Here is a 283,448-nt window from a genome sequence, read left to right as displayed (position 1 = left end):
TGGTCCATCATGGGCTTAGTACTCTAGGGACCAATTTGTCAAACTGAATCTTTAACTGGACTTTATGAAATAGAGACAGCTGTTAATAATATAAGATTGCAAAATTAATACCCGGAGGAATCAGGATTGACAGATTATGGTCAACATTAACAACAAATTTCAAGGTTTTTGTTGGGATTGCTACTCTGTGCATCCGCCGAAAAAATAGGTGTGGATTCACATCAATTTTTAGTTTGATGGTCTTTATCCAAGCCACATAATGCGCATGCTGGTATGGTACGAATGCGAATGCGAAAGCACGAGCGTTAAAAAGATCTTTCAAAAACCTCTCAAGCAACTACGTGCAATTCGTGAATGCGAGGATATTTTTTTTTGTTAATGGAAGAAGCATACCCATTTGTAAAAGCCATATGGCATCTACAGATTATTACTGGAATACAGGTCAAGCCATATGGCAGTAACAGATTCCCACTCAAATACAGAGATACAGAGACATAGTCAAACACCCTAAAGCTAACGATATACAAGAGAAGCAAATAGACGAAACTGATATCTAATGCCTAAACAAGAGTCATCGCTCATTCCACACCATTATCAACAAGGATCAGCATAAGTGGAGTTATAGTACCCAGACACCAGACATCTCGGAATGACGGAGCTTCATATCAAAAACAACATTAAAAACCGATGGAAATCAACAACCCACCGGATTAAATCCGGACTGAATCCGGACAAAAATGAAATAAAATAAAACATGCATTCGTAGATCGTACTAATCACCCATTGCAACATGAACACATGCTTTTCTTTAAACTTAACAAAAACAAAATATATATACTCCCTTCATTCCATATTGAGAGTCTCACTCTCTCTCTTTTGTCATTTTTCAAATCAAAAAATCAACTACTTTCGTGTATAATTTTTCGAATTTTTTCGCACCGTATTAAATATCTTGATTAGTACTTTAATTTGATGTGAAAAAATTCAAAAAATTATACACGGAAGTAGTAGTTTTTTTAATTTGAAAAATGGTACGACTTTTCATAGTGGACTCTCAATATGGAACGAATGGAGTAGTTTGATCGGTACTGTCTGGTACCGACTAATACCCACCGGTATTTCTCGATATGACTAGTTGCTAAATCGGAACGAAACTAGAGAAATTATCGGTTTTCTAAGGGAAAAAACGGTAGGCACCGGCCATTCACAACCTTGACTTGAAGCAGTGGCCTTGTACTGCTATTGAAGAATGAACCAATCTGTGGTACCATGCGCATGGGAGTACTCAAATTCTGTTCCAGCAATTCAGGCAAGCAAAATGCGAAAGCTCTTTTTGTCCACATGCCAATTTTCCATTCCTTTTTAACATCACTTATGCGTAGTGGGACCTTAGTTTCGGACCCGACATAGATGCGGTGAGTTCCCTACAGATAGTGGCGTGGTGTGATAGGACAATATTCTCTGACGAATGTGACGGTGTATCATACTTGCACTTTCATTTCAACGTCCACCGATTGATTTAATTATCATTCATTTCCTGTATAGTAGTATTTAACATTTTATTTTCAAATAATTTCTAGAATTCCAATCAAGATCAAGGCAATACACCATGAAGCAGTCACGAGGCGGGTTTAAGATATTTCATTCGATATAACAAGAAAACCAAACCATTCGACCGCGTGGCGAAAAATTGTGGGCAATGCTTCATCATTTGAAAAGGTGACAAAAACATGTCAGCATATCTATCATGATGTGCTATGGCTACCCTAATTCTGCCCAACCTTCTTCCAAAATCAATGGCCATTTCCACCATGATCTTTCCCATTGCGGCATCTGCTGCCCAACAAACATACCATAATCAAACTGCCTCGGCCTACTTTCCTAATATCTCAAAATATTTCATCCACGCAAGAGCTAGGCTAAAAAGTAGTACTCGGATCATAAAGACACGTATATTTTTGAAAAACATGTATTTCGACAATTGGACAAACAAATTGGGACGGAGGGAGTACTTTCTTTCTTGAAGCGTCAAGACACTCGGATCTTGGGCCGGGGTTGGACTCTTACATACAAATCATACCCCTACATTATCGTGGCCGGTAAACAATCGCACATTAAACGGAACACAAGAGTCGATATAAAACTACTTGTACCCCTTGCAACGGGAATACGTATAGTTTTTTCGGGTTCGATTGTAACAAGAGTCGATATTGGCAGTGGAAGGGAATGGAAACTATACAGTGACCATGGTGGTAAAGGGTTCGATCGTAACAAGGTTAATGGCATGAATGCTTCAAAAACCCCTATTTTTCGGGTGGGATCCAAACCAAATCAAGAATTCCACCAAAATATTGACAAATCCCAATCTACAATTGCAGGTTGAAATCTAGGGGAATGGGTATAGTTCCCATCCCACATAGGTCAGGTTAGAAATTAAATTTTACTTTATAGAAGTCCTGCGCTTGTGGGATAATTGTCGATCAATATGGGCGAGTTAGCCTTGACCGATTCTGTTGAATCTTTGGTCAACGTATTGGTTGATACCACACCCACTACGGGTGGGCTAGCATTTATAATTGTTGTCGATGAAATGCTTGTCTCTTCATTGTCTCTGATAAATGTTAGTCTGTTACCCACCATGGGCGACTAATTTTTTGCGGATGATCATATTTTGTATTATACAAATTCATATTCTCAGAATATCTAATGTAAAACTAACAAAAGTTAGAAAGATAAAAAGAAGAAAATTCAAAGACAAATTTGATATACTAGTATTTATATTTCGATGTAAATATTTATTCGGTTGGAGTAAATATTTCTATTTCGATGTAAGCATATATGTGCTATTTTTAAATCTAAGCAGAGATTCATATATTCAGCAAGGCTCGTGACATTTTTCATTGTGACACTATCTACATTAATTATTAACTACGCCATCGACATCCGTCAATATTAATGTGTCCTACACATGTGTAATTAGCGTGTTATTATAAAGTTTTACATCAATAATAATTAAATATAATGACCATAATATCACTCCTTGAGATCATTTAATTGTGGCCTAATACTTTCCACCCATGGTAATTAGCATAGCCCTACATAAAAATCACCCACAGAACACGTACTTGATTGGACAGAAAGTATTACTTTAAAATCACTTTAGCGCGCCCCTGTTTTGCCTTAATTTTTGGAAAATGATTTTGTCACTCCCTTTTTTATTAACGTCACTCCCCTGCAAGTGTATTTTTGCACCAAAAATACACTTGTAAAAGAGTAGGCATTAACAAAAAAGAGAGTGCTAAAATTAGCAGCCTAATTTTTTAGTCTTTGAATCAATTGGATCAGGGAGATTTTCATCGTCTTCGCTGATAAAATTCATTGCACGCCTTAGTAGTTTTCGTCGTTTCATTCGGCAAGTTAACTCATCGAATTAGAAATATTTCCATCGTCTTTGCCGATTAAATCCACTCCACGCTTTAGGAGTTTTTCACCTTCTCCGTCGGCAATAGAACGGATCACTGAATCAGGGAGATTTCGATCCATTGCCTCCGCTAATACAATTCACCGGGCATTTTAAGAGCTTTCCATCAGCAAATCAACTCATTAAATTAGGGATTTCCATCGCCTTAGGAGTTTTTCATTGTCTATATAGTATGAGCTTCACGGGAATGTATGATAGTAAAGGGATATTTGGGATCGGCTTCTCTTAGTAATCAAGTTAAGTTGAACATATTTTTGAAATTCCTTAAAATCAACCACATGCTCGGCTGTTCCACTAGTTTAGCAACTCTATCAACTAAGAGCGCTACCTAGAGTGAGTGTTAATTTGAGGGCGGGAGTGGAGGTCATAACAATAGCTTGCTACGAGAGAGAGAGAGAGAGAGAGAGAGAGATGGCTGCAGGCTACGATGAACCATTGGAAGTGGAGCTTCTCAACGACGACCAAATGGAGGAACAGTACTATAATCCCTTGCCGCCTCGAACCGATTACTCTTGAGTCATTGCGCGCGCAAACGAGAGAGTTACAGTGACAATTATGAGCATGTGGCTCATCTCTGGAGGCTTGTGACTTATTTGTGGTTTTGTCAATTTATTTTCAGGTTCAAAAAATCTAGAAATACAACTCCGAACACAGTTCCGGAGCCGTTAGATGTATGTATGTCCATGTGCACCCAACGGCTGTGTGTCCATGTGCACTCAACGGCTCTGGACACAGTTGTGTTCGGAGTTGTGTTTTAAACTTATGTCTGTATCATGCTCAATTGGGTTTGGTTGTTTGTTTGAAACAATCTTATGTTGCAAAACTTACAAACTTTTGTGGCATCTTTTCATAAATTCTTGAACGGTACGCACCTCACAAAATTTGTGGTAAGAAACTAGAACGTTTGAGTGATTGTTAATTCCAAAAGAAAGTAGAACGTTTTGTCCCACATAGCGCGGGTTAGAAATTATACTTTACTTTATAGAAGTTCTTTGCTTTTAGAATAATTGTTAAACCAATATGGGCAAGTTAGCTCCGATCAATTCGATGGTTGACATCAACAGTTGACATATTGCTTAATACCCCCCACCCACAATGGATGGGCTAGCATTAACCAAATTTAAGATTAAGAAATCAATCCCTCTATTATCTCCGATGCCTGTTAATGAGTCACCCACCATGGGTGACTAATATTTTGGATTAAAAAGTAAATGTCATTGATTTTAGAGACCGTTTTTTTATATTTATAATAAATTTGTCTTCTTCTTTTTTAATTGTTGATTGATCACATTTTACATTATACTACTGTATAAATTTATATTCTCAGAATATTTAATTCATAACTAGCAAAAGTCGGAAAAGAAGAAAATTTAATTGAAAACAAATTGGATATCTAGTTGTTTCCCTTTCTCATAAAAGCTAATTCTGTTGGAGTAAATATTTCTATTTCGATGGAAGTAGTTATGTTCTATTTTTCAATTTGGTCGGGATTCAATTACCAAGGCTCGCGATATTTCCTATTGTGGCACTATAACGATGAGAAATCCTTATTTGTTGGGCCTTTGCATTGTAGCCGATAACTAGTTACAAACATTTTCACTCAGGTTAGGAAAAGAAATATCATGTTTGCTACGAAACGAAGACACTTCGGCCAACAAAGAATTCTAACTATCATCTCTTATCACTTGCAACTATTGCTTAGACATTTTAACAAGTGTCACAGCGTATACGATATCTTGTAACTTCTTTCGTAATGCCTGTAACGACCCTGATTTTTGGTAAATAAAAATTTCGTTAAATATTTAAATTTTATTTTAATTACTTGGATTTGCTACTAAAAATTTCTTTTTAATTTTTATAATCCGTCATAATTAGATTTGAGATTTATAAAATTATATATTTTCACGCCGAGCAATCTAGTCATTTTCTAAAGACAAGTATGCTTGTAGAAGCACTCGTATTTTTTTTCTAGTGAGTTAAAATAAAATCTTTAAATTATATTTCTTGGCTAGAAATCCTACTTGGCAAGTAGAATTAGTTTCCAACCAATTCGTTAGAAAACCCTAATTACCGTTTCAATCTAGTTACAATTTCCTAATCCTAGATGGACCTTTTTGACCGTCTTTGAGCCTTATGAAACCCTCCGAACCCTATTAAACCATTAGACTGTAGGAGTAATCATTTTATTCCTATGTTTAGTCATTTCACTTTACCTAGCATCATTACTTACCCTACCTATTGGATAATAAAGGCAAGGGAAAACTTTAACCTTTGGTCCATAAATGTTAGGGAAAATATTATCCCTTGGACAATAGATTCCCATGACTAGTCATATCAAATTATCACCAATATTTCTTTACCCCTTGGTCCATAATTGTTAGGGGAATTTCTATCCCTTGGTTAATAGACCTTTGACTTGCCAAAATGCATGACAAGACAAGTCATACAAGAATCCCATCATTTTGCTTCAACCTTAGACTTGCCATAATGAGAACCTAGATTTGACTAGTCATTCAAGCTCATACTTACCTTCTTTAACCAATGGTTAATAAATGCTAGGAGAATTTTTGACCATTGGTTAATAGCAATTAAGTTGCCAATGAGGCTTTGATTTGACCATACAAAATCATGGGCCAAGAATATCATCATTTTACTTCCAAGACTAGTTAACCTAACCATGCATGCATGCAACCCTAAGATTTTAGCCTTAAACCTAATAATCCTAGACTTACTTTCCTAGACACTCATATATATACTTGTACACATATATATATATAGATACAAGTGAGAGAGAGAGAGAGAGAGAGAGAGAGAGAGAGAGAGAGGCCGGATGGAGAGAGTGGGGTGGAGTGTGTGCATGAGTATTGATTACTTACACAAGCAACATTTATAGCCTTAAGCCTATTTTTTTGACTACATGCCAACCCATTTCTAGTCTTTCAAAGTACAAAGTTAGCCAATGATTTCATTCTTCTTGCAAGCAACCTCCCCATAGACTTGACAAGTCCAAAACCCTTCATGATGACCTAAAGATTTGGCCAACAAATGGAAGTGACAACTCATGGAAGACTTGGCATGCTTTCAAGCTTGATTGGACATGACAATAGAGCAAATCCATGGGAGAAAGGAGAGAAGGGGGGGGCCGGCCATAGAGGAGGAAGGAGAAGCTCAAGTGTTGGCTATAAATAGCACCCCATGCCTTCCATTCAACTCACACCTTCACTTCTTGCTCCCACTTCTCTCTAGAAACCATTTCTGTTTTTCCAGGCAGCTTACTGCCCTCCACGAATCTCCATTTTTCTCCTGCTTAAAGTAGTTTTTAGAACCAACTCCCTTCGAGAAAGTTGTAGAGCACTTCGAAACCTTCAAGTTAGACCCAAGAACCATCCAAATCGGTGAAGAAACGACAAAGATATTGGCATCCGAAGTTCAGTAAAAATCTCGGATTTCCATTTCCAGACAGCATACTGTCTCTGCCTTTATCACCATTTTTCTCCTACCTAAAATAGTTTCTAGGATCAACTTCCTTCACGAAAGTCGTAGAGCACTTCGAGAGCTTCAACTTCGACCCAAGAACGATCGTATTCGGCCAAATATTGACCAAGTTACTGCCATCCAAAGTTCGGTCCAGATTTGCAAGTTCACCGCCCGTAGAAAATCTTCCAACTAGCTTATTCGGCCCCGACTAGTTTCGGATCAAGGTAGATAAATCTCTACTCATTTTCCCTAGTATAACTTTAGTTATTTTGCTTATGATAAGGCAAGTTAAAGTATTAGGAATAAATAGCAAGCTCGTTTTACAAAATCTTGAAATGACATTACGATCATGTAGATTTTCTCTATTCACTTCCCTAAGTATAAGTATAACCTCTTGTTCCCTAAACTCTACGTATAGAATCGTATGTTAGATAGTAGAATGCTATTGACTCAAGGTATCAATATCCTTATTGTTTTCCTTAAGTAGATAAGGTTATCTATTGTTTAGTTTCAAGTAGATAAGGTTATCTATCGTTTAAAAATGCATGATTGTCAATAAGTTTATCTCACTAATGGAGGTATGAACATGTTGGATAAATGACTTTGTCTTAAATAAACATATGTTATATTGAATTTCTCAAAAAGTAAGATATAACGATTTTCGAAAGATAAGATTTTAACGCTTGATTTGAAGTATTCATATTTTGATCTTTTCGAGCATGCTTAGCAATATAGAATTGGATGATCTTGTTAGATTACAATGAATGATTTATGGTTGCGTATGTGAAAAGTCCTACCGCGGAGTCTATGCATGAGAACGAGACACGGAAATCGAGAAAATAGAAACATGACACCTAGGGTGTGGTTAACAAGAAAAAATGTGTTTCGAAGGAGGAAATATTTTTGAAACTACATAATGACCGATTTTGATGGCATTATGTGAGATGTGTGTGTGAATGTGTGCCAATGGGAACCCGGGACGGCGGAACCATTGTGAGGATACTCGGGAACCCGGAACGGCGGAACCGAGGTTGGGTGTGTGGCTTGGTTATCCGCGGAGAGGAGCCAATACAAATGTGTGCCAATGGGAACCCGGTGCGGCGGAACCATTGTGAGGATACTCGGGAACCCGGAACGGCGGAACCGAGGTTGGGTGTGTTAAAAACGGATTTTGAAAATGTTGATTTGGTGATGAAAAGTGAAAATGGAGACACGGTCTACGATGAGTTGCGTAGGAGAAACACAGAAAAAAAAACATGGACACCAACGATACTTGAATAGTGAATGTGGATGTGTGATTGTTACTATTCGTCGTATATGATTTACTGTTTGTAAGTTATGAGTTAGTGGGTAGGGTTTACTCTATTGAGCGTTGTAGCTCACGGTGTTGCCTTCTTGGTGACCCTGACATATTATATGGGTGGCGACGCCGGTATAATGTGTCAGATTTCTTAGATGAACAGGATAAGATGTACACCGTGGAAGCTTTTGGAGCAGAGGAGCTTGCTAGGATGGAAGAGCAAGCAGAGTAGTATTAGGAACCCTAGTTTCCTTCCTTGTTGAATAAATGTACCTTTTCCTTATGATGTATTTATGATGTAATAATGAGCCAGACTCTCTTTATTATATAATAAATGCCTCATTTAACGTACCCAAAATTGGGGGCGTTAATTTTGGATACGTTAAATGAGGCATTTATTATATAATAAAGAGAGTCTGGCTCATTATTACATCATAAATACATCATAAGGAAAAGGTACATTTATTCAACAAGGAAGGAAACTAGGGTTCCTAATACTACTCTGCTTGCTCTTCCATCCTAGCAAGCTCCTCTGCTCCAAAAGCTTCCACGGTGTACATCTTATCCTGTTCATCTAAGAAATCTGACACATTATACCGGCGTCGCCACCCATATAATATGTCAGGGTCACCAAGAAGGCAACACCGTGAGCTACAACGCTCAATAGAGTAAACCCTACCCACTAACTCATAACTTACAAACAGTAAATCATATACGACGAATAGTAACAATCACACATCCACATTCACTATTCAAGTATCGTTGGTGTCCATGTTTTTTTTTCTGTGTTTCTCCTACGCAACTCATCGTAGACCGTGTCTCCATTTTCACTTTTCATCACCAAATCAACATTTTCAAAATCCGTTTTTAACACACCCAACCTCGGTTCCGCCGTTCCGGGTTCCCGAGTATCCTCACAATGGTTCCGCCGCACCGGGTTCCCATTGGCACACATTTGCATTGGCTCCTCTCCGCGGATAACCAAGCCACACACCCAACCTCGGTTCCGCCGTTCCGGGTTCCCGAGTATCCTCACAATGGTTCCGCCGTCCCGGGTTCCCATTGGCACACATTCACACACACATCTCACATAATGCCATCAAAATCGGTCATTATGTAGTTTCAAAAATATTTCCTCCTTCGAAACACATTTTTTCTTGTTAACCACACCCTAGGTGTCATGTTTCTATTTTCTCGATTTCCGTGTCTCGTTCTCATGCATAGACTCCGCGGTAGGACTTTTCACATACGCAACCATAAATCATTCATTGTAATCTAACAAGATCATCCAATTCTATATTGCTAAGCATGCTCGAAAAGATCAAAATATGAATACTTCAAATCAAGCGTTAAAATCTTATCTTTCGAAAATCGTTATATCTTACTTTTTGAGAAATTCAATATAACATATGTTTATTTAAGACAAAGTCATTTATCCAACATGTTCATACCTCCATTAGTGAGATAAACTTATTGACAATCATGCATTTTTAAACGATAGATAACCTTATCTACTTGAAACTAAACAATAGATAACCTTATCTACTTAAGGAAAACAATAAGGATATTGATACCTTGAGTCAATAGCATTCTACTATCTAACATACGATTCTATACGTAGAGTTTAGGGAACAAGAGGTTATACTTATACTTAGGGAAGTGAATAGAGAAAATCTACATGATCGTAATGTCATTTCAAGATTTTGTAAAACGAGCTTGCTATTTATTCCTAATACTTTAACTTGCCTTATCATAAGCAAAATAACTAAAGTTATACTAGGGAAAATGAGTAGAGATTTATCTACCTTGATCCGAAACTAGTCGGGGCCGAATAAGCTAGTTGGAAGATTTTCTACGGGCGGTGAACTTGCAAATCTGGACCGAACTTTGGATGGCAGTAACTTGGTCAATATTTGGCCGAATACGATCGTTCTTGGGTCGAAGTTGAAGCTCTCGAAGTGCTCTACGACTTTCGTGAAGGAAGTTGATCCTAGAAACTATTTTAGGTAGGAGAAAAATGGTGATAAAGGCAGAGACAGTATGCTGTCTGGAAATGGAAATCCGAGATTTTTACTGAACTTCGGATGCCAATATCTTTGTCGTTTCTTCACCGATTTGGATGGTTCTTGGGTCTAACTTGAAGGTTTCGAAGTGCTCTACAACTTTCTCGAAGGGAGTTGGTTCTAAAAACTACTTTAAGCAGGAGAAAAATGGAGATTCGTGGAGGGCAGTAAGCTGCCTGGAAAAACAGAAATGGTTTCTAGAGAGAAGTGGGAGCAAGAAGTGAAGGTGTGAGTTGAATGGAAGGCATGGGGTGCTATTTATAGCCAACACTTGAGCTTCTCCTTCCTCCTCTATGGCCGGCCCCCCCCCTTCTCTCCTTTCTCCCATGGATTTGCTCTATTGTCATGTCCAATCAAGCTTGAAAGCATGCCAAGTCTTCCATGAGTTGTCACTTCCATTTGTTGGCCAAATCTTTAGGTCATCATGAAGGGTTTTGGACTTGTCAAGTCTATGGGGAGGTTGCTTGCAAGAAGAATGAAATCATTGGCTAACTTTGTACTTTGAAAGACTAGAAATGGGTTGGCATGTAGTCAAAAAAATAGGCTTAAGGCTATAAATGTTGCTTGTGTAAGTAATCAATACTCATGCACACACTCCACCCCACTCTCTCCATCCGGCCTCTCTCTCTCTCTCTCTCTCTCTCTCACTTGTATCTATATATATATATGTGTACAAGTATATATATGAGTGTCTAGGAAAGTAAGTCTAGGATTATTAGGTTTAAGGCTAAAATCTTAGGGTTGCATGCATGCATGGTTAGGTTAACTAGTCTTGGAAGTAAAATGATGATATTCTTGGCCCATGATTTTGTATGGTCAAATCAAAGCCTCATTGGCAACTTAATTGCTATTAACCAATGGTCAAAAATTCTCCTAGCATTTATTAACCATTGGTTAAAGAAGGTAAGTATGAGCTTGAATGACTAGTCAAATCTAGGTTCTCATTATGGCAAGTCTAAGGTTGAAGCAAAATGATGGGATTCTTGTATGACTTGTCTTGTCATGCATTTTGGCAAGTCAAAGGTCTATTAACCAAGGGATAGAAATTCCCCTAACAATTATGGACCAAGGGGTAAAGAAATATTGGTGATAATTTGATATGACTAGTCATGGGAATCTATTGTCCAAGGGATAATATTTTCCCTAACATTTATGGACCAAAGGTTAAAGTTTTCCCTTGCCTTTATTATCCAATAGGTAGGGTAAGTAATGATGCTAGGTAAAGTGAAATGACTAAACATAGGAATAAAATGATTACTCCTACAGTCTAATGGTTTAATAGGGTTCGGAGGGTTTCATAAGGCTCAAAGACGGTCAAAAAGGTCCATCTAGGATTAGGAAATTGTAACTAGATTGAAACGGTAATTAGGGTTTTCTAACGAATTGGTTGGAAACTAATTCTACTTGCCAAGTAGGATTTCTAGCCAAGAAATATAATTTAAAGATTTTATTTTAACTCACTAGAAAAAAAATACGAGTGCTTCTACAAGCATACTTGTCTTTAGAAAATGACTAGATTGCTCGGCGTGAAAATATATAATTTTATAAATCTCAAATCTAATTATGACGGATTATAAAAATTAAAAAGAAATTTTTAGTAGCAAATCCAAGTAATTAAAATAAAATTTAAATATTTAACGAAATTTTTATTTACCAAAAATCAGGGTCGTTACAATGCCATTGGCAACTCATTTGTGATCCTCATCACCTTTATTACCAAGTGTAAGTAGAAGGCAAATTTGAAAGATAGGATTGACTTTTTAATAGAATGAGCTTGAGCTTTGCGATCTGTTGATGGGTCATCTTCTACAATCATACCAAGTACCTCAATCTTTTGACTTCTTTTGTAATGCTAATTGACAACCCATTTATTACTGAAATTTGGATTAGTGGGCTGAAATTTGGGCTTCCAATTTTAAAGTGAATTAATTTGTAGGCTATTTCTTGGGTGAGCATTCATTGACATTTGGATTGAGTATTCAAAGTAATGTTAGCCCAAAAATTTTACATGTATTCTGAGCAAAAAGAATTTTTTTTGGGTGTGCAATTGACCATTGAAGGCTCCAAATAGAGCCGCCTCTGCCCTTTTGCTTAAATTTTTTGTGCCTTCGAATCAACTCATCGAATCAGGAAGATTTCCATCGTCTCCACTAATAAAATCCACTGCACCCTTTAGGAGCTCTCTAGGGGACAAAGTTTTAGAAGTTGGCCTTCCAATCCTGAAACAGTTGAAGAAATCGACAGCACAGGTAACTTCACTTCCCTCTCATATTCGACTTTGGTTTGGAACTCACAGCACAGGTTACTTTGCAAAACTCTCCTACATCATTCATAGTTCCTTGTGAATATAGTCTATCACGTCTATGAGTATCCATTCTGCCATATCCGATAATCTAGACTGAAAACAAGGTACATTCAACGTCGCATAGTTTTCCATGTCGTTAGCCATGTCAGAGGAGAGCGGTGAAGTGAGAACATCTAGATGATCATCGGCCAATAGGATCAAAGTAGTTGGTCATTTAAGGTAAAAACCGCATCGACAGGTCGATGCAGCCGTTAGCCATGTCAGAGGAGAGCAATGATGTGAGAACATCTAGATGACCATCGGCCAATAGGATCAAAGTAGTTGGTCATTTAAGGCAACAACCGCATCGACAGGTCAATGCAGCAAAGTACTGGCAACGGAAAGGAATAGAAACATGTACAGTGACCACGGTGGTAAAGGGTTCGACTGGCAAGAATGCTTCAAACCTCTACTTTTCTTGGTTGGATCCCAGCTGAAACAAGAATTCCACCAAAAAATGGCAAATCCGAGAGGCATGTATGCAAATCCCAATCTAAAACTGCAGGTTGAAATCTGGCGGCAAATGCTACGACAAAACTTTTTCTTTCCAACACTGGGAAATTTTAAAATTAAGCCCTATCAAACAATACCAGAGACTTTTATGCGTTCAAAGCCACGATTTCAATCTACAACAACAATACCAAGTCCAAATACTTACCTCTGGAAAATACATCACTCAAACATGTAAGGCGAGGAAGAAGAAGAAGGAAAAACCTATAAGCAGAATTCAATATAAATGGAAGATAAAGCTTGACAGTTGCATGTCAAGGCAGCCTTTTGAAAATGGAAACATGATACCATGCCCGGATGAGAGATAGGATGGCTCCAACATTAAACCTTAGCCTTCCAAAATAACAAGTACTCACTTAACAATAAGTAAACATTGTAAACTCGTAAATTTCCCAAAACGGACAAAATCAAAAACATGAACACCATCTTCAATACATAATCAAATTAAGCAACATACCTAATACAGAAGAGCAACACTGGTGGAAATCACGGTATGTCACACAGCATCTATAAGGGTCTATGTTAAGATTGAGCTTGGGAATCAGTATGTCAAGGCAGACTAACAAAGATGAAGACACTGGCATAGTTCTACACAGAGCTGAGAGATACAGGCACGACCGTAATCAAAGCCTTTAGTATTCCAAAACATCAATCATTCGCCCCTCATTTGACCAAACGGGTCACTCTCACAAACAGCAGTACCAAATTCAATAGATTCATAGCACATAAATTAGAACAGAAAAGAGGCACACAGATCAAAGAGGCACAGACTATAGACAATGAAGACAGGGGACAGGCTTTCTTCACTTGGAGTTCCCCAAAACAACCCATTTATTACTCTCATCTCTCTTTCTCTCTCTCCACTTGTTACCCCAAACGATTAAAACGAACATCATCAACATTAAATCAACCTAACACATGAGGATCATCCACAAATGCATAAAGACTAAGAATTGTACAGATAAATTCAGCTAAGAAAACAGAAAAGAGCAGCACTTATGGGATCACAGACGCAGAAACTATGGAAAATGAAGACAGGGTCATCACAAAGCTGACACTATACCGAGCGGGTTAAAACGACGAAAACCAACATCGAATCAACCCAACATACCAGAATCAGCCACAAATGCATATGAACTTAGAATTTGTACAGATAAAATCCAAATAAGAGAGCACAAAATAAGTAGCAGCACATACATATTCAATCATAATAAGCAGCAGTTATACAAGTACAAGATCAATAGATACAGACGAAGAAGCACCAGTTGCTTAATAGTAAAAAAAAACACTTAAAAGTAAAAGCAAACTCCACCAGTCGCTTCTCACACCACTTCCTTCGCAACAACCACCGGAGAATCCGAGTTCGCAGCAGTGGGGATCGCGACGTACCCAATCTTCTTGGGGCTGATGTCATCACCCTCAAATCCATCCTCGTCACAGTCCGATTCGTCATCGGAATCATCACGGAGGTTCAAACGGTTGGCGGCAAAGAGGGACCACATGAGGTACATGGTGGCGGCGGTGAGGGCGCCGCAGCCGACGCCGAAGAGGAGGGACCCGACGACGCTGAGGATGTCCCTGGTGCGATCGCGGAACGAGGAGGAGTACAGCGACGAATCGTCGCGATTTTGATCGATGGTGGGGATGGAAGGGTAGAAGTCGACGGGCCTGATTTCGGTGATGAAGAGGGTGATGGATTGGCTGCGGCGGAAGTTGTTATTAGGGTTAGGGTTAGGGTTTTGTGGGGAGAAGTTATCTGGGTTTTGGAGGAGGGGGAAGGAGGAGGAGGTGGTGGAGGTGGAGAAGAGGATGAGGGTTTGGCAGGGGTGGAAGGGGCGACCGGGACGGGCGGTGGCGGAGATGGCGAGGAGGGATAGGAGGAGGAGACGGTGGACGGTCTGGGTCGCCATTGACTTACAAGAGAGAGAGAGAGACGAGAGAGAGAATTTTGGGAAGAATGAGGGATGGTAGTTGGAGCAAGTGGTTGGGAAGAAGGGGTTAAGGTCCTGTCCAGTTCACCTGTGGTCCATTGAGAAGTTTTTCAGCACCGGGGTGGGTAACATGTGGTGCCCGCTTCGAGTCGTACGATATGATTTTGGACGGTTCAGATTTAGAGAGAGAAAATGAGAGAAAAAGAGGAGGGGTGAGAGGAGAGAGAAGGTTTTAATCTGAGTCGTCCAAAAGTGCATCGGACGGCTCGGGAGTGTAGAGCGAGCACGTGGGATATATCCGCTCGGTACCGAAAAATTTCTTGTGGTTCATTTGTGTTCAGTTTAGTTTTTTGTGGGCCCCGAACAGGCTCGCACATTATGGAAAACGTTAATTTCGTAAAGTTTTTAAATTGTGTCAAAAATTATGTTCATTGGATTTCAATCAATTCCATCTTCAAACAAATAGGTCCAATCCAGTGTGACAAGGGTATTTATTTAAAATAAATGTATTTCGACAAGGGATATGTTAGGTAGTTGAATTCATGGGTCAAATGTGAGCCCTAGCACTATGGGGATTTGGGTGATTATCTAGTGGCATTCAGGCACCGGAGCCCACTTTTTTTTTTGTAATGTATGGTGTCTTGGATTAGCTTGCGCTCATCTCGAATTAACATCAGAGTCCACATTCTTTACCACTAATATTTCGGGGAGGCCAAGAAGGGTGGAGTCTGTTATATTTAAGTGTTTACTTATTCAACAAAAAAATCAATCTCCAAAAAAAAAAAAAAAATTTTACAACAAAAATAAAGTGTTCATAACTTGTGAAGTGGATGATAAGTATCAAAGTATTCTTCTTATTCTCTAGTCGAATTTCTTGTTCCGGTCATGTTATTAACAACGGATCTTGTTTCAAATACTAGACTTTTATTGGTTCGTAATTGTTCACATTTGATGATCTCCCATCGTAATGCAAAATGTGCTTACTTCATCACATCGTTCATTTTGTAATCTTTGGCGCATTAAAAAAATACAAAAATTTATGTTAATCGAATATATCAATGAATATTTGGACAAATCATGTTGATTCTTCTTTCACAAAGATATTGATTTTCAATCCACTTAAATTTTTGCATAGAAAAATAAATGCATCGATGGTTGTAGATGAATACTCTTAATTGGCAAAATAGAACCGTAACGAGTCTAATGTGTCTATCTTATATGAAAAATCACAAGAATTCATTCTCTTTAGATAAGAGAGATTACTTCCAAAGCAAAGAGGTATTTCTAATACCTCCTTTAACCCTAAGGGGTTGGTCTTGGCCTGAGATTTAAGTATTTGCTCTATCTTAAAATTTCAGGTTCGATTCTCATTGTCAATAACTCATGGGGTCACCTCACTCTATGTGTAAGTATGTGAAACAACTATAGAAGAGACTGTAGAAATTAGTCCGAGATACGCGTAAGCTGACCCGGCACATCCTGCATTACCAAGAGAAGGAAAAAAACTTGGCTCTTTCCCGAACCGCCAACTTTCTCTCTTTTAATCCATCCAAACCGCCACCAGACAAGGGAAGACCTTGAATAATCCCAAGAGTTGACAAAAAGTTGATTTTTCAAATTATCCTAGTAGTCTGCCGCAGAAGCAACAATTTGCTCTCTAAAAAGGTTCCCTGGAGTATTACCTACCGTCCGGGCCATAACTCCATGCACGAGGGTGTTTTATTTATCTTGTTCGTGGATAACTGAAATGTCGAGGCCAGCTTATGCGACTAAAATCTTGTTTATTACCATAGGTAGTAATTAGTCGTTTGTTCTGATTTCCCCTCCATTTTCTATTTTGGCGCTAAACAAATCGGTGAGATGTATGATTTTCGCACTTCACTATCCGATAAACGCACTCCAAATTTTATCTTCAAGCGTGCATTAGAAATTATATGGTGTGCGATTTTAAACCCAAAGATAAATCTAAGAGTGCCCTGATGAGATAACACAATGAAAAATCATTTTCTAAGAGAGAATAAAACCGACCAGTCTAACTCAAGTTGGAAGTAAGGACACCGGGAGAGAGTAAACATAACTTCAGCAAAATATTTAACTCTACCAGAATTATTATTAACAGAAATGGTGTTTTCAGGCTTAAACCAAAGCAGTCAAAAACTGCAGAAATTCCACCTTATTTTTCACAAAAACGAGCCCTCATTACTAACAAAAAGCTATGCAACGCAGGATCACTGTACGCCGTCGTCGTTGTCGTCGTCATAACTTGTAGTTTGCCAAAGCCATAGACTGTTTCAACACATTTACATGAGAAAGCCAGGAAACATGTTACAGACCACAGAAATCATAGGAACAAACAAAACGGACAGCAAAACACAACACAACCCACCTCAACTGAGGACAGTGATGGTATATCAACAAAACAAGAAATCATACAGAAAATCACAACAAAATGGGGCCGCGCGCCTTGCTTTTTACATTTTTAAGGAAAAGGTTTCGTCAAGAGGACTCGACTCTTTAGAAACTACTTTACGAATTGCGAGAACCACCCACTTGTGCAGGTTTCTGTGCGACGCAAAGTGTACTTAATTCTAGACTTTTAGCTTCAGAAAAGTAGTACTCCCAAAAAATATGAGAATTCCACACTCTCGATACAAAATGATATGAGAATTTTGACTCTTCCTTTTGAAATGAACAAAATACAAAGTGCATCATTATAGGGGGAACTTCACTATATGTTTTGTACCGTACAAATTTCCATTTTAGAAAGTTTTGTGATGCAGGAATATTTTACAAAAATTTTGGGCAGAATGATGGGTGGTCCTTTCATTTCAACAGAAAGCACCCATCATTAAGGGTTATGATACTAGGACTACCGCCACTGCCTTATTTTGGTTGATTTCTGCATATTACTTCATTTGCAAGCTAGTTTGTCTTGCAAATGCCATTGCCAGTGCATCATTCTGTATCAAAATTCACAAAGAAACAAGTTTTTCCATTTAGAAGTATACCTTGTTCCTTTTACCCATGTATTCTTCTTTACCACCATCTTCAACCAACACCCATTCATCCTCTTCATCAGAAACCGAACCATCCTCCCAAGAGCTCTCTTCTACCTCTTCAGAATGCAAAGATTTCTCACCCTTGTCCTGTACACTTCCAGGTGGATTTCCATCTCCCATCTCCAACTGCAATTTCTTGCCATTGCCTTCACGTGGTGCTTCCTCTCCCCTCTCAGGTGTCAATGCCAACATCTGCTCAAGCGTATCTGGTAGTGATTGCATTTGAATTTGTGGACAATCCTGATGATGGGATCCAAAAACCTTATAACTAGAAATGCTCTCTTCGAATAATTCCAAGTCCTTTCTATCTGTAGAGTCGCCTGAATATCTGACATCTTGGTCATGATTCAACAGCCGTGAAAACCCAGTCACATGAGCACTTCTAAACTCCTTGGGCTTCAAATTGTTAAAGCAGCTCCAGAGAAGCTTTGATTTCGGAGACTCCCCTGATATATACCCAACAACAAGAGGGCGAGTGTTGTTGCAATCAGCCTTGGCATCATATGCTACCTGCCACAAAGTTATATGTCTATACAGTATACACAAAAGAAATCGTAGACTAACAAAAAAACAGGCAATAAATGACTGACCTAGTAAGTCCTCAAAATATACTACCGAGTTGAATCTATAATAAATGTTCTAAACTATAATTGAGAACAAATAAAAAAAAACAGGCAATAAACGTTCTAAACAGGCATTAAACGTTCTAAACTATAATTGAGAACAAATAAAGTTAAAACATAAGAATAAAAATAGAGTTAAAAATAGAGCTAAAAGGCACAATCCGCCAAACAATTCTTTGGGCTGAATCTATAATCGAGATCCTCCATGCACATTCTGACAACCAAATATAACTCCCAGGATACAATGCATAAATCTATTCTATCACATAGCACGTTGAATAAAAGACAATTGTACCGAACTTTCAAACAGATGTAGATCAGAAGATGACAGGAGCTGTTCTTTTGTTTAGAAATGAGAATGTCATTATTCACAATATATGAAGGAAATACTTCATAAGACCCTGCATATAGATATTCATCTTAGGATGATGCGAGTCGAGTGACAACAATATTGATGAAGTTATGAAACCATGTGACATATACTTTATGTTTACAAGTAAAGCAAGATCAACTGCATCATTCTCTCTAGAAATTCTGAGGAAAATTTCGAAAGATTTTGTGGGCGAAACTAGGATTGTCTCCCAAAAATTGTTACCAGAGATCTTAAAATCATGTCACTTGGACAGGGGGCTGGACACAAGTGGGCACCGGCAGGTGCCCGCGCCCTGCACAACTCCATATATCCTCAAAACATACTACGGAGTTGGCCCCCCGTAAGTCCATTGAGTAAAACGTTTCTTAAAATTTCCTATACTTTCCAAAAAATACCCACTAAAATTTCAAGTTATGAACCACTTCTGGTCACATGTATAGAGTTAAATGGTGGCTAACTATACACACTTCTCAAACCTAACAAGTAACAATATATACTTCCGAAACACATTTTTTGTTACCAACATGAAAATACATGTGGTTTGGACCACTGTTCGATACAAATTCTAAGTCTCCTCTGCTTGGACATAGCGCTGCAAATGAACCGAGCTGCTCGTGTGGCTCGGCTCATTAACAAAAACTCGACTCATTTCTGTAGGCTTGGCTCATTTAAGAGGCTAGTTAGGTAAATTAGCCAGGTTTGACACATTAAGGGCGAGCAGCTGGAACACTACGAAACTCGGCTTGGTTCGGTTGCACACAATTCTAGGTTGAGTCTTTGTCCTAAACAACAAGACTACTACTCCAATTTAAACAATTCCAAGATTTTGAAATTGAAGTCTCAAAATTACCTTCATCCCTCGAATAATCCCGTCCATAAACTCCAATCCATTTTCATCCTTACTCTTCACATGAACCACAACCCTCGCATTCACCGCTTCCATGGCAGGGGACTCTAGGGTTCGAACCACGCTCAATAACTTCTTCCTACCGCATATGAAATATATCTCGTTCCTCGTGAACACGGCCACGGTGTCCAGAAAATCGTGGCCCATCAACCAGGAGAAGAACATGGACGAGATCGGCCGGGTCGGATTTCCCGGTGAGTCCGTACAGATCACCAGAACGTCGGCGTTTCCCCATAGATCCCTCCTTTGCTTCCTCCAACACGAGTACAAGGCGATCAATCGCTTCTTGAATAGCTTCGGATTCATTCTTGGGCGCCTTGAATATTTTTTTTCTCTCTCCCCTGTTGTGGATTTTTCTGAGGCTGAAAAAATTTTGGAATTGAGTTTTTGATGAACGGTGGGAATATATTACGGTTAGGGTTTATGTGGTTATTGTGAAGCCATATATATAGAAAATTCGGTGTCGATAATTTTTTTTTTGTTTTAAATAATAAATGTTTCAAAAGTGCTACACATAACGGTTGTGTAAAACACAACAATTATGTGTGTAAAACACAATACACAACCAATCTTTAGCCGTCCATTGTCGTAATAATTGGCCAGGATTCACTCAAACTCGTTCCCATAAAAGTTAGACTTTTCTTTGGAAGAATTTTTTTAAAATCTAGACCGTCCGAATACATCTAGACAGTCAGAATACGCACACAACCAACATAACAGTCGTGCAAGTAGCATTTTTGTAAATCTTTTGTTTTTTTTACGAAATATTGATGCATATGTGAATAAATTTCGAATAGGATAATCTAAAAACAGTGAACTAATTTTAGGTCCAATTAGACCTTATTATTATCAAATTCCAAATGCATTTTCAATAGTAAATTATTTTCACAAACCAAAGCTGTTTAAATCCCTTTTGTCCAAAAAAATGTAATCCATTGCAAAAAGTCGAGCAATTTTGAACCAAGCAATAAATAATTTTGTGTGTGGTTTTTAAAAAATTGGATTAATTACTTGTTGCCCCCTTTATCTATACACGTTTTTCACTTTACCCCATCCTACTATAGAACACTACAACCTACCCCCTATCTTCCAATTCCTAACACATAAGGCTTGCAGTTAGGCCCCGTTCCGGAACGTAAAACAAGTACTTATTTTTTAAGAAGGCAATTTCAAGCTCAAAAATAATGTGTTTACGCAAATAATTTTTCTACTAATATGGATCTTGTTTAATAGATCTCATTAAGATCTTTAATACGATGCAAAAAAAATTTAAAAATTTATTTTTTATTTACATTATTTTTGAGTTTGAAAATGTGAAATAAACTGCTTATTTTTTAAGAAGGTTTCTGGAACGGTGCCTTAGTCTGGGATCCAAAAAATCGTCAAAGGGGCATGTGCATGTCACGTGATTAGTAAAAAGAAAAACATTAAGTGTTCTAATTTTCAATCCGTTTGAATCAGTGCGAAGATCTTATTTCTCTGATCATTTTATCCTAAATGATCAAAATTAATTTTTGACTCTAGGGCTCTCGTTAGTTAACCCTAGGAGATATTTGATTCTACTACTTTTTTAGGACTAATTAATGAGAGCTTTAGAGTCAAAAATTAATTATGAATCTTTAGAATAAAATGATCATAGAAATAAGATCTTTGTACCGATTCAAACGAATTGAAAATTGGAGCACTTAATTTTTCATAGGTAGTTTATATATTAAAAAATATGGTTAAAAAATTAAGTGTTTCAATTTTTAATCCGTTTGAACAGATGCGAAAATCTTATTTTTATGATCATTTTATCCTAAAGGGTCATAATTAATTTTTGACTCTAGAACTCTCGTTAATTAGTCCTAAGAAAGTAGTAGAACCAAATATCTCTTAGGGCTAACTAACAAGAGCCCTAGAGCCAAAAATTAATTTTGATCCTTTAGGATAAAATGATCAGAGAAATAAGATTTTCGCATCAATTCAAACGGATTAAAAATTAAAGCACTTAATTTTTTTCTTTTTTACAAATCATGTGACATGCACATGCCCCTTTGACGATTTTTTGGATCCCAGACTAACGACAGGCCTTATGTGTTAGGAATTAGAAGATAAAGGGGGTAGGTTGTAGCGTTCTACAGTATGAGGGGATAAAGTGAAAAACGTGTATAGATAAAGGGGGCAACAAGTAATTAATCCTAAAAAATTTACATGTTAATTTTAATGTCATGGAGAAGATTAGGAAATTTGTTCAGATTAAGACAATTGAGAAATAGTCTTAAATTACACAACAATTATATTTTATAAAGGACACAAAAATACGGAAATTTTTTTATGCACTCTACCTTTTTTCATAGCATAATTTATTTATGAGTAATGCTATATGTACCGACCGGCGAGTAGAGAAATTGTATCGACAGTCGCCGGGGGGCCGTCTCCAGCCACCGGACGGCCAATTCGAACCGTCAAAAAATTCTTTAAATAAAACCCGATGGGGCCTACGCGAGAATCAACGGCATCCAAGGTGTGTAGGGTGTTTGATCCGAGCACCCTACACACGAAAAAAGGGTGCTCGAATCAAACACCCTACACACCTCGGATGCGGTTGATTCTCGCGTGGGCCCCATCGGTTTTTTTTTTTATAGAATTTTTGGGCGGTTCAGATTGGCCTGAGACGGCCCGCCGGCGGCCGTCTGTACGATTTCCCTCCTCCCTGGTCGGTACTTATATGATTTCCGTTTATTTATTTCAATGTGCTTTACAAATTGCTGCATGTAATTTTAGGCATTAAGATTTAAAATTTAAAGTATGTACATTTATACAAAAAAGAGTGTAAAAAATCTTTTACAATGCAGATCAAAATAAAAATATATATTTACCGTAAAAAAGAAAACATTAATGCTAAGTACCAAAAAAAACTTAGGTGAAAATATATGGAGACCTCTCAATTATCACTTTTTTTTACGGAGACCCTCTGACATTTAAAACTGCACATACAGACCTCTTCAACTATATGAAGTAGTAAAAAATTAGCTATAACTATGTTAACGGAATAAGAGAAAATGTCGATTATATCTCTTAAAAATCGCCCCCATTAACCCCTCATCTATAAAAATTATCCATGTCGACCCCTTCATCTTAACGATATTTTTGACGGAAAGGTATAATAGGGTCTGATTTTTTCGGAATACATAAGTTGTTCGGATACCTTTTTCTCAGGTGGGTTCCAAGCAACGCGCAACCGACACGCAATTGGTACGGTGGTACGCTCCCGGAATCAACCGATCCTTAGATGCTAAGCAAACTCACCCGCATTTCTCTATTCTAGAGAGACAGAGACAGAGAAAGAGGAGATAGAGAAATGGTGGGAGTGCTGTCGAACAAGACCAGCCGGGAGGAACTCAAGCCAGGCGACCACATCTACTCCTGGAGGAACTTCCACCTCTACGCCCACCACGGTTCGTCCGTTTTTTTTCCATTTCTCTTCAATTACCATTTCCAACTTTTTTGCTTCAGATGCATTTGTGCTGCCAAATGACACCTCAGATCGTTCGATTATTTCAATTGGAGCTCCGATTCCATCGCCCTTTTGCTTAGACTCTGGTTGATTGATAGATTAAACTGAACATGAGAATCGATTCGAATTCTTTTTTTTTTTCCTGGAGCTTACTGTTAATTTTTGCTGTTTTGTGTTCCTTTCAATTAAACTTGGTGATCTGATTCTGAGCATAGATGCGATCGAGTAGTAGAGAGTTAAAGAGAAATGGGTACTCAAATAACCATTCTCCATGATTATTGCTCTGAATTCAAGCGGGAGGTCGTGAGTTTGAGGGTCATGTGTTCACAAGAAGTCTTACCCCAAGGGTTGGCCCGGTGGTCAAAGCCTAGGACTTGGGGCTTACTACCCGAATTTCACAGGTTTGATTCCATTTGCCAGCAACTTTTGGGTCACCTCACCACATGCGTAAGCTTGTAAAACAGCTATAAGAGGGGCTAGAGTGGGTAGTATAAGGTGGGCGTACAACAATTACAGTATCCATGTAATCACCAATTGATGGGGGTATGGGCGAGGAGGGCTAGAGACATACCTAACATTTGGCGACGCATATACGAAGTGGCTGCTCTTAGAAAGTTTTAGCACCGACGTAGTGGCCCCCTGTAACTCCAAAATTTGAAGAACTCAAGGATGTTACTCTGTGGAACCATGCCCCCAAAATCAAAGTTCAAAGGCATCAGAGAGGCTAGGCCCGGGACACCATGCATTACCTGGAAAAAGTGTTAATAAGATTTAGTAAGATCTCTTACGAGGCCCAAGGTAGCAGACTGCTGTTGCTTTGATTTCTATGACGACAACTATATTCATTCAAATAATAGAGGAGCTTTAGGGAAATAATTTTTTTACTCCTTTGTGAATAATTGCTGAGTGAATACAAATGCCCAAATTTTGTGGATTGTAATGGTACCAAATGGATGGATTTTATTTTCTTGACCAGTTGTGGATTGTAATGGTACCAAAATGTTTGGACCAAATCGATGAAAAAATGTGCTTGATGGCTGGGACCAGCGAAGAGAGATTTCACAGAATACTAGAGCCAACAGGATGTATCCTCTATGAGGATGTTGGGATAAGTTGGTGGCAGGACTCAAAATTTGTATGCCGAAAAATTGGCATTAGGCCAAGGTTTGTGGTAGCACTGACTAAACATGAGGCCAGGGATACTCCTTTATGATTTGAAAATTTTACAAGGCAAACAGGAATTTGCAAGGTCTGGTGACCTAATGACAAATGAGGTCGAATTCAGATAACCTAGAGAATGGCTTTAAAATTTTATTTTGTTTGGTATTTGGCAGACAAAAATAGGATATGGAAAAGGAAGTATCCCTCTAGAACCTTGTGTTTCTCTGGGCGAGAAGTGGATAACAGGTGGTATAGAAGAAAGAAACTCGTGTTTTCCAGTTTTCTAAGCAGCCTCCAGCCCTTCCCCTCTTGCTTGAGTTAACACGTGGCGGGAAAACTGACTTTTCAGCCTCCTGCAATTTATTTTTCCTGTCAATTTGGTATTGCCCTACCAAAATGAATGGAATATCGCCTACAAACTTTTGCAGTTTTCTGTTAATATTTTTGTTAGATATAAAATTAACTTGCAATTGTTGGCATGGATTTCACTCTTCTTCTTTTTTCAATCTCTGTTCATTTATTCTTCTCTTTTATACCTTCTTAGGTATCCTATACATGTTTTATTTTAAGTCACTCTGTTATTTCTATGCTGAAATTCTTATCATTGCTTTTCTGACTGGTCTTTTGTCAAATACCAGGTATATATGCTGGTGACGGAAAGGTGATCCACTTCACTAGGGGTGCTGGACAGGAGATAGGCACAGGAACATTTTTAGACCGCATAATTTTCAGCTCATCTCCCTCTCATCCTAAGGACTCTCCATGCCCACAATGTGGCGATCAATCAATGCTTGATGGTGTCATTTCTTCATGCCTTGAGTGCTTTCTCTATGGTGGTGACCTCTATATCTTCCAGTATTCTGTCTCGCCATTTCTCTTTCTTGCCAAAGCTCGAGGTGGGACTTGCACTCTTGCCCCTTCTGACCCACCAGAGGATGTCCTTCACCGTGCTGATTTCTTATTGAAGAATGGTTTTGGTGCCTACCAGATTTTTAAGAACAACTGTGAGGACTTTGCAATATACTGTAAGACAGGTTTACTTGTCTTCACTACCGTTTCTTTGGGTAGGAGTGGACAGGCAGCATCTTTTCTAGCTGCCACCAGTGCTGTCGTTTCTTCACCACTTCGTTTCTTGACAACTAGCTTTCCTGGTTTGGCCGCAGTGGGTTGTGGTGTTTATTGTGTTAGCCGATTTGTTTCTGATATCGGGGTACGTCGTGATGTGACTAAAGTCCCAGTCGAAAGGCTGGTTGCTCGCCCTGGTGTAGATGTGTCAGAGGCTGCGCCTGAGATGGGCCAGAAAGACTGAATGTGATGCATGGCACACCAACATTTCCTAGTAGGTTGCTATTTACTGGCATTCATGATCACTAAACGCTTGTATTTGCCATTTATTGTGCTTCTTGCTGTTCTTGCTTTATGTTGTGGCGGCATATGTTGAACATTTGCCATTTATTGTGCTTCTTGCTGTTCCTGCTTTATGCTGTGGCGGCATATGTTGAACGTTTGTTATTCGGTTGCGTGTTTTGAGTTATATGTACCCTGATGTGACAGATGCTATCTGTTATTTACACTGTATTGTTGTTTCTTTTGTTTTAATGTTATTCTAGCGGATATCCTTGGTTTATGTTCTTCTCGGTTTTCTTTTGTTTAGTCTTATTTTCCGCAACAAAACATGTATAGGGGGTCACTGTTTCAGTGGTATTTTGAGAGCATTCACTTTGTGCATATTGCCAAAGGTCAGATCTGTTTCCAATCCTCGCCGCCCATACCTTCTATGATTGGGGACTACATAGGTTCTGTTGTTGTTGTTGTTGTCATTGTCTTATTTTGGGCTCAGCTGATTACTATTAGATAATGAAATTGAGATAGTTATAATCTCCAACCGATAGTCGTATTTCACATTCTGATTTCATAATTTTGTTGAAACCACGTATAAAAGATATCGGAAGATTGGTTTATATAATGTATGCTCTTTTTCTTCCCGGGATGTCTGCCTGCTTTGCGATTATCAATTGAGCAACAGAAGGTTTATACCGAAGGTGAGGCGTATAACCTCATGCACTGACCTCGAGAAGTTACAGTTTTTACTTTCTTGCATGGTGTACATATTTAGGAGCATGTACAGGCAACGCCGCAATGGTGATAAGACTACTTGTCATGTTTTGAGAACGGTTTAGTGACACATATGATTTGGATATACCTGAGATCGCAGTCCTTCTCAATAATAGCCAGGGATGAGATAGAGAAGTGAATTTGGAGGAAGAAAAGTACCATTCCTCCTAAAAAATTAGCTGAATCAAGTTGAGAGTTAAGTCCATAAAGGGGGCTGCTTGTGGATTCCTGAGGCACATGCTTGTTCTTCTTTCTTCCTATTCTTTTCCTCCTTGTTTTTGAGAAAATTTGGGTTTTACTACTATTTAGGCGATAAGTCTTAAACCACATCCAAGATCACACACCCGGATACACACTCTCTCACAAAATCCAAGGGGCCCACACTTGTGAGAGGGTGTATGATTTTGGGTGTGGTTGTAGCATTTCTCTTTCTCCTTCACTTTAAATACGCAGATTTTAGTGATTTTGTGATAAACTAAAAAGGTTCTCAGAATTTTTATGATTTTACTCCTGCTTTATTGCAATTCCCATAAAATAATAAGCTTGCATGATTCCCGGCTTGTTAATTACTATCTCAAGAAAAAACCCTTACTAGCTTCCAAGAGAAACTAATTAAAACCCATGTGCAAGTCATGTGCTCTTAAAACAAATGTGTAGAAACTTCTACCCATTTAATTAGCCCACAAACATAATCTTTTGGTCCAAACACTATTCGGCTTATTTTCATGGACAAAAACCCAACAATCACCCCCTTTTGGTCGTGAGAAATCCACCTCCTTCTTTGTCCTCACACTCCTGTACTCGGGTGCCTCCCACCCCTTCACCCGGGTGCCTTGCACCACCTCACCTGGGTGCCTATCCAAAGACATCGGCAACTAAATTGGTTGCAAATGACCCTTTCGCTTGCTCTTGTTTTTTAATCGTCAACCATTTCAAAACTCATCACTCCCCAAAGTATTGCCTTTGTCTCATTTCCGTCCCCTATGTAACCATTGAAGACGTTTAGCCCCCAACGTGTCAATTTTGTATCAGTCAAGTTCCCAAGTCTAACACTGCTAGCCTCATCCGTCAAAATGAGGACATCCTCGTCATTTCACACATATCAAATTTCTGTCAAAGAAAATGAAAAAAAGAAAAGAAGTCGTGTGTTCGTCATTTGTATTCAATCTATCCCTTTCAGCAAACAAGTATTCCCATTTTTTCTGTAAAAGAAACAACAAAATCATAATCCAACAGGAAATAACTTGCCAATTACTACTCTTATCTCTGTATAATTTCCAAAAACAGCACAAAAAATTAAGTCTACAACACCCTTAACAAAAACCCTACGTCTTCATCTTCTTTTTTAGATGTTGGCTGACTTCTTCGTTCATTGAAGCTAGACTCCACGGTGGGCGACTTTAAGCCTCCGACGGGGATCGCAAAAACGTAATCTTGCACTCAAACTCAAGAAATTACGACACCGTAAGCTAATTTTCTCTTATAGGAATCAGAGATAGATGGACACGTGGCCGGGGTTGAACGCAAAATCAAACCATGTGATGTTAGGGCTCGAGTCTATTCGGCCAGGGTTTTGAATGAGATTTTTGAGAGTAATAAGTGGAGAGACATAGATAAAGAAAATGTATTGGGAACTAGGGCTGTAAATGAATCGAGCAGCTCACGAGCTTTGCTTGGTTTGGCTCATTAGGGTGGCTCGGCTCGATTAAAGAGGTTTGTTTAGTAAATGACTCAGTTCGGCTCAATAAGAGCATGGCTCATTAAGGCTCGAGCTTGAATTTTTGACTCGTTTAATAAACGAGTACTAAACGAGCCGAATTTGAACTCGACAAAATTTGACTCAGCTTGTTTACAGCTCTATTATGGACCGTATGCTGAATTTTTGAGACTCAAAACAAATTCAGAACATTGCTTATCTGATCACACTTTCCTAGAAACATCCATATATGACACCTGGTACTTTCAATACATTGCATTACCAAATTTCTATGCCCATTTCACCATGGGTCCCACATCACTATTCACTAACAACTCTGTTTTTGTTTTTTTTCCCCACTTTAACGGAAAGTTTTAACACATTTTCCACAACAAAAAAACAAAAAACAACTGAAGGTTAGACGTTCACTCTAGCGAATCAAAAAAAAACTATATTTTAATAGTATTATATTTAGCTTGTTAAACTATCTCGTCGATGCTTTTTTTGTTTGTTTAAATAACCGATATCCCGGTTAATTTGCACGCATCTCGACTAATTGTGGCATCCTGAAAGTAACGACAAAACAATTCTCGAGTTATCCCAAAATTTGAAACATTTGACTTCTGCAGAATTCGAACATGCAACTTAATGGAAAATAAGCATTTATTGCCTTTCTCATTCTCAATTGACCAAATTCCGAGGATCTCGATGCTTATCTTTAATCCCACGGTGTGCATTCTTGGAGTATATAATTCAACCATGAAATGTGCGCACCCATCAGGCCATCACGTTCAAGCCTTGATATGAGTTATTTAATTCGCATCGGGATGTGCGTATGCGAGAACAGAGTAAAAATGTGAAATTGAAGCTTGAACGTGATAAGGCCATCACGTTCAAGCATTCAAGCCTTGCATGATTCTTTCCCACGAGCCTTATCCACTGCCCGATCCAAGACTAGAGAATCCACCTAGTGATCGAAGCTATCTCTCGTACCATGTGACTTTAGGGCTCGAGTCTTCACGTTCCGGATTCAAAAACTTCCTTATCCCTCCTACTAGTTGATTCAAAAAATATAAAGCATGCATGGTCCTATTAACAATAAAATCTAGAGGGAAAATAAACAAAAACTTGCTAAAAATGCGAATAATGCAGAAAATAGAAGCCAAAAACTCTTATCTAGCTACCACACCCGTTGGCCTAAAAGATGAATTCCGAAAATGAACATTTATACGACATGGAGAAAAGGTCAGAAGCTTAGTCACATAATCTTTCAAAATGTCGCTCACATTCTCAATCATTGTACTGCGATCGCGCTCTTAATCATCATGCATGCGAATTTTAGTAGTTTTGGGATGTGTTTCAAAAACGATTTCACGCTTGTACTCCGTCCTCACATACGCACACCCCGATGCGAATTAAATAACTCATGTCAAGAGCGAAGCCACTTAAATTAAAGATACATAAGTGGGTGTTTCCAGTAGTGAAAAATTTGTAGATTTTTATTTGTAGTTGAGAAGTTGTTTAGTGTTTCCGGTAGTGAATAAGTCGTTGATGAGTTTGTGAGTAAAGTTGCTGTAGCAAAAAAAGTTTTTGTCGACAAATTTTTGTTAGTGGAAACGAGATGGTAAAATGCTGAAATTTTTTTGTCCGTAAAAACGAAATTGTACAATGCGTTAGGTTTAATTGGTTTTTATTAGTGTAAACATCCCCTAAATATTGAGTCCTTTTTCTTTTAATGATAGTCCATTCCACCAAAGGTTCCACGTCAGCAACAACTCTGTTTTTGGGTTTTTTTTAATCCTTTTGGACTATTTGCCGTGAATAAGCTATTTGCGAAATTGAACAATCTCAATCGTCCGTTTCAACATTGGATAATCCGAATTTCATGGACACAGCCGGAAAGAAGGATTTTCTCCTTTAAACGTCCATTCTAACAAATCAAATTTAAGTTAACTACAGTTTAAAAAAAACCCTTTATGTCAACTACTTTAATACTATTATATTTAACTTCTTAAATCACGTCCTCGATGCTTATCTCTCTTTTTTATTGTTATTATTAGACGTCCAATCCAGTTTGTTGTCACCTTCATAAATCCCGAGATTCTGATATTAACGATCGGATAAATCCTTCAATGCCTTAAAATTTGAAATATCTTGCTTCTACAGAATTTAAATATGTGTCTTGACGAAGGATAAACACTTCTTTTTTTATCCGAAAAGGATAAACACTTATTGCATTGTTTTTCTCATTTCCAACTAACCAAACTGACCGCTTCTGCTTCTTGATGCTTATCTTTAATATCACATTTTCCATACTTTTTTACTCCATCCGTTTCGCTTTATTATGCTCATATTTCTTTTTGGAATGTTTCAAAATGATGTGCTTTATTACAAATCTTTTCATTTTTGAATATCTATATTACACAACGCCCCGCCCCGCCCCCCGCGCGGGCACACACACACATTTTTCTCCCTCCCAAATTCAAATTTTAAATTCGACAGGATAAGACTAGACTACTACTTTTGGATTTGGCTCCAATACCATTACTATTATTTTGTAATTTTACTTTTCCATCAAGGGGTAAAATGGTAAAATTGACCAAAAGTCAATGTAATAATGATATTCCCTTAAGTTTAGGAAAAGTCAATATAGGCACAACAAATTGAAACGAAATGAGTATTAAAACTTAAAAGTACACTAAGGGGGTATTTTCACTCATAAAAATTTTTCAGCATTTTACCATCTTGTTTTTATTAACCAAAAAGTTGTCAATAAAAAAAAATTGCTACAGTAACTCTACTTACAAACCAATCAACAATTTATTCACTATCGAAAATAACTTGATATTTTTCAATAATTTATTCACTACCGAAAACACCTAACAATTTTTCAATCATAAATAAAAATCTACAAAATTTTTATTACCAAAAATTCAACCAAGAAATGTGCCCAACGCGTGCAAGCCTTACAAAAAAAAATTCACACGAGCCTTATCAACTACCCAAAACGTGTCCCTTCTGTTTTTACACCACACTCCCCATACTGATAAACAAACCTACAGAGAGAGAGAGAGAGAGAGAGGGGGGATGGACGAATTGAAGCCAAGGCCCGCAAATTCCAGCCCCCTAACCCCAATCGGATTCCTGGAGAGATCCGCCACGGTGTACGGCAACTGCCCATCCCTGGTCTACAACGACACGACCTACACGTGGGCCGAAACCCACGCTCGGTCCCTCCGCGTGGCCTCCTCGATCACCTCCCTGGGGATTGACAGGGGCCACGTGATCTCTGTCGTGGCCCCCAACATCCCCGCCATGTACGAGCTTCAGTTCGCGGTGCCCATGGCGGGGATGATCCTCAACAACATCAACACCCGCCTCGATGCCCGCACCGTGTCCGTCCTTCTCCGCCACAGCGAGTCCAGACTCGTGTTCGTCGACCACGAGTACTCCGCTCTCCTCCTCCACTCCCTCTCTCTCTTCCCCGCGTCCTCCCCGCGCCCGAGGTTAATCCTCATCCCGGACGAAAATAATCCAAAACAAACAGGCTTTTCGGACGAAAATTTTCTCACCGATTACGAGACCTTGGTAGAAACCGGCGAGCCGGAGTTTAAGTGGGTCCGGCCCGAAACAGAGTGGGACCCGGTCGTGTTAAACTACACGTCCGGAACGACGTCGTCGCCGAAGGGAGTGGTTCACTGCCACCGCGGACTCTTCGTCATCACCGTCGATACTTTGATCGACTGGTTCGTGCCGAAACAGCCCGTTTACCTGTGGACCTTACCGATGTTCCACGCCAATGGGTGGAGCTTCCCGTGGGGAATCGCCGCCGTGGGCGGGACCAACGTGTGCTTGAGGAGATTCGACGCCGGCGCAATCTACGCCGCCGTGCGCCGCCACGGCGTGACCCACATGTGCGGCGCTCCGGTGGTCCTCAACATGTTGTCGAATTGTCCGGACGGGAAGAAATTGGAAAAGCCGGTTGAGATCCTGACCGCCGGAGCTCCGCCGCCGGCGGAGGTGCTCCGGCGGACGGAGGCGATGGGGTTCCGAGTGAGCCACGGGTACGGGCTGACGGAGACGGCTGGGCTGGTGGTGTCGTGCGCGTGGAAGAGGGAGTGGGACAGGTGAAGTGTTTTCTTTCTGCTCCTGTTTGATTCCACTCATGTTCTCTCGCGTTTGGTTTGATTAATTTGGTTTGCTTCTTTGGCGCATCTGTTTTGTTCTTCAACTCTATTCGTAATCACCGTTTGTTTATCTGGATTCCGCACGACAACAGGTTCCCGGCGGCGGAGAGGGCAAGGCTGAAGGCGAGGCAGGGGGTGGCGACGGTGGCGATGGCGGAGATCGACGTGGTTGACAGGGAGACCGGGGAGAGGGTTAAACGAGACGGGTCGGGCATCGGAGAGGTGGTTCTGAGGGGCGGGTCGATTATGCTGGGATACTTGAAGGATCCGGAGGCGACAGCGGCGGCGATGAGGGAGGACGGGTGGTTTTATACGGGGGACGTGGGGGTAATGCATCCGGACGGGTATTTGGAAATCAAGGATAGGTCTAAGGATATTATCATCACCGGCGGCGAGAACGTTAGCAGCGTCGAGGTAAGTTTCCTTTATTTTAATTTTTATTTCTTGTTTTTCTACTGAATAGATGTCCTTGAGAGTTGAAAACCCTTTGATCAAGATGGGCTGCTTTGAATACGGGTGCAAACGAGTGGAGTCAAGCCGATTTTTTAGGTGCTTGACTCGTTTAATATAGATCTTGAAATTCAAAACTCGAGAACGAACTGAGCTGAGCTGGATTTGAGAGTATTGGGTTCAACTCTTTTGGTACAAGAGCCTAAAACTAGAGCTCAAGCTTGATTTGATTATTAACCAAGCAAAGTCAAATTGCCTAACCGTGCCAAGCTTCGAGCTGCATGCAAGGCCAAGTGCAATAAGAAGTAGTAGCTAAATTGCCTGTAAATGAAGCATTTCTCTTTTTCAGTTTAGCAACTTGTTTTCATCGTACCAACACCACTATATGTGTTTTAGTAACATTTAAATTGTATTTTTATCTTTTGGATGGTGGTATTTTATACTCTCCGTCTCAAAAAGGATGACAATTTTTGAAATTTGTATCATTTTTCATTTCTTATATTTTTCAATCTATAATTTTTTTCATGAGTTTGAAAACTTTGTATAATAAAATTAATCGAGAACTATCAAACAAGATTTATATTGCATATTTTTAAAAATTCATATTGAAAGATACAAGAAATTAAAATTGACATAAATATCAAAAATTGTCATCCAATTTGGGGCGGATGGAGTATTTAAAATAGTCTCACTTTTTTTTTTCTAGTCAAATAAGCTGAAAAAACAAAATAAATACTAATTATCAATAGTTGTTAGCAAACACTCTTCATTAATTTTTAGCGTCCTGCAGTCAGCGACATCATAATATTCTTGTAAAGTGACATTCATCTGGTAAATAGAGGTTATTATAAAGTATAATAAATGTTACTCCATTTTATTATGTGATGGATCTGCTATATTTTTTACTCTACTAGTATTATTGGTACCTTTTAGGGGCGGAGCCAACATGTGACAGTGACAGGGGTCACATGCTCCCTTGGTACTTAATCCCAGATCTAGGGTGTTATACGTATAGTGCGACCGATCCGACTGTGCATTTTGGCATTGGACGGCTTGGATATGAATTCGAATTATAGACGGCTTGGATTTATAGGAGTTCAAATTAAATTTGAGCCGTCAATGCCGAAATGGACGGTTGGATCGGCAGCACTACACGGCGTGGTGCGGCTGCCGCACTACAGCCCCGAGTTATGCTATGAGTACCGATCGGGGGAGGGATTTCGTACCGGCCGCTCCGGGCCGTCTCCGGCCACTAAATGGTTGATCCGAGCCGTCCAAAAATTTTATAAAAAAAAACCCCGACGGGGCCTACGTGGGAATTTTTGAACGGCTTGAATCGGCTGTCCGGTGGCTAGAGACGGCCCAGTGCGGCCTGTCGGTACCTATATAATTTTTTCTACGGCCCCTCCCAATCCCTTTATCCCATACGCCTTTTTTTTTTTTTGGGTTACATCTATTTATAAAATGTTAGAGAAATTGGAAATTTTGGGTATACGACTTATTGTTTACTTTGTTTTCACGTATTTTCAACCAAATCAATGGACCACTTAAAGGATTAAAAATATTTGTTTCAGATAGGCCTATTTTTTTTTTATCTTTTGTGTTTATGTCTTGAATCTTTTAAATACATTAAACTATAAGTTACTGTGCCTATTAAAAAATACTTAAATTTGTGTGCTCGGTATTTCTTCCTTAAATTTTACCTTAAATTATTTTAGTTTGTTGTGAAATATCGCCCCTCTAAACGGAATTCCTGACTCCACCATGGGTACCTTTTACCAATAGGTAGAATCGGTGCTTTACTCGCACCCTGCAGTGAACGAGGCGGCAGTAGTGGCACGGCCAGACGAATTCTGGGGCGAAACTCCCTGTGCTTTTCTGAGTCTGAAACCAGGGATCGGCCGCGATCCGACGGAAAAGGAGGTTGTAGAGTTTTGCAAGGCGAAGATGCCGCATTACATGGCGCCGAAGACGGTGGTGTTCAAGGATGAGCTTCCCAAGACTTCGACCGGAAAGATGCAGAAATTCATACTCAGGGAGATCGCAAAATCGATGGGGCCAATGAGAAGTCGTATGTAAACAAGAGTGTATTGTCGTCTCTTGTATGAGGATGAAATTTGGTAGATTCACAGCCTTGTTAGGTTAAATTTTGTTTCTGTCAAAATATAAAATGTACTTCTCCCGCGTCAACGATTGTGACAGTCCCACTCTCATCTTGCCCAAAGAACGTAGGTATAGTTTATTGGACAGCGAAAATGTAGGTATAATTGATACTCCCTCTGTCTCAATTTAATAGATTCACAACCTTGTAGGTTCAATTTTGTTTTTGTCGAAATATGAAATGTGCTTCTCATGACGTCAACGATTGTGATAGTCCCACTCTCATCTTGGCTAAAAAGTGTAGAGATAGTTTTTTTGGACAGCGAAAATGTAGGCACAGTTGATACTCCCTCCTTATCAATTTGGTAGATTCACAACCTTGTAGGTTAAATTTTGTTTCTATCGACATATGAAATGTGCTTCTCACGTCAACGATTGTGACAGTCCCACTCTCTTCTTGCCTAAAAAATGTAGGTATTGTTTTATGGACGGTGAAAATGTAGGTAGGGTTGATACTCCCTCTATTCCAATATGTTTGTCCATTTTTAGACTTTCACATCTCTGAAAATGTATGTCTAATTTTAGGCGGACTTAAAAAAGTTTCCTCAGTGCTTTTGTCTTTTTGAAAAATTATGCATTACAGAATGTGTAATATCATTTAATGGCAAAAAAGTGAGGAGTATTCTTGAAAACTCAACGCTTCTTAGAATGTATAGTAATTATTTCGTCTCCTCAAAAAGTTGAAATCTCAAAATTAGACAAATAAATTGGGACGAAAGAAATATATAGTTAGTCGCCTACTTGCTATTGAGTAACTTGAGCCTAAGTTTTTGGGTCCTGTTTGTAGGTCATTTTCATAGGATTTTAGGCCGGCTAGTGGTGAATCATTAGAGACATGTAGGAGCAGTGGATGAGTTCTCCTAAACTTATACTAAGAAAAATTAAATTGGTTTTGTCTTTATTTGAATTTTTTTTGCATTTGTTAGTTTTGCGCCTAACTTTTGTAGATTATTGATTCGCCTCGACGAGAAGAATCGGAAAATTAAATTTTTTTTTTTACTTTTACCCAAATAGTATTTTGAAAAATAACCATTTTTTAGTAAAATAAGTCTAACTTATTTCCTGATTGTACTTTGTAAATAGATTTCGGCTTATATAGGTGTATCTTCCACAGGAGAATACAGTAGTACTGCATGCTCCTTTGACAAAGTGGTTTAGTTGGGGGCCCAAGTAATTTTGATTTGCTTTGGGTTAGCTCAAATTAAGCCCAAGGTTCCTGGCCCTTTTTTGGATCGAAAGCCTAAAGGCAACCAAATCTCACGAAAACTTTTGAAAGTTCAAAATAATTTAGAAAGCTCATATAGTTGAACTCGCATGCCGTTTTCATAAAGGCATTTCTATTCTTTATTTTACCGTAGCGTATGCTTCTCTCTCTCTCTCTCTCTCTCTCTCTCTCTCTGCGCTTTTATTGTTCTACATTGTTTCAGCATGAAAACAACAAAATATATTGCTAAAACATTACTCTTAATGACATATATTAGAGCTATTATTGGTAGCTAGCTCCAATTACGTCCATTTTACTGTTGTACCTAACAACTATCGTTGTTAGTTGTTAAACTTGTTACATGCATACAATTTTATTGTTCTACCTAGCCCTAACAACTATAGTTGTTAATTTTATCGTTCTGCCTACCCCTGTACAATTTTATCGTTCTACTGTATTTTCGTCACCCATTTATACTAAAAAAATTAGTGAGGGCCTTTCAAAATGAGTGGATCATTATGAAGATAGTCATAACAAAGCCAAGAACCAAGAATAGATTATAGAAGCCCATATGATGGTAAATCTTTCATTGTTTGTAAATGGTAAGCCCTTTCTTTGATCATAACTTGTAAACCTTGTAAATTCTAAATCTCTAAGTTGTGTCCAGTTGGTGATACTTTAGCTTCACCATTTGAGCCTTTCTAAATAGTACTCCGTCCGTCCCATATTACTAGCTAGTCCAGTACTATCGGTATTTCAAAGTTTTCAAAAGAAACATGCAATTAATGCAGATTTTCTTGATAATTGATTAAAATTTAAATTGTTCTTTGTTATTTGTTTTTAAAATACTTGTAATTGTTTGAGGAAAATCTAAGTGCTTTTTAATATATATATATATATATATATATATATATATATATATATATATATATATAGAGAGAGAGAGAGAGAGAGAGAGAGAGAGAGAGAGAGAGAGAGAGAGAGAGAGAGAGAGAGAGAGAGAGAGATCCCAAAGTTGAATATATATTAGAAGCTAAGATGAGAGAACATAAACTACGGTGGTTTGGTTATATCTACTGAAGACTTGTCGATGCAATAGTTAAGAAGAGTGATATAGTTACGGTAGATGATAGCACTAAGGGGAGAGGTACACCAAAATTAATCTTAGAAGTGGTAGTACGCAAGGCTTACTGGATATTACGGAACACGATGCCCTCGACAGAGCTCAATGAAAAATACGAATTCATGTAATCGACCTCAATTAATTGAGACTTAAGACTCGGTTTGGTTAATTTGGTTATATATCTGTTTGTCTATTTTTACTTGTAGTCGAAGAATCAACTAAGAGTTGTTGAGGCTGGAATGTGGGTGATTGTGGTGGTGGAGTTTGGTTCCTTGCCGTATTTCAGGACTTCTCTGGAAGCAAACTTAATGAAGTGAATAGAGATGAAAGAAGAACAACAAAATGGACTTTATTATTCTTCAAGATAGAAGTCGATCGACGGTGAAAACACAATCAAACAGACAGTTACGTTACAAGCTACTCCTAGAGCAAGAACAGTAAAGTACAGATAAAAGTAGAAGCCTTTGGGCAATTGAGTGGGTGTCCCTGTAACTGTCTTCAGTCTTTGTCTTTATAGGCTGCTATTTCGACTTGAAATTCAAATTTGGCAGAGTTTCCTCCCTTAATTTGAATCAGGCGGTTACTTCTTTTCTTCCTCTTCTTTCTCCAAGATCACGGTTAGGCGGTTATCTCACACGTTCTTAATTGTTTCAACTGCTTGTATTAACTGCTTTGCCCACGATCTGCTTGTAACTTGTTCTCAAATACGTGTTCCGAATTTGGGTATAATTTCCAACTGTCGATCAGTCCACTCGACTTTTCTTAATAGGTATCATATTGATTTAAAATTAGTCTAAAACATGTTGACACGTGTCACATTTTGACCTAGTCGAATCATAATAGATTAATTACCAAATTATGGTGTAAACAATATCCCAAAGTCGAACAACGGGGAAAGTAAAACAATTTCCCTTTCAAACTCCCTTTTTTTTTTAATATGCATTTCCATATTCCCTCCGTCCTAAATTTTGGTCCACTAGGAAAAATTATGCAATTTTTGGATAAAAACAGAAAAGGGTGGTTAATATCGTCCATAATTCGTTGGTTTTTTTTGCACCATAAAAAATTAAATTGCCCATACTCCAGACCTCGAGACGTGGATGCCCATGCTCCTGACAGATTGGCCAAACGTTGTTTTTTTGTCAATCAGACACTTATGAAGAATATATTAGGGATATTTCCAGTTTTATACTCTACGACTAAAATTTCGTTGAAAACAAGGAAAGGTGGGATATACTATTTTAATTTATCTCCAAACCAAGAACTTGTCGATCAAAATTATGTCAAATTGGACCCCCAGCACCTTGAGTTCCATAAATGCATGCATGATTGCAACGGTCCAGGCGGCAACTAGTACTTTCCTAATGAATACTAGCACAAAATTCTAGCACCGAAGGGGGAAAAAAACTACTCCAATTTTAGGAGTTTTTCGGCAGTGAAAAATTTGTAGATTCTTATTTGTGGTTGAGAAGTTGTTACGTATTTTCGGCAGTGAATAAGTTGAGAAATATCAAGTTGTTTCTAGTATATTCTTTTGCAACAGAGAGATTTTGTTTATCTAGATGACATGATGCGGGGTGTGAATTTATGAAAGAACACGATAATACGACATGAATCCAATACGAAGTTAGCGGGTTAGGTTAAGCTATTTCTGGCACGGAACACGAATATGACAAAACACGATAACATAAAATGCTAAACAGGTCAGGTTAGGGTTGAGAGAATTCTGACACAAATACAAAAGGAAAAATTTCAAAAAAACCTCTGAACTTTCTTACAACTTGCAAAAAAACACCTGAACTTTCACTATTAACAAAAAAGCACCCGAACTTTCTATTCCGTCAACAAATTCACCCCCGTTGTCTCATTCTGTCATACAAGTAACGGAATGAACTAAACGGAGACTTAACCCTCATCCATTCACACGTGAACCCACAGCCCTAAGCAATTTGGAGGGAATTTGCCCTAACGTGGGCCCAATTTTGGAGGGAACAAAATCCTAAATCTACATAAAGAAAGCAAAAAGAGGTTCTTCCTACCCTGGTTTAGACAACGTACGTAGGAAGAGGTTCTCTTGCCATTGCTGGGATCAAGGATGGTGTGGGTCTTTATAAGTTGGTGGTGGACAGTTACTCATTTAGTTTTGGCATATCCCTAGCAGTCAGTGGCCTAATTCTTGTCAACTCCATCGGCTGCTGCTATTTTGTTGATGTTGCTGTCTCTGTTATGGCTGTTGTTCTCTTACAGTCCAAAAGATGATGGTATTTTGTTGGAGGATTGATGGGGAAACAATGAAAGCATTCCAAGAGTTGAGAGACAAAGCGACATCATGTCATAAACAATGCCAAAACCAGCAACAGAAATATGTATGCAGGTCTACGCCTTGCTGAATCTGTAGCGAACTCAGCTTCAGAATTGATACCGGCTTTTTGTTGTAAAGATAGAACATCATTTATGAGAAAACGCAATGGCAGCAGCCGTTCGGTATTCAAATTTATTCATATTAATTAATTTGGCATATGAATGCCTACCTTTTTTTACCCTTGCCTTGTGAATTTCCTGACAGAACTGAAAACTATGGAAAGACGAGAACCTTAACCTTTGATAGACGATATTGATTGGAAAATTGTGTTCCATTTCAGGAAATAAAAAGGCTCTTTTTGAGAATCCATCAAGCAGTGAGAAAGAAGTTCAGGCCTAAGTAGTAAAACTGGTACTTTAGTTAGATTACAAATTGCTACTGTACATTCCCATTCTTTTGAGCCTTGTGTTAATGAACAAGTCAAGTGCTATAATCAATTGAAACATCCATAGCATCATTCATTCATTCAACCAAACATCATTCATTCATCCAACCCAAAAAAAAGTCAGTCACACATCCAACCAAAAGATCGTTCATTCATTCATTCAAACCATAGAGTTAAGCAACTGATTACATCCATAACATTACCATGGGAATGTTCACCAACTGATTATATTCCCCCAACCATTACATCACTGAAAAAATATTGACATTCCTAGCACCATTATCCCCACATACATAACCAAATTCTAAAAGAACAACAATATCCCAACCTAGACCACATAAACAGCCAAACAAACCCGCTGCTTCTTCTCTCTTGCCTTGCTTGCTTCGAGCTCCCCTTCCCACAGCTTCCTCTTTTTCACTTTGCAAGCTTCAATTTCTGCTTCTGCCTTGTTAATCCTCCTCAAAAAAAAAAAAAAAAAAATTTATCTGAACAGATCTTGCGCACATGGAGGATCAATCCAGGCGAAATCCCTGCAGTCATCGTTCGGACAGCTCACATACCTCCTCCCAGGTTCAGATCAGTCCATAAGGTGCATCCCCTGCGTCTTCCTCCACAAACAACGCATAAGCTTTCATGGTCCGTTGAGCTCCAGCTGCTGTCCATCCTCTTCTTCCTCTTCGTCTGCTTTTAGAAACTAATAACTAGGGCACATACATGGTTAGGGCAACTCCTTTTAGGGCCTTTTATACAGTTCTCTTTCCCTCCAAATTGCTTAGGGCTGTGGGTTTACGTGTGAATGGATGAGGGTTAAGTCTCCGTTTAGTTCATTCAGTTACTTGTATGACAGAATGAGACGGCGGGGGTGAATTTGTTGACGGAATAGAAAGTTCGGATGCTTTTTTGTTAATAGTGAAAGTCTAGGTGTTTTTTTACAAGTTGTCAGAAAGTTCAGAGGTTTTTTTGAAATTTTTCCAATACAAAATGACCCGATACGACATGATACCCACTCCTAAACCTAACAATGAGAGCAGCGTTCACATGGAGAGAGGGAAATTGGGTAAAAATCACAAAACTTTTTGTAATTTCTCATGGTTTTCCGCCACCATTGTGGGCTCCACTGTGTTCATTGTAGTAATCTGAATCATTCATCTTGTAAGACCCACAAAATAATATATTACTATAAAAATTCAACTTAATCGGATATCGATAGCTATATAAAAAATTATATTTTGGTTCATAAAATATACGGTCATGGATGGTTTAACTTTAGAAATTGATGACAGAATCAAGCTGTCTGTTTAATAAACTAAAATTCAGTTTATAACTATTGATATCTGATAAAAATTATTTTCGCATGGATATATTACTTTGCTGGAATGCTCAGTGAGACTATGAAAATTCCTAGATCACCTAGGTTTAAAGATTAGGTATGTTTTATCTCTTTAATTAATCAACTCACTAACCGATAAATAAACCAATCTTACAGACACAAGCAACAAAACAACGAATGCAACGATATATGTGAAAAACGCTTGAAAGGGTAAATTAAAATCACGGGATGGAATCAAATACTGTACTATAAAATATTGCGTAGTTACAAGTAATCTTACCCTACAATTTTGAATTCTCACAAATAGCTCTTAGATTTACCTGCCGAATCTACTTTCACCACATCCAGTGCTTAACTGCTGAATGCCTTGAATCCTCAAGCATGCTAGAAATCCACTAGAAGACAACTCAAGTAGTTGAATCAAAGTTTGTAAGAACTTCTTGGAGTTATGCTTGTTGCTCAATGATTCATCAATCTTCTTTTTGCTCCAAGATTCAAGCCAAAGACCGCCTTCAATGTTTTCTAGAGGTTAGGATGAGTTTTGAAGCGACTATATAACATGCAGTAGTAACAAAACCCTTATAAGCCACATATTTGTAAGTTGCAGTAATCACCCCTTTCTATACAATGAATACAAAATAACATTGATTTTCTTCCATTTCTTAAATAGACACTCTAAAAATAAAATACAAAATAAACTACAACTCGGTAAAGGGCCATACAATTAAAGGTGTGTTTGTCGTAAATTTGCCAATAAATAGAAACCTTGGCCTATGGACCTAACACTCTACAATATGAATGATTTAAATTACTGCAGTGAACGCTCAATAGAACCACAATGGACGGTGGCGCCTCATCCGGACAGAACTTATACTCTCTCTCAAGAAACGCGAGTCACGAAAATTCTATGGGCGCATGCAGCCAGCAATCATTTTTGTTTGAACTTGAAGTGTTCATGTCAATAACCTAATAACGATGCGACATATTGCAGTATTGCACAACTTCATGAAATCTTATAACGATGACACATTAAGGTTCTATTTTGCTAAGGTTATTATTTTTCGTTTTATGAGACAGATCATTCTTTTACAATGCATCACCATTAATTCAAAAAATAAGTACTACTTATTTTAGTTAACGGAATGAGACCTAAATCCAAACCGTAAAAATCTAATTAACCGCCGTACCAGCGCTGCCCTTTAGCAATTAGCATGGCCATGCACTTGAATACTCTCAACTAATTTGCTGATGTGCTGTATGTTCTCCTCCGTGCATTTCCCTCAGCAGTTGAACACCCACCTAATTCTACTTTAAAATTTTGAAAAAACACAAAATTCAAACCCCCCCATTTGTTCATAATCTATAAGCTCAACCTAATTTTAATACTTGTGAATACAAAAACATTTCACGTATCTTTTTACAGAAAGACTGTAAACGAACCAAGCAGCTCGAAATTCGGCTCGAAGATAATAGTTAAGCGAACAAGCTCGATCGAGAGAATTTCAGCTCGTTTGATTATTGAGCCGAACTCTAGTCAGCAGCTCTAGTTAGCCAAAGCTCGGCTCAAGTTGTCAAAGGTTGGCTCAAGTTGGCTCATGAGTTAAGCTATGTAAAATAATTAATATTTATAAATATGTACTCTTTCTTATTATTACTATTTTCCTCAATTACTATCACTCCTTCCAATCACTGCTTCCAATTGACTCACACGAATTGGTAATCATGGGTCAAGATGGTGGGGGGCGATGTGCCGATGTGCGTAGGGAGTTATCAATCTCCACCAGAGCCTTTATTGAGTTTTGATTGGCTCTCCGTCTTATTTTGTCGCTGTGGGACCAACAACAAATAGCTTCCTGTCTCCTTTTTTGTCCTCTTCTTTTCCCACATCGGTCCTGAACGAGCCAAGCTCGAGCCCACAATTTGTAGTTCAAGCAGCTCATCTCAAGCTTGAGCTCAAGCCGAGATAAATTCTCACGATCCGAACTTGAACATTTCAAAGCATGGCTCCGCTCATTTCCCACCCTAGTTCATACGCATACATGATATCTTGGGGGTTCCTTTGTACGGATCAACTACTCCCACTCTAAGAGAGGCACCCGCTATTTGACGATGCATTTGTGATTCTCTTAAAATTAGTTGAGCTACGCGTAAACCGTAAGCCAACCCCAAAATGATCGGGCCCATGCAATTTCTTGTCCAATTCAACCATGGGTAGAACATTTGGTGAACACCAAATGTACACCGTGTCGTATAGGATCAATTTCGGAGTCTCACATAAATGATCAGAGTCGCTCAATATGAAAAATCAGCTCAGCCGAATATTGGTGAGTGCTTATTTTTTTTCAAGAATTCCTAAAATAACATTCTAAATATAAGCGGCTCTGATCCGTGAAACCCTGAGACAGATCCCACATGATGTGGAGTACATACTGTAAATTAGTGTACACCAAACGGTCTACCCATGGTCTGTCCAGTCCAATGGTTTTCACTTTTCACGAATGTCGGAACACTCTCTCTCTCTCTCTCTCTCCTCTTCCTTTATAATGAGAGAAGGAGAGTGCTTCGTACGCATGATACCCCTGCTCCACCTCTTTCAATACTACTGTATGAAACAGAGTCATAAATAGAAAGAGAAGAGAGAGAGAGAGAGAGAGAGGATCAAATTGTGTAGTAACAACTCCCAAATGGATCAATTGAAACCAAACCAATCAAATTCATGTCCACTGACTCCAATCACCTTCTTAGAAAGAGCCGCCACCGTCTACGGCGACTGCCCTTCCCTCGTTCACAACTCCACCGTTTACACCTGGTCCCAGACCCACCGCCGCTGCCTCCAACTCGCGTCCTCGATTGCCACCGTGTGCGGCGTCAAGAGGGGTCACGTCGTCTCCGTCGTGGCCCCCAACACTCCCGCCATGTACGAGCTCCACTTCGCCGTCCCAATGTCCGGCGCCATACTCAACGCCATCAACACCCGCCTCGACTCCCACACCCTCTCCGTCCTCCTCCGTCACGGCGAATCCAAACTCGTCTTCGTCGACCACCAGTTCAAACCCCTCGTCCAAGACGCGCTCGCCCTGTTCCCGCCAAATACCCAAACACCCAAGGTCGTCCTCATCACCAACGACGCACCTGCACATACACTCACCTTGTCGTCTGATCAGAAAACGTACGAAGACTTAATTACGAGCGGTAATTCAAAATTTAATTGGGTCCGCCCTCGTAACGAGTGGGACCCCATCACTTTGAATTACACGTCGGGGACCACTTCTGCTCCCAAAGGGGTAGTCCACTCCCATCGTGCCCTCTTCGTCATGACGCTCGACGCACTCATCGATTGGTCAGTTCCTAAACAGCCCGTTTATTTGTGGACCCTACCGATGTTCCACTCGAACGGGTGGTGCTTCACATGGGGTATGGCAGCGGTCGGAGGTACTAACGTGTGCCTCCGAAAAGTGGACCCACGTACGGTCTACGCAGCCATACGGGATAACCAGGTCACCCATATGTGCGGAGCACCCGTGATTCTCAACATGCTGTCCAATTTCTCGATGAAAGAACCGCTCAAAAACCCTGTTCATTTCCTCACTGGTGGAGCTCCGCCTCCTGCCGCAGTTCTACTCCGGACCGAATCGCTCGGTTTCGTCGTTAGTCACGGGTATTGGAAGTTCTTTAACACAAACGCAATGTTAATTTGGTTGTTTTGATTTTTATCAAGCAGTGTTTTGGTTTTTTGGAATGATTTTCAGAAGACATAGATGATCATTGCAATGTTTGGATTGATGAAATGATTTTTTGAAAAAAACAGAATGATCATGAGTTAAAAACAATCATTTAGATCATGTTCCGCTAAAATTTTTATTTAATTTAAAAAATATCTAAAAATAAGTAATATTTTGATTTGATTGGAGATCAATCAGCAAAATTTATATGTGGTACACCTATACAGTTGCTCCTAGGGGGAAGGTCCAAGATTTTAATTATAGACATAGACCCTTACCTATCATATGGGTTGATCTTTAATTGCTTACCCATTTGATGTTGTCCCCGTTACATATCGGTTCGTTCTAATTAATAGACTGATTTATATCCGTCACATTCTGATATATCAATGAGATAATAAATTACATATTTATTGGTTGGTTTCTTTTGTGTATTAAATTCATGAGTCATTCTGATTCATGAACTAGTTCATCGTCATGCTGATACTTAATTGTTACAAGTGGTATAAGACACTTCAATTTATTTTGTCAAAATTGATTTCTTTAAAATTCACTACCACTATAGATTTCTGTTATGAATTGTTCGATATATCCGATGTTATACGTACAGTGATGATAACCGTTATGTGTTTCGATACTTTAATTTAAAATCTTGGATAGGTCACCATAACAAGCATTATATAGGAAAAATTGAATCCTAAACTAAATATCGATAACAACTAGGCTGTTGATTTTGTCACTCTATTTTTTGTTAACGTCACTCTCCTACAAGTGTATTTTTGGTGCAAAAATACACTTGCAGAAGAGTGACGTTAGCAAAAAATAGAGTGACAAAATCATTTCCCAACAACTAACATGAATAATTTATTGAACCAACACTCTTGGATCATACTAGTCACTAAGGCCATGTTCGGTTTGGATTTTGAGGAAAATTTTTGAAAATAATAAATGAAAAGAGATATATAGAGAAAATTTATTGAATTCTGTACCCAAGAATTTTGAGATTTCTAATTGTATCGGTTTCTCCTAACAGGTATGGATTGACGGAGGTGGCAGGGGTGGTGGTTTCGTGCGCGTGGAAGCGTGAATGGAACCGGCTTCCCGCCACGGATCGGGCGCGGCTAAAGGCGAGGCAGGGCGTTCGAACGCTTGGGTTAACCGAGGTCGATGTGGTGGATCCAGTGACCGGTTCGAGCGTGAACAGGGACGGATCCACCCTCGGCGAAATTGTTTTGCGAGGAGGCAGCCTAATGCTGGGCTACTTAAAAAACCCGGAAGCGACGTCGCATTGCATGAGGGACAACGGGTGGTTCTACACGGGAGACGTGGGGGTCATCCACGCCGACGGCTACTTGGAAATCAAAGACAGGTCCAAGGACGTCATCATAACAGGCGGGGAGAACGTGAGCAGCGTCGAGGTGGAGTCGGTGCTGTACTCGCACCCGGCGGTGAACGAGGCAGCGGTGGTGGCGAGGCCGGACGAGTTCTGGGGGGAGACGCCGTGCGCTTTCGTGAGCCTGAAGAAGGCAGCGGTCGCAGCCGCGGCGGGGGAGAAGGAGGTGATTGAGTTTTGCAGGGGGAGGTTGCCGCATTACATGGTGCCGAAGACGGTGGTGTTCAAGGAGGAGCTGCCGAAGACGGCGACGGGGAAGATCCAGAAGACGAGGTTGAGAGAGAGTGCCAAGGCTTTGGGATCGTTGCCAGCGAGTCGACTCTAAGTCAACTCGAGATGAACCCATGTACACTGAACGGCTGCGTCTTATGAATCTATGTACACCGAACGGCTACGGACGTAGTTGTGGTCGAAAAAAAGGTGTGGTATTTTATGTCTAAGGATTTTTCATGTTATAGGGGGAAAAATAAAAAAATAAAAACTTTATACACCAGATACAGAAGTTATTGAGGGTTTTTTTTTTTGGGGGGGTTTTTTTTTTTGTGTAAATTAAAAAGTGTGATGGATTGGTAAGCAAAAGAGGGAAGAGTGTGATACAGGATGTGGGTTTCTTGTACCGATTGTTTTTAGTTCGGAATATGGAGAATTAAAATTTATTGTATTTCGATGTGAATAAGTGTGGATTATTGAATATGAAACTATGAATGAAATAAGGAGTTTAAGAATAGAAGGATATTTTGTTTAGTTGCATTTATAGTTCACAAGGTTTTTTTTTCTTTTTTGGATCCAGCACTCAATTACAGTTTGGTGGACCTAAGTTGCACTCTGCCTCCGTTCTTGTAAATTTTACGGGATTAATCATTCGTTTCGATAAGAGGATTTAAAAAAGTATTAAAACGTATAGCAATATTGAAAAAAATTCATATAAGACGATATTTTAGACCAAAAAAAATACATTTGTTTTATATTTTTTCTTCTTTAGTAAATTTTTTTTTGCTTTTAATAATAATTTTTTATTTTTTAGACTCATCTCGGTGCAATAGACGATTAATAAAATAATATAACGCGAATCTAACATATATTCAAAAATAACGAACAAAACACACGGAACAAAAAAACAAAAGAAAAAATTACAAGAATGGAGTCTCTTTATCACCGAGAGCATGACGTGAGACATGAGTTTGGGAGAAGTTTTTGGGTGCCAGGCAAGTACTGCACACATGGTACCTCGTTGACGATCTCAATCGTCCAAATGTGTTTTGGATATTCTGGATTTTAAAGAGAGAAAAAAAAAAAAAGGGGAGAGAGAGTGGTGGGGTAAGGGAGAGAGGGAATGATTTGGGTCATCCAAAATATACGGAGTATTTCGAGGGTTGAAATCGCTGACGTGGTACGCGCTCGGCATCAAAAAATATCTCTGATCTTGGGCATAGACGTGTGTACCATACTACCATGTGAGGGAAATACTTGGGGTATTTGCTTTTTGTGTAGCAGTAGGGACACTGAGACTGAAAAGCAACCTACAATGATACTTGTAGTATACTATGTAGTGTGAATCACGAGTGTTACTATTAGAATTGCCCCCCCTCTCTTTTTTCCCCAACAATCAAGAATGTGCGGGACAATTTACGTGCACTTTGATCATGTTTTTTTTGATCAGGTCAAAGACAGATCATCTACACCAATCAAAAATTTAGAAGATATTTCTCTTGGAGCCTCGTCCAAGAAGACGTGAAGTTCAAACTCGTAAAAGTGAAATAATTGTTTCTATTATTATGCCTTAAAGGGGGAAAAAATACGTATATGTAACTCTTTAAAATAAAAAAAAAAAGAAATCAAGAGAGAAATTTTGAAAACTTTGGGTTGTGGAATGTTTTCCAATTGTAAAAATAGCCACAAGTTGCGGAAACTTGTGTATTTAAATTGGAAACACGATCACAAAAATTACTAGGAGAATGTTTTAAAAAGTGGAGGAGGGTCCCATCCCATCCCACCCCACTCCATGTGTTATTGGTTATGGATTGGATCCGGGAATCTTGGAGGCGGGGGTAGAGCTGCCCTATATGCTACAGGATCGTAATGCGGTTGATCCAATCATTTGTTTTGCCAATGCATGGTCCAGATCAATGATTCGGATAAATTCAAGTCGTCTGTGCCGAAATGGACGGCTCAGTCACACCGCAACCATGTAGTGCTAGCGCGGCTGTGCACTGCTGGATTTCCAAATCCATTACGGATCTTCTACTCTCACAAATTTCTTACCTTCCATTATTCTCCGCACAAAGTTAGTGTGCTATGTGCTGTTTACCACATATATTTAGTCTTCATAATAATCTAACACCTATTATTTAAAAATCTTAGGTGTCCGGATCAGTTTATGTCTACTTTAATTAACATCCCGTAATTATCTACTCTGTTTCATATTGAGAGTCCACTATGAAAAGTCGTGTCATTTTTCAAATAAAAAAATCAACTACTTCCGTGTATAATTTTTTGAATTTTTTCGCACCAAATTAAAGTTCTAATCGAGATATTTAATATGGTGTGAAAAAATTTAAAAAATTATGCATGGAAGTAGTTAATTTTTTTATTTGAAAAGAGATAAGAGAAAGAAAATGGGACTATCATTGTGGAACGGAGGTAGTAACACCTACTCTCTCCGTCCCTAAATGTTTGGCACTTTCATGCTTTTTATTGTCCCATATTATTTGTCCATTTTGAAAAGTCAAAAGCAAAATATGGTAAATTTCCTATGTCACCCTTTTCTTTTGGGCACCAAATTTCAAATTCAAATTTTCAAGTACTATTTAAAGTACACTAGAAGGGTAAGATTGGACACTTGATTTTTGCACAATACAATAATATTTGTTCCTTAAAAGTTAGAACTCCCAAAAGTGCCAAACATTTAGAGACGGAAGGAGTATTAAAATATAGAAACCTGCTATGGGTATAACACTATTGTGTACAACACTTCCACACCACCTTGTGTGGGACCATTTCGAGGTCCCACACAAATGATCTCAGTCGTTCCATTTGTTCAGAATATTTTTTTTTGAAGGGTTCCCGTAAAAAATCAATTCAGCCAGATATCAGTAAGTGCTTAATCCATACGTTCTTGTTTTGGTCTCTAATCGTACGGACCAAAAAAATAACATATGGATCAAGTACTTACCGATATCCTACGGAACTAATTTTTTATAGGACCCTTCAAAAAATATTCTAAACAAATTGGAAGACTCAGAATATTTGTGCTGGATCTCAAAATGAATCCCATACAAGGGGATGTACAAGTGTTTGTACACAAAATGTTGTACCCATAGCAATTTTGTAAAAGATATGAACGCAAATTTTGGCCAAGATGGTTACAAAACCCCCGGCCCTTTGGGTTAAATTAGAGGTGGCAAACGAGCGGGTCTAGGCGGGTTAAAACGGATCGTGGGTCAAATATGGGTCAAAAAGTAAATGAGTTGAAACGGGTTGGACCGAATATGGGTCAAGCCAAATCCAAATCCACTCGACCCGACCTGGTTCCCTCTTCTACCCTTTTTTTTTTTTCTTCCACCCCCCGTCTCAACAAGGGGATTTAGAAAAGTAAAATTTTATGATTAAAACTCAAATTTTTTGAATAAAAATGAAGAAATTAGAGGCTAAAAAAGCTTTAAAAAATATCAGGTTTTTACTTTTTTTTCCCATTTCCAAACAGTAACGTAACTTCGACGATGAGTCAGAGGCTACATCAGAGAATTGTCTAGAAAGGCAATGATTGCACCGATTGTACAGTTTCGGTCTCGTTGCGTTCGTCGAAGCCACTGCTTAGGTTTGGATTAAAAAGTTAAGTGACTTTTTTTTGTCTCTATTCAAATTTTTTTGTATTTGTTTGTTTTGTGACAAAATTTTCATCCCTATTAGTTCATCTGGATGAGATAGTCGAAATATTATTTATTTTTTTTATACTTTTTCCCTATTATTTTTTATAATATTCAAGATAAATCCCAACAACTGGCTTTTTGGGCTTTATCTTGGATGTTTTCATAAATATTTGGGTAAAAGTCATAATTTTTTACTTTTCTGATTGGAGCGAATCAAGAATCGTAAAATACTTGTAGCAAAACGAAAAACGCGAAAAAGTTGAATAAGGACAAAACAAAAAAAAATCCAAAAAAGGGAGAGGAGCTCAAGGGATTGGTCTTGTAATTATCTTATCACAGTCAAGAGGAGCTCAAGGGGTTAGAGAGAGAGAGAGAGAGAATTTGTGTGGATGAATTTGATTGGATTGAATAGTGAAGATCAACTTTTATTTTTTGATCGTTCATAAAGAAAACCGAATTCGGTTCGGTACGGCGAGGATTTTTTGTTCAGCAGTAGTTTACTTTTGTACAAGGAATAAGTCTTTTAATTCTAACTCATAACAACCCATTATATAATATGAACGGGTTGGGTTATATTATAAGTGAACAAATTTGAACGGGTTTAAAAATATGAATTGTGATTGCCACCTCCAAGTTAAATAGTGAAATTAACAATCCCTGGTATTGTTTTGTTTTCACACGTTGATAAGACATGGTCATTGATTTCATTTCAAGTCCTAATGGATACTTTACTTAACCATATCAATGATTCTCTACCTCAGAATATTACTCGAAAACTAATCAGAAGGGATTTGAGCGGAAATGATACTCACACAACCGTTGTGTGTGTTGTGTAATCAATTCTGACCGTTCAAATGTGTTTGGACGCTCTAGATTTTAAAAAAGCACATCAGAAAACAATAAATACTTGTCCTCGGTGAAGTTGAATGTTCGAATCTCGAGAGGCCATGCAATGGAGGTTTTTCCTGTTATTTAATTTCAAGGTTCCGAAATTAGTTGAAGTGCACGTAAACTGGCCGGGACATCCGGTTATAGAAAGCAAATCACTCAAAACTTTGGCCCGACAATGTGATATCCCGTGGGGACAGAAGTGTAGATATTTTTGAGACGGTGGAATTAATGACAACGTAAAGGCATGCAAATGACGAATATCTCCACCGTCACAATTCACGACTTTAATGGGTAATGGTGACAATAATCAAGTTCATCTCATCCAGTGCTTTCTTAGCTGGTTTTTAGATTAGTGACAGATAACTGTGTTGCGGCCCAAGTTTGCCTCCTTTTTTTAGCTTTATCTGGGATATTTTTAAAAATACATTTGGATATAAATCATAATTTTTACTTTTTTGATTCGTCTTCGCAAGATGAATCAATGATTCGCAAAATTAACAAACGTGGAAAAAATTGAATAAGAACAAAATAAGAAAAAGACTTACAAATCTTAGCGAAACTTAGCCTAAGATTTCGCGCTCTCTCTCCCTCTTGACAATGTGGAAGTCTTTGCAGAGTAATCCGAAGGATTTGGCCAAGCATGAAAAAGCTAATAATTGTTTGTCTTCTATGAGATGGCATGCTTGAATTCTATGGACGCCAAACATTTCAAATCATGAGACCACCAGAGAGTTTGCTCGATCGTTAATTTCAAAATCCCAAAATTAATCGAGGTGCGAATAAGTTGGTCAAGACATCTTGCTAGGAAAAAAAATCTGTGCAAAGAAGCCAACAAAAGGCCCTTTTCAAATAGTTCTACTCTTTTTTCAAATACAGTACTTCCCAGTGATTTTCACGTAATAACTCACCGCAGCCATATCTATCTACCGGGGCAAAGACATATGACTTGATTGTCATCCAACCACATGTCCTCTAGTGCAACTACACGTGGGAAACATTGACTCGGGGATGGTGGTGCCTAATACTCATAGGCGCTGTCTTCTAGTGCACTACGCCGCAAAAACACGGACCCGGAGATAGTGTTGCCCAATAGGTGCTGGGCATGGTGCTGTCCCAGGGCTATGCTCAGAAATCCTATTGGTACCGACGGTACCCATAGGGAAAATGCACCGACGGCCACCGGACGGCCGTCTCCGGTCACCGGACGGCCGATCCGAGCCGTCCAAAAATTTTAAAAAATAAAACCGAGTGGCCTCACGCGAGAATCAATGGCATCCGAGGTGTGTAGGGTACTTGATCCGAGTACCCCTTTTTCGTGTATATACACGTATATACAAATATACACGAAAAATGGGTGCTCGGATCAAGTACCCTACACACCTCGGATGCCATTGATTCTCGCGTAAGGCCACTCGGTTTTATTTTTTAAAATTTTTGGACGGCTCGGATCGGCCGTCCGGTGACCGGAGACGGCCGTCCGGTGGCCGTCGGTGCATTTTCCCTATGGGTACCGTCGGTACCCATAGCAGTACTCGGGCTATCAAGGAGTCCCCGCTAGGGACGGAATCCGGATGTTTTATGTTAGGGCCTAGCCACAACATAAATAATAAAATTTTAAAATTTCGATGTTTAAGAATATAAAATATTTAAATGACCAAATAATATCCATTACGAAACATAATATCTAGGCGATCTTAACAAGTCAAAAATAACTAAAAGGTGAAAAAATTAAAGTCTTTCAATTCGTTACACCCAAGCATGTATGAAAATGAAATTTTTACGATACCTTAGATCCGAAATTCACCTATATATATGATTTGCATTTGCTCTTGATTGCTCAAGCCGTGCCTTCAGACACTGTCATGCGCTAGTATATATACTATATGATTGAGTTGAAACTAATTGTTGCAATAATTTCCTTCTCAATAAATATAACCAAAATATTCGTAAGAAATTCATTCTCCATCCGAAACATGCGTTATAACAATATATATTTATAGTTAAAAATATTTTTTCTGATCAACTATTTTTATTTAAACAAAATAAAAAAAAGACAATTATGAAATTTCAAAATCATGCGGGTGCCATAACTCTCATATGCTCATACTTACCTCCGTCTCTGGTCCCCGCTGTTTGGTACCCCGATATATGCGGCAATAAATACCTACTGGAGTACTATATTCTAGCTTCATGGCAACCAAAATGTGCTGTATCAATTAGGTTCTCAATCACATTAACTTCCTCCAATTAGCAAAACCATCACAGTAAGCAAATTAGCTAAACAAAAACCTGTTGTATATTTAATAAAAGCTTCTTCCTCAATCTTCTCAATCATAAACCGGTCATGAACAATTCGATTTTTACACAAATTAACCCGAATTAACTAAAGAAACAAAAGGAAGCAGAACAAAAGGATCAAAAGCTAGTATCAATGGTGCTATTTTGGCAGAACTTTTCAATGAGGGTGGAGGAGAATCTGCTTTCAATTGTGCGGTTTTCAGCTTTATGGGGTGCGGTTTTGGCAGCCTTGGCCGGTGGAGGATCGATCAAAAGTAGAAGGAATCGACTATGGAGAAGAAACAGGAGTCGATGTGGGAGAAAGAGAGAAACCGTTTTGGCAGGAGAAGCAAGAGTCAATTATAGTACAGGGATTGGGGAGAGATGTTAGGGTTTTTGTCAATTACAGGGTTTTTGTCAATTACAGGGTTTTTATCAAGGGCAAATTAATGATTACTTCTCTAAGGTTTGCCCCGTTTGGCAGATAACCCCTGAGGTTTACTAATGACCACATCGCCCCCCTTTGATTTTGGAGTAAAGTGAAACCATTAGACTTTCCGTCTAAATTAACGGAAAGTATAGTACACGTGCATTTTTTTGTCCGTGGAAAAGAAAAAACATAATAGGTAAATTCAAAATCAATTGTAGAATGACTACTACCCTTTTCCTCATCTTCTCTCCCTTAAACAAACTCAAAACCATATCCATTTACCCCAACCCAATATTGCCAGCCTCAAATCTTTTTGCCGCCACCACCGTACACCTTTTCGACATATTTTTCCAGCCTCGAATCAACCCCAAAATTCAAATTAATATGGTTTTAGGTGGTTTGAATTGGTTTGGTATGAATCACCTGAAACATCAACATTGTTGACAAGAACATCAATGGTCCCAAATGCATCCCTAGCCCTCTGAACGATGGCTGCCTTGCCGACGGGCCTGTCGGCACAAATGTCAGGCTTCACAGCCACCGCTCACAGAGCGAATCGACTGGCAGCAGATCGACAACCGCATGGGAGGGGGATTCGACATGGGAGCTATTCGACCACCGCATGACCGGAAACCAGTCGGGCCGGATCGGTTTGCAGAGGCAGTTGAGCGACAGCAGCTTCGGTGACAACAGCTGCCTCTCTGGCGAGTACTACTTGCCATCCTCAGAGAAGACAGCGCTCGATCCCGACGATTCGCTCTGGGTCAGGTCGAAGGCAACGAATTTGTCAACGTGTAATTAGAATTTATTAGGGGTGTCAAATGGGTGGGTTTGGGCAAAAATGGGTAAGTTGCAAGTGGGTTGAATCTTTAATGGGTCATTGACCCATTTAGACCCATTAATTATGAGTGTCTAATTACCCATATCTAACCCAACCCAACTAATTTATTTAAAAACAAACCCGCCCCGCCTATTAATTCAATTACATACTATATACTAAAATGACTAAAATACTTATGTACAATAAAATGACCATATTACCCCTGTAAATTTAAAGGACTAAAATACCATGTACACTAAAATCACCGTACTACACCTCTACTACAAAAATGACTAAATTACCCATGTACACTTAATTATCATATTGGTCGCTCTTAGTTACCGAATCGCAGCGTATCCAAGTGGCTTATTTTTTTTGTCTTTATTCAAATATTTTTTGCATTTGTTAGTTTTTTGTCAATTTTTTTAGGATTATTGCTTTGTCATAATGAGAAAAATCTAAAAAGTAAAAATTTATGATCAAAATTTATATTTTTTTAACAAAGACAAAAAAATTGGCTTATTTTTGTCTTCATTCAAAAAATTTAGATTTCGATCATAATTTTTTACTTTTTAGATTCCTCCTGTCATGCTGAAGCAATAATCCACAAAAAATTAACGAAAAACAAACAAATGCGAAAAAAATTGAATAAGGACAAAAAAACAAGCCACGAACAAGCCAACTTTCCATTCATAAGTTGAATTTTCCAGTTGATCAGAATCAAAACTAGCCCATTGCGAGATGTATATATCTTTTTCTGTCTTTATTCAATTTTTTTTGTATTTAATAGTTTTGCGTCAAATTTTTGTAACTTAGTGATTGGTCTCGTCGAGAAAAATCGAAAAAGGAAAAAATTATGATCGAAACTCATAAATTTTTTCAAAAAGACAAGAATAAGTAAATTTTTTTGTCTTATTGACTTATTTTTGTCTTTATTCAAAAAATTATAAGTTTCGATCAAATTTTTTTACTTTTCCGATTTCTTTCGTCGAAACGAATCAATAAGTCACAAAAGTTTGACACAAAACAAAAAAATTCAAAAAAAATTGAATAAGGACAAAAAAATAAGTCACTTAACTTTTAATCCAAACCCTATGTGGTACTACCATGAGAGAAACTTATTTACGGCAGAGCGCAATTTTTTCAGTCCATTCGCGTAATTGATGGATGAGATGTGTTTTCAATTTTGACTGGTCAAAATAATTGCGAAAATGATATTGGTACCAACGAAAACATACCGACGGTGTACCGACCGCCGCACCGGGCCCACTCCGGCCACCGGATGGCCAATCTGAGCCGTCCAAAAATTCTAAAAAAAATAAATGAGGGGCCCTACGCGAGAATCAACGGCATCCGATGTGTGTAGGTGCTCTATCCAAGCACCTCATTTTTTCGCATATATATGTGTGCCCCTCGGTTTTTTTTTTAGAATTTTTGAACGGCTCGGATTGGTCGTCCGGTGGTTGCAGTGGGCCCAACGCGACGGTCAGTACACTGTCGGTATGTTTTTGGTCGGTGCACATAGCACCACTCAAATACTTATTACTAGTCACAAGTGGTTTTTAATTCAGACCGTTCAAAACATTTTTGGACACGTGTAATTTAGCATAGAAGAATTGTGTGTGAGAGAGAGAGAGAGAGAGAGAGACTCGGATTTTGACTGGTCGAGGCTTCCACCCTTTTTTCTACAGCTCAGCTTACCGAGCCTATGCAACCTTCCTTCCCAGTGAAATCTGATAAAGAGATGGAAATTTTTGGTGGGTTACTTTCATGACCCATTGGGTCATTTAAATTAACTCAATTAAGACCCAATTAATAATGAGTTAGTTGGGTTTGGACTCATGCTTACCCAACTAATGAATGAGTTGGGTTAGGTCTATTTTTTAGTTGATAGGTCTAGGTCTGTTAATGGGTTTGTGTTCAATTTGCAACACCTAGAATTTATACTGATTGAATTTCAAATTAAGGAGAGTATTCGTATTAGTTAGCTGCCATCTCTCTCTCTCTCTCTCTCTCTCTCTCTCTCTCTCTCTCTCTCTCTGTTAAGGAGTAAAGCACTTCATTTGAGAAAGGGTAACATGGTCTTTTTACTTCTACCATTAACGGAGTTAGTCATTGCACTTTTTACTCCAAAACCACAAAGGGACGATGTTGTCATTAGTGAATCACAGGAGGGTCATCTACCAAACTCGAAAACCACAGGGAGGTAATTCGTACTTTATCCTTTTATCAATTATAGAGAATGGTGGGCTTGTGATGCAGAATGGAAGTATTATATCATTTAAGAAATAGAATATTTAGTTTTATTATTTTGGGTATAAATTCTTGTAGGAGATTTTGATTGAGTTTGTTTTGGTAAGTTTCTTTTATTTTCTGGTAATCAAATTTGAGAATAGCTCAAATCTTTTGATTTTGGTAATTATTGAATCAATTAGCGATTCACTGAAATTCAGCTTCCTGTTTTGCTGATTCATTTTCGGTCTTAGTTTTTTAGTATAAAATAAGTTGTAGGGTGACATTAAAATTTAGTTGATTAATAAAATTCTAGCTTTGCTTGAGAAGAGAGAGTATCTCTTGTTCTTTATTGCGTGAGTTATCATTCGCTCTTATGTTGTGTCAGTTGGTATTAGAGCGTAGGCTCGCTTCCTGATCCATCACCAATGCCGCCAAAAGGAGGAGGTCGAGGTGCTGGTGGTCGACCTAGCACTGCCGACGATGCGTATGAGCGTGATTATGCCACGCTTGAAGCTCAACTACAGGCCCAGTTAGCACAACTCATTGACGATAGGTTCAATGCCTTGACAAAGCAACTTGTCGCTTTGACTATTGCTAGAGGAGCACCTTAACACTAGAATCCCCATTCACATTCACGTCAAGTGAATGCGGAGAACGGTGAGGATGTCGAGTATGAAGATGGCGACAACCCATTTGTCGTGTTAGGCCACAAAGGAAAGAGCTTGCTGTGGTTTCAGACACATTCAAGCGTTGGGAGTTGGGCTTCAAGCTGGACATACCAGGATTCAAGGTTGCTCGCAGCCCGATGAGTTTCTGGATTGGGTTGTGGCTATGGAGGAAATTTTGGAGTTCAAAGAGGTACCTTTGGACAAACGAGTGTCTTTGGTTGCAACAAAGGTTCAAGGGGGCGTGCCGCTGCATGGTGGCAGCAACTTAAAGAAACTCGTGAGCGACAAGGAAAAGAGAAGATTCGTTCGTGGGAAAAATTAAAGAGCCATATGCATTTTTTCTTTTTACCCATTAATTATGCCTCAACCTTGAATCAAAAAAACTATGTGGTTAAACATTCTCGTAATGGTCAGTTGGGGTTTCAATCTATTTGCCACCATAAAGATTCCTATCTGTCAACCAATTTTTCCAGAAAATTATTTTCGACGTCAACTAGCAAATGTCATTCATCAAAGGAAATATTTTTCAAAATGGAAGTTGGAAAAGGTGTTCGTGAGGATAGGAAAAATATTGTGGAGGCAAAAATACTAGAGGAAGAATTTGATGAAATATTTTTGAACACTGAAACTTCCTTTTCGTAATCACGATTCACCTCCCACATATGATGACTACCTGAGTATGACTATGTAGTCACTGCAAAAGAAGATCATGACTTTAATGAGGGAGACAAGATTGAAGTGGCTGAGGGACAAAACATTGGAATTGATATGGACAGTGCTGCAAAAAATGAACTTGTGATGGATGAGCGGCCAATTGTAGTTGTGGGCATAAAAAGCGTTGATGGGATTAATTGTGAGATCAATGATAATGTCATGAAAGCCATGTCCACGTATCTTGACGCAAGTCCTACTATGAGCAATATTTTTTCTTCACCAAAGCCTTTTGATTGGGATGGCGTGAAGTACTACATCGTAATTGAAAGCTTGGACACGAATTTCATGCATACTATTCAAACATTGGAGGGGGTTGAAGCTGATCATTGTAATTAATTTATGGATCCTTTTTGGAAATATATTAAAGCTGCTGTGAAAAAGAATATTTGGATTGCGTATTTAGAGCAAGTTGTGACACACAAGATTACTTTTATTTTTTCAGACTCATTTTTACAATTTGGGGTCCGAAAAATTAATTTGAGGTATAAGATTGATGCGGACACTTTACAGCAAATCTAACTTTATAAACTTGAGGACGGGTTTCTTCAAGCCGGGAAGAATGATGCAGAATGAAAATATTATATCATTTAAGAAATAGAATATTTAGTTTTATTATTTTAGTTATAAATTCTTGTAGGAGATTTTGATTGAGTCTGTTTGGTAAGTTTCTTTAATTATCTGTTAATCAAATTTGGAATAGCTCAAATTTTTTGATTTTGATAATTATTGAGTCAATTAGCAATTCACCCGAGATTCGGCTTTCTGTTTTGCTGATTTCTTTTCGGTCTTCTTTTTCTAGTATAAAATAAGTTGTAGGATGACATTAAAATTTAGTTGATTAATAAAATTCTAGTTTTACTTGAGAATAGAGAGTATCTCTTGTTCTTTTGATTGTTCTTTATTGTGTAAGTTATCTTTCGCGAGTCCTTCTACCACCACACTCATTTACACACCCACACTCACAACAAGAGTGGAGCCCGCACACACTACACCCAGTGTGTGCGGACTCCACCCTTTTTGTGAGTGTGGGTGTGTAAATAGATGTGGTGTTAGATTTATTGTATCTTTCGCTTTTACGCTGCGTCAGCTTGCCAAACAAGGCCCTTGGCAGCACAAAGTGGGACTCCTAGGCAGCCCCAAATTGACGTGGTTTTGGAAGGCAACACCTATTTCGCAGCACCATTCCCGAATCCAAAAATCACTGGCCCGAATTCTTGCCTGTATTTCTTTATGAAGATTTATTGATTTGACAAACTCCCATAGATTATTCATTGAGAAACATTAATATACAAATCAGGACAGAACCAATATTACGTAAATGCGGGGCCGAACTATGAATAAGATTTTGAAATTTCAACGTTTGGAAATCTAATAATTTGTTCGTTTTAGAATTTGAGTAGTAAGTGGAGAGAGATAGAAAGAAGAATGAGATAAATAATTGAAGGAAAAACTTATGGAAGACCGTGGGAGAATTTGAGTAGTAATTTTTTTTGTTTGTTAATAACACCTAAATAGATATTTGGGTTTTGGAATCCAAAAGAAATACATTTTTAAAGTGCAGACGTGCCAAGACTTGTAGTACTTAATACAAAATATAATATTTAGGTGTTATTAACAAACAAAAAAATTACTAATATTAATATAAAAATTAAATAATAAAAAAAACTCACCTGAAACAACGCGGGGGCCATGGCCTCCATATGACCACACCTAGATCTGCCTCTAATACAAATAGGATTCGGAGAATAAACTTTGAGATAGATCATAGATGTGTTCCGATCACGCGTCTATGGACGTGTTTTATAACAGATTTCGTTTTGGGGGATTCGTAATAAGGTGAGATTAGGATTGAGATTGGTAATGAGGTGGGATTATGCATGATGAGATGAATATTTTATTCATATTTGTTTTGGACTGGATTAGATTGTAGGATTGTGAATAACATGTTTGTTTTGGAAAGGATAGAATAGGATTGTGAACAAAATTCTCTTTCCAACCTTAATCCCATGAGATAGGATTGCTAATAACACCTCCCCTTGGGTTGGCTAATCCCATCAATTGGGGGATTAAGTATCCTATTGGATTCCTAATCCTACCCAACAAAATCACACCAAACATAGTTTTTAGAGACAAGCTCACTTTAGTAATCCTATCCCAAGCTCTAGTCCAGCTATCAAACATGGCTTAATTCTTTTGCATACAGCGTTCAACAGACACTACAAAATAAACAGGGCTCAATTTTCCTTCACATTCAAGCCTTGTAGTTGGAGAGCGAAACATCGATTGATGGTTACAAAAGTAGTTTCTTAATTGCGACAAATTTTTTGTTGGTAGGTTCAACTGCAAAAAGGATATATGTATATATATATACTTTAATTAATTGATGGTCGTTGGGGGGGGGGGGCCGGCCCGCTGGCTATGTATGGAGCCCAGTCTATATTGTTTTGCTTCAATCAAATACGGGGCCCAATTATCTTTTTCTTTTCTTCTTGTCTGACGATAGAATGTTAGGGGTTAGGGGTTAGTGTTAACAACAGGAGTCAAGCACTTTTTTCGTGAGGACTCAAACTCAAGACCCAATTTTTTAACGGGGTTAATAGTGCATGTAGTTACATAGGATCGATATCGTGCAATCCTATCATACGATATAGTGCATGAAGTTGATGTTATTTTCCAGATCAAGAAATAAAGCACTTTAGGTCATAAATTTTCATTTTGCATCAATCCAAAAAGACTGATCATTAAGATCTGTAGTTTACTGTGGAAAACCTCAAAAAATTATGCCCGTAAGTGTTTTATTTATTTATTTTAAGGAAAATAACTTTCAGAAAAGAAAAAATTACGTGACCGAAGGAGTAAAATATAAAACATCAAGACATAATATTGGTATCTTTGTAAGGATTTAATGCTGAAATTTTTATATTTTTGTATCAAAACATCGATATTTGATAGAGCTATGTCACATTTTTTTTTATTAATCTTTCATCACGATGAGAAAAATTGTAGAATGTAAATTTTTTTGATCAAAAGTAAGAAAAAATTAACTAAAGATGAAAAAAAAGTTTCAAAGTTTTTATTGTCTTTAATGTTGTTTATCTTAGCTTTTTTCCTCTTTGATCTCAAACCCTTTGACGAAAAATTAACAAAAGATCATTAAAAGTCAATAACCTCATTTGGATGTTTAAGAAAAATTAATTTAGTTGGAGCAGTGTTTTTGCAAGAATAGTGGCTAAGTTTCGCTAAGTGCTTTATGAGTTTTTTTTTTTTTTTAACTAGTGTCTCTATAATTTATTGAATTGTTGTTCCTCTTAGCTTTAGTGTTTATAAGCGCGTTTTACCAAATAACCCTTTCGCCCTTATCCAAAGAACTTATTCAACTAAAAAAATTTGAGAAAAAAAAGATATGATTACAACTTCAATGAGGATCAAAAAAAAATTACAACTTCAATGGCAAAATCGACATTTCACTTTGGGTTTTTATGGTGGTTGGTTGGTTTGGGAATGCTACAGTGTATTGTTGTCTGTAGGGTATGGACAAAAAAATCTAAGTGGAACAATGTAGCTTTTGGCTATGCCGTTGTATTATGCTAGCCACGCAGTTTTCACCGCTCTCTCAATCTCACCGTTTGTATTGGCAATCAATGATCGTTTAACTCTTCTTTGGAAGAGTTTTTTAAAAGTCCAAACAGCCCAAAACACTTTTGGACGGTGAGATTGGGTGCAGTGGGGAGAGTAGTAAAAGAAAGTGGTGGGCGTAGACTTTTCGTTGGCTTTGTGACAAGATAAAAAAATCTCAGCGAAACTTAGCCTTGGTTGAAACAGTAGAGCAAGCATTTCATAATAATTCAGAAAGTCTGTTCACACAAACTATTAGTGCACAGATTCTATTGTGGAGCCCACTACGGATCCCACACAAATTATTCGAACCGTTCATTAAATGTAAAATATTTTTTTAAGGGTCCACCAAAAATCAGTTCAATCCGATATCTATAGAAGCTTAATCCAATCGTCTAACTTTTCATTCAGATTTCAGGATAATGAAAAGTTAGACGATTGGATCGAGCATCTATAGGTATCGAATTGAGCTGATTTTTTGCGAGAACCCTCGGAAAAACGTTTTACATTTAATGAACGGCTCAAATTATTTGTGCGGGACCCGTGGTGGGTCTCACAACAAAATCTGTGCACATATTGTGCACAGATTATCTGTGTGTAGCAAGGTTCATAATAATTGGTCACCGCATTGTTGGTTCACACACAATTTGTGCACAGATTATCTGTATGTGTAACAGGGTTCATAATAATTGGTAACCGCTATATGGGTTCACACTTCACAATTAAAAGTAGACGTTTAGTGCGCCAACGGTCCTTGTTGTTCCCATGTGCTTGATTTCAGCCACTACTTTTATAACAAGACGTGTAGACAGCCTACGACCCATAAATTAGAGGATTGGAGAGAGATATGCCAACAAATGCTACATGGGAATGTTATGAATGCATACTTTTATTGATTGATATGATTTTACAGCACGTTCATGTTGAACAATAACTAGCGTTGTATGTACACAAGACAAAAATTTGCGTTGGAATTTTTTTTTATTCTTGTGATCGAACGGATACAACGCTATTTGATAGAAACAATTGGATAAAATAAAGTTTCGTATTAACAAACTTGTAGCTAACGTTTTTTTAAATTTCCACGGCAATAGTCTTATAATGTTCAAATTAATTTATATTTTTAAGGACACCTCGAGAACGTGAAACATGCCAAATATGTAAAGATGATCGAATATCGATTGATATGATTTTACAGCACATCCATGTTGAACAATACTAAATATATTTTGGTACATTGGATCAAAAACTCAATTTTCTAGAAATGAATGTGTTGCGAAAAATGTATCGGTCGACATTCGATCAACATGATTTTTAGTGCGATTAAAGTTCTTGTGGTATTGTTAAAAGTGCTCAATCATTAAAAATGGTCTAGTAATAAGACCCACAGGCCACAACTATGTCCAAAATGATTGTGGAGTTATTTTGGGGACAGACGAGAGACCAACTCCTTAGCATGAGTAATAATATTTCGAGCAATGCTACTGAAAGCTGTATTTTGACAACTCATTTTACACTACACAGACACAACTCCTTAGCATGAGTAATAATATTTCGAGCAATGCTACTGAAAGCTGTATTTTGACAACTCGTTTTACACTACACAGACACAAGTATGGTCGTACTCCACACAAACACTTGTGTGGGACCATCACACTCGTGTGTATAGAGTAAAAAATACGGAGTCAAAATGCATTGTCACTAGACTTCCCGTAATATTTCGCCTCTATGCTGATGCTTTGTTAATTTGGACAAGAAAATAGTTTTGATGGAAAATGATTTTATCTTTGGTTGCAAATCTCAAATTAATTGGTGCTGGTTACTACGGCTCTGACGGTGATGGGTGGTGGCAGCAGTGATGCCAATGAGTAGCGGGGTGGAGATTGTGAGGGTGGTAGTCGTGGTCATACACCTATTGAAATTAATAATAGCCCTTTTTTTTTGTATAAATTTGTTTCGTTCATGTACCTATTGATTTTAGATCAAGCTAATTTTTGGTGTGGATGACATATTTGACGAGCTCTGCAAAATAAACGATTCTGATCATTATTGTGGGCCGTGAGGGGCCCACAACGGTCCAAAACTGAACCTGACTGGACCATTAAAAAACTGGACATGAACTAAACCCTCGTACCTCCTTGTGTCCGCCCCCGGTGGTCGTTATGTGATAGGGGGAATTTTTTAAGCTTCTACCTATATATTAATGCTTTTCTAATTTTTCTCGAGGATAATGATTAACACACATCCATATAAAAATTAAAAAATAACAATAAAAAATCCAATGACAATAGTACCCCAAAACCAAAAGTTAGTCCAAACTCCAAACATTATCGTCATTTGAAGACTCTTTCGTGTAAGTCCAGGCCCAGCCAACAAGCCCAGCTCATGGACTAGCCCCCACTGGGCTTTTTATGCAAGTGATTTGGATCGAACTAGGAGAAGTTACAAATTGGCCGTTTCAAGCCCTAGATACAGGTTAGGAAAAGTTGAATAAGATTATTATGCTCGTGCTAAGTTTGTTTATGAGATGAACTGGTCTCAAATAAGCTTTAATCAAGCCGAACGTAGCCAATCTTGAATAATAGCCTATAATTTTGTACGTTACAAGTCAAACAATCGTAGAAGTAGCTTGTTCAACATTGGTTTGAAAACTTAACGAGCTTCCAACACATGTTTAAGCTTGACTTGTTATGCATAAAAAAGCGATCTTGAATGAACTTCTAACGAGTAGCTCAGTTCGTTTATCAGCCCTATTTGAAGCAAAAATAAATTTTCTTATCAGAGCCGTAAACTGAAGAAGAATTATTATGGTAAATACCTATGATATGGGGAAAAAAAGGCAATGTACTACCCCAATCCCCAAGGTCCAAACCATGTCAAAATTTGACTTCGGCGCCAACCACAATCCGCCCATATGCATGAAAATAACTCGAAGACACCTGGAAAGTTCAGCAAAGCTAGAATGATTGACCATTTATCCGCACATATCGGCACGTAATATCAACTACGGGATGGCGAAATAAAAGAAATACTACTAGGAAGCAAGTCCTTGCCAGAGTGAGAAAGACATGAAAACAAAGCATGAGTGGAGTTTTCATTGTTGCTGTGACACATCCGATAAAAGTATCAGCCTTTGGGTCAACGATTTGAGTAGAAGCTTCATTGGTGGATTGCATGGTTCTAAATTTGAGGGGAGGAAATAGACTTCTAAAAATTAGATAAATTTTGATTTAATATATGTTTAAGTTAAGCGAAATGAATTTGAAGAGATTTTTTACTCATTTTTTTTCTGGATCGAGGGTGGATGGATACTTAATTGCATAAAACTTTAAAATGTCATGCGCTCTCGCGCCCTCAATTCTAGCTGTCACGGTTTTCAGTAGTAATTTAGAATGTGTTTCGAATGTATTTTCACGCTCGTGCTCACGCTTTCGCGCACTCGCACGAATTATGTGGCTTAGGTTGGATGTGCTCTAACAAAGCCAGATGTGTAAGGCCCATATTAATGGTCCAAATTGGACTTGGACCGTTCTACCATGTCCGCATTCGGAGGTTCTTGTTCCGCACCCCATATTAACATAACAGTATTCGGTGTGAAACAAACATGATATTAATAATCTCATCATCTAATTACATCTCAAACATATATACCCATCACCAAATCCCATCTCTTTACCAATCTCTTCTCATTACCATTTTCAATCCTAATCTCATCTCCTTACGAATCTTAACCATCTATCACTGTCATCTAACGGAATCTTTAAGCCATAGCAATAGCATAGCGGAAGAGAGAGGGGAGAGAGAGAGAATGGTGCACATGGGGAGGAGAGAAACGCGGAGAAGGGGGAAAAGGGGCGCGCATGGGATTTTGTTTTTAGGGACCTAGTGGGCTATGTGACATACTTGGAAAGGACTCCAAGGACAATAAACTTGAAAAGCGGGACCGGCCCATTATTTTCTCAACTCCTATTGCCGAGCACCTATCTAGACTGTCCATTCCTCCCATTTTCTCCAAATATCCCTTTCATTTTATTTTCTTCAATTCCAAACAAAGCCTGTAAAAGCCAAATGTGGAAAATTACAAAAATATAAGGCCCATGTTAAAAGTCCAAATTGGACTTGGACCGTTCTACCATGTCCGCATTCGGAGGTTCTTGCTCCACACCCCATATTATCGGAAAGGTACGTAATCGGTGATGCTTCACACAACATTTCGTTGTTTTTGCTAATGGATTAGGCCTGTTTCGCTAAGGTATTTATTTTTTAAGTACTTATTTCTTATTTTACGAGACAGGTTATTATCTCATAATATATCACTTTTAATTCAAAAAATACTTATTCCACTCGCACTTAGAGTTAGGGATGAAAAGATTAACAAAAAAATCGAACAGACCGACTGAATCGAGCAATTTTCATTAAGTTCATTAATTTCGGTCGGTTTGGTGATTAATTCGGTTCGATTCGGTTTTAGATTTTGAGAAAATATTGAATACGGTTTGGTTTCAGCTTAAGAGTGAAACTTACCGAATACCACCAACCAAACCGAACCGAGCTAGCACTTGACCGAGCGGTTTTCTCCATCAAGCAATTGGTTTTGGTTTGTGATTTTGCAAAACCGACTGGTTTCAATTCAAAAATGGGGAAAAAACTGACCGAATCGAACCGATTTCATCCCTTCTTAAAGTGATTCACTAATCAACTTTGCTAAAAGACCACAACAAAAACTAGGAGTGTACACGGTCCGGATTGATTTGATTCTCTAGAAAATCAGTAACCAAACCATTTCCAACGGTTCTAGAAAAATAGAAACCAAAACCTAACCGATATATGCGTGAAACCTAACCAAAACCAAACTGCAAAACCGGTCTGATTTTGATTTAGTTCCCGTTCAATCCAATTAGTGCTTCGTTTGCTTCGATGTAATGGAATAACGCCCCAAGCGTAGGGCCTAAAACGTCTGTTGAAGCGTAATAAACCGGAAATCCGGGATCGTACCCAAGGGAATAATTATATGGCTTGCTCGGATTTGTAGATGCAAGTAGGAGCTTTCGGCTTTAAGACAGCCAACTTTGTTTTACTTTAATGGTGGAAATAAAAGGGCTAAATTAAAAAGGAATTAACTAGAGAAAATATAGGCTAGGTCTAGGAATTATTAACACCCAAGACCCGAGCTAAATCACACTCGTCACCCAATTACACAATTCAAGATACTCGGTTAAAGTTCTCAAATTGGAAAATAAAATGATTTGGGAATCAAGCTAGCTCTAGAATTCATTTGGCAAATACCTCGTGCGAAAGAGCTCTAAGCATCATGTGTGGTGGGTAGGCGAAGCTCCCACCTACACATGATCAAAGAGGTTAACACCTCGGTGATTTGACAAACAAACCCGAACCCCACATCAATTTTCAAATCAAAGTTTAAAGCTTTATTGGGTGCAAAATGTAATTTTCGCCCGAGTCATGAGATGCTAATCATCCCATGACCTAACCCTTAAAACTACTCACTCATATCTAGAGAGATAAAAGCAAGCAAAAATCTACTCAACATAATTGAAAAGCAACACTAGAAGAAAATTAGCGATTAAGATAGATCGGGAGAAGATAAACAACTTTAATTAAGGTAACAATAACAAAAAGTAACAACTAAGGACAGAAAATTAAAAGATAAGTGTTGAAAAAATGAAGAACAACAAGAACACTCAAGAACAATTTGAATCTAGGTCTAGATTTAAAATTAGGTAAGCAAATCTAAGTCTCTTTTTTTTTTGTACAAAACAATGAAATAAGCATTTATACTTCTAAGCTCCGCGCCTGGAATATTCCCTAAATGCTCTGAAGATCCCATGCTAAGCCCCTCGGCATCGATGGCAACGGCCTTAGAAAGCTCTGCTATGGGGCTCGGCATCGATGTAAAGCATTGGAGTCCATCGATGCCGAAGCTATTAACGGCCTAGACGATTAAGCTGCTCGGCAGCGATGTAATATGGCTTTCTCCATCGATGCCGAGGTGGATAAGAGTCTTGATCACTAAGGGGCTCAGCATCGATGGGACTTATCGCTTGACATCGATGCCGAGGTCGTTAACTCGACGCTTGGCTGCCTGCCTCTGCCTTGGCTGTCTGCCTCTTGCTCGGGCAAGTCTTGTTTTGCTCGGGCAAATCTTCTTTCTGCTCGGGCGAATCAGCTTCTACCTTGGCCATTTCTGGTTCTGCTCGGGCGAATCAACTTCTGCTCTGGCAAAACAACTTCTGCTCGGGCTGTTTCCACCTTGACACACCTTAGGCCTCAAAGATTCCTTTATTTGGCGATTTATCTACAAAACATAACCAAAGCACTCTACAAGCAAAAATCATTAATAATAACTAATTAATACTTTAAATTAAACTAAAACTAAGCACTAGCGCACCCTACATTACATTCTCGGGTGCTTATCAATTAGCATCCAAACACTTATTCATAAAATATAAACTCATAAAATTAAAAATTTAAAGCATCAAATAACTCATAAAATAATAATAGACATTTTATTAAGAATCAAAATCCAATATGTTTCAATCCAATTAGCATCCAAACACTTATTTACAAAATATAAACTCATAAAATTAAAAATTTAAAGCATCAAATAACTCATAAAATAATAATAGACATTTTTATTAAGAATCAAATCCAATATGGTTCACAAAATACTTGACACTCGACCGAAAAACATTGACAAAAATCACCAATAAAGTAGCCAAAACCACTTATGGAATAATTAAATTTAGCGATAGAAAAACATTAATGACCCATTATATTTAGGACTAAAATTAAACCTATATCATAAACTATAAAATATAGCAGCACATCTTGAAGTAAAAAACAACAGCTCTAATGCCCAAAACATTACTTGAATCAGCACTAACTTCTTTCATGTTCAAAAAGTAAACCAATCTCTACACATCTATTTATTTTTATATAATTATATATATATATATATATATACATATATTAGTTCTAAACGGTCTGGTCCGGTTCTAACCATGGTTCTTTAATTGAGAATCAGTAACCAAACCAAAATTAACGGTTCTTATTTTTTTAGAATCATAACCTGACCATAGAATTGTTAAACCAGACCAAATAGGACAGTTCAGTCCGGATCGGACAAGTTTTATGGTTCGGGCGGTTTCTTGAACACCCCTAACAAACACACGAATATACGCTCGTGCTCGTGTGTGACAGACAGTGTAAGTATTTGTGTGTTTGTTCGTGGTGGTAAAATACTTATTTGTTCGTGAACCGAGTTAGACAAGATAAATTATTTTTAAAAAATTCTCGATCCAGGATCTATTCAATTTTGGAGGGGACTTCTCATAAGAGGTTTTTTGAAAGTGTCGAAGTGATATGAATATTGAATGGATAGGTCTGAGCATGCTTATTGACAGACCTACTCTGTTAATTTACTCTTTCCTTATTTTAAAAACTTTACAGTATATGAAATCATTTAAAAACTGATTAAAAGTGGTCTACTTATTACAATAAATAAATAGACGTATATTAATTCTGCTGAAATAAAACATTAAAATAGCTATCGAGATAACAGATTTGACATCTCTCATTGAATGGATGTGAATTGTTTTGCTGGTATATAACATCTAGACCTGGGTAACATGTCATGTTCGTGTCGTATCAGTCGGGTTCGTATCACAAATCACTCAATCCGAACTCAACCTATTGAGAATTCGTGTTTCTCGAGTTGGTTATTTTCGTGTTTCGTGTCAGAAATGTTCAACCCTAACCCGTTAACTTCGTGTCCGGTTCGTATCGTGTTATCGTGTCTATTATCCAACTCTATATAGAGTTACAGATATAACATATTTTATATATATATATATATATGTTCGTGTTAATGGGTGACACAGATTAGTAACCATATTGGTCTTGTCAATTTCATGTCTCGCGTGTTCAATCCAAACCCGACCCATTTAGAATTCGTGTTCTCGAGTCATGTTATTTTTGTGTTTCGTGTCAGAAATGTTCAACCCTAACCCGTTAACTTTGTGTCCGGTTCGTATTGTGTTATCGTATTTCGTGTCCATTGCCCAGCTCTAATAGCATCTCTCTTTTCATGTCAAATTTGGCTTGCATATTAAAAATCTAAGATGGTATTTCTTTTAAAATAACCTTAACGCAGGAGAGCCACATTCTTGTCCATAACTTGACAAAATTTTAAGAAAAATGATGGAAAGAAAATATTGAAGCTATACTAAAATTAGAGATTTGACACGTTAGTTAGAGTAAAAAGCCATAAAATCAGACACATTTGTACACGGCTTATCAGATGGATAAGTTAACATTTGGAACAATTTTAGTAAGACATGTGAATTATTTAGGTGGTCTTATAACATCTCTCCTTTTATGTCAATTTTGGCATGTAAAAAAAAATAATTGCCATATCTTCCTTCTAATTATTTTGATGCATGAGAATTCTTGTCCATTGATAAAATTAAAAGCAACAAACAGGCAAATTTGAAGTAGTATTCTATTTGGAGTTCTTTTTTCTTTGGAAATTGATTTTGTCACTCCCATTTTTGTTAGTACCGTTCTCATTCTCTCACAAAATAAATAATTTAATTAAAACACAAAGAAAAGTGACATTAACAAAAAAAAGAGTGGCAAAATCACTTCCGTTTTCTTTTTGCAACAAATATACACCACGCATACCTTTCTATACATGTCAGCCAAACGTCATCGCAATCCTCATTCAATTGGAGTACTTTTCAAAACCACACACATGCTTGTTTTTTATACTCCGTAGTAAGGGGGGAAGAAAAAAAAAATTGAACAAAATGTCAACAGTTAATTATTTCAGCGGTCACGTGGGACGCATGGGGGTATTGGGTCCCACAAAAAGGACATGCAGAAAAGGATGACTGGGCACCACGCGTACCAATACCATCCAATAATTTCTTGAGTTAGAGACCCATGCAAATTGCGAAGGAGTAATTATTCATAGGTTGATGCAGGGGAGCGTGTAAGAAGAGCGAAGATCGCAGCGACAAGAGCAATTACAAACACGATAGTTAGAAAAACTCTCTTTAAATTCTTTTCTTTATTCAATAATCAACAATCCCACCCCCTTACAACCCAATATAGGAAAAGTCTATAATACACACCTCTTAAAAAGATGTACCATATGTACATATTTTATGGTTCATTCATACCATTTTACTCTATTTCGTAATTTTTGTTTTAGAATTCATAACCTTTCAGCAGTGCAATTCGTAACATTTTCATTATGATTCATAACATTTGGTGTAACTCTTAACTTTTATACGATTCGTAACTTTTTAGCAATACGATTCGTAACATTTTCTCTACAATTCATAACATTTTGAAGAGTGTATATGATACACACCCAAATAAAGAGCGTGTATTGTTGTCCGCCCCCCAATTATACAGGTAGCAACCCTAACCCTAGAAAGCGAGAAAAATACCAGTTTCGAAAAATATAGAAATTATTACAAACCCATAAAATAGACGAAAAAATAAGACGTCTCAAAAAAGAATGGGCTGAAATAGAGTTTCCTACATAAAGTTACAAGTAAAATGATAATTGCAAAAAACGAAAAAAAAAAAAGGCCCGGTGGGAGGCCTAAACGGCTTCAGACAGCTAAAAAACACACGGCACATAGCCTTGATCGTTGGGCCATTTCGGATCGAACTTAGGTGGGCCCACATCAAATTCCTCAAGCAAATAATTACGACTTTGCCACCCGGGGCTTGAAATGCATAAGGTAGTACTTCTCCTCTTGGGCTATTGCATCATAGGTGCTTTTAGACACCATCACATAGTGATCCAATACCTTTCAACACCATACTTTCCGATAGGAGTTTTGAGTATATGTGAACTCCGACTTTTTTTTTATTGTTGAACGGCATATATAAACCTCAACTTAATTGTGCGTGCGACTGAAAAGGGCTTCTCTCCGTTGCCTAAAGATGTAGTCCGTTCATCCGTGGGCTCTTTTTGGATTTATTTTGACGCTCGAGACCGTTAATTTTTGAATCACGTCGGTAATATCAACCGCTCAAATAATCATATTTGTAAATTATCGTTTCACATGCTCTCGAAAAAACTTGTATGCAAAATAACGGGTTTGGATCCAGTGTTTTCACTATTGTCAATAAATGTGCGTCAAAATCATATCGAGCTTTATTAGGTGGCTATATATAAATTTTCGGCGTGTTTAATAATCTCGACGTGGACAAGACCACAAATTAGTGGGAGGAGTTTGAAAAATAGACAAAGTAGGAGTAGGAGTTGGAAAGTTTGGAAAAATAGACGGGACAGTCGTACGCCAGTTGTTTTGAGATTGTGTCCTTAATTGGCTGATTCAAAAGTGAACCATAAATGCGGCCGAGGCCGGACCTCCCTCTCACACCCGATAACGACATTCTGTCATTTTCCATACACGAGTCAATGCATACACCACCGTGGTGGTAGCCCACTTGCTGAGAGGGCCACTGCTCTCTTTGACGCAGATCGAGGTTCGAGTTTCAACGGGTGTTCGAAATCAATCTGCGGATCAAAGGGGGAACTTTTCACCAGCTGTGCACTAAAGTGGTGCGGTGGTGATGGCCCGTCCTTCCGGACGATAGTTATGGCTCGAATCGGTCATTCCATTGGAGTGTAAGGAGCCCCTATGGTCACGCCTAGTAGGAATTGCTATGCTGGTTGTCTCCTCCCACCCTTTTAATTATCAAAAAAAGAAGAAGAAGTCAATGCATACCAATTTACTATAAAAAAAAATTCATGTCGTGACCTCACACAAATAATCGGAGACGTTTGATTAATTTAAAACATTTTCTTAATAATTTTTGTAAAAATTCAACTTAGTCAGATATCGATAAGGACTTCATTCATTCTTTGCTCAATTAAATAAACAGAAATGCTAAGGACAAAGAAAATTTATCCCGAAAGTACCCCGAAAAGATCAATTAGTGGTTGAGGTTCACTTGATGTGTGTGACCCACTCATCAAAGTGATTCTCAACCACTGATTGCTGTTTTCGAGATATTTTCGAAGTAAATTTTCTTTATATCTAGTATTTCCCTTAAATAAATTCGGTAAATGAGTGTAACCATGGTTTCATTGTTCCACACAGAAGGATGGAGAGAGAGAGAGAGAGAGAGAGAGAGAGAGAGTCCACTCAGATAGTGAGAGAAAAACAGTGAGGAATCTCCCACCAATAAAATCCAAGATATTTACCTTCTTGCAATTTGATTCTGAATATCGTCAATTTTTGGGAGCAAAATAAAAAGCTAAAAAATCATTTGAACCCGTTCCATTAACGGCTTTTTTCACCTTTTTGATTTTGTTCTTATTTGATTTTTTTTTTTTTGTGTTTGTTTGTTTTGCGCCAATTTTTTTGACCTTTTGATGGAAATGTAAATTTTTTTTTACTTTTACCCAAATATTTTGAACAAATACCACTTTTAAGTAAAAAAAGATTACATTTTTTTAAAAAAAGTGGTCATTGTTCAAAATATTTGGATAAAAATATATATATTTTTTACTTTTTCGATTCGTAACGAATCAAAAAGTCAAAAAAATTTGGCGCAAAACAAATAAACGTAAAAAAAATTTAAATAAGAACAAATCCATACTAGTCATTTTCTCTCAAGTGGGTGTGAGAGCGAGTTTGGGCTAAATTATGCATACCTCAACTAATCATTTTCTCAATCCGTTCAAATGCAAACTATTTATGCTGCGACCAAAGAATTACTAATAAAAATTTATTTTATTATAGCCCAATTCCAAAAATCGAACACTATTATTATTACTCCCTCCGTTCCAATTTGTTTGTCCAATTGTCGAAATTTGTATCTTTCAAAAATATACTTATATATTACATTTTATAATATTTTTTATGATTTTGAAGATTTTGTATAATAAAATTAATTGAGATCTATCAAACAAGATCCATATTGCATATTAAAAACATTACGAATTGAAAATTATAAATAATTTTTTGAGAGGTCAAACGCTCTCAAAAAGTCAAAAAGAGAACAAACAAACTGGGACGGAGGGAGCACTAAATTTTGTGAAGCGCAAGCCTATCAATCATCGGAGATCAATCCTTGGATTCCGATAAGTGAGAACGACATTTTCCACAGAGAGAGAGAGAGTGAGAGAGAGAGAGAGTTCCAGGGAGAGAAAAACAGTTCCTCACACCTACCAATAAAAGCCGAACCCACTTCATTCAAAAATTTCCACACAGATCCACAATTCACCCCACCCTTCACGGGCCCAACCAAACAACCGCCACCATGAACCGCTCCCCCAGCACCCGAGCCTCCGACCACCCCGCCTCCGCCGTCGAAAACGGCGCCGCTCGCACCGACCCCGAGAACAACAACCACAACAACAAGAAACTAGACGACGACGAACAAGAACAAGAACTGGACGAGACGAAGATGTCGACGGAGCGTATATTCGAGTCGAAGGAGGTGCCGCCGTGGCGGAGCCAGCTGACGGTCAGGGCGTTCGCGGTGAGCTTCTTGCTGGGAGTGCTCTTCACGTTTATCGTGATGAAGCTGAATCTGACGACGGGGATTATTCCGTCGCTCAACGTGTCGGCCGGTCTGCTGGGGTTCTTCTTCGTCAAGACCTGGACGAAGTTTCTGGAGAAATCGGGGCTGCTTAACCAGCCCTTCACGCGGCAGGAGAATACCGTGATTCAGACCTGCGTCGTTGCTTCTTCCGGCATCGCCTTCAGCGGTACGTTCGTTTCCCTTTCGTAGGCGTTTCCACTATACTAAATGGACTAGATAGTAGACGTACATGTTTTCACGGATTTCTGGCCAGGTTATTATTCTTATTCTTGCATATGTCTATTAAAATGTTATTTAGCATAAACAACTTGACTATTATTATTAAACTTGGGGAGTGAATTTTGCGCTTCTTAAATTTTGAACTGCACTGCCCTTGGGATGCGAAAAACAACTTATGTTAATTTTCGCACTTCCCAAAACTTCACGATTTGGAAAGTGCAAAAATCAACCCCATAAATCATTTCATAGGCTGGAGTCTGATATTATAGTGGAATAGATTTCTAAATCACTCCCTCCTGCCAATTTTCTAATTGGCGTGTTCAAGAAAATCGTCCGAACAGTAAAAACCGGTCCGATTCGGACCGAACAGTCCTATTTGGTCCGGTCCTGCGGTTCTATGGTTAGTTTATGGTTCCAAAAAAATAAGAACCATTAATTTTGATTTGGTTATTGGTTCTCAATTAATGAACCGTGGTTAGAATTGAACCGAGACCGTTTAAAACTAAGATAAATATATAAATACATATGTGTGTGTAATTAAATATATTAATTGAATTTGGTAGGTTAATTTTTTCCTTACTAAACTTAATTTTTTTAGAGATGAATTCTCATTTGTTAGGAAAGCTTTTATGTTCTTCCTTCTTTCCTATTTTAGCAGATTATCTTCATATTTCTTTAATTTTATGAGTTCAAATTTTGTGAATAAGTGTTTAGATGCTTATTGGATAGAACCGAAACCGAACCAAAATCGGACCGATCTTGTGGTTTGGTTCTGGATAGGTTCCATGCATATATTGGTTAGTTGAAATGGTGCGGTTACTGGTTTTTTAGAGAACCGGACCAATCCGGACTGTGTACATCCCTGTTTTCTAATATGAAAATGAAACGTTATGTTAATAATTTTTTTAAATTTCATGACACCAAATTAAAAGAATTGGAGTGTGGTTATCAAAAAGTGGAATGCCAAAATCTTTGCACATCTTTGTTTTGTATTTTTCTTGATGAATTGAAATGGTGAATTTTTCTTAGAAAAGACAAAAATGGCCACTATAAGCGAAAAGGTTAGAAAACAATTGGACATATTTTTGTTTTGTATGTTGTTTGTCTGTTCTACTTGACAAAATTTAGAAGGGGAATTTTTCTTAGAAAAGATAAAAATGGGGTCACTAAAACTGAAAAATAAAGTAGGAGAACAAAATTGTGGGTTTTTAGCTATGAAGCATGGCATGGATAGGGATACCATACTTATACGGAATGACGCATGGATGTGGAGATGAGATTTTAAAAAAAAGGATACGGCCGTACAAGTATGACTAGGATAAATTTGACAGTATAGAAGTTCATTGGGTTAGTTATTTATTTCTTGGAATCCAAATTGATGTAACACATATGATTCTATAAGTATATTAGTTACCAAAAAAGATTGTAGAAGTTTGTTTACAACCCTATATAAAAAAGATGATACTATTTTTATTCCACTATATTTTTTCCTATAAGAATGAAGTATAGCATTAGAAATTTTTACTTTTCTTTACTCCTAAAAAATTATTTTAAGCCTATCCAGAGATTGCAAATAATATTAGTTTCTTAGAAGTTTGCCTGCGTTAGATAAAGTATCTGAAAAATATGAAGGCCATAATTTAGAAATAAGAAAATTAATTTTATATTGTGGATACTTTTGGAATACGTTGCTGCGAGCTTGCAAATATTCTTGTAGTATCGGATATTGTATGGGTACAAATCCCATCTAAAAGTACTTGTGCTTTTTAGACTTTCCAAAGAGCTCATGTAATACGGTGAAGTTATGATTAAGGCTTTGGATGTAAGGAATTGTCCATAATAGAAAACTCATTTCTATTCTTTTTAAGTGTTTAGTTTGATTAGGAGTTCCTCAGGAAAATTAATTCCTTACAATTGAGGCCCAATTACGTTCTTTTTCATTCCTAGATGGTTCAAGGAAACTAGAGATAGATTCTTACTAGTTTTAGAATGTGATTCCATCTAAGTAGTCAATAAGGGATCATTTTCCTCTTTCAATCGGCTCCAAATGCGAAATCTTCCGAGAAACTGGAGTATAATTTGATTACGTCCTAAGATTCCTGCTACTCAAGCCTTTAGGCTATGTTTGGGGTAGGAATTTGTTTAAGCATTTGAAGGGTTACTGAATTGAGACTGTAATTTTAGATTATAATGGATAAAGTGAGTATTCAATTCCTATTTAGTTTGAAAAAAGCCAAAAAGGAATCTGGGTTTGATGAGTCATCAAGAATAATTTTGGGTTCGATGAGTCATCAAGAATAATTTTACTACATCATTCCATCATTGGAATCCGGAATAAAATACCATTCCCGAAGGAAATTGAGGATTCTAATCCCGTGGAAATCAGAATAGGATGCGGTGGGGAATTATGCGAAAGCTCATTCTGTTGTGTTGGTGAAAGAGTCGATAATTTGTGGGTGGTATTGGAGAATTTTTTCAAAGATTAGGGGGCATATCTTACTTTACGTTGTAGAAGTACCTGCATATGTCATGTTTGAAATGGTTACGGGGTTGTGGACCTCAAAGGCTTGACTATAGAATCTACCGGGAGAGTATCCGAAAATCATGGGATCACTATTGTCAACTAAGTGCTTATAGCATGACAAAATAGCATGATAAGTGGTGGGGTTCCTAATAAAAAAAGTCTTGCATAAATGCATCGAATAATTGCTGACTTCTAAGTCATCTTATGTACTGTATAATCTGTTATATTTTACTGGAAACCAATATTAAAAGTCATTTTAAATAAGAAACTAGCAAAAGAGTAAACTCTTAAACAGAGAGGACGTAGTGGTGGTGGTTGTTTTAGATTCACTTTAGGCTCCATATGACCAGGAAGTACCTTTACAGCTGGTTTTACCAATACCAAAAGACCGCAAAAGGAGAAACTTTTCATTCTGTCACACTTGAAGTCATGGGTGAACATGATTTTCCAGTTAGAAAATTAGATGTCTTTGCAATCAGTTATCTTTCCTTCTGGAAAGGCAACCCACCCCAACTATGGGTATTAATCACTATCCTGGACAAAAGAGTCTTGGGACCAATTAATGTTGATTAGCAAAGAATACGATGGCCCAACTTTGACTTCATGATTTCACTTTATATTCTGGCAAACAACCCTTTTCCCTTTCCATCAATGATTTGCAGCTAACTAGCATAATTGTAACCATGTTCATATGACAACAAAATTGCTTGAATCCTGCGTTGAATTTGATCCATAGTTGTATATGGACAACTGCATGAATCCTCGTGCTCATAAAGTTCACAAACGTATCGGTTCAGTGAATTTGAGGAGGCACATGTTGTGTCTAAACTTGTTTGTTTATTTGGTAGAATAGTTGTGGTGCATCATGCATGGTCACGCTGACATGTATGACTATTTCAAGGTGATCACTCATGGTAGCCCTTAGTTCCGTGCAGATCTTTGATTTTGGAAATTATGACACTAGTTGCTTTGGGGGGAAAATTGCTGATAAATAGTAGCAAAGAAAAATGGCTGTTGTCTTTTAACTTGCTTGTTGTCCCTTTAACAATCTCGTTAGGGTATGTGTCGTTAGTTTTTTTTCCAGTTATTGAGGGGTTGAACTCCCACAAGCAAATTTAGCTTTGATGGTGGGTCAACTAATTATGATTACTTATTAAAAAAACTAATTAAGATTACAATATCCAAATATTTTCTAATGTTTCTGATAGAAAACAAAAAGGAATGAAGACGGTGAACTAGTAGGCTAGTTGCTTTCAGACAGAAGCTGCCGATCCATCCAAATGTTGATGGGTCATCTTATGATGTAATTGAGAACAACTTTTTTGACATTTTCTGGTTTGAGACGGGAAAAAGGATAAAGAAAAGGGAGAAGTCAGAGACAAGTCTGTTCCTTATTTTTTTCGAACAGACAAGTTTCTACCTTATGGAAGCTACGTATCCATCCAAATGCCGACCCCTCTCTGTTTCTTTCTTCCCTTATCTCTGAGTCTTCCCTTGTCTTTGAGTCAAACAGGGTTTTTCCAGGCTAAAATGCTAAGGGTAGAGGTTTGATGCACATAATTTGCAACGTACTACATGCATAAATTTCTTGTGGATGAAAACAGGCTGCGTGCATGAGAAAATACGGGTTTTTTGGGTGAAAACAAGAGTATCGATGCTACTTGATGCCACTTCAAATATATTACTCTTTGATGATTCGTTCAGATAGCTACTCATATTGGTCTTTTAGCTCATCAAAGAAACTTTCATGTTCTAATACATCATTCCCCTGCCACCCAAGGAGATATAATCAAGATGTGATTGTACTTCGAACAAGAATGGATAAATTTGTATTGAGACATTAGCTGATAGCCGAATTTCAGAAATTCTTAGATCTCTCTGAGTGTATCATGATGAAGATATACTTCGTAATGGTGAGCTTAGAAATAGACCAATAGAGTATGACTAGTTTTGAAGAACATTTTTGTCAAATCTTAATATTCCAAAATCTATCTGTTTAACAATATTTCTTCCTATTCGAACAAGCAGGAGGCTTTGGGAGTTACCTTTTTGGCATGAGTGAAGTCGTTGCCAAACAGGCAACTGAAGCTAATGATGCCCAGAATATAAAGAACCCAGCGTTGGGATGGATGATTGGATTTCTTTTTGTTGTTAGCTTCCTTGGACTTTTTTCTGTAGTACCTCTTAGAAAGGTAACATTCTGATACTCATTCCATAGGTTGCACTATTCCTGCTAAGTTCACCATGCTTTAATCCTATCTCTCTAATTCTCTTTGCTTAGATTATGATTACCTACTACCAAACTAGTATGGACCAATGAAAGCAAATCTCATGTTTTCTTCCTCACCCTTCCTGAATGTCATACGTATGCAATATGTTTCAGATAATGATCATAGACTTCAAACTGATTTATCCTAGTGGCACTGCAACTGCTCACCTTATAAACAGCTTCCATACTCCTAAAGGAGCCAAGCTAGCAAAGTATGGCCTTCAAAAACTCATCTCATCATTCGATCTTGTGAAGTTTGATTAAACACGTTTTCTTTGATTCTCATTCTCTCTGCTCATCATCACATTCTAGGAAACAAGTCAGAGCTCTAGGAAAGTTCTTCTCATTCAGCTTCTTGTGGGGCTTCTTCCAGTGGTTCTTCACTGCTGGGGATAGTTGTGGATTTGTGAACTTCCCTACATTTGGTCTCAAAGCATATGAAAACAGGTGAGTTTGGGAACCGACTTTGATCATGATGAAGCAACAGTAAATTTCCTTGGTGTTTTTTTAGTCAATCTAAAGTTTCCAAAAGTAATTGTTAAGCAAATCATAATATTGCATGAAACAAAAGTCATTGTTTTCTCTAATATTACAACTTTACTTTGTGAAACTTCGTTATTCCTGTTCTAGACTTCTGATCTTCATTGGGTTTTTTCCTCCCTCAATCAAAACCAGGTTTTACTTTGATTTCTCAGCAACTTATGTGGGTGTTGGGATGATATGTCCGCATCTAATCAATGTATCTTTGCTGGTTGGAGGCATCCTCTCATGGGGTATAATGTGGCCACTTATACAAGACAGAAAGGGCCATTGGTACCCTGCAGACTCTACTGCAAGCAGCCTCCATGGCATTCAAGGTTACAGGGTAATCATTTCCTTCTCTATACCCATGGAATGACATGGCTGTTCTATGTCAACAAAAATGCTGGTGTCCTAACAAATTACAATTCGTAACGTACATTCCGATTTCCGGAGTATGGTTCGCCTATGTTCCAAAACGGAATTTTTTCCAAAAGGGTATTTAGAAATCCTAGCAGAAGTACTCTATTATACTTCAGTCGTTTTTAGCTTCAAATAGGTACCTTATAGTTGTGTAGTTTATAGAAGCTGCTAATATTGTCCTGCAATTTATTACATGTGGCCCCATTCCCAATTCTTGTGCTAGAATGGTTTACATTCCAGGTAACATAGCCCATGATTGTAACCTATTTCGGTCCTTCCTTTCACACAGGTCTTTATAGGAATAGCCATGATCCTTGGTGACGGGCTCTACAACTTTGCCAAAGTGCTTGGTCACACTGTATTCGGTTTGTATCGCCAATTTACCAAGAAAGATGTCGGAAGTGTCCTCCCAGTTGGCTCTCACTCCCCCACACCGGATTCTTCCATCTCTTATGATGACCAGCGCAGGACCCAACTATTTATCAAAGACGAAATCCCAACTTGTTTTGCAGTTGTTGGGTATGTCGGTATAGCAATTATATCTTCTGCAACACTTCCACATATTTTCCCAACCCTCAAATGGTACTATATCGTGGTTATTTACATCTTTGCCCCTACACTAGCCTTCTGCAATGCTTATGGATGTGGGCTCACCGACTGGTCCTTGGCATCCACCTATGGAAAGTTAGCAATTTTCACAATTGGGGCATGGGCAGGAGCCTCTCACGGTGGAGTCCTCGCCGGTTTAGCTGCTTGTGGGGTCATGATGAATATCGTCTCGACTGCATCAGATCTAATGCAGGACTTCAAAACTGGGTACATGACCATGTCTTCACCGCGGTCTATGTTTGTGAGCCAAGTCATTGGAACCGCTATGGGTTGTGTTATTTCTCCTTGTGTGTTTTGGCTCTTCTACAAGGCTTTCGATGATTTTGGGGTCTCTGGCTCGCAGTACCCCGCCCCTTACGCTACTGTCTATAGGAACATGTCAATCCTTGGGGTTGAAGGGTTCTCAGCTTTGCCAAAGCACTGCCTCACTCTTTGCTACATTTTCTTCTTCGCAGCTGTTGTTATCAATGGTATCAGAGATGCTGTGGGAAAGGACATAGCAAAGTATATCCCTATTCCTATGGCTATGGCAATACCCTTTTATCTGGGATCCTACTTTGCTATTGATATGTGTCTTGGGAGCTTGATACTGTTCATCTGGACGAAGATAAACAAGGCCAAGGCAGATGCATTTGGACCTGCCGTGGCTTCTGGTTTGATCTGCGGGGACGGGATATGGACTTTGCCTAGTTCGATTCTAGCTTTGGCGGGTATCAAACCACCTATATGCATGAAGTTTCTGGCAAGGGCGACAAACGCGAAGGTTGATACTTTCTTGGGTTCTTAAGGCTTCCCAACTTGCTCTTAGATTCCACTTCTTTATCACTCGTCTCCTCTTTTAGTATGGCTGTTGTGTATCCACCTAAAGTCGGTATAATGTGTTCGTCTATGATGCACTTCCTATTTCCATTCCCGCAAATGGTTTGTATGATTTGCTCATGAAAGTTCTGTTAGATCTTTCTGTTAAGTGCAAAGTAAATTTGCCATCAGTGAGGGACAACTAGATTGATTACAACCACTTGTACTGGCTTAGTGTGCTGTATATAAATATTTTTACCAGTGGCATTACATTTTCTCCATAATAACTGTACATTTTGAGATTGGATTGTAAGAGCAGTGCAGTGCAGTGGTTTTACAAAATGGCCTGAGCCATTCACAAAAAATTGCCATGAATAGTATTGACATTTGGCCAAAAAATGGCAATGTTGGTGCAATGGTGCATTGCTATTTGCAATGTCGACAATTTCCATTCGCTTTCATTTTTATGTGCATCAACTATCATTCTCCATCTACCATCTATCATTTTTCATCTACCATCTATCATTGAACGCTACCATCTACTATTCTCCATTTGTATATATAAACAAGAAGTCCGAGAAGAAGTTTCTTCTCAATATACTTCTATCATTTTATCTTCTTATTCTCTACAATGAACAAGTTCAAAAAATCGATTCTCGCAGAAGAAAATTTGAAATCTCCATCTTCATTTTCATCGGATGAATATGAGACGACAATGACTCAAATGATGGCATTGGAGTATAATAATATGATGCAACAATAAGGACCGACAAGCTATGTATTTTGGCTCAACTAGTGGCAGACGACATTTTAGGAATTGCTCAAACCATTTTAGCATGTTGGAAATCGAATTGGGGTTGGATTTTTTTTTTTCAAATTTGGGCCATTTTTTGGGGGATGGCTCAAGCCATTTTACCACCATTGAACTTGCTCTAATTGTTAAGTACTATGTATACCCATAATTATATTGAACAGGGTAATGTTTCTATGCAGTGGTTATATACAACAATTTATACACGGAGGTTAGCCCTTCAATTCCTCCACCATTAAAAAGGAAATGCTAGTGGTCCTCGTGAGTAATGTGTAAAAACCGCATCGATATTCGAAAAATGTGTATTGATATCTGCAAAAGTGTATCAATATTGGTAAAGTTTGTATTGAAATTCTAACTTGTTTGGCATTACATGTCATATTCTTCACCACTTAGTGGGCGATGGTTAGTAAGACCCTTTAAAAAAATCACATTTTTGAAAACCAAGTTTGAGTAACAATTGCAAGTTAAGATGGTTTGAACTATTTCTAATTTCTTCTTTTTTCTTTTAACTTGTGGAAGTCTAAAAGCCTATGTTTGAATTACTCCAAAATTTCCAGAGAAATTTATCAGGAAGACATTAGAAGGAAGTCAACATACTTTTAGGAACTATCCCTTGCTCTCTCTTTTTTTTTTTTTGTTCTGAAAGGGTGAAGGAAGGAACGCCAGGCATAGTTGCCTCCGTGGGCGTGACGGACCATAAGAAGTCCAATTCCATAGGTTTCTATTGTCTCATCAAAGCGCGCGATCATAGCGAAACAACGTCCTCTCACACGACATCGGATTCATTGGGCTACTACCCGCAAACAGGTTCAACACTCTGAGACTGCACGAGAAAGAACATGCACTTAAATTTGAGCGCTTTGTCAACCCCTCCACCACCAAACTTCTTTATTAATCCATCAGCAAGAGTTTTTTTTATCCCAACCAGCTTAATGAACTTTCCAAAACCAATTGGGAGGGATTCCAATTTCCAAAGGAGGACAGGAAAACTCCTTTATACTCCCTCCGTCCCGATTTGTTTGTCTTATTTTTGACTTATACATGTTTCAAATTGACTGTCCAATTTCAAAATCAATGGATCAGATTATGTACATTTTCAAATTAATGGATCAAATTTAGTTTCTTTAATAAGTTGAAAATCCAAGATTGGACAAACAAATCGAAACGGAGTACTATGAAGTATTGCATGATGACTTTTCGAGTGAATATTTCTGGAAGTGGTAAATGGCATGAATAATTTTTTTTTTTTTCCTTTTTGATAAGATGGCGTGGATAAATTGGTTTAACAAGATTAATCTTTTGATCGATTAAATTTGTTTGTTTAGTGGGTTTTGAGGGTAATAAGTAGAGAGATATAGATAGAAAAAATTTATTGGAGACCGTGCCCAAGGGTTTTAAGACCCCAAAACGAACACTCATCATGATTTAAAAAATCGATCCTTGATTTTTGCGGATTTTTTTTTGAATATGAACAATACTTAAAAGAGTCCTAATCTCTATATAGTAGATTGAAAATCCGCAAGGGTTTTGATTTTAAATTTAGACCTGTCATAACTTATCTATCTATCATCTATGGGTGAATCATAAAGACTTGGAATAAAGTCTCAATCACTCATCCTGATCGATTTAGGATAAAAATAGGTTGCTGATTTTGTCACTTATTTTTTTGTTAACGTCACTCCCCTGCAAATGTATTTTTGGTGCAAAAATATACTATACTTAAAAGGGGAGTGACGTTAACAAAAAAGAGAGTGACAAAATCATTTCCCGAAAAATAACTGTACATCCTTAGAATTTGAAAAATTACATTTTAAATTTTCTGATACATGTCAACATGACACGTACTCATCAAAGCTTGAGCTCGCTTAAAATTTAATGAGTATTGCTACAGGTACCGACCGGTACCGTAGGGAAATCGTGTGTGCATATATATACTAAAATAGAGTGTTTGGATCGAGCAACCTACACGCATCGGATGCCATTGAATCTCGCGAGGGCCCCCTCGTTTTTTTTTTAAGAATTTTTGAACAGCTCGGATCGGCCTTCCAGTGGCCGGAGACGGCTCGGCGCGGCCGTCCTTACGATTTTCCTACGGTACCGGTCGGTACCTGTAGGATTTTCCAAATTTAATTAACATACCCGAACATGTTAAAATTCGACTCGGGCGAATATGCTAAATTCAACGGGGACATCAGACCCAACGGTAATGTACCTTCCCTCAAGTGTGGTCTAGTTGCAAGTTCAATTTTTTTTCAAAGGAGAAAGTTGATATCCATGTTCACAATTGGAGGGAAAAAGAAAAAAAAATCCGAATCATTGATTGTAGTATCAATAAACAATTTTGATCTAGACTGTCTCATCTAATTCAAAATTATTAAACCGAGAGAATCCGAACCCATATGGCAAGGAACATATATTAAATTCGACTTGGATCGGCTCGTCTGCAACCGCTGAAACTCCCTCCAAGTTGATCAAATTAAAAACGTCCCTCCACAGTCCACACTGGATACCGACATAGAGAGAGAGAGAGAGCAAAGCCCAACTACTATTATAATCCCAACTCACTCTGATCAAATTCCACACAGAATTGAGCAACCGTACACGGCCCAACCACCATGGAAAGATCCTCCGGCGACGGTGGCGGCGATAACCGAAAGAAGAAGGAGGAAGACGAAGAGGAGGTTGAATTATCCGTGGAGCGGATATTCGAGTCGAAGGAGGTGCCGCTGTGGCGGAGCCAGCTGACGGTCAGGGCGTTGGCGGTGAGCTTCATGCTGGGAGTGCTCTTCACGTTTATCGTGATGAAGCTGAATCTGACGACGGGGATTATTCCGTCGCTCAACGTGTCGGCCGGTCTGCTGGGGTTCTTCTTCGTCAAGACGTGGACGAAGTTTCTGGAGAAATCGGGGCTGCTTGACCAGCCGTTTACGAGGCAGGAGAATACCGTGATTCAGACCTGCGTCGTTGCTTCTTCCGGCATTGCCTTCAGCGGTATGTTCGATTTAAGCTAAGCTACTTGATTCTGAGCTCGTGTTTGTTCATTAAAAGCTTGTTCAAAATTGGTTTTTTACACAACTAAATCAAGTATGAACAATTTTAGGAAGCTCGTGAAAATTTCAAACCAAGCTTGAACAAACTACTATTTTGCTTGTTCGGCTTATACACAACAACAGCAGAATTCATGTAGTCTCCAATTATTGGGGCATGGGCAGGGAAGATTGGAGACAGACCTAATCTTTGACAATATGCACAAAGTGACTGCTTTCAAAATACCACTGAAATAGTGGCCATCCTATACCTGTTTTGCTGCGGAATTATGCCTTCAAATTAAAGCCCAATGGCATCAAATAGGGCAGGCTTGTTCGGCTTATCAAATATATAAAATGTTCAAGTTACTTGAGATCGGTTCATGGCCTGATTATAGATTGTTTGAGTCCGGCTTTGTCTTGTAAACAACCTAAGTTTTGAAGCTCGTTAAATTTTCATGCTAAGCTTGATTAACTATCTGCTCGGCTTGTTTGACTCGTTTATCACCCCTAGTTTGATTTGCTGCTATTTCTCTTATTCCTCTTCGGCTCGTCCATTTTTTTTATTTATTGGTAGTAGACACATTTGAAACATGTCGGAGCTAAGATTAAGGCTTTCGAGTTAAGGACCTTATAATTTACCCCCTCCGTCCTAAATTGATATCTCCGCTTTGTTTGGTTGACAGTTTAGTTTAGTTTAGTTTTGATAGTGGATGGAAAGAGAAATAGGGTAATGATTGGAGAGTAGGTAATAATTGGAGAGAGATAGAGAGAGATGATAAAGTAATAATTGAAAAAATAGGATAATGATTGAAAAAAGAAATAGAGTAATAATTGAAAAACAAAACTAAATTGGCAAACGAACACTACCATCATTTTTTTATATTCATGTCAATTTCAATTCCTTATATTCTATTAGTTCTATCATACAAAATTTTCAAACTCATGAAATAAATTGAAAGATGTAAGCATTGAAATTGGCATCCCATTTAGGATGGAGGGAGTAATAATTTTTAGGGAGAATTTTTCATTCTCGTTCTCAATTTCCCTTTTTTTTTTTTTTTCCCCTCTCCCGCTATCAATTCACATTTTGCTGAATTTTTATGGTTTAAAACATTTTCAGAAAACGCTTTTACATTCTTGGTCACGCTTTTGCTTTTGCTCGTGCTCGTGCTCGTGCTCGCGCACATGCATTATGTGATTTATAAGTAGTGTGTGCTTCTTAGCCTTTCGGGTTTATGTGTTTTTTTTGTTCCCTAGGAAAAGTGAAAATGTAGGCCAACTAATCCACTATTCTAGTCCTCATTTTGGAGCTTATAAAATCGGGATAAGGTCCTACGACATTTTATTTCTTCCACCATATTGTCATCATCTCTAAAATGGACATCAGCTCAGGATCAAAGGTGCAGTATGCCACCTCTTCATTCACATAAGCCCTCCTAGGTTGATTGGCTCCCTCGGCCGGGACAGTACACTGCTGTCCCTTCAAGGGACAGCAGCTCCCCCCAATCCATTTACCAATTTCCCACTAAAGCATATCTGCAATGTGCAGGGCCGACCTGATTTTTCAAGGGCCTTAACCGAAAAGTAAAAATGGGGCTCTATTTTGTTGGACTATTTTGAAGGGTACCAAAAGTAGGAACGATACAAAAAAGTAGGAAGGGCCTCTAAAATTCGTACATTTTTTGGAGGCCTAAAACGGCCGCTCCTTGAACTTTAGCTATGTGCCAGCTCTGGCAATGTGAACCTCTCATCTAACATGTGATCATGCAAAAAGTTTAGAATATTCAACAGATAAGATATTTAATTATGGAGCATGAGGCCAAAAGAGGAAAAAAGATTTCTTAACTGTTGTAACACTTACAAAATTGGAAGGGACCACAACTAGGCAACAAATTTCTTCTACAGGACCACACAATTCAAATTAATACTCTCCACCAACCGATAGTTTTAGTGTTCGTATACAAAACTGCAGTATCAAATGAAAATGAATGAAAAGCCCAAACACTTGGATCCGGGGACCCTCTGGTGCAGAGGTGCACTACGGGGGTGTAGTGCAGCATCCCAGCCATCCATATTGGCAATTAATAGTCTGGATTTTAAAAAGACTCTTCCCGGGAATAGTAGTTTCATTCTGGAAAGAGTCTTTTAACAAAATCTAATCATTGAAAACACTCACCCTGTAGTGCACCCATGCATTACAGGTCCCGGGTCCCTAAATGAAAAGTGAAAATGTAGAAATGTATGACTTGTCATCAAATTCTTATATGCAATCACCTTCCAAAATCTGTCTGTTTGACAACATTCCTTCGATTTGGGACATGCAGGAGGTTTTGGGAGTTACCTCTTTGGCATGAGTGAAGTCATTGCAAAACAGTCAACTGAAGCTAATGATGCACAAAACATAAAGAACCCAGGATTGGGGTGGATGATTGCATTTCTTTTTATTGTTAGCTTTCTTGGACTTTTTTCTATTGTTCCTCTTCGAAAGGTAACATTTGTAAACTCATAACATCGATTGCAGTATTCCTGCCAACTTCATCTTGCTTTAATCCAGGGTCGGAGTCAAGATTTTTGGTTTGTGGGGGACCGGGGGTCAAAAACTTAAACTATATTCGACTTACATCTTTCTCAAAAACCAAAGTATCATGCATCTCCGAAGCATATTCTTCACTATTTTCATTTGATCACAGATGTTTGAAATAAGTTGCAGCAAAATTAAGAGTTTTAAAGTGGAGTCAAAACAACAAATTTTGGAGATAGGATGTAACATTGTTCCGTTGGAGAATGAAAGAAAGCGAGGTTAACTGACCCCGCTTGTATCTTAATGCCTCTCTGCCCTCGCCTTAATCCCATCTGTCTCCCTCTCTTTCCTTAGATTATGATACCAATGCAACCAAATCTCATGTTTACTCTGTCACCGTTTCTGAACAACATACATTTGCAATATGTCTCAGATAATGATCATAGACTTCAAACTGATTTATCCTAGTGGCACCGCAACTGCTCACCTTATAAACAGCTTCCATACTCCTCAAGGAGCCAAGCTAGCAAAGTATGGCCTTCAAAGATTCATCTCAACATTCGATCTTGTGAAGTTTGATTAAACATGTTTTCTTTGGTTCTCATTATCTCTGCTCATCATTGCATTCTAGGAAACAAGTCAGAGCTCTAGGAAAGTTCTTCTCATTCAGCTTCTTGTGGGGCTTCTTCCAGTGGTTCTTCACTGCCGGGGATAGTTGTGGATTTGTAAACTTCCCTACGTTAGGTCTCAAAGCATATGAAAACAGGTAAGCGTGGTAACCGACTTTGATCATAATGAAGCAACACTAAATCTCTTTAATGGTTTTGTCCCCAGATTCAATCTCAAGGTGATTCACCAAAGGAAATCCTTAATCACTTCATAGTACTGCAAAAAACAAGCTCATTGTTTTCTTTGATGTCTACAATTTGGTAAATTAGCTTTGTGAAACTTGGTTTTCCTATTCAAGACTTCTGATCTTCTTGGGTTTTTGGTTATCCCAATCAAAAACAGGTTTTACTTTGATTTTTCAGCAACTTATGTCGGTGTGGGGATGATATGTCCACATCTAATCAACATATCTTTGCTAGTTGGAGGCATACTATCATGGGGTATAATGTGGCCACTTATACGAGACAAAAAGGGCCATTGGTACTCTGCAGACCTTAGCCCAAGCAGCCTCAATGGCCTTCAAGGTTACTCGGTAACTTCCTTGCCTTGTTCTAAATCCATGTCTCCATGGACTGAGTTCTGCCCGCAGTGTCTTATCAGATATGCTAATACCCTGACAAATTACGTTTTGGAATGTTCAGACCGATATATGGTACAACTGTATTACAAAGCGCGAAGTTTTCGTTTTGTTTTTCATCTGCATTTCCCTAGAAGAAGAAAATAAGTTTAACAGAGTAATAATCTAGAGAGAGTGAAGCTTTAGAAAGTCCAATGCACAAAATTTCTAAATGAATAATTAGAAGACAAAATTACTTTATTGTAGTTGTCGTTTACCACTTCAAGTAAGTTCATTCTAATACTGTAGTTTATGATAGCCCACCTCGACCATACCACTATACAGAAAACGTTACTAGAATGATCTACTTTCAGGTAACATAGGCCGTGATTATAACCCTTTTTCAGTCTTTCCTTTTCCATAGCTCTTCATAGGAATAGCGATGATCCTTGGTGATGGGCTCTACAACTTCACCAAAGTTCTTGGTCACACTCTATTCGGTTTATATCGCAAACTCACCACGAAAGACCCCGGAAGTGTCCTCCCAGTTGGCACTTGCTCCCCTACACCAAATTCATCCATCTCCTATGATGACCAGCGGAGGACACAACTATTTCTCAAGGACGAAATCCCAACTTGTTTTGCAGTTGTCGGGTATGTTGGTATAGCCATTATATCTTCCGCAACACTACCGCATATTTTCCCACCACTCAAATGGTATTATATCGTGGTTATCTACCTATGTGCCCCTACACTAGCCTTTTGCAATGCTTATGGTTCTGGACTTACGGACTGGTCCTTGGCACCCACCTATGGAACATTGGCGACTTTCACAATTGGGGCATGGGCAGGATCCTCTCATGGTGGGGTCCTTGCCGGTTTGGCCGCTTGTGGGGTCATGCTGAACATCGTCTCAACTGCATCGGATCTAATGCAGGATTTCAAAACCGGGTACATGACCATGGCGTCACCCCGGTCCATGTTTGTCAGCCAAGTCATTGGAACCGCAATGGGTTGCGTTATTTCTCCTTGTGTGTTTTGGCTCTTTGTCAAGGCTTTTCATGATCTGGGGGTCCCTGGCTCAGCATATCCTGGCCCTTATGCTGCTGTTGCTCGCAACATGTCAATACTAGGGGTTGAAGGTTTCTCAGCTTTGCCAAAGCATTGCCTCACACTTTGCTATGTTTTCTTTATCGGGGCTGTGGTTATCAATGCTATTAGAGATGCCGTGGGAAAGGACATAGCGAAGTACATCCCTATTCCTATGGCTATGGCAATACCCTTTTATCTGGGATCTTATTTTGCTATCGATATGTGTCTTGGGAGCTTGATCCTGTTCATCTGGGGGAAGATAGACAAGGCCAAGGCAGATGCATTTGGACCTGCCGTGGCTTCTGGGTTGATTTGTGGGGAGGGGATATGGACTTTGCCTAGTTCGATTCTGGCATTGGCGGGTGTACAACCACCTATATGCATGAAGTTTCTGGCAAGGAAGACAAACGCTAAGGTTGATGCTTTCTTGGGTTCTTAAGGCTTCCCAACTAGCTTTCAGCAAGTATGGCCTCCTGTGCCAGGTTTCCTTTTATCTTCTTCTTAAGTTCCACTTCTTTCTTGCATCTCTCCTTTTTTTTTATTATGGGTGTTGTGTATCCATTTGAAGTCTGTAGAGTATGTACTTGTCTATGACACACTAGCTTGTTCCACCCCCATTTCTCGGGTCGTTTTAATCTCTGTAATATTTTTCTGAGATTAATAAAATTTCTTTTTAGCTGCTCAAAAAAACCTTGTTCCATTCCCACAAACCGTTTCTAATGACATTATCATGAAATTGCAACTTGTTTTTCAGATCTTTCTGTCAAGTATGAGGTAATGTTGCTATCAATTTCCACAGCAGAAGGAAGAAAACTAAAGCGGTTAAACCTCAGACAAAGTACCCCATTTATACTGGGTCACTATACTGTATACATATGTGTTGCCATTGGCATTACATTTCTCTATGACTGTACATTTAGAAGGTTGATTTAAGCTTCAATCAGCTCTCGGATCGATTTCCTGTTCACATTTTCCGAAGGTATATCAGTAAATTCCGACAGGATTGCTCTAAATTCATCCCCGGTGATTGTTTCCTTGTCTACCAACAGTTCCACCAGCTTATCCATTGCCTCCCTGTTGTTCCTTATATGGGTCTTAGCAACTTCATAGGCGTTGTCAATGATCTTGTGTACCGATGTGTCGATGTCTTCGGCCAGTTTTTCTGACATTGAATTTCTTGCTAACATTCTCAGTACTACATCACCGGCTTGTACTGCTGGACCAGTCAATGCCCATGGCCCAATCTCAGACATTCCAAACATTGTTACCATCTGGAGTGAAAAAGGAAAAACCCATCACCTCAGTACAATAACTCAGATGGGGCCACACAACACTAGGTTGGGGAAATTAAGAAAACGATTTAAAATCGTTGGCATATTTATATTTATCAAAAAAATTAGTGGAGCAACGCTGATAAACTCTTCTTAACTATAGGGAACAAAAAAGAAATTTTGGCATATTGTTTCTGCCAATTGGCTTGAAAATTATACATCATGCCCGCTAAAAGTGGCCTTATCGAGCCAATCCTTTGGCTTAGAAAAAGTAGTTGTTGAACCCGGCCAAATTGGTTCTGAAGTTTCAAATGAAGCATACCTGTCTGGCTATCTGAGTGATCTGTAGCAAGTCCCCAGCTGCACCGGTAGTAATTTCCGGTTCGCCAAAAATTACTTCTTCGGCTGCCCTACCTCCCAAACCTCCAACTATTCTAGCAAACAGTTGGTGCTTGGAGATGAGGGATGGGTCTTCGCCGGGCAAGAACCACGTTAAACCACGGGCTTGGCCTCGAGGAATCAGGGTGACTTTTTGGACCGGGTCATGGCCTGGAGTCAATGTCCTGCAATAAGCAGAGCGCAGAACAATGATCTATAACCACTGATGTTTCAAAAATGTCCAAAATACCTAAGGCATTCCTTTGAAACTAGCTGCCTCTTGAAATCATAAAACACAGAAGATTGCACCTTTGCTAGTATTTTTGTAGATACAAGGTAGATAGAATGATACCGACTCTCATCATTCGGAAGAAAACATATAAACCAAAAGAAAAATGTGTTGATGTAAACTTACGCGCAAATGGCATGCCCGATTTCATGATAAGCCACTAAAATCTTGTTCTTCCCATCTGTCATCTTGGTTCCCTCCATTCCTGCCACAATCCGATCGATCGAGTCATCAATCTCCTTCGACGTGATCGTATCTTTACCTCTCCGACCGGCAAGAATGGCAGCCTCATTCATGAGGTTTGCTAGATCAGCACCACTGAACCCTGGTGTTCTCATGGCAATGACACTTAGAGAGACATCCTTGTCTAGCTTCTTGTTTTTGCTATGTACTTGTAATATTTCTTCTCTTCCTCTTACATCAGGTAGTCCAACACTAACCTGCTTAGTTTAAACCTAAGTAAGTCATTTCCTTCAAAGATGGATTCGGATGAATGTTGGAGCTGAAACCTTTTATAGCATGTCAATACTAAAGCGACCGATTTTCAACATTCTGCAACTATAATCGATGCATTATCTAGGCTTGATAGTACTAAGGATAAGATAGAGTTGACTTTACTAAAAGGGCACTTCTAGCATATGTTGGCAGCTCAGGTATAAAATCAGCAGTGCTTTAGGACCTCATGTTGAACGACTAAGTGACAACATGTTTAATGAAATTTTTGGCTGAGATGAGGATGTTTTGATGGATGTGTGGTAAGACAAGTACGTATAAAACTTTGGCCGTGTGATACGAGTACCAGTTGAGGATCAGGTGAGAGAGAACAGACTAAGATGGTTTCATCATTTACAACAAAAGCCGGGAGATGCAATGGTTTATAGGAGTGACAAGATTACCGTAATGCAAATGCTAGAAGAATGGCAAGATATAAACTGATATGAATAATACTAGTTTTGTATGCGCCTAAAGAGAATGAGTAGTAATAATTATAGTCAATCCATAATCTACTAGGACATGAGGATTATTAGCTTGTTTGGTTTGCAAGTGTAAGCAATTGCAATAGAAACTGACCTGCCTGTCAAACCTGCCTGGCCTAAGCAAAGCTTGATCAAGAATTTCAGGCCTATTAGTTGCAGCAATGACAATGACTCCACTGTTTCCACTAAACCCATCCATTTCAGTGAGCAGCTGGTTAAGTGTTTGCTCCCTCTCATCATACCCTCCCCCAATACCAGTCCCTCTCTGCCTCCCAACAGCATCTATCTCATCAATGAAAACCAAGCACGGCGAATTTGCCTTGGCCTTGTTGAATAAGTCCCTCACCCTTGATGCCCCTACTCCCACAAACATCTCAATGAACTCTGAACCGGAGAGTGAGAAGAAAGGTACACCGGCTTCTCCAGCAATGGCCTTGGCCAGTAGAGTCTTTCCGGTACCAGGAGGCCCTACTAGTAGTACTCCTTTTGGAATCCTTGCCCCTACTGCAGCAAATTTCTCTGGAGTTTTCAGGAACTCAACAATCTCTTGGAAGTCTTGCTTTGCTTCATCAACTCCAGCCACATCGTCAAAGGTTATTCCAGTGTTTGGTTCCATTTGAAATTTGGCTTTGCTCCTGTATGTCATCAAGTATTTGCTTTAGTGTAACTTTACATCTGTGCATGAGGCTCCCGTTAGTAAGGGGACTAAGAAACCTTACCCTGTGAAGTGGTTGTTTTCGTGTTTCACTGATATACAGGCTTAAGAGCTTCAATTAGTAGCACTCAAGAGTTGAGGGTGGGTGTGAAATACTCAGATTTATGAAGGGATTTCCAGAGGGAAAATCAAATGATACGGAAGCTAAAGAAATAAATTGAACTTCTTTTCATTTGTCTTTCCATAAACCTCTCCACGAATCCATGATTATGTCAGGGAGGAATTGAGAGGTCAAAACTTTAGCAGAGACCCTTTTTGCTGTATCACACCAAATTGGCATGCACTTGAGCAAAGTTTAGTTTAGCTCTCAAATCTTGATCAGTTGCTTTTAGTATTGTAGTGGAATTGATCTATTAATTTTCCAGAGTAAAAACCCCATGTCAAAATACGCAAAAAAATAGCTTTCCTTGGTCTAACTAACTAGAACTAGTAGTTTTTTTTTTCCTTTTTGATAAATGGGTGTCCGGGCCATCTTACATGCGTACCTTGACTAATCCCAGGGCTAGGCAAACTTCCGATGAGGGGGTGGGGTGGCATGGGCCACCCCCTGTTTCTTGAATAGTGCTAATTTATACTTATGTATTAGGCGCTTATCGGTACCCAAACAAATTGATTTTTCACTCAAATGATGAAAAAACAGTGATTTAAAAGATGAATGGTTCAGATCCTAAGGAGTTTTTGCTGGCGGTGGAATACTAAAACTGGTAGTTCCATTGTTGGATCAATAGTTCGGGGACTCTCAGCTTAATCTGTTGGATTTTTCAAGAATATATAGTGGGGGATAATGTTAGTTTCAGCATACCTTCCTAGTCCAAAAGGCAAGCCAGGCCCTCCAGGAGTATTTGAAGAAGAACTCCTCAGAAGCAAAGCACCAAGGAATATCAATGGAAAAGCCAAATTCCCCAGCAAATCCAGTACTGCATCCACCATGTTGACTTCCATTGGATGAGCAGCAAAATCCACATTCTTCTCCTTCATTTTCCTTAAAAGTTCTTGTGGCAATCCAGGTAACTGTACTTTAACCCTCTGGATTTTGTTAAGTGTGGGATTGAAAACTTCCACTATCGCCACGGACCCGTTTTGGAACAAGTCCACTTTTCTCACAGCACCCTCATCCAAGTACTGTAAGAATCTCGAGTACGAGAGTCTAGTCGAAGTTGGTTCGATTGGGCTCTCTGGTTCAGCCCTTGCCGGCTGAGAAAGAGTCCCACAAACAAGGCTCAAACCAGTGGAACTCAGTAGGTTTCTCTTGCTAATTTTGATGTTTAGAGGTGATTTCTGATTTGGGTTTTCTCTGTTTATGGTTTTTGGGAGGGGGGTTTCCTTTGGGAGGTCTTGGGATTTGCAGATGGGGAGGTGGGAAAGAGATGTAGATAGGGCAGGTGACATTTTTGTTTGCAAAACTACAAGTGGTGGAATTTCAGTTTTGGGTTAGTGATGAATGAATGAGATGAGTGTGGTTTTTCTTCTGCTTGGGGCAGTTGATGGTAGTTTGACAATTTTGGAGGGAATGCTAGAAAGCAGTTTAAATAGTAGTAGAGGAATGTGTTGCTTCTAGTGCTTTCTGTTTTTTGGCTTTTTCCACTGGATTTTTGCATTTATATGACTATCCACTTCATTCCTGAAGGCTCCAGATTGATATAGTTCGTGCGGAACGAACTTACAAAGTCCTGGACTAATGAGTCCGAAGGGTTAGTCCGGTTGGTTGGTGGGTTTGATCTCCATGTAATTGATTTTCGATTTTTTTGTTCAGGCTACAAGAAAATAATTTCATGTGAGTGTTCTAGTCTCAGCGTTGATGGTTTGTCTTTGACCGGACCAGAGAGAGGATTAGACAAGATACGCGTAAGCTGACCCGAATGTCGAACCTGAAAAAAATGTCATGGACTAATAGTAATGGACACAGTAATTCTCCCCCTCTCTATCTCTAACCATACAATTGGAGGAAAGCAGTCTCTTTTATTTAGTTGTAAGTTTGTAACCATACAATTGTGTGGAAGATAATGAACAAGAGTGGACTTTTCCCTTGTCAAGATTCATGATCTGAAGAAGCATATCCTAAGGCTTTCTTTGGATAAATAATCTATTTGGATTATTCTTTTGTCATTATCCAAACTTTTTTTGCATTTGTTAATTTTTCGTTAATTTTTTGTGGATTATTGCTTCGTCATAACTAGAGGAATTTTAAAAGTAAAAAATTACGATCGAAACCTAAATTTTTTTAAATAAAGACAACAATAAGCCAATAAACTAATTTTTTCGTCTTTATTTAAAAAAAAAATTGACATTCAATGTTAATTTTTTACTTTTTAGATTTCTATCGTCGTGACAACACAATAATCTACAAAAAAAATCAACGCAAAACAAACAAATGCAAAAAAAAATTAAATAAGAAAAAAAAGCCATTTATTTAGCTAAAATAGGTAAGTGACTCCACATATGCTAGTACTTGCCACAGTTGTGTTTAGGCTGTTAGCATTGGCCTCGTCTTTACAGGCTTGTTGAGCATCTACCTGATAGGGGTGTGCAAAAAAAACCGAGACCCGACCCGAAGGGTTTTGGGCGGGGCCAAACATGTGGTTCGGTCGGGTACGGGTGCAATTTTCCAAAAAAACCAGTTTTCGGTTCGGGGCTCGGGGTGATGTTTTTTCTTACCCGACCAAACCCGACCAACCCGACCAAAAAGCAAAGGAATTCATATAGTTTACTTCGGTTTTGGTCGGACCCGACCCGACTCGACCAAAAAAATCGGTTACACGGACGGGTATCCCCCCTCCTTCGGTTCGGGTTCGGGTTCCAAAAAAGTGACACCCGACTGGTCGGGTTGGGTTCGGATTCGGGGCCGAACCCGCCCCGTCCGACCCGTGCCCACCCCTAATCTACCATCCCTCTCTATTTGCCCATAATGGAGAATGGTTTCTCAAAAAATGGAGAACGAATGCACCCGTACGGCCGTACCCATCTCTATTTGCAGGAAACACATTAGTTGACACACAAATATATACCGTATTAATAATGTGATGTAGGACAAAAATGTAGAGTTTTTGTATTTTATTTTTATTGTTTTAGAATAAGATTTTGGCTAGGAAGATTTTCGTTTAGGTTAGAATTATAAACTTTCCATATTCAGTTTGATTTTGATTTCTACCTTTATTAGGATTCTTGGTCTATAAGAATTAGGATTTTATTTTAATTAATTAGGAATTATCTTTTATTTAATGCCGCTTGTTTTGGCATGATTTATTATTTCTTTTACAATAGGATTTCTAGGGTTAGGGTCTTATAAAAAGGGCTGTAACCTATTCAATTATAAAAACTTTTATAGCTTATTATCAATAATATTCAGACTTTGTCTTTTTCTCTTGAAGATTCAAGAACTGCTCGTGGCTACGAGTACCTATCATTCGTTTGATTAGTACGTAACTAATCTCTTTGTTAATTCCGCTGCGTCAAGTGGTATCAGAGCAAGGCTTTACCTGGTTCGATGGCACCAAACATAGAAGAAGACACACCCATTGACGTTGGTCGTGGGCTTACTGACCTAAGGAGGATGATGGAGGATAACCGAACACAGTTGCAGGATCGAAGCACTCTATTAGCCGAGATCCGTCAAGATACTCGCACTCAGTTCGCAGAGATCCGTGAGTTGCTGCAGGGGTTAACTCTACAAAATTGCCAAAGGCCAGAAAGGGTTGAGAAGGATCGCACGTTGGGATTTGCCCATCGCCAACCTCCTAACCAGAATAGGAACTGCGTTGAGGGATTTGCCTGCAACCAACCTATTCACCAAAACGTCTCCGGAGGATATTCTTATTATCACTACGATACTATGAATAAATTTGAAGGCGAGCTATTCGAGAACCATGATGATTATCAGTCGATGAAGCGGCAACCAAATTTCAGGTATTATAATAATTTACCTAAATTTAGTGGTTCTGAATATTTTGAGGATATTCTAGATTGGATACTTAATCTTGAGGATGCTTTTGAGTATATGAAAATCTCGAATGGAGAAAAGTGGAAGTACGTGTTGTTAAAGCTTACAGGTCCAGCCCTAGATTGGTGGTTAGACTTGCAATCTTCGCGAGATCAACAGAACAAACGCCATATTTTTGCATGGTTAAGAATAAAAAAATGTCTGATGGTGAGATTTTTGCCGCATAATTATAAACAATTATTGGATGAAAAGTACGAATCAAATCAACAGAATACAACTACTCTTGCCAAAGATGTGATTGAAGAAATTGATAAGGCGGTCATAGAGGGAGTTGATGGTAAAAAAGTTGAAACAGAAGTTGGCGACCAAGTTGTTAAGGACCAAAACAATTATCCATTGAAGATGGTTGATACTAAAATATGTGTTAAAGAGGAGCCGAGCTCACTTCAAGTGGATCATGTTGACCTCGACAATTGGGTTTTGCTGACTAAGGATGATTTTACCAAAAACATCCCAAGTAATATTAGAGAGAAAGAGGATGGGGGGAAAGAAGAGATGTTTGTTGATAGCCCAGATGAGTTAATTCTTTTTGTTGCTAATTGGGAAGCAATGACTCCTGAAATTGAAGAGAGTTCGGAGGAAAGAGATGATAGGCGGGATGCGGGGGTACATGAGTCAACCAATGGGCATCACTTCAAAGCTCTTATCGGTCAACATTCATCACTTGAGGGGAATATCAGTGGTCTAGTTGATGGACCTCATGAACAAGAAAATCAACAAAGCCCGACTAGCAATACAGAACTATTGGCTGATACTAGTCAAGAAAGGACTCGTGATGGTGAAGATGGCAATGGTGAAGTTTTAGAATTGAAGGCACATGACTTGTCTGTTTTTAATCTAGCAACTTCTGATCCTTGCATAGCCGACTGCAAAGGTGATGTTCCACTTACTTTAGGGACATCGAAGGAATCGGAACTAAATCAAGCTCAAGATAATTTGCAACATCAACATAATGCTCATTTATTAGATTTTCTTGGAGTGCATCAATTTGCTTGGGTTCTCAACATTCGTCTAGTGAATCTTGTCAACAAATTGAAGCATGAAGAGAAAAGATCATTGCATGAACACTTTTCTTTGAATGATTTTTGGAAGACAAGCGAGAGGTTGAAGTATTCCAAATACCTATTTCTTTGGAAGGGAAGGTGGCAAGTTTCTAATGAGAACTCGAGGGCGAGTTCTTTTGAAGAAAATGAGACTGATGTAGGACAAAAATGTAGAGTTTTTGTATTTTATTTTTATTGTTTTAGAATAAGATTTTGGCTAGGAAGATTTTCGTTTAGGTTAGAATTATAAACTTTCCATATTCAGTTTGATTTTGATTTCTACCTTTATTAGGATTCTTGGTCTATAAGAATTAGGATTTTATTTTAATTAATTAGGAATTATCTTTTATTTAATGCCGCTTGTTTTGGCATGATTTATTATTTCTTTTACAATAGGATTTCTAGGGTTAGGGTCTTATAAAAAGGGCTGTAACCTATTCAATTATAAAAACTTTTATAGCTTATTATCAATAATATTCAGACTTTGTCTTTTTCTCTTGAAGATTCAAGAACTGCTCGTGGCTACGAGTACCTATCATTCGTTTGATTAGTACGTAACTAATCTCTTTGTTAATTCCGCTGCGTCATAATGAACAAATAAATTAAGACACATGAAATACTCCCTCCGTCCCATAATGTTTGGCACTTTCATTATTCCAGCCTTATGAGAAAATTAACTATATCTTTTAATCTATAATTTTTTTTATAAGCAATATAAATCTTGTTTGATAGAATTTCATTTATTCTATTAAACAAAGTTCAAAAAATCGCCTAAAATATTATGGATTGAAAGATATATGCAATTTAAAAATGACACGCATTCCTGAAAATGCCCAACATTATGAGACGAAGGAAGTATAGTTTTACAAAATCGAGTGAGGACCGTGCCCCACACAAGACCCCACATAGGTCCATCCTTGCCCAAAATCGTGCAGCAATATCACAAAGAGCCCTAATCAAGTTGCAGCCTCTCTCTCTCTAGTACTTCCTAGCCCTAGCCCCCTCCATCCCTCCCACTAGGGTTTCCAACTCTATGATGAGCGTTTTTTATTAACGTTTCTTCTGCCTCCCCTTTTACATCTCCGTCGAACTCTTCCGCCGTTCTCTTTTCACCGTCTCCTCTTCGTCTCACCTCTCTTTGGCCGCCTATGTCGCCGCCATCAAACAGATCCTCGTGTGTAACTTCTTCCTTGACATTCCGAAGCCCTCGATTGGCTTGAAGCCGTCTGCAGCCAGGACCCCGTCCAGATCTAGCCACGACGCCTTGCTATAAATGTTCCGGCGACTAGAGGGATCGGGTCGCAAAGTCCGAAGTCAAGAGGTTGGAGAACAGGGTCCGATCTGGAGTTGATTTGGAGAAGGGAAGGTTGGGTTGTCTGATCCGATAACGCCGGTGGTTTTCTTTTTTTTTTTCTAGTTTTTTGTTCTCTCCTTCGAGGGTCTTCCTAACCCTTTTGGGTGTGGTGTGTTTTTCTTTTTTTGATGTTGGATGCGTACAACCAACATAACGGTTGTGCGCCTAATTCTGACCGTCTAGATGTATTTGGACGGTCTAGATTTTAAAAAAACTCTTCCAAAAAAAAGTTTAACTTTTCCATAGAAGAATTTGAATGAATCCTGACAATTTATTACAGCAATGGACGGCTAGAGATTGGTTGTGTAACAGTGTTTTACGCAACCGTTGTGTTAGTATAATTTTTTGTGTGCGGTATTGTATCTCGGTGGCCTTTGTAAGGAGTTTTGGGATGTAGGTTTTTCTTTGTCGGAGCCTATTCGCCTAATTGGCTATTAGGAAAAAAAAAAGTTGCAGACATTTGCGTCAGCGAGACCAATAATGCAGAATCTTTTTTTTGTTTTTGTATTTTTGGTTGTTGCTCGGGGAAATCTAATAAATTCAGATATCCATAATTAAGAGTTCGGATCCCCAGTCCGACTCTCATTAGGATAGAGGTATGTCCAATCCTTCTCGACCGTTGATCTCGAAAACGGTTGAGATGAGCCGAACACTTTTTGTAGCAAAATGATGTCGTTTTGGCACAAAAAGTTTTCGGCTCATCTCAACCGTTGATTTATGAGACCAATGGCCTAGAAGAGTCGGACAGGCCTCTGTCCGGATGGGAGTCGGACTGGGGATCTCCTTCGCATAATTAAGGTGTTGGGTTTGACGCGAAATGGGCTACGAGCGTAAGGAGATCTCATGTCTGACTCCTATCCAAACAAGAGACTATCCGATTCTTTTCGGCCGTTAATCTCGCAAATCAACGACTGAGATGAATCGGACATGCCTCTGTCTAGATGGGAGTCTGACAAGGGATCCGATCTCGCTACATGCTTGCTTGCTCCTCGAGACACACACCTCAACAGCACAAGAGATACTCTGTTTCCTGATGCTTCTTCCCAATCAATCACTTTGCGGATCAAAAAAAAAAAAATCAATCACTTCTTCTTCTTTTTTTCTCCCAGACGGTTGGGATTTTCAAACCAGTTTACGCGTATTAGCAAAAAAAAGAAGAAAGGGCCATGATTTTCTATGTTCGTTTTTGGCAAACCCGATGATGCGTGTGTTCTTTATATTGGAAATCCGAGGCCAATTTTAACTAATTTTATCATTGGTTCAGTTAAAGACCGACCATCTACTGGAACTATAAAATCGTATTTTTTTCATCCCTTTTTAATGTTTCGCCTTGTAATTTTAATTTATTAAGAAAATATCATCATTAAACATTTCACATCAATTTTTACCTCTATTTTCTTTATTTACTCTTTATGGAGACATCATTACACTTTTATTCAGTAACTTTTCAAAATGGAATATACTTTTGGGGGTAAAATGAAAAATGTACCAACTTTTACCCACTAACTTTACAAAATTGACACTTATTAAGGGACAATCCAAAATAAAATATTGAACTTTAAAAAAGAAACGGAGAGAATATTTTATTGGGACCGCATCACACTGGAACTAATCAAGTGGTTGGTGGAAATAAACTCATCAACCAATTGAATTTCAACCGTTGTAACCTCAGGCTCCCAATCAATCACTACTGCCGAAGAAAGATTTCACAAATAGAAACACAATAGGACCACGGCTTTGAAGGCAGCTGTGACTATGGTGTAGGTCAATAACGGGGCTATTAAATTGGTCGGAATCGTTTATTTTCTTAAGCTCGTTTAATTTATTGTCGGTATAAAAAATAGAGCTAATCGGACGTCAATTGATGCATAATTGGAATACATATTTAAATGAGAAAATTTGAATGATTAAAATTCCTATGAAATTAATTTCCAAGTTCATGTGTTTGATACATACATTTGCCAATCAATGTCTCTCTTTAAATAAATTAAATTTGGGTATGGTTGAACACTTGAAGGGGCAGAGAATAATTTTGATGATCTTATCGAAAACTTTTTAAAATCTGGAGAAGGATCCAATAAATGGAGCATAACGGCAACTGTTTGTGAAACTCCACCATCGCAATGCGAATTCGTATAGAGACTCATCTATATAACTCATAAGAGAAGTGTGGTAAAAGAGTCGAGCAGTTAGTTGTTTAAATTTGGTTTGAAAATTGAATGAGCTTCGAAACATGTTCAAGCTTAGCTTATTTATGAGGACGGAGCGACTTCGAAGAGGTTTAATTAAATTAAACAAGAGCTGATCTCGAATAACTTGAAGTTCTTCTACATCATAAGCCGGGAAAAATTGAGTTTGGTCAAACTTGATTTGAAAGTTTAACATGATTAAAATGTTCAAGCCTAACAAATGTTTTTAGGGTAAAAAATACTCGTTTCCGAAACTGCCGTTGATTTTTATTTTTATTTTTTGCACTTTATTTGTTGTTTTAGTTGTAATTTTTTTTGAATTAATATAATTGGAATGATCTTTTCACTCTAAAAAAAAACAACAAAAGGAAATTGATTTTAGTACTCCAAAAATTGATGGAGGGGTTTCAAAACGATGTCCTTTTGTGTATCAATACAGTTCAATTTTGAATCTTCTCTATCAATTTTTGGAGTGCCAAAATTACAATTCAAAATAAAAATAGATAGAAGCTCCATGAATTGGTTATTTACATATGTGCATAATCACACCCATCCGTTTCAGCAATCAATGATTGAGATATACTTTTAAACTATTACAGGTAATAAATATCTTTTCACGGCAATAATTTATTTTTAATTCAAACCGTTTAAATCACTTTTGGACGCATGAAATTGAGTTCCTTAAATCTTTCAGTATTTATGAAGGCTCTGTAAATAAGATTTTCTAAAAAAAAAAATAACATAAGGGGAAGACAAAACTATTTCCAAAGCGAGCACCCCAAAACAAAGGACACTCTTAAATAATGAGACAGAACGACAGAATGTCTTTTCACATCCTTTTTTTTCCTACTTTTGCACCGATCCTTTTCAAAGCTCCCTTGGCTTTTCACCTCCTTTTTACAGGTTTTGCGCTTTCTGATGTTCCTTGGGGGTTTAACCAACCATCTGAGCCTCTCTGCATTTTCTAGAGAGAGAGCGAGATGGAAATGGTCCAGATGATGGAATGGTCAGAAACGCCATGGGGGAACGGGAAGATGATGATAGAGCAAGCCAAAGAAGAGCTGCAAATACTGGAAGCCCAGCACCCCAATCGGTTTGAGTATCTGAAACTTGAGCTCAAATCCTTCATTTGCCTTCTCCAATCACAAAACTCGACGATGCTTCTTTCTAATCAATATGACAACAACATGGTGGTGTGCTCCTCTTCCACTGCTACCACTCAAGGTTAGGCTCCACCCCACCCCCCCCCCCCCCCCAATGCCATGTTATATTTTCAGAAATGTTAGGTTTTGTTTTTTGTGATGAAGGGTGTGTTCCGGGCCAGCTTGCGCGCTCTTCGGACTAGTCCCTGCAGCCCCTTTCGCATTCGTTTCACATGCATGTGTGTGGGATGAATGGACCCCTAGATTTGTTGGCAATGAGAATAGAACGTGATCAAACTTAGGAGGGAATAAGCTCCTAGGTTTGAGGCCAAGACTACCGGGCCAACTCTTTGGGCGAGAAATGTTTGGTTGTAGGAAGGAAAAAAGAAGAAACAGAAAACAAACAAAATAATACTAAACTCAAAATGTAGTAAAAAAGTTACGGTCCAAAAAAAATAACGGACAAACCCTCCAGTGGCTCAAGATTTGGAATGTTTAGTCTCCGTGGAATTCGAATGAAAATCATAGCATATTGGCGATGATTAAGGTGCAAACTGGTATACTTGAATGTCAAAAAGAGGGTATTCAAGTATCTGCAAACAGTTTGAAACGTGTGCGTTGCTTGTCAAAATTAGTCCGTCAAGTCGGTATGAGAAACAAATGAGAAAATTTTCAGTGCCGTGTGGGTATCACGTGGTGCCCACTCGGCACATCCAGGCCATCCAAAAGTGTTTTGGACGGTCCGGATTTTTAAAAAAATTTCTCCCAGAGAAGTTAAACTCTTCCCTAGAAAAGTTTTTTTAAAATCCAGACCGTCCAAAACACATTTGGACTGTTTGGATGCATGAGCGGGCACCAGGTGGAATATACCGACCCGGCACTGAAAAACTTCTCTTCAAAAAGTATGGAATCCGTGTGAGAAGTAAATAGTATAAGTGCTTGTCTCACATTTGAATCCTACAGAGGCTAAACATTTCAAACTTTGGGCCACCGGAAGGTTTGACCGGTTGTTAACTTTAGAGCGACGAAATTAGTTGGGGTGCGCGTAAACTGGCCAGACATCCGGTTATGAGAAGATTGTAAAAAATAGCCAATTAGGCGTGACATTTCTGAAATTTGATTTTGGAAAATTCTAAAATCAGCCAAGTGACCTGACAATAATGAGTGTGTGAATATGTATTGAAGGGAATAAAAAGAACACAGAAATACGTGTTTTCTTTGTCTTCTAATGTGCTTATCGTCAGCCCAGTGGGCTGACAATAGCAAGACCGTTTGATTTTACCTCAACCATGGCCCTTTGGGTCGTTGTTACTTGCATAACCCTTGAAGTTGTTGTCGAAGGTACGTGTGAACTGGTATAAACAAATAATTATATGCATTTACACACGTGCGCGTATCGTGTCGGTCATATATATTTGTATTTTGTGATTTGAACAGCATCATCAACCAGCAAGAAGAGGAAGAAAGGTGCAAGTGAAAGGAAAAGAACAGAGCCGGGCGGTAAAATCGAACAGAGCAAGCAACTGATCCAGAGGGCTAACTTCGACGAGTCGTTGTATAGTAGGAGGAGAGATAGGGTTGAGGTTGCGCTTGAGAGGGCTCAAGCTTGTCTCCAGAAAATTCAACAGTTCAAAACTACCTTTTGATAATCCATCATAACCCCCATAACAGGGGGAACCCAACTAAAATGAACACTGGTGTTTCCCTCCTTGCCTTTTGCCTTTTGTGGGTTATGGAACTAGGCTACAGCCAACTGAAGGTTTTGTTTTTGGTATGTGCTTTGACATCTACTCACTGTTTTGGGATGACTCTTGTTTGATCAGATCATTCGATGGGTTCGGTAGTTCAATGGAGTCTTCTTTTGTTGGTTGGTTCCGAGGAGCAGCACATTGGTTCAGTTGTTGTGATGGGCTTGAAGACGAACATCGGTTCGCATGCACAGTTATGTCCGAAGTTGTGTTTTGAAGGGATATGCGTAGACTCTGTTGGAAAATACGGCAGCTCCGTTTGTACTGGCATAGGACTGTTGCTTTTGTTACTTCCTCAATCCCTTCTATGGAATTCACTGGAATTTTGTGGAAATGAATCTATAGCCTGATGCATATCGTGGGTGCCGGAAATATAATAATGTAGTTTTTTTTTCCAGTATGTCTCTCTTTTATTTCTCACTCACCAGTCACCAACTGTGATGGTAAAGAAATGCAACAATTTCTGTTTTTCTTCTCTCTCCCAATGAGAGGGTTGTTATTTTCCTACCCCTAGTGGAAGAGGCAAGAGGTCGTTCGCTTTTCGGTCTTTGTATGGCTTCGAACCCAGACAACATGGCCTAGTTTTCGGTTTTTTCTATGGATTCGAATCATGGTCTGTAGCTAGGTGCTCTAAGTTTTAGCAAATGGTCGCACTCCGGTTCCATAGGATGTATTCCCAGGAGCGCACTAAGAAAACGGAAGATTAAAATTGAAGAAGCAGTAACATATCCTAATCCAGCCATGTTCGGATTATGAGGTAAATAGGCAGTCGTCTCTGTAAGCATGGTGCATTGCAAGGTCTCACCAAACCGACTTTCTCATCGTCTGCTGCAGGTATCAAGAGAAGAAACCAAAGGAGTTGATCAACAATTCAACATCAACTTAAAGCTCGCAATCGATGTTCCATATCCAAAGCAAAGCACAATACTCTAATTACCAATCTCCATCATCTGTTGCCAAACACTAATTGAAGTGGTCTAAAGAACTATAGAATGGTACCAGTATGTTTAACCGATGTACAAGAAATAACAAAATGAACAGTTGAACAAATGTACGAGGTTAAATTTGATGTAACCGGCATTGCCAGCAAATAAGAAGCACCGGGGAGTTTACAACCACATAAAAAAGGCAGCAAACAATCGTTGCCCCAAATGGCATAAATATCCACAAAAGGGGTGACCTCCTGTGTCAAGTAAAACATTACCATCACACCTTCTCTCATACAGGAGCTACGAAAATGAAACCAATATGTTGCGACAACGACGAGAATATCAAGCATTGAACTTAATGCTTTGCAACCACCACTTGACAAGTACACACAAATAGGCCAACAAGTTGAAATGACAAACACCTAATGCATTCAGCATCTTCCGAGCAGATGATCTGCATAAAAGCATATTTTTAGCCACATCATAGAAGGAGGATTCAACTGGGGTAAATTTCATGATGCAGATGGTTTACAGTTTACCTGAATGTTAAAGAAGACTACGTAAAGTGATCAAGAAAAGGTAGCCCATTTCTTAATTCTGGTTAGATTTGTGGTACGCTTCAGCATAGATTGCCAAGCAACAAGTGACATGTAACATAGACGATTTCTTTGCTGAAGTTTCCACCTCGAGGATGATATAGGATTCACCTGAGAGCAACAAAGCTTCACAGTAAGGTGTCTGCTTATCTCTTTGCTGCCTGCCTGCGAGAGAATACGAGTAGGAGAGGTAAGAAAAAAAACCACCTAGGTGAGACACTTACCACTTACCCATAACTACGCTGAGCGAATGTAACTCTTCATAAAAAACAAGCACCTATTCAATGAGAACTCAGTGGGCACGTAGGGAGCAGTTTCGGCAGGGTGGCAGTAGAGTTGGATCAACATACAACGAAACACCAACCTGGGAGGGACAGACTAAAGCCATGTCACTGGTATTCAAATGCCTGGGTCACTCAATGAAAACTACAAAAAAAAACCCAAAGGGTCCCATTGTTCAACCAATTTATTCATCTCCCTTTGGGGTTTCCTCTTTGTGGAGTAGACAATATGACATCAGTCTCAACAGCCAAATGCGCCACCACAAACCAAGTAGACATAATACACATACATTCTTTCTCCTGCCAACACCCCATTTTTTTTTTTTCCATTGATTTTGCTGTCCAAGATCTCCATGAAGTTAGATGATGGCCTCTATTGAGGAACTTCATCCCTAAATGAGTAAGCATTCTTCTATATAGAAATACATTTTACTTCAATCATTTTCCTCCTTTTTCCATCCTTCCACCTGACTTCTACCTCCATCCCTCAACTTCGAATCACCACTGATAAACCCCCGACGCCCCATTAGAACTAGATTCAGAAGCTTTCTCCTCACATTGTACACAGGATTCGGCTCAATCAAGCACCCCCTCTCGTAAGCTTCTCTCAGAAACACAGTATGCCTCTTCCCCTTGGTTGACAAGTAAAACATCCCAGGGTGATCCAAGAACAAATCCCTTATATTCAAATCAATCCCAAAGCACTTCCTAAAATGGCTAATCTTCTCCACCTCCACCGTCTTCTCAACTGTCAAACTCAAGAATTCGTGAACGATCCCAACCGCCCGTTTCTCCATTTCCATCATACCTCTCTTAGACCTCTTCTTCTCTCCCATCTCCTCGTACGGCCCAACGTATGGCAACCTCTGCCATTCCTTCACTTTAGCCCTAAAATTCTTACTTAGCCTCATTCCCGGTGGATACCCGTGCTTAAAACTAAACCTAATTTCAGTTCTATCAACCCCATCATCCTCTCTACAACACTCTATAACCCTCCAATTTTCAACCGCGGCCGAAAATGCATCCCTATTAACATTATCTCTCAGCTTCAGTATGTGAGTATTAGGCTCATGGGCATCTAATAACTCAAATAAATCAGGGTTCTTCGATATTACCGAGTCCTCGAAGTCGTCAGGCAGCCCCACCTCCCTCCACACCTTGAAAATCGCCCGTAGCGGCAGCGATTTTGACACGGTCATGGACAGGAGCCGGACCAGCCGGTCAATTGTGACCGGTTCGGAGGCAGCAATGGTGGCCGACTCGAGCCGGGCGATTTCGAGGGCGGTTTCGGTTAACCTGCAGTAGGGTTTGGCTTCCGATGGGTCGTAGAAGACGTGGAAGATGTGGGGATACTTGTGGAGGAAGGCGGCGGCGCCGCGGTTGAGGTGGAGGGTTTGGGAGAGGCGGGTGAGGAAATCGAGGGAGATGGAAGGTGGGTTTTTGTTGTTTGAGAGGATTAGGTCTTGGATGGAGATGACTTTGAGGAGGTTTTTGTAGTGGGTCATGTGTTTTTCAAAGGTGGGGTCTCTGGCCCTGGAGGAGACATATTGGGACGAGGTGGTTTTGGAGCGGAGTGCGGTGGTGAATGGAGGAGAAGTGGCGGTGGTGGTGGTGAATTTGAGGTTCTTGAGGATGCGGGTTGCCATTGATGAACAGAGTGAGGTAGGGAAACCAAGTCCGGACTGATACAGTGTCCAGTCTTTAGCTATAAAATTTCACTCAGTTTTTTTTTTTTTTCTTTTTTCAGGTCATGTTTGGTTCTTGAAATAGTGTTGAGCTTAGGTGCCTTGGAAAATTATTTTCGCACTATACTTGTCTTTTGTACATTTCTTTTATCGTTCTTTTATGCATATTTATGTGACTCTTCACATGATAAAAGCAAGTCAAAAAATAATGATAATTTTAACTCATTCTTACTGGACGAATACCAAAATATGGTAGTAATAGGTTAGATATAAAGTACATTTTTTTTCTCCTTTTATGCGTAATTATTAAAGGGTGACTCTTCACAGTTCACATGATAAAAGCAAATAAAATAATAATTTTAGTTCATTCTTACCAGGTGAATACCAAAAAATGATAGTAATAGGTTAGATATAAAGTACATTTTTTTCTCATTTTATGGATAATTATTAAATAGTGACTCTTCATAGTTCACAAGATAAAAGAAAATTATAAAATAATAATTTTAGTTCTTATTGGGTGAATGTATCCAAAAAATGGTAGTAATGTTTTTTTTTTTTTTTTATTTCTTGCATTTTCTATCTTTTTCTCGCTTGACCTTAACTTTTTTCTCATTATTTTCCTTTCCTTTCTTCTCCCGTTCCTTCTTGAGTTCCAAACAGAGCCTAATAAGAGAAAATTCCTCAACCCCAGCGCCGGACCGCTCTCGGGCTCGTAGCTGCTGCCGTGCTGCGTTACTACAAAGTCCATCAGCCGATTGGCGGCAAGAAAGCTCATGAACCCATTTATCGTTTTCAAGACTAAAAACCGTTGATTGGAGGAAACAAAAACACAGGAAATATGGTGTGGGGTCTGTTTCCTGTCGACCCAATTCCAGGTTAGTAGTTCAATGCTTTCCCCATTGGCCATCGATACCCAAGTATTTCCTGTTGGTTTATTTCTTGAAATGCCATTATGTTGGATCAACTTACTATACACACATTGTGTATACTATGATACTAGGGTTGGTGTTTATTTGCAAGCTTGAGGAAGCATATGTTGACTTTCTACAGTATATTATGGTGATTATGGGTTTTGGGGAGAAGGGTTGTTCTTGGGTTTAAGTTTTTCCACCGGAGTCGTGTTTCCCTTTTCTAGTTTGCTATTGTAATGGTGATGGAGGTCTTCAGTAGGTTTAGTTTTTGATAGTGTTTCATAAATAATCAAAGGAGGAGACATAGAAGAAAGCAGGAGCCACGCTGCGAACATTGTCAACACATGGCTAGCCTACATAGAAAACTCTCCACAGCCCAAGAGGCTAGGCCAACAAACAACTGAAGACAAAATCTCACAACCAAGAGGATTGTTACATAGGGGTGATAGGCTAAGGAGGTTAGCTAGCCCCTCTTTTCTGTTGCTTTGCTGAACTTGAATTCTAATGTATTTGAAGTTAGCTAGTTTAATCTTGAGTTGGATGGTTATGAGGGTGGTATGATTAGGTAATATGATTTGTCATGTGGGTGGTGCCATTTTTTTCCCTTGAAGCTGAGGAGGGGCTGTGGCTTTTTCAGTGCGGACTTTGAGGCAGTGTTTTTTTGTTGTCGGTGCATATGCAAAAGATGAGCTTATCTCTATTGGACAGCGTAGGATACCGTTGCTTTGAGATTAAGGTTGTGGCAGATTTATTTTAGGAGATTGGAAGGGTGGAAGAGAGTACATTTCAAAGGTAGGAACCCTTGTTATAAAAGTATGTTGTCAAGTCTCCTTATTATGAAAGTAAGCTTTATTTATAGGGAGACCTTGGCCCTCGGGTGAGAGTTCAACCGCCCTATTGCAAACTGGGAGATGTTTTCTAGTCCCATGAAAGGTTGGTTGGGCATTCGACATATTTGGAACTTTGATTAGGCATTGTTGGTGAAATAGCTTTGGAGACGTGCTTCTACAGTGGGGAGCATTGGAGTCAGGTATGGGACTAGAAATTTTGCCTTGAGGTTGGGGTGGACATTTAAGGAGGTCCTAAGTACTTCCCATGTAGTAGGTGTCTGGAAGACGTTCAGACGTAGTATGAGCAGATTCGGCAGGGCACGTTTGATTTTTAGTGGAGATGGTAGGATGAACTTTCGGTTTGATTGGTGGTGTGGGATAGCTCCTTTCTTAAGGACCTTCCAAGAGCTTCACAGTAGTGTATAAAATAAAGATTCAGTCCTTGTCAAGTATTTTTGGGCTTGGGGTCATAGATGGTTTGAGATCCTCGTTTTGTTTGCCCTTTTCAAGATTGAGAGTTAGAGATTCCGAGGATTTCTTGGAGCAAATATAGAAGCTGAGGATTTAGGGTTATACAGTAGATGAACTGAGACAAGAGGATAACAGGGGTAGGGGGAGCGGGAGGGGGAGGGGAAAGTTGATTGTAACATCAAACCAAGCGGTGGAGTTCACTTCTATTCCATGTGATGTTGCTAGAAACTCACATAGTTTGCTGGTTATGTCAGCCATTTATGGTGGATTTTGTGCTTCAGTTCTAATTATTGTTTGGTTTATAGATGCCAATTGCCACGTGGAGTGGCCCAAGAGGGGTGAGAAGGCATGAATGGTGACTCATGCAGCGGTTATCATTATTATCTTGTTTGTTATTTTATTTGATACTTGTTATTGTGGAACTTATAAGTTATAAATATAATGACTTTTGTACATATTTGTTTCTACCTTAATGGAGTCTCTCTTTTTTTGTGCTGAATTCTCAGTGGCAAGGAAGGAAGGTCCATTTTGTTTCCGGCCATTGATTAGGGAAGGGTGATCAATGGCTAACTAGGTTGCTCATTGATTTAGGCTTGTTTCTCTGTAGCTGGACATTTATCTGGAATTCAATTGTTAATAGAGCATATCCAAAGATGTCATATGTGCTTGGATGAATAGGGTTTGTTATGGGAGCCATTGAAAATTTGTTTGGACAATTTACTGGTATACTAGTTGATGGTTGTCACTGTTGGTTTCTAGTCGTTGTGAATAAGTTGTAATTTTCTACGTCAATGTAGGCTATTTTTGAGGTTTATGGAACTTCATATTGGGCTCAAATTTTAAAACAACCACTTAATAATTAAAATTATCTTCAAGATTAAGTCAGAAAACAGTCTACCCCTCACAGCACCCTCAATTACAGGAACTAGCATTGGGGAGCTGCCAAATGGCACTTTGTAGTTCTGATTGTTATAAAGGCCGAGATTCGACTATTATTTTTTCATGACATCTTTGTTTACGACTTTATTAGAAGTTAACTTGAAGTCTAGCCCAAAAAAGGAAGTCTAATTGCTGATTTTTTTCTCCTTTTTTTGTCTTGGGTTTTATGGTGAAGTGATGAAACACGTTTACCTTGTTATCCTGTGAAAGACTTGGCTTATGCTGATTGTAGTACGTGTCATTCATGTAACAGGCGAAGAGAGTTATTATATCTTCAATAAAGGGATGTACAAAGTGGGTCGAAAAGGTACGCTCGATTGGGCAAGTTGTTACGAATATTTTCATTTTCATTTGCAATTTTATCGTTCAAACCAACAAATAACGAGCTCCAATAGACATCATAGAAAACCTTTTTAAATGTTAAAAGCCTTGAAAAACTGTTTTAATCAAGCACTGTGTCTCAATGAACTGGGGTCTGCTACAAGCCTACAAGAATCATTTTAATACATTCTACTATGTCAAGGCTATAAACTAATTAAGCTTAACAAATTCATATTCACTTTTACCACCACATCTCGTATCAGTCTTCTCTCCCTCTAACATTTTTAACAACACTACGAACAGTTTCTCTTTACTATTACATCTCCTGGCCCCATTATATCTGGCCACACCACCTTAGTCTACTCTCTCGCAGTTTATCTTCAATCTTTGCTACCCTTACCAATTCACAAATGATTTCATTTTGGTCCCATCTTTTCTAGTCTTACCAACCATCCATCTTCGTTTCAACGACACTCATCTTGTTTATGTGTTGTTCCTTAGCTGCAACATTCTGGCCCATATAACAAAGCTGGCCTTAAAATTGTTCTATGAAATTTTCCTTATCACTTCCTCCCCTAAAATCATTTTCTCATTCGATAATGATTTCCATCATTCAAACCTAGAAAGCCACCAACTATTTATGACCACAGTGACAGTAATTCCCAGCATGGCTCTCAGACTGGCCTTCTTCCCACTTGAGGGATAAAGTACTGGTAAAAACTATGAAAAATCAAAGTCGAGGCTGGGTAAGAAAACTAGGAAAATCACCTGTGCCCACCTATGCCTTGACCTAGACTAGAATTTTCTTTTCAATTTGAACGCTTTTGATAATTATCTTTTGGTTAATTATGAAGTGCTGTTTGGATTAACTCACGATGATCTCACAGTTTAGCTTCAATTTTTCTTTGTAGGATGTGATGTGATAGTTAATAAAGACAAAGGAGTTTCTCGAATCCATGCAGAAATAGTGGTTGATGAGATGGCTTCCATGGGGAGTCTGCAAAATAAGTCTTCTAATATATATTCCAAAGTTCGGATAAGAGATTGTTCGAAATATGGAACATTTATCATCAAGAATACAGGGTCAAAAGAGAAAGTTCATGAGTGCCCAAACAAGGAAACATCTCTGAAAGATGGCGACCTGGTTTCATTTGGTACTGGTAATGCAACGTACAGGTAATTTAGTCAATTTTCTGCATTTTCTTTCTGCATGTGTTGAGTTTCTTCTATGATTATATATTTACATTTTGTATTGTTTGTACCAAATGTAGGTGTAGAACCTGTTAATTAAAGCTACCATGTTTAAATCACCATGTTCTGCTTCTCTTAATTCTAGCTAATATCTTGCAGGTTTTGTTCCGTTCCTCTCACAATCTTTGTTTACTGCTCGGAACCCTTTGAAGCAAATCAACTTCTTCATGAGAAGATATCATCGAGCGGTTGGTAGTTGCGTTTATTTTGTTTCTAAGCATTTGGCAGTTATTATGTTCACTAGCTGCTACTTTGGAATGCGTCTTCCTATTTAGGTAAAATGAAGAAGAGAAATGGACACTAAAAATGGGGTGAAGGCCTTTGTTTTTTGGCTCTTCAAGTTATTTTGCTAATGTCCACTATATTTTGCATCTTGCTGCTTTCCTAGTTTTTCATGTCACAAGTTTAGCATACTTTAGAAGTCCATCCAACCTATGAATCTTTATGTATATGTTAGATGAGGTTTTTTGTTGATAATTATGTGTTCTCCATCTAGGTGCTTGTACAACTCATAGCTGGAATCCAGACTGCACTCATGTGCTGGTTAACCAGTTCAGGCCATTGACAGAAGGGTTAGTTGATGCTTTTGTGGCCAAGAAGCCTTTTGTCCTTAAAGATTGGATTGAGGTATAGCTATATTTAAAGCTCTGTATCTTGATAAAGCATTGTATTAATATTTGTGTTTTCGCTTGAATATTTGTGTTTTATTTTACCTAATTGCGCAATGAAGTTACTGCATCTAGAAGGCTTTTTGTTGAGTCCAGTTTTAGTGGTAAATAATGGCTTGTTTGCATTATTTGTTATTGCTAAATCTTTCTGAATATTCCATTGCACAATGATGCAAGGCTATGTCTTCTATGGGTTGCATGTTCCAGTCTCAGTGCTATTTTGGTGAGTGGAGTTCTACCAAATCTTTTTTTTCTCTGCATGGAGTTTGCCTCCATTTTAGAGGAGGTGAGTGGAGTTTGCCTCCATTTTAGAGGAGGATGGATCATATGTGACATTGGGGAAGAGGAGGTAACTAAGCACTGCTGCCCCTTGAAGGAGTCGATGCCGGCCTTTACTTTCAACCGTTGGTATGTCATATGGGAGGACACGATAGGGATGATCTTCAGTTTTTTGAGTCAGCTACTTTTGAAAGGAGTCTTATTACATCTTATGTGGCATGGAATCCTTAGAAAGGCAGAGTGACGAGTGTATGTACCAGGGACTTTGCTTCTATTAGCCTTTGATAGAAATTGCAAGCTGCTGGCCAGAGTTTTGGCGTAACGGGTAAAGGAGTCTCCTTATGTAGTTGTGTCAGATTCTCGGAATGCCTTTGTGGAGGGGCATCATATCTTTGATGCTTTGTTAGTAGCTCATGCGTCTGTTGACTCGAGGTGTGTGATGAAGAACCGGAGGATATTTTAGTAAGCTTAACATTGAGAAGGCTTATGATCATCTTGACCGGGCTGCGTCTTGTATTTCAAGTGAATGTAGTAATGTACCAGTTGAGATTCTGTGTTTTCTCAGTCCAGATGTCAGTCCTGGATAATGATTCTCCTTCCCGTTATCCAGCCATCTAGGGGTTTGACAGGGTGGCGTTGAGCCGTTTGATTGGCATGGGGGTTCAGTTGACAGTCTCCCATGTTTCTCGTGTTCATTACAACAATGTATGATCATTTTTGTAGAGCTGATCTGGACTAGTTGGCTTACCTCTTGTCTGTTGTGTTGTGTTTTGAGGGTTGCGACCGAATGTAGCCAACTAGAGTTCCTCCTTTCAGTTGGTGAGATATCTCAGGCCGACTTTTTTGCTACCATTCTTGGGTTAGTTCCCTTCCAATGACTTAAGTTGGGCTGCTTTTGGGCTCTTCTTTTAAGGCAAAGGCAATTTGGACAAGTTAGATGTTTCAAATGAGGCTGGCGGGGTGGGAGAGGCAGTATGTGTTGAAGGATGGTAATTCTCTCTTTTTGGAAGTACTTTGGTGAGCAATCGTACATATTTCATGTTGTTTCACACCTCCCCTGTGCCAGTGTCTTAGAGGCTGGAGAAGCTTCAAAGGGACTTCTTATGGAGTGACATTGGCAAAGGAGATTACAATACTCCTTGGATTGGGGGATGGTGAGGGTTGGGGATGAGAAAGTTGGGTATTTTGATAATAAAGCATTGTATCTCAAGTGGTTGTGGAGATTTGCTTGCAAAAATAACTAGTTTTGGAGTAGAGTGGTGGTGGCAAAGTGTTATGTTGACTGGGGGGTTGAGTATGTCCAGAGGTCTCTTGTTCACACGGGAAGGGGTATTGGAAGAGTATTTGGTTGGTGTAGGGTTTTAGGAAGCTTGTTAGCTTTCACGTGGCAAGGGAGGACAAGGTGAAATTGTAGAGGGATAGGTGGTGGGTGTTGTATGTGTAGATGTGATGGGGATTGTATCTCTCAGGTTCTCATCCAATACTAGGTTGCCACAGAAATGTGGAATTGCATCTTCCATCTGTTTGGGATGTCTTGGATTCCTCATGGGGATGTTACAGGGTTCTTGAGTAGCTGAAGAGGTGGTACGGTTATTATAGTGTCACACTCTCTTGATGGTTTAGTTGATATTGTTGATTACATACATATGTGGGGTGGCTGGCCATTCTGTTCTTGGGGCTTTTGTATTGTTTTAGGTCTGGTCATTTTTTTTTTCCATGAGTGACATAAGTAGATGCTTTTCTTCAACTTGCATGAAAGTATTCAAGCTTAGCTTTCTAAATTTTGTTTTTGCATGACAAGGCATGTTTCATATTTTCTTCACCCTAATACGTATTAACAAATCTGTGATTTGATTTTGTAGAAGGGAAAGGGCATAGGTTTAACTAGTAATGAGAATTCCCTGTAAGCTAATTGAGTTGGTCTTGGCTGTGTTCTCTACTTTTGATTGTGGCAGCTCTTGTACAAGATATCATGCTTGCTTGTCTATTCTTGGACCTGAGTGCATGACTTTTTCCCAGCTGCTTTTACATGTGTTTATCATCTAGCTTATGTAATCACCAATTGATAGCACTTCATAGTTGAAAACAAATTCTAGGCTTTCATTGAAAGAGTAAATAAACCATTCTACTTTCTGTTCTTCAGTTCATTTGTCAAGTTTCTATAAAACCAGTTGCTTTTAGATGAGTATTTTGATTTGGGTTGTCGTAGATCGTAACCAAAATATGTAGGTTTTCATGTTTGATCTGGTTTTATCATTAATTCACGGCCACTATGTAGGCTTTTGCAGGGAAAAATATAGGCACTGAAATTCCAAGCTGCAGTTCGTAAGTATCGTTCTGTTCTGAGTTTATAATGACTACTTTCACATTATAAACAGAGATAATAACTAATGAGGCATGCCTCCTGTTGTTGTTGTTTCCCCAGTTATGCTCCAAGCTTGGTGTTGGAAGGAGTATCAGTCAAAGTTGCGGACCCCAAATCCCGAGAGAACTGTTTGACTGGATACACTTTTGTATTAGAACAGACGCACAAGGTGAAATCCCTCCACTTCAAATATTCCAAGCTTATTTTCCATGCATAACTTATTTTGTTTTTCTTTCAAATTTTGGGGCATTCTAAGTTCAATATTATCCTTTTTTTCATTTCTTTGATTGAGACGAGATTCGGCATTTTTTAACCACAATTGACTGCATTGATCTCGGTAGCTACGCCACCAAAAACAAGTTGGTTGCTGCCCTGTTGGCATGTTAATTGTTAAAAGCTGTGGTTGATTTGAATTTTCTCTTATTTAATTCCAGCTAATTATCTCCCTTCTTTGCGGACTTAAAGTTAGTAGTGCCCCCCAACCTCGCAGAATCTGTTATGTGATTTGATTTTGAAACGTCAGGGATGATTCTTAGATGACTAATGACACTTGTTTTTAATCTTGCAGTATAAGTTTAAGGATAAGCTGTCATCATTATTGGCAATGGTTGGCGCAAAAGTTGTTAATATTGAAGGATTCTCGACAAATAGCCAAGTATGTGATTGCGGTCGTTATTTTTGTACTCTCTCGTTGATTTTTGTATTTGTACTTTAAATTCTAGCTCTGACAACTTGGACATCAAAAGTATGGGCATTACTATTTCTTGACCATTGAAGTTTAGGCACACTTCTTGTGATATTTCGTATGGTTCAGTAAGTACCATATTGAAGAAATAGTATTAAAATGGGGGACATTTGGAAAGTTGCATGCTTCCAAGGTGGTTTCTTTGGAGACAGTGCTACTCAAAAAAAGGGAGGAAATTGGGTCTTGTAAGGGTTTTTGTAACAATTGAAATCACTCCGTAGCTGTCCCCGACTTGCTTTCCTGGTCTCACCTGAACCACATTTTCTGCTGTTTCCATTATAAGGTCAGGTCATTTTACTGGTTTGCCCTTGTCTAATCTTCCAAACAACTTAAATACTAAAGTGAAGCATAGTGGTTATGTGAACAGTGGGTATTATGTAGCCAATACATACATAATTCTTGCCTGTCTTTTTCTTGTGAAATATGCTTACCGAAGGAAATTGCGGCAGGGCTTGGGAGATGAAGGTGATAACAAGGTTGTGCTTGTCACCCCTCCTGATTTGGTGGACAAATCTGTGCCCAACTGTAACCTTAGTCATCTATCTATAGTGAAGGAGAGAGATTTGATTTGTGCTGCTTTCTCTGGACACTTGGATCCTTCTATAATAGTAGCAGCACCTGGTAAGAATTGTTGTCTTCTTGTTTCTTTTTTAAATTATTCAGGAGAAGTTCACTTTGCTCACTAGTTACCTAGCAATTATATGTGGAAAGTTATTAGCTTCCTACGATTATCTGTAGTTCTAGATTGAACCTCTATATACACATAAAAGCACCTTATAAATCCTCGTATATTAAAAGTAGTCCAGAAATCATCACCACAAGTTTTTTTTTTTTTTTTTTCCAAATGTATTTTTTCGTATGTCCATGTATTTTAATCAAACAGATCTCTTCTGCAGTTGTGATCTCCTCTTCATGCTCGACGGATGAGACAGTGGTAGCAGATTCTGATGTAGAAGCTGAAACAGCAACGTCAGTTGACCTATCTGTTGCCATTAAGCCCGTAGAAACCACGAAACATGAGACAGATCATGCTGCTACCAGATTAGGAAGTGACAACATTACTTGCTCCATTGGCAGAGATGATGATACAACAGCACGAAAATATGAGGTTGATAAGCTCGAAAGTGGAAATCCAGATATTAGCTCCAGCGACCAAGATAATACTATAACAGCAAGAAGAGACCGCATTGATGAGCCTGAAAGTGGAAATCCAGATATTATATATAGCCAAATTTTAGTAGTTAGGGATACCAACTTACCAGCTTCAGACTATTCCTCAACTTATAATGGAGTTCCAAATTTTAAATGCTTCAAAAAGGTGAATGGCCTCCACTTGTATTTGTATTGCACAGTAAAGATTCTAGTCCCATGCTTTCTACCTTTGTCAATTTTTTATTTTTTTTGCTTGCTGCTGGAGGAAGTTCGTTAATTTCTATCCATCTCTCCTTGTTTTGGTTTGGCCATGCCTTTTTAAAATTTTCTACCTTTATAATCTTTTCTTCATTTATGCTTAGTTTTGGTGATTTTGTGCTCCAAAATAATGCTTAGTTATCTTGACTTGGTTGATTTACATACCATTAGTCATCATTTATAATTTGCTGTCGATTATTTTCCATGAATTTATTCAAGTTACATATTTGATCTTTTGCTTATAGTGTGATAATTATTTGTTTGTTCACTGTGAATGGACTTGTAGTCGAGGACTCCATCGGGGAATAGTTTCGACAATCTTATTCCATTTGCAAAATACCCATATAAGTATGACCCTCTCTTTGTCCTCAAGTCCAAATGTAATTCCTATGTAGCATCCAAAAGAACACGAAGTTTATGATATCAACAGTTTTGCCGTGCATTTGCTGATTGCAGAGATTCTGACTATGGAAGTGACGAAGTAGCTGAATCTGTTAAAGAAGAAAAAAAGCGGAAACAAATGGAGGCTATTGCAGAGGACTTATTCAACAACGAGAAGGTGGATAGTGGAACTTATATTGTCTAAAATTTTAACAACGATTCCCTGATAACCTATCTCCTTTTCATTATTGAATTCCAGGGGCGAAAGCGAGGAGTCACTGGCTCTCTCCATGGAATTTTTACACGTAGTTGACACGGGTAATTTGCTTTCTCTGCTATTAAGGGCTTTACATGAGTAAACCTACTTCATTTTTCTTGTAATTTTTCAGAAATGTTTCCTTGTCAACCCGGCTATTTTCAGAATTGTGTTGTAATATCCTAATTGGCATGCTCCAGGTCCTTGTATTTAGCCTGTGAGTATCCGGTTTCTCTAGTCATTTGCTTTATAAGCCCCTCAATCTTTCATTCCGTGGATATTGCAGTTTATGTCTAGTTTCCTTTAAACATCATGATTCGTAACTACTACAGCTCCTTCACATCATTTTTGATGTCACCGGTATTCTCTTATCCTATTGCTGTGATCTAATCAGAGCTAGCAAATGAAATGAGCCACAAGTTTGTGGAGTTGGACCCGGGTCGAAAGTTTGTATATTAACAATGATTTTCTCCCTCTGTTGTCAGCCCTTTGAGATCATTGGACTGACCAATAGTCTGCACTTAGTCTATTTTCCAAGCTAACAAATGACATGCTTCAAATAGCTAAACCTCATGCCTCAGGTTCTGGCTTGATCACTCCTAAAGTCATAACATCCCCTCCCCCTTTTATTTTTATTTTCCTTAGTTTTTTTATATTGGCCAAGGAAAAGATCTTTTTTAGTAGTCTTTTCTAAGCCTATTCTGTATCTTGCATTACTATGTATTTTGGTACTTCGGCTATGATTGGGAATTGTTTTTTATTGGTTAAATTGCGCACAGTTTTTGTAGGATCCTCTTCTATGTTTGCACTGTGTGGACCGTGGATTTGTGGACAGAAGGGAAAGGAAAATGGTTGGAAAACATGAAAATAATCGCGTGAATATGCCAAAATACTTGTGGTACATTTCCTCTCCCTTGGAAGATGAACGAGAATTGTGTCAAATCCACGATCCAAACACTACGTAAATCTGCTCAATCTCCCACTCCTTTATTCTACCAATATGTTCACACACTCTCTATGTTTGTTTGATCCGTTCACAGGGCCGCAGACATGATGAATTGCAGCTTAATATGGCTCCTCCAGCCTTTTTTCCTTGGATTTTTCCAACCAATATACAAGAAGAGATATCCATGTGGCCTATACTCTTTCTCAAATTGTTGCTAGCACTGACTCCCTCTCTCATCCATTCGTTATCGATCATGGTTTGCGTTTACGCTTTCTCCTGTGGTGGTTCAGGGTTGTATGTAATTGACCAACCATTTTTTGTTCTTAGCCCCCCTTTTCGTCGATGCTAGGTCTCTGATGGTCTTGTACATGTAATATTTCTGCCCGGACACATGAATTATCAAACAAAAAATGCGAAGCCCCCCTTTTGATTTTTGTGCTGGATGTGTCCTTACTCTTGTGTATTTGATTGCCATTTCCAGGTAAACTTTTTCCAAGAGGTGGGTTTGGTTAGTACCAGTTACAAAAATACAGTTCCAAATTGCATTTTACTACCCATTGGATGGGCAAACTCAACTGGAGGATATTGTGGGCTCACCACGAACTATGATCGAAATCGTTTTTGGGCACTCAAGCAGATCATATGAACGATAAATTAGCTTGACCGAATGATATAATTGTCGCAACTCACAAGAATTGGTCATGTTGGAGTACAACAAAATGAATGGCTACGCAGATTTCAAAGACAGACCGTCCTTTTTTTAGGTTTTAAATTGTGAATCGTACATTTTTGGATTATGGTCAGTATAGATTATAAATTTGTATGCCGTTACTCGTTATGAATTGGTCATTAGACATTAATTTCAGACGGACAATAAAGTTGGTAAAGGGAAAGAAGGGAAGGGGAGAAAGAAGAAGCCAATGAGAGTAATGTTTATTTATTTATTTTCATTTGATTGGGTGATTTTCCTTTCTATCATTCCCATTCGCCAGGAATTTTCCTTTTCGAGCATGGTAAAATCATGCAGTAATAATGTGAGTAATTACTCTTTATTGTAACTGTAATTGAATTACATTAAACAAGACATCAACTCACAAGCACACAAAATCCAAACGATAATGAACACAAAGATGAAAAACGAAACAAATAACCTCTATTCAGAAACATAGATTGACTCCTTCCAACTATCGAGAAGTTGTTTCCTTATTTTGATCTATGGCGCAGCAATGATTCGTTTCCTTATTATTTTGATCTATGGCGTAGCAATGATTATTCCGTACATTATTTTCAAAACTTTTCTTTAGAAGGTTTCATTGTTTCAAAGCTAAGAAATCTATAGAAAGGACTTCTTCTTCTTCTTCTTTTTTTCATTCCAAAAACTAGCAGCCCTTTTAATAGTAAGAAGAAAAGATGAAAATCGGAGAATGAGATATGACTTACTTGGATGAATAAAGGAGTGAAAATATACATACTAAAAATACAAAAAAATACATATACTAGTATTTTTGTCGATGCCCTTTTCCTCACCCCAATCCTATTTCTTCCAGCAATCCAAAATAACTTTTTAATTAGAGCTCCAAAAATAAGAAGTACAAGAAAGAAAAAGATGATACTCCGTATTGTTTTATTGCATAGTTTAATTAAGCATGAAAACAGTCGAAAGTACCTTCTTACTATTAAAATAACAAGATCTATAAAAATAAATCTTGTGAAATTAATCGATTCTTATGAGACTTTTCATGATGCTCGTGTTTTCTATCATTATCGTATCATATGCTGTATTAAAAGTAAGATTTTCAAAATAGAAAAGAAAAGATTACTATTTCAACAAGATGCATAAAAGAAAATAAAATCTACGTTACTTCCCTTCCTCTTACGACCTTCTATCGTAGTAATTTCCATACCTATCGAGAGATCCCTTCCGAAAGAAACGAACTTTCCTAAATAACTTTGTTCAAGTTTTCAATTCCGAACTCTTTTTTTCCATACCTATTGACAGAACCCTTCTGAAAGAAACGAACCTTCTTTCCTACACAATCTTGTCCAAGTTTTCAATTCCGAAATATATATATATATATATATATATATATATATATATATATATATATATATTTTTTTTTTTTTTTATTTTTTATAATCAGGTGTCCGAACTTTTCTTTTTCTCTTAGAAAATTAGGCGGTGTAATTCAATCCTCAAGATTAGGCGTTATAAATTTACCATTTATGTACCTAGACTTTAGATAGTCTCTCACAGACGAGACGAGCGGGTCGAAAAAATCTCTAGCAATGGGCGAAACTCGAAACCTACGCACCCACGCGCACGATAGCGCTCTCCTCACTTGTTTCTGGCTCCTTCGCCCCCATCCCTTTATCTCCCAATCCCTCCTCTCTCTCTCTCATCTCTCTCTCTCCTACCCCCCAATTCCCCCTACCCAATCCCTAGCCTCCTCTCTCTCCGCCAAATTCGGATCCGCCGCGTTTCTCTCGTCGCGTTGAAGTGAAATTCGTAGTTTTCCGAGCGAAAAAACGCTCGGCTTTGAAGGATTTCTTCGGTCTCCGCGATCGGATAAGGTAATTGATGACGATTCGTGAAAATTTTGCGTATTTATTGTGCGGTTACTTTTTTTTGTGTGATTCGAAAAATCTCTCGGTTTCATCGGTTGTCGCGATCGAATCAGGTAATCGATGGCTATGTAAGAAATTTTTTTGCGTTTTTTATACTGCTTCTATAATGCTGTTTGATTCGATCGGGAATTGTCGATTGAGGCTTTTTTCCGATCGAGAAGACGCTCGATTTCATCGGTTTTCGTGTTGAATCAGGTAGACGATGACGATAACGAAAATTCTGTGTCTTTTTTTTGGGCGGTGTCTATGTTGTGTGAGTCGATCGGGATTACTTAGTTTTTATAGGTCGGTTCAGGCACTTGGAAAATCTCTCAGATTTCCTCTATTTTTTGGATAGAATCATGTAATGATGACGATTCATGAAAATTTTGGGGATTTTTTGTGCGGTTTCTATGTTGTGTGATTCGAAAGAGAATCAACTCAATATGAGCGGATTTCTTCGTTTCTCGAGATCGAATCAGGCAATTAATAACAGTTTCAGTACAAATGAATGTGATTATGCGTTTTTCATGTTGTTTACGGTTGTGAGAATCCGATTCGAATTTTTCATATCGTTTCCACTTTGTAAATTTGGGGCTTTTATTGGATTTCTTTCAATTTTCTTAATCGAATCAGGTAATTGACGAGGATTCATTAAGCTTTTGTGAGTATGATGTGGTTTCTCTGTTTATTGTTTTAAAGTTAGGATTCGATCAGGAATTTTCTCAGTTTGAGTCAGATTACTTTCCTTTCTATAGATCAAATCAGGCATTTGAAAAATCTCTTCATCGTATCGATGACAATTCATTAGAGTTTTGTGTTTATTGACGTGGTTTCAATGTTTATTCCCATGAAGATTTTGCTCATTTGAGCGAATTACTTTGTTTCTCTAGATCAAATCTGGAAAATTGGGAAGAGTTTCTTTGCAAGTTTGTGGTTTTTCATGTTTTTTTCTACGAGTTTGTGTTCAATTGGAAATCATTTTACTTTCTTGAGTTTGAATCGGGTAGTTTGATAGCTTTTTCGTGACAAGTTTGTGATTTTTGATGTTTTTGTTTGGGTGAATATTTTAGTGTTGGGCTTTTTGTATGTGCTTTATATGCGAAGAAGAGGACTATGTGAGGTTTTTTTTTTTTTTTTTTTTTTTTTATCTATACTTCCACGTAATGAAACAAAGGATTTTCTTGGTATCCTTCAATTCCAGAACTTAGGGTTGTCCCCTACTTGCAGCTTATGAATTATGATTAGTATCTGATGTACACAGAAGGATGAAATCTCAATCTAGAGTATAATCTGTTAAGTTTTCCCTTGTATTTGCTGCGTGCTCCTGTTGATGTGAAGCAATGACTGAATGACACATGTTTGTTTTGTTCTGGTGGTTGAAGTTCCTCATTTCCTGATAATGTTTTCAGGTTGGTGTCCTTGTCGGTTTCTGTCATCGGAAACAGGTGGTTTGGAGATTCAAAATGGCTCGATATAATGGAGATGTAAGCATTTTTTAGATCATGTTTAAATCTTTGGGGTGAAATCTTCACTACATGAATGACTACTTTTTTTTTTGTATTGTGTTGCTTTCTAAAAGTTAGTGTCATGTAGGATTATGAAGATCTGGATGAATACGAAGAGGAGGGTGAAGAGCAAGAAGAGGAAGGCATTGGTGAAGACAACTATGAAGGACAAGAAGAAGAGGAGGAAGAAGAAGAAGCTCCACGCCACACTCAGGAAGAATTGGAATACCTTGATTTGAGGCAACAATTAAAAGAATCATTCAGAAAGAAGATGAAGAAGGAATCTGGTTCTTCCCGCGCAAATACAGAAGAGAAGAAATTTCCCTATTCAAAGTGAGATTAACTTGCATTTTGCTTACTTATTAACAAGTCTGTCACTTACTCTGATGCTGTATCATGGTATTGGTGTATTTCATGGTGCTTACTATTTTCAACATCGTTTTTGGCGATTTAAGTTTTTCCTATATGGTGTTGGGTGTATCTTGAATGGGAATTGAATTATGATTTTAACATGTTTGCAACCAGCACGACAAAGAATGGGCAAACAGTGAGGTTTCTGATAGGTCTGAATGTTTATGTATTTCTGGATATGTTTAGACCCAATTAGTATTGCCGGGTTTTGTGTATACAATGGGATGGGGACTTTGGGGTTTTTGGATGGGAGTTATTGAACATACACGGGTCATGTATTATCCTCCTTCACCATCAGATTTCTCTGCTAATTGCCATGGATGTAGGCTTTAAGCTAAACCACTTAATTCCTTGGTTTTCTTGTGTTCCATCTATTGTTTTCTTTTCGGTTGTTTCCATTGAGATTGCCCATTGTTTAAATATTGTGAATATATCAGAAAACTCAGTGCGAAGTCTTCAATTTTGTATGTTACGTATGGTGTATGTAGTCTGTGTCTTTCTTCTCATTTGTTGTCAATGTTCTGCAGTTTTGGATCGTTCTTTGGGCCGTCACAGCCTGTTATTGCTCAAAGAGTAATTCAAGAGAGCAAGTCATTGTTGGAAAACCAGCATTTGGCAGCAAAGGTTTCAAGACCCCATCATGATGTAAGTTCCCCAAGTCTTTGGTCGGGTTGTGGTAGTACATTGTGTATCTGAACTTAGCCTCATGTGAGTCCCTATGTTGTATGGGGTTGCTACTCACTGATAATGCTGTATCATTTTTCAATGCTGGAAAACCAGCATTTGGCAGCAAAGGTTTAAAGACCGTCATGAAATGCTAGAACTTGTTGTTTATCTGAAGACATTGGCCTTGGAAACCAAGTGTCTGCCAACTGAATCATTGTTGGATCATTATTTCTGTAGTTTTGATCTTTTCAAGGCTGTCCTGAAGTAATGGTGGCATGAAAACATCACGAGAGACAGTTTATAGTTTGAATTCATGAGGCTTATGCCTTAATTGTCTAGTCCTTAATGAGCACACCTTATACATATCAGTGATCACACTGTTATTTATTGGTAGGTTGTTCATTGCTTATTTTATAGTATTTAGGATCATTAATTTATCATATAGTGCATCTACCCTACATTGGCTTTAAGGGACTGCTTTTTGAATATAATGTTCATCAACCGAGAGCCCACTTATCCATGCAGAAAAATAGGAGCTCTACATCAACTGCTGCTGGATCCAAAGCTCAAGCCCATGATCACCGTCCTAAAGAAAACAAGGTTAGTAAAAGCACCTCCTTGTAGATTTTCTCTCTTGAGTTCTCTATATTTTCTTGTCGGTAACCAATTTTGTTTTCCTTTTTCTCCTTATTTGTGAAGGTAAAAGTGAACACCCAGACACTGAAGCAGACGAGGGACTACTCCTTCCTCTTAGATGATGCGGAGCTCCCAGGTCCCACAAAGGATCCTCCGCCTCGACCAGTCTCTGTTCCAAATTCTGGTGGGTTGCTGCTTTACTTGCACATCTTTTTCTTGGAATGAAGCCCAAATGTGCTCTTTTTGTTGAGAAGTCTTACATCATTTTTATTTTGTGTTTGGATGATGGTGAAGAGGCGAGATCAGCTCAAGTGCCCCCATATGGCAAACAGTCGTTAAACAAAACTGTCGGACAAGTTCCCAATGGCCGTGGAGAGAGAAAATCCATGTCCACAGGTAGCCAAATGCATCCTAAAGCAGGATCCCACAAGTTGACTTCTGCAAGCAGGCCCATTCTGACCTCCGTTCAACATAGAAAGAAGCTTGGAAATAGTAATGGGAGTGGGCCAGGTCGGCCTCTTGGGCCAGAAGACTTGGCCGCTAAGAAGCGAGCAGCCGCCCCAGAGAGGAGGGTCCCCACGGCAGTTGCGAAGAGTTCCATGCTTAGTGCTCAGAAGCCACCCTCTTCGAAACTGCACCCATCTGCTTCAAAGCAACCTTCTGTTTTAAAGAAGCACGTGGACCAGAAAAACGAATTTCAAAAATATACAAAAGAAAAGGTGCTGCAGAAACCTCAGGTTTGTCGCATATTTTTGCATGCACAAATGCTTAGGTTGCCTTTCCTGTTTATTTAACAATGTGGCAGTATATCTGCCCCTCCTACTCTCCTTATTTGAAGGATATTTGTTGTTTATTTCCTTATTGTGGCATATTGTTTGATTGTTTATTTACTTATTTGTTCTCTTTGCTTGTTGACAGATGAACAGGCCACCTGCAAAAATTTCTTCCCGTCCTACATTGCGAGATGACCGCCCAAAGAAAAAGGCTGTGAGACAGTACTCCGACCAGGAGGATGAAGGAGATATCCGTAGCATGATTCACAATATGTTCGGGTAATTAACCTCTGTTTCTTCCTTGGTTTTCCTTTCATAGAGTCATTTTTTTGTTCTTAGTAGACTTTGTTTGGCTTCTTGTGCTGCACATGCAACCAAAGCAGAGATGCAAAGATTTAATTATGTATACATACATATTTTGTTATTGTTAAATCTCATTTTTCTTCAAGTTAAGTGGCCTATAAAAAAAACATCTAAGGTAAGTGGTGATCTGTATGCAGGTATAATCCGAACAGATATGCTGGTCGTGATGAAGATGACAGTGACATGGAGGCAAACTTTGATGAAATTTTGCAGGAGGAGAAGAGGAGGTTAGTAATGTTTGGGTGACAAAAGCATTAAATTCCATCCATTTCGGGATACATGTTACTACCATACTACTAGCAGTTTATTTCGCTTTGTCATCAGATATTCTATATGCTAGATTTGGTTTGTGTGCTTCCCGTGTTTATATATATATATATTCCTGTGTCTTTATGCCTGCTATAATCTTTGTGGTTTCTTTTGATTCAGTGCCAGATTTGCTAGGCAGGAGGATGAAGAAGAACTCCGGAAAATAGAGGAGGAAGAGAGACGAGAGAAGTTGAGACAACAGGCAAAGAAGCGTAAGCTGAGCCAACGATGACTCGACTCTGAGCTCGATTCTTGTCGAATTCTTCCTTTGTTGGCTGAAGTCCGGCCGCAGATTTTTGCTGCCGTCTTTGGTTGTAAATTGGTTTTGTATCATTAGTAATGCTGCTGCTGAAATATTAACTTAGGCTTTTGTCAAATTTAGGAGAAATTATTGGTAGACTTTAGTTTTTGTGATTTTCCATTTTTGACTTGTCTTGGTCAGGTGGTAGTTTATTTGGTATGATTATTTCGATGAACTACATGTCGCCTTAATTGTGGTTAGGTGGACGCAACTTGGAAATTGACATTTCGGATCCACTCCCCAAAGGACGCAAACACTAGCTAGTACCCAAGTCCATGTAACACAGGCAACCTTAAAATTAAGGTATGTCGTCCCTTCCCATCATGACGTGCAGTACAATTCAAACCAAGATACGATCATGAATTTGCCAAATCGTGCACTTACGTCATTATCGTGTCCCAGATAGTACTTTTTGGTAGCTAATTTTGCCACTTTCTTATTTATTAATGTCACTCTTCCTTCTGTTTTTATTAGGGTGAGTCCCTTGCATTTGAAAAGTGAAAAAAAAGCTAGCATCGTAAAATGCAATGGTATTTTAGTAAATTCATTGTAATAAAAACAAAAAGGAGAGTGGTGTTAACAACTAGGAGTGTGGCAAAATAATTAACCTATTTTTTTTTAGTGAGATTACAAAGAAAGTATAAATAACGATGAAGGAGACGATCCATAAGTGCAAATCACAAATAAAGTACAATTACCAAGAAGGAAAGAATCTAAGAAAGTGAAAAGCACACAAGTTCACAAGTGCAATAATCACAAATAAGGCAATGATCTAAAAAGTGAAAATCACACAGGTTTATTATTTGCACAAGTCTTCTGAACAGTACAACGGTATGCTTCTCCTTTTATAGGCTCAATGAGAAACATCTAGCATGACTTCAAATCTAGACAAACATATACATGGCTTACAAGTTACAACTTTAGACAGGAATAACTTCTACTTTAGACAAGAATGAGCATATCTTATGACATTGGATATGCATATATTCTTTTAGATTATCAACACATAAGGAAAGTGATTTTCACACTCCACTTTTAACCACTCATTCTTCTTCTTTTTTTAATCCACATGAATTTACAATATTGTCCTTAAATGTATGAAAAAGTATATTGAATAAAAAGCAAGATAATAAATTCAAGTGAATAAAGACGAAAAAAAGAGTGCTAGTGACCAAAGAAAAGTGTGAAAAATCAATTCCCAATAGATAAACAACTTTTGCTTTTCTACTTCTAGCACTCACAACTACATGGGTAGCTGTAGTACAATGAAATTAGCGGCCGTATCATCCAAGCTACATTTCATGTGCAATTAATTTTGGCTCTAGTTTTTTTTTTCTTTTTTTTTTTGTTAAAAACTTGTGAGTCGGTATTATTAGAATGGTTGGATTAACACCTTAAAAAATGAATTGAACTCCTAACCATCTCTCCTAACATCTATGTATACCCTGATAGCGATGTAGTCAATAATATGAATCAATAGGGATACGTACGCACACAATCGCAACCAAAAGATTTCCTTAGTAACGATATTATAGCAATAAGAATATATATATATACGGGACGGTTCAAAAGACACCCAAAAAAACACCTAAAAAAACACCCAAAATCTCAAACTCATAGTTCCCGATCAAATTTTTATGATCCGAACCGTTCAATGTGTGCAGAATGTGATTTTAAGAGTGTCCGCGAGAAATTAACAAAAAAAATGATCGGAAAAGGCTTGATTTGAGCAGTTTTATTTGAACCGTTCAATAAAAAACTGTTTGAAACTGTTCGGATCAAACCCTTCCCGATCATATATATTGAAAATACTAACAAAACTAGCATTTTGATCAGTAGAACTCCTATTATGTGACATTTTAGGGTAGAGCCGGGCGGAATTTTTCACGTTTTGAAAGTTGTGCTTGATGGTTTATTGTGAATGCTTTCAAAAGTATCCGCTTTCAATTATGCAATCACGATAGAGTTTATGCATCACTTTCTTCATCATTGCTGTTTTATTCCACTTAGATCGCAGGTTACATACCCACTACAAAACCTCACAACAAACAATAATGAGAGAGGAGAGAGAGAGAGAGTCATGATTAGAAGCAAGGACACTGATTGCAAACCCTAGACCTAGAGCTGTAAAAATCTGGGATTGATCTCATCACTGGGTAGGAGGGGAAGGGTCAAAATTGAGCAATTCCTTGGAATGGGCCCATGGCTTGACAACTACCACCGCATCGAACGTCTTGGGGACCCCAGCCGGAGTGACTGCGGCGATCTTGAGATAGTACTTGACGCCGGAAACCACCTGCGTCTCCGCCTCCACCACCTCCTGAAACCTCAGGTCTCCGACGTACCCGCCATTCTTCTTACCCTTCTGCACTCGATTGAATTGCTGCACCGAGTACCTCCCTAGATCCTGAACCTCCTGGTTCGTCTTCACGTCCTTCACCTTCGTCCTCCCTCCCACCATCCCTCCTCCCAATCCGCTCGCCGCCGTCAGAGAAGAACACACGACGGCGGCAACGAGGAAGAGAAGGGTTGGTGTCAGTGATCGCTGCTTCGACATGATCGCCGGTGAGTTTTCTAATGGTTGTGTATAGTTGTAGATATATATGGAGAGAGAGAGAGAGAGAGAGAGAGAGAGAGAGAGAGGTAATTGATGAGGATGGAGGTTGTTTGTTTGTATATGTAGAGATGGAGGGTGGTGTTACGACACGTAATTACGGGCATGGGAATGGGGTGGCAACTCGAACGGCGTGCCGCGTTTGTGCAAAACGACGGGCTTCTCTATCCTCCTGTGGTAAGAGAGAGAGAGAGAGAGAGAGAGAGAGAGAGAGAGAGAGAGTTTGGCAGAATTCAGATACAAAAAAAATAAGAGCGTTTGAAACGGAAGGAAAGAGATAGTCTTGGGATATTCCTCAAATCCGAAATAATAACCACTAATACGTCTGACTTCGAGTTCTACGGAGAGCAGATTTGGAGTTTCTCTTGTTGACTAACATACTGACACTTCGCTAACTCTCGCTGATACATATGGTATGGCATAAAAAAAACTTGATTCGGACCGAACTGTTTTATTTGGCCAGGTTATTCCGTCCAATGGTAGCAGCATCGTTTTAGAAATATATGAGTTGGTACTTTTGGTTTGATTTGGTGTTTACGCTAGTGATTTACTTATGTAAAATAATTTTTGGATTTTGTCTTTATTTAAATTTTTTTTTGCATTTGATAGTTTTATGCCAAATTTTTATGTGATATGGGCACTGAGTAAGAACGAGAGGAATCGGCCAAAAAGTGACTTTTTTTTGCTAAAAAATAGTTATTTCTCAAAATAAAGGATAAAAGTAAAAAAAATTTACTTTTTCTATTTTTCTCATTAAGACAAATCAATAACTCATAAAAATTTGATACAAAATTAATAAATACGAAAAAAAAATAAAATAAGAATTACTTCAAGATTTATATTAAGTTCATAAGACCGCAGCCTAAGTCTGTATTTATTTACAGTTAAAGATCACTTTTGCCAGAATTTGTACTCAACTACTATAGATACTATCATTAAAAATGCTTTCGTGGACCGTGTTGGATTTGGATCTTAATGAAAGAAATTGTAAATTGCTAATCCCCTGACACACACACCCCCCGGCCCCACCTCCCTTTTTCCATTATACCCCCGCCTCTCTCTCTCTCTCTTCTTTCATTCTTTTTTCACCGTTTGTTTCTTCTTCTTTTTTTTTCTTTTCTTTTCAGTTTCGGTTTTTTTTTTTCTTTTTTTTTTCAATTTCGTTTTTTTTTCATTTTATTTCCTTTTCTTTCTTTTCAGTTTGAATTTTTTTTTTCTCTTTAATAATAGGTTCAAGTCTAATTCTAGGCTTTGTAAAGTAATTGAGAGAAAAAAAAATGTTTCAATTGATCATATTTATCCGACTGTTTTATTTTTATTTTTTGTCCTTTATAGATTAAAAAATATAGTTACTAAAATAAGTGTTTCAATTTTCAATCCGTTTGAACCGGTGCAAAGTTGTTATTTTTCTGATCATTTCATCCTAAATGGTCCTAATAAATTTTTGACTCCAAGGCCTTTCAATGGACACCCTAAGAGAGTTTTGAAACTAAATAATGAGTCTTAAGGTATTTGTTGAAAGGCTTTAAACCAAAAAATTCATTATGACCATTTAAAATAAAATAATAAAAAAAACAATTCTTGCTCTAATTTAACTGAATTGAAAATTAAAGCACTTAATTAATTCTTCAATTATATTTTTAAATATACAAAGGGTGTATTTATAGAAATTAAATAAATGAGGTATAAGTAAATAAAAAATTAAATTAAAAAGTAAGGGGACCGGGGGGCTCTGCTGCCCTCATTGGCACAGTAGCCCTTATGAAGCCCCTGAAACGTTTCCGTTTTAATTATAAAAAAAATAGAAACCAGCCATTTGCAATCTTATGGAGTAGAGACGTGATTTGAAGCAACATACTACTAAATCAGTTAAGAGGATTTATGCTAAATAATGGTTAACAAATTTATTAAATTGTACTATAGTTAAAAAAAAGTAATCCTAAATATAACATTTGTATTTTGGATTAGTATGTCGTTTGCAAAATACATTTCGTAATTAGTTCCCGAATACTAATTGTAATCTTAATGAATTTTTTGCTTTACGTCTTTTCAACGAGCACCTTAAGACTCATTATTTAGTTTTAAGACTCTCTTAGGGTTAGGGTGTCATTGAAAGGCCTTGGAGTCAAAAATTTATTACGACCATTTAGGATGAAATAATCAGAAAAATAACATCTTTGCACTGGTTCAAATGGATTGAAAATTGAAACACTTATTTTCGTAACTATATTTTTTTATCTATAAAGGAAAAAATAAAAAAATAAAACAGTCGTATAAACATAATCAATTGAAACACTTTTTTTTCTCAATTACTTTACAAAGCTTAGAATTAGACTCAATCTATTATTAAAGAGAAAAAAAATTTAAACTAGAAAGAAAAAAAAAAGAAAAAAAAAGAAAAAAAAATTTAAACTGGAAAGAAAAGGAAAAAAAAGAAAGAAAGAAGAAACTGGAAAGAAGGAAAGAAAGAAAGAAAGGAAGAAAAGGAAGAGAGAGAGAGAGAGAGAGAGAGGGGAGTAATTTCGGGAAAAGGAGGTGGGGCCGGGGGGGGGGGGGGGGGGGGGGGGGAGCGGCTCTCATGAAATTCTTAAAATAATTCATTACAAGTGAAAGGAGCGCAAGAAAATACTCCCTCCGTCCCATATTATTTGGACTTTTTCGATATTTGTGTCAGTTTTCAATCGTTTGTATCTTCCGATATGAATCTCCAACAATATGCAATATGGATCTTATTTGATAGTCCTCGATTAGATCTATAATACAAAGTTTTCAAAATTATAAAAAATATCATAAATTGAGAGATATAAGAGTTTAAAGAACGACGCGAATATCGAAAAATACCAAATATTTTGGGACGGAGGGAGTAGTACTTTTCATTGTCCTATCAAAGTCATTACAAGTGAACATGACTTAAATAGTGTTTGTTTGGAAAATTGGGGGGGAAAACGAAGGGGAAAAAAAGCAAAAATTTTAAACAAAAAATTGGCTTCTCCCAAATTTTCCTCATGTGTTCTTTTTTTTTTTTTTTTTTCTATTCTCACTACTACTATTGTTTTTGCTTTTCTTCTCTTCTTTTTTCACGAGTTTCCATTTCTGATAGATTAAGCAACTATCCATGATTCTAACGATTTTGTCTATGTTAACTAAGTCAAGCAGGTACTGTAACAATCGGTAACCTCAAGCACCACGATGAAGACATAAACAATTGGATGTTTACGCCCTCCTCCCTCCAACTTACCCTCCCACCCCTCTTTGAATTTCAAATGTGAGCGAAGACCTTGGGTTGTAGCTCATTTGGGTAGATGGAGGGTCAAAGAGAATAGATTGCCCACTGTGGATCATTTGGATTTTTTAAAATTACAGGTGATAAAGAAGCCCCTATGATTTCTGGGTTGGGGCCCTTTGCTCAAAAGCCCATATCGGGGATAAAAGCTCTTTATTAGGAACAGCAAATTGTGGGGCTTGTTTGGACGTGGGTTGCTCTGTTGAGTCAAGCCTTCCTTCTAGTCTCAAAGTTGGAAAGCATGAGGTCCTTAGGTCAAGTTTTCACTGCAGGTTATGTTTTGTTATCGCGAGGCTAATAGAGCAGCTGACTTGTTAGCCAAGCATGCATGCTGCAACAAACTCAATGGCGTTTTGTATTATATAGTAGTGCACTTGAGTTTTTGTCGAAGCCTATGTATAAAGATCAGCTTGGGGTAGTAGTCCCCCGTCTTGTAAAACTATACCTGTAACGACCCGGATTTTCGACCCAATTTTTTTTAATACAAATTTATATTGTTAAATTCCTAATTCAATAACTAATTAGATTGAATAATTAAAATATATTATTATGTGTACAATTGATATTATTTGCACTATTGTATAAGATATATATTTAAACCTTAGATATACAGGGAATCAGGGATTTATATTCATCTCTTATCTTTCCTATCTAAATCCTAACTAGAACTCTATTCAAACTAACTCTCCACTTCTCTCTCTCTCATCCTATACATAAACGCGTCCAAATACATTCTCACCTTATACATACATGCGTCCACATACATTAGAATTGAAACCCCCTCCCCCCCCCCAAATGTGGCACTTGTCCCCTATCCTTTTATCATTATCAGTATCCATCTCCTTCACTCTCCTTCCCCATTCCACCACTTCTACACTTATCCTCTCACCTTTTTACTACCTTATTCTCTCATTATACATACCCACATAAATCCGAAAATTGAACACCAGTATATTATTTCACTCCCAATTCTATTGTTGAGTCTAGAATAGAGAGAGAGAAAAAGGGAGAGAGAGAGAGTTGTGGCCGTAGGTGTGTGCACTCCGTGAGTTTTATGGGCACACCGCCGCTGCGGGCCCTGTCGGAGTGCCGCCGGACGCTGCCTCGAGATTTCAAAACCACCACGGCAATCTACAGACACCGTACAACACTTATTCAGACTTAGAATCGCGTTTGAGGTAGTTTTCCGGAAACCCGAAACCCTTAATATGCATTTTAATGGAGTTAGGACTTAGATTTAAAGTTTATTGAAGATGATGACCTGCTGTTAAATTGTTAATTTATTTTTAGTCCTGTTTATATTAAAATTCAGTCCGATTGTGCTAGAGTGATTAGTGTTATACCCTGTGAAAATTTATGATCGTTTAACAAGTGTTTGATTGCGAAATTATTATTAATGATGCATTGTTGATTTGTATTTGAGTAGACGTTTACGTGTTTAATAAATTATTGAGGTAGATAATGTTTATGAAATATTAACAAGAATATTTTATTAGTAAAAATTTATTTAGATTGTAAACAAGAAATATTTTAGATTATATATTAGTTAATCTTTAACTCTAATAAATATTGACTAGAATAGTCTCGCATAATTTTGTTGTTATGAAAACCTCATATTAATATTTAATATAGTTAGTAAATACTAAATTTAGCAATAAGTATTTTTCAATAAAAAAATTAGTTTGTAAAATCTATGAATAATATGAGAGTTAAAGATAATGTTTAAATAGTAAAAATATTTTATAAAATTTCTAAACGAGAGAAATAGACTTATTTTTAAGTGTAGCAATTAATTGTTTGACTGAATATTATTTTGTTACTCGCATGATTAATTCTATGGCAGGATAAATTTTATCGTATGGTTATGTGTTGTTAGCATGTTAGTACTTTTAGTTGAAATGTTGAACCGTGTGGTATTTTGTTGTGGTTGTAGATTGGACAAATAGGTTCCCAGGGTGGTTACGAGTAGTGAATCATGTAGACGATGATAGGTAAATGGAAAATGGTAAAGTGTTGAAAGTGTGAGTACTGTGTGGATTGTGAATTGAGCCATGGCGATGGCAAAGGTAACTTATGGGGCCTTGTATTGAAATGGGTTACCTGCGGAGCCCAGTGTTGTGACACTAACGTATGATACATCATGGAAAGTTTCTCTTCGAGGAAGAGAATGGGTCCCATGAGACGGTTATAGTTAGTGAGACGCTAACGTATGATACGTCATGAGAAGTTTCTCTTCGAGGAAGAGAATGGGTCCCATGAGTCGGTTATAGTTTAGTGAGACGTTAATGTATGATACGTCATGGGAAGTTTCTCTTTGGAGAAGAGAATGGGTCTCATGAGACGGTTATAGTTAGCGTGGGGTAGTGGATGTCCGACCCTAATGTACGATACGTCATAGGATGACTCGATCCTGCTGTTATGGTCTTAAGTGAGAACATGCTCAGTACATAACTTAGGTGAGCTCACCTAGGACCCTGATGCAGGATAAGCAAGAGGTAGGGTGGACCCATGAGACGATTGTAATTAATGGATGTGGGAGGAAAGGATCTCGCGGAGAGAATCCTTAGATTATATGTAAGATGATGGATAGTAAAGAAAAAGATGATGCGTTATTATTTTGTACCTTCTGTATATGATGAATTATTATATTGTTGATCTGCATATTGTGGTATTCGATTTTAGGATTTCTACTTAATGAATTATCACTCAGGATACGTTTGTATTTTGGCAAATCGTTTGCTTCGGCGTTCAATTTGCCAGAGTGTGCAGGATTCCACAGTGGAGCAGTTGATACAGGTGGGACCCCTGAAACGGAGTCTGGGCCAACATTGCTTGGAATTTCGTGTCAAAACTAGAGTCGCTCTGGAGTTGTTTTTGTTAAATAAATGTACATAGATTTTTGTATTATTTTGAAATTGTAATTTTTGTATAAGGATAAATAGGGGCCTAATAGTTTGTAAAATTCAGTGTATTTTAGGGTTAATGTTTCCAAAATTTCGTGAAAAATCGGGGCGTTACAATACCAGACTTGTTACTCTTTTGTGTTAATCTAAGTTAAGTTATTCGGTTTGTTTGTGCTTCCTAGTTGGCGTCTTGCCTTCTTGGGTTTTCGTTTTGGGTCTTGGGTGACATTTATTCGTTTCGTCCTTGGTCCGTTTAATCTTTATATACCTATTTTAAAGATTAATAAATTTCTTTTGGTGAGAAAAAAAAAAAAAAAACTTACCCTCCTTTTATTATATTCCTTGTTACCGTTTATGTATCTGAGCTCCTCTCCCCCTCGCATGAGACTCAGGCTACTCAAAACCTCTCCTCTAGCTCTCAGACCACTAAGGTGGAGAGCCCATGGGCGGAGGGCAGTAAGGGACAAGTGGGGTCACTAGACTGCACTCACTTTAATTTTCACAAAATATTTGATAGTTCGTAACCAAATTTTACTATTTTGACCCTAAAAAAACCTCTAAATTGCCCTAACTTGTTTTGAATGCATAAAAATTCCAAGCGTTCTCTTCTTTTCGAGAGTAGGAAAACTTCATTTTCCTATGTACCCAAAATAGATAGTGCTAGAAATGAGACTATCATGCATTATTTTTCAAATATAACAAATCTTTTGGGGCCAATTATAAGGCAAAAAATGAATTATTAGTGCATATCGATCTTATAATTTACCTCTTAATTTTGTTATTTTTAAACTTGTGCATAGAAAAAATATAGTACATATGAATCTAATTTTTTATCCCACTAACCAAATTTTTGGCTTCGCCCCCGAGCCTCCCCTGTTTGTTACACTAAATACCCACAGCCTTTTTTGTCCCATTATTTCCCTCCCCTAGTCCCCTCCATGCCCCCTTCCAGCTTCTCCTTTTTCTTGTATAAATACTAACTCAATCGTAACCGTCCAAAAGTGTTTTAGACGGTCAAGATGTTAATAAAAAATTTCAGGGAAATAATTAATTGTGATTGGTCATAATTGAAAATGAATTTCAGCCATTGATTGCGCAAATAAACGACTGAGGTTGCGTAACTCCGTGAATAGGTTGTTCACCCCTCCCGAAAAAGACTATCTCAAGAGACATATGCATGGACACAGCTCCTCTTTTTATCTCTCCACGTATCCCTCCTACAATCATCTGTTCCATGCATGTCTCCACCTCACATGGCCAAAGTCAAGCCCGATAAATTTTTGAGTGCCGGACGGACATTCGTGATGTCCGAGCAGCGGATCGAGCTTCTCCATTTCCTTCCTTAATTAAGTATCCAAAGTCTAAAAGAGACAAACATGCATGGACACAGCTCACCAACTCCTCTTTTTCTCTCTCCACGTATCCCTCCTACAATCCTCTGTTCCATGCATATCTCCACCTCGCATGGCCAAAGTCAAAGCACCTAATCCTTTTGTTGTACACATAAAAACAAAAAGGATAATGTAAGCTTGTAATTGTTACACGGGGATATTACAATATATTTTTGCTCCCTATTATTTACTCAAATCCCCACAAATCTTCCAATATTAGATATTTTGAAAAGCCAAAAAATTAGGTATTTTTTCTCTTAGTTTTTGCAATAGGCCCTTAATATTCACATCCATTGTATATGAGTTGGTGAAATAAAAACAAATGATCAAACCATAAAAAATCCTAGTTATAGCGTAGATGTGTGCTCGTATCGTATTTCTTTCAAATTTATAAGAATAAGAGTGTTAATAAATATTCTTGAATATTAAAGGAACACTAATGTTGTTTTGTAGGAGCCAAACATAATAATGTATACATACTACTATATGTGGGTGGTGTATTAATAACTAACTCTACACAGATCCGTCCTTGGCCTAACTTTATCCATGAATGTAAAACGAAGTGACAATAATCTACGTATGTTTCAAACGAGACAAACTCAATAATCACATTAAAAGCTCTAAAACTTTGTGACGATCACAATAATCATTATTTAACTTAATAATATTAGACTAGCAATTCTATTCGAAATGATAAACCTCCAAACCAAACCAAACCGAGCCTTACGTCCCAATCACTTGGGGTCGGCTACATGAATCTATTTCCTCCATTGGACTCTGTCAAGTGCCACTTGTTCACACAGACCCATTATACTCATATCTTTGCGCACTACAGCATCTAATGTCAATTTAGGTCTACCCCTCCTCGTAACATTGTTACCTAGAGCTATCTTATCCGCTCTCTTAACTACTACATCTTCTGGTCTACAATAGATATACCCAAACCACCTTAGCCTATTTTCCATCAACTTCTCCTCTATAGGTGCTACACCTATCATCTCACGAACTGTTTCATTTTTAATCTTGTCTCGTCTAGTCTTACCACACATCCACCTCAACATTCTCATTTCTGCTACACTCATTTTGCTCACATATTATTTCTTAATAGGCCAACATTCTGTCCCATAAAGCATTGCTGATAAACCTCCATATAAACTTAATCATGCTTTTCGTTTTGAAAAAAGAACACATGGGATTTGGAAATATCTTGGAGTCAAGTATCTCCATATAAACTTAATCATGCTTTTCGTTTTGAAAAAAGAACACATGGGATTTGGAAATATCTTGGAGTCAAGTATCGTACTCCCTCCGTCCCTAAATGTTTGGCACTTTCATGCTTTTTATTGTCCCATATTATTTGTCCATTTTTAAAAGTCAAAAGCAAAATATGGTAAATTTCTTATGTTACCTTTTTCTTTTGGGCACCAAATTTCAAATTCAAATTTTCAAGTACTATTCAAAGTACACTAGAAGGGTAAGATTGGACACTTGATTTTTGCACAATATAATAATATTTGTTCCTTAAAAGTTAGAACTCCCAAAAGTGCCAAACATTTAGGGACGGAGGGAGTATTTCTTTAGCCAAGGGTGAACCCATCGTTATAACGTGACAAGGGTAAAACGGTACTAACGTCAACGTGCAAAAGAGCTAAAACATAACAATGTACAAGTCCAGGGGTCAATCTGTCATGCAGTAATAAGAAGAAACAAAGACGCAAGAAATACAATTACACAGCTCTCTCCCTCTCTCTCTCTCTCTCTGCTGACTGCTGATCAGGTAAGTATCCCCATCTTTGTAGATTTTACTCTCTCCTTCTCTCTGATCTAAGTATCCCCATCTTTGGCTAGATTTTACTCTCTCTCTCTCTGCTGATCAGGTAAGTTTCTGCATCTTTGGCTAGATTTTACTCTCTCTCTCTCTCTCTCTCTCTCCCTGCTGATCAGCTAAGTATCCCATCTTTGGCTAGATTTTACCAATGTCTATTTTAATCTGCAAAAAACTTTGCACAAGTTGAGGTTTGCTATCAGTAGTTCAGCAACCCACCATTTCTACTTCAGTCAAATCCACCCATATTCATCATCTCTCGCATCCATCGATCTAACACCAAATCAACACTCATTCACAGTCAATTACCTCATAAACTCATGTGGGTTTCCTCTTGAAAAAGGCAATTAGAGCATCAAAGAAACTCAACTTCCAAACCCCAGAAAAGCCTAACTCCGTCATTGCATTCTTCTGTAACCATGGCTTAACCGAAACCCAAGCCTCAAATCTCATCAGGAAGGTCCCCCATGCCCTTTTGTCCAATCCAGAGAAAACCCTTTTGCCCAAGCTCGATTTTTTCAAATCTAAAGGCGTTTCAAGTGCGGATGGCCGGTGCTTCTTAAAAAAAGCTTTAGAAAACCAAATCATTCCAGTTTTTTTATTTTGTTAAGGATTTGGTTGGATCCGAGGAGAGAATGTTATCTGCTGTTAAATATGCTGCAGGGCTGCTTTTGGTTGATCTTGAGACTTGCATGGCGCCCAAATTGGTTTCTCTTCCTGCCAACACTAGAATTACATTGCCCCCACAACTCGCAGAATCCTTATAACGAGGCAAAGGGACATGACCTGCCTCAATTGCATGGATATCTTCAACTAAAATCCCATAATGGTCTTTAATCTCCTCGATTGTTTTCCCAGGGACCATTGCTGCAGTCTTCTCCCATCGATCAATTGAATCCTTGCAATAGACAAGGAAAATTCAAACGCCTTGTCCTGGGAAAATTCAAGACAAGGAAGTATCTATGGTTTGACAGTGTCCGAGGACAAGATCATGAGAGTGATGGACTTCTTGTTCAATGAAATGGGCTTAGATTCTTCGTTTGTTTTAGAAAGGCCACAACTATCATCATTGAGCTTCGAGAAGAGGATTTTACAGAGAACTTTTGTTTATCAAGCATTGCAAGCAAAAGATCAGACCAAGAAAACAAATATTAGCTTGACATTGATGCTGGAGTCTCCTGAAAAGTTGTTCATAAAGAAGGTTGTGAATTGGACAGAGGAAGAAGCTCCTGAGCTATTGAAGTTATACAAGGAAAAGTCGGCACTTGCAAGATAATTAGGATATGGGTCCTGTTATTTGCTTCCTTAAATTTAACTTTTGCGGGTATAATTCTCTCCTTTTGCATACAATTGGGCAAGTGATATTTATTTTTTGTAAGCAAGTTTGAGTTTTCATTCTGTTGATTGGAACTGGAAGTTCCACATTGTCACCTTGTAACGGTTGAGGTGATGCAGTGTCCCATCACCAGCTCACCCGGGTAGCTTGGCCGTGGTATTTTTTCACTTCTTGTTTTTTTAGGTGATATGGATTTTAGACATGGTCAGTGCTTTTATTGCATTAATTTAAATGTTCAATTGGGCATTTTGTTGATGATGTCATCTTGGTTTATTTAGAAAAAAAAGCATGAATTTGCTTTCTCATCAAATAGAGTGGATTTTTTTTTTTTGTCATTCATTGAGAGTATAGCAACCTCAATGAAATTGTTCTTTTATAACAAATCTTAGATTGCTGTGCAATTCAAGTTTCACTCCATTTGATATCGGCTTCTTAGTTTATGTTGTGGAATATGTTGAATTGTGTGATGCAACTTGTTTTGGATAATTTTTTGTCAATACTATTTTTTAAGGCATGCAAAATTGGTTATTTTTTCCTTCTTTAATTCATCAAATGTGTTTGAAGCTGGAGGATTGCAAGCAGTGTTATTGATCAGTTAGTGAGGTGAGAGATCCCGAATATAAAGCTCATGTACTTATATGAGCACGTGCGCTGGTCTGATTCGGGTACCTTGATACGGTGAAACTTAGAAAATAGGTATGGGTGCAGGTGGAGTGCTGTCATAAAAATACAATTTGATATTTTAGAGGTATACTTGCATAGAGAGACAGATTTTGGTACGCGTTTCTGTAACATACTTAGTCATAATATAAGGGGGATTCTTTGGGGAAGCCTCAGACGGTTTCCTATATTATACCTGATACCTGGGCTCTCAGAGGGGGAGATAAACAAGGACAATATCAGTGAATTATGTGAGTTTGATTGGAGGCCATGTAACGCATACAATTTTCAAAACTAGGTCTGTTGTCCCTTGCCATTGTCTATTTTATATGAGGTACAATTCAAACTAAGACAACACCAATAACTTGCCAAACCATGCTAGACTAGTTCTATCACTTGCCATTTTCATGGGTAGTATTGCCTAGAACAATGACTTCAGTATCCATGCCATACATAAATATATTATGTAAGGTATAAATCTTTGCCCCAGGGTTATGGAACGAAGAAGACAGTGTCATTTAGTCCATTTGTGCAACTCTTGTGGAGGGCTATCAGATTAGATGGATCAAACATCTAAATACTCAACCCCCCTTCCCAAACACTTGAGCCTAACTCTATAGAACTTTGTTTTTTTTTTTTTGATAAGTACTAAATTTATACACCTAGCTCTATATAACATAAACAATGTAAGAAGTTAGGTCTGTATTGAACTACGAAGCATGTGACTGGGTACTGGTACTCGTATTGGCTCCATAATAGTGTGCAGATACAACAAACCCAGGTAGATATATGTGTATTGGCACCATGTTAGTGTCCTGATACAAAAAACTACAAGAAACAGGATATGGTACAAGTGAGATACATTTGTAACTTGCAGTGGTGCATTATATTCAACAATTGGAAAATCATGTGCTAAACTTTGTTAAACGCCTTAGTTATTTAAATGCAACCTACATTCAAGATTTACTGCCTAAAAGAAGGTACAAACTTGAGTTTTTTCACTACATTAGGGAACCTATAAACCAATGCCAAATTCTGAGAGCATGCTAAGCATAAGAGAACCTGTGGATATCTAAGCAATCGGTACGTTTTTGTCTTTGTATATTCTGTGTGTGCAACGTTGCGTCCCATATTGGCGCAACTTAATGATACACCTTACTTCCGTTCAAAACAGAAAAAGTGATTCATCTTTACTCATTTTAATTCGGAAAAAGCATAAAAGAAAATCCTAGCAAGCTAACGTCATTCTTTACAATTCCAAGTCCTGTTCGGGTACTTGTATACTATTAAACAAGATTATAGCTAGATCCTTGGTGGCCAGTACCCAAGTAGGATTCCTGCTTCGCCTGCCCCGTACGCATGCAGATGTACCATGCAATTGCATGGTACGTGTATACTTTTTTTTAATTTCTTTTGCCAAGCAAAAAAAAAAAAATTTTCCACGGCTTCTTTTGCAACTAGGTGCACAAAGAACCTACATTAGTTCCAGGTGAGACTGATTTTCCACATGGTCTACTCGTCTCTTAGTTTCATTGCAATACATGGGCTAAGTTGAATGGGCACGTGATAGTATTTCTTTCAGATCCTACTGTCCAAAATTGTCTTTTCCCTCTTACTCGCTTCATCATTGTTGTATTTTAGTGCGCATTCGGTAACCACAAATTGAGTTACCTTCTTCCACCAATTCATTCATATATCCCAACGATTTAGTTTCTTTTTGTATACTTGAGGTAGTTTGATTTTATGATGGTGATCTGTTCGTATCTTTCCTTGGCTTTTTGTGGGCATACCTGGTTGACATTAAAAGTATCGTCTGATACAGCTGCTTCTCACTTTCGCATCCATGACTTTTGAAAAATGTTTTGCCGGTCTTTCTGGTGTGATGTGCCAGGTAGCTGGTCGCTATCCCTTCTTCGCCATATTAATTGACATTCTGATCTCTAGTATCCATGCAGGAATTGCCATTACAACAGGTGTCCATCGTATGGAAGGGAAAATTGGAGAAAGTAAAGCTATCGTCGGTTACATAATGGAGTATTTGTGGTCCTGGTTTGCAATTGTGATTGAGCTTGTGAGCTTCATCTTTCCCTTCGTCGAAGTTTTCATTATCAGACCTAAAATGGCATGCAATAGCTCCTCCTGGACTAGAGAGCAGGACAAGGCGTTTGAGAATGCCCTAGCAATCTATTGCAAGGACTCAATTAATCGATGGGAGAAGATTGCTGCAATGGTCCCTGGGAAAACAATTGAGGAGATTAAAGACCATTATGGGATTTTAGTTGAAGATATACATGCAATCGAGGCAGGTCATGTCCCTTTGCCTCGCTACAAGGATTCTGGGAGTCGTGGGGGCGATTCTAGTGGTGGTAGGAAGGGGAACCAATTTGGGAAAAAGCAAAGCAATTCCTGCCAAGGAGGGATGCCATCTAGTTTAGATCAAGACCGGAGGAAGGGAATAGCTTGGACTGAAGAGGAACATAGGTAAGGTTACAGTCACATGTTATGATAGTTTTTCAAAGATATTGGTAAGGAGCTTTCTAAAGCTTTTTTCTCTTGCATTAACTCAATTACTATGATATGAAATGGTTTGTTTCTTTATTCATATACAAGTCCATTCACTTGAACTGCTGTAATTTAAGAATTTCCTGTGTTAACATAGAAACCTTGCCAATTTGAATTCATTAACAGAATAACAGCATAATAAACATAGATTGGGTGGTAATTTTCTAATGCTGTATATGACTATATGTGCACATGGGCGTTACCATTCAACTTTATCTAACTACTGCTTTGGTTTAATTGCGTATCCTCTAGTCATAAATAGCTAATGCAACAAGGGTTTAGGGCTGCTAAAATTAGAGAGAAACAAGTGCAGTTCTTGCTACAAAAGGTTCGGTATGATGTGATAAATGCTGGTTGCAAAAGAATAGGATTTAAGTTCTTACTTATTTTAGAAGGCTTATTTTGTTGCTTATGCTGGTGTAAGATTGAAAACAATGTTATTCACAGGGGCTCGGATCACTTTCTTTCTGGTCCAATTGAGAGAAACATAGTTCAGTATACTTTAGCTTTTGATGGGATTGGTATTCAAATGCCAAATTGCGGAGGCCATTAAGATCATTCTTAAAGATCTTGAAACCCATTTTTTTTTTACCTGCAGGCCATGGTCACATCTGAACTCTTACCTTTGACTAGTGATACGTAGTTAATGTAATTGAAATCATTTAAACAGAAGCATCATTTTTTATGTCTAGGATTTGGTGCTGCTGACTAGAACAAATATGCATGATTTGGTGCTGGATCTTTTGATTAAAGCAGGAGATGGAAATAAAACAATGAATCCTGACTCTCTATGTTAAAAAAAAGGGCGAAATTAGATCCTGAATCTCTCTGTTAAAGAAGGGTGAAATTTGAAAAGCACATTGATCATGAAATTGATTTTAACAGGCTAATTAGGTGGAGGTCAAATTTGAAGTTCATGCAGTTACAGATGTATTAATGGATTAGTCCATGTCCATGGACCTTCGCAAATGGGGAGGTTATAGTATAGTAATATTAAATAGAAACAATACAGCTTGAGTGGCTCAGGGATTTCTTTTCTGCTAAAATCAAGCTATCCATATGGAGTCCGGTTAGAACTGATCAACGGCGTTGGGAAGGATAGTATATGTAATTTCCTCTTTTGCCGCCTTTAGTTGGAATAAGGAAATTGTTGGCAGTTGCACAAAACTCCTAGCAACCTCTTTTGCGTTTTTGTGCTTTGTCTCATTAAGTTAGTCTCTTTTGGGAGTTTCAACTTTTAATGTATACGCCCATCGATTGGGCATTACATAGGTATTGTTGTTGTTGTTTCTGTTAGTTAATGCATATGGATTCAAATACTGATTTCTCAAATTGCCCCTTCATTGTTACTTTAAGTATTTGGCCATATATTATTACATAGTGAATTTTGGAAAAGTTCTCTTACTTAAGTGATGACATTTGAAGGAGGACTAGGATATGTGCCTTTCCACTTTGGAAACAAGTTTTAACAATGACTGAAGGAGCACTATAATGATGCATTTAACATGGTTACGCTGATTATGGTTCTCCACTACGTAGCAGAAACTTTGAGGCGGCTTTCAAATAATTACTATTTGTTGCTTTAGGAATTAGGATCAAAGGACGCTTAAAACTTTTGGTCAAGGGTTTTAACCTTCAAATATATGATTGAATTATCTTGTACTTTTTTCCAACCAACTCTATAGTACTTGATAGTTACTCCTTCATACTTTTGAAGATTATAGCAAAGCCAAAGCAGCTTCATGGACTTGTTTGTGTGTGCATAAGCTAATTCTGTTCTAGATTTTATGTTTTTGTGTGATTGCGTGGGTAGTGAAATTGATTTTGCGTTGTCGACAATGCCACAACACTGACTTCCCTCTACGTAAAGTTGATGCATTCCAAGTTCAGTTGGGATTTTTGGTTTTTGGACTGCTGCAGACTTGCTATGAAAGACTTTTGTAGGTTGTGCCATTGTGATGAAATTGTTCCTGGTATTCGTCTTGAAATTAAAAAAATTAGCCATGCTCAATTCCGTTGAAACTGTAAAATTATAATCAGATAAAACCTAGTTTAAGCTTACTTTTTTAGGTGTTCACTGCGGATGGTACTTCTGCATGCAAGCACAATCTCACCCCTCTTGGTTAGAAACATATAGTGATGCTGCTATTTTAGATAGACTCTTCAGTTTCCGCAGTGCATATCTCTACATCACCATCTCTTGTGGTATGGAATTTCTATTGGCAGAAGAGTTTAGGTACCAATTGACCAATCAAGGTAAAGAATCGAATGGCTATTGTCATACATCCTTTCCGTTCTGCTCTGCTTTTGTGAACTATGGGCCATTTTCATGCCAAAAATTTTTCAGTGTGCTTTTGTCCCGTTTGAGTTTACTATTCATTGAAGTGGAGATCCCTGTCCAGTAATGGCCTTTTCCTTTTGCTCTTTCCCATGATTCCTTCTTCTTCATGATAGAGATTTTGGGATCTATACTTTCATATGCTAAAATAAATGGCCCTTTTAGTATATTATCAAATCCATACTTATGTTCAAAATAAATGGCCCTTTTAGTATATTATCAAATCCCTACTTATGTTCAAAATAAATGGCCCTTTTAGTATATTATCAAATCCCTACTTATGTTCATATGAAGTTTGAATAATTACCAGTACTTAAAATGTGAAATTTTTTGTCAATGACACAATTTCTAAAATGATGCGGCTGATCCCCATAATAGATTGGGTAACGTCTCTCTCTCTCTCTCTCTCCATAATAGATTGGGTAACGTCTCTCTCTCTCTCTCTCCATAATAGATTGGGTAACGTCTCTCTCTCTCTCTCTCTCTCTCTCTCTCTCTCTCTCTCTCTCTCTCATGCAGGTTATTTCTTCTGGGCTTGGACAAATACGGAAAGGGTGACTGGCGTAGCATATCCCGGAACTTTGTGCTAACCAGGACACCAACACAAGTGGCCAGCCATGCTCAGAAATATTTTATTCGCCTAAGTTCTGTAAATAAAGGAAGGAGGCGATCAAGCATCCACGACATAACCAGTGTCGATGGAGGAGACTCATCAACTCCACGAGGGCCAATCACAGGGCAATCCAGTAGAAGTGAAAATCCAACAGCTCTGAGCGATCCTGGTGTTAGCAAGTATGTACCGCCAACTATAGTCGAATCAAGCAACAACTTGCTTATTCCACCAGCTGAAATTCCAGAGGATGTTGGTTCCCCAGTAGAGTTGTTGTATGATGTTGGAGCACCAATTCCGAATCATGCGTTTCTGCTTCCTCCGTGAACGTCATCTCTCCAGTGACTTCATCTCAAGCAGGTTATTTAAGTATAACTAATAGTATGTTTGTATTTAGATATTATGTCTGAAGTACTTGTAATTTTCTACCCGGGATTGGCAAACACTATAGAGTAGCGTATACCGGGTAAAATTGTTCCTTTTCTGTTTTTCGTTTTTGAAATTCGAGCTCTTATGTACTGCTATGATGGGTAAAGAGCTTGATTATGAATTGGACAAATCACAAATCTCTATATTTTCTCTAGTTTTGAAAGGTTCATAAATTTCGAGTATGATTACCGGAGCATGTTTCTGGGTTTTTGGATCTAGTATACATGATTCATGATATATTCATATGTTAATTTCAGGGGTGGGGGAGGTGATTCTCTCTGTTTTTGTATTAGCATGTTATACTTATGGGAGTCATTGGGTAAATGGATTGACATTGGGCAGATAAGTATCCCTCCATCAAATATTAATTGTCTATTTCCAGAAATCATGATAGTAATCAGATGCAAAATTAGCGCAATTTTTTGCATTTTTTTACACTGATCTAAGATCTCAGTTATCTTTCACTGGTTACTATTATTTAAAAAAAAGATGCACTAAAGTACTTTGGTTTTGCGTTTGGTTAAAGACACGGCTTTTAGAAGAGACCAATTAATATGGGACGGAGGGAGTAGTAGGTAAGAATGGCAGTTTTTTGGTAGTCTTTTGTTTTGTCAAGGCTTAAATGCTGCTGAGTTCCTGACCAGCTGGTTTTGGATGATAATCACTGTGAAATGATACTTTCGCTATTGTGGTTTTCATGATATTTATCTGGGTGATAAGGACTTTGCTCCTTGGGCTTGCTTTTCTCTTGAACTGTTTTCTTTCAAATTTTATTTTTCTGAAATGATCAAAAGTTTGCTGGGAAAGGTCACTAGCAGGCTAGCAGCAACAAGATCTGCGGTTTCTGCAAAACGATATAAACCTAGAAAAGTGTTCGAGAATGACCGGATGGCAGCATTCTTTCTCAATGAAGAACACACTCTATCAGAATGAATGCAGTGCTACGTTAAGGACACATCTTTCGTGATGCTCTTTCGGCTTATATCGAGTTTTCTTCTAGGTTTGAAACCCAGGATTGTAACCATAACTAGAAACTCCCCTGCTAACCATTAGGTTAGTTTTTTTCCCATTTTCCTGTTCTCATCGAGTTTTCTTCTAGGTTTGAAACCCAGGATTGTAACCATAACTAGAAACTCCCCTGCTAACCATTAGGTTAGTTTTTTTCCCATTTTCCTGTTCTCACTTGGCGCCGCAAGGATCACTGCGTGCAGTGCGTTATTTTTGAGTGGTGCTATGTGCACCGACCAAAACCATACTGAGGGTATACCGACGGCTGCACCGGGCCGTCTCCGGCCACCGGACGGCCGATCCAAGCAGTCCAAAAAAAATTTTAAAAAAAAACCTAGGGGCCTAGCGCGGAAATCAACAGCATCCGATGTGTATCTGCTTGATCTAAACACCCTATTTTTCGTATATATACATATATACACAAAAAATATGGTGTTTAGATCAAGCACCCTACACACATCGAATGCCGTTGATAACCTTGCAGGGCCCCTCGTTTTTTTTAAAAATTTTTTTTGACAGCTTGGATCGGCCGTCCGGTGGCCGGAGACGGCCCGGTGCGGCCGTCGGTACGATTTCCCTACATAGCCGTCGGTACCTATATCTTTACTGGTTATTTTTGGTCATTTCTTGTGAAGATTTTCTGAGTTCATATAGTTTTCTTGGTATGATTGTGGATAGAAACTAGAAGTCGAAACTCATTTCAATAACACCATTAAACTGCATGCAATAACCACATTCTGAACTCTTCTTTTCGTGATTTTCTTTTAGTTTATGTTACTAAGTTTTCTTTCTAAATCCCAAGTGGTTGGCCCAGTGGTGGTCAAGGTCTCAAACTTATGGAGTTGCTCTCTCTTAAGATCTCACGTTCAAAATCTCTCAGGTGTTATCATCTCTTTTGGAGTCGGTCCATAAAACTCTGCTTTTAATTAGGCTCCCCGCCAGTGGGCAATTGAATTGCGCTCTCAGGATTAATTGAGGTGCGCTTAAACTGGCCCGAACACCTGAGTTATCAAAACTAAGTTTTCTTTCTAAAAGTTGACTCCATAACCATTTTGATCCATTTTCCTATTCCCATTTAATTAACACCATCAGGATCAATCCAAATGGTGTGTTTTGGACAAGATTTTCTTCCGAGTTTATCGAGGTCTGTGGGTATGACTAAAGATGAAAACTTAGAAGTTAAAACTCCCCCTGTTAACACCATTCAACCTTTCCGTTGAATATTCCCATCGCTGTGATCGGCATGCTTGGGCAGTCTTTGAATATTGCCCCTTCTTGTACCCTCCTAGTATAAGCACCTATAGGCTATAGGCTATAGGCTATATCCATGTGAGTAAGAGGGAAAAAAATGATTAATTTGCATGCAGATGTTTGGGTGCGGGGAGTACAAATGCATTCGCAGTTGTCGAATGAGTGTGGGTCCCAAGTCCATCGTGCAAGGCCCACCTACATCGAACGAACGGTTGTGAACATTTTCTCAGTCATCCAGGCATTTGTTTCTGTTACACTGGTGCAGTGCTAATGGACTATCTCATCTGGTGCAGTGCTATTGTACAAAAATCAAGTTTATAGAACCATGGTAAAGTTGATAACTAGTTGATCAGGATAGATTTGTCCTACCATTCATTTTTTGAATCATATTATTCGTCTATTTATAAAAATAAAATAAAAATCATCTCTTTTGATCAAGTAGATAACGCTACCCGATCAACTTAGTTTTTTTCTTGAATAAATCTATGAATTAACCGGTTCATATCATAGTAATAAAATCTTGGCAAATACCATCGAGGATCACCACGAACTAGCGCACCGACGGAACCCAGAGAGAGAGAGAGAGAGAGAAGGAAGGAAGGAAGGTGGCAAGCACATGAAGAGAAACACAAGGAGCGCCGGAGATGCAGCTGTCCACATTCTCCCATGTTTGAAAAATTGGGAAAAAAATATTCAAGAATCCAAGAGCCACCCACATAGTGCAGTTAATAACAGTTGACTTGATTGTATCAAATTCATTTCCCATATTCCTTTTTTCTACTATTATCTAAACATCTAATCTATAAATCAGACTACAATTCTTCAATGGCTTCCAATTCACTCCCGAGAGGAGAGACAGAGATTTGGGCTTGAAGAGTGAGTTTTAGTACTCAAAATACCATGAGCACCACCACTCACGTTTCGCTTCTCGTACTCTTGCTGGCTGTTTCTTTGCACACCCGCTGCCGTGCCGACCCCTACGGCAACCCATCGCCGCCTCCAGGAAGTGCGGTGTCCGGGAAGACCTTCCCTTGTGGCATGGGCACCAAATGTGGTGGGAATAATGGCATGGCGTTTGCTTGCCCGCGACAATGTCCCGACATCAAGCCCTCCAACCCCAAGCAGAAAGGCTGCTCGGTTGATTGCAGCTCCCAGAAATGTGAAGCTGTTTGCAAGGGTAAATTCTCTCTCTCTCTCTAAAAAAAAGAAAAAGTTTCTATCAGGAAAATGTCGTTTTTTTCATTTCAAATATGAGCTACCTGTTTTGTTTGTGTGAATTTGTTTTCCTAAAAGAGCTACGGATTCATTTATTTGACGGGACTAGTGTTAAAAGGATATATAATGTCGCAGGATATTCAATCGCATCAGATTTAAATTTATTGGCCGGACTAATAACACCACGCATCCCGTACTATTGTATATGTCACGTTTTGTTAGATTATATATCCAAGATACTCGTATGTTTAATCAAACAACTGTAAGTATTTTAACCTAACCCGGGAAATTTTGTCACTTTTTTGTCAAAACAAACTGACCCTATGGTAGGTCAGTAAATGAATCGAACAGCTCGCGAGCTCGGCTTGGCTCAGCTCGTTAACTCTTGACTCAGCTCGTTTAGCAAACGATCCGAGCTTGGCTCGTTTAACAAAAGCTCGGTTCGTTAAGGGAGGTTCAGCTCGATTAAAGAGGCTCGTTTAATAAATGACTAAACTCGGCTCGTTAAGGGCTCGACTCGTCTTAGCTCGAGCTCATTTTTTTGCTCGTTTAGTAAACGAGCCGAGCTCAACAAAGCTTGGCTTGGCTTGCAGCGCTACCCTGTGGGGTTTTTTTTTTTTCCGCTAGATCGACGTTTTATTGAATTTTTTTTTTTTTTTTCTTCTGCAGGGCTCGGGGCGAATTGCAATGGAAGGGGGGCAGGTTGTCAAGATCCGAGATTCATCGGAGGGGATGGCGTTATGTTTTACTTCCATGGAAAGAAGAACGAGCATTTCAGCTTGGTTTCCGACTATGGCCTCCAAGTAAACGCCCGTTTCATCGGCCGGCGTCCCACCGGAAGGTCCCGCGACAACACTTGGATCCAGGGCCTCGGCCTCATGTTCGGTTCCAACAGCTTCACGCTAGAAGCGAACAAGGTCGCGCAATGGGACGATCAGGTCGATCAACTGCGCTTCACCTACAACGGCATGCCTCTCTCCATCCCCCCGGTCCACCTCTCCGCCTGGACGGCCCCTGACAAACAACTCCTGGCGGTGGAACGCACCGCGAATTGCAATAGGGTCACGGTGGTGCTGCCGGGCCTAGTGGAGATGTTGGTGAACGTGGTCCCGGTAACGAAAGAGGATGACCGCATTCACAAGTATCAGATCCCGTCCGACGATTGTTTTGCCCATCTGGAAGTGCAGTTCAAGTTTTCGCATCTCTCGGAGGACGTTGAAGGCGTGCTGGGCCAGACGTACCGTCCGGGTTTCCAGAGCCCTGTCAAGAGAGGAGTCCCCATGCCGGTCATGGGAGGGGAAGACAAGTTCAAGACATCTTCCCTCGTGTCTGCCGATTGCAAGCGTTGCATTTTCGCGACGGATGCTTCTGCGGCTAATCCATTGGAATTGGATCCGTCCATGACAGTGGATTGCACCAGCAAGATGAGCAATGGTCGCGGAATCGCTTGTCGTCGCTAGGAATAAAACGAGTTTCTCAACTTTGGATTTGAAAAAAATAACAAAACAAAATTAAACAAAAAGTTTCTCACTTTGGTTCTTTAGAGGCAATTTGTTTTTGTTGTTCTTTAGAGATTTCAATTGTGTTTTGTGGTTTTGGGTATCGATTGGTCGCTCTGGTACCTTGTAATCAACAACTAGTTGGAATAACCGTGCTTGTAATCAACAACTAGTTGGATACACTATTTGGCTAATTATTACATCAAACAATGATACCGACATAGATCAAAGTGCACAAATCTAAATACAAATGTGTCCAAATCCATCCAACGTGCATAGGCCCCACATCTACTATGAACGACCCATATATATTAGACGATTCCATTAACATATTATCTGAATATGTGCACTTTTATTTGTGTCTGTAGCATTACTCAAATGATATACACGATATTTGAGTCCAGACACTCATTTTTTGTGATTTACTATTTTTTTCTTTTTAAAAATCTCCAAGTGCTTTGAAGATTTTGCCTAAGAGTCATCATCAGGCCGGGCCGGCCCAGCCTGTTAAGTCATTGTCCTAGCCCGTCCACGGGCCGGGCTGATCGGGCTTTTTCTTTTTTTTTCGGGTCGGGCAGGCCGGGCTACCTACCATAAATTGAAGCCCAAGCCCAGCCCACGGGCTACCCAATTGACGGGCTGGCAGGCCAATGGGCAGGCTTAAATTTCCTTGAGCCGAAACTAAATCAAGGAAAAAAAGAAAGGATTTTGTGGGATTTTAGGCTATTGGGCGGGTACCACGTGCGGGCTCACGGGCCGGGCCTATGGGCTGGCCGAGTAAAAATTCATAGGTTCAAGCCCGCCCATTACAAACTATGGGCCGGGCAGGCTTTGGGCGGGTCATAGGCTTCAGGCTAAGTAATGACCCTTAATTTTGCCATTAGATGGACTAAGTAGAATTTAGAAAACCAGAAATTTTCATAACTATGGTGTTGAGGAGGTCTTGATGAACTCATAATATTAGGTACAACGAAATAATTGATTCAATTTTTACCACGAATCGAAACACGTTTTGTATCATAAAAGTCAATTTAGTACAATTTTTATCATAAATATAGACAATTTTTGTCAATTACAAATATTTATGTAATCACTCAGTCATACACCATACAACGCTAGGACATGCCAAGGGTCCCTATAGTGCGCTAATGCAGTACCAAGTGAAGTGTGCTTTGGTGGGCTGCACAGATATACTATCACCGTTATCTGAACTATTCAGTTCCCTGAACATTTCTACTGAATTGTTAAAGCCGATCAAATATTGATAACCACATAATCGATCGTGATATATTTGTCTTACAATTCATTTTCTAAAATTATACTAGCCATCCATTTTTGTGTAAGATGTTGTTAGACCAACAAGTATCTGAACTATTTGATTTCTAATTTTTTGGATGATCTAATCATACAAAGTGAACGGTTTAGATCACAATAATTAGATCTCGATAAAGCCACCAAGGCGCACCATACTCTTGTTGTTCATTAGTGCACTACGGAAGCTCCTTGTCTGATATTGTTTAATACTCAAATGTAATCATAAAAACAAAACTCATATTGCATTAGAAAACAGGTGTTTGCGACATAATTCATATTGCTTTAGGAAACAGGAAACATATTTCAGATTCTGTTTTTGGATTTTAATATTCTAGATTATTGCAGAAGAAGACAAACTTGTTTTATTATGGCAGTGAAATTGTGATTAATTAAGTAGTAAAAGCTACTAGTGATTAAAACAAGAAGCTGAAAATCAACTTTCAGAATACTTAAAATTTATATTTTGATCAGAAAAGCACCCTAAACCCACCTTCTCTAGAATTAAATTATAGTTTCAACTTCTAGGAATTCCTAAAATTCCAAAATCAGTTAATAAGATTTTCTAACAAACACTCACAAAAACTTTTAAAAAATAAATCGAAAATATGCCCTCGTAATTATTTCTTCAGGACTTGGCTTATCGACAGTCTCTATAAAGGGACTGCACATGTAGTTGGCCAATTGTTGGCCCATGCCGGGTTAACTTTCGTGATTGGAACCCTTCAAGTCATGGAGCTCGTGAGAACTTCAGCTAGGTTAAAAATCATTTCAATTGAACACTGAATAATATTAGTGATTTAGTTTTTATTAAAATGGATTTGATCCAGTGTGGCCAAATCCATTTTGGAAAACATAAATTCACTCTGATTAGGTACTAATCAGCATCCAAATAATATGACATTTGGTATGGCTAAAGTTCTCGACGACCTCTATGACACGAACAACGGTTCCGATCATAGAAATAAATTCAGCATGGGATGAAAATTGGCCAACTGCATGGTGCAAATTAGGGACGGAGCCAGAATTTCATTTTGAAAGTGGCTGAACCTTGTAAAAAGAAACCCGTCGTATTCAATATAATTTCAATTGACTATCTAAATTAATCAAAATGGATGTGGTGTATTTGAAATCCTAATAGAAACTATGAGGGGAGAGGGTGAGAGGGAGTACGAATCATATAGAAGTAAACATATACATAGGGGTGAAAGCAAGAAGGTATTTTACCAAAAAAAGCAAAAAAGGTAGGTTGTGCCATGGTTAGGCCCCTCAGTATGGCTATAAACGAACTAAACAGCTCACGAGAAGCTACTAAATGAGCTCGTTTCGAGTTTTTGGCTCGTTTTGTAAAGGAGCCGAACTCCAACTCAATTCGTTCAATAAAAATTCGGCTCGATTAAAGAAGCTCGTTTAGTAAATGACTAAGTTCAGCTCAGTAAGATTCGAGCCGAGCTCGAGCTTAAGTTTTTAACCCGTTTAGTAAATGAGCCGAGCTTGAAAACTCGACTCGGTTCGACTCGTTTACAGTCCTACCCCTCAGCCATTGAATCCCTCCGTCGCTGCTGACAAGCAATTTCCTTACTCTTTAACGTGCCGTTTCACATATGCCTTTAAGGCCGGCTGCAAAACAACGTAGCTGTCGTTTCTACCGTATTACAGTAGGCTATTAGCAAACAATTAATTTCTCTAGAAGTTAGTCAACTAACCCATAATTACTACTATCTAATTTTTTAGAAGTTAGTCACCTGTCCTGTTCAAAAACGAAAGAGAAAACGTCACCTGTCCTTGCCCCAAAAGTCAAATAGATTCGGTAATCAAACATACTACTACATGAGAACCAGAAAAGTTAATCCGGTTAGTTGGTGGGCTTGTTTCCCGTACAATTGACCGAAGTTCGATTCTTGCGGTCAGACCGTAAGAAAATAATTTTTTGTGAATCTCTTAGGTCTTGCGTGGGTGAGTGGAAGAGAATTAGTCAAGATGCGCATAAACTGATCCAAACATCCATAGGTGTCGAAAGTAAAAAAAAATACACTTAAAAGGTTCTAGAAAGAAACTATTTAATCAAATCAAAGTGAAAAACTACAAACGCATTGTTTTGAGAATGATTCTCAAAACAGCGCGTACTGCCTTTATAGAAGCTTCCTTCCAAAGCATATGAACTTTGACTTGGCCGTTGCCAATTTCCTTCTTCTTTCCTCTCTCTCTCTCTCTCTCTCTCTCTCGAATTTCAGGATCAGCCGTGTTTCAGTGTTTGCACGAGATAAGTTACAAGAACGCTGAAAAAAGAGATTGAAAAGACACCCAAATCTTCAACGAAAAGCTATTCCGTCTCTGGCCCCAACGCCACATAGTACATTCGGCTACATCATGAATGTGTGTTAAAGTAAAAAATTTGGGACACTACGTGAGGTAGACGAAAGGGCACCGCATAATATCTTAAATATATAATTTACTTGAATAATTTACTCTTGGTTTTAGTTTTTGTTTTAATAGGTCCAACGTCACCGAATATGGTTTTAAAAAAGGAATAAGAACCGGATCATCCCCGGTGGACAAAAACTGGATCAGCTATGGTTTCGATTTTCTAACCCCCATCCCAAGCTCGTTTTAATGATCGAAATTGTTCACATTATAGCCCTGTCCAAAACTTTCACTATTACAACATCTCATTAATTGAAAATCCCCAATAAATGATTGATTCAAAATTGTCTTAAATTAATGATTTCTGATTCATTGTGTCAGCCTATTTTCTTTAAGATCAATGTATCTCAGAAATCATTTTTATAGGATACCAAGCAACACAATTTTTTTGCTAGAATGCTTTTATCAACGAGCTCTACAAGATAAACAGTTTTTATCATAAAAATAGGCCCATCTAGCTCCAAATGCCGAAACTGGACGGTCCAATTTGCACCTGAGAGTAGGAAGAGCCATTTCCAAAGAAAAATTACCTCATCCAACAATAAATAAACAAAGAAATATATTATTGTCATTTACCACTTGGTTAAGAGCGGACCTGTGGATCCTGCAGGGAGGAAGTGTCCAACAGGGTTGTAATGAACAATCTGAGCCGTTCAAAGTGTTTTTAACGGTCCCTATTATCTTACAAGTAAAATAAGTATTCTTACATTAGAAGATAATGTTTGAAATCTAGAACGTTGAAAGCACTTTGGACAGCTCAAATTGTGCACTACAATCCTGCAGGGCACTTCCGCAAAATTTAACATTGCAAAATTGTTGAAGACTGAATCAAACACCCAAAATATAAAAGCACTGATGCCATGTGAGAACTCCCCATCAAGCCTTCTCCATAAAGTCAAAAATAGGAAACTGCCAATTATGACTTTTTAAAAAAAATGGAGCTTTCATACTCCTCCTACACACAACGGCCCTGTCCCGAAAGCCTATATTAGACCAAGCTTAGCTCTAGAAACAAAAGGATACAGATGAGTTTATTTCACAACCATCAATCAATGGCAGATCATCAGAAGATCCATCCGGTGGTGCACGACCCCGAGGCGCCCGAGACACCGCCCCAGACGCCGCCCCAAACGCTGTCGGCTCCACTCGTGCCCCCCGGTGCAGCCAAGTCCGACAGAGGCGCACCCGCGCCAGCGGAATACCCGCCGTTCGGCCGCACGATTCCGGTGACTCACTCGAGACCACCCAAGAGAAGAAGCTGCTGGTGCAAGTGCTTTTGTTGGACTATATCTCTCCTCATATTCCTAATCCTCGTCCTCGGAATCCTCGCTGCCATAATCTACTTCGTCTTCAAGCCGAAAATCCCAAAGTACTCCGTTGACGACCTGACAATCACCCAGTTCAGTCTGAACAACGACAACACCCTCTACGCAACATTCGACGTGAACATCACCGCACGAAACCCCAATAAGAAGATCGGTATATACTATGAGAGCGGGAGTAGCATAAGCGTGTGGTACGTCTCAACACAGCTTTGCCAGGGTTCATTGCCTAAGTTCTATCAGGGCCATCAGAACACGACGGTGCTCACCGTAGCCCTGACAGGACAAACTCAGGACGCGGCCAATCTGCTGCAGTCGCTGCAGGCCCAGCAGCAGACCGGAAGCATCCCTCTGAGAATGAGGGCGACAGTGCCGGTGCGGATCAAGCTTGGGTCTCTCAAGCTGACGAAGTGGAAGTTCTTGGTTAGGTGCAACCTGGTGGTCGATAGCTTAGATGCTAATGATGTTATTAGCATTAAGAGCAGTACGTGTAAGTTTAGGTTTAGGTTCTAGCTTACTTAGTTTTCATTACCTCCATTACTTGTGCCATATACCATTAGATCAGTATTATTTGTATTTTTGCTATGGGTGCTGTTTACCCAAGATGAGGATTATACATGATGTTATTTGCTTTTGGGTTTTGGGTGTTGTTTAACCCAAGTGGAGGATCATCTTTGACATTCCCCCTCCACCTTGTTATTCTATACACATAATGTATACGTATTCAGATTATTTATTTATTGAGATTTCCTACTCCACTCCTACATTTCAGTTTTCTAAGCATTGACAAAATTATACTATGTTACACGTATAACGTTCATGATCTAAGCGATGACTTAGTGTTGTCTGACTTAGTTTTTAGGGAGAAAGGTTCAGTTTCGAGCTAAGTCCAACTTAATGGCGTACCCCTATTTTTCTAGGGCACACAATGTGTTCAACAATAGTACGCAAACGATTCATTTCCCATATGTTACTGAGTTTTAGTCTTTCAGACAGACATAAAAGCAAGTTGATTTGGGGAAAATTGAGGAACATGGAAATCTACCATCAAGAACAGCAATCCCATGAAGCTTTCTTGTCAAATCCAGAAGGCAGGACCATAGTTTCTGTGGTTCCAAATCAGTGGAATACCCAGCAACTTCATCCTCACTCCAAGCCTGAGTTGCCAGACACTCGACGCAGGAGAAAGGGTGTGGGATCTGCCCGTATCCAATTTCAACACTTAAATTGTCTGTCGTTAATTAAATTTGAAAGAAAATAACCTCACATTATCTAGAAAGAAACATTTCTACCTTTCTGCATCGATGGAACATAGAAGTTCCCTATTCCTACTTAATCTCATTTCATTTAAAGAGAATTTCGAAATACTTTATAACATAGCTAACTTTTGGACAGATTACAATATTCTATTACTTACAATTACGAAGGTATCAAAAAAATTTACGAAGGTCCAACACTTGGACCTACATCCCTACCTCGTACTCATACTGAAGTACATATAACATGGCTCAAAAACATTTTAAATAAAACTGGGGAATGATAAAAAGGAAATGGCCGGCGAAGAACAACAAATACCAAGTACATTATTATATAGATTAATTCGTCAAAGTTTTAACCTTTTAGTTGGCAATGTGGTAGATTTTTATTGACTTCTTGTTTTTTTGCCTTCCCCAGCCAAATATTCACTAGTTGTTGATCCAAAACCATAGAAAAATAACGGAAACAGATAGTAAAGTGATCGCATTGTACAGACCATCCAGTATTTGAAACCACTTTACGGTCCAATATATACTACAGTTCCTAGCTTAGAATTAATCACGTACGTTATTTCCCCACCATTTTACTCGTTAAATCCAATTTAAGCAGATTCACCTCTTAAACACTAAGTGAAGAACTGCCCATACCATGTTGTTCTTTAATGGATAATAACAGCCTTTTGGTGGATGAGCTCGTAGTTTTGACAATTCTAGGCCGGCATCCATCTCTTCATCGATTTCCCCCACACTGCTTCTGCAAACCGATGGATTAGAACAATCAATTTCAATTATGAGGTAAAGAAAACAGATGAATTGATTAACAACCAGTGTAATAAATAGTAGTAGTAGTTAAATAGAACACTCCATACATATTGTCGACTCGCGTGATTTATGGACCTAACACAAATTGTTGGACACCTTCCTGCAAATAAGAGTGTAAATGGCATAGAATTTCTGAATGAATCACTGGATGTTAAAAATTAACACAAGAAAGGATATGACAATTCTACCGGGGAGAGAGGGGTGAGGGGCATAATGGAATATACACTTTCATGATTGTTCATAGGCAACATGTACAATCACAGCCAGTGGCAGAGCAAGGATTTCAATCCGAGGGGGCCGGACGAGGAGACAAACTTTCATTCAAAGAAAATACACTTTTATATTAATACATTTCTTTGTGTAGTGGTGTTATACATTATATCTTTAGACAGTTTTTGCCCAATACAGCAATAAAAACAGGAAATTAGTACACTTTTTCTTCTCTAACTCAGACAAACATGTACATACTTATTGACTTCTTGTCTATGAAAGTAATTCACAAAATTTTGTAAGGTGATGTAGTATTTTTTAAATTTATCCAAGATTAAATAATAGATATACTAGTATACAAATTTAAACCAAAAAGTTATGACATATACCTAATATTAGCTTTTAAGAAAATGGGTAGGGCTGGGCCCCTCGCCTGCCCCACTACAGCTCCGCTCATAGCCAAATGTATCTGTAAGTAAAGAGTTAAATAAAGTACTATTTATCTCGCAACGAGGCACGATTGCAAGGAATCACAAAGCTTAAGATCCAAATCATGATGGTTTCAATAGGAACCGATGCAAACCTTTGTGGAGTAAACCCGCTCATGAGATTCATCAAGGATTCTATTTTTGGCCTGATCAAAACCTTTTAAAACTCCCTGAAGAGAAAACAGTAATAATCAGCACAACTGAACCAGAATCGATTGTTTTGCAATACTAAGCTGTGATGCTCAAACTATTAGCTAACCAGTAACCACTAGGTTGCGTCCATCATTTGTGAGGACTGAAAATGTTTCTGTAAAAACTAACAAACGATTCAACAAGTGGTAGAAAAGATAGTCACCGGAAAAGAAAAGAAAAAGGTTAAAAAGAAAAGATTTGCTCATCCAGCTAATCTAAGTTATAGAAATAAGAGTGTAAATAATATATACCAGTAAGGTTACACATTAATAAGTTGTAGGACCAAATTTTGCTTTTTTCACAGAGAGAGGCATAGAGGGAAGGTAAAGGATCACCAATCGTACATTAAAACAGATTTGAGGATTGCATATGGATCTACAAGAGGTTCAAGCCCAGTCCCACTTGACATTATGTGAAATCAACACTAGTTACAAGCTGAATTCTTTGACAGTAGGATACTCACACCTTTGCAAAGTCTGCTGCACAAGAAAAGGAAGGGAAAAAAAATCAAACCACGCATTCAAAAGAGTTGACCTTTGGTTCACGTGGCAAAGTTTTAACACGTTAAACAACTTAAACTATGTAAACAATCAAATAAACAAACTAGTCACAATTCGCTCAGCTAATCCATGCTTTTACCCATATAAACTGTATAATTTATCATGTCCAAAGTCATTCCTCTGAGCAAAAAATAATTTTTTAATTTAGATATTCTGTTCAGAAGTCATCCAAGAACCATGGTAATTGAAAGTGGGAATTGTATATTTGACAGTAAATCAGATGGAGGAAGTTGAAAAAGAGGGATAAGTAAAAGGAAAATGATAGGCACACACCCCCAACGGAGAAAGCAGGTTAAACCAATTTCTTTGCAGGGAATGACGAAAACATTTGACGGACATACTCCGGATTATTGCAAAGACAACCCTGAGCCGTGAACGTGAAGTTCTTGATCAAGCCAGAAACCACTATAATTGTCCCTCCACAAGAAAGATATGAAAGGTAAGAAAATAGCAAATTAAGATCAAATAACTTTTTAGGACACATGCCCGCTGACCGCTCCGCTGATCAGCAAAAGTAAACAGCTACCGTGCAGCAAGAAATGTTCACTTAAACAAGCAAACCCGATCGCTTAAACAAGCAAAACTGCCAAATTTGCAGAGTAACCCCATCGAACCCACCACCACAACGGGTAAAATCACCAAGACCAACAGGCGGTATCAATTGTCGAGGGGCCTGAAGTTCTACATTGCTCAAACTAGTGAATATGCAATGTGACTGTTAGTTAGAGTCCAGTTACGGATGTTGCGTAAATGATTTTCAAGATGGTTTGGGATTTTCATCGAACACTCGGGGATGACACTAAAAAGACTGATACGAGTTTGGTGCAGAAAAAGATATATGTGAAATAGTAAGAGATTCCTGTAAGGTTGGACGATGAGAGAGAGAGAGAGAGAGAGAGAGCAACAATGGAGGAAGTGGCCACTGCGAGAGAGAGAGAGAGAGAGAGAGAGAGAGAGAGAGAGAGAGAGAGAGAGCGCAACAATGGAGGAAGTGGCCACTGCTTTGGCGCTGTGAGGTAAATGGTACCGTCAGCGTGACCCATTTGCAAATTCCTGGTACAATAGTAGCTGTTGATGCGGCGGGTCTGAACTGGATTTACGGTACAAAGGGAAAAGGCTCGGATTCTCTCTGATCCAAATTCAAGTTTGGACAGAAGGAAACAGTCATAATTTAGGTTGTACGTTAGAAAAATTAATGGCTCAAATTTGCTCGCAAATTCTTTGCAAAGGGTTTGTGAGCAGATTCGAACTATTGATTGCAACATTGGATGGTCAAGTTTCGATTGTCTGCTCTTGTTCAAAACTTGGACCGGAGATGATCCACCTCCTAAAGGGAAAAACTTGGTAGGGACTAGGGACTAATACACTAGAGTGTACTTGATGAATGTGTAACAAATTTGGTGTTTCATATGCTTGGATAGTTGGATTGCTCTAGTATACTTGGAGGCGTTCATGCCTTCCTAGAGGTGATCACATGAATGCTTCGATTGCTCAGAATTGGATGTATACTTGGAGGTTTGATTTTACAACAATTCTATGTATCTTGAGGGGGTTCCTCGGCTGGTTTCTTCCGTTCGGTGACTATACCGGTCTACTCCTAAGATTCAGTGGGCATGGTTAGCGGGCAAATAAGTCCAGTTTTTATTTTGTTGCTGCTTTTGTTTTCTTTGTTCCTATTTTGTTGCTGCATTTGTTTTCTTTGTCACTGGTTTGTAGTTGATTTCATCTGCACTTAGGGCTATGGTTTGAGTTGACCCTTCGAGCACTACTATTAAAATCGGAGGCGGGCTCAAAACTCTGCATTTATGTATGGTCTGCCTTGACAATATGTTCTCTGGAGCTTCCTTGTGGATGTGTTTTGTTCTAGATTTTGGTTAATTCCTATATTTTCTGATGAAATATTTGTATCCTTCGGGTATTTTGAAATGAATTGCTACATACCCTTTCAAGGTATGTAGCATTAATGTTGATTTTTTATATATATAAAAATATAACCTTGCTACTTGTACCTCATTTACATATACACCCTCATTTTTATGGTGAATTCCGGACACGCTACACCATACAAATATGTAATATGTATAACTTTCAAAACATGTGAACTTGTGTGCAAGTGTACGTGAATTGGGTATGGTTCTAGACTTGTTCGCTTACAATATATTTATTTGTTTACGGAATCGCTAGCTCAAGTCTCTTCGGAAGTCACAATTTCAATTTTTATTTGTTTGCCTACAAGATGGTTTAGCCCATCAACATTGGGTCTGATAAAAAAGCGAATTTGTTCAAACCGCAAAGTTCTATACTTGTTAATTTGGGCGCAATCTATTTTTATTAGACCCAATATCTCAGGCCGCGATATTAGGCTATCTGAAAAAACCTGCAGTTTGAACCAAATTCGCTATAGATGCTTACATTGAAGCCCAAGCCCAAGTCCACCAATCCTCGCATCACCACTCTTTCACTAAGCCGAAGTCCATGAAGGCTGGGCCTTCTGTTCTTCTAAGACCCAGTTCGGCTAAATAAGTCAACTGGTTTATTTTTTTGTTCTTATTCAATTTTTTTTTCATATTTTTTAGTTTTTCTTCAATTTTTTGAGGATTATTGTATCCTCATGACAAGAGGAATCTAGAAAGTAAAAAATTACGATCGAAACCTAATTTTTTTTAATAAAGACAAAAATAAGTCAATAAGCCAATTTTTTCGTCTTTTATTCAAAAAAAATTGAATTTCGATCATAATTTTTTACTTTTTAGATTCATTTCGTCATGATGATGCAATAATCCCCCAAAAATTGACGGAAAACTAACAAATACGAAAAAATTAAATAAAAACAAAAAAAAAGCCAATTAACTCATTTAGCCGAACGGGACCTAAGGCTCTGTTTGGAACCTAGGGAAAGGAAAGAAAAAGAAAGGAAAATAAAAGAGAAGAAAAATGAGAGGAAAATGGGAGGGAAAGTTTACTATTCACTACATTTAAAATTTTTATTTTCTTCACTTTTTCTCTTCAAACCAAACAATAGAAAGGAAATCCTTTCCTTAGGTTCCAAATAGAGTCTAAGTCTAAGTTACACATTGCGTGGGCAAGTGCGGGGGTGCAACATGGAAATTGTGGATGTGAAAATTTAGAACACGAGCACAGAGCGCAACAAGAGACCATTTTGAAGATTAAGTGGCTAATGTCGACCTTGCTCTGAACCAAGAAGATATTCAATGCCTCTGAAGAGCACGAATCTAGATTACACGTTAGTGTGGTGCTAAACAATACTAACACAACTCTTGGGAATGAATCAATGAAACACAAAATATGTGATCTAAATTGGTGCTCAACTTTAATTCAGGGCATTGAATAATTCCTCCTTTGAACCAGAGTTGTGAAATCCGTTCCGTACCGGCTGGTACATATCGTACCGGTGCTTAAACGGAACACAAATACTAGAGATCCGTTCCGGTTGAAATACCGGCCTATTCTGGCCAATACCGGATGTACCGGACGATACCGGTCTATTTCGGACATTTTCCAGTGTTCCGGCCGATACAAAATTACCTTCTCTTTTTTTTTTTTTTACATTTTGTTTATGTTTATACTTAAAATTAGGCAAAATGGTAGATATATATTAAATATATATATATAAAATATTAATTGCGGTAAATCCGAAAATGATACCGGGATACAGTCCGGTACCAGTACGTACCATTCCAGTAGTGAAAACGGTACGCTGGCCGGTGTATTGACAACTTTGCTCTGAACCACAAGTTACTTCCCACTTCCCACTTCATCATCTTCTTCCACATGACCGCAGCTCACCAAAACTGCCAATGACGATGGCAGTTTCACTCTCACCCCTTCTTTCCCCCTCAATCCCCACTACTACTCGAAATTACCCCAAAACCCTCCTCAACCGCAGCAACTCCCTCACCATCAACCTCAACCGCGTCAAATTTACCCCCAATTGCACCTCCAAAGACACCCAACTCGAATCCCCACCGTCCACCCAACTCGACTGCGTAGGCACCGGAACCGACGTCGAGTCCGAACCCGAAGACCCATCATCCGAAAGCCCAAAACTGCCGGACGAATTGTCGTTGGTGGGGGTATTATGGGAATGGGGATTGCTGGTGTCGCCGTTCTTTTTCTGGGGGACGGCGATGGTGGCGATGAAGGAGGTGTTGCCTAAGACGGGTCCGTTTTTTGTTTCCTCGTTTAGGCTGATTCCGGCTGGAGTTTTGTTGGTTGGTTTTGCTGCAGCCAGAGGTCGGCCTCTTCCCTCTGGAGTCATGGCGTGGTTGTCCATTTCTCTGTTTGCACTAGTGGATGCTACTTGTTTTCAGGTTCGTTTTCTTCTTTTCTCGTTTGGTGTATACATTAGTCTAGAGGTGTCAAACGGGCGGGCTGGCACGGGTACGGTTTTAGATGGGCCGGGTATGGCACGGCATGGCACCGTTCTAGACAGGCATGGGCATGGGGCACGGCACGACAAATACTAAGTCATTAGTTTTTACGCAAAAAATTTTTCATGATGAAACTCGGTTGGAGATGGGCCGGCGTGAGCACCGCACGGCCCAACACAATTAAGTAAACGAGACCGGCACGGCATGGTTGGCACGAAGGTAAATGGTGCCAGCCTGGCCCGTTTGATACCTCTATACATCACTCTCTATGGATCAAAGATGTGTTGGGAGTTAACAAGAAATATAGGGTCAACAGTGAAACATATACAATTCCTCCAGATACAATCTCACAGGATTATAGTGATCATAGCAATATCATAACCCATACCAGTAAGACTATATTTCGTGCATACAGATTATATATCCGAGGTGTGTTTAATCTGTAACTATTTTAACCAAACATGGATTTTTGGTCACTGTATGGTCGAATCCAGTGCAAATATCCGTTATACAATCCAATGCTAATATCTGGTCAAATAAACAGATCCACTAGGAAAATGGATACGCAGTTGGGCTTGGAGGCTTGAAATATTACCTACTGGATTAGGGCCTTAGGGGTCATTACAGGAACCCGGGAAAGCCTATGGGTTCTGGGTATAGTATAGCAATCTCTAAGTAAATTGCTAAAAGCTAAAAAAATTCGGTCAATAGACGGGAAGGAAATGAGAGGTTTGAAACTCTGGAGGAGAAATCCTCTACTTATAGACGATTTAGGGGCACTTGTTTGAAGTCACACATTTTCAGTTGATGACTTTATAGTAAAGAGTCGTCTCTGTTGACAAATAGTAAAATTCTATAATTGTTAACTGTTAATCACAGCTACAATTGCGGAAAGAAACGTAAATGGTACAGTTGTCTCACTCACTTGGTCATCTAGCTTTTATTCGGTTGCAATCGCAGGTGTACGTTCCATATAGCCTAGTGAGTTGCTAAAGCACCAATAATGTGCCCATTTGTACCTTTTGCCTACACTGCTTTCACACCACGGGATCGTCCCTCTTTGGTCTTCAATTAAATACAACATGTCCAGTTGGCCCCGTTGTATTGTAAATAAATGTTTGATAAACTGTGTATGAAATGAAGGGTCTTCTTTCATGTTCATTGCAATCAACACACGCACACAAACACACGACAAATATAGAGGGAGAGGTTCTTTTGCAATAAATATTCTTTAGTTTTTCTCTTGTAGAAATGATTAGTGCTGAGGAAGTAATATGTTGTTCAACGATTTTTATTCCTTGGACAGGGATTTCTTGCTGAAGGTTTAGAGCGGACATCAGCAGGTTTGGGCAGTGTATGTGCTATTATTCCTTGTTATAGCTTTCCATTACTATCATAAATGGCAAATAGTTTAACTACTCTAGGGGTTGAGGGGAGTTGGAGATCTTATTCTTTGGATGGTTGCTGATATGCTGTATTGTCAATAATCAAGCACGGCTAATTTCAGGGAATTCTAGTAGTTTGGTTGTGTCTCATGTTTCCTGTTTTCATTCTGCCACCAAGAACATCTTTCCTCAGAAATGTTTCGAAGTGGAAATGCTCTTTGGCATGCTTTTACTTGCTGTGGTGACAAGTGAAACCATCTTTTCCATGTTATCTTACAGTCTTGCTTTGTTTCTGTATTCCTCCAAAAAAAACCAGACTGTTTTCAGAACATTTGAGCTGAAAACACGAAAACATAAATGATAACAGAAAGCAAACTAGTTACAGCCAATAGGCACTGATTGGATTGTGAAGAGAGCAAGTTTTAAGGAGAAAAAAGAGGATAGTGCCAAAACCTTGGGGAATTGTTATTCACCCTCCGCATTGTCTTTCTTGTACGCAATGTAGACTGTGAATAACATGGAGCATGAATAATGCTTTTTCCTAAACTTTCAATTTGCAACCGACCAACCATTAGCTATGTTGCTGAGTTAATTGACTATGACGTAGTTCAATTCTCCTAAGTAAGATTATTTCATTCAGTTGGTTTCCTAAAAAGTACGTAGTGAACTTAGTATTTGACAAGTCGGAACGGACTATTTCAGGTGATAATTGATTCTCAGCCTTTGACAGTGGCTGTACTAGCCTCCCTGTTATTTGGTGAATCCATTGGGTTCGTTGGAGCTGCAGGACTTGTGCTCGGTGTCATTGGCCTTCTACTTCTTGAGGTATGCTTATCAGAAGACCCCAATGTTGTTTCTATTCGTTTCTTCTAATCTTTATGAGTTTTATTGTAGTTTTTGGTTCATGAATGGGGTATATTAGTTCTTTTCTTTTGGTAGTCAAATCGCGTACAATATGCCAATGCATTAAATGTTGTTTTTCCTTGTGCTCGTTTACTGCAACACTCTTGAAAGAATTACACTTCTGCAACATGATTACCTACGTTAAGTATTTAGTAATATCTCTTAGTGGGTGACATCCCTTAAATAACCATTTTTGTCAATCCTTGTCAAATGAACAATCTTTGAAGGACTATAATGAATTCGAAGGTGATAGAACAAATATGGCTTAGGAGTTCAGACACTGAATCTCCTGGATGTGTAATGTTTAGCTCTCATTACCAATAAGCACATTCCCTAGCTTTGTTCTGCAACAGGTGTGATAACATGGATGCTTTATTAGTGGAGTGGTGTACATGTCACACTTGTTGCGCTACCTGTCTATCCAGGGTTTAGAATTAAATTCCTTGCTTCAATCACTTTGCTGACTCTTCCCACAACTAGCACTTCATAGTAGTATTGCCTTAAGACTCCAAAAACAGGCTGAACACGTCACATTGAGCAACAGTAAAATACACTGGTCTCCCACAATGTAGGGATTCAGGCAGTTGGAACCGCTTTGGTTGAAAAATATGCAGAGACCTCCCCTGCCATTTTAATAGTCAGAAAGATCAATTTGTTGGTGCTTATTTATCTTCCCAAACTGCTTTTTGGTATTGGTGAAAATCAATCCTATAGGTACCTGCGCTTTCTTTAAATGGTAGCAACTTCTCACTGTGGGGGAGTGGAGAGTGGTGGATGCTCCTGGCAGCTCAAAGCATGGCAGTGGGTACGGTCATGGTTCGCTGGGTTTCCAAGTACTCTGATTCTGTTATGGCCACTGGATGGGTGAGTCATCCGTTCTGCATTTTTTTTTATATTTAAGCTAAATCTCACTTGAGAAATCCTTATTAATGTCCATGGGAACTCTCCAACCTTAAAAATGGCAGATGATCCCATGATTGTGATAATCATATACTATAGATGTAAAACACATGTAAGAGCTGATAATTATTGTTCAGATAACTGTAGGATCACCTACTATCATATTTATACATCAGATTCACAAAGCAAAGCGCATAGTGTACATTAGGGATTGATTCGGATTCCATTTCTATTGCAGCACATGGTAATAGGTGGACTTCCCCTTGTAGTGATCTCTTTTCTGAATCATGACCCTGCCCTCAATGGCAGTTTTATGGAGCTTACATCCAATGACCTTTTGGCACTCCTTTATACTTCTCTTTTTGGAAGTGCCATCAGCTATGGTGTATACTTCTACAATGCTACACGAGGTAGGTTTCTAGTCTTCTATTGCTCGGATTTTTGTATCATGCTTTTGTGTGTGACCTAGGATACATCTTCTCCGGCCTTTTATTATGTTTAGTTGAGGTTTCTTGAACTGGTTAGATCAATTTGGCAATGCAACCTCACTTTACATATTCTTATTCTCTGGCTTCCCTTATTCTTTTATTCTCATATATTGAATATTGTATTGCATTAAGTTAGTTAGTATAATCCAGGCTTCTATTTTGGGATTAACATGGATTTGCTGATACATTTCAGGTAGCTTGACAAAGCTCAGCTCCCTAACCTTCCTAACTCCAGTGTTTGCTTCAATTTTTGGGTAAGGTTTCACAGTGAAGGATTTCCCCCACCCCTTTCTTTGTGGGTCTTGATACCCTTTCCCCCTTGGTTTGCGATTTATTCTGTATGAAAGTTATTTCTTACTACAGGTACCTCTATCTTGGCGAAACCTTCGCACCTGTGCAACTAGTCGGAGCTGTCGTTACTCTTGCAGCAATATACATGGTTAATTACAGGAACAGTTTGGAGTAACAAACAAAAAGACACAAGTAAAATAGAAGGCAAGCTGGATATCCAGCTTTAATTATTGGCTCTTCTACGTTGTACCGGTCGCTGTTTACATGCATACGTGGAAGAACAGCAAGGCTTATGTCTCACAGATGAAAAGTGGAAACAGGGTTTGAAGGTACTTACCACCACACACCGGACAATCCCACTGACTATGATATGAGGTGTCGATATTGTGCAATCATTGGTAGGCAAGGCCTTCTTTGGGTTAATTTGTTATAGAGATCTGTATTGTATTCTTTATCAGTTCTTGAATGGGAAATGGACTGAATGGGCTCAAGGTGGTTTCTGTACTGTATATTACCCAGATAATGCAAGCATTTGTTGTAGAGATCTGTAATCAGTTCTTGAATGGGATGGACTCAAGTTGGTTTCTGTACTGTACATTACCCAGATAATGCAAGCGTTTTCCAGATGTTCTGCTGAATGACAGTATTTTCTTGCGTTGTTTGAGACCATTTGTTATTAGGGCATGGAAAATGTAGAATTTCACAACGCGAATAACAGGTCAGAAATAATCTTCCAATTAATAACAGGGAAAAAACAGAAACAACCAAACAACAGCAATGGTTGCAAAAGTCTGCAACCACTCAAACAATTCTGTTCGCAATTTGAAAGTTACAACTGAAAATTCCATCTCATATTAGCTTGAAGCAGCTTTAAGTGTTTGTGGTGTTAATTGAAGACCTCTACCAGAACCAAGTCTTCCGCGCCCTATACCATTAGGCTTCCGATCACTTTCTCTCTTCTGCTCCGATCTCTGAGAACTCCACTTATCAGTTGAATCGGCCGAATTGGTTTCCCACAATGAAGAAGACACCCAACTTTGTCCACCACCGATAAAGCTATTACTCCCGGAGGATTCCACCTCTTCCATATCACCACCACCTCCAACTCCTCCACCCCGACTCACAGTCACATACTTGTGAAAACTCGGCTCCATTAAATCGTCTCCGCTCCCAACCACTTCAGACTCCACAAATGGCTCCTTAGTCTCCAACCTCTTCTTCTTTCCAAACTGCTCTGCAGTTGACAGGTTGGAGATTGTAGTGGAATTGAGGTCAGCGACTGCTTCAAGAATGGAGCAAGCCTTGGTGAGACAAGGAATTATAGGAGTGCCCTTCTGGTGGAAGTTTTGGATGTCCTCAAGCAATAGCGCGGTGTATGAAGAAGTAGGAGAGGTGTTCAGTAGGGTTTCGGGGTTAAAGTCCAGGTCTCTCGATAGTCTCGAGGATCTGGTTCTTGTTACTTGTTGGAGTTTCTGGCTTTCGGTTACTGAGGAGGACACCATTGTCACCGAAACATTTCCAGCATTCCGTTGAGGCAATGGCTTTCCCTCATCCTCCATCTTCTGCTGCTGCTCCTTTGCCCCGAGATTATTGCTTTTGTTTTCAGCCCCTTGCACTATGTTTCTGTTGCTCCTCATGTTATCAGTATTTGGCTTCTGAATTGGTGCCTGCAGAGGTTATTGATTCCATGTGAATTACAAGAAGTATCATCATAATAGAAAAATGAGTTAAGCTAGTACTTCTGTACTTATGATCAATCTAGTTATAATGAACATTATTATTGTATTATGCAAATATCACAAAGAGGGTAATCTTTACCCTCTTTTAAAGAATTTTTTTTCTCCCGTTTTCTCATATGAAATCATTTAGGCCCAAAAACCTAAGTCATTTATTACTCCAAGAATTATCCGCGTTCTAAATCAATGCTCTTACGGATTTTACTTTTTAGTAGAGTTCGGGATATTTCAAAAGGTGTTTTTACGCTCTCGCTCTCTTACAAATTTTACTTTTTAGTAGAGTTCGGGATATTTCAAAAGGTATTTTCACGTTCTCGCTCTCGCTTTCATACGCGCGCGCATTATTACGTCACTTGGCCCGAAACCAACAGTTTAACCCTAATTTCTCTCACCAGATCAAAAGAAGCAAATTATACCTGAGACACAACGTGGTTGGAACCCTTGTTGAAGCCCACTTCATTGACACCAACAACACAATTCTGATCAATCTCCCCCAAAGGATTCCTCCGGTACGGCGAGTGCTCCGCCTTCCGAGAATTACTCCGGCTCAGCGACAACGGCTGCTGCTGATTCGTCTGGCAACTCTGCTGCTGCGGCTTCTCATTCGCAACCCTAGCGGCCGCGGGTGACCTCGCCCGCGGCGACCCCACGTTCCTCCTCACCGATATCCGCTTGACCGCCGCCGCATTCCCCGGTTCACCAATGCCGCTCTTGTCCATTGCCATTGATGATACCGTAGCCGGTACAGATACCAATTTTCCAGGCCTAGTAGTAGTAGTATTAGCAGTAGTGTTGTTTGAATTAGGGTTACCAGTTATCGGAGACTCCGATCTCCGGCCCGGAGACCGACTCACCCTCCTCCCTCCGCCACCACCGCCGATGCCGCCTCGTTCTCGGCTCCCCGACCGCTGATTGCTTTGGTCTCTTTCCCTGCTAGGAGTTCTCCTCCGTCCAGACGACGTGGGCGTCGACTGGCGGTGCCGCTGGCGGTGACGGCGGCCCCTCTCCGCCTCGGCCACGTCATCACCGCATTGAACAAGCTCATCATCATCGTCATCGTTACCATTTCCTTTGTCCTGATCGAAATCGTAGCTCCGCTTCGAGCCGGAGTACTTCCGGCAGGCGGAGGAGCTCCGGCTGAGGCGGCCGCACTGGATCAAAATTGCGTCGATTTCTTCCTTCGAGCAGCTCGAGGTTCTGACCGCTACTCCTCCACCGACTCCGCCCATCGAGTTGCCAACACCACCAGCATCAGCTGCTTCAGATGCGACCGGAGTTGTAGCACTAGTTGTAGGGGTATTCTGGGTATTTGCAGATTTGGGTCTTTCTTCGTCGGATTTCTGGTCGTGGCTGATACGGTGTTTGATGAGGAAGATCTCCTTCTTCGGATCTGGTTTGGGTTTTTCTTCTGGTTTCTTCTTATCTGCTGTTTGGATTTGGATTTGGGTTTGGTGGAGGTCAGTTTTGGGTTTTTGGTCAGGTGGGTCTGGTAGTGCAATGGTTGAATTGGAATGGGTGGTGGTTTTCTTGCTCAAACAAGAACCCATTTTAGAGAGAGAAAGGAACGAGAAGGGAAGGAGGAGGAGAGAGAGGAATTTGAATGGTGGGGAAGAGGATAATGGAAATGGGGTCAAGGTCCAAGAAACCCTGTCTGTTTAAAATGGAGTAAAACTTTGAGAGAGGGGGGGAGGAGGAGAGAGAGAGAGAGATTCAAATTTTGAGAGAGGGGCGGGCTAGGATCGGAATGAAGAGAGCCGTTATAGGTATCAACAACTACTGTTGTTTGTAACGCACAGGACCACCACAGCCATTACTAGTATATATTCTACTAGTATTTTGCAGGTTTCTTTTATTATTTGCCTCGAATCTTGAACCCTTTTTTGAGATTTCGAAACTTTGTCTTTTAACGGTCATTTAAGGGCTTGGCCAAATTACCAAATTGGATTGTTCATTGGGTCCTTGAGTATTTTGCGATTTGTGAAACAAAAGATGTAGATCATCGCCTACGATAGATTGGTGTTTCGCTGGAGCATTCGCACATTTGTTTGTTTTCCAGAATACATTGTTAATCTTCCACGCCTCGAAAATCTTTGAGAGGATGGTTTTCGTTGTTTGAAGCCTGCAATGAATCCATCTCGACCTCAATTTTCCTAATTGTTTGTGCTTGTGCCAGATAAAAACCATCATGAATAAATACCCAAAAAAAAAAGAGAGAGACCATTACGAAGAAGAGCCCATAGTTCCGTTGTTAGGCTTGATCGAGCACTGATATTGTGGTGAAATCCTGTAACCCAATGCCGTTGGATCTAGAATAGTAGCACCACCAGTATTCTTCCATGTTGATCGAGCACATGAGATTCCTTTCTACAGGTTTTGCGATAATATGCTTTGTTGTTCGGATGGGTGTTTCTAAACTTGGATTGAGAGAATGGTCTAGCTCGAAGATACGAATGTCACGCTTCGGGTGCTTTTTTTCTTTTGGGGGTCGCCTGAAGGTTTTCTTCTGAATTCACCCATTTTGCTTGCAAATTCAATTAGCCATGCCAAAATTATATATAGGGGAGTAACAATACTCTACCAATGAATGCCTTGAATTGCGTCGTAAAAAGGTCCAGACACCTGAGTTATTAGAAGGAAAAAAACACGGCCGATGTCGTGAAACCTTTATTCAGGTGGTGTGGAAGTTAGGGCTCAAACATTAAAGATAATAGTGGGCCTCCAAAGTTCCTGTCTAGAACCCATCTTCAAGTATTGCCAAGATCAACGGGTAATGCTAACCAAATCAACTTTAATGAGGAATGCACAACTATTTAGAGCTTTAGAGCATCAGTACCATGCCCAAAAAAATTTAGCCAAATTTTACCTAGAAAAGTCACCTTTTTGGTTCAAAAATGGGACGTCCCTGCCTTTCTTTTCAGTTTTTTCCTTAATCAAGTTGTCAGTTGTCACTCCAGTTGCAACTACTTCATTTAAAGAGAGATTCCAAATGTCAAGAGCCGAGACAAGGGATCTGGGGTCTTGCAGTGAGCAAACTCACTACAAGGTGTCATGAGTAAATGTAGTCGTCTAAAGTATTTTCAATGGTTTTGCAGTGAGCAAACTCACTACAAGGTGTCGTGAGTAAATGTAGTTGTCTAAAGTATTTTCAATGGCCTGAATTTCTTGTCCAGGGAAGAATTTATTTTATATTCGAATCGTTGATTGCTGAGATACACAACTGCGATTATTCACTACAGGACCTCCGCTTCCCGAGACCACTATAAAAAATGTTCCCATCTTATTGCCAAAAAAGAAGAATTAAAAATGCTCCCGTCAAGATCTGAAACTGACACAATAGCAATGGCAAATGGCAATTTTATAATGCAACCATAGGAAAAATAATAATTATTCCCTGTGTCAAGTGTTGTGGGGAGGCCAATTGAGGAGCATTGATTAATCTCTCTCTAAGTGCAAGGAGTAAAGGAGTTGTATTCAGCAAAAATGCTTCCTTCATACCCAATGCCTTCCTAACTGAATGAAAACTCTAAATTCATATGCAATACATTATATTTGAAGTTCTTCGGTAATCATATTTTTTTCCCCTCGGCGAAAGTCAGTATTCTTGGTAGAAATTACCACTCCACTTGCATAATAAATTGGACAAGAAAAATCTTGATCTTAAACATCATATCCTCTGCAAAAAATAAAAAATTAGGTATATGTATTTTATGTATATAGTCTATTTCCTTTCCATCACAAGTTTTCAATTTCAATACACTATAGGGATGACAAACATTATGGCTGGGGTCTCAGAACTAGGGGTGCAAACGATCCGAGCCGCTCGCGAGCGGCTCGAAGCTCGGCTCGACAACGGCTCGGCTAGGCTCGGTTCGAGACACAAACGAACGAGCTTGAGCTAAAATGTTGGGCTCGTTTCATAAACGAGCCGAGCTCGTCGAAACTCGGCTCGAATTGGCTCGCGAGCCCAACTATATTATATATATATATATATAACATATATATATATATATATATTTGTTTCATAAACGAGCCGAGCGAGCCGAGCTCGAGCTCTGTAAATACATCTCGAGCCGAGCTCGAGCTCGAGTCCTGCAACTTGTCACGAGCTCGAGCCGAGCTCGAGCCAACTAAATTTTTGGCGAGCCGAGCTCGAACACTCTAAAACTCGGCTCGGCTCGGCTCGTTTGCAGCCCTACTTAGAACCATCCCATCCTTTTTAGCACAATTTTCAAGAAATTTTCTCTCCACTTATTACTTTTCTCTCTCTGTTTATATCTCTCAACTTAATATTTCAAAAACATCCTTCAAAATATTTGCCAAACAACCCCTATGTGTTTGCATATTTTGAGGATGCTTGTGGATAGTAGAGTAGTTGTCTTGATAAGGTGATTTTTAATCGATCAACATTTTTGTCCATAACAGTATTACGTAGTTGTAAAAACGATGGAGGGACAATCGTTGAAATTACCATTGTGATAGAGTTTCAAAAGTTGGTCACACAAATTTTGGATAAGCCAATTTTTTTGGAAGTTCACGAGACAATCTTCAAGAGACAATTTGTAAACTTCAAGTTTGATTAAAACACTCACACTCCATGTTAAAGAGAGGGTAACGGCTAAATTTTCAAACAGCTAAGAGACTAAAGAACTAATCAGGCTTCCTCTTTATGAGCTTTCCAAATTTGGCTTTAAGCTTTTTGCCAAAGGTCTTTGTGCCAAAGTTGACGTGAGATTTGTCATTTCCTATTTTCCTCGAGAAGATTCTTTCTTCTTTTTCTTTTTTCCCCCTGAAATCTGTGAAAGCATTGCGAGAGGGTCAACACCTTCCAACTATTTCCGTTGAAGACGGCCCGTCACATTTCTAAGATCAATGCTCCTTCCTCGCACAAGCATGAAGTTTGTAGACCACGTACACGATTGGACATAGGAACCACACGCTTATGTGAAAGAAAGAGCATCATGGAGCACATCCACGAATAATTTTTTCGTTGGATTGGCTAGCCTCCGTTGAACTAAAAATCCCCACCAAAATATTACGTCTAGACCAAAGATTTGTAGAGCGGAAGGAAAATAGAAAGCAAAAAGTAGGAAAATGTAAGAAATTTGTTTTTTATTTGGTTACATGAAAATGAAAATGAAAACGACTACTAAACGGTTAAGCCATTTTAGTTCGATCTCTCTATCCCTTCGCAAATTCAGTATCATAATCAAAGAAAGAATCAGGACTCAAGTCAGTTCAGTACCAACAATTTTATTAACCATGTCCAAAGCATCCATGTTATAACATTATTATAACAAAACAAACGTGAGCTACAAGAGGTTGAGGTATTCTTACGCCTCCTTTAAGAGCTAACAAAACTATCCTAATTCATGGAAAACACTGAACCTAGAAAGATGCAACAGAAGACAACAACGCAACTGAGGATGCTAAGGAAGTACAACCTGATGAAGCAGGCCGTATTCATGCAAGGAGTAGATTGATCCCAAATGATATTGTGCAGATTACAAGCCCAAATAATGCCAAGAAACCGTATTTCCTGCAAAATCAAGAGAAAATTTGCTCAAGTTCATATGCTTCTTCGGTTCTTATCCAAGTACGAGATCATGTGTCAGAGGGATAGTACAAGTCTAATTGACCGATTCAAGCTGTAAATGAGTCCAATACATGGACTGTTACGGAATAAAGCATTTAGGTGGTGGTGTTCATTTCCACCTAATGAGTCTCAAAAAGCTTTAATCCTATTCGCAAAGTGGAAGCTAGGTTAGAGATTATGCTTCAACATGACTTCAACTTTGATTTATTTATACCAAGAATCAACCTCGAAGGAGGTTTTGTTGAGACAAGCACGATTTGAGCTCCAATATACAACCCATGATTTCATTTTTATTTTTTCCCACAATTTAGTATGTAGATCTAACAGTATGCTCAGCATTTGATAAAGTAAAGTCGATATGAGTACGAGGTTCATGAATATATTTACCCAATGCTAAGGCGGTTTTGGGGATTGCCGGTGGCATAGCCAGTGAAATAGAAGTAGCGAGTGATGGTATAAAGAAGTCCAAGGGATGCGCAAATCAGGGGATGTCTGATCCCTCCTAGAATCATCAACATGAAGAAAGCGGGCATCACCTCCAGCGAGTTCTGGTGCCCTCTCTGCCAACACAATCCGCCAAATTAATCCTCAATTTGGTCATCCAAAACCAGAACTAACTGAAACAACTAACTGCAGTATGGAGCACACTTAATGAGAAAAAGCAAACCTGGACGCAGTTGAAGAGCTTTGCATCCTTGTTTTCAGATTCTATAGCGTACATGACCGGATAGAAAACCTTATACCTGAATTGCATATCAACAAACTAATTAGGGTAGACACTTCAAATGAAGACATTTGAGGTTAGAAAAAAAAAAAAAAAAACCTAAATGTAGGAAAGTGATGGATTCAAAAGAGAGTAAAAAATTATGATGGTGTTTTCTTACTAATACTCAGATGAGAAAGAAAGTATGGAGTATAGCCTGAGAAAGGAAGTAATAGATGAGAAAGAAAGTATAGAATGAGAAATAGACATAGGTTACATTTATTTTCTTATTCCAATTAGAATACACAATCTCCATATTTCAGTGACAGACAACCAATCAATCTGATTTCTTGCCAGATCTGACTATTTTCATTGAGAAACATAATTGGCTAAACCATAAATTTATGTTTCCCTCAAATTTTCACCATTTTTATTTTTTATAAGAGGGTGTTTGAACGAGTTTCCGCACACACCATCACGGGGCCCGAAGTTAACAAAAGGTCGAATTGATAAACCACTTGTTCAAATTTGGGTTTATACAATATCCGCACCAAAACCCGAACAGCTAAATATATTTACATAAATACCATCTTATATACATATATGCATACATACTCAAACATGACACCTATTATACATGTATAAACATACACAATGGGTTCTCAAAAAAACCGAACCGAACCAATCCTCAGCGGATTTCGGTTCAGATTCGGTTTGGGTTTCAAATTTGGGTTTTCGGTTCGGTCTTCAAAAACCCATGCCGAAACGCCCCGTTGTCATTCCTACACCCAACCAACAATTAAATTTTCACCAAACAAAATTCTCACTCTTGCACGTAAAATAGTTTCCCTGACCATCATTTCTTATCATTTCTCACAAATACTCCTACCAAACAGGTTGTTGTGAAAGCATCCCACAAAGTTACTTTTAAAACATCAATCTAAAGCTCTTAAATTCATTGTTGAGGATACAAACCCGAAATACATAATCAAAATAAAGATTCTACTTCTGGAGTAACTGTTGCCCACTCTGTTAATTTCAACTCTGGGGCTAATAAACGAACCGAAACAGTTTGATTGTTTAAGCTTGGTTATGTAACTTAATGAGCTCTGAAATTATGTTCGAACTTGGCTTGTTTATAAGAAAACCCAAAAACGAGCTTTAATCGAGCTGACCACGAACCAGCTGATTTTTTAAACTGTTCAAAAAAAAAAAAAGTTGATTGTTTAAGCTTGGGTAGGTAACTTAAAACGACCTTGGTTTCCCAAACGAGCTTTAATCAAGCCGATCATGAATCAATCTCGAGTAGTTTGAAATTTTTAAACATTATAAGTCGAATGAGAGAGCGAGTTTGTTCAAGCTTAGTTCGAAAGCTTAACGAGCTTAAAAAAGATGTTCAAGATTGGTTTGCTAATGTAATAAACCGATCTCAAATCAGCTTTTTAACGAGCGAACAAGAACTCAAACTCGAGCAGTTTGGTTCTTTTTTCAGCCCTATCCAAATCTATCAATTCAAAGGTGGGAAGAAGAATGGAATTGGGACTTACTTTTTGCGGGCTTTACCGACTTGAATACCCATCCAGAAATTGAGGAAATAGTAGAGAACGAGAGCAAGAACAACGTATCCGTATTCTCTCGGTAGCAGCTCCACTCCGGCCATCTTCTTCCGATACCCAAATCTTATCTTCGAGTCCTTGGTTTGGTTCTATTTATCCAAGATGAGAGAGAGAGAGAGAGAGAGAGAGAGAGAGAGAGAGAGAACGTTGAGATTGAACTTGGCAGTTGAGGAACTACGGCGCACGCTGTGGAGCTAGAGACCCAACCCCTCGTTTTAAACGAGGAAATGGTGAGTATGGTCAAAGAAAAAATGTTTAAAAAATAATTACTATTATTTATTTTTTGTTTAATTCTTTTTTTAAAAAAATTGGGTAAATCATTTTGTCACGACTCACGACCATATGAGTTGACTAGTATAAAAATATCAATCACGTTGAAAAGTTTAATTAAGACAAAACTAAAGAAAATAAAGATAGTTGCTTCAATTTTTTTTTCCTTGCCGGCTCTTTTTTTTTTTTTTTGTTATAATTTTTTACTTGTTAAATCCATCACATCAAGATAAATGATTAATTAAAAAAACGATTTTGCTAGGATAAGAAGCACGTAATTTCAAACAAGTTCAGATATCAATATATTTCTTACAAATATTATTAATACATTTTCAAAAATATCAATATATATTTTTCGAATATCTATATACTTTTTACCTATTATTATATACCCTTTGAATGGAGGTTACAATAATTTTAAAAAATTAATGCAAATGAAACAAAAACTCAAAAAAGGCAAAAATAAGTATCAAAAAGAATTTAGGCCAGAGGAAGATTCCTAGGAGTAGTTTCTTGGTTCTTGTGCTACAAGTTTTTCTTTTCTTTATTTTTTTCTGTCTTTCTTCCCAAGGCTAGTTTCTATTGGTTCTTGTGCTACGAGTTTTTCTTTTCTTTTCTTTTGGTTATTTCTTTCTTCCCAAGGCAGCCTTGGAATTGTAGTTTTTAGGGGTTGACTTTGATGTTCACACTAGAGCTTATAGTTTGTTTGATTTTGATGGATTTGGAGACTGGATACGAGAGGACTTTGAGGACGTCAATTAATAGTGTTTGGGCTCCTATTTGTTTTGATTTGATGTGAAATATTATTTTGGTCTTGCTATTGTCAGCTGGGTGGACAATAAGCACACTAAAAAATAAAGAAAACATGTATTTTTGTGTATTTTTTATACTCTTTAATACATATTCACACACTCACTATTATCAGCCTATTGGGCTGATTTTAGAATTTTTCATATTATTTTAGAAAATAGAGTTTAAACTTTTATTTTTTTTATTTAGTTGACACTTAATTTTATTTTTTTTTAGAAATCAACAAAATACCGGGGGGGACTTAAACGGTGAAGAAATTTAAGAATGTTAGAATTGAACGTGGGTCAGGACTGACGATCGAGAAAATTAAGCAGTAAGAATTGCAGTAAAACGTAGCGGGTTCATTTCGGAAAATAACTTACGAAAGATTTAAGGGTAAGTCATTTTCATCCAATTAATAGAAAATGTTTTACATGTAAAATGTTTTTCTCAATTTTTACAAAACCAAACACCAGAAAATAGGTAAAACATTTTACCGAAAAACATTTTACGCCTAAACAAATGGATTCTTGATATTTAAACTTTAGACATCAAAAACAAAGACAGAAGAGAAAAACTTATTCACAGGCGCCTCCGTGAATGAGTTTTTGCATAGCGTGATTTCGGCTGTCCGTTTTGGCTTTGGACGGTCCAAATGTTAGTGAAATGGAACGCACGAGATTGAGCACATCTGTAAATAAGTTTCTCATAAGACAGAATTACAGTTTCATATCTCGTGTTTTAATAGGATGAAATCTTATCAGGGGTGGAATTTCCTCCCCTCTATTTTTACGGTAACTTTTTTTTGATACCTTGGAAATAGGTACAAATGAACGAGCTACTCGGCTTGTTTAGTAATTGAGTCGAGTTCGAGCTCGTTAAATGCTCGGCTCGACTCGTTTGCACGGTTGCACCCTTACTTGGAAAGACTTCTACCCGGCCTGCTGTTGGAAAGGAGCATGGATTCATTAAACCATATAGAGGGATTAGGCGGGGATCAGGTATCTTTGTATCTATTCCTCCTTTGTATTGAAGGTCTAATAAAATATTTGTGTAGAAGTCAAAATTTTTTATTTTTTCGATTCTTCTTATCGAGACGAATCAATAATACATAAAAGTTTAACGCAAAACTAACAAACACATTTTTTAAATAAGAACAAAACAAAAAAAGTTGTAGTCAATAACTTATAGTTTAAGAGAAACGGGGCCTCAAATCTCTTATACATAACCCATGAATTTTACGTCCGAACAAAAAACAAACCCTAGTTCAAATGAAGATTTACACTCCCTTCGTTCCAAATTGGATGACAATTTTTGATATTTGTGCCAATTTGAATTCCTTATATTTTTTAATATCAATCTCAAAAAATATGCAATATGGATCTTATTTGATTGTTCTCGATTAGTTATATTATACAAAGTTTTCAAACTCGTGAAAAACATTATAGATTGAAAGATATAAATAATGAAAAATGACACAAATTTCAAAAATTATCATCCTTTTTTGGATAGAGAGAGAATACTGTACATCTAGTGGAATTTGTTGTTGCATACCATCTCTCAAACATAAATACCGTAACCTCTTGTTGTTGTTTTGGTTGGAATGGAACTTGGTACAGTAGGTGTCACGACCCAAATTCAAATGGATTTAATATGTGACATGGATAGTGATTTTAGAATCCTCCCAGGCCTTTATATCACACAAATGTACATTCTTTACAAAAATTTCCAGGTTCGTAAATTAAGAAATAAAATATTACAAATAAAGTTGTCTATTGTGCATACCAAACACAAACTTTGCCTAACGATGTTAAAGTTACAACAATTGTGGGCCCCAAAATCCTATTGCTACCGAATCATTTATAATACAAGTTTTCAATTGCCAAAACCTTCACTACAAAACAAATCTGAATTCCATTGTCCACCTTCAATGAAAGAACCTACTTAACTCGCAATACTATGGATAATCTGAATTGTGCACATCATTTCATGTGAGAATTATGATATAGAGAGGTTATATAACAACATGGGAATAATCAGAATAAAAACATGGCATAATCTTAAAATAAATAACAATAAAGTGCAAGTTTTCAAGCTCAAAAACTGCAAATCACAAAACCTAATCCAAGTATCATCACGTGTATACATCAAGGGGTGGACCACCGGCATTATTCAGGGGAGCGACCCCAACTGTGAGAAATGATATCAAGTCTATAGGATCGACAATATTGCATCGGTAGGCACCAAAATCTCAACACCTAGATGTTGCATAATACCATTCATACTCTTTTCTTTTTAGATTATACCATCTTAATTTAAAATTTTATTTTCACGACTCTCCAAATTGCTGGATGGTTTGCCATCATTTTCTGTTACACTGATCGGTGAGTAGCTTGTGCAATTCAATGTGTATAATATTGGGTGGTTGAGTCTTCCTCCATTAATACAACCTTGGCGAAATTTTCTTCTCTTACGAGATTGCGGAGATGATAAAATTTAACCCTTCTATTAAACATTGTCAATGGACCAACTAAAATCATGCTTATAGCTTTTCGAGTAACTCATCCCAACATCCAACATTATCACATCTTCTGACGGGCTGTCCACGGTCAGATTTGACCGGGGTCGGGTCGGGTCCGACCCGACCCGACTTTAGTCGGATTGTCGAAATGTCCACCCGAGATCGACCGAACCACTACGTGGTCGGGTTGGAGTTGTCGGGTCATCGGATCAACAAAAAAAAAACCCGCTACATATAGAAATATAGAAATGGTAGGAGATAGAGATTGAATAACCCTGAACCCATACACAAACAAAATCAACTCAACAAGATTCAAAGATTTCAGTTACAGTTACACCAGAACTCAACAAGAGAACTAATCAATCATCGCTTATCACACAGTCACACACGCATACAGAGGGGCGTTCTAGACACACACACAGAGGGGTTCCAGTTACTACCAAAGGTTTCCTGTTTCATCCACCATCCGACGACACCCACGTCAGGATTGAGACGATTTCATCCACCTTCTGACGACACCCACAGAGGGATTGAGAGAGAGAGAGAGAGAGGCACCATTTTAGGAACTAGGAATAGGGGGAACCGACCGATGAGGGTGATCAGAACCGTTCGTTGGGCTTATTTTCGGTCGGGTCGGATTAGTGGACAGCCATAGCATATACCTTCATCCACCGGAAGATCGCCCAAACAAAAAAAACATGCCTTAAGATGGTATGACAAGTCAATGTAGCTTAAGTCTAAAACACTTGTAATCGGACTCTTCCTTGGCCTTTGCCCTTCTCTAAGTAGCCTTCCATAGTAGATGCCATAAATTTGGATTTAATTAACTAAGATTCTTCAATAGCGTCATCTACCGTCGTTGACTCTCCATCTCCATCTACAATAGGTGGATTGTCATCTTAAGGAGGCACTACTGAGCACTCATGTCTGAGAGCTTTGAGTGTTGAGATATATAGAGATTTGGTGGGAGAGAAGCGTTGACAGAGGCTAGGAAGTGATAACTTCGATTAGCCATGAAAAATGGAGAGAGAGAGATGATCAATGGACATTGAGGTCTAGAGTGTTCCCCATACCTCCTATATAAGCCGGTTACATAAAATACCCCCTCATTTAAACAACCGTTGGATTATGACCAGATCAATGGCGGAGGTTTATTGGGCTAGCATATCTAACCTATCTTCTTCTCTAGAATGATCTAAAAGGAACTAATGGTTAGGATTAAGGGTCCTCTTGGAACTTGTGGAAAGGAAAAGAAAATAGTTAATAAGAAGGAAAGTGTGAGAAAGATGTAGAGGAAAATATGCAGTATTTTAGTTTAGTTTTTCAATCATTACCCTATTTCTTTCTATAATTATTACTCTATTTCTCTAATTATTACTTTCTTATCTCTCTCTATCTCTCTCCAATCATTACCCATCTCTTTAATTGTTATCATATTTTTCTCTCCACTCACTGTCAAAACTAAACTAAACTAAAATGCCAACCAAATAAGGCCGCTGTGTTCAAAACTTGATTTTCTTTTCTTTTTTTTTTTCTTCTCACTTTCTTTCAAAACCAAACAATGAGAAGAATTTTTTTTTTTAAATTTCTTTTCCTTTCTTTTCTTGTTCATATGCTTTAAACAAACCTAACTTATGATTAAAAAAAAAAAAAACCCCGAACTTACTGAACGACTAAATGACTAATATTTATCCTAATTTAAGGAACGATCCATTAGTGGTGCTAATGTGGGTTGATCCAAGATTGACTAGCCTTGTATTTTTTTACCATCTCTATCAAGGGCTAGATTTTGCTTTTCTTTAAATTTAACCATTCCAAACGTACACGTCATGACTCGTTTACGGTCCTAGTTGATGCTTTTTTGTGTGTGTCATTTTTATGCTTTATTAAGTTGACTTATATGATGAAACAAATTCAAAATTGTGTAATCGTCAATAAGTGACAGTGGTAAATGACGAATGCCAAACTACTAGAATAGGGCTTGTAAATGACAAAATCACAGGTTTCTATTTTTAACACACAATATTTTCTCTCTTCCAAGTTCCAACCACCGTGTAAGCACCCATTCAAATGAAAACCCATATAACCAACAATCGCATGAATGTAAGCGCAATACAAATGAGAGAGGCCCCGGATCTCCTATGTGAATTTCTCTGTCTCACTCCCCTGTCCCAGTCCTCTACTTCTGCCACGTATCAACTCCTTTTTTTCCTTTAACAGCGTCAACTACTCCCTTTCCTATTCCATTTTAATTTCAACATCGTTTTTATATATATTATATAAAAAATATTGTTTAAACATTAAGTGTTCCAAATTTTAATCTGTTTCAACCGGTGAAAAGATTTTAGTTTTTTGATCATTTTATCCTAAATGTTCATAATTAAATTTTGACTCTAGGGCTCTCGTTGATTAACCCTAAGAAAGTCGTAGAATCAAATATCTCTTAGGGCTAATCAACGAGAGCCATAAAGTCAAAATTTAATTATGAACATTATGGCTCTCGTTGAAAAATGTATAAAGAGGTTGAAAAATTATCCATAATTAAAATTTGACTTTATGGCTCTCGTTGATTAGCCTTAAGAGATATTTGATTCTACGACTTTCTTAGGATTAATCAACGAGAGCTCTAAAGTCAAAATTTAATTATGAACATTTAGGATAAAATGATCAAAAAACTAAAATCTTTTCACCGGTTGAAACAGATTAAAATTTGGAACACTTTGTTTAAACAATATTTTTTATATAATATATATAAAAATGAGGTTGAAATTAAAATGGATTAGGTAGGAGAGTAGTTGACGCTGTTAGAGGGAAAAAAGGAGTTGATACGTGGCAGAAGGAGAGGACTGGAACAGAGAAACTCGGACAGGAGATCCGGGGCCAATGAGAGCCCCTATGACCAGTACTCGCAGGAATCCTGAAGGATCCAAGAAATTTTATACTCCGTACTAGCTTTCAAACGAAGCCAGAAGCCTTACCAGTTCCATGCACATGATCATTTACCATGTTTTGGACTGGAAAAATAATTCTACCAAGAAATTGTGACCGGAAAAACCATTTGAATTCTATGTAAAATCCTGTCCTTTAAACTTAAAGCACCACTATCCCCTGGCTTGAGCCTCACAGAGATGAGGGGGACCACCACTATCCCCTGGCTTGAGCATCACAGAGATGAGGGGGACTCCTAGATATTTAAGAGTAGTGCTATGTGTACATATGCCATGTACATATGGGTTTTATAGGGCTCACCTCGGGTCCCATGAAGATGATTCGAACTATCCGTTATTTTTAAAATATTTTTTTATAGAGCCCTGTAAAAAATCAGCTCAATCCGATATCGGTAAGGATTTTTTCTGAATTTGTTGGGGCAAAACTACGCACAAATTCAGAAAAAATTCTTACCGGTATCTGGTTGAGCTGATTTTTTACAAGGCTCCATAAAAAAATCCTTACCGATATTAGGTTGAGCTGATTTTTTACAGAGCTCTATAAAAAAATGTTTTAAAAATAACGAGCGGTTCAAATCATCTTTGTGGAACCCGAGGTGGATCTCACAAAACTCATATGTACATAATATGTACAAGCTTATATGTACTCATAGATTTATTGGATATTTAACTGGGAGCTTTGCTTCTGGGATGAGGAAGATACCCTTGAAACCCCTTCAAATGCTCGTCAACACCGAGAGCAAGTCCTAAGTTAAAGCCTGTGTTGCGGCTACTCTAAGTCTCAAAAAATTTGAATTTCAGGGGCTCTTCAAACTTTTTTACCCCTTATAATAGTCCAACAAAAAGACTTTCATTTTTTATTTTTGCTTTAAGCCCTTGAAAAGTCAGGACCAGTTCTATCAACACCAACAAAAGAAAATTGAACTCTTATTCATGTTAGGTCGTAGCCCTAGGAATGGTGGGTTTGGATTGAAAAATAGGGTGATTTTTTTTTCTTTATTTGAATTTTTTTGCATTTGTTTGTTTTGCGTCAAACTTTATTGACTTATTGATTCGTCTTGACGAAATGAATCAAAAAAGTAAAAATTGTTGATCGAAATTTGTGTAATTTTTTGAATAAAAACAAAAATAAGTCAATAAGACACCTCTTTTTTTACTTATTCTTTTTTTTTTTAAATTTATGAGTCTTGATCAAAATTTTTTACTTTTCGATTCCTCTCGCCGAGACGAATCAATAAGTCACATAAATTTGACGCAAAACTAACAAAAAAAAAAAATCTAAATAGAGACAAAAAAAAAATCTAAATAGAGAAGAAAAAAGAGAGTTACTATTTGACTTTTGAATTCAAATCAGAGTGGAAATGAGGTTAAAAGGTCATTTATTAATGAGAATGACTGAGCAGTAGCCCCACATAAGGTGAATAAAGTCATCAGCAAAAGCTAAATGACAAAGCCTCAGATCTCTGCACTTTGGGTGGTAGCTAAATTGCCCATGATCCACTCTGAAGCGCAGTATTGCAGCAAAAGTCTTCATCACATTAACAGATAGATACGAGGACAAGGGGTCTCCTTGTCGGAACTCTCTATTCCCTTGGAAAAAGCCTTCAGAAGAATCATTAATAACGGCAGAATATTTAGCATTAGACCCCGTCTCAAAATACCTTCTTAAAAACTAAGTACTTACACATGAAGGAAATTCATAACCACCGTGACATCTGTCAGAAATAATAGATTTTGATTATTTTTTTATGAAAAAATTGATTTATTAATTAAAAACCTTGTTGAAATCTAGTACTAGTAACTTATTAAAAACTACTTTTGATAAGTAATAATGTGGTTGGCCCTGAATAAATCATTTTTCAGTTGTCAAGTTTTAGACCACTACACATTTTGATACAGTTTTGCAAATGAATCTGCAAAAGGCAATTACCATTGGCCCAAACACATGTTTTTATATTGGCCCATGAAGAATTGTCTTATAATCCTACTAGAGTTTGACAAGAACAAATCACCAGCCCAAGCCCAAATCAGTGCTATCATCAAGTGGTAGTCCGGTTCTTCTTAGGCCTCGTTCCGCTAAGAAAAATAAATCACTAGCCCCAGCGGCCCAGCCCAAATCAGTGCTTATTTTTTGAACTAAAGGTGATATATTGTGAGAAAATGACTTGCTTCGTAAAGGGAAAAATAATAACTTAAGTACAACCTCAGCGGAATGGGGCCTTAGAGGTCGATCAGTTCATAGAGTGGTCAACCGGTTGGTACTAAGGTCGACCAACCTGAAGACGGCTCCACCATTGTTGATTTCGGAGCTCTGTATCGATATTTACAGCAGATTTCCGGCTCAACGGTTCTCTATTTGTAATTAAGGACGATCAGAATTGGAGAAGAAAAGATTTACGGCTCAACGGGATTATTTCAACGTTGATATTTTTTTCTCTATCTATATAACTTCTAAATTCCAACTCCGCCAAAATCTCTGGTTTGTCAAGAGGCAAGAGCTAGCTGGGAAATACAGAGACGGATATTTTCACTCCGGCTGGGCAAAGTAAACGAGGAAATTGACCAACACATCACATCTGAAGCTTGGATGTGCTACATATCTAGCAGCAGCCATTTTAGCTTCTTGTGGTTTAGGCTTTGGCAAATTATGATGTGAAGGTCTTCTTTATGTAAGAATTCGCGTCAGCTGACCTGTTAATCATTTGCTTAACCACGTGGTTCAAAAAATTAATTTCAAATTATACAGTAGCTGATAGAAATCTCTTATATACCATTTCCATTTACTTTTTTTTGCCGATGTGGGACAACATGCATGGGGTATCGCACCTTAATTGTGATAAGAAAAATTCTCTAGCATCTCCCTTCAACCGAGCAGAGGTTTTTTCATTAAGTTCTTGGGCGCGCCGCGCGCGGTAGAAGTTTGTAAAATTCAAGGGCGGAATGTAATCCTCCTTGTGTTAAAATAAGTTGGTGGGTGAAATGAGTCAAGGCTAAAATTATTTGGACTAAATTTTACGTGTAAATTTTTTTGCTTTTTTCAAAGTTGACCTGGACTACGGTCGAACCCACTATTAGTTTGGCCACCCTTGGTAAAATCTCTTTTTTGGTTTTCCATTTTCTGTTATGCTAGACACAAATATGTGGAGATGGAAGAGGAACTATCAAGAACAAAATAGATCTACCGGACCAATTAGATTTTTGTTTAGTGTTTTTTTTTTACTTTGAATTTTTCTCTTTCTCAGTACATCTCCAACTATATATGTATAATCACTCTTTAATTTTATATAGGCAACGTGACAGACAATGCATCCACTAACTATATACAATGCAATAATCAAATACTAAAAACCTTAAAATATTATAGAAATCAATAATGGAAAACGTTGAATAGTACTAATAAGCATATGATTATATTCTGGTTGTCCCACAAAATGCTGACAATATGATCTGAACTATCTCATCTGCTATTTAAAATTAATAAGATCATGTTGTTCAAAAGAAAAGAAAAACTCTCACAATTTTTTTTGGGAAATGATAATGACAAAACCGGTTTTTGTTGGTGCCAAAATTTCAGTGCATAAAAGTCTTGTACCATTTGCAATGTACAAGACTTTTATGCACTGGAATTTTGGCACCAACAAAAACAGTTTTGGCATTATTATTTTCTGTCCATTTTTAATGGTCAACCCGAGATATTTTGTTTGTTGGGACAAGGTAGAAGAGATAATAAAAAAATGCTACGGAATTAATCGAAGGATGCAAATTAACGTGCATGGAATCCTTCGATGTAAGTGAATATAACGTTCATACAATATAACTCTATTTGCATCCAATATGTATATATCTCCGTCTATGTCTGGTACGGAGTAGAAAATATAAATAGTTTTTCCGAAATAAAATTTTTTTTAGTCCGAAATAAAGTTGTCACTAGAAAAGAAAATGGAATTGTTGTATCATGTCTAGTCATATAAATCTTTCAAAATACATGCCCTCCCGCTCTTGCAAATTTTAATTGTTTGAGATGGTATTCGAAGACGCTTTCACGATAAAGATCCCGCTCCTGCTTGCGCGCGCACATGCACGCACGTATGTGACTCATCAGCCTATACCTGAGTAGAATTTGCTAGAATCTTTTTCCATCCATCGGCGAGTTTTGTTTTAAGTCGTTGACAGTATTTTGTCTCGTCGTTAAAAACTCCCATCTCAGCAAAAAAGACTGAAAGCAAACCGAAATGGACGACACGGCACCGATCTCTAAGCCCCATCTCAACGTAATTTCAGCCGAAATCCAGGCTAGTTAATTAAAAAAAAATTATTCCGAAAGGCTCGAGACTTAGAAATTTGCTCCGTTTTAAATTCTTAGGTTCGAAAGCTCTCACATGTGATTTCTTTTGAGGCGGTGAGAAGTTTAATTGGAACACTCACTTGAGCGATTAATTTCTCTGAAACCGGTCCATGTAGAGCTTCTAGCTTTAATTGGGACTCTCGTAATTAAGTAGTGAAATTGATATGCAAGATTAATCGAGATGATCGTAAGGTGCTCTGACACGTGAGTTTAGTAGTAAAAAAAAAAAAAAAAACTGCGATCACAATCCCCGCAATATGTGATCCCCACAATATATTGTGTCCGAATTATAGAGTAGTCCTGTACAAGTTCTAATCACTTGCTCAAAAAACTCCTCCACACAGTCAGTTCCCCCCCTCCCTCGTCTCTCTCTCTCTCTCTCTCTCTCTCTCGCGCGCGCGCTCGAATGGCGAACACAGAAGCTCAGAGATCCGTCCTGATGCTGTGCGGCGACTACATGGAAGATTACGAGGTGGTGTTCTCTCCCTCTCTCTCTCTCTCTCTCTCTCTCTCTCTCTCCACGTATACGTTGAACATATATGAATTATAATTTCTATGATAGTGTTTGTGTTTGATTGTTATGGAATTTTTATAGGCGATGGTTCCGTTTCAAGCATTGCAAGCATACGGAGTGTCAGTCGACGCAGTTTGCCCCGGAAAGAAAGCCGGTGACGTCTGTCGAACCGCTATTCATGATTTTCGTGGTCATCAGGTTTGTGTTTACTCATTCTGTGTATAGAATAAAACTATGATCTGTACTCGAATAGTCAATAGTGTTTGTAATCGCCAAAGCTTAGACTTGTCAGGATTATCTTTCGCGATTTTGAATATAGGGATTTATCGGCTGGTAAACGAATCAAGCTACTTCGAGTTCGGGCTCTTGTTCGCTCGTTAAGACCTTGTTCATTACCGGTTTGTTACCAAATTCAAACATTTTCTAGAAGCTCTAACGAGCTTCAAAACCAAGCTTGAACAAGCTACTGGTCAGCTCGTTTGGCTTATGGTGTATACAAAATTCAAGCAACTCGTGTTCGGCTCGATTGAAGCTCGTTCGAAATCAGCTCGTCTTATAAACAAGCGAAGCTTGAACTTGTTTTAAGCTCATTAAGTGTTCAAACCAAGCTTGAACATGTAACTGCTCGACTCGTTTGGCTCGTTTTATCACCCCTATTTATCCCTGTTTTTATGGTAGCAAACTAGCAATTAGGTGATTCAGCAAGGGCCAATGAAATTGAAACATGTTATTAAGAGTATCCCTCAAAGTTGGATCCCCGTTTAGAAATGTATCTACGGTTGTGTGTTTGATATTTGCACAAATTTTTTTTCAGTTGGAGCTTGTCACTTTTTTAGTTATTACCTCCAAAATGATTTTGAGTTGGATGAACAAGCTATTCGAGATAAGCTCTTAGAGTCTTTTGGGAAGAACTCTCTTGGTTGATTCTCCATTCGTTTGTGCTGTAAGCGCACTCTTAACGTGCGAGGTGTGTGGGGGGTGATCTGGTTCTACTCTTGGACCTCCAGTACAGATTTGATATGATATGGACCTTCTTTCTTGAGACCTACCTAGCCTGCAAGATCAACCGCCATTTAGTGCCTAGCCGGCCGTATGCTCAGAATGCCTTAGTCAGTCTCAACTCAAGAGAAGAAAAGTACAGAAATCTTTGGTGAACAGTAATGGCGTACCCTTTCTAGGATTTTGTCCTATGCTTCAAATAGTGAGGCCAGACTTAGGCTGCCTTGTGACATCATGCCTCAACCGCCTTTAAGATTGATGTCATGCATGACGCATCGAGTGCCACATGGACGGACTCCCCTCCACGTGACTGAGCCACTCTGCCCAACACGGGGATCCGTCTGTCTTTATCCATGTCGGACCTCCTTTGACCCAATCAGGCCAAAGGCCTAGCTCCCGCAATCCCTCGGGCTCACAAGCATTAGGCACACGCCCATACCAATGTGTCAGCTCAAATGTGACATGTCCGGCTCAATCACTCTGTGCTTTGGGCTGCCTGATCATTGGGCCCAATGCATGCTCCGATTCGGCCCACTGCAAGTTGAGAGAGTTTAATTCTTCACATCCAAAACTACTGTCCATATATTGTTACATTTTCGCATCCAAACTAGTGGTATATGAGCCTAAGTGGTCTGTCCATTCATTGGGATGTAGAAGCTTGTCCCGTATGTCGGTTTCCACTTTCCACCTCCGCACTGTAGTCAGTTGGTTTTGAGTTGTATGTTTTAGTTTTAGCATTCCTTACATCTGTTATCGCCATATTGATGCTGGCCATTAAGGGATGTTGAAATCATTCGGTTGGAACACGTTAGTTAGATCATCCCTCAGATTCTAATCCCCATTTAAAAATGTTTTGGGTTGTAAAACTCATGCGGAATAGAATTTTCATTGAATGTCTATGATAACCTGGTTGACCTCTGAGATTGTTCTAAACTAAGTGCAAACACGGCTTAGTAAAATTGACTTGTAAAGAATATTTAGGATCAAAATTGCAATATGACTTCGACTGGAATTTCTCTTTTCTTAGAGACTGTTCACCTAAGACTTTTGAATGCGTGATCAATCAATGCGGCATTTATGGGTCACGGACACGATGCAGTAAGCAAAAGTTCAAGTGTGTAAGGTTTGAAATTTTGACTTGTATACTGTAGACCATGAGATGCTGTAGTTAAGAGAGCAGATAGGATAGCTTTGGGTAGCAATGCTATGGGGAGGGGTAGACCTAAATTGAAATTAGATGCTGTTGTGTGCAAAGATGTGAGTATAATGGGTTTGTGTGAACAAGTGGCCATTGACAGAGCTCAATGGAGGAAAATGATTCATGTAGCCGACCCCAAGTGATTGGGACATAAGGCTCGGTTTGGTTATAGAAACTATTTTTCCTCAAATAGGAGGTTCAGTTACTGATCTTTGTCAAAGTCATCCAATAATATTATTCAGCTATTCTCCTTCATATGCGAGATTTAATATTCTTACTGCATTTGTTGTGGAAGGTTTTTACTTGCTGTGAATCATTCTGCATTCAAGGAAGCAGTACCAGGACATATTTCCACCACTCTTTAGTGACTTAACTTCAAGCAAAGATGGTGTAAATGCACTAGCATAATGTGTCACACATCTTCATGCTACAGCTATGTTTGTTTTCCTTTCTGGTTGCTGTTATCACTAGGTAAGGATTAGGTTTCTCATCCATTCCAACTCGGAAAGAAAGTTACTGAAGTCTGCATTACTCCTTATAAATCTGGAATATCCAAGTTTTTATCATGGACATATATACCTAGTGGGTTTATTTGGTGACATTGCTCATGTGCCCTGTGGAATTTTGCCACAAAGGGGCGTTGAAAAACTCATATCCTTTTCTTTACTACTTCAGTATTGCAAGTAAGTGAATTGGAATTTGGTAGTACTTTTTCTTGGTCTAACACCCTAAATAATTGCTTCCATTGGCCATTGCCTCCTCTTGTCTATTCCTAATCATACTTCGACATTTTTATGGGATACAGACCTATTCTGAGTCGAGGGGTCATAACTTCACTCTAAATGCAACATTTGAAGATATTGAAGTGAGCAAATATGACGGGTTGGTAATTCCAGGCGGACGGGCTCCAGAATATCTCTCAGTTGATGATGCTGTTATAGAGTTGGTGAAGAAATTTTCGGACTCTGGAAAACCAATTGCCTCCATTTGCCATGGGCAACTGATTTTGGCAGGTGCAGGGTCTGTTAAAGGTCGGAAGTGCACAGCATATCCTGCTGTGAAACCTGTACTTGTTGCTGCAGGTGCTCATTGGGTGGAACCAGACACCATGTCGGCATGTGTTGTTCATGAGAATATCATAACTGGGGTTACATATGGAAGTCATCCCGAATTCATCCGGCTTTTTGTAAAGGCACTCGGAGGCACCATAAAAGGTTCTGAGAAACGGATTCTGTTTCTCTGTGGGGTAAGTTATATTCCTCTTAGTTAAGTTCAAGCAGAAAAGGGCAGCCGTGTATTGTGAGTTAAAAAGGACTTTCATACGATCGAGGTCTTTTCCTATATTTATTCCATTTTGATATCTGTTTTCGTGACACCTTCATGTGTACCTCATATGGACTCTGAGTCGTAGACAATTGCAATGCTGGCAGGTAGAACTAGAGCAATAAAACACATAGCTAAAAAGGGTTCTCTCTCACCAAGACCTTTATGCAGAACCACATATCTGATACCCCTTAAAGTATGCATGTATCTTGTAACTGTTTATTTACCTAACTTTTCCTGCGTAGAATGGGTCTCCCTTCGCCTTTAACTCTTGAATGTTCTTATTTTCGTATATAATGCTTCCTTTATTCTATCAATTTATGAGTATTCTTTTGGATGTTCATTGGCATCAGTAAATTTCTTCGAAGGGAGTATTCCCATTGGATAATGCCAACTTATATTCTAATATGTCCTAAATACTTCAATGGATAAGGTCCTGAACTGTATGCTTTACCATGTTTCTTAGATTTAGAAGTTTCAATTTGCTATACTGTAATTGCAATAAAAGAGATCACCTGCTGAAAAATTCAAATAAATCGTTAAAAATTCTAGCTAATCTATCAACAGATTTTTTTATTCTTGTTTCCAAGACAAATGTTGTCCTGTTTGAGTTCTAAAATTAGTGATTCCTTTCTTGGCATAAACTGCTAACTATGTTGTTACTTGTTGCTTACATTTTGTAATTTAAGTTCAACAAGCGATGACAGAGCAAGCATTGTAATTCAGTTGATCAAGAGTGCTGCAAAGGAAGGTCTTATTTTCTCTAATGCATGCGAGTGTCATGATATTATTCGGGATGAAGTACTTCAATCTGTTTGCTTTGGAATTTACAATGTAGTCTCTATGGGCATGGTCTTGGACACTATGGGTATGGTCTTGGAGTGAACGTATGTCTTGAAAATCTAGAATAAAGAACACATGGAGTTTTTTTAACAAGAAAGTTCTGGTGTACAAACTACTTCGTGATGTGAACTTTCGAACTTATTGAACTCATTATTGTGATAACACTGGTTTGCAGTTTTACAAAATGTTATGAAGACTTGTCACCTCATTCTTCTTTGCAGGATTACATGGAAGATTATGAGGTAATGGTTCCTTTCCAGTCTCTTCAAGCTCTTGGATGCCATGTTGATGCTGTTTGCCCCAATAAGGCAGCGGGTGATAAATGCGTGACGGCAGTCCATGATTTTGAAGGTGACCAAACTTACACTGAAAAACCAGGCCATGATTTCACGCTAACAGCTAATTTCGAAGGTATAGATGCTTCTAGCTATGATGCTCTTGTGATCCCTGGAGGCCGGGCTCCTGAATATCTTGCACTGGATGGGTCAGTTATTAAATTGGTAAAAGAATTCATGGAGGCTGAAAAGCCAGTGGCATCAATCTGCCATGGACAACAGATTTTGGCTGCTGCTGGTGTTCTCAAGGTAGATTGTCACCTTTCCTGCTATACATTGAATTGCTGTCTTATATACTTTGTTGGTGCATCCTTTTGCTTCAGAAGACTTCCCATTGAAGTAAATACATGTTCGCAGCTTCGCTTACTGGTTCAGTAAACTGATTCCTGACTTCTTTAGTGATTTATATTTCCATGAAATTGCTGTGCTCGTATGCATATATACTTTTATAAGGGTAGTCTCATGTGAAACTAAAATGTAGTTGCTTTAAGAGTTGTTAGAACTTTAGCCAGTAATTGGCCTTGAGTTAGGTTGTTGATTTGCGTGGACTAAAATTCTTGCACATTCTAGTGATGGCGATGGAATAATATCAGGATTAAAAGCTCAAATGGCCAGTTTGCCATACTTGAGATCAGCGTGGCAATATATGAAAATCTACTTAAGTACAATGAATAAATGTACAAGTACAACCTAGTTTGTTGTTTGGTGGGCCAAAATATTGAACTGAAAGTTTGTTAGCCAGTGTTGCTTTAGTGTCAAGGTTGGTAGACTGAGTTTTAACTACTGAACCTTTGGAGCCTGTGGATGACTGGATACGTATTGATCGAATTTTTGCGAGCATAGTTGGTGATATGTGCGGATATTGCATAATAGCGAGGCTAAAAACACAATGGCCAGTTTGCCTTCTTAGAGATTATGCGGCAATAGGAGAAAATGCTTAAATATACAACCAAATTTGTTGTGTTGTTTGATCTGCAAGACATTGCACTCGAATGTGAACAGTGTTGTGTTCTGTTTGCCTTGTTGTCACTGTGACGGCATCACTTTTGTGTTATCTTCCTGTGTTGGTGAGGCCATGGTTTTCTTCTCAAGCTCAATGGTGACTCTATCCCTTTCAAGTAACATATACGAGACAGAGTTTTAGTCCATACTCTACGATCGGCATCCGTTTTTTTCCTCCTAAAACTAGCATCAGTGAAATTGTAAATGGTATACCATCGTTCCCTAAAGTCTTGTTGCAGTACGAGTCTAATGGTGTTCATGTTTTGTAATTTACATGTGTTGTATGTAGCATGAGCTAAGAGCTCATATTTGATCTTTCATATTTTGTTACGTCATTTAATCTAATTTTCTGACTGATTGTTGAATTTCGTTGCAGGGTAGGAAATGCACTGCATACCCGGCTGTTAAGCTCCAGGTAGTCTTATCTGGGGCAAATTGGTTAGAACCTGATCCTATAGACCGTTGTTTTACTGATGGGAATCTAGTGACCGGAGCAGCTTGGCCAGGTCACCCTCAGTTCATTTCTCAGCTGATGTCGTTGCTTGGTATCCGGGTATCGTTCTAGTAGTTCATCATGCTGTTTTGGTTCCCGCTAGTATGTATCTGCTGAACAGAAAGGGAAGACACGTTTATGTGGCTTTCTGTGAGTAAACCTACTAGCCCATAGGACGGGAGGGGTTTGGCGAGGAGAAAACAGAAATGTGACTTGTTTTTTTTTTTTGAATGTCAAATGAATAAAAAGTGGTGAGAAATGGTACATATATACGAGCTTCACTTTGTTTCTCATCATTTCTCACCCTCCCAAAAAACAGTGAGATTAATTAGGTGAGAGACCTTAATCTCGTCCTTTCTACCATTTCTCACCATCCAAAAGAGGTTTTTGTAAGAGAAACCTATGGCATTACATGTGTTGTAGTGCATCGTGCTTTCATATTATGTACTACCTTATCGGTGTCTGGTTTCATGCATGATGGTTTTTTGTTTTGTTTTCTCAATTCATCTGTTTAAACCGGTTGTACTCTCCTTCTGTTTCGAATTTTTGGTTACTTCGTCAGTATGATTGACTCTACTTGGGACACCACACTTTATGGAGCATTTGATGTCTCTGCTAACGTAAAAGGTCAGTGTGCATGCTCTACAAACACTCGCTTCTCAATCCATCCTTAACAGAAGGGAAAAATTCAAAATACTCCCCAACTTTTACTCTAAATTTCAATTAGACTTCCAAACTTTTAAAAAAATCAATTTTACTCCCAACGTTATCTTCCGTTAGTCAAAATGACCCCTTCCATCCAAATGATTAACGGATTTCGTTAAAGGTTCCGTTAAATAGTGTCCCGATCAAATTTCGATGATTCGAGTCGCTCAATGTGTTTAGAACGTGATTATAAGGGTATATCCTTGAGAAATCAGAAAAAAAGGGATTGGAAACTGCTTGATTTGAGCAACTTTTTATTAAATAGTTCAATAAAAAATTGTTCAGATGCAGTCCTTTCCAGTCTTTTTTTTTGCTGATTTCTCGCGAGTATTTTTAAAATCACGTTCTGAACACATTGAACAGCTCGGATCATTGAAATTCGATCGAGAAAGGGGATGTGCGGACCGAAGCAAAATTCGAACGTTCTGACTTGAACAAAATCCAAATCAGTCAGCACCTCCACTTTTCCCGATCGAATTTCAATGATCCGAGCCGTTCAATGTGTTCAAAATGTGATTTTAAGGGTACCCATGAGAAATCAGCAAAAAAAATAACCGGAAAGGGCTTCATTCGAACAATTTTTTATTGAACTATTTAATAAAAAATTACTCAAATCAAGCGCTTTCCGGTCTTCTTTTTTTTCTTGATTTCTCGAATGTACCCTTAAAATCACATTCTAATACATTGAGCGGCTCTAATTATTGAAATTCGATCGGAAAAGAGGAGGTGCAGAATGAAGCAAAATCTGGATGCCTTAACTTGAACAAAATTCGGATCGGTTCGCACCTCTCCTTTTCTGATCGAATTTCGATGATCTAAGTCGTTCAATGTGTTCAGAATGTGATTTTAATGATACCCATGAGAAATCAGTAGAAAAAATGACTGGAAAGGATTTCATCCGATTAGTTTTTATTGAACTATTCAATAAAAAATTGATCGGATGAAGCCCTTCCCGGTCATTTTTTTTGTCTTTATTTAAAAAAAATTAAATTTTGAACGTTATTTTTTACTTTTTAAATTTCTCCCACCATAACGAAGCAATAATTCTCAAAAAAATTGACGAAAAACTAACATGTGCAAAAAAAAAAAATTGAATAAAGAAAAAAAAAAGAAGTCATTTAACTTATTATGCCAAACTAAAAGGGCACTTGAAATTGAGTAGTGGTTGATTTCTCACCTAAATCACCATTGCCAGATCATCCACCAATTATACAACGCATTAAAAATTTAAAAAGCTTCAAATATTATAGCAGAGAATAATGGTGGACCAGTGGTTGAATAGTAATAAGCATATGATTATATTCATTTGTCCAATTGATTTTTTGGGACAAAAATACGCTACGGATTGAAGCTGAGCATTACAAATGTGCTCGGACTAATAAATTCATTGTGGATTTAGGGGTGTTTTCGATAGTAAAAAATTTGTAAAGTAGATTTTTATTTGTGGTTAAGAAGTTATTAAGTGTTTCAGGTAGTGAATAAGTTGATAAATTTTAAAATATTTTTTCAAAAGATTCCGTAAAAAATCAACTCAATTAAATATGTGTAAATATTTAATTCAATTTTCTAACTTTTTTCGATGTACACCGTAAATATTAAAATAATTTTCTAAATAATATAGATCACTTGCTCAAAAAACTCCTCCACACCCGTTCTCTCTCTCTCTCTCTACAATGGCGAATACAGAAGCTCAGAGAAACGTACTGATGCTGTGCGGCGACTACATGGAAGACTTCGAGGTGTTCTCTCGATGTCTCTCTCTCTCTACACGTATTGTATGTTGTATCTATATGGATTCTGTGCTCGTGCTTGTTCGTGTCTTTGATTGTTATGGAATTTTTATAGGCGATGGTTCCGTTTCAAGCATTGCAAGCATACGGAGTGTCAATCGACGCAGTTTGCCCCGGAAAGAAAGCCGGGGACGTCTGTCGAACCGCTATTCATGATTTTCGTGGTCATCAGGTTTGTGTTTACTTATACTCTGTGTGTGTAATCAGTGGCGGAGGCATGATTTGCACTCAACATGTGCACGCACGAATCACTTGTATTTCTACATGAGTAACAAAATAAAATATAATCTACAGTATATATTGCTACTAGTTAGTTATGAGGAGACGAAATTGTGTTTATTCATATAACTCCCGTTAAATATTGTACGTGCGTCCAAAAAATGGTTTCTAACTTGAAACTTTAGGGGGGCTTTTCACACACATATATATAGGAACTTTATGACCTTTTTTTTTTTTCCTCAAGAGATTTGCAGGGGCCGATCCATTTTTCCAAACTACTATAGTATTTGGAGTTGTGCAAGGGCCCCGGGACCCCTTGTGTTCGCCCTTGTATGTAATACCTATAATTCGTGATTGAATAGTGAGTAGTCGCCAAAGCTCAACTTACTCGTACTCAATTTATTGTACTTCTCAAAATTATCTTTGGCAATTTTGAATATAGTGATTTGTCATCGTTTGTATGGTGGCAAACTGGCAATTTGGTGATTCAGCGAGGGCCAATGGAATTGAAACATATTATTAAGAGTATCCCTCAAAGTTGGATCCCCGTTTAGAAGTGTTTCTGGGGGTCACAATCACGTGTTTGAAATTTTCACATTTTTTTCAGTTGGAGCTTGTCCTGCATTTATTAACTATTACCTCCAAAATGATTTTGAGTTGGATGATTTAACAAGCTATTCGAGATCAGTTTTTAGTCTTTTGGGCAGAACTCTCTTGATTGATTCTCTGCTTGTTTGTGCTATTAGTGCACTAATTTGTGTTGTGCCACAAGTGCACCCTCTTGACGTGTGAGGTGTATGGGAAGCGATCTGGTTCTTCTCTTGGACCTCTAGCGTGGATCTGATCAGATCTGGACCTTCCTTCTTGAGACCTACCTAACCTGCAAGATCAACTACTAGTTAGTGTCTAGCCGGCCATACAAAGCCAGAAGGCACTCTGATGCAGTCCCCACTCAAGAGAAGGAAAGAACAGAGCTCTTTGGTGAATGGTAATGGCGTACCTTTCTAGGATTTAGTCTTGGACTTTATATAGTGAGACTAGCTCCGGCTCCAAGTAATCATGTGCTAGGCATATGCCTTGTGAAGTCACCCCCGAACCACCTTTAAGATTGATGTCATGCATGACGAATCGAGTGCCACGTGGACACAGTCCCTTCCACGTGACCGAGCTGCTTCTCCCGGCATTCACGCGGATCCTTCCTGTCTTTGTCTAGGTTAGATCTCCTTCGACACAGTCCGGCCCAAAGGTCTAACTTCCGTAATCCCACGGGCTTAGGCTCGCACACATCAGGCCACACGCCCATACCAGCGTGTCAATTCAAAAGTGACTTGTCCGGCCCAAACACTCTGTGCTTTGGGCTCCCCGATCATTGGGCCCAAGGTATGTTCCGGTTCGGCCCTGACTGGCTATTAACACCCATAAATATGCTTCATATACATGGCCAAATAGCAAATTTGTATTGCACCGGCACCCATATCTCTTTAAGGATGAAAATTAACTTAATACAAAGATACAATTTGTAGTATTTATGATCCACTTCAATCTTTTTTGGTCTTGACCCAATGAACTCATTAGTTTTCTGTATTGAAAAGAAAATTTTCTTGAAAAACTTATAAAAAATGTTGAGCTACATGTATTAAACACAATTGCGTCGTTATTTATGTATTAAATAAATTGCCGTGCAATTTTTGAAGAGAAACTGTAAGTTTATACTTCCCTATGAAAGTATAGTCTTATATGACATCCCTCATGCTTAAACAAAAAAATTTGGGCACCCTAGGACAAAATCTTGGTTCCGCCACTGCCCACTAGTTTTTCTTTTAACAAGTCTGTCCCCTCGTTGCAGTGAAGAAGCTTGTCCCGTATATTGATTATCACCTTTACACTGTAGTCAGTTGGTTTTGAGCTGTATGTTTTAGCATTCCTTATATCCGTTATTGCCATGTTATGCTGGGCTGCTGGCCATTAAGGGATCAATGAGGGCCGTTCAAGTGATTAGGTTGGAACATGTTATCCTGCAGATTTTGATCCCCGTTTAAAATTTTTTGGGGGTCATAAAACTCATACGGAATACAATTTTTGTTGAAGGTCTATGATAACCTGGTTGGCTTTGGAGATTGTTGTAAACTAAGGGCAAAATGATATTGAGGATCGAAATTGGAATATGACTTGGACAGGATGCAGGAGCTAATAAGTAAAACTAAAAGGTCAAGTGTATTAGGTTTGAATGTCAACTTGTATAGAAACTCTTTTTCCTCAAATTGGAGGTTCAGTACTTAATCTTTTTCGAAGGTATCCAATAACTTTATTCAGTTATTCTCCTTCATATGCAAGATTCCATATTTTACTGCATTTGTTGTGAAAGGTTATACTTGCTCCCTTTCATTGCTGCATTCAAAGAAGCAGTATTAGGACATATTTCCACCACTTTGTAGTGATTTAACCTCAAGCGAGGATGGTCTAAAAGCACTAGCATAATGTGTCACCCATCTTCATGCTAAGAGCCATGTTTGTTTTTCGTTCTGGTTGCTGTTGTCAGTGGGTATGGGTTAGGTTTCACATCCTCGGAAAGAAAGTTACTGAAGTCTGCATTACTCCTTAGAGATCTGGAATATCCAACTTTTTATCATGGACATATACCTAGTGCGTTTATTTGGTGGCATTACTCATGTGCCCTGTGGAACTTTGCCACAAAGGGGCATTTGCTGTGTAAAAACAGATGGGCTATCTGTGCTCTACTTTACTACTTCAGCATTGCAAGTAAGTGAATTGAAATTGGGTAGTACTTTTTGTTGGTCTAATACTCTAAAGAACTGCTTTCATTGCCTCTTCTCGTCTATTCCTAATCACACTTCAACATTTTTATGGGATACAGACCTATTCTGAGTCGAGGGGTCATAACTTCACTCTAAATGCAACATTTGAAGATATTGAGGTGAGCAAATATGACGGGTTGGTAATTCCAGGCGGACGGTCTCCGGAATATCTGTCACTTAATGATTCTGTTATAGACTTGGTGAAGAAATTTTCCAACTCTGGAAAACCAATTGCCTCCCTTTGTTATGGACAAATGATACTGGCAGGTGCAGGGTGTCTTAAAGGTCGGAAGTGCACATCTTATCCTGCAGTGAAACCTGTACTCGTTGATGCAGGTGCTCATTGGGTGGAACCGGACACAATGTCGGCATGCGCTGTTCATGAGAATATCATAACTGCTGTTACATATGAAAGTCACCCCAAATTCATCCAACTTTTTGTAAAGGCACTCGGAGGCACCATAAAAGGTTCTGAGAAACGGATTCTATTTCTCTGTGGGGTAAGTTATGTTCCTCTTGGTTAAGTTCAAGCAGAAAAGGACAGCCTTGTATTGCGAGTTCAAACAGACTTGTATTTGAGTGGTCCTTTTCTACATTTTTTCCATTTTGATCTCTGTTTTCGTGACTCCAGCATGTGTACCTCATATGGACTCTGAATCCTAGACAATTGCTAGATTGGCAAGTGGACGTGGAACTAGAGCAATAGAACATGAAGCCAAAATGGGTTCTCTTTCACACCTTTATGCGAAACCACATATCTGATACCCCTTAACTATTTATTTGCCTAACTTTTCCTGTGTAGAATGTGTCTCCATACGCCTTTAACTCTTGAATGCTCTCATTTTCTTATATAATGCTTCGACTTTCTATCAATTTACAAGTATTCTTTTGGATGCTCATTGGCGTCAATAAATTTCTTCAAAAGGAATATTCCCATCAGATAATGCCAACTTATGTTCTAATATGTCCTCTTTACTTGAATGGATGCGCATATTTTGCTTGGACCCAAAAGCGAGGTCCTGAAATTTATGCTTCACCATATTTCTTAGATTTAGAAGTTTCAATTTAGTGCAGTGTAATTGCAATAAAAAAAAATCACATGCTGAAAAAGTCAAATATATCATGAAAGAATCTTGCAGATGTAACAACAGATTTTGTATTTTTGTTTCCAAGACAAATGTTGACCCGTTGAGTTCTAAAATTTAGTGATTCCTGTCTTTGCATAAACTGCTAGCTTTGTTGTTCCTTACATTTTGTAATGAAAGTTGGACAATCGATGGCAGAGCAAGCATTGCCATTCAATTGACCAAGAGTGCGGCAAAGGAATGTCTTATTTTCTCTAATGCATGCAAGTGCTATTCCGTGATCTTATTTGGAATGAAGTACTTCAATTTGTTTGCTTTGGGATTTTTTTTTTTTTGATCCGTGTTTGCTTTGGGAATTTTCAATGCAGTCTTTGACACTATGGGTATGGTCTTGTAGTCAACATATGTCTGGAAAATCTTGAATAAACTACATAAGGACTACGGAGTTTTTAAACAAAAAAGTTCTTGTGTACAAACTACTTTGTGATGAGAACTTTTGGAACTTACTGAACTCATATGTGTGATAACACTGGTTTGCAATTTTATGCAATGTTATGAAGACTTGTTGCCTCATTTCTGCTTGTGCAGGATTACATGGAAGACTATGAGGTAATGGTTCCTTTCCAGTCTCTTCAAGCTCTTGGATGCTGCGTTGATGCTGTTTGCCCCAAGAAGGCAGCGGGTGATAAATGCCCAACGGCAGTCCATGATTTTGAAGGTGACCAAACTTACACTGAAAAGCCGGGCCATGATTTCACTCTAACGGCTAATTTCGAAGGTATAGATGCTTCTAGCTATGATGCTCTTGTGATCCCTGGAGGCCGGGCTCCTGAATATCTTGCACTGGATGGATCAGTTATTAAATTGGTAAAAGAATTCATGGAGGCTGAAAAGCCAGTGGCATCAATCTGCCATGGACAACAGATTTTGGCTGCTGCTGGTGTTCTCAAGGTAGATTGTCACCTTCCCTGCTATACATTGAACTTCTGTTCTGTACTTTGTTGGTGCATCCTTTTCTCCAAAAGAATTCACATTGACAGTTAATTATCTTCCTAAGTAAATACATGTCCGCAGCTTCGCTTACCGGTTCAGTAAACTGATTTCTGACTTCTTTAGTGATATATTTTTTAATGAAATTGCTGTGCTCGTATCCCTGTACTTTTTATAAGGGTAGTCTCATGTGGAACTTACATGTAGTTGCATTGATATTTGTTAAAACTTTAGCCAGTACTTGGCCTTGTGTGTAGGTGTTGATTTATGTGGACTATAATTCTTGAGAAGAAAACCATGGCCTCACAAACACAGAGGAAGATGACACAAAAGTGAAGCCATCACAGCGACCACAAGGCTAACAGAAATTCAGAAGTTCCGATGCAAAACATCATAACCATATCCTAAAGCAGCACTGTTTACATTCGAGTGCAATGTCTTTGCTAATCAAACAACACAACACTAGTTATATATATAAGCATTTGCCCTATTGCCACATAATCTCAGAAGACAAACTCGCCATTGTGTTTTCAGCCTTGCTATTATGCAATATCCGCACATATCACCAACTATGCTCACAAAATTTCAACAAATACATATAATGTCATCCACGGGCGCCAAAGGTTCAGTAATTAAAATTAAAACTCAGTCTACCAACCTTGACACTAAAGCAACACCGGCTAAAAAGCTTCCAGCACAATATCTTATCCCATCAAACAACAAACTAGGTTGTACTTGTACATCTATGTATCCTATTTCTGGTAAATTTTCATCTATTGCCACCTAGATCTCAGGTATGGCAAACTGGCCATTTGAGCTTTTAATCCTGATATCATTCCATCGCTATCACTAGCAACATATACGAGACCGATTTTTAGTCCAGACTATACTATCAGCATCTGTTTTTTTCCTCCTAAAACTTGCATCAGTGAAATTGTAAGATATACCATCGTTCCCTAACCTCTTGTTGCATTATGAGTCTAATGTTATTCATGTTTTGTAATCTACATGTGTTGTATGTAGCATGAGCTAAGACCTCTTATTTGATCATTCATATTTTGTTGCTTTATCAATCTAATGTTCTGACTGAGTGATGAATTTCGCTGCAGGGTAGGAAATGTACTGCATACCCGGCTGTTAAACTCCAGGTAGTCTTATCTGGGGCAAAGTGGTTAGAACCTGATCCTATAGACCGCTGTTTTACTGATGGGAATCTGGTGACCGGAGCAGCTTGGCCAGGTCACCCTCAGTTCATTTCTCAGCTGATGTCGTTGCTTGGTGTCTGGGTATCGTTCTAGTTGTTCATGCTGTTTTAGTTCCCGCTAGGATGTATCTGCTGAACAGAGAAGGAAGACATGTTTATGTGGCTTTCTGTGAGTGAACCTACTAGCCTATAGGATGCGATGGGTTTGGTGAGGAGAAAACAGAAATGAGACTTGTTTGGATGAATAAAAGAGTTGAGAAATAGTTCACATATACGAGGTTCATTTTGTTTCCCATCATTTCTCACCCCCCAAAAAATAGTGAGATTAGGTGAGAGAGCTCAATCTCGTCCTTTCGTACCATTTCTCACCATCCAAAGAGGCTTTTTGTAAGGGAAATCTATGGCTATGGCATCCCATGCGATCCAGTGCATGGTGCTATCGTATTATGTACCACCTTATCGGTGTCTGGTTTCATGCATGGTGGTTTTTGTTGTGTTTTCTCAATTCATCTGTTTAAACCGGTTGTACTCTCCTGTTTTCAAATTTTTGGTTACATCATCAGTATGTTTGACTCTCCTTGGGACTAGGGGTGTAAACGAGCCGAGCCGAACCAAGTTTCGGCGAGCTCGAGCTAGGCTCATTTACTAAACGAGCCAAAACTTGAGCTTGAGCTTGGCTCAAGCCTTAAAGAGCCGAGCTTAGTCATTTACTAAACGAGCCTCTTTAATCAAGTTGAGCCTCTCTTAACGAGCCGAGCTTTTGTTGAACGAGCCGAACACTCAGACTTGAGCTTGGCTCGTTTACTAAAGAGCTGAGCCGAGCTGAGTCTTAACGAGCCGAACCAAGCCGAGTTCGCGAGCTGCTCGGTTCATTTACAGCCCTACTTGGGACACCACACTTTTAATCTGATGTATAAATGGAGATAACTTTCTGTTTAGGGATGGACAGAGAGTGGAGTGTTTGTGAAAGCTTGCACACTGTATGCAATTGTGTGCAAGTATTAGTGGTTATAACATTTCTCTTCAGTCTCTCATTGAGATCTTATAGTACCACTTGGAAAAATACGTTATCGTAATTCGTACATAGTTTAAGCCTTTTGTGAAAAAACAAGTTTCCAAGGCCTATTTTGCCCGAATAAGCCAAATGGCATAAATTTTTTTTTCGCATTTGTTAGTTTTTTTATAAATTATTACTTCGTCATGACAAAAAAAAATTAAAAAGTAAAAAATTACGATTGAAATTCATTTTTTTTAATATTAACGAAAAAAATATGTTGGTATGAGCTTAAAAATTGTCCACCAGTTGGAAAATCCGACTTTTCCTCTAATTGAATTTTGTCTACCAACCCAACTTTTCCTCTAAACCAATCTCCTTGAGCCATGTCATCAAAGTGTTTGGGTTTCTCCACCTCGTGATTTGACCAGTGAATAAGTCACAGCATGCTTCCGCTGTTTGGAGTATACTTTTTAACTTCTACTAATCAGGATCACTTCCTCAACAAACACCTCCACACAAAGTCACTTCTCTCTCTCTCTCTCTCTCTCTCTCTCTCTCTCTCAAATGGCGGATTCCAAAGCTCAGAGAACAGTACTGATGATTTGTGGCGACTACATGGAAGACTACGAGGTGTTCTCTCTCTCTCTCTCTCTCTCTCTCTCACAGCAGTGGCGACTCCAAAAATTTATGAGTATGGGTCATCCACTAATTAAATGCCGATTATAATTTAAGAAAATCGTCTATGATAATGAAAACTTACTAAATTGTCTATGATAATGAAAACTTACTAATCTACATGTTTCCAAAAAAACTACAGCAACGAACTGTTCTTTTTACTTTTCCAAACACAAAAAAGTAACTACACGAACTTCTACAATTGCGCACATTCGACAAGGTTTCATATTAATTTTATGAAATCGTTGGCATGATAAGACACGAGCACATATAGACGCGAGAGAAGAGCGAACCCTGCGTTTTTACGCTCTCTCTTTTTACTAGTGCAATATATTGAGATCAAGTGGATTATAATGGAGAAAACTAATCTAATCCATTGTGGGTGTCGGACACTAAATTCTATGGAGTCATTTACAAATTTATACAAGATTTCAGCATAACAACAATAATGAAAAGAAAAACTTTCCATGGGATTACATGCACCTCGACTAATTCTGGAAGGACCAATCACACTGTCCACGAGCGGGGGCCCATTTAAAGTCGCCACTGCGTATATGTTGTATATATATGAACTTCATTATGCTCGTGTTTGTTTGTTATGGATTTTTATAGGCAATGGTTCCGTTTCAAGCATTGCAAGCATACGGAGTGTCAGTCGACGCAGTTTGTCCGGGAAAGAAAGCAGGGGACATTTGCCGCACTGCTATTCAGCAGGCGTCTCCTCATCAGGTTTGAGCTCTCCTGTTCTGTGTGCGTGTGTAGTAACTAATTGCCATAGCTCGACTCACTTGTACTCGATTTAGTACACTTCTTAGAATCATCTTCCACAGTTTTGGATATACCGATCGATTCGTCATCACCGTATTAGGTTGGCAATGGGAGGATTCAGTTAGGGCCATTGTAACGACCCTGATTTTTGGTAAATAAAAATTTCGTTAAATATTTAAATTTTATTTTAACTACTTGGATTTGCTACTAAAAATTTCTTTTTAATTTTAATAATCCGTCATAATTAGATTTGAGACTTATAAAATTATATCTTTCACGCCGGAACAATCTAGTCATTTTCTAAAAACAAGTATGCTTATAAAAGCACTTGTATATTTTCCTAACGAGTTAGATAAAATCTTTAAATTATATTTCTTGACTAGAAATCCTACTTGGCAAGTAGAATTAGCATTCAACCGATTAGTTAGTGGAACTGGACCACCGATTCACCTAGTTACATTACCCTAACCCTAATTAGACCTTTTTGACCGTCTTGGAGCCTTTTGAACCCCCCGAACCCTAATTGAACCCTTAGACTTTAGGGGTAATCATTATACCCCATGACAAGTCATTTCAAACCCTAATTATTACCAATATTCCTTTACCCCTTGGTCCATAATTGTTAGGGGAATTTTTGTCCCTTGGTTATTAGACCTTTGACTTGCCAAAATGCATGACAAGACAAGTCATACAAGAATCCCATCATTTTGCTTCCAAAAGAAGCAACCTTAGACTTGCCATAATGAGAACCTAGATTTGACTAGTCATTCAAGCCCATACTTACCTTCTTTAACCAATGGTTAATAAATGCTAGGAGAATTTTTGACCATTGGTTAATAGCAATTAAGTTGCCAATGAGGCTTTGATTTGACCATACAAAATCATGGGCCAAGAATATCATCATTTTACTTCCAAGACTAGTTAACCTAACCATGCATGCATGCAACCCTAAGATTTTAGCCTTAAACCTAATAATCCTAGACTTACTTTCCTAGACACTCATATATATACTTGTACACATATATATATAGACCAAGAGAGAGAGAGAGAGAACCGTGAGAGAGAGGGAGAGAGAGGCCGAAAGTGAGAGAGTGAGATGGAGTGTGTGCTTGTGTTTGATTACTTACACAAGCAACCTTTATAGCCTTAAGCCTATTTTTTTGACTACATGACAACCCATTCTAGTCTTCCAAAGTACAAAGCTAGGCCATGATTATATTCCTTCTTGCAAGCAACCTCCCCATAGACTTGACAAGTCCAAAACCCTTCATGATGACCTAAAGATTTGGCCAACAAATGGAAGTGACAACTCATGGAAGACTTGGCATGTTTTCAAGCTTGATTGGACATGACAATGGAGCAAATCCATGGGAGAAAGGAGAGAAGGGGGGGGCCGGCCATAGAGGAGGGAGGAGGAGCTCAAGTGTTGGCTATAAATAGCACCCCATGCCTTCCATTCAATTAACACCATCACTTCTTGCTCTCACTTCTCTCTAGAAACCATTTCTGTTTTTCCAGGCAGCTTACTGCCCTCCACGAATCTCTATTTTTCTCCTGCTTAAAGTAGTTTTTAGAACCAACTCCCTTCGAGAAAGTTGTAGAGCACTTCGAAACCTTCAAGTTAGACCCAAGAACCATCCAAATCGGTGAAGAAATGCCAAAGATATTGGCATCCGAAGTTCAGTAAAAATTTCGGATTTCCATTTCCTGACAGCATACTGTCTCTGCCTTTATCACCATTTTTCTCCTACCTAAAGTAGTTTCTAGGATCAACTTCCTTCACGAAAGTCGTAGAGCACTTCGAGAGCTTCAACTTCGACCCAAGAACGATCGTATTCGGCCAAATATTGACCAAGTTACTGCCATCCAAAGTTCGGTCCAGATTTGCAAGTTCACCGCCCGTAGAAAATCTTCCAACTAGCTTATTCGGCCCCGACTAAGTTTCGGATCAAGGTAGATAAATCTCTACTCATTTTCCCTAGTATAACTTTAGTTATTTTGCTTATGATAAGGCAAGTTAAAGTATTAGGAATAAATAGCAAGCTCGTTTTACAAAATCTTGAAATGACATTACGATCATGTAGATTTTCTCTACTCACTTCCCTAAGTATACGTAGAACCCTAGTCCAATAACTCTACGTATAGTATAGAATCTACGTTAGAAAGTAGCATGTTCTTGATTCAAAGTATCAATATCGTAGATAAGATTATCTATTGTTTGGTTTCAAGTAAATAAGCTTATCGTTTAAAATGCATGATTGTCAATAAGTTTATCTCACTAATGGAGGTATGAACATGTTGGATAAATGACTTTGTCTTGAATAAACATATGTTGTATTGAATTTCTCAAAAAGTAAGATATAACGATTTTCGAAAGATAAGATTTTAACGCTTGAATTGGAGTATTCATATTTTGATCTTTTCGAGCATGCTTAGCAATATAGAATTGGATGATCTTGTTAGATTACAATGAATGATTTATGGTTGCGTATGTGAAAGGTCCTACCGCGGAGTCTATGCATGAGAACGAGACACGAAAATCGAGAAAATAGAAACATGACACCTAGGGTGTGGTTAACAAGAAAAATGTGTTTCGAAGGAGGAAATATTTTTGAAACTACATAATGACCGATTTTGATGGCATTGTGTGAGATGTGTGTGTGTGTGAATGTGTGCCAATGGGAACCCGGGACGGCGGAACCATTGTGAGGATACTCGGGAACCCGGAACGGCGGAACCGAGGTTGGGTGTGTGGCTTGGTTATCCGCGGAGAGGAGCCAATGCAAATGTGTGCCAATGGGAACCCGGGACGGCGGAACCATTGTGAGGATACTCGGGAACCCGGAACGGCAGAACCGAGGTTGGGTGTGTTAAAAACGGATTTTTGAAAATGTTGATTTGGTGATGAAAAGTGAAAATGGAGACACGGTCTACGATGAGTTGCGTAGGAGAAACACAGAAAAAAAAAAAAACATGGACACCAACGATACTTGAATAGTGAATGTGGATGTGTGATTGTTACTATTCGTCGTATATGATTTACTGTTTGTAAGTTATGAGTTAGTGGGTAGGGTTTACTCTATTGAGCGTTGTAGCTCACGGTGTTGCCTTTTTGGTGACCCTGACATATTATATGGGTGGCGACGCCGGTATAATGTGTCAGATTTCTTAGATGAACAGGATAAGATGTACACCGTGGAAGCTTTTGGAGCAGAGGAGCTTGCTAGGATGGAAGAGCAAGCAAAGTAGTATTAGGAACCCTAGTTTCCTTCCTTGTTGAATAAATGTACCTTTTCCTTATGATGTATTTATGATGTAATAATGAGCCAGACTCTCTTTATTATATAATAAATGCCTCATTTAACGTACCCAAAATTGGGGGCGTTACAGCCATTGAAATTCAAATTTCAAACACTGTAGTACGAGTATCCCTCCAAATTTGACCGCAGTTTAGAAATGCTTTTCGGTCACATGTGTTTGAATTTGTCTCAAGTTTTTCAGTTGGAGCATGTATCTTGGCTTAGATATTGATAAGGCGGCATAATGAGTACCAGGGCCAGAAGAAATTATCTTCTCTAATAAATTTTTGAAGCTTCATACGTTGTTTTTAGACAGAACGATAGACTTTATCGAACTCAGTTTCCTGGAAGATGTGATACATAGACTTTGTTTTCAGTTGGAGCATGTTGGTTCTTTTGCGGTTGGAGCTTGTCCGATATTGGTTAATTATCACCTCTAAATTGATTTCGAGGTGTGTGATTTAACAAGCTATTAGAACTACGCTTTTTGAGTCTTCTGGGCAGGACTCTCTTGGTTGATTCTCTCTATTTGTTTGTGCTGCATTCTGCTATATTGTGCCATATAATTAAGTGCACTCTCTTGACGTGCAAGGTGGGAGAGTTAACGTGCCCCATGTTGGTAAATTATCATGTCCAAAACTAGTATACGAGTCTAAGTGGCTTCTCCACTCATTGGAGTGTCAAAGCATACCACATATGTCAGTTACTTATCACCTCTCCACTGCTAGCAATAGTTTTGTGAGTTTGATGTGCTAACGTTCTCGATATCTATGATTGATTTAAGTGAATTTGAATGAGTTCGTTTAGTTTGTCAAACACCCTAAAGAATGTTTTCATTGCCTCCTCTTATCTATTCCTAACCACAATTCGACGTTTTTATGATATACAGTTCTATTCTGAGTCGAGGGGTCATAACTTCACTCTAAATGCAACGTTTGATGATATTGACGTGAGCAAGTATGATGGATTGGTACTTCCAGGCGGACGGGCTCCAGAATATCTCTCTGTTAACGATTCTGTTTTAGACTTGGTGAGGAAATTTTCCGACTCTGGAAAGCCGATTGCAAGTATTTGCCACGGGCAACTGATATTGGCAGGCGCAGGGTATCTTAAAGGCCGGAAGTGCACAGCGTATCCACCTGTGAAACCTGTACTCATCGCTGCAGGTGCTCATTGGGTGGAACCAGGCACCAAGTCGGCTTGCGTTGTCGATGGGAATCTCATAACGGCGGTGATGTATAAAGGTCATCCCGAATACATCCGGCTTTTCTTGAAGGCACTCGGAGGCACCATAACAAGTTCTGAGAAACGGATTCTTTTTCTCTGTGGGGTAAGATATATCTCTGTCAGTTAAGTTTAAGCAGAAAAGAGCAGACTCATATGCGAGTTGAGGCCTTTTCCGTCTTTTATTTTTTACATTTGATCTCTCTTTTCGTGGCCTCTACATGTGTACTTCCTATGGCCTCTGAATCCTAGATAATTGCAAGTTTGCAACCTTGCCTGGTATAACTACAGCAACAAAATCATAAAGCCAAAAATGGGTTCTCTTTCACCAAAACCTTACTGTGAAACTACATGCCTGATGCACCTTTTTCTTTCTGTTTACGAGTACTCTTTTCGATGTTCCATGGTATCATTATTTTTCTTCGAAGCACATGCTCCTATTCGATAATGCCAACAATATCCTCTTGTGTTCATTTTGATAGAATGTGGTATACGTATATTTTTCGGAACAAAAACTGAGGTCCTGAAATGTATGCTCCCCCATATTTCTACTTCTAAGAACTTCCGATTTCGTGTAGTGTACTAGGCATGAAAGAGATTACCTTCCGAAAAAGTCAAAATATCGAACAAGAAATTTCTAGTGTACAAACTACTTCTTGACGTGAAATTTTGGATCATAGCAAACCTGTATCTGTGATGACGTTGGTTTGCAATTTAACGCACCTTTACGAAGAACTGTTGCCTCATTTCTGCTCGTGCAGGATTACATGGAAGATTATGAGGTAATGGTTCCTTTCCAGTCTCTTCAAGCTCTTGGATGCCATGCTGATGCTGTCTGCCCCAACAAGGCAGCGGGTGATAAATGCGTAACAGCAGTCCATGATTTTGAAGGCGACCAAACTTACACTGAAAAACCGGGCCATGATTTCACGCTAACTGCTGATTTCGAAGGCATTGATGCTTCTAGCTATGATGCTCTTGTGATCCCCGGAGGCCGGGCTCCAGAATACCTGGCGCTGGATGGATCGGTAATCAAATTGGTAATAGAATTCATGGAGGCTGAAAAGCCCGTGGCATCAATCTGCCATGGACAACAGATTTTGGCTGCTGCTGGTGTTCTCAAGGTAAATTATCAACATTCTTTCTATACATCGATCAATTTCTGTTTTCTATGTTCTGTTGGTGCATCCTTTTTTTAAGATTACTTCACATTGATGGTTAATTATCTTCCTAAGCGAATGCAAATTCGCTTACTCGTTCTCTAAACGGAGTAGTTTCTGGGCGTAAGTGTTGATTTATCATGGTTGCAAACTTTTGCATCTTGGCTGCAAACTTTTACATCGTGGCCTCGAACTTTTGTATTGTGGCCTCAAACTTTTGCATTGTGGCCGCGAACTTTTACATCGTGGCTGCAAACTTTTGCATCTGCATCGTGGCCTCAAACTTTTACATCTTGGCCGCAAACTTTTGCATCGTGGCCACAAACTTCTGCATCGTGGCCGCGAACTTCTGCATTGTGGCCGCAAACTTATACATCATGGCTGCAAACTTTTACATCGTGGCCGTAAACTTTACGTCGTGGCCGCGAACTTTTGCATCGTGGCCTCAAACTTTTACATCTTGGCTGCAAACTTTTGCATCCTGGCCTCAAACTTTTATATCATGGCCGCAAACTTTTGCATCCTGGCCAAAAACTTTTGCATCCTGGCTGCGAACTCTTCCACATGTCACTCTCAACAATGGAATAATAATATCAAGATTAAAAGCTCAAGTTTCTGTCACAGTTGAATAATTCTTCCGTATATGAGACGGATATTTTTCCCAGACTATAATATCGGCGTCCATTTTTTTCCTTCCCAAGACTTGCATCAAGAAAATTGTAAATGCTATGCCCATTGTTCTTGAAAGTTTTTTTTTTCTCAGTTTGTTCTTGAAAGTCTTGTTGCATCATGAATCTGATGTTGGTCATGGTCTGTAAATTAGTGCATGTTTTGTCTTGTTGCTCTATCAATTTAATGTGCTGGGTGATGAATTTCTGTGCAGGGGAGGAAATGTACCGCATACCCGGCTGTGAAACTCAATGTAGTCCTATCTGGGGCAAAGTGGTTAGAACCGGATCCGATAGATCGCTGTTTTACTGATGGGAATCTGGTAACCGGAGCGGCTTGGCCTGGTCACCCTCAGTTTATTTCTCAGCTCATGTCGTTGCTTGGTCTCCGGGTATCGTTCTAGTTGTAAGTCATGCTGTTTTAGTTCCCCCTAGTATGTATCTGCTGAGCAGAAAAAGAAGACATTTATATGTGGCTTTCTATGAGTAAACCTAAGAGCCCCATAGGAGGGAGGGGTTTGGTGAGGAGAAAACAGAAATGAGTCTAGTTTGGCTGAATAAAAGAGTGTGAGAAAATGGTATTACCTACAAACTTCATGTTGTTTCGTGTCATTTCCCACCAGAAAAATGGTGAGATTAGGTGAGAACGTAGTTTCATTTCTTATTGTTGGTTATATCATTAGTATTGTTAACTTCTATTTTTGGGACTCCATACATTAGGAGCATTGTTGTTTTTGACTTCTTACTCTGATACCGGTTACGAAGGAAAATATGTCTGCCTACTGCAAGTTAGACTGAAACTCGAGGTCTTTTCGATTTCGCGAATCGTTGTTTTCCTGTTACATATCCCTCCATAAGTTCAGTATTGGGAACTTCTAAAAGAATCAAGTAGAGATGAAAATAATGAACAACCCGAAAGGGGTTGGTTCTTAAGCTCGCAATTCGACTTTCATATCGCCAGTGAAAGAATTTTTACAGACATGCAGTACTAGAGGTTTGTTCAATCGGAGACTCGTTATCTTCGAGATTCTGAAATTTTCTGAGTTGCGCAAAAGCTTATTTGAACATTCGATTATACAAAGAAAAAAGAAAAGAAAATAGTGCAGCTCCATATCTCTCTCTACCTATTGGTCTATATGGACAAATGGAATTTATGCTTCATTGACTACTCTTCACCTATGCACCCAAAAGGGAAAACATGTTGTAGGGTGACTGGCCAACAAACGCACCATGGCTGAATTTGGCCCTTGCCCTTGTTCCCACCAAATATGCAGCACCTGAGAATGGGGTTGAGGGTGATGGATTTTTAGGTTTCATTCTTATAAATTTAGTTTTCTTCTTTGTTTTGTGCGTTTCGTTAGATTCAAGTCATATTTTTTGGATTAATTATCTTTTTCGACGAGAGGAGTTTAAAACTATGAAATAGTGACGGAAAGCAAAAAATAATTTCACTAAGACAAAAAAAAGTATCAAACAGTTGTTTTATTTGTCTAAAGTGTCATTTTATTTGAATTTTTTCAACATCGGTCCATATTTTTATACTTTCCCGGCTCGTATTGTCGAGACGAACGATTAACCAAAAAATTACAACGAAAAGCTAAACAAAATGTTATGAAAATTAAAAAATATCATACAGTAATAAGTTTCGGACTTATAAGTTAACGCAGCCTTAGTAACAAGTAAGTTTTAGGGGGAGAAAAATATGAATTCAACAACAAACCATTACCTGGAGAGAAATACTATTGAAGGAATCCAAAAATGCTACACGCACAACCGTTGTGTTGGTTGTGCAACTAATTTTGGCCGTCCAGATGTGTTTGGACGGTTCGGATGAAAAATAATCTATTAGCAATTTATGACCAATCATAAATGAAATGAATCCTGATTCCTGACCATTAATTACGACAACGAACGGTCAGAAATTGATTGTGTAAAGAGTTTTGCACAACGGTTGTGCGTGTTCACTAGCTGTCAGAGACTCAGAGGCACAACAGGCAGCTCTGAGCTCCAAATAGGTTTCTTCCTACATTAAAAAAGGTGATCCTCAGCGTTTTACTTTGAAAACTGGTGATCATCACCACCAACGTTGGTGATGATGGCCTCGCCGGAGGCGGTGGAGATCATCTTGTCCATGCCCTTGAGGCCCAGGCTGGTCCGGATGGCACCTGCCACGGCCAGGGCGGCCGCAATGTTGGCGCGGCGGAGGTCTTCCTTGCTCTTGTTGTCGACGTAGGGCTCGGTCTTGGAGGAGGCTAGGCGTGGGGCTTGAACGGATGCGGATGCCATGAGTGGAGAGAGAGAAGGGTCCGGAATGTTGGTGCCGCGGATCTCTTCTTTGCGCTTGTTGTCGACGTAGGACTCAGTCTTGGAGGAGGCTAGGCGTGGGAGAGAGGTCCGGATGGCGTCAGCCACGGCCCGGGCGGCCACAATGTTGGCACGGTGGATGTTGTCCTTGCGCTTGTTGTCAACGGAGGACTCGGTCTCGGAGCAGGCTAGGCGTGGGGCTTGACCGGAAGCGGACGCCATGACGAGAGAGAGAGAGAGGGGAGATTTGAAACCATAAGGGTTGTTATCGATGTCATTGTGCCTTCATTTGTTATTTAACATCAGGATAAAAATGTAAAATTACACCCACAAGACCCATAAGGCATTGGGGCAAGGACTTAGTGAGCTATGAAACTGAAAAACAGGACCGGCCGGTCATTTTCTCAAGAGCGTATTCTGGTTTTTAAGCCCAACTGATCCAGCCTATGCTTCTAAAGCCCCCGGAAGCTTACAAGAAGTCAGAAATCCAACTTTGCCAACCCGACATTACCAAATCCAACCTTACTGGATGTACATGAGAAATAAGACAATAGCGCAGTGTGTGCTGTGCACTAAAGTTTAGTGCACAGCATGGTTCTGTGCGTGATCCCAAAAAAAACTTATTAATGCCAAAAGTGTTCATCACACAAGATAACTTTAGGAAAACCAACATATCGTTTAACGACGACAAACATCATTTTTCAAAACTAAAAAAGATAACTCAAGTAGTTGGATGTTTGTTTTGAATTTATCTATGTTTAGATTCCAAAATTTCTCCACTTTCATCTACAGTTTTACAGTATTTTTTTTTTTTGTGTAAAAAAAAGAAGCATCATTTATTAGTGTAATCTAGCAAAAGAAACCATTTGCATGATTCACTCATTGAGGCACCAGAGCTTTCTCTTGCATCCAAAACCTCGTTCTAACTTCGAGTTTAGGACCCGAGTTCTTAGTGGTTGGTTGGATTGAAGAGAAGCTTCTCCACTAGTATATAAGGCTGTGTTTTTTGGATTTAACTTAAATCTGGAAATTATCTTTATTTGAATTTTTTTTGCATTTGTTAGTTTGTGCCAAACTTTTATGGGTTATTGATTCATCTCGACAAGACGAATCGGAAAACTAATTCTTTTTTACTTTCACCCAAACATTTTGAGAAATAATAACTTTTTAGCACAAAAATGTCATTTTTGAGCTAAAAAGTAGTCATTTCTCAAAATACTTGGATAAAAATGCCAAAATTTTATTTTTTTAATTCCTCGCGTTGAGACAGATCAATAACCTAAAAGAGTTTGGTGTAAAACTAAAAAATGCAAAAAAAAATTTAAATAAAGACAAAATTTTCATGTTTAAGTTAAATCCAAGAGAATACAGTTTAAATCGGTTGACGGTTTCTACAATGAATAGTTTCATGGTATAAAATGATTTTTTTTTCTATAAAAAAAAAGAAGAGAGATTCTTTTCAAAAAATTCTTCCAACATAGGGAAGCTAGATTCTTGAATTCAATGGAGGATGCTTCGTTTTGGTAAAGAGGTACTCCACATAATGTCCAACCCGACAAACCTTTTCCATTTGCAAGGAAATTTACCAGCAGAAGACAACTCTCTCTCTCTCTCTCTCTCTCTCTCTCTCTCTCTCTCATGTGGATGGATAAGTATGGGCATGAAGGTGTGGATGGGAGACAGATGTGTACTTTCTAAATAATTTGACTGGTGAGTGCTGACTCATCCTATCTCTAATGCGGTCCTAAATCAATAAAATTAGCAAAAAAAAAAAAACTATTATAAAGAAATTAAGCACGAAGCTACTTTTTTCTTTTTCTTTTTTTCTCTTCTCCTTCGAAAAAAAACAGATTTTAAAAAACGGACAAATAATATGAGACGGAGAAAGCATTATTTCTCGCTTCAATCAAAGACATAATTGCAAAAAATAGATAACAGATATATAAATATCGATTCTGGTATTTTAAATCCTCATCAAATGGGCTAATAAATTACGTAAGCATTTTTTGAGCAAATTGTTCACTCTAAAATTGTAATTCCATTTTGGAGCAAATATCGATTGAAACAAATTTTATCAGCTCGTACCGGATGGTAGTGGAACTATTTTATTTTATTTATCTTGTTTCTTAGAAAACAAAGACATTTTATGCTCAATTTTATAATGTGGAAAAATAATACTAATAATAAAATAATATTAATAACGATAAATACTGGAGTAAATGGTACCTCATATCTTACCAATACATCTCGCGCCAATAACAAATTGATATTTTAGTAATCTTAGTTTTTTTTTTTTTTTATCCGCAGTAATCTTAGTTCGAAAAGAATATATGTAAGCCTGCACTCTTTTCATACTTTTTTTTTTTTACATACTCTCTCATATGGGAGGGGTATCCTGTTCAGTTTTGGCTTCCAACTAGTTGGGTGCGGTTTGGACCATTTGTGAGCCTTTTCCGGACCCATAATAGTGATTAGAATTGTTCAATTTCTACAGCTCGTCGAGCACATTTACCATGCCAAAATCCCGTTGATCGGAATAGTTTCAATAATTGTTATTAGGGCTGTAAACGAACCGAGTAGCTCGCGAACTCGGCTCGGCACAGCTCATTTAGTAAACAAATCAAGCTCAAGTTTTCGGCTTGTTTACTAAACTTAAACAAGCCGAGTGGAGCTCGGCTCGTTAAGGGAGACTCGACTCGATTAAATATGCTCGTTTAATAAATGATTAAGCTTGGCTCGTTAAGGCTCGAGCTCGCCGAAACTCGGTTTGGCTCGGCTCGTTTACACCCCTAATTGTTATGGGCTCGAAAAAATGTCCATGAATGGTCCAAAAATCGACCTGGTTGGAAGCCAAAACTGGACGGGATCTTCTCCCTCTCACATGATATGGATAAGATCTTTCTAGAGTTTCCCTTGTGGGAATGATATTCCGACAAAAAAGTGTGGATAGAATAATCTTTTGGCCAAAATTCATATACTCCCTTTGAAACTCTTTCTATTTATTGGGTGGGTGTGATGTTTCATAGGAATAATTTAAACTCCTCAAAACAGCGAGCGCCGATGGAATTTAAAATTTTAAAAGTTAAAAAAGAGATTTTAGAGATATATGGGGATGAAAAGGGAACGTGGAGCCTTATCCATAGTTACGTTCTTCAGGAACACAACAGCCACGCGCTCACCTTCTATGCGTGTATTTCAATTACTGCAGCGTAGATGATTTGGCTCTGACCGAAGAACACCGGAAAAAAAAATACCAGTCGATGTGCGGATAAATTGGCTCAGACATCCTTGACCGTCGTACTAGAAAAGAATACTTATTAAAGTCTCCTGACTCCTGTCAAATACTTGCACGTAATATTTGAGGTAAGCGTGTAGAATTGTATTTTTTTGGAAAAGAAAGTGGATAAAAAGTTATAAAGTTGTAAACGAAAAGAATGTTCTCAACCAATAATAATTTATTTATTTTACTTCATCTGTTCCAAAAAGTTAGCCCTCCACGAAATTTGGAAGCAATCGTTCAAAAATGAACAATTGTTTCGGGAAAATATATGAATATCAATACGTAAAATCATTATCCTTTTAAACTTCAAGAAGTGAAATTCGATATAAAAATCAACAAGTTAAACAACAAACAATAAGGTAAAAAAAAATTTAGAAGAAAATATGAAAATCATTATCCTCTTAAATTTCAATCAACCTCTCCCACACTAATTACTCTAATAACCCTGAAAAGTTGATCTGGTCAAGACCTTTGATAAAGAAATTTGCTTCATATTAAGGTATCGGGCTCAAAATCTCTCAAACGTTATTAATTCATACAAAACTTTGCTACGGCTTTAGTTGGATTCTCCGTCCTTGGACGTGGGATGATGGCCCAAGACTAATGACGTGTACATAAGCTAATTCGAACAAGCGAGTTCCTCCACCTAACACATCTTCACGCGTTCAAGAGGATTGTTTGGGCTTTGGATTGACTTACTATTTAGGGGGGTGGACAGGTGGCGTGGTGGGTATTGGGGAACAAAGAAAAAGAAAGAAATAACTGGATAATCCCGAATCACTCCCTCTCCATATATATACTCCTTCACCCTTATCCTTCTTCCCCTGCTTTGTTTTCCTTCCTATCCTCTCACTCCTCCTTCGTGTTCCATCACCATCTCATTTTCTAACCCATTCCAATAAAATTCAGAGAGAGATTTGTGCAGCTGCTGCATTTTTGTTTGGTGGGTAGGGTTGAAAATTTCAAGATCGAGAATTTTCTAGGGTCTGTTTGGACGATCTAAGCTGAAAATGGGGTTTTCTTCGTTGAACAGAGAGAATAAAATTGAGAACAAAGAGAACAAGAATGGGAATATGGGTGGGGTGGAAGTTGTTGATTCCATCTCTTCTGAGTGTTCTTCTGGGGTTTCTAGTGTTGGGTCTTTGGAATCTGATTTAATGGAGGATGAGGTGACTTCCTCTGCCTCCTCTCCTAATTCGCCGCTGCCGCCGTCTTCATCTTCGGCTTCTATTTCCTCCGGCATGATTGCAAGTACTTCCCCATTGCATGACATGTCTTCTCTCATGCAGCAATTACCTATCAAGTAAGTTCTCTTTTCTCTTTTTTTTGCACAACTTTTGATACTTGAAAGTATTCGAACCCCTTACGCGCGCACCTCAATTATTCTCTAAAAGTCTAAGACCAATCTGTATTCAATTTGGAGCGGGGCAAAATTGCGTATGAAGTTTCGTGGACTGTCTCCAAAATTGATAGCACCCGTAAAGTTTAGAACTTTAGACTTTGACCTAACTGAGTTAAGTTGCTTAAATACCTTAAATAGCCCGGGGCAGACTTTGTGAAGTGAGTGTTTTGTGGACTATTCAGATCATGTCTAATGGAGGTGATAACTGGAATTACTCTCTTATTCTTTGAAAAAAAAAAGTTCACTTTAGATCTTACTGCTTAACGAGCTTCATAACAAAAATTGAGCTTTTTTTTTTTGTATCGGCGGAAAAAATTTAAGCTTGGTCTGTTTATAGAATAAATAAATGAAATCAAATGAATTTCTAACGAAAGCATCTAAGATGTAAGTCCACCTGTCCCCATGAATTTCCTGTTGGTCACTCACCTAATGAACTCACGAGATGAAACACCTCGATGTTATTCCTCCGAGTGGACACAAAATGGAACTCGGATAGTTCGATTCGTTTATCAACCGTGAAAATGGTTATAATTATATGAAAATCATGCCAGTTATTTTCAATTTACTTTTTCAGTATGTTGTATTAGGAAGATTTTGTAACTTTCTCTCCGGATTAGTCGTTGCATGCATAAGTTGGTCTAGACACTTGAGTTATCAAAAAAAAAAGTTGTAATTTCACAATTCTGCTTCATTTCATTATTTAATTGGTTCACAAAAAGTCAAATTTTAGATGTTTGTGGGCTCAAATGGACTAGAGAGAAAGCTCTTGCCAAATTTTGGCTGCCAAACTTCTCTTCAATAATGGACTAGAGAGAAAGCTCTTGCCAAATTTTGGCTGCCAAACTTCTCTTCAAAATGGACACAGTTTGGTATTGCTATAATGGCACGGAGGACTACAGCCCACTTTACAGGAAAATTAGGTCAGTCCCATATATTGGAAGAAATTACAAATTTCCCCAACTTTGTATATTATAGTGACATGTCAAATTTTGCTGTCTTTGATTTGTCGCACGTCCATCAAATATTTATTCCTTAGTCACAAGACACTAATACTTATTTCTTTCGTAACGGAAAGAGTATCGGACATGCGACCTCCTTTTAAGTGTGTCGGACACAGACATGCCACCTGCTCTAGCGTCGGTGCTTCTTTGTAGCATGCCATTGTGATTGTCACACAGAGCTTAGACTATCTAAACTAAAAAGGGGGCCTGTTTTTATCTCATCTAAAACGTTTTCCATTTTGGGTTGAAATCTATACTTTTCTTGTACCAATAGCTAATGTTTTCCTTTTGCAGGAGAGGGCTTTCAAAGTACTTCCAGGGGAAGTCCCAGTCATTCACTTCCCTAACAAATGTGAGGAGCTTGGAAGACCTAGCCAAGCCCGAAAACCCTTACAACAAGAAGCTCAAATCCTGCAAGAGCTATGGAGGATTATTATCAGCTCAGAACCACCACACATCTTCTTCTTCTTCTTCTTCAAGCCACCACCTTCCCAGGGCAAATTCCTCATCAAGGCTCATCACAAAGAAGGCTTCTAATTCTAGGGGTTCTTGCTCTTCACTTGGTGCAAAGAGGACTCCTAGCTTTGTTGGTAATAATAGGGCCCCTATACCCTCTGCTCCTCCACATGGATCTACTGGCACACACTGTAGCTTTTCTAATCAAAACCCTTTGCTTGTTTGATGTTGTTTTGGGTATTTTGAGCTAGTTTCTCAATCTAGAAGATGGTAGTTTATGTATGACCCCTTGTAGATACCCTCTGTGTAAAATTATTTGTTGTGAACATCTAGCAAGGTAGTTATTGAAGTTTGTGTCTGAATCCTATTGGTTCTCAAATTGTGTATGTTGCGTAAGATCGGCTCTAATGCATTGTGGTGTTGTTCTTCTTCTTGTTGTGTTTTCGTTTTTATAACCGGATATCTGGGCCAATTTGCACGCACCTCGACTTATTTCGGAACCATGAAGGTAACGACCGAACGTAACCCTCAGTGGCCCCAAGGTTTGGGATAGTTGGCTTCCGTGAGACTCGAACAATGACCCCATTGTCAAGCACTTGCCAACCAGGGCCGGCCCTGGGGGAGGCCCACTAGGCGGCCGCCTTGGGCCTCCCCGTTTTGGCCCAATTATAGGGCCCCGAAAACTTAGAATATATTATATATTTTGTATGTGAGATATTTTACAAATGGGCAAAGGTAGCATGGTGGTAAGTTTCTTGCTTTTTAACCACAAGGTCATGAGTTTGATCCCAACGCTTTTGATGTTTTGGTGAAAGTTGTACAAAAAACTGCCATAAATCTGCTGCTATTAAGACTTGAATTCAAGTCCTAAGAGTGGAGAAACATCTTCCAACAGCTAAGCCACTGAGCCATGGGGCAATTTTGTTTCTCGAATCGAACAGCTAAAACATATAGCAAAAAATGAGGGGCCCCATTTTCTAATCCCGCCTAAGGCCTCGAAATTGTCAGGGCCGGGCCTGTTGCCAACCCCTCGGGATTTGTTTCATTGTTGTCGTCATCGCCCCTCGGGATTTGTTTCATTGTTCATCTTGTAAAGGATGTTGAAAAGATCTTTCACATTCTTTCTTTTTCGTCCACCCTATGTTTTGAAACAATCCCGCCGTTTCTGTAGGAATTGATCAAAATATTCAGGCTCCGTTTGGAATTTGGGGAATGTAGAAAGGAAATTTTCTTTTCAAATAGGTTCTTGAGAAAGGTGAAGGGAAATTTTCAAACATAAATTCAACTTTTCTCCCAATTAGTACTCCCTAACTTGACTTTCCCTCTCATTTTCTTTACAATTGTTTTCCATTTCTTTCTCCGAGTTCCAAAGCTGAGCTTTAAAATTGCAAAGTTTGTCCTTTCAGGTTGAAGACATCGTTGGAGTGATTAAGTTCTTTTATGGTCTATCTTTTGTTGGAGGCAGATTCTTCTGTGCTGAAAACTCATGTGCTTTTGTGCCGATGAGTTTCGGCTGTTAGATTCAAAACATAAAAGAAAATCATACAATTCAACGGCCGAAAAATCCCTTGGCACAAAAACACAGAGATTTTTAGGATAGAGGAAATCGGACCCCACTTCGTTGTGGGTTAGAAATTTTGTACTATCCGTTTTTGTGCACAGCCCAATTGAACTCTCCTGTAAGTAAGGACAACTGAAGACAATTCAACCCCTTACAAATTCAGAACTTCTGTAGAGAGAGAGAGAGAGAGAGAGAGAGAGAGAGAAACTTCAAGGAAAATGCCTGCCTGGACGCTGGAGTCTGGACATGTGGTTCATTAATGCTGTCCATTTCCATGTGAGAGTCTGGACATGTGGTTCATTAATGCTGTCCATTTCCATGTGAGAAAGGGAAGAGAGAGCCAACACAAATAGCCACTGAATATGCTTTATCCTTTGCTCAAAGCCATGGGCATATTCCTCTGAAATAAGCAGGGGCTGATTTTCGCCCTCCACTTTTGTACGCAGACGTTCCACTTTTAACGTGACATGTTAAAAGTGGAGCGCCTGAGTACAAAAAATAGCACCAAAATCAATTTAAGCATTTATTGAAGGGGACAACTTCTCAGCAGTATAGCGGTTGGGACTGCACCTGGCCATTTTTTTACCTCATTTCAGGTTTCGGGTCTACTCTAATGATCACACTCATTGATGTATAGCTCGTGGAGAAACCAAGTAAACGATCACATTGATAGAATACTGATCAATACATTATTGGACACCCTTTATTTTGAACGAAATGACTTGAACGCTTTGAATTGCATCTCAAAAAACGCATTTTTTTGAAGATACATGTGCTCCAATCAATGTAATTACTTTGATATTGAGCCGGAAAATAGTTGAATTACACTAGGTACATGCAGTTCCCAGCCAAATTGCTGCAAGGCTGCAAATCCACCTCTTTTGATATTGTTTGATTAAGGTTTCGAGGGAGGGTTTTTTAGGACCATAAATTTTGAGATAGATAGAGGGGAAAATCTACAATATACACCCTTTAAAATTGTGTACCATATGCACCTATTTTATAGTTCATTCATAACATTTTAGCGTGTTTCTTAACTTTTGTTTTAGAATTCATAACTTTTCAGCAGTATGATTCGTAACATTTTTATTATAATTCATAACATTTTGATGTATTTCGTAACCTTTATACAATTCGTATTTTTTTAGCAATACGATTCGTAACATTTTTTCTATAATTCATAACATTTTGGGGGATGCATATGATACATACCCAAATAAAAAATGTGTATTGTAGTCTTTTCCTAAATAGAGATTCGAGAGGAATCAGTAGATAAAATTTATTGAAACCGTACTGTGAGAGAGTAAACGGTTCTGGGAATCCCAAGTCAACAAAGCCCTAGGTGATGGTGGGCTTTGGATACCCAAAGTTGATAGAGCAATTTAGTTGCCGCCCTCGTGGGACAATGTATCAACTTCATGGATAACCTAAAGTTTTTATGTTTTGTCTGCTTATTTTCTGTCACAGTCCACAAGTCGGTGTGAGAGACTATGGGTTCCAGATTCACAATCAGTCAAAAAATGCTGAGTAGCAGATAACTGTCGGAGTCATCCGAGCTGCTAATCTAATTATTCTAACAAAATTAATTTTTAACGACCACAAAAAAGGAAGACGTCGAGCATTTTTTTTCTGCAAAAGAGGCTATGATGGTAAGGATATTTTTAAGATGGTACTTCCAAAATTAAACTTCAATCCTTTCAGGCAAATGCACGTCTAAAAATCAAAATCCAAACACTACATTATTTGCTACGTTGGATTAACGCTTTGACTTATCAATACATTAACATGGTATATATGTAATTGTTTTAGGGAAGGTCTACAATACAGACCCCTTAAAAGGATGTATCATATGCACTTATTTTATAGTTTATTTATAACATTTTAGTGTATTTCGTAAATTTTGTTCTAGAATTCATAACATTTCAGCAGTACGATTCGTAACATTTTCATTATGATTCATAATATTTTGGTGCATCTCGTAACCTTTATACTATTCATAACTTTTAAACAATACGATTTGTAACATTTTCTCTATAATTCATAACATTTTTGGAGGTGAATATGATACACACCCAAATAAGAGGTGTGTATTGTAGTTTTTCCCTTGATTTTAGCATTCCCTTTTTGTGGAAGTGCATTTTATTTTATTTTTTTTGTCTTTATCTGTATGAAATTACGAAATTGCCCTCCATACATTGCTTTCTTCACATATGAAAAGCCTAATTGTAATTGAGTGATCTCATAATCATTTAATAAAAACAACTCGACTATTGTGAAAACCTCAAAGAGTTAATAAAAAGTTCATCTCATGCTCCAATCAACATCAAATACTGGTCTGCCGCATAGTAATAGTTAGTAATTAGCTAGAATCCATTTTTCTCACTATAAAAATCTTTCGTAAAGGTTAATTTTGTTTTCCTTTTGATTAGCATACCGTCAATTCCATATTACTATATTAGTTGCCAAACATCCAAAAACAATAGACATTGACAAAAACCTCATTGTTTTTTGGATTATCATCAGCCGACAAGTTTCCAGTCACGATGGAAGCACAAATTGGACACGTATCGAATTGATTATCACGAGCGGGTATCACGTAGCGGTACCCGTCGGCAATCCCAGCTATTCAAATGTGTTTTGACGGCACAAATTTATTCCCCCGCTCTTTCCTCGCCCGATCACTTTCTCTTCTTTTTTTCCTCCCTAGAACCCAGACCATTCAAAACACGTTTGAACGGCCAGAATCATCGACGAGTACCACGTGTGTGGTACCAGCCTGACACCAAAAAAATTTCTCCATTATCACTACATAAAAATATATGTGTATGTGGCTATATGGCATTGGCTTACCGAATTTATTATGATTTGATATTCAATTATTATATCACAAACAGTTACACACATTTTACACATACACTTACGTCTTTTGGTGGGGCTCATACACACTGGAGATATTGTGTATGTGAATTCCAAATTTCCAATATAAATGTGAGTAAATTTGTGTAAGTATTTATAGTTGTAGAATAATTGTTTGATATTATAGTCTTCGATCCGAGCTTGTCGTGTTTGGTTGTAGGTCCCATAAAATCAATGGAGTACATGTTCTTTTACAAGCAGGTCTGAGCTTGTCGTGTTTGTACCCAATTGATGTAAGAATTTTCAGTGCCGGTGGGGTACTATGTATTGTCCGCTTATTGTGGTTTTAGAAGGCTTGGATTTGGAGAGAAAAAAAAAAGGAGAGAGAGATTGGTGGGTGAGAGGAGAGAGAGGATTTCAATCTAGACCGTCCAAAAATGCATTGGACGATCTGGATGTGCCGAGCGGACATCACGTGGGATTTACTACCCGGTACCGAAAAATTTCTCCAATTGATGGCCCGAGAATTCTTAGCTCCTAATCTGACGACGAATCAAACACGGCCTAAGGATTTTGGACGTTCTGCATGAAAAATTGGAAAACTTTAATTTCCAGTATTATTATTATTATTTTTTTTGTTTTTTGCAAAAAATCTACAATAACAAACTCATTACACAAACAAATACAAACACACTCCCATTTTTTTGTGGGTCGCACACACTGAATGTGTAGTGTGTACGGATTTCTATGTGAATACGGATGTGCTCGTATAAGTGTTTGTGATTGTAGAATGATTTTTTTTTTTTATCTGTCATTGAATTTTCTTTGGCAAACTATGAAATTGATTTTGACATGATTTATGATTTCTCCCTCATAATTCAACCACATAAGCAAACATGGATAATCAAAGACGGATCTAGGCTTCGGCTTACGGAGGCCAAGGCCCCCGCGTAGTTTCGATCCCCTCAAATTTCAATATTAATATTAGTTGTATTTTGCTTGAACACATAGATATTGTGCTTTGTATTAAGTGTTATTTAGACATTTAAATGCTTTAGAATATGTCCGCTTTGGGTCTCAAAACCCAACCACTCTATCTGCGCATAGTTTCTCACAAGTTTTCTTTTCAATTATTAGTCTCATTTCTCGTTTTACCTCTCTCACTCGTAACCCAGAAAACTTCCCTCAAAATCCAAACCAAACAAACTATTAGATTCCCGAATCTTGAAATTTCAAAATCTTGTTGTCTATAGTTCGGCCCCTGCGTTTAGGAAATTCTGGTTCCGTCTTTGCATCGATTCATTGAAATGAAACGAAGTTCATTGCAACCACGTAAATGTCTATGGTGAATTTATGGTCTCCAGAATTAGTAAATGTGCTCGTGAGCTGATCCGGACACCTAATGCAGTATACTCGTGTTCCTTGACTCTCCAAATCCAATCAAACAATTTGATAAACTTGCTCCGTTTCGCTGCAGTTTCAAGATTACCAAAATAATATTACGAACTTATCGAAATAAATGCACGCCAACATTTTTAAAATTATCTTTTTATCGAAATATACATTTACGCAAATAGAAATATTTCTTTGGATGTCTTCCAAATTTTTTGACAAATTTAGACAACAAGTTTTGGATATCGGCGATAGAAAAAATTACCGAAATGTATTTTCGAAATCTAATTATGAAAACTCCACTCAGATAAAAAAGGATTCCGAATCATATGTCCAGAAATTAGTAAATATTTATTTCCAGTAGCTGGTATTACTGAATTTCCTCTTACGGGCAAATCTCCAAGTTATTTTTTGAAATGACATTTATGAATTTTCTCTTATAAGGACCAACAAACAGGTTTTTTTTTGTTAATTCAAATGAGTTTGGTCGAGTAGGCATGAGGTAGCAACCTAAGGTTAATGAGCATCCGCAATGGGAATAATCAAAATCGATAACCAAAATGTGCCACGTCAGCATTTGATTATCCATTTAGTTCATAATCAAACTTAACAAACTTGACCTCCACACTGGTTATTTTTGTATCCCTATAAAAACCCTCCCCATAATACGCAATGCACCTATGTCCAATTGCAAACGAGTTTCAATCACGCACCCGACCACACCAAATTATTCGTCTCGATGAGACGATTCTAATGTGAGGTGTTTTTTAATTTTTTAGTTTTGAATTTGGTTATTGGGTTTGGTTATTGAGTTTTGGTTATTGGTAAAAGTTGTTAAGTTTGGTTATGGAATGAGTGGAATTTGATTATTTGCTAAAAGACTTATAACTTTGCTTATTACAATGTGAGGTGTTTTTTTAGCATTGTTGTTAAGTTTGCTTATCCATACCAATTTGCTTATTACAATGTGGATTAAGAGGTCGGAAAAATTAAATTTTAGAAAGGCTAAACGTTCCAAACCTTGGCCCCCTATAATTAATTGAGATGTATATAAACTGATCTGAATATCTTGTTATAAAAAAAAATACTATGACAGAGGTCGCAAGATTGAATTTTAAAGAAGGTAAACCTTCCAAACGTTGGACCCTTTGGAGATTTGCCTATTGTCGTATTCCACCTTCGTTAACTTTATAACTTCGGCAAGTGGAGTAAAATGTAGTTGGTGTCTTCTTTATACTTCCATCTGGGTTCGAATCCGTAAGCATTCATTCCCCTCCCTAAATCCCCTAGGATAGAATAGATTAGGTTTAACGAATGACAAAAAAAAAATAAAACCTTTATAACTCCGAAATTAATCAAAAATGTGCGTAAGTTTGACTGTAATTTTTTAATATAAGAAAACTATTAATTGTGACAGAGATAAGACAATTAACCCTGAGGAGTGCTGACCTGTCTTTGCACATTGCGAGGAAGTTTTGGATGCAAATAAAGTATAGTCCACGTGTTATCCAAGAACGTACATGAGCCATTTAAATGTGCTTTAAACGGTCAGAATTTAGAGGCCGGAAAAGAGGAGACAGAGAGAGAGTGATCGGGTGAGTAGGAGAGAGAGTGCTCGATTCTGCACTGTCCAATTTACGTTTTGAACGGCTTGAAGAGACATTGGGTACCGTGACGTGGTATCCAATTTGCCAAAAAATAAAAAAACTTCTCGCACAATGCTGCGTTGTATTTCTCTCATTATATATTAATGAAACGTGATGTTATAAAGAAATATCATACAGTTGGGTTAGGAGTGGCGGGTGCGCGTATACATCTCTGGACTTCTCATCTTTTAGAGAGAGAAACGGAGAAACAAAAGAAAACCAGAGAGAGAGAGAGAGAGAGAGAGAGAGAGAGAGGAGCATCGATCGATCGATCTATGCAACCGACAGTTGTTCTCCTCGTCATTGGATCCACCCGTAACAATTTCGCAACAACAATCGTATTATGAGCTGGTTTGATAAGCTGCGCTGCTCCTCCAATCTCAGCCGCTTCGTTGCCGGCCTCTTGATCTTCATTCTCTATCACTCGTTCCAACTGATTTCCAATTTCTTGATTCCTATACGTCCGTAAATTAAAAAATAAATAAATCGTCGGTCTGTGATTTCGTTTCGAATTCGAATTCTAATTCAAAAATTCTCGCTGATTCGTTGAAGCTGCATTCGGTTTGTTCTCTAATGGAGTTCAAGGATTCAACCGCGGATAAGTTTCTTGACGGTTAGATTCAATTTCGATGCATTTATTAAGGTTGAATTTGGGATTTTCATGTTTAATTATTGCTTTATGAGTGGTATGATTGGAGTATTAGTTTAGGTAATGTCTGTTGTATTACACTAATATAAAATAATAATAATAGGTCAAATTTTGAGAATTCAATTTTATTAGGGAACAATGATGGCACCTATTCAACTACTCTAACTTTACCCCTTTAACTTTTTCGGAAAATTACTTTATTATATAAATACAATAGCAAAAGGGAATTTGATTAATCAAAAGCCAATTAGACGAATATTTTGGAACATGGGCAAACAAGTTTATCTAATTTGGAGAATTCTCATGCCGTGTTTGGATAAGTTTTTGAGAAAATTTTGAAAATTTTTGTAGGTTATGAGTGGTGGGAGAAATAAGAGTAATGATTGGAAGTAGGGGTAATGATTGGAAATAGATAAAGAGAGAAATGAGAATAATGATTGGAGATAGGTGTGAGTAATGATTGAAAGTAGGAGTAATAAGTATTTTTTGAGTTTGGGAAATTTTTTTCAAATCATTATCCAAACAAGGCACAATCTTTCTAGGGAACAATGATTGCACCTAATTTTTTTTTGGTGTGTGTGTCAATATTGTATACATGGTTAGCGGGAGTTAGTTAGTTAGTCCACAATAGTCGAGAAGTTGTCCGAACCCCAAACACCTCTAACGAGGCTTGAACCCTGGTCTCCCTTGGGAGAATCAGGAGATAACCGCTGGCTTATTCAACTTTCTAACCTTTACGAATTTACCCTTTTACTTTTTTGAAAAGTTACTTTATGGTAAAAGATTGTGAGGGCAAAAAAGGGAATTTGATTCGTTAAAAAATCAAATGTATCAGATATTTTGAAGCATGAAAAAGTGTTAAGTGGACAAACAAATTTATCCCCTTAAAAAATTAGTTCACACTGTGATGAAGTTGCATTATGGTAACTGTTGATTAGCTTTGACGGTGGGATAAATTAGATAGCAAACGAATTGGTTCGGGTCCCATTTTGAAAAGCAGTTTTACATGACAATTTTGAGAGTGATGGTTTTGGAAACAACAACAAACACAGTTTTGATATAGTATTACTTTTCGGGGGAGATAGAAAAAAAAGAGAGAAAGAAATCTCCCCAAAACTAGATTGGAAATTTATTGCCTAAGTGCCTAACCAATGTTCTAAAAAACGGCCTCCTAGGTTGACTAGTCCTCACCTCGGCGCTAGGCAGTGGTCCAATGCCTAGATTAGGCGGCTGACTAGTCAGCACCTTGGCACTAGGTGCCTCTCTTCCTTTTGACTAGCACCTTGCGATTTTTAGAACATTGTGCCTAACAGCTTTGTTGTGTTTCCTCAAAATGAGAACAGAAAAAAGAAAACAAAGGAGATACATGTTGGTGTAACCAGTACGCAAAACATGCTTATGTCGAGAAATTTGTTGCTAAACTGTACAGAAAAAAAAAGTGGTTAAAACTTCTGCCATTCCTACAAACTTATAGTAAAAGTTTACTTATAGTAAAAGTTTAGTTAGTTCATGTATCATGGTATTGGAAGCTTAATTGTTGGTTTCAACTTTCAACCAAGGGCTTGATGCATTTGCGCTGAGAAATGGCGTGTGGTAATGGGAGCTTTTAGTTATGCTAACAAGTCATGACTCATGAGTCTAACATCTTTCATGTATTTTGAGCTTGCTATTTTGAAACAATTAAGTGGTTCGACCATTTAAGGACTAGCAATTCGTAATGATCATGTTAAAGATATTTGGTGATATCTGGATGGACCTTAAAACAACTTTCTAGGCTCTTAGGATCCTAAGTTGCAGTTAATTGAATTCAGTTACAAAGATCAGATTTATCTTGGATGGGGCTAAGGCAATGAGTTGGGTTTAGCTAAGTGCATATTACTCTGAAACCAATCGAATAATTCTCATTGGTTGCAATAGTTCAAGTGGTCATGACTTGCAATCTTTTACTTTTTCGCTAGTGACGTTCTCAGTTGACATGTCCCGGTGTCTCTCTAGCAGGAGTAGTGGGTTTTTTTTATTGGTTATTGTGTCCAATTTGTTCCCATATGGACTTCCATTTACCTTGCTGATATATTTCTGTTTGTTAACTAGGCACATTTGCCTCACACATGGAGAGGCAACATGGTTCACCTCCTTCAGTCATTGTGATTGGAGCTGGTATTTCTGGTATTTCTGCTGCACATATCCTCCACAATGCTTCTATTAAGGTGGTTATTTTTTCAACCTTGAAGTCTATTCTAATTCCTAATAATGAGCTTACTACTTACTACATGTGTATCAAAGTACTAGCCCCCATTTGCCATGTGTATGCCCCAAGTTGCTATATCCATGGCCAATATTCAAAAGTCTATCTGTCTATGAATTCCCTGCTAAACCTCTGTTAAAAATGTTGCTTGGAAGTTTCTAATTTCTAATCTTCTAAGAAGTCAACACTGAATGTGGAATAGAACAATGTAAAATAATTCCCACCCTATAAAACTACTAGTGCTTGCCTGTGCCTACGGCACTACCCACCCTTTGATGGCATTTTTGTAATATATTTGTAAGAGTGTGGATGTTTTCTTAAGAGAATTAGAGAGCACACATTAGCCCTTGGATCAAATGAATCTCAGCCCTTCTTTCAACTTGTGTTTGTGTGGTCCCCACACTCTTGTGTTTTATTAGGTAGATGCTCGTTTTCTTTGTGGAATTATTTCTTTTGGTACAGAGGGGGCAAAAAAATTGATCTGCTAATGTCATGGACTTACTGCTATGATTCTCTTCAGGTACTGCTGTTGGAGTCGCGGGATAGAATTGGTGGCCGTATCCACACTGACTACTCATTTGGTTGTCCAGTAGATATGGGAGCCTCATGGCAAGCTTATACTTAATATTTCTCTTTTCTTATACAGATGAGCAAGACTTCTATGCATGGATTGTTTTGATGTCATTGGATGTCCTGTTTTGTTTGGTTTTTTTTTTTTTCGTCCAAAGCATGATTTGTTGATTTAGAATTTGAAGTAAAAAGTTTGTTAGACCAACTGCACTTTCAAAGATCTAAGTTGTAAACCAAGTTTTGTGGTTTGAAGTAAAAAATTTGTTTCAACAACTTCATTTCAGTGATTTTTTTCATAAGATTTTCATAAATAATAAATTATAAAAGCAGTTCCAAGTTCTTTATGGTTCCTGTAATTTTATGGGCACTCTTGTTGAACTAATTAACCTTTCAAGCTTGGAGTTTGTTGGATTTTCTACTACTAATGCTTTGAAGATTCTTTTTTTCTCGTTTTTGTGAAAAATTTCTGCATAGTTTCCCATGTTTGCAAATTCTGTTGCCGAATTAGTCTTTCTATACGAGTTGACATGAATTTTTTTTTGATTGGCAAGTTGACATGATTTTGCCAGTTAACATTAGCATTACGGCTAACTGCACGTCTTACACTTTTGTATCTGTGCATGGAGGGATGCCTTTATGATTGTCATGATGCAAGTAACAATTGCCTTTTCATGCCTTCACGGTTTTGCTTATTACCTTTCCATCGTGCCTTATTCAGGTTACATGGTGTTTGCAACGAAAATCCTTTGGCTCCTCTGATACGTTCGTTGGGGCTTACATTATATCGTACTAGTGGTGACAACTCTGTTTTGTATGATCATGACTTGCAAAGGTAATTTGCAGACTGTTATCTGTTCCCTTCTAAAGTGTATTTCACATTAATTAGATCAAGCATCAGGTGAGACGCCTTATTTCTATAAGCTAAAAGGTCGTAGTTATAGTTCAACCATGCAGTTAAAAATTTCTTCGTAGTTCCCTCCCTTTGCATTGTTTTGCAGTTCAGGCCCCTGACCTTCATCAATTGATTGCTTGTTCGAAATGCTAGCCTTATATTTTCTATTTGGTCATTGCTGTTCTGTATTTTCTGTGCTGGTGCTAAAAAGCTTCAAAGCTAGGTTAATTAATTCTGCATAACTTTCTTAATGTGGATATTACCTGAAAAAAGGATTGGCCTGAACGTCGTATCTGCTGGAATCGAAGCTATCATCTGTCTGTGAAGTAGCTGAGCGATACAACACCGTGTGTCAGCTCTACGGATCTCTACTGTTTCCCACGTTCCCTAATGTTATTGCACTTCCTTGTGTCTTTAGATAGAACTACAATATTAAGGATCTATTTGGTTGTTTCAGCTATGCACTTTTTGATATGGATGGGGGTCAAGTTCCTCAACAGATGGTAATTGAAGTCGGGGATGTGTTCGTGAGAATTCTGAAAGAGGTAAGCTTTTGACTGTTGAAAATTTGTACTACTCTACTCTGGTCAATTGCACTTGACAAGTTACTTATTGGTCTGTTGACATCTTTAGACGGAGAAAGTGAGGGATGAACACCCGGATGACATGTCCGTTCTTCAAGCAATGTCGATTGTGTTGGACAGGCATCCGGAATTAAGGTATAAGAAATATTAAAGCATAGGATGAGCACGGTTGATACTTGTGGTGCTATTGGATTTATTGGTCGTCAATACAATTTGTTCCTTTTGTAGACAAGAAGGACTCGCCCACAAAGTTTTACAATGGTACATATGTAGAATGGAAGCATGGTTTGCTGTAGATGCGGATATGATCTCGTTGAAAACCTGGGATCAGGCAAGTTAGACTGTTGGATCAATATAGTTTATAGGCTGATTGTCTTCTGCTTTTGTTTAAAAGGAACTCAGTTAATGGTAGTTCAAGTTATATGGATAGCTTACGCAGTCCCTTGTGCGTCATGCTATGACAATACATTTGATTTGCTATTTAATGTGCTGCTAATCTTAAGCCCTTATTGCTCCTGAATTTTATTAAAGATGTATTTTCCCACCGAATTCACCACATTCTAGTAGATATAAAATGTCTTATTATGCATATTCAAACTTTCAATCATCCATCTGGGCTTTCTTTTCTACAGTAGATAGATAGTTTTAGTGCAATAGTATGTGTAGTACTTGAAGGGAAGGATTTAGAAAGCAGTTTTTTCGAAGCATGCATATAAGTAGATGCTTTTGCATGAATTAGATGGAAGTTAAATCTCTGTATTATTACAATAAGTCACTGGTACACTGCATAGATTGCGTACTCAGTAGAGGATTACTACTGGATTTGCAGGAACACGTTCTTTCTGGTGGTCATGGACTAATGGTGCAAGGTTATCACCCTGTAATTAAGGCCCTCGCGAAGGACATTGACATTCGCTTAAATCACCGGTAGGTTTGCATAATTTATGAATGGTAGATGGTTTTCTGGTTTCATTTTTACAAGTGCTTTAACATACCCGATTTTGCAAACGATCAAACTATGTGTGTCCTCATGATAGGAAAAATTATCAGATAGGTAACAAGACTTCAAGATAATACAGTACAAATAATTTCGATTGGCAGTCACGGTTGACGTCTTCAGTGGTCAGTTACTGCAAAAATGAAAACAATAGGCAGGGTTATCTTACGCACATGCAAAGTTATACGTATTTGTGTGCAACTTTCTTCAAAATGCCTTACCCTCTCTCTCCTAACCCACTCAGATGGGTTAAACAATTCCTACCTGTAGCTGCTCTAATTTGGAAAAGGTTATTCATAAATATGCCAAAGACCTTAATGAGAGCTGCATTGTGTTTTTTAAAACATAGCTGGAGTATTTTCTAGATTATGCAAGACAAATGCACCAATTTTACAGAAGTAAAAGCAAATGAACAAACCTAATTACTACAACTTTATGGGGGTGCCAAAATTTAAAACTTCACAGATTTTGTTAGGTTAGTGAAAAAATATTCTACGCGTGTAAAATTTGAATAAAGATAATTATTCCGGAATTATGTGGATGAAAAAATAATTTTCATGTATTTTGTCAGGTTACATAAGAACTAAAATTATATTGTATTAATATGTTTTCAGAATCACGAAAATATCCTATGGCCGTAGTAAAGCTATGGTCACGGTCGAGGATGGAAGGCACTTCATTGCAGATGCTGTCATTTCAACTTTACCCCTTGGGATCCTTAAAGCTAAATTAATTGATTTCGAGCCTAAACTGCCTGCGTGGAAGCTTTCTGCAATTTCAGATCTTGGTATGGGCAATGAGAACAAGGTCGCCTTGCGCTTCAATGACGTATTTTGGCCAACTGTGGAATATTTAGGTATTGCCGCACCCACTTCTTATGCCTGTGGCTATTTTCTCAATCTCCACAAGGCAACAGGCCATCCTGTTCTAGTCTATATGGCTGCTGGAAGATTTGCTTATGACCTTGAGAAGCTATCTGATGAGGCTGCTGTTAATTTCGTGATGCTGCAGCTCAGGAAAATGTTCCCCCAAGCTACTGAGCCAGTAAGTTCTTTGATTTTTCTATTCTGGTACTTGCAGTCCCTCTACTCAACGATGTTTATGCGAATTTTGGCTGCTTTGGATATGTAAATTGCATGAATTCATGGACATTATCCTTAGTTCTTCTGCCCAAGATTGGTTGTGTTGATGCAAAGTTACTTATAAAAAAAAAAAAGTTGTGTTGATGCAAAGTTGCATGAAGTGCGAATGGTAGTGGGTGGGGCTGGGTGAGGGAGGGCACATACATACGAGATGCAAAGATTGGGAGCTGTGATTCCTCCAGATGTATAAACTATAAAGTACCCATGTCACACACTTGGATAACGTTTTGAGATCTGTGTCGGACATGTTTATGTAGACATCACCTAGAAGCAGGCATATTTTGCAATTTGAATATATCACTAACTAGCACTCCATGTGTAAATGCTCTAAGGAACTTTCGTTAAGATTCAGATACAGAATCCTATCTCTTGGAGAGGGAGGTACAGAAGCTCTCCCTTTAATAAGTCCGGGAGCAGATTTGCCACCTGCAACTAAATGTGAAGTAGTTCCTAACTACTACTTGCTTGGCTCCCACATGCAGGTTCAACATCTTGTATCGCGTTGGGGAACGGATCCCAACTCGCTTGGGTGTTATTCGTACGATGCGGTTGGGAAGCCTGAAGATTTGTACGATAAGCTTCGTTTGCCATTGGGTAATCTTTTCTTCGCTGGTGAAGCAGTTAGCATGGAGAACCAGGGTTCTGTCCATGGGGCCTACTCGTCTGGAATTATGGCGGCCGAAAATTGCCGAAGGTATCTCTTGGAGAGACTCGGCAACTTCAAGATGATCCGGCTCTTTTCTGGGAGGGATGAGGATCTTGAAGCCACAGTTCCCCTCCAAATCTCAAGGATGTGAAATGTCTTCTCATTCTCGTTTAAGCAAAAGATTAGTGTTTGTTCCAAATCAATGGATGTCTTGTGGAGTATTTTTTTTAGCTTAAAAAGAGTTTGATCAAATTTGTTTGGAAAACCATTCTTTTTGGATTTTGCTGTTTAACAGATCCATTTGAAGACCCCATTAACAGGTACGTTGGCCTGTTGAAGACAATAAAGAACCCTTTTCAGACTAATTTGGACGGCGGTGTTCGGCAGGAGAGAAAAACGATTTCAATTTTCTCCTGGCCCTTTCTTTTCTTTGTCATTAGCGTTGTTCCTGTTCGATGCATTGCAGGCCAAAATAATCATATTGGTGTTTTTTCGGTCTCGTTTATCGAATGGGCACAACACTAAAATATCTAATAGTAAAACTTAACTCCACAATTTCCTAAACTATCTCGTTCTTCCTTCACTTTTGCAAAAAAAAAAAAACAGTTTTTGGGACATTAAAAAAGTAAAAAGGATTATGAATTCCCGTACATTAACCGACACAACCTTGTTATGTTAAGGTTCTTATTTTTTAAGTACTTATTTTTTTGTTTTATGATACAGGTCACTTTCTCACAATATATTATCTTTAATTCAAAATATAAACACTTATTAAAAAAAACACTCGGGATCCAATGAGGGATCCCGCACGGGCTTACCGTGCGGGACTCCCTTTTCCCGATTGAATTGCGACGATCTGAGCCGCTCAAAATGTGCAGAACGTGATTTTAAGGGTACCCGCAAGAAATCGGCAAAAAAAATGATCGGGAAGGACTTGATCCGAACAGTTTTTTACTGAACCGTTCAATAAAAAACTGTTCGGATGAAGCCTTTCCCGATCATTTTTTTTGCTGATTTCTCACGGGTACCCTAAAAATCACGTTCTGATCACTTTGAGCGGATCGGATCGTCGTAATTCGATCGGGAAAGGGGAGTCCTGCACGGTAAGCCCGTACGGAATCCCTTAGGAGATCCGGACTGTTAAAAAAAAAGTACTTATTTTAGTTAATAAAACACAATTTAGATCATTCAGCAACGATGGAAACCATTTGAAAATGGAAACACAATTTAGATCATTCTATTTAAAGATGGAAACCATTTGAAAATGTATTTATACATCCAATTTTTTTTCTTACAATAATACTAATTACTAGTTGTTGTGCAAGTACTAATAGAAAAACAAAAACTCACTCACTCACACTCTCTCTCTCTCTCTTAGACGAGAAATTTTTCAAAGCGGAGTGGGCACGGGCCACGTGGTGCCGAGCATGCATCTCGGCCGTTCAAACGTGTTTTAGACAGCCCAAATTTGTTTGGGCTTGAGAAGGTATTTTGGTAATTTTACACTAAAAAATTATCCAAGCAAATTTGGACCGTCTAAAACACGTTTGAATGGCCGAGATCGTGCTCTGCACCACGTGGCCCGTGCCGCCGGCACTGAAAAACTTCTCCATCTTAGACACATTATTCTGATCTATGCACGGACGTATGTGTTAGCGTTGTTTGCTTGTCCACTTCTCTTATCCGTAAGCCACCATCCAACTCACCGACTTGTCTTCTTCAATGGTTGGCAAACTTTAGCTGCTGCCTCCATTCTATTTTGTTTTTTCATTTTCAATGTTCATGCTATTTTTAATTATTTACATCTTTTAATATAGTAATAATTTTTATATAGTTTTAAAATCTTTTTATTATAGAATCAATCAAGAACTATTAAACAAATTACATATTTCATATTTTTGAAGATCTATATTGGAAGATCAAAAATGCTAGGAACATATTAAAATGTAAATCTTCTCTTAAATAGTATTATGAGTCTAGGCTCCGTTTTCGCTAAATTACAAGTTGTAAACTACATTTTTGTTTTGTTTTGTACTAGTTCAATTGTTTTTTTCGCGTTTGCTAGTTTTGCATCAAACCTTTATGTACTATTGGTTCGACGAGAGGAATAAAAAAAAAAATAAATTATGGTTTTTACCCAATTTTTTTGAGAAAATATACAAGGAAAAAAACTCTAAAATATTTAATATAAGCAATTAACTGACATAAACATTGAAAATAGACAAAGAAATTGGGACGCAGTGAATACTATGCCTTTCTTCCTTGGGCACGTTGCGCCTGCAAGCTGAAACCTCTGTCTCTCTCTCTCTCGAAGCTCACGAAAGACCTCAAAATCAGTCGAGAATCATGGCAACGATGGGTCAGAACACTCGCAATGCAAAACTCGTGAGTTCAATATCTACCTTCAATTTTTATCTCCATAATTCTGTTACCTTCAATTTCCTATGACGATTCATAATCTAACTCCAAGGTATTACTCGGCGACATGGGAGCCGGAAAATCGAGCCTCGTCCTGCGCTTCGTCAAAGGTCAATTCTTCGAATTCCAGGTGCACAATCTCTCTTTCTTGGTTTTGCTAATGTTTCCAGAGTTGTAATTTTATTGTAGTTGACGAGGTTGGTTAGGGATTAGTGATTTGTGGTTTGTGATTTGTGATTTGTGATTGTGATTGTGGTGGTGGTGGTGGTAGGAATCGACGATCGGAGCGGCGTTCTTCTCGCAAACGCTGGCGGTGGGCGACGAGACGTTGAAGTTCGAGATCTGGGACACTGCCGGCCAAGAGAGGTACCACAGCTTGGCACCGATGTACTACAGAGGTGCAGCTGCTGCTATCATCGTCTATGATATCACTAGCACGGTTCGATCTCTCTCCTATACTAATACATACATTTATTTTTGATAACTTAGGTGTTCTACGCGCACCTCTACTAATTTACTTAGAATATGTCTACTGTTAGGAATGGTAAACTTGTTGTGGGGTCCTCCATGTGTTGACAGACAACACGAGAGTGGAGAGGTGTGTGATGTCTGGAATTGAAGAGGGCGTTGGATGTTAGATGCAAATGTGTGGCTGTGTTGGATTGTAACTATGTATTAGTATTAGTATATGTAAGTGTATTCAGATTATAGTGTGGGAAAACAGAGAGAAGAGAGGAGAGAGATTGTGGGGTCTCCCCCCACCACCAGTGAGGTCAAAGCTACGAGAGATTGAGAGTGGATGTGTGAGAGAGTGTGAGAGAAGGGTAATTATGTATGTACTTTTGAGATAATAAAAGTTAGTTGTGTTACGAGTACCTCCAGTTTCTGCTTCTTCCTAGTAAATAGATGAATTTAGCATAATCGTATTCTGCTTCTTACTTTTAAATAGATGAATTTCGCAAGCGCTATACCTAGCCATTGGCAAGCTTGTTGTTGAGCTTCATGCCAATTTTTTTCCAATGGCATGCAATTTTAGCAAACCATTGGAGAAGCTCTTCTGCTCTTGCATAAGAACTTGTATGTTCGCTACTGCTAATTGTGCGGTTTTTGTATTTTGTATTATATCCTTTGTAATTTTCTATTGCTGATTGGATTTCTCTTTTCCTTGAGTTCATTAGGACTCCTTTGCACGGGCTAAGAAGTGGGTGCAAGAACTTCAGAAGCAAGGTGCTCGGGAAGAGTTGTGCTGAGATAAGGTTTTCTGACTCAAATGTTCCTGTCATTTGACCATTTCATGTGGTTTGTACAGGTAATCCTAACATGGTGATGACTCTTGCTGGAAATAAAGCCGATTTGGCAGATAAGAGGGAAGTGCCGGTAGAAGTAAGTTCTACATTCTCTGTCACATACAAATAAGTGCATGTATAGAGCATAACGGTATTCTTTTTGTTATGTCGGCGACTACTGTCTTTCTGCTGTGGATAGTCCTGCCCCTCCTGCTTTGTGCTTACATATACTGTCGAATTGCTTTCTTTTTCATGTCTTAGTGTTATTCAGATATCATGCCTTCTGATAGAGATCATACAATGGATACATGCTCAATTTTTCGATCTAGTTCAGTAGATTAACCCCCCTTAAACTTTTATTTAATTTGTGGTTTTTTTCTTCTCTTATTGGCATAAAACAGAGATGTTATTAGATCAACTGCCGAGGGTTCACAGTCCAAATGCAGGCAGGTTCGATTTGAGCAGTCCATCAGTCCCCACAATGAACTCCAAGAAGCAGTGGTGGAACCTGGCAAACCGCCAGGAAAAAAGAAAAGAGAACAAGAAAATGAAAAAAAAAGGGATCAAACCAACACCCACAAGCAACCTTGATTCAAACTTCCAAAAAAACAAGTAAAAACAGATCCCATGCCGCATATAGAGTATTTTCTCCCCAGGAGTCCTGGCTTTCTATTTATCTCCCTGTGCTTTTTTAATAACTGCTGATTTGACGCTAGGATGCTTCTTGTGTAAGTTACCCCCTGAAATCATTTGTGAGTCTAAAACCCAAAAAATTCTTCCTTCCTATCCCCTTTTATGCCTTTGCTTTTCTTCTTGTTAGTTAACTGAAGATTGTAGGCATTTAAGTTCTCTATCCTTCGTAGAAGATTTAAAGCCTTTCCTGTGACGTATCCTCAGAAACCGTACTTCTTGTTCAGTTACTCAAAATTTCTTACTACCCTCAATAGAATCAAGCAAAGTCTCACCACCACTCGAAGAAATGCCAACTTTGTTAAGAACCATTGACCCAAGATCATCAACCTCTAAGTGATTATTTAAGGTGCACCTCTATCTCCTGAACCTTTAATACACCTCTATCTCCTCAACGATTGTCATAACGTGATCCCAACTTACCCATCCATGTAATTGGTTTCTCTATGTTACTTATGGCTTGGAGGAAGCGTCACCAACGAAATAGGGTCGAAAACTGATTTCCCAGTCTCTTTTGTTAAAGAGGCATCCCCCCAGAACAAAGCCTTCTCAGCATCAGGCTCCTCCACATCTGGAAACAGAAGCATCCCCCCAAATCATCCTTTTTGGTTACTCTGGCCCTTCCTCTTCATCACTACCACCAAACTGTTGCCTGAAAAAGCGATATCAACACTGGAAGGAAAACCATTGTCTGGATGTTCCTCAGAGAGCGTCTTGGACTTCGAGGTTCACAAACTGATCATCAACCTTGACTGTGCCCTGTATCCCACAAGAGTGTCATTTCAAATTTGATTCTCACAAGTCACAACTTGTATATGGGGGCTGGTTAATCTAAATTACAATGTCTTGACTGCAATCATGGCATTGCCATACCTCCATTCATTTCTTGCATGCCATCTTATTTATTTTTTATTTTTTCACTTAGTGGCTTTTATGTTATCACCTACGCGTTATGAAACTTCCATCTTATTTTACTTACGGATTTGCTTTAACTTTGCAAATGCATAACAGGAGTTGCAGATTCAAAGTATTCTCTCTTTAGGCGTGATGTTTGCTGTGGTTTGCTTATATGATCTGCTTCTGATCAATAACTTTGCAGGAGGCACGAGCGTATGCTGAGGAAATTGGTCTTTTTTTCATCGAAACCTCTGCCAAAACTGCTGCTAATGTCAATGATATTTTCTATGAAATAGGTGTGTTTCTGAGTCTTACTCTTGAATGGGGAGAGTTGCCTACTATCTTTGGAATTTGGTTATGAGCTGCATGGTTGCTCGCTATTTGTCTGTTCTTCCTTCTGTTAGTATACAAGTATTTTACTCCACAAGAAGGTTATTATCTCTTGTTTTTGGTTTATGTTATCCCAATACGTGTAATTTTGATCTGTTTTTTGTGTTCTCATAGGGATCCCCAAGTGGATTCCACTTTCATGAGAAAATAAACTATTGAATGCCATCTTGTGGGAACTCTGGTTTTGTAGTGCACATTAATAGTGTACATGGCTTGGAAAGGTCTCTTGGATTAAGTAATATAACTTCATTATCGGACGTCTCTGTTCAACTGGGATTGCATTGCCCTGTTGGTAACCGAGAGGCCTTCCTGAACTTCGACAAGGAAGGCTTCAGTTAGGGTTCTGGAAGCCACATGTCACGAATACTCCATCAGCTGGGCTCTAATACCCTGTCACTGCTAGCCCTATCGTACAAGTAACAAGACTGATTTCACAAAATAAATTTACAAGGGAAAAGAGAACCCTAACTAGAACAATGACTAAGCTATCCATATGCTAATAGGTAAGAAAACAACTTAAATGCCTAACTTTCATACTCTCTTCTTTGTGTTTCTGAGAGACAATATGGGTTCAAGTGCTACCACCAATCAAACCAGTACCAACCATATCGGTATCCGTGAACTAATTTGATTTTAGTGTGAGATTGTGTTTGGCCCAGTTGAGTCTTGTTTTTTTCTCTCTGACTTGTATGGTTAGCTTGTTCTCAAGGCCATCTCCTTGAGTTTTCGGGCGTGGTCCCTTTATAAGATTGCCTTGTTAAGAAAAAAAAAAAAGGGTCATAGCTAAGCATGACACTTAAGATAGTTGTATATTTACTATTGGGAGATGATCGTAGTTGAACCTTATCACTGATCTATGATATTTTACTTCCAATTCTATCACTCTTACATTGCGTCAGGTATTCGTTTGATGTTATTTCTCTTGTTTGTCAACTTTCTAGTTTTGGTTCTCAATATTTACTCTGCCGATGACCTGCTAATTGGAATCGTGCTTTTTGGTTTCGGAAATAGCTAAGAGGTTGCCTAGAGCTCAGCCTGCTCAAAATCCAGCAGGGATGGTTCTTGTGGAAAGACCAACAGAAGGATCCCGAGCTGCATCATGCTGTGCCTAACTGTTTCCTGTAATCTTCTTTGACCTATGCTTTTTGAGTTTCCGCTTCATCGTTATTTTGTTGTATTTTCTTTCCCTCTTGCTGTAGTAGGATGTTTTTAAAAATTGAGGCAATTTTAATCAACTGGTGATATCATGTAACCTAAACTTTATCCGTAGGTACACTTGCAATGAGTTTACCCTTCCGATCCGAAGAAAGAATATACATGAGTAAACAAAGTGCCTGAATTTTTCAGATTTGTTGTGTAACCTCTTAATTTCTTTGTTCGTTGAAATAAGATAATTAAGCTTCTCTGTTTTTTTTTTTTTTTTTGATCCGCTATTAAGCTTCTCTTGGCTTCTAATCTTACACAAGTGCAAATCACCTGGAGGGACACTATGTGGATTTGCACTCACCTAATCACCTTGTCCTATTGTACCTGTGATTTTACACCTATAACACCTTTGCATGTATCTGCCAAGGACAATGTAATTGATGGTCTCCAGCCGAATTACCGTGGCACTGTCTGTTACAATTTCACTGTCACATGATGGGTCCACAAAGGGTTTTGGAAGCACATGCCTGTCCCTCATCCTTCCCTTTAGTTTTTCATCCACGAATTCATGAACACGATGATTCGTATGTGTTCAATAAGTGCCCAATCCACTTATTGATTTGTGATTCCCACTTTGTGCTTGGTCAGTGATTGTATCCGTCGAGCAGCCCACTTCCTTGATTTGTGATTCCCATTTCCTCCTTGCTCTGGTGTCCATGCATTCTTTCAGCTATGTTGTGCGCTTGTCACCTTTCCATTCACCAGCCCGCCTGTAGAAACTTGTTTGTGTCTGTTATTGACTTTTTGTGATTGATGGTTCCCACAATCCTTGTGGAGGGGGGGGGGGGGGGGGGGGGGGGGGGGGCCTTGCGTCATGTGATGGGGTCGGTTCTCCACATAGCTTTGTGATATAATTCATCTATTTGGCTATTTGCGATAGATAACATGCCTTCCATCACAAAAGATTTGATGCTTCACACCTCTTATGATGTTGCCTCGTTTAGTGGACTGAGGGCTGGTAATTGTCATTTCGTTTCGTAAAAGTCAACTTGCTCCTTCCCCAAGGAGCTAACAATGAGACTCCCCCTATTTCTTTTAATCAATTGCACCTGCTTTAAACAAGGCTTCGTGATCTGCTAATGGAATGACTTTTGTGTTTTCCATTTTAGATCAAGTATACTTTTTGAGCAGTGCTAGGGATGCGGGGATGGGGATCCGGACACAGGGTCGCCCAATGCACGTGGATCCCACAAGTGCAATATGGGACTCACATGCATCGGATCTGCACAGCTTCGGCTCTGTGAACATCAGTGTACGGATGACTCTATCCAGAGCTTCGGCTACTATTTTTTACACGCTTTCTTGTCTTGAAACCAGAGCTTCTTACCTCTTGGTCCCCCCTTACCGTTCCCATGAATTTCTTTTCTAGGAATTCTCAGTGAAGGATATTACTAGGCAGATGAGTAAGTAAAAAGATTCGTGTTTGGCGGTGGTTTCAGAATTGGGTTTCCAGAAAACATTTTTAGAAAGATACAGTCATTTTATTTACGTAGTATATGTTTTTGATCTTCACGAGTATATTTGCTTCTGAGTTCTGTTCATATGGCAATGATATCTGATTGTGCTTTTGAGCTTTTGTGTGTCTCAATGTGACAGTTGATGGACGATGATCATGATGTATCGTGTAATGGAAGTTCAAAAAGCTCATGGCGCACTTGACGGAAACTTGTAAATGATTTGGTGTTTTTGTGTGTGTGAATGCAGCACTTTAAAATTAGTACAAAGAAATTCTCAAAATTCAAACCTTATTCGTGTATGGCGTTTATGCTTTACCCTAATAAATCTTCAAGAAATGTTTAGAAAAGTTGTGTATAAAAACGCGTAATCGGTTTAAATGCAAAATGAATCAGTAATTTTGGAAGATACACTAACGAAATGACTGGTGTTATGTTTGGATCTAGTGTTTGGTAAGTGAAGAGAAACAGAATGGCAAGGTTAAATGAAATATGGAATCGTTCGCCCTAATTTTTCTTGAGAATAAATTCTTTATACCGCCGGTGTAAACATTTGTTTCCTCCAAATCAATTATATTGCGCTACGTCGCCATGTTTTATTGATTGGGACCATTGTTTTGCAACGTGGCGCAATGTACTCCCTCCGTTCCTATTTTATAGTCCAGTATTCCATTTTGGGCTGTCCCTTAATAAGTGTCCATTTTGTAAAGTTAGTGGGTAAAAATTGGTGAATTTTCCATTTTGCCCCTAAAAGTAGATTCCATTTTAAAAAGTTAGTAAATAAAAGTGTAATGATGATGGGTAAGTAGGGAAAATGGAGGAAAAAGTTGATGTGAAAGGTATAATGATGATGTCTTTTTAAAAAGTTGGAGTTACGAAGCAGGACACTTAAAAATAGACGGATGGAGTAATTGATTTGGAGGAAACAAATGTTTACACCGGCGGTGTAAAGAATTTATTCTCATTTTTCTTTATTAATTTTTGAAAAGGAAACGGAGATTAAATAGACCAAAGACACAACGGCAATGACAAACTAGGACCCAAAAATTACGAAGGCAAGACGCCAAGGGCCAAAAGAAAAAATGGCCAAACGAAAAGCCCAAACACCTCTAAGCTACGGATTCCAACCAAGAAACACCTACAACTGGAGATAATACCAAACCGAACCAAAACAAAACAAGACATAGCCAAAACCGATGCCCTTACAAAACCTGCCCAGAATCATTCAAACAGCAGACTCTAAAAAAACCCTCAATAACCTCGCCAGATCTCAAACCAAACAAAAAACGGAATGAGAGATGCTGCTAAGCATCTTTCTATAGAGCGGTTGCAGAGCGGCCAATCCGGCTTCTCATCTTGGCAATCGAAGGCATCCCCAAGTCCAAAAAAAACAAGCAAACCCTCTACATTTCGTTTCTTAAAATGGTTGAATTTATAGGGTTTTCACCCAAATGGTCATGTTTAGAGTCGTGCTTTCTTTTCAATTTTTCCACATCCAAAACACAGGACACTTCTAAAAAAGTGATATTGATATTTGCATTTCAAAATTTACTATCTCCACTCTAAAAGTGGAGTACGAAAATAAATTATATGTGGGGATTAGGGTTTGACTACTGCATATATAACTGGGTAAAGCGAAGATGGGGCAGCACTCAACTTTTTTCTGCCCCTCTCAATTGATACCAACGTTTCTTATAAGAGAGAAACTTATTTCCGGAGCAGCTGCAAACAACTTATTTATGGAGCCGTGTAATGTCAGCCGTTCGTTTCGGCGATCAATGATCCGGATTTTAAAAAAACTATTTGCTCGAATAGTTAAACTATAACTATTCATGCGAATAGTTTTTTAAAAATTCAAACCATCCAAAACATTTTTGGACAACCGAAATTGAGCTCCGTAAACATTAGTATAATTTACTGCTGCTCTGTGAACAAGATTTTCTCTTCTTATTATGGCTGTCCAAAATCTTCAAGACACACTTCTTTTCGCTTAAGGCTAACTTTAAAAAAAAGTAATGATATAGCTAGCATCCAATCAAAAAAAGCAATGATATAGCTAGCATCCAATCCCAAAACAGAAAAAGAAAAAGAAAGAATAATTTTGTCTCTTTGGCATCGTATCAAAAGGATAATTTGACATGCGATCGAGAAAAACCTCCGAAGGGTAAGGGGTAAACATTTTTATGTTTGGGGCACCGGAAGATTCGCCTAGTTGTTAACTTCATGACTCCGTAATTAGATGAGGTGTGCTCAGACTGGTTCAAACGTCCGTTTTTTTTAAAAAAAAATTGACATGTGAGTTATGTGAAACCATAATCTATGTAGCCAACAGAAGGCCTTTTGATCACTTAATTAACACTGACATTTTTGTGTGGAACACACACTCACTCACTCTCTCTCTCTCTCTCTCTCTCTCTCTCTCTCTCTCTCTCTCTCTCTCTCTCTCTCATTTGTGTACTCATCAAGCTTTATAAATTGAAGGGTTTGTTTTGCATTTATACGCTCGGAATGAATCTCAATGGGATAAATTTGTACAAAGTAACAGCCTTGATTTAGTGAACCGACTTTCACTGCTGAACTAGTGGCCCCTTATTGTCTTACGTGCGAAAAATCGGCTCTTAAGAGTAACTTTAGCATATATATATGCATGGGATGAAAGATTTTTTTTTTTTTCCTCCGTAGAAACGCATATCCTTATATTTGCACGTGTGTCTTGTGCTCGGACATCCTGACTTAATTATCAAAAACTAGGATGCGTCGGAATGTAAGATAGCGTCAAGTACCCTCTCTACCTGACTGCTCTACCAGATAAATGCAATCTACACATTGCCTAAAAAGTGAATTGGAGAAGAACATGGTAGATCTATTAGGAAAATATTCTCTGTACTTATTGTTTAAAGAGAAATGAGCTAATGGTTACAACCTTGACACAAAAATAGAATCGAACGGCCGTGGATGTTACTTAATTTGTTTGTATGTTTACACATTATTCACTCTATATTACAATATAGATATATGCATGTGCTCGCGTCTTTATAAAGTAAGTACATTGGAAAGAAGAAAAGAGTAGCTTCTGCGTTTCATTTAACATCCATAACTTCTACCAAATCAAATTCAATCAATCTCCACCTTAGTTCAACGAGACCTCGACCAGGTCACCTATATCGATATCCCTCTGTTCCTGTGTAATTTCAGTAAAAATATCATGCAAAATATCTTCCTCCTAGTCTAACCCTTATCCACAATTTCAGGCTCAGAAGTGGTATCTCCCCAACCCACGGCCCTTTATAACGTGGTTCACGATCTTAATTATCGAATTGAAAAATGAAAGGTGGTTGGAACAACCTAGCTAGAAAAATGCAATTGGAATTTAATTGATGCAAGAGAGATTGCATGATTAATTAGGTGGCTGGGGAAATCAATCAATTCATAGATTTTCTTTCCAAGAAATCCAAAAATATAGCACCACATGAGAATTTATATGGGTATGTTATAGGTTGTAGGGTAGAGCAACATCAATTTAGGGTTGGATTTCGATTCAAGTTTCCATTCCAAGTAGTGAAAAGCCTAATATACAACACTTCAACAATGTGCATTGGTATGTGTCGGGATTTGGAAGGATTTTGCTTCAACTATTTTTTGGAGCTGAAAAAGAATGGTTAGTGGAATGGGAAAATTAAAAAAAAACAAGTAGTTAAGGAGCATGAACCGCATGAATAAAGTGTCTATCTTGGATGAAGTGGAAAGTATATGTATTTCGATTTAGGGACTGCTTGTTTGTTTTTTGTTTTATTTTGTTTTGTTTTTTTTTTCAATCGATAGGAGAGATCAGTTACGTCATATATGAATGACAAATACAAGATCATATTTGTCGTCTTGTATTTAACTATAAATTTAGGCTCCGTTTGTTTCCATGTAAAATGTTTTTTCAAAAAACAAATTTCAAACTTTTATTTTCCGGTGTTTGGTTGACACTTGAAAAGTATTTTCAGAAATCGAAAAAATATTGTAGAGGGTGGGGGGGAATTTAAACGGTGGAGAGATCTGAGAATATTAGAATTGAACTTGTCAGAACTGACGATCGAAGAAACTGAGCAGTGAGAATTGCAATAGAAGGCAGCGGGTTCATTTTAGAAAATAACTTACGGAAAATTTAAGGGTAAGTCATTTTCATCCAATTAGGCTCCGTTTGTTTCGACGTAAAATATTTTACAATGTAAGATGTTTTAAAAAAAAAACATACTTTAAACTTTTATTTTCCGGTGTTTGGTTAGCATGTGAAAATATTTTCCAAAACAATAGTTTTGACGATTAAAGGTCTCGGATAAGTAATGCATTTATTAAGTGCGGGATAAGTAATGCATGGAGTTATATGTGTAATAATTGGGTGTGATAGTTTTGGATTTGGTTGGCAGTGAGTGCACTGAATTTCAGCTTAAGCGAATGATGGAAAACAAAAACAACTTACGGAAATAATTAGAGGAAAACATTTGTGCCCCAATAATGAAGGAAAATGTTTTACTTCGGAAAATGTTTTACTTTGTTTTATCTAGCCAAAAGGCGGAAAATGAGTAAAAATAAAATACTTTATGCCGAAACAAACAAAACCTTAATGTAAAATGTTTTCCTTATTTTTTACACTATCAAATACCAGAAAATAGGTAAAATATTTTACCGAAGATATTTTACGCTCAAACAAACGGAGCCTAATGTAAATTTTTTGCGAGTTTATGTTTATTCATGTGAACGAGAATTTTGAAATCACTTCTTGTCGTTGAAAATAAACTGAAATGAACATACAGAGGATACCTTTGGCGGAGTTCATTGAGTGCTCTCATAGCAATGCTCCCCACCATTCACAATATACCACACATGTCACTTTGTCCCCCCAAACTTTCAACACAAAAGTTATGAGTTCCGTAGGTTTTCACCAATCACAACACTTTTAGAGTCTCATGGCTTTGCTCCCGAGCATCTCATAATTTCTCTCCTCTCCAGAGACAACCCTTTTACAGACAACGATTGGTCAATACTCCGGGAGTTTACTCCCTCTCCTCACATAACACGTGGGATCCCCTCGAGACCTACATATAGGCTCCAGAAGTTATGTAAGGAAAGGGAGTATAGTGCTTGAGTATTGAATAATTTTTCTAACTATTGGTTACTTGAGTATAAGTTATTGCAAACTTTTGGGCGACAGGATAGGGAAAAGACATTTCAAAGGAGTAGTACTAGTCCTCATATCATTGCATCTTTTGAAATTTCTGTAAATAAAGACTATATAGTACTGGCCATCAATGTCCACATATTTCTTCTGTTGTACCATGTATGTATAACAAGTGGTCTAGCAACACTCAGGAATGGTGCAAAGTTGAGTGGTTCAAAAAAACAAGTGCCTGGGTGGGCCTTTATTTTGTGGTTGGCTATGCAACATTGTTTGAGTTTTAAAGTCACATCCGCGGATCATTGATTTCCATCAAAGCGGTTGTCAATTTTTGCATGATTTTATGTTTGTTTGTCGTTTTCTCTTATTTTGTTCGGATCGTTGGAGTCCTTTGTACAGTATCTGCCTTTGTCCCACGACAGATTGATGGCTTGGGGTATACACACAAGTGCTGTGCAATAGTGGTAATGTGGAGTACACACAATCATGTGTTTTTATTGATTGTCCTTGTTCTGGTGCTCTCTGAGCAGATGTGTTGAGGCAAAATCCAAGTGCGCAGGAACCCTATGCGATGGGATCGATGATGAGATGATTTGGTTTAATCTGCACTCTAAGGCGGAATCGCCTGAGAAAAAGCTTGCTTTGCTAGTGCTAAAATCTGTAACTCAATTACAGATGGTATGCTGTCTCGGAGGAATGTGACAGACACCCAGGAAAACGGGGAGATTTGCGGGGCGTGGAACATTCCCCAGTGGATCCTTCCTATGTAGCATGGACACAGATACGGACTCGGACAAGAATACAGATACGGATACGAGACACGGAAATTCTTAAAAATCGGGGACACAGACACTGCAGAAATAAATAAATAAATAAATAATATTTATTGTAGATCAGTTAAAAATGGTTAGGTGTATAAGCTTGAAGCTTCAATATATGTAAGCAACCATCATATATTACATCGTAAAATAAAATAATTTATTATAAAATATCTGATGCAATTACACATTTACCCCCCAAAGTTTTTAAAAAATTGTCATATTTAACTCTTGCCGTGTCCCCATACGTGTCCCTCGTGTGTATCCGCTGTGTCCCCTTAAAAAATTTAATAAAACTTATTAGACAAGCTACATGGCGTGTCCCATACGTATTTTATTGTTTCCCCATGTCACGGGAACACGCCGACCTCTAAGTGTCGGTGCTACATAAGATCCTTCAGCTGTGTTTTTTATATTGTTGTTTTGGCTCTGTTTTTTCTCAGATTGAGTCTCGCATGACCTCTTGGAGTGAGTTGTATCCTTTTCTGGATTGACTTGTGTATTTGATCGGGATGATATATGAAAAGTACCTTTACACAAAAAAACATAGACATTCCAATAACCACAGTGCTGAGTCTGCTGACCACTTGGCAAGAATAGGTGCGAAACAAGTGGAGGAACTTGTCGTCACCACTGAAGATGGAATGAGCAAGAATAATGAGTGGAGAGAAAAAGAAAAAAAATCATTAGGGATCGTGCGTAGAGATTATAAGATCCAAAACGAACGCATGATAAATGCAATGTCACTTTATCATATTCCCGTACCGCTTGAATGTCAACATTCAAATCACATTACTCAATTTTAACCGATTCACCTTATTTTGGTAGAGTTACTCTTTGGCGAAATTTAACACCAAAATTATTTTGCTACTGGGATCCGGGTGCCTGGACATCCTTCGTATGGGGTCGACATCGTTCCGGCAAAATTTGGTGACATGCATGTCTATGCTACTCGTATGTACATTGATCAAGTGGATATACTTAGTTTTCATGGAAAAGAAATAGGTGACATGCATGTCTATGCTACTCGTACGTACATTGATCAAGTGGATATATTTAGTTTTCATGGAAAAGAAATAGGAAGAAAACAAGATGAACTTTTAGTTGTTTTCGCTAAATGTACTAGTCTAAGGGCGAATTTCTCCTAAAACATTTGTCTATAACTTAAGGAATTCAGATAAGTTGTTTCCGCTAAATGAACTTTTAGTTGATATACGTCATGAGGAGGTTGATTTGTCTAAAAAGCTGTATTTTGTGGACTTTAATCCGTTTATTCCGTTAAGACAAATGGGAAAACTTAGCCAACTAAGGTCCAAGAGGATAAAGAATGGGACGATGATGTTCGAAACCACCACTTGATGAATCGAGCCAAAGCAAAATTAAAGTTCATGAATGATTCTGATTTGGCTAGGCTAGTCGACGGTAGGATTAATGCTTTAGAAATTAATCGAGGAGCACATAATATAGTCCGGAAGGTCTCGATTGCCAAAAATTTAAACAGTTCCTGTACAATAATTTATTATAATCACACTCTTGCTAATAATATTACGTTAATTACTGCACGTACTCACTCGGTGGGGAATCGAACCCAGAGCTTGAGGAGTACTCTCAAAGTCTCGGCATCGGGCCCGAACCACTGGGGTAACCCTTGGGTATGTACCCCTAACAAAGAGACTTTTTCAAGCCGGTCCCCTTATTAATTCATTATCCATTACAAGTGAAAATAATAAAAATTCAAAGACGAGATGAAGCCATGATCTGTTCATGAGCTTGATTTCGGTACCAAGGTGTTTGATCTCTCTTCAACTGGGTTGATTTCTTGGTTGATTGATCGGTCTCCGTCACCACCAGTGTTTTCGCCAATTCCCTCAACTGGAATTTCAGAATTTTCCCTGTCGAAGTCTTGGGCAGCTCACCCACGAACTGCACCTTCTTCGGCGTCATGAATCCGGCCATGTTTTTCCGGCAATGCGCGACGATATCGGCCTCTGTCACGGTGCCCGAGAAGTCCCTTTTCAGGGTCACGAAGGCGCAGGGGCTCTCCCCCCAGCGCGGATGCGGCATTGCCACCACCGCCGCCTCCAGTACCCTGGGGTGGCGGCAAAGCACCGATTCCACCTCGACACTGCTGATGTTTTCGCCGCCCGATATGATAACGTCCTTCGACCGGTCCTTGATTTCTAGGTACCCGTCCAGGTGGATGACTCCGATATCGCCCGTGAGAAACCACCCCTTGTGGAAGGCCTTCGCGGTGGCGATTTCGTCTTTGAAGTATCCTTTCATGACACTACTGCCGCGGATGACGATTTCACCCATCGTTTTCCCATCGTGCGGTACGCTCATCATCGTGTTTAAGTCCTTCACGTCCACGTTCGATAGTGTCAACACGCTGATGCCCTGTCGCGCCTTCAGTGTCGCCTGCTGATGGTGCGACAGTTGGTTCCACTGGGCCTGCCACTCGCAGACAAGGGCAGGCCCGGTGGCCTCAGTGATACCATAAGCATGGACGACGTGGAACCCAAGTCCCTCGATCTCCTCGAGTTTCGAGGGCGGTGGGGGTGCCCCGCCAGTGAGTATCTGGACCGGGGTCGTGATTTTCTTGCGCCCGTGCGGTTTGGCTTCCAAGAGAATATTGAAGACTACGGGCGCGCAACACATGTGGGTTACCTTGTGTAACGCAATGTTGGAATACATCTCTTGGGCCGTCGTGCTGCGAATGCACACGTTGGTCCCGCCCCTAGCTGCTACTCCCCACGTGAAGGTCCAACCGTTGCAGTGGAACATGGGGAGCGACCACAAATAAACAGGCTCGGTTCCCATTTCCCATCCCAGAATCAGGCTCAGAGTACTCAGGTAGGCACCTCTGTGGCTAAGAACGACTCCCTTGGGAGCCGATGTTGTCCCGGAGGTGTAGTTCAGGGAGATCGGGTCCCACTCGTCCTCAATCTCGTCCTGGACGAACCTTGCACTGCCGTTGTGGACTAGCTGCTCGTATTCCAGCTCACCGAGTCTGATGCCGGTGGGGGAGTCGATGTCGTCGATGACAACCACTAGCGGCAGTACTATGGATGGTATGGCCACCGCGGCACCTTCCAACTCGGGCATTAGTAGCCGGAGGGCCTCGCTGGCCACGGGCACGTATTGGTAGTCCACAAAGAAGACCTTGGCTTCGGAGTGCTTGAGAATTGTGGCGATGTTTTTAGCATCTAGCCTGGTGTTGATGGCGTTGAGGACTGCCCCAGCCATGGGCACTGCGAAATGCATCTCATACATTGCTGGAGTATTGGGAGCCAACACTGATACCTGTGTAATATAATAGGACCAACCATACCAATAAATTGCCTTTTCTTGAGAGAAATTTCTAAAAAACACACACACATATGAGCCGGTTCCACTCACACAACATTTGACACAAATTTTGCGTGGGACCCTCACGCAAATTATTGAAGTTCAACTTTTTTAAAACATATTTTTAAGTGTTTTCGTAAAAAAAATCAACTCACTCGGATATCGATAAAGGCTTAATCAGTTCATCCAAATTTTTTTCTATAAAATCAACGGAATGAACCGATCAAGCCCTAGCTTCCTGATATCCATCGAGTTGATATTTTACAAGAACTCTTAAAAACGCATTTTTAATAAATTAAACGGCTCAGATCATTTGTGTGGGGGTCCCACACAAAACTTGCGTCAAATGTTGTGTGAGCGGAATCGGCCCCATATATACCCGGCCCGTTGTTATCACTCACAATTTAAAAAAAAAAAATGGATTTATGATTATTCTATGGTTTATTTAAAACCAAAAAATAACTTGTAGATATGTTTGGTATAGCTTAATTTCTGTAATTAAGCAAGAACAAAAGTTCAAGCAATTTAGTTAAGCAAGTTGTAGTGAATATCTAGTTTAATTGTTAGTATTAACGATTCTACGGAACCTAAATTAATCAAGCTAATTAAATAAGTGATTATTAACAACCGCATAAAATCTAGGGGACCTATCTATTTGTACGTATATTTCAATTTAGCTAACAACCAAGCATGAAAAAGGAGCGGGGACTATTTGGTCATTTATGGACTATGCTAGGCTTGCATGACAAAAGTTTTGATTTTTAGTTGCAGTAGGAAGTTCACTAGCAAGACTCGAATCTGATTGTCGAGTCTAGCTAGCGATCGAGAGCTTCAACTATCTGGCCAACCCTTTGTGGCGTGTTTGTTAACGGTAGTGTAACTAATAGTTTTGGTAGGCGGATTATCGTCATAAATAAAAAAACTTGTTCGCGTGCGAGCTTCAACTACCTGGCCATATATTTGCCAATGTATGCGCGGGTGACAAAGAAGAGTACTTACGACATCGTTCTTGGCAATGTTTAGTGACCGGAGAGAACAAGCGATGCGGCGGCACCGCTCATAGGTTTGCCGCCACGTGAAGTGGGTTCCGGCGTATATTATAGAGGTCCGGTTGGCGTAAACCGCAGAGGCCCTCTTCAAGAAGGTGAGAGGAGTGAGAGGTACATAATTTGCTTCACATTTTGGTAGCCTGTCCATTTGTGCCAAAACGATGCAAGAGAGAGAGAGAGAGAGAGAGGAGTTGAGGGCAATTGTCGTGAGGGTAATGGAATGGAGATATATATACTGGGAAACATTTGTGTCCTTGGGAAAGCGCTAGCAATGGGCCCATATTTTGGTAGAAATTACTCAATGTTCGTGTAGTTAGTGTGAAGCTAGCTTAGCCATTTGACAGTGAACCCCACACCAAGGTACGGTTAAATTCGTGCTCATCCTTGTCCCAAAGGCGTTGAGAATATCATCTCCATATTTGGTGGTAAGAGTTAATTGGGTGGACCTTAATTATTAGGAAGTGCTACCCGTTGGTCGGGTTTTTGGCTTTGTTACGAGATTTTTTTAAATGGTAACTCGTAATTCGGCTCAAAACGGATTGGGTAAATACGGAAAAAAAATCTTTATCATCTACTTGCAGGGCCCAATTAAAGTTTGGCGAAGTCAAACTCCAAACTAAAAATCTTATACCATCTATTTGCACGGCCCAATTCAGGTGACTACCATGCGTCACTAAAATTTTGGTATGAGGGTCTTTTTCATAATTTTAGTCGGGTTACAAAAAGTAGTCTCTTATAATGAATTTGGTAATGTTCTTCCGTTGGATAATTTTTTAAATTTGTTGGTACAAACTTGAAAGAACTAATTGAAATCTCAAAATTGATGCGAAAAAATCAAAAAACTATACACAAATGTTTCCTTTTTTGTTATTAAAAAACATGATTTTTCAGTAATTGACTAAAATTAGGGTGTGAAATTATGACCAAAAGCCTCAATAGGTTCAGTAAAGACGAAAATGTTCGAAAAGACACATTCTCTACATTTACTGCATGTCTTAAGAGTCGTCTTATCTCTACCTTTTCAATTTCGGTCTATAATTTTGGTATCATTTGGTCTTCTTCTTTTTTTTGGTAAACTAGGTGCATTAGATAAAATTAGGAAACATACAAGAGTTTTGGGTATGAAACCCCACAGGCGTCATCGCGTAGTTGCGAATTAATACAAGTTGGAGCAATATCTAAAATACGAAAATAAAATAGGATTGCAAGCCATGTTAGCTAAAGCATCAGCACATTTGTTTCCTTCTCGATATATATGATCAATCTTCTCCACTCCTAGCTTCCTCATCAAGAATCTGCAATCATGAGCAATATTACTTAGGAAATGTCGGGGTTGATCAACTCCCATGATCAATTGGACAGCAGCAAGAGCATCCATTTCAACATAAATTGGAGTAATTTTCCTGTCCAATGCTAGTTGTAATCCGTCACGAAGGGCCCATAACTCAGCCTCCAAACTCTGCATTGGTCTCATTGTTCTGCGAAAACCTATGATCCAGTTTCCATGCATGTCCCTGATCAACCCACCACCAGATGCTACGCTTACATCTTTCTTGCATGAGCCATTAGTATTTAACTTAAAACAACTGGCAGGAGGAGGACACCATTTGATTAAAACCGTATCCTTTGAACGTGGAACCAAATCAGGGATAGCAATAAAATTCCATTCGGTAGCTTGGGATAGACTAGATTGGACAGTAGCAAGGATGGCATCACAGATAGGGGTTCCAGTAGGTTGGAAGAGAGTTTTGTTCCTAAGGTTCCAAATGTTCCAACAAACAAAAGGGAAAATGATGTTCCAAGGAATACCCGAGCGGTGAGAGGTCTTAGATGCACAATTGAATTAGAGAAGGAGTTCGCAACCGAGGAAGGAATGCCAACACTCTCCCAAACACGATGAGCCACATAGCAATCCCTAAGAACATGTCCCATGGTTTCACTAGTCAGGTTGCACACCTCACAAAGATCATTTTGGATAATATGTCGCATAAAAAGAAAATCTTTGGTTTTAATGCAATTCTGGCTTGCAAGCCAAAGAAAAAGGCGAACTCTGAGATTTGTCTTAGCTTTCCAAACTCATGTCCAATCCTCAAAGGGTGGGGTGGGATTAAAATTTTCAACCAAACCCCAAGCACTCCTAGAAGAGAAGATGCCGGAGTATCATTTGGTCTTCTAGTTGCTTGGTTCTGGATTTTATAGTAGTAGTAGGCCGGGCTAGGGGTGGTGTTTCAGGTTTGGTTGTCGGCTGCTATGCTTCTTTATGGTAATTAGGTTTTAGGTTTGGTTTTCGGCTGCTATGCTTCTTTATTATGGTAATTAGGTTTTCTCTGCATTTGTAGGCGTATTCTATTTGGTTAGATTCTGAGGTTTGGTAGTAACTAAGTTTAGGTTAGGGTTGTTTTCCTTTCTTCGTATTTTTCGGTTTGCCTCTCGCCCCCGTGGCTATTCGGATTTCGGGTGGCGCTTTCTGTAGCGCTCTAATTGGTCCGAGATACTAAAAGAAACGTTAATTTTATCAAAAACACACGCTAGGGAAGGTGATTTGGTAGTACCAACCCATGGTTTTGAATTTCAATTAAGACTCTTGACTACATTTAAAAAGGGCTTTTCACATTGGGCTGCCAGAATTCATCGGACCGGTGTTGTGCACATCCGAACCGTCCGTTCAATAATCTAACGGTTCAAATTTTATCTCGGTAATGAACGAACTGCTCGAATGGTGGAGATGAGATTTGGACCGTTGGATTGCTTTAATTTCCACTTTTGCTTTATTACGATTATTCTTTGGTGACGATATTCCAAACAAAAAATGGGTAGCTCTCGGTTTGTTGGTTCTAGAATCAAGATCCCATGCTGATCTCTCGCTCCAGCGAAATCTCATCTGGCGTAACATGAGACTCACACCACTATCTTGTTTTATGATCCGAGCCGTTCACATTGTAGGTTTGATGAAGTTGATCAAACATCGAAATTCATTCAGATGAGCCTATTTGACTTCAGACCAAAGGACGGTCAAACTCGGACCGTCCATTGCTCTTGTGACAAATATGATTCAAACCGAACTTTTACCAGCATCGATCAATTTGATTTTGTGTACAAACAATTTACACACTGAGGCCTACGACGTAAACGACTCAGATCGTGGACTGAGATCGACAAGAATCAGAGGAGGGATCTTAGATGAAATGAGGTTTTCAAGTCCGGGATTACATTCTATACCCACCATATATAATTAAAAAAAAAAAGAAAAAGGAAGAGAAATGGAAAATGCAATGCAAATCACATGAAAGTAACATTTCCCTTTTCTGACCGAGCGAAGTAAATAATTAACAAATGTAACGTCCTTTTCCCGTATTTTTTTTCATGGACCATCTTCACAGAAACTGGACCAACAAATGAATGGTGCTAGTATCGGGCCACCTAACATGGAAGGTGTTTTTTTTTCGTAGCCGTCCCTTTAGTTTTACGGTTATCTCAATTTCGTTCCTCTAGTTTTAATTGTCTCAATTTTGTCCCTGTGGTTTGTTTTACATTTCAAATTGGTAAAATCGTTAACACCGTTAATGAAACTAACAGGAAAATATGATTAAAAAATTAAGTGCTCCAATTTTCAATTCGGTTGAACCAGTGCGAAGATTTTATTTTTTTAATTATTTTATCCTAGATGGTCGTAGTGAATTTTTGGCTCTAAGGCCTTTCAACGAGCACCCGAAAACTCTTTATTTAGTTTCAGGGCTCTCTTAGGGTGCTCATTGAAAAGTCTTAGAGCTAAAAATTCATTATGACCATTTAAGATAAAATGATCAGAAAAATAAGATTTTCGCACCGGTTCAAACAAATTAAAAATTGGAACACTTAATTTTTTAACTATATTTTTTAATATATAAACAGTGTAAAAAATTAAGTGTTCCAATTTTCAATCCGTTTGAACCGGTGCGAAGATCTTATTTTTCTAATCATTTTATCTTAAATGGATAAAAAATTAAGTGTTCTAAATTTTTAATTTGTTTGAACCGGTGCGAAAATCTTATTTTTTTGATCATTTTATCTTAAATGGTCATAATGAATTTTTGACTCAAAGATCTTTCAATGAGCACCCTAAGAGAGCCCTGAAACTAAATAAGGAGTTTTCAGGTGCTCGTTGAAAGGTCCTAGAGCCAAAAATTCATTATGACCATCTAGGATAAAATGGTCAAAAAAATATTATCTTCGCACCAGTTCAACTGGATTGAAAATTGGTGCACTTAATTTTTTAATCATATTTTTCCGTTAGTTCATTAACTGTGTTAACGATTTTACCAATTTGGAACGTAAAACAAACTAGAGGGACGAAATTGAGACAGCCGTAAAACTAGAGGGACAACTACGAAAATTTGCCCTTAAAAGTATAATGGAGACAATCTTTGGTGGCGATGATAAACACATCCATGAAAATGAGGTTCTGCTTATAAAAGCAATGATACGACGTTACGAACACATCTTTAAAACACAACTTCGAACACAACCGTTAGATTCACATGGATCCAAGTTCACCGAATTATGGTTCCGGTGCGGACACAATTTTGTTCGGAGTTGTATTTTAAAATTGTGTTCCTAGACTTTTCTTTGCTCTTAATTCTCGAGTACATAGCAATTTGCTGTCAAGAAAACATATGTACGGTTGGTAAGCGAGCCGAATAGTGAACTGTTCAAGTTTGGTTTGAAGAAAAATGAAAGAGTTTCATATGTATGTACGTTCAAGCTAACTAGCTAGCTTGTTCATCAGGTGTGCCTATCTCAAGTAGCTAGTATTTTTTCAACTTTATATGTGCACGTAGCGAGCCGAGTAGTAGTAGTATATTCAAGCTAGCTTGCATATTTTGAAATCCTGACAAATTCTAAAAAAATATATATACTCAAGCTTAATATGTTCCAATAACGAACTTGGTTCGTTTATTGAAGGTCAAGAAAAATAAAAATAAAAATTCTCTAATAGTCATTATTCTTATTTTCTTCTTTTTACCAACCTCGTGGTCCTCGTCCAAGTCTTGCGGAAATGTTTGGGAAATTTTGTAAAAAGCAGTTTTGTGGGTGTAAAAATTTCCGAGCACTTAACCTGAAGGACATACTATCTTTTCTAGTTGATTTCTTCTTTGCTATAAAGTACCAAGGACAGAAGACCTGTTTGGGGGTAGAGATACATTGAAAGGCAAGATCTGAGCCGTCCATCTCCACAATTAATGGAGGATGTATTTGGAAACGGGGCACTGCATGTGATGCGTGGGTGCATTACAGGGTGTTGTAATACACGATCCGAGCTATCTATCTCTACGATTAATAGATCAGAATTCAAAACATATCATACATGGAGGATGCTTTTAGAAAATTTGAACCATTATAAATACTTTTAGATGTCTCTGATGGTGCACTATTGTGGACTACATTTGTAGGACAGAAGACCTGTGTGGGGAAGGCTTGCATTGAAGAAATTAAAATAGAGAAATACCACACAACTGTCTAGGAGAGGAAGAGAAACCAAACTAGATAGAGTATTTGTGCAAATAATTACTAGTATTTAGAGCTAGCATCTACAAACTAAAAGATGTCAAATTTTGTTGTGCAGCGGGCCCTCATAGATCGTTGATATGATCATGATATTGGAAAATAAACAAATCAAACATATCAGAAAAAAAAATGAAGAAATTAAACCAAACAAAGAAACCAAGATGTACGTGGTTCGGCTTCGGTTGTAAACCTTCTCCATGGCAAGCAAACGAGAGACGATTCCACTATTTGAAGAGAACGATGCTCCGAAGAGCTTTCATTATACACTACTACTAGCGAGTTGAGTTTTGTTCACCCTCCACGTAAGAGGGTGAACCTTCCTTCCTATTGGTTGAAATGGTGTAGATCTCACCTCAAAGTAGTATCATACTTACCAACAAGTGTATTGCATGGGTAGGGCCTACACCATTTCAACTAATAAGAAAGAGGATAATGTTCATCATCTTTAAGGAGGGTGAATAAAATTGCACTCATTACTAGCTAGGGACGTGATTTGGTACTACGTACCAACCCATGTTTTTGAATTTCAATGAAGACTCTTGACTACATTTAAAAAGGGCTTTTCACATTTGGCTGCCAGAATTCACCAACTGGTGCTGTGAACATTCAGACCGTCCGTTCAATAATCCAACGGTTCATATTTTATCTTGGTAATGAACGGTTCGGATGGTAGAGATGAGATTTGGATTGTTGGATTGCTTTAATTACCACTTTTGCTTTATTACGATTATTCTTTGGTGACGATATTCCAAACAAAAAATGGGTAGCTCTCGGTTTGTTGGTTCTAGAATCAAGATCCCATGCATGCTGATCTCTCGGTCAAGGGAAATCTCATCTGGCGTAAAATGAGACTCACACCACTATCTTATTTTATGATCCGAGCCGTTCACATTGTAGGTTTGATGTGTGCATTATCCATGAAAAACAAACGAAGTTGATCAAACATCGAAATTCATTCAGATGCGCCTATTTGACTTCAGACCAATGGACGGTCAAACTCGGACTTTCCATTGCTCTTATGACAAATATGATTCAACCGAACTTTTACCAGTATCGATCAATTTGATTTTGTGTACAAACAATTTACACATTGAGGTCTACGACGTGAACGAGTCAGATCGTGAACTGAGATCTCCAAGAATCAGAGGAGGGATCTTAGATGAAATAATCCTCTCTCATTGGGCCTGTGGTGTGAAGTTTTCCCTGTCGTCCTCACAAATAATATGAACTAGGTAGTGGTTTTCAAGTCCAGGATTATATTTCTATACCTACCAAAAAAAATAAAAAAAAGACAAATGGAAAATGCAATGCAATGGAACTATGAAAGTAACATTTCTCGTTTTCTGACCAAACAAAGTAAATAATTAACGAATAAAACGTCCTTTTCCCGTTTCTTAGATCGCTCAAGTGTCCAGGCCACCTAACGTGCAGGTGTCTTTTTCATGGACCATCTTGACAGAAACTAGACCAATGAAATGAATGGTGCTAATATCATTATCATTAAAAGTACTCTCTCCGTCCCTTTTTAAGTGTCCTGCTTCGTAACTCCAACTTATTAAAAAGACATCATCATTACACCTTTCACATCAACTTTTTCCTCCACTTTCCCTACTTACCCATCATCATTACACTTTTACTCACTAACTTTTCAAAATAAAATCTACTTTTAGGGACAAAATAGACAATACACCAACTTTTACCCCCCTAACTTTACAAAATGGACACTTATTAAGGGACAACCCAAAATGGAATACTGGACACAAAAAAAGGGACGGAGGGAGTACAAGACAATCTTTAGCGGTGAATTGGCGATGATACACCACATCCATGAAAAGGGGATTCTGCTTATAAAAGCAATGATACGAACACATCTTTAAAACACAATTCCGGCCACAAACCGTTAGATTCACATGGATCCACATATATCTAAATATATCTAAAGGTCTGGTCCGTCTGGATACAATTTTGTTCGAAGTTGTATTTTAAAATTCTGTTCCTAGACTTTTCTTTGCTTTTAGTGCTTGAGCAATTTGTGGTCAAGAAAACATATATAGGGTTGGTAAACAAGCCGAACGATGAAACGTACAAGTTTGGTTTGAAAGATCAACCTTGTTTGGATGAGTTTTTAAAAAAAAATTGGTTTGGTTTTTAGGTAATGAGTGGAGAGAGAAAATATGATAATGATTGGAAATAAGAGTAATGAGTGGAGAGCGATAGAGATAGAAATGAGAATAATGATTGAAGCGATGAGAGAGAAATGAAAGTAATAATTGAAAGTAGAGATAATGAGTGTTTTTTGAGTTGAAGTTTTTTTTCCAAATTGTTATCCAAACAAGGCAGAAAGAGTTTCAGATGTAGTATGTTCAAGCTAACTTGCTTGTTTATCAGGTGTCCCAATCTCAAGTAGCTAGTACTTTTTTAACGTTATACGTGCTCATAGCGAGTATGTTCCTAACAATTAATTAAATTCTAAAAAAAAATACTCAAGCTTAATATGTTCCAATAACGAAAAATTTGGAATAAGCTTTTTAACGCTTGAAACTCGAGCTTGGACTTGGGCCGCTTGGTTCGTTTATCGAATGCCAAGAAAAATAGAAGAAGTTTCTATAATAGTAATTATTCTTATTCTCTTCTTGTTAGTTGTTACCCACCTCGATCGTCCAAGTCTTGTGGAAATGTTTGGGAAATTTTGTAGAAAGCAGATACAAAAGCAGATTAAATTTCCGAGCTCTTAACCCGAAGGACACACTATCTTTTCTAATTGTTTCTTCTTTGCACATGCATTGAAGAAAATAGAGAAATACCATAGACCTGTCTGGGAGATGAGAATTTTTTCGGTGTCGGGTGGCCATTTTCCACATGGTACCCGCTCGGCACATTTGGGCCGTTCAATATGTACATTTTTGGATGGTTCGGATTGAAACTTTCTCTCTCCTCTCCTCTCATCCCAACACTTTCTCTCTCGCCAAATCCAAATTGTCAAAAAACGCAATGGACGGCTCGGATGTGCCGAGCTAGCGGACACCATGTGGTATCCACCCGGCACTGAAAACTTTTCCGAGAGGAGAGGAAGAGAAACCAACCTAGCTAGAGTATTCGTGACCTAAAAAGATTGTTATCTACTTAGACCACGTTTGGAATGGTTGCACAATAGGACAAATAATTACTAGTACTATTTAGAGCTACCATCTTCAACTTAAGATGTCAAATTTTGTTGTGCAGTGGGTCCCGAAGCCGAAGGACCCAACCGCAACCCGACGATCCTTGATGACAGTGATATTGGAAAAAAAACAAACCACACACATCCCGAAAAAAATGGGGAAAATCAAACAAATAAAACAAATAAGAGAGACCAAGATATACTTGGTTCGGCTTATATACGATTGTAAACCTATTACACGCGGGCAAGCAAATGAGAGACGATTGCACTATGTGAAGAGAACGATGCTCCAAAGAGCTACAATGGTGACAAACAGACAAAGTCCTTACAAAGATACTCTCACCAACACCAAAAAACAAGTTCTCTCACCAGAACACCCAAATTCGAATCTCTTACCAAATACAAACTCTCTCTCATTAAGTCTCACAAAACCCCTAGGATTTTTAACCAAGAGATACTGACGGAACAGAGTTCCACAAATGTAACCGTATGCCACATAGATACAAATGATTTTCACAAAATCCTACGGTTTCAACCAAAAAGAATCGGCAAAATAGATGATCTTCCAAATGACCGAAGGCCTATAGAACCCACCATGAAAGGGGCAACCACAAATTAACAGATGAAGATCTTCTAAAGAATCCTAATCTCAGAGGAATTCACTCAAGAAGTTCAAATCCTATGGGAGAGCAAGGGTATATAAGCCACAAATTACTTCCTAAAGCCTGAATCCTTGCCAAATTATGTTTCCTTTGCATATGGATTCCAAAAACTCCAAAACCAATTTTTAGGAAGTTCGAAATATAACCAAAATCGGCCAAACCGTGTGATTTCTGCCGCTCGGGTGAGATTTTCAGAGAGCATTAGAGTTCAAAACCTGATTCGACCGCCCGGGCAGCTGTGAATCCCACTTGTGCAGGATTTATAGATCAAGAACACTCATATCGAGGGCGAAAATTCCACAAATTTGACATGGCAGGTTGGTGGCCTAACTTTTTTTTATTGACAACAAAATTTTATTAAAAAAGACTTGACAGATTGGTGGGCTATTAATAGCAAGCGCGAAAGATCCATTAAAAAGATTTCATTATTGTAACAAGAAATTGTGTTCCCAATAAGAAGATATAACTTGTGACTACCAAGTATATAAATGTACTTTTTTCATTCTAGTATTAAATTTATGTTAGGTGTAACAGGGATTCAAAACATGCAATTAAGCTCGATCCTGAAACCATGCAGAAATCCGCCATACATATTCAAGCAATAATAGAACTTGCATTACCACATGAGCAGCAACACATTGGGAGCTGTGGGGCAGTCCATCACCTAGTTTTAATTCGTTTTCTAGTATAACGGGTGTAATAGCTACTTCAAATGATTGTAACTCCTATTCAGGCCCCCGCCTGTTCATCATAGTTATCTCCATTATTATCGATGAAAATACCGCTTCTTGCATGTTGAGAAAAAAAGAAGAAGAGAGAGTGAAGTGGGATCTTGTTGGCACTATAACAAGGAGAACAATTATGGAACTAAAATATATGAGAATCTAACATGAAAGATGGCTTTGCAAAATAAAGTTTTGCCACCCTAAATGATTTATTTGGCAAAAAAAAGATATCAACCACTCAGAATTATTAAGAAAAAAACAACCAACCCAGGTCCCCATAAATATAGATATTTTTTTCCGAGGTTACAATCATATATATGTCGGTCCATCCATTGGTGGACATTTGTTTTGCTTAATATATACTGAATAATTTTGGACAACCATCTAATTGCATTTTCCATGATTGTATTTTGGAAGTATTGAGGATGAGTCCTCTTTTTTAGTACTCCTACAAATTTGCTTTACAAAGAACTGTTTTTGTACGTGCATACGCCAACTTTACACAGAGCGATTGCATGTGGAGGCTTGTAACATGTTTGTGATTTTTGTGTACTGCAGGATCTCCAGCTTTCCTTGTTTGTGATTTTTGTGCTACAGGGTCTCCAGATTTAATATATATCCACCAAGGAACGTGCCCTTTGCAAATTCTAGACATTCACCCGTGTGTAGCCAAGTAGCATTTGCCGTTGTTGGGTGTGCTCCAATTGTTCTATCCGAAGTTGTATGACGGAGTTATAAGTGTTTGATTTGGGTGATTTGTTCCCTGTGCCTTATTATTATCCTGTAATTCTGTAATTTGATCATTTTGGATCTCCTTTGTAGTAATAAAAATGGCACCAATCTTCTTCTAAAAAAAAAACCCTTTACGTAGAGATGTTTTTGCTAAGCCAAAAGGTGGAGGAGGGGGCGACCGGACATAGCAACCCTCCTTTCGGTGTGACCATAGGGATTCCAAACCCGCGGCGAGCCCCAAAAGGGAGCAAATAACCATAGCAATTACCGCCCCCAAGGGCTCGTGCTTATTATATTTTGTTGTTAATTATCGATCCGCACAATATTCTTTTGCTGATCAAAAGAATCTTTTTCCTTGTAGCCTTTGGAGCATCTCCAACTCACCTCCAAAACTTCAAAATGAAGAATAGATGTGATATATTGAGGGGAGATTTTCTAATCTATCTATTTTTTCTTCAATTTAATTTGTACTTTAATTATGAGAGAATCTTGGAGGGATCCATTGGTATTTTTAGAGATTTGGTCTCTAAATTTACTTTTGAGTCCTCAAAAAGGGCGTGGGTTCCTCCAAGATTTCTCCATAAAGTAAAAAAAATTAAAAAGAAAAGAGAGTATAAATTATAAAATCTTTGAATGAAATTATTTACGTTTATTACCCCAAAAAAATCGCCATCCTATATGTTAGTGCAAGAACATTGTATACCTATTGTATGAAGTATTTACGTTTATTACCCCCGAAAAATCGTCTTGCATTGTTACCCTCTGTATTAAATTATTTACGTTTATTACCCTAACAACGTTGGCATGAACCAAAAATCGTACGTTACTAAAAGTCGTTGCCAAATTTTCAGCAATTTTAATCCAACAACAGAGATGTATGTACGGCTCTATAGAAATGATGCTTATTCTACATAGAGTTGTAGGTATAGGTGAGAAAGAAATTGAATAAGCATAACCTATAAATAGTGATGTATGTGATTGGGCTCTGTCCTAATAGGTGTGATTGGGCTTTGTCCCATTTGATTGTACATTTCAACTTTGGTTGGAATTTCCCTTTCTCTTTTTTTTAATAAAATATTACTTTTGCCGGAAAAAAAAAATAATGATGTGTGTGGTTGATGCCACATTTACATAGCTATAGGTATAAGTGAAAAAGAAACTTATTGAGCATAACCTATTATATAGTGATGTACGTGGGTGATGCCAGGTGAGAAAGAAACTGAATGAGCATGACCAATTATATATTGATATACGTGAGTGATGCTACATCTACATTGAGCTGTAGGTATAGGTGAGAAAGAAACTGAATGAGTATGAATTATTAAATAGTATTGTACTGTAAGGACCCAGATTTTCGACCCTAATTTTTTTTTATAATAATAATAGCAATAATATTATTAGGTGTTAATTTTTTTTACATAATATATATACATACATGCATTTATAATCTTATATATATATATATACACACACACACACATACACACACATGCATGCACCGGCATGCATGCATCTCTCTTGTCCCTCTCCCTCTCCCTCTCTTGCACTGTCTCACTCTCTTCCATCTCCCATAACTCACACACACACACACACACACACACACACACTCTCTCTCTCTCTCTCTCTCTTTCTCTCTCTCTCTCTCTCTCTCTCTCTCTCCAAGAAAGCCATGTTCATCCCCCCATGCAAACCAAAAAATTACTTCATGCCCAAGAAAATCCGAATTCAATTCATTCTTATCCATTTTCAACTTCCTCTCTGACCCTAAACTGAGCTCAATTCGTCCATCCCAAATCCAAAGAACCCAACTTGTCACATCCTCGATTTTCAATATAATTAAGTAATACATTTCAATAAAAGAGAAACCTCGCATATCATATACGTTACCCAAAGGAGTTTCCCACCTGTTTAATTTACAAACAAGTCCTTAAGTTTTGATAATTACAACTTTAGTCAAAAGAAAATTCAATAGTAATTATTTACAAAACCATCTTTAATGAATTGAGATCTTCACAAAGATGACGAAATAACCAGTGATGTCAGCTTCCAAAAGTCTTTTACTGTCAAGCACACAATGCTTGCAATCTATTGCCCGGCATCAGAACCTGAAAATAAAGATTTGGTTGAGCTACACTAACCCAGTAGAGAATTCTAAACTCAAGCTATATGTAGTTTGAATGAATCATACACCGAGAATGAATGAGTATGGACAGATATGCCTATCGTACAAGTGACTACCAACAAGCTGCAAATTATCGCCTAAGAGTCCTAGACTTCACATCAATGTCACTAGCCGTTTACTTCTTTAACTAGTTATATTATTAAACTCACGTCATTCCACATTTGTCTATAATCAAATCAAAACATCTTATCATTCTTCGTACGGTAATACAATCTTTCTCGTGTCCACATTGACCTTCATTAAATCCTTTTATTGCAAAACCTTTCTTTTCCTTTAATCCGGTATTTTCCATCAATAATCACTAGGGTCACCTCGGGTCTAGTTCCTTCGAGCGCAGGGTCACCCCGAGTCTTTTCCCTTAATAATAATAATCAGGTGGGGTCACCTCGGGTCTAGTTCCCTCGAGCGCAGGGTCACCCCGAGTCTTTTCCTCCAATAATATGAATCAGTTAGGTCACCTCGGGTCTAGTTCCCTCGAGCGTAAGGTCACCCCGAGTCTTTTTCCTTAACAATGACCACTTGGGTCACCTTTCACACTTTTCACAATCGACATCATTTCATAATCAATTTCATCATCCCTTTGACGGTCATACCACTAAATTTTAATTAATCATTACGTGACTCCACAAATGTACATGTTCATGCCTCTTCACTAGTTTACCCATTTGCATCTGACATAGCATATCAAACCCGTACGTATAATCCTACCATACTTTGTCCATTAGTTTCTACACTTGAACCTCATAGAGAGAGTGTCAAAAGGATTAAAAGACTTGACGAGTCGTGAGGACACAAGTTATTTTATCATCTCAAACAATTCTTTCTCACATCGATTTTCACTTCAAGCATTCTAAACAATCTACCAATCCACCACGTTGATTACATCTCAAACCGCTCCTAACTGTCATCCATATCAAGACTCTGACTATTTAATTAATACACGCCTTTTCCTTTAAGCATACCACAATCCCACACGTCCTCACCGTACCTCTAAGTACATTTCCCGTACCTTCACAAGCCACATATTAACCCACAACTAGACTCTACGATGCCCGATTATCTAGTTTCTATACTCGGAGTCCGTAAAAGCATGTACTAAAGGAATCTAAGAATTTTACGAGTCGAGAGAGAGAGAACGGATTGCAATACTACTTGTCGAATCCCTAGACATGTTCACTCTAGTCCATTGAATGCCACTCTAAGTGAGATACGAGTAATACTCACCAAAACACTTGGAAGGATGCGTAAACAAACTCATTAGAGTCAATAAAAAGCTTCGACATGCGAGTTGAAGGATATAGGAAAGCAGCTGAAAGATACTGCAGCAGCTCAAGAAAGCAGCTGGAAGCAACTCAAACTCCTAATCTCCTACCGGTAGGCAAGCAAGTCCTACCGGTAGAACTTCAAAACAGAAAGTCCAACATTCCAAATTTATGCTTTACCTACCTATCTCCTACCGGTAGGCAAGCAAGTCCTACCGGTAGAACTTCAAAACAGAAAGTCCAACATTCCAAATTTATGCTTTACCTACCTATCTCCTACCGGTAGGCAAGCAAGTCCTACTGGTAGAACTTCAAAACAGAAAGTCCAACATTCCAAATTTATGCTTTACCTACCGGTAGGTAAGGCTTTACCTACCGGTAGGTAAGGAATTCCTACCGGTAGAAGAAGAGAATTCGGCATTTGACTACCGGTAGGTAAAGAAGTCTTACCGGTAGAAACTGCAAACAGGAAAGCCAACATTTTGAACGAAACGACTTTGTACTTGGCCTACCGGTAGGCAAACAAGTTCTACCGGTAGGTGGATGAATATATTGAGCAGCTTGAGCAACTTGACCTACCGGTAAGTAGAGAGTTCTTACCGGTAGAAAGTTGATACGTTGAGCAGCTTTTGAGCTGCTGCTATACGTTTGAGCTGGTTGACGAAATTTCTCAATCGTTCTACCGGTAGGGAATCGATTTTCTGGTAAAGTAACAACATTCTACCGGTAGAAAGGATGGGCCTACCGGTAGGAAACCAGGAAGAACATACAATTCTGACAGCAACTACCAATTTTCAATCCAAACTTAAACACGACATTTCAAGCACGATTCATGCACCAAATCACTCATAAAACATATAAAGAGAGGTAGAATTCCCTACCTCAAGTCGAAAAGCAAAAACCAAGCGATTTGAACAAGCCCTAGCTTCCGAAACCTCAAAATCAATTGAATACTCCTCTCCGAGCTAGACCCAACTGAATACACGCTCAAGATCACGTACGAAGGGTGGAATGGAGGTCAATCTTCATGAGTTTTGAGATTGGAGGTTGATTTGAGTTGATTTTGAGTGGGAGTGGAGGAGAGCCGAGAGAGGGAACAGGAGAGAAAATGGGATGGGATTTATGAAAATTAATTTCCCCTGGCACACACTTATACACACATGCACCTTATCATACTAACACCCACATTTTTCAAACTCTTGCACATTGACCCACAAATAAAATAAACTCAATCAATTTCACATTTTTCTCAATTTCTAATATTTATGAAACGTTTAAATAATATCCGAAAAATACGGGTCCTTACACAACTTCCTTTAAATTCAATCTTATCCAACCTCTCCCAAATTCACCAATATAAACCCCTCCCCAGCCACTATCATACGAGATCACCACAACACTCCCTACACTCCACCAGTTCAGATAGAAGAAAGAACAGAAGAAAATCAAGCTCTAATCTATGGAGTTCTAGAGAGAGAAAATGAGAGAGAAAAGTGGGTTTTGTACCTAGACCCAACCGAAATCCAATTCAACCGTTTCAATCACTTCCCACAACCCCAAGCATCACCAAACAACATTCAATTTGGTCCCAATGTTTCCCCATAGCCAAACCCGAAGTCATCTTCTCCAAATTCAAAGTTTCGGTTTTTGATTCAATTTGACCAACCCAAGGTATTATAATCCTATCAAACTCATCTCTAAGTATATTTAAGTATTTTTAAGCCTAACCCATAGTCCTAAATGGTCTCATGCATCAAAATCGAGGTGGAACAAAAAAAAATCTGAAATCCCGTATCAACCTTGCGGCCGCAAGGTGCGAGTTGCAAGAATAAGCGCCGAGGTTGCGGCAACAGGCTTCACCGCAAGGTCTGCCTTGCGGCAGCGATTCCAACCGCAAACTCCATTCGGATTGTTTAAAAAGTATTTGAAACCATTTTGCGACCATCCGAACAACGTTTTTGACCCCTGAACTATTTTTCCTAGAATCCTTACACCTCAAAGATGATATCTTATTAATATCAATTTTTTTATTTAATTATCTATTTATTAATTATTTTATCAAGTTTTCAATTGAAACAACTTTGCGACCTTATAAACCATGTTATTAATGCCGGAATAATTTTTTTTAGACACTTTACACTCTTAAGACAAAATCTTAACCTCAACATATTTTATTTATTAAATTATTTATTACCTAATTATTTTACTTTCGGTAATATCTTTTATTAAAAATAACCTCACGACCCTCTAGACCCGATTTTTGATACCCGAACATATCATGTAGGACCGTAGGACTCCCAATAAGGCCATGTTTATTATTATAATATTATAATATTTTAATCTATTTAATGTATTTAATTTAGCTATTAATCAATCTAATTTCATAAAAATAAGCCTAGACTTACTAATAATTGAACAAAATTATTTTCTTTATTAATAAAGATTTCCGCTATTAAATTTTAACTTCTTGGCCATACAAGACTAAGGGCAACGGCCCGTTCATAAAAAGTTATGTGATTGCCTCGCTTATTTGTTTCAATTATCATTTTGATTATTTATATATTGCTCTGATTCTTGATTTATATGCTAGATTGGACCTTAGAGACATTGGGTGGTATGCGACTAGAATTCACCTAGACGGTGCTAGGTAATGGATAAATTGGAAAGTGTTATGATGTTAGAGATTGCCTACAGGCAGGTTTTTAAGATGTGAATTGAGATAGGTGCTAACGGAGGCCCAGTCTCCCAAATTGGCGGGAGTCCAGTGGTGATTAAGATAGGCGAATCTTAGTTATGATTCGGGCATGATAAGTTTTTCCTTTGTTTGTAATGAGAGGGATACACGCTGAGGACATAACTTAGGTGCAATCCGCGACAACAAAAGGAAGTGATCTCACGGGACAGGGCATAGCTAGCGATTGGGGAGGAAGGATCTCATGGTTGAGATCTTAAATCACACGTCAAGCTAATGGATAGTAATGAATCGGTTATGTATGAAATTTCTGTTTAATTCTTCCGCATTGATATTATATTGTTTGCTTGCTAGCTGTAAAGTAAGAGGGATAGTTGGGTTGGATTATTCTACTTGGTGATTTATCACTCACGGATACGTAAGTGTCCTAGTAAATCGGTTGCTTCGGCGACCAATATATTTGCCAGAGGGTGCATGATTCAATGGAGGAGCAGTTGGACACAAGAGGAATACCAGGGGCTGAGATCGAGTATGCTTGGGATATGTATCAAGACTAGAGTCGCTCTGGAGTTATTTCAATAAAATTTTATTATTAAATACCTTCAAAATTTATTTGAAAAATCGGGGCATTACATGTACGTAGGTGATGCTACATCTACATAGAGCTGTAGGTATTAGTGAGAAAGAAACTGAATGAGCATGGCTTATTAAATAGTGTTGTACGTGAGTGATGCTACATCTACATAGAGCTGTAGGTATAGGTGAGAAAGAAACTGAATGAGGATGACTTATTAAATAGTGTTGTACATGGGTGATGCTACATCTACAGAGAGCTGTAGGTATAGGTGAGAAAGAAACTGAATGAGCATGACCTATTAAATACTAGTGTTGTAGGTTGGTGATGCTACATCTACATAGAGCTATAGGTATCGGTAAGAAAGAAAATCAGAGTTACCGAAGATGCCATCAAATATTGACATAGGGGATCTTTGGTTAAACTCCAATGTTGATGATAGCAGCCCATGGAATGATGAAGGGGATATGAGGAGTGGTTGTTTAGAGACTATTGAAGGTGTTTCTGGGGATGGTTTAGGTAATGATTTTCAATCTTTGGCTATTATTAAGGTAAAAGAATCAACAGTGGGTGAGGCTCCACAAATTATCGAAAATCTTGATTTGATGGATCCAAGTAGTGGTGAGAGGATTGCGAAGCATTTGGGAGTTTCTATACCTTTGGGGGTTAATGCAAATATTTCTCAAGTGGGAGCTAAGGGGCAAGGTCTTTCCTCCAAAACTATGAGCTTTATGGCCGGCAAGCATTGTAGAGGTGGAAGTAATTCTTTTGGTGATAGATCATATCCCTTGATGCTATTCAGAAAACAAAAATGCTAGAGGGACCGAAATTGGGGGACCGAATTCGGACCGACGGCCGCCGGCGGGCCGTCTCCGGCCACCGGACGGCCGATCCGAGCCGTCCAAAAATTCTAAAAAAAAAAACCGAGGGGCCCCACGCGGGAATCAACGTCATCCGAGGTGTGTAGGGTGCTTGATCGGAGCACCCCTTTTCGTGTGTATATGTATAAATAAGACGGCCCGCCGGCGGCCGTCGGTCCGAATTCGGTCCCCCAATTTCGGTCCCTGTAGCAACACTCGAAAGAAAATGGGACGGAGGGTGAGAAGATCAAAGAGGAAGATTAGTAAAAAGAAGCTTCTTGCAAAGCTTGGGGTCAAGGCCAAAAAATTGAATCCCAAAAATAAGAAAGTCCCCTCTTGTTCTTTATCCTTCGATGACATCCGAAACTAGAACTCCAATCCTTTTTAAAAGAGCTTAAAAGGCCATGGATTTAGGTACCACTTTGGGCATTAAAGAAATATGTTGAAATAGAGGAGGCTAATTTAGCGGAAAGAATCGGTGCTCTTGACAATTTGGAGGAAGACACGGGTTTGGAGGATGATAAGGACTTCGAGGATGGTGCCTCTCTCTCTAGAATTTTAATTCCATAGATTGGTGGTTTTGAGTTGTTGGTTCTATTTCTTTTGGTTTTTTCATGTTTCTTGTGGTGTTTTTGGTTAGGAAGCTTTCCTATGGGTGAGGTTCTCGGATGGCTTTTGCCGGTGTGCCCGTGATTCTTTTAATCTTTGTAATTATTTTCAAAGATTAATAAAAATTCCTTTTGCCGATCAAACAAAAATAGGTGAGAAAGAAACTGAATGAGCATGACCTATTAGATAGTAATGTATATGGGTGATGCTACATCTACATAGAGTTGTAGGTATAGGTGAGAAAGAAACTCAATGAGCATAACCTACAGATAGTGATGTACGTCGGTGCTGCCACACTGACGTAGGTGATGCTGCATCCAGTAAGGGTGAGAAAAAAAAAACCAACGGGGAGCTGAAGCTATATTTTGGCTTCAAGCCCGAAATTCTCTCCTCCATTGAGTGGCCCAGAGAACTGTGAGAGGTGCTGGTCTTTGTACATGGGAGTTTAGCCCCTTTTTGTGGCTTTTGTCTTCTCTTCAGGGGGTTAATTGGTTGTCCGTTCTGATGTTTTTTACTATTTCGTATCAACGAAATATTGTTCTATCCTTTAACCAAAAAAATAGGGAGCCATTTTGAGAGCCAAAAAATAGCTTGTCATTTCTTTAGCCAAATTTGGTAATGCAAATGGCTTGGTCCATTTGTTGTAAGGATTGTGATCTAGGCGCCTATGAGTAATCTCATGATGGTGATATATAGTATGTTTAAAGGATGCAAGTGATGGAGGCCAAATAATGACTTTAGTATTCTGCTATAGGTTCTTAAAAAATAAGTACTTATTTGTAATTTGTAAATTTAAAAATAATGTATATAAGAATTTTTTTTTTTGCACCATTCAAAAGATCTCATTGAGATCTATTAAATACACAAAAAATTATTTTGGTGAGTCCATTATTTTTAAACTTGGAAATTATAAATAAATACTTATTTTTTAAAAACTCTTAGCGAATATCTTTGCCAAATTTTGCCCAAATAATACTGTAGCAAGCCAAAAAAATGACTTTAACTCCTAAAAAATGGCCAAAACCATTGGAGTTGCTCTAGATACTTTTGTAGAAAGTTGTCATTGTATACTTTTAGCTACGTACTTTTAGTGACAATCATTTTTGTGTCATTAGAATATTTCGGTGACAATCATTTTTTGTTGTCGATATAGGTCAATTTTCTTGTAGTGGATATCTTGGACTAAATAAAAAAGGAAGTTGCAAAGAAAATGACAAAAGGCAGTCAAGCACATTAATCTTCGTTTTTCATTCGCAAATTCCTCCATAGATACGTATAGAGTGATGGCATATGTGGAAAATGGGAAGTGTTCAAATCCTCCTGTAAATTTGTTTGTAACTACCAATATTTTGGTGTATCTTTTCTCATTGAATCATGTGAGAATGATCTTGAAAAATATCCCTGTTCGGTTTGGGTTTTGAGGGAGGTTTTTGAGAGGAATGAGTCGAGAGATAGAGAGAGAAAATTTACAAGAATCCACGCCCAGAGATTTTGAGACCTCAAAACGAACAATACCTTAGATCTCCACTTGATCAATTAATCGTCAGAAATGCATCACAAGACTGGTACACACATATTCGGATAAAGAGGATGAATTGAGCTTGATTTGTGAGTTTATAAGTATCTAGTTGTGCCTAAACAATATACTTTAAGAGAAATGAACCAATATGTATATAAGGGCATATATCAATATCTATATACACACACCTGCCTTACCATTTACATTGTGTTGTATTCAACCCTCTCGATGTACTTTTATCGAGTTCCAATATAATTTTCATTTCCCGAGCCAAAAAAAAAAAAACATACACCTACCTTACATTTGGAAATATCACAAAAATTGGAGAAAGAAGTGACTAGTGAAGTGCATGGTGGGTGCTTGGCAAGAATGAAGAAAGGATGAAGAAGTTCGTGATTGGTCCCACACCCCCCAAATATTTTAATTACCACCCCAACCTACCCATTAATCTTAATTTATTCTCATGTTGGTTGGAGGGATAGTTTTGTTCCAATTTAACAACAAAATATTAATATACAGTATGAGAGAATAATAACTTTTGTTATATTAGGATTTTATAATATACTAGGAATTTAATCACCATAAAAAAATTCAAGCTCTTCCTAGTTCCGACTAACTTTGTTATCAACTTTGGGTCAGTCTATACGTACGAAGCTTTGCAGCAGCTTTAATTAGACTTCTCACAAAATTGATCGTGAGATTGAACCTCCAAAGATTAGTCGAGATGCACATAAATTAACTTGAACACATGTGTTATAAAAGAGAAAAAAAATACTATTTTTAGACTAGTATAACAGAAGCATTTGTGGGCTCTACACTTTTTGGAGTAGTATATGACAGGTGCCCATCTCTTTCATAGCAAAAGCAGTAACTCCATGTCATAGCAAGGGTGAATTTGGCTCTTCGTTGCATTATTATGCATCAAATACAGCTCCAAAACAAAATAGAATCCAAAACAGAGTTTTTAATTAAAAAAAAGGACAATATCACTTTTTACATCACCCTTCTACTAAGGGCACTCTTTAGAGATGTAAAATGCGGACTTGTGATCTCAGCTAGGGCTGCAAACGATCCGAGCCGCTCGCGAGCGGCTCGGAGCTCGGCTCGATAACGGCTCGGCTCGGCTCGGTTCAAGACAAAAACGAGCCGAGCTCGAGCTCGAGTCCTGGGCTCGTTTCATAAATGAGCCGAGCTCGAGCTAGTCGAAACTCAGCTCGAATTGGCTCGCGAGCTCGATTATATAATATATTTATATATATATTTATATATATTTGTTTCATAAACGAGCCGAACGAGCCGAGCTCGAGCTCCGTAAATACCTATCGAGCCGAGCTCGAGCTCGAGTTCTGCAGCTCGTCACGAGCTCGAGCCGAGCTCGAGCCAACTAAATTTTTGCCGAGCCGAGCTCGAACACTCTAAAACTCGGCTCGGCTCAGCTCGGCTCGTTTGCAGCCCTAATCTCAGCCGTCGGATTGTGTTTTCAATGGTCCGGATCTGCGGACGATTTCTAATTACCACTAAGAATATAAATCGTCTATAGATTCAGACCATTGAAAACATAATCCAACGGTTGAGATCAAGTCTGCAATTTTCTACTCTAAATGCGTCCTTAGAGGAAGCGGACTATCACTTACAACTCCAACTTAAATTTCTATGATATCTTTGTTTGTAATAAATAGATATCTTATCCTAATTTCCTCTGAAAGTTTAGAACAAGATTTTTTTTTTAATCAAACCTGTTTAATATGAATCTCATTTCAAATGTCTCATGAATATCTTCTTGATATTGTCAATTTGGAATAATAACATAAAAGTTATTGTTGTTATATTCTTAAAAGGACAAGGGCAAGGGTTTATTCGGATGTTTATTCAGGTGTGGTGACAATGGAGTCAAGTCAGGTGGCATTTTGGGTTTGAGGGTGTTTTTAGGGTTTTGTTGGTCTTTGACCAATGCTTGGGTCTCTGGTACCTATGAAGATTAAGTAATTTTAATTTTTTTGTGCCCTTGTCCTTTTAATCTCTGTAATTTTCGAATTTGATGATTAATAAAAAAATTATGCTGATCAAAAAAAAAAAAAAAAAGATAGTCGAACGTAAATTTAGAAACTCATTTCTAGTTTGTGGTTGAGTCTTATCCATATTTTAGAAGAATTAAGTTCGAGAGAGCTTGGCTTGGTATGGGCCGTATGGCATCCTGAATCTTGAATTTCTATTTTAAAGATATTAAGCATGATTGGAGATAAGGCTGGGAATTTCCGAGACGACACGAACCCGATACGAAGTTAACGGGTTAGGGTCAGCTATTTCTGACACAGAACGCAAATATGACACGACACGATAACACTAAAGGCTAAACAGATTAGGTAAGGGTTGAGCGAATTCTGATATGAACATGACATGACACTACGCGGGATGTGAATTTATGAAAGAACACGATAACATGACACGAACCCAACACAAAATTAGCGGGTTAAGGTTTGCTATTTTTTACATGGAACACGAATATAACACGACACGATAACACGAAAAGCTAAACATGCCGGGTTGAGATTTTTCTGACACGAACACGAGATGACACGACACGATACCCACCCCTAATTCGAGATGCTCTTACAAAGAACAACATTCATAGACATAGAAGCAGAAATTATTGTCACTTTTACCATGGCCTCGATCACAAATAACTTCTGTCACTTTAAAAAACGTCGGGTTCTATATTGATACGTAGACCATGCATAATCGTCCACCGATCCTATTATAAGGCTTTTTACTGCGAAAATTAAATCAAAATTGTTTGTATTTTTGTGGAACTTTTGTTCTAGAGATTTGACCTTTTCACTTCGTTCGCTAACTTCCGAGTTTCAGCACGCCACATCAACAAATTCTGTTTCCGTCACTGCCTAAACATGATCCAATGCGGTTCTGTCAGTCTGAGAACTTAGAAAATAGAAGAAAGCGCTACGCAAATACACGAATTGTTCATAGAGGCCCCAGCAGAAATTATGTTGATCTATGGATTTTCTGATACAATTGTGGTGTTGGTTCATACGTCCCTAGACTTGTGGCCAGCCTACCATTATATTATGGGAAAATGACGGCCAAGGACGTGTTTGATAATTAATATCCTCCAAGGACATTTTCAGCATTGACAAATGTACTCAAATGTTCTCAGCATGTCTTTGGCGGGTATTAATTATCAAAACACGTCCTGGGCCGTCATTTTCCCTTATATTATTGTTTTCGATGTTTGGTCTGGGCCCAACCCTTACTGTTTAAAGTTTATCATTTCGACCATCCAGACTAGCCAAGATGGCAATGGGTTACTCCCACTGGCTTTGGGTCGTGCCGATGCCCCGCGTTCCCGTTTGAATTCTATGATTGGCTATTGCTTTCTTCGGTCTCCGGTGAGACGATGCGCACCTATGATCCGCATGTTGTTGTGCACCTATGAATTTTGGGTCTCCTTCGGGGTCAAGCCGCAAGTCTGGAGTCCTTATTATCACGCACAGGGGAGGGTTGATATGCCTAGTTGGCCACTCCTCCAACCTTTTAAATACGGAAAAAAAAAAGGTTTATTATTTTGATTTTGGGCAATAGCTCTTGGGTTCATTTGAGTGACAGCTCCGGGTCGTGGCTAGTTAGGCCATTACCAGAGAAGGCCCAACCTATGGTAGACCTTGGTGCCCAACGCCCAACATCGTAGTGCAATAAATTTGGGCTGGGCCTTGACCAGAGGTATTGAAGTCCACTAACCGTAGTGATTTCCATACCCAAAATTTTAGTCACAATTAGCTGAGGCTTTTTGGTATTTCTCCCTCAGGCCTCAGTCCCAATTTTTCGGTCCTAATTAGCACTTTTTACTCTCCAAAAAAGATTGTCTCGGTTTGAAAAGCAATGGGCAAAAAGTGATGGGTTTACATTTTTACCCTTACTTCTTGAAATTAAGTATATGCAATGATGATGTTTTGATGGATAAAAAGGAAAGGAAAAAATATGACAGGTGTAATGATGAAGTTTTCCGAATAAATTGGAATCCTAAAAAGAGACCAACAAATTAGGACAGAAGGAGTATTAGTTTCAGTTGAATATCCAAAGGCTCCATGATTTGTATATTCCTATTCATAGGGTGTGGGACTTGAAAAACTGCTCTCTCTTTCCCCTCCATATTGTTGATAAAAACTGCCCATTCACTTTGCACAATTTAGGAAGAGTTTTGTAGCTGAATTCCAGGCCTTTGACCAGTTGGTTCCTTGTCTACAAATGCAAGATCTGAAGGCTTAGAATGGGAGCGGTGCAGAGCGGCCGGATCGGCCGCTTATCTCGGCAATCAACGGCTCGGATCTTAACCGAGGAATGGACAGCTCAGATTTGTATGCGATTTGTATGCGCTCAGATTCGATCCAAGCCATTTGTGCCGAGATGAATAGCCGGATTGGCCCTTCAACAGGAAGCTGCTCGACAGCATTCCCGGATCCGATTTCAACACCAAAGTCAAGCACTTTCTTTATCACTTTCTATTTAGTACTTGCACTTCTCCATTTCCGGTATCAGTTCTCCATTTTTATTTCACCTAATCTTTTGAGTTTCATTTCAATGTCAAACTCAGCTTTAGCTCGTTATTTCCGTTTCTATTTCCTTGTACACCATTCAGCTTTATCACTAAATCGATTTAATGAAGTTGTTCTACTTTTCTTCCACACTGTTGGAAAATTAGAAGTCCTCTTCGTTGGGGTAAAAAAGAACCACTCACGGTCTAACCCCTAGGCCGTGCACTTTCACTTGAATTAGGAGTCAGATCAAGTCATTCGCACCTGCTCAAAGTTGGCTGCGATCCAATCGTGGCACGCCAGTGTTCAACCATTCATGCATTCGATTGGCAATCACCTGCGCTACGAAAGAGGGAGAATTCACAACGCCCTGAGATTTTTTTTCCTTGGT

General features: G+C 38.5%; 25 protein-coding genes and 1 long non-coding RNA gene across 53 annotated transcripts; 17 read left to right on the top strand and 9 right to left on the bottom strand.

Annotated features, from left to right (window-relative positions):
* Window positions 1-14,340: 14,340 nt before the first annotated feature.
* On the bottom strand, window positions 14,341-15,211 carry LOC131302730 (uncharacterized). Its single transcript, XM_058329529.1, has one exon. The coding sequence runs from the start codon at window positions 15,083-15,085 to the stop codon at window positions 14,498-14,500; it is 588 nt and encodes a 195-aa protein (XP_058185512.1). The 5' UTR covers window positions 15,086-15,211; the 3' UTR covers window positions 14,341-14,497.
* Window positions 15,212-17,184: 1,973 nt separating this feature from the next.
* LOC131302729 (FACT complex subunit SPT16-like) lies at window positions 17,185-20,489 on the bottom strand. Its single transcript, XM_058329528.1, has 3 exons — window positions 20,012-20,489; window positions 18,115-18,675; window positions 17,185-17,392 (listed from the first exon to the last, which is right to left on the bottom strand). The coding sequence occupies exons 1-3, from the start codon at window positions 20,372-20,374 to the stop codon at window positions 17,363-17,365; spliced, it is 954 nt and encodes a 317-aa protein (XP_058185511.1). The 5' UTR covers window positions 20,375-20,489; the 3' UTR covers window positions 17,185-17,362.
* Window positions 20,490-23,224: 2,735 nt separating this feature from the next.
* Window positions 23,225-26,355, top strand: LOC131302728 (protein LEAD-SENSITIVE 1). The gene is made up of 2 exons (XM_058329527.1): window positions 23,225-23,508; window positions 25,367-26,355. The coding sequence occupies exons 1-2, from the start codon at window positions 23,412-23,414 to the stop codon at window positions 26,035-26,037; spliced, it is 768 nt and encodes a 255-aa protein (XP_058185510.1). The 5' UTR covers window positions 23,225-23,411; the 3' UTR covers window positions 26,038-26,355.
* Window positions 26,356-31,567: 5,212 nt separating this feature from the next.
* Window positions 31,568-35,532, top strand: LOC131302727 (2-methylpropanoate--CoA ligase CCL4-like). Its single transcript, XM_058329526.1, has 3 exons — window positions 31,568-32,666; window positions 32,819-33,140; window positions 34,962-35,532. The coding sequence occupies exons 1-3, from the start codon at window positions 31,627-31,629 to the stop codon at window positions 35,253-35,255; spliced, it is 1,656 nt and encodes a 551-aa protein (XP_058185509.1). The 5' UTR covers window positions 31,568-31,626; the 3' UTR covers window positions 35,256-35,532.
* An 8,720-nt stretch (window positions 35,533-44,252) lies between these two features.
* Window positions 44,253-47,591, top strand: LOC131302726 (2-methylpropanoate--CoA ligase CCL4-like). Its single transcript, XM_058329525.1, has 2 exons — window positions 44,253-45,401; window positions 46,499-47,591. Exons 1-2 carry the CDS (start codon window positions 44,428-44,430, stop codon window positions 47,181-47,183), a joined length of 1,659 nt encoding a protein of 552 aa, XP_058185508.1. The 5' UTR covers window positions 44,253-44,427; the 3' UTR covers window positions 47,184-47,591.
* Window positions 47,592-74,484: 26,893 nt separating this feature from the next.
* On the top strand, window positions 74,485-82,599 carry LOC131302725 (probable metal-nicotianamine transporter YSL7). The gene is made up of 6 exons (XM_058329523.1): window positions 74,485-75,137; window positions 79,743-79,906; window positions 80,098-80,195; window positions 80,296-80,430; window positions 80,659-80,848; window positions 81,215-82,599. The coding sequence occupies exons 1-6, from the start codon at window positions 74,687-74,689 to the stop codon at window positions 82,319-82,321; spliced, it is 2,145 nt and encodes a 714-aa protein (XP_058185506.1). The 5' UTR covers window positions 74,485-74,686; the 3' UTR covers window positions 82,322-82,599.
* A 2,936-nt stretch (window positions 82,600-85,535) lies between these two features.
* On the top strand, window positions 85,536-91,703 carry LOC131302723 (probable metal-nicotianamine transporter YSL7). 3 transcript variants are annotated; one of them, XM_058329519.1, is made up of 6 exons: window positions 85,536-86,137; window positions 88,500-88,663; window positions 89,130-89,227; window positions 89,328-89,462; window positions 89,708-89,897; window positions 90,346-91,703. In XM_058329519.1, the coding sequence occupies exons 1-6, from the start codon at window positions 85,762-85,764 to the stop codon at window positions 91,450-91,452; spliced, it is 2,070 nt and encodes a 689-aa protein (XP_058185502.1). In that variant the 5' UTR covers window positions 85,536-85,761; the 3' UTR covers window positions 91,453-91,703. The 3 variants fall into 3 exon arrangements, with proteins under 3 accessions (XP_058185502.1, XP_058185504.1, XP_058185503.1); XM_058329521.1 differs by lacking the exons at window positions 85,536-86,137; window positions 88,500-88,663; window positions 89,130-89,227; window positions 89,708-89,897; XM_058329520.1 differs by lacking the exons at window positions 85,536-86,137; window positions 88,500-88,663; window positions 89,130-89,227; window positions 89,328-89,462 and having other exon boundaries at window positions 89,756-89,897; window positions 90,329-91,703.
* LOC131302724 (ATP-dependent zinc metalloprotease FTSH 6, chloroplastic-like) lies at window positions 91,238-96,236 on the bottom strand. Its single transcript, XM_058329522.1, has 5 exons — window positions 95,446-96,236; window positions 94,023-94,563; window positions 93,078-93,391; window positions 92,607-92,847; window positions 91,238-92,284 (listed from the first exon to the last, which is right to left on the bottom strand). Exons 1-5 carry the CDS (start codon window positions 96,030-96,032, stop codon window positions 91,943-91,945), a joined length of 2,025 nt encoding a protein of 674 aa, XP_058185505.1. The 5' UTR covers window positions 96,033-96,236; the 3' UTR covers window positions 91,238-91,942.
* A 7,905-nt stretch (window positions 96,237-104,141) lies between these two features.
* Window positions 104,142-106,513, top strand: LOC131302722 (uncharacterized). The gene is made up of 2 exons (XM_058329518.1): window positions 104,142-104,450; window positions 105,806-106,513. The coding sequence occupies exons 1-2, from the start codon at window positions 104,207-104,209 to the stop codon at window positions 106,012-106,014; spliced, it is 453 nt and encodes a 150-aa protein (XP_058185501.1). The 5' UTR covers window positions 104,142-104,206; the 3' UTR covers window positions 106,015-106,513.
* A 644-nt stretch (window positions 106,514-107,157) lies between these two features.
* LOC131302721 (protein ROOT PRIMORDIUM DEFECTIVE 1) lies at window positions 107,158-109,670 on the bottom strand. Of its 4 annotated transcripts, none has more exons than XM_058329514.1 (3): window positions 107,866-109,670; window positions 107,585-107,752; window positions 107,158-107,499 (listed from the first exon to the last, which is right to left on the bottom strand). In XM_058329514.1, the coding sequence occupies exon 1, from the start codon at window positions 109,566-109,568 to the stop codon at window positions 108,357-108,359; it is 1,212 nt and encodes a 403-aa protein (XP_058185497.1). In that variant the 5' UTR covers window positions 109,569-109,670; the 3' UTR covers window positions 107,158-107,499; window positions 107,585-107,752; window positions 107,866-108,356. The 4 variants fall into 4 exon arrangements, with proteins under 4 accessions (XP_058185497.1, XP_058185500.1, XP_058185498.1 ...); XM_058329517.1 differs by having other exon boundaries at window positions 107,585-107,806; window positions 107,873-109,670; XM_058329515.1 differs by having other exon boundaries at window positions 107,873-109,670.
* A 553-nt stretch (window positions 109,671-110,223) lies between these two features.
* LOC131302720 (nibrin homolog) lies at window positions 110,224-122,296 on the top strand. Of its 11 annotated transcripts, none has more exons than XR_009191891.1 (15): window positions 110,226-110,482; window positions 113,012-113,065; window positions 113,991-114,255; window positions 114,430-114,518; window positions 114,827-114,957; window positions 117,556-117,602; window positions 117,703-117,811; window positions 118,211-118,297; window positions 118,837-119,008; window positions 119,284-119,705; window positions 120,084-120,145; window positions 120,254-120,356; window positions 120,438-120,496; window positions 121,214-121,332; window positions 121,475-121,814. XR_009191891.1 is itself a non-coding variant. In XM_058329505.1 (14 exons), the coding sequence occupies exons 1-13, from the start codon at window positions 110,446-110,448 to the stop codon at window positions 120,489-120,491; spliced, it is 1,632 nt and encodes a 543-aa protein (XP_058185488.1). In that variant the 5' UTR covers window positions 110,224-110,445; the 3' UTR covers window positions 120,492-120,496; window positions 121,475-121,814. The 11 variants fall into 11 exon arrangements, 7 of the variants coding, with proteins under 7 accessions (XP_058185488.1, XP_058185494.1, XP_058185491.1 ...); XR_009191893.1 differs by lacking the exon at window positions 121,214-121,332 and adding an exon at window positions 120,600-120,651 and having other exon boundaries at window positions 110,227-110,482; XR_009191892.1 differs by lacking the exon at window positions 121,214-121,332 and adding an exon at window positions 120,568-120,651 and having other exon boundaries at window positions 110,227-110,482.
* Window positions 122,297-123,622: 1,326 nt separating this feature from the next.
* LOC131302719 (uncharacterized) lies at window positions 123,623-129,176 on the top strand. Of its 2 annotated transcripts, XR_009191890.1 has the most exons (11): window positions 123,623-123,951; window positions 125,397-125,471; window positions 125,581-125,825; window positions 126,431-126,548; window positions 127,095-127,169; window positions 127,269-127,389; window positions 127,500-127,942; window positions 128,124-128,257; window positions 128,479-128,568; window positions 128,771-129,060; window positions 129,093-129,129. XR_009191890.1 is itself a non-coding variant. In XM_058329504.1 (10 exons), exons 2-10 carry the CDS (start codon window positions 125,451-125,453, stop codon window positions 128,880-128,882), a joined length of 1,359 nt encoding a protein of 452 aa, XP_058185487.1. In that variant the 5' UTR covers window positions 123,623-123,951; window positions 125,397-125,450; the 3' UTR covers window positions 128,883-129,176. The 2 variants fall into 2 exon arrangements, 1 of the variants encoding a protein (XP_058185487.1); XM_058329504.1 differs by having other exon boundaries at window positions 128,771-129,176.
* Window positions 129,177-130,914: 1,738 nt separating this feature from the next.
* On the bottom strand, window positions 130,915-131,849 carry LOC131302718 (cysteine proteinase inhibitor B). The gene has a single exon (XM_058329503.1). It carries the CDS (start codon window positions 131,506-131,508, stop codon window positions 131,101-131,103), a length of 408 nt encoding a protein of 135 aa, XP_058185486.1. The 5' UTR covers window positions 131,509-131,849; the 3' UTR covers window positions 130,915-131,100.
* Window positions 131,850-140,873: 9,024 nt separating this feature from the next.
* Window positions 140,874-149,096, top strand: LOC131302717 (transcription factor SRM1-like). Its single transcript, XM_058329502.1, has 3 exons — window positions 140,874-142,291; window positions 144,908-145,444; window positions 148,383-149,096. The coding sequence occupies exons 1-3, from the start codon at window positions 142,251-142,253 to the stop codon at window positions 148,798-148,800; spliced, it is 996 nt and encodes a 331-aa protein (XP_058185485.1). The 5' UTR covers window positions 140,874-142,250; the 3' UTR covers window positions 148,801-149,096.
* Window positions 149,097-151,743: 2,647 nt separating this feature from the next.
* LOC131302716 (uncharacterized) lies at window positions 151,744-154,095 on the top strand. Its single transcript, XM_058329501.1, has 2 exons — window positions 151,744-152,338; window positions 153,046-154,095. Exons 1-2 carry the CDS (start codon window positions 152,062-152,064, stop codon window positions 153,834-153,836), a joined length of 1,068 nt encoding a protein of 355 aa, XP_058185484.1. The 5' UTR covers window positions 151,744-152,061; the 3' UTR covers window positions 153,837-154,095.
* A 4,492-nt stretch (window positions 154,096-158,587) lies between these two features.
* LOC131302714 (NDR1/HIN1-like protein 6) lies at window positions 158,588-159,690 on the top strand. Its single transcript, XM_058329499.1, has one exon. The coding sequence runs from the start codon at window positions 158,636-158,638 to the stop codon at window positions 159,443-159,445; it is 810 nt and encodes a 269-aa protein (XP_058185482.1). The 5' UTR covers window positions 158,588-158,635; the 3' UTR covers window positions 159,446-159,690.
* A 1,907-nt stretch (window positions 159,691-161,597) lies between these two features.
* On the bottom strand, window positions 161,598-163,355 carry LOC131302715 (uncharacterized). Its single transcript, XR_009191889.1, has 3 exons — window positions 162,245-163,355; window positions 161,804-161,878; window positions 161,598-161,689 (listed from the first exon to the last, which is right to left on the bottom strand). It is a non-coding gene; the product is annotated as an uncharacterized LOC131302715 (long non-coding RNA).
* A 2,847-nt stretch (window positions 163,356-166,202) lies between these two features.
* Window positions 166,203-171,456, top strand: LOC131302713 (WAT1-related protein At3g02690, chloroplastic). Its single transcript, XM_058329498.1, has 7 exons — window positions 166,203-166,791; window positions 168,158-168,205; window positions 168,939-169,061; window positions 169,854-170,003; window positions 170,278-170,453; window positions 170,725-170,781; window positions 170,891-171,456. Exons 1-7 carry the CDS (start codon window positions 166,279-166,281, stop codon window positions 170,991-170,993), a joined length of 1,170 nt encoding a protein of 389 aa, XP_058185481.1. The 5' UTR covers window positions 166,203-166,278; the 3' UTR covers window positions 170,994-171,456.
* Window positions 171,457-171,535: 79 nt separating this feature from the next.
* LOC131302712 (uncharacterized protein At1g65710) lies at window positions 171,536-174,224 on the bottom strand. The gene is made up of 2 exons (XM_058329497.1): window positions 172,971-174,224; window positions 171,536-172,485 (listed from the first exon to the last, which is right to left on the bottom strand). Exons 1-2 carry the CDS (start codon window positions 174,099-174,101, stop codon window positions 171,673-171,675), a joined length of 1,944 nt encoding a protein of 647 aa, XP_058185480.1. The 5' UTR covers window positions 174,102-174,224; the 3' UTR covers window positions 171,536-171,672.
* Window positions 174,225-177,788: 3,564 nt separating this feature from the next.
* Window positions 177,789-180,695, bottom strand: LOC131302710 (uncharacterized). Of its 2 annotated transcripts, XM_058329496.1 has the most exons (5): window positions 180,398-180,649; window positions 178,815-178,890; window positions 178,535-178,707; window positions 177,996-178,090; window positions 177,789-177,916 (listed from the first exon to the last, which is right to left on the bottom strand). In XM_058329496.1, the coding sequence occupies exons 1-4, from the start codon at window positions 180,508-180,510 to the stop codon at window positions 178,015-178,017; spliced, it is 438 nt and encodes a 145-aa protein (XP_058185479.1). In that variant the 5' UTR covers window positions 180,511-180,649; the 3' UTR covers window positions 177,789-177,916; window positions 177,996-178,014. The 2 variants fall into 2 exon arrangements, with proteins under 2 accessions (XP_058185479.1, XP_058185478.1); XM_058329495.1 differs by having other exon boundaries at window positions 177,789-178,090; window positions 180,398-180,695.
* A 10,950-nt stretch (window positions 180,696-191,645) lies between these two features.
* On the top strand, window positions 191,646-198,521 carry LOC131302709 (protein DJ-1 homolog D-like). Its single transcript, XM_058329494.1, has 5 exons — window positions 191,646-191,811; window positions 191,935-192,051; window positions 194,856-195,296; window positions 196,438-196,800; window positions 197,930-198,521. The coding sequence occupies exons 1-5, from the start codon at window positions 191,746-191,748 to the stop codon at window positions 198,116-198,118; spliced, it is 1,176 nt and encodes a 391-aa protein (XP_058185477.1). The 5' UTR covers window positions 191,646-191,745; the 3' UTR covers window positions 198,119-198,521.
* A 1,856-nt stretch (window positions 198,522-200,377) lies between these two features.
* On the top strand, window positions 200,378-207,153 carry LOC131302707 (protein DJ-1 homolog D-like). Of its 2 annotated transcripts, XM_058329491.1 has the most exons (5): window positions 200,378-200,490; window positions 200,597-200,713; window positions 203,636-204,076; window positions 205,250-205,612; window positions 206,761-207,153. In XM_058329491.1, the coding sequence occupies exons 1-5, from the start codon at window positions 200,425-200,427 to the stop codon at window positions 206,947-206,949; spliced, it is 1,176 nt and encodes a 391-aa protein (XP_058185474.1). In that variant the 5' UTR covers window positions 200,378-200,424; the 3' UTR covers window positions 206,950-207,153. The 2 variants fall into 2 exon arrangements, with proteins under 2 accessions (XP_058185474.1, XP_058185475.1); XM_058329492.1 differs by lacking the exons at window positions 200,378-200,490; window positions 200,597-200,713 and adding an exon at window positions 203,027-203,520.
* Window positions 207,154-208,313: 1,160 nt separating this feature from the next.
* Window positions 208,314-216,344, top strand: LOC131302708 (protein DJ-1 homolog D-like). The gene is made up of 5 exons (XM_058329493.1): window positions 208,314-208,482; window positions 209,140-209,256; window positions 213,484-213,924; window positions 214,580-214,942; window positions 215,862-216,344. The coding sequence occupies exons 1-5, from the start codon at window positions 208,417-208,419 to the stop codon at window positions 216,048-216,050; spliced, it is 1,176 nt and encodes a 391-aa protein (XP_058185476.1). The 5' UTR covers window positions 208,314-208,416; the 3' UTR covers window positions 216,051-216,344.
* Window positions 216,345-222,039: 5,695 nt separating this feature from the next.
* Window positions 222,040-239,634, top strand: LOC131302706 (probable polyamine oxidase 4). Of its 5 annotated transcripts, none has more exons than XM_058329486.1 (10): window positions 222,040-222,533; window positions 234,285-234,400; window positions 234,959-235,047; window positions 235,727-235,840; window positions 236,358-236,445; window positions 236,534-236,619; window positions 236,713-236,815; window positions 237,314-237,411; window positions 238,096-238,525; window positions 239,106-239,634. In XM_058329486.1, the coding sequence occupies exons 1-10, from the start codon at window positions 222,497-222,499 to the stop codon at window positions 239,418-239,420; spliced, it is 1,476 nt and encodes a 491-aa protein (XP_058185469.1). In that variant the 5' UTR covers window positions 222,040-222,496; the 3' UTR covers window positions 239,421-239,634. The 5 variants fall into 5 exon arrangements, with proteins under 5 accessions (XP_058185469.1, XP_058185472.1, XP_058185468.1 ...); XM_058329485.1 differs by lacking the exon at window positions 222,040-222,533 and adding an exon at window positions 231,674-232,157; XM_058329489.1 differs by lacking the exon at window positions 234,959-235,047 and having other exon boundaries at window positions 222,405-222,533.
* A 1,391-nt stretch (window positions 239,635-241,025) lies between these two features.
* On the top strand, window positions 241,026-247,974 carry LOC131302705 (ras-related protein RHN1-like). Of its 6 annotated transcripts, XR_009191888.1 has the most exons (9): window positions 241,493-241,654; window positions 241,740-241,817; window positions 241,959-242,126; window positions 242,866-242,914; window positions 242,997-243,070; window positions 244,763-244,856; window positions 245,962-246,071; window positions 247,266-247,408; window positions 247,526-247,668. XR_009191888.1 is itself a non-coding variant. In XM_058329484.1 (8 exons), exons 1-7 carry the CDS (start codon window positions 241,616-241,618, stop codon window positions 246,060-246,062), a joined length of 603 nt encoding a protein of 200 aa, XP_058185467.1. In that variant the 5' UTR covers window positions 241,026-241,615; the 3' UTR covers window positions 246,063-246,071; window positions 247,753-247,974. The 6 variants fall into 6 exon arrangements, 5 of the variants coding, with proteins under 5 accessions (XP_058185467.1, XP_058185464.1, XP_058185463.1 ...); XM_058329484.1 differs by lacking the exons at window positions 247,266-247,408; window positions 247,526-247,668 and adding an exon at window positions 247,753-247,974 and having other exon boundaries at window positions 241,026-241,654; XM_058329481.1 differs by lacking the exon at window positions 247,266-247,408 and having other exon boundaries at window positions 247,526-247,974.
* Window positions 247,975-255,074: 7,100 nt separating this feature from the next.
* LOC131302704 (trans-cinnamate:CoA ligase, peroxisomal-like) lies at window positions 255,075-258,187 on the bottom strand. The gene is made up of 2 exons (XM_058329478.1): window positions 257,940-258,187; window positions 255,075-256,895 (listed from the first exon to the last, which is right to left on the bottom strand). Exons 1-2 carry the CDS (start codon window positions 258,135-258,137, stop codon window positions 255,327-255,329), a joined length of 1,767 nt encoding a protein of 588 aa, XP_058185461.1. The 5' UTR covers window positions 258,138-258,187; the 3' UTR covers window positions 255,075-255,326.
* Window positions 258,188-283,448: the final 25,261 nt, after the last annotated feature.

This window comes from Rhododendron vialii, chromosome 10a (assembly GCF_030253575.1).
Source record: "Rhododendron vialii isolate Sample 1 chromosome 10a, ASM3025357v1".
In the NCBI taxonomy this organism is placed as follows: domain Eukaryota; kingdom Viridiplantae; phylum Streptophyta; class Magnoliopsida; order Ericales; family Ericaceae; genus Rhododendron; species Rhododendron vialii.
Note: the sequence above shows the minus strand (reverse complement) of the source record. Positions and strands in the feature narration are given on the sequence as shown.

Excerpts from the sequence above, each read along its gene's own strand:
- LOC131302730 (XM_058329529.1), bottom strand. The coding sequence starts at position 15,085 with ATGGCGACCCAGACCGTCCACCGTCTCCTCCTCCTATCCCTCCTCGCC.
- LOC131302729 (XM_058329528.1), bottom strand. The coding sequence starts at position 20,374 with ATGAATCCGAAGCTATTCAAGAAGCGATTGATCGCCTTGTACTCGTGT. Across the intron at positions 18,676-20,011 it reads GGATTATTCGAGGGATGAAG|GTAGCATATGATGCCAAGGC; the intron begins GTAATTTTGAGA and ends ACTTTGTGGCAG. Across the intron at positions 17,393-18,114 it reads ACATGGGTAAAAGGAACAAG|TCTATGGCTTTGGCAAACTA; the intron begins GTATACTTCTAA and ends GTGTTGAAACAG.
- LOC131302728 (XM_058329527.1), top strand. The coding sequence starts at position 23,412 with ATGGTGGGAGTGCTGTCGAACAAGACCAGCCGGGAGGAACTCAAGCCA. Across the intron at positions 23,509-25,366 it reads CCACCTCTACGCCCACCACG|GTATATATGCTGGTGACGGA; the intron begins GTTCGTCCGTTT and ends GTCAAATACCAG.
- LOC131302727 (XM_058329526.1), top strand. The coding sequence starts at position 31,627 with ATGGACGAATTGAAGCCAAGGCCCGCAAATTCCAGCCCCCTAACCCCA. Across the intron at positions 32,667-32,818 it reads TGGAAGAGGGAGTGGGACAG|GTTCCCGGCGGCGGAGAGGG; the intron begins GTGAAGTGTTTT and ends GCACGACAACAG. Across the intron at positions 33,141-34,961 it reads AGAACGTTAGCAGCGTCGAG|GTAGAATCGGTGCTTTACTC; the intron begins GTAAGTTTCCTT and ends TTTTACCAATAG.
- LOC131302726 (XM_058329525.1), top strand. The coding sequence starts at position 44,428 with ATGGATCAATTGAAACCAAACCAATCAAATTCATGTCCACTGACTCCA. Across the intron at positions 45,402-46,498 it reads GGTTTCGTCGTTAGTCACGG|GTATGGATTGACGGAGGTGG; the intron begins GTATTGGAAGTT and ends TTCTCCTAACAG.
- LOC131302725 (XM_058329523.1), top strand. The coding sequence starts at position 74,687 with ATGAACCGCTCCCCCAGCACCCGAGCCTCCGACCACCCCGCCTCCGCC. Across the intron at positions 75,138-79,742 it reads TTCCGGCATCGCCTTCAGCG|GAGGCTTTGGGAGTTACCTT; the intron begins GTACGTTCGTTT and ends TCGAACAAGCAG. Across the intron at positions 79,907-80,097 it reads CTGTAGTACCTCTTAGAAAG|ATAATGATCATAGACTTCAA; the intron begins GTAACATTCTGA and ends AATATGTTTCAG.
- LOC131302723 (XM_058329519.1), top strand. The coding sequence starts at position 85,762 with ATGGAAAGATCCTCCGGCGACGGTGGCGGCGATAACCGAAAGAAGAAG. Across the intron at positions 89,463-89,707 it reads CTCAAAGCATATGAAAACAG|GTTTTACTTTGATTTTTCAG; the intron begins GTAAGCGTGGTA and ends AATCAAAAACAG. Across the intron at positions 89,898-90,345 it reads ATGGCCTTCAAGGTTACTCG|CTCTTCATAGGAATAGCGAT; the intron begins GTAACTTCCTTG and ends CCTTTTCCATAG.
- LOC131302724 (XM_058329522.1), bottom strand. The coding sequence starts at position 96,032 with ATGTCACCTGCCCTATCTACATCTCTTTCCCACCTCCCCATCTGCAAA. Across the intron at positions 93,392-94,022 it reads CAGGCAGGTTTGACAGGCAG|GTTAGTGTTGGACTACCTGA; the intron begins GTCAGTTTCTAT and ends TAAACTAAGCAG. Across the intron at positions 92,285-92,606 it reads TCACTCAGATAGCCAGACAG|ATGGTAACAATGTTTGGAAT; the intron begins GTATGCTTCATT and ends TTTTCACTCCAG.
- LOC131302722 (XM_058329518.1), top strand. The coding sequence starts at position 104,207 with ATGGAAATGGTCCAGATGATGGAATGGTCAGAAACGCCATGGGGGAAC. Across the intron at positions 104,451-105,805 it reads TTCCACTGCTACCACTCAAG|CATCATCAACCAGCAAGAAG; the intron begins GTTAGGCTCCAC and ends TGATTTGAACAG.
- LOC131302721 (XM_058329514.1), bottom strand. The coding sequence starts at position 109,568 with ATGGCAACCCGCATCCTCAAGAACCTCAAATTCACCACCACCACCGCC.
- LOC131302720 (XM_058329511.1), top strand. The coding sequence starts at position 110,446 with ATGGTGTGGGGTCTGTTTCCTGTCGACCCAATTCCAG. Across the intron at positions 114,519-114,826 it reads TGAGAAGATATCATCGAGCG|GTGCTTGTACAACTCATAGC; the intron begins GTTGGTAGTTGC and ends TTCTCCATCTAG. Across the intron at positions 118,298-118,836 it reads GATTCTCGACAAATAGCCAA|GGCTTGGGAGATGAAGGTGA; the intron begins GTATGTGATTGC and ends AAATTGCGGCAG.
- LOC131302719 (XM_058329504.1), top strand. The coding sequence starts at position 125,451 with ATGGCTCGATATAATGGAGAT. Across the intron at positions 125,472-125,580 it reads TGGCTCGATATAATGGAGAT|GATTATGAAGATCTGGATGA; the intron begins GTAAGCATTTTT and ends AGTGTCATGTAG. Across the intron at positions 128,258-128,478 it reads ATGATTCACAATATGTTCGG|GTATAATCCGAACAGATATG; the intron begins GTAATTAACCTC and ends ATCTGTATGCAG.
- LOC131302718 (XM_058329503.1), bottom strand. The coding sequence starts at position 131,508 with ATGTCGAAGCAGCGATCACTGACACCAACCCTTCTCTTCCTCGTTGCC.
- LOC131302717 (XM_058329502.1), top strand. The coding sequence starts at position 142,251 with ATGGGTCCTGTTATTTGCTTCCTTAAATTTAACTTTTGCGG. Across the intron at positions 142,292-144,907 it reads CTTAAATTTAACTTTTGCGG|TATCCATGCAGGAATTGCCA; the intron begins GTATAATTCTCT and ends TCTGATCTCTAG. Across the intron at positions 145,445-148,382 it reads TGGACTGAAGAGGAACATAG|GTTATTTCTTCTGGGCTTGG; the intron begins GTAAGGTTACAG and ends TCTCTCATGCAG.
- LOC131302716 (XM_058329501.1), top strand. The coding sequence starts at position 152,062 with ATGAGCACCACCACTCACGTTTCGCTTCTCGTACTCTTGCTGGCTGTT. Across the intron at positions 152,339-153,045 it reads ATGTGAAGCTGTTTGCAAGG|GGCTCGGGGCGAATTGCAAT; the intron begins GTAAATTCTCTC and ends TTTCTTCTGCAG.
- LOC131302714 (XM_058329499.1), top strand. The coding sequence starts at position 158,636 with ATGAGTTTATTTCACAACCATCAATCAATGGCAGATCATCAGAAGATC.
- LOC131302713 (XM_058329498.1), top strand. The coding sequence starts at position 166,279 with ATGACGATGGCAGTTTCACTCTCACCCCTTCTTTCCCCCTCAATCCCC. Across the intron at positions 168,206-168,938 it reads CATCAGCAGGTTTGGGCAGT|GTGATAATTGATTCTCAGCC; the intron begins GTATGTGCTATT and ends GGACTATTTCAG. Across the intron at positions 170,454-170,724 it reads TACAATGCTACACGAGGTAG|CTTGACAAAGCTCAGCTCCC; the intron begins GTTTCTAGTCTT and ends CATTTCAGGTAG.
- LOC131302712 (XM_058329497.1), bottom strand. The coding sequence starts at position 174,101 with ATGGGTTCTTGTTTGAGCAAGAAAACCACCACCCATTCCAATTCAACC. Across the intron at positions 172,486-172,970 it reads CCAACCACGTTGTGTCTCAG|GCACCAATTCAGAAGCCAAA; the intron begins GTATAATTTGCT and ends TAACCTCTGCAG.
- LOC131302710 (XM_058329495.1), bottom strand. The coding sequence starts at position 180,510 with ATGGCCGGAGTGGAGCTGCTACCGAGAGAATACGGATACGTTGTTCTT. Across the intron at positions 178,891-180,397 it reads GTCGGTAAAGCCCGCAAAAA|GTATAAGGTTTTCTATCCGG; the intron begins GTAAGTCCCAAT and ends TATGCAATTCAG. Across the intron at positions 178,708-178,814 it reads AGCTCTTCAACTGCGTCCAG|AGAGGGCACCAGAACTCGCT; the intron begins GTTTGCTTTTTC and ends TTGTGTTGGCAG.
- LOC131302709 (XM_058329494.1), top strand. The coding sequence starts at position 191,746 with ATGGCGAACACAGAAGCTCAGAGATCCGTCCTGATGCTGTGCGGCGAC. Across the intron at positions 191,812-191,934 it reads ACTACATGGAAGATTACGAG|GCGATGGTTCCGTTTCAAGC; the intron begins GTGGTGTTCTCT and ends GAATTTTTATAG. Across the intron at positions 195,297-196,437 it reads GGATTCTGTTTCTCTGTGGG|GATTACATGGAAGATTATGA; the intron begins GTAAGTTATATT and ends TCTTCTTTGCAG.
- LOC131302707 (XM_058329491.1), top strand. The coding sequence starts at position 200,425 with ATGGCGAATACAGAAGCTCAGAGAAACGTACTGATGCTGTGCGGCGAC. Across the intron at positions 200,491-200,596 it reads ACTACATGGAAGACTTCGAG|GCGATGGTTCCGTTTCAAGC; the intron begins GTGTTCTCTCGA and ends GAATTTTTATAG. Across the intron at positions 205,613-206,760 it reads CTGCTGCTGGTGTTCTCAAG|GGTAGGAAATGTACTGCATA; the intron begins GTAGATTGTCAC and ends ATTTCGCTGCAG.
- LOC131302708 (XM_058329493.1), top strand. The coding sequence starts at position 208,417 with ATGGCGGATTCCAAAGCTCAGAGAACAGTACTGATGATTTGTGGCGAC. Across the intron at positions 209,257-213,483 it reads AGCAGGCGTCTCCTCATCAG|TTCTATTCTGAGTCGAGGGG; the intron begins GTTTGAGCTCTC and ends TATGATATACAG. Across the intron at positions 214,943-215,861 it reads CTGCTGCTGGTGTTCTCAAG|GGGAGGAAATGTACCGCATA; the intron begins GTAAATTATCAA and ends ATTTCTGTGCAG.
- LOC131302706 (XM_058329485.1), top strand. The coding sequence starts at position 232,118 with ATGGAGTTCAAGGATTCAACCGCGGATAAGTTTCTTGACG. Across the intron at positions 234,401-234,958 it reads TCCACAATGCTTCTATTAAG|GTACTGCTGTTGGAGTCGCG; the intron begins GTGGTTATTTTT and ends GATTCTCTTCAG. Across the intron at positions 236,620-236,712 it reads GACAGGCATCCGGAATTAAG|ACAAGAAGGACTCGCCCACA; the intron begins GTATAAGAAATA and ends TTCCTTTTGTAG.
- LOC131302705 (XM_058329484.1), top strand. The coding sequence starts at position 241,616 with ATGGCAACGATGGGTCAGAACACTCGCAATGCAAAACTC. Across the intron at positions 241,655-241,739 it reads ACACTCGCAATGCAAAACTC|GTATTACTCGGCGACATGGG; the intron begins GTGAGTTCAATA and ends TCTAACTCCAAG. Across the intron at positions 242,915-242,996 it reads GCAAGAACTTCAGAAGCAAG|GTAATCCTAACATGGTGATG; the intron begins GTGCTCGGGAAG and ends TGGTTTGTACAG.
- LOC131302704 (XM_058329478.1), bottom strand. The coding sequence starts at position 258,137 with ATGGACAGGCTACCAAAATGTGAAGCAAATTATGTACCTCTCACTCCT. Across the intron at positions 256,896-257,939 it reads ACATTGCCAAGAACGATGTC|GTATCAGTGTTGGCTCCCAA; the intron begins GTAAGTACTCTT and ends TATATTACACAG.